General features: G+C 45.5%; 5 protein-coding genes and 1 long non-coding RNA gene across 10 annotated transcripts; 4 read left to right on the top strand and 2 right to left on the bottom strand.

The window, feature by feature from the left end:
* Positions 1–49,827: 49,827 nt before the first annotated feature.
* On the top strand, positions 49,828–52,358 carry LOC125946835 (uncharacterized). The gene has a single exon (XM_049670927.1). The coding sequence runs from the start codon at positions 49,863–49,865 to the stop codon at positions 52,341–52,343; it is 2,481 nt and encodes an 826-aa protein (XP_049526884.1). The 5' UTR covers positions 49,828–49,862; the 3' UTR covers positions 52,344–52,358.
* A 323-nt stretch (positions 52,359–52,681) lies between these two features.
* LOC125946862 (uncharacterized) lies at positions 52,682–55,078 on the top strand. Its single transcript, XR_007467934.1, has 3 exons — positions 52,682–52,941; positions 53,249–53,389; positions 54,779–55,078. It is a non-coding gene; the product is annotated as an uncharacterized LOC125946862 (long non-coding RNA).
* An 8,480-nt stretch (positions 55,079–63,558) lies between these two features.
* On the top strand, positions 63,559–94,278 carry LOC119432469 (uncharacterized). The gene is made up of 10 exons (XM_037699635.2): positions 63,559–63,775; positions 64,487–64,608; positions 66,238–66,363; positions 69,001–69,096; positions 71,144–71,225; positions 71,674–71,795; positions 73,071–73,180; positions 79,241–79,327; positions 88,488–88,669; positions 94,101–94,278. Exons 1-9 carry the CDS (start codon positions 63,745–63,747, stop codon positions 88,660–88,662), a joined length of 951 nt encoding a protein of 316 aa, XP_037555563.1. The 5' UTR covers positions 63,559–63,744; the 3' UTR covers positions 88,663–88,669; positions 94,101–94,278.
* Positions 94,279–105,713: 11,435 nt separating this feature from the next.
* LOC119432446 (NF-kappa-B inhibitor-interacting Ras-like protein 1) lies at positions 105,714–171,686 on the bottom strand. 4 transcript variants are annotated; one of them, XM_037699612.2, is made up of 9 exons: positions 171,476–171,686; positions 171,262–171,380; positions 171,062–171,181; positions 144,484–144,579; positions 139,603–139,650; positions 130,467–130,562; positions 130,301–130,394; positions 114,127–114,213; positions 105,714–105,964 (listed from the first exon to the last, which is right to left on the bottom strand). In XM_037699612.2, the coding sequence occupies exons 1-9, from the start codon at positions 171,567–171,569 to the stop codon at positions 105,900–105,902; spliced, it is 819 nt and encodes a 272-aa protein (XP_037555540.1). In that variant the 5' UTR covers positions 171,570–171,686; the 3' UTR covers positions 105,714–105,899. The 4 variants fall into 4 exon arrangements, with proteins under 4 accessions (XP_037555540.1, XP_037555546.1, XP_037555554.1 ...); XM_037699618.2 differs by lacking the exon at positions 139,603–139,650; XM_037699626.2 differs by lacking the exon at positions 171,262–171,380 and having other exon boundaries at positions 171,476–171,614.
* A 1,244-nt stretch (positions 171,687–172,930) lies between these two features.
* On the top strand, positions 172,931–232,199 carry LOC119432436 (alanine aminotransferase 2). 2 transcript variants are annotated; one of them, XM_049670939.1, is made up of 14 exons: positions 172,931–173,391; positions 174,146–174,235; positions 178,210–178,318; positions 178,662–178,792; positions 178,918–179,031; positions 180,054–180,183; positions 197,272–197,351; positions 197,431–197,564; positions 227,833–227,879; positions 228,061–228,122; positions 229,119–229,184; positions 229,259–229,414; positions 229,533–229,645; positions 229,757–232,199. In XM_049670939.1, the coding sequence occupies exons 1-14, from the start codon at positions 173,137–173,139 to the stop codon at positions 229,845–229,847; spliced, it is 1,578 nt and encodes a 525-aa protein (XP_049526896.1). In that variant the 5' UTR covers positions 172,931–173,136; the 3' UTR covers positions 229,848–232,199. The 2 variants fall into 2 exon arrangements, with proteins under 2 accessions (XP_049526896.1, XP_037555533.1); XM_037699605.2 differs by lacking the exon at positions 228,061–228,122 and having other exon boundaries at positions 172,932–173,391; positions 227,833–227,941.
* A 913-nt stretch (positions 232,200–233,112) lies between these two features.
* Positions 233,113–283,709, bottom strand: LOC119432426 (HEAT repeat-containing protein 3-like). Its single transcript, XM_037699596.2, has 15 exons — positions 283,458–283,709; positions 281,109–281,281; positions 275,928–276,012; positions 265,962–266,056; positions 265,777–265,886; positions 263,738–263,866; positions 262,963–263,105; positions 260,600–260,647; positions 260,433–260,529; positions 259,450–259,538; positions 259,230–259,375; positions 255,135–255,271; positions 245,512–245,762; positions 241,671–241,844; positions 233,113–233,369 (listed from the first exon to the last, which is right to left on the bottom strand). Exons 1-15 carry the CDS (start codon positions 283,593–283,595, stop codon positions 233,235–233,237), a joined length of 1,950 nt encoding a protein of 649 aa, XP_037555524.1. The 5' UTR covers positions 283,596–283,709; the 3' UTR covers positions 233,113–233,234.
* Between the last annotated feature and the right edge of the window lie 4,649 nt (positions 283,710–288,358).

Genomic DNA, 288,358 nt, shown 5'->3' with positions numbered 1-288,358 from the left:
GGCTTGAACGTTGCAACAGTCAGGGTCGTCCGCCTAGCTTCGGCCCTATATAGGGCAGCAAGCGTATCTCCACAAGACGCCATGGAAGACATTGTATGCCCAAATATACAACAAAACATCATCGTTGTGAGTACCCCTCACTCTTCAAATGCAGAACGGTACCGCCGACTCGTCAGCTTTGAGCTCGACGGGCACAAGTTGGAGATTCGGGCTTATGAGACTGCGCCCGACTATACAGTCAAGGGAGTCGTGCGAGGCATTCCCCTCGAAGAAGACGTCAAGGTCATTCACTTAAATATTGTCAACAAGAGAAACCCGGCCGCCTTAGCGGCCAAAAGACTCAGTAAGACCACTTCGGTCATTATCGCCTTCGCTGGTGATCGGGTCCCAACTTGGGTATACTACGGGGGTGCAATGCTCAGGTGCACCTTGTACAGAAAGCAGATTGACGTGTGCCACCAGTGCGGACGCGTTGGTCATCGCATGGACGTCTGCCCGAACCCCCAAGACCGTGTGTGTAGAGGATGCGGAGCCTCGAACCCAGACCCCAACCACAAATGCACGCCAAGGTGTCGCCTCTGCGGGGGAGCGCATCCCACAGCGGACAAGACCTGCATGGCTCGATTCAAGACCCCCTATCTCGTTAAGAAACGACGCGGGGACCGACAGAGGGCAGAAGCGGAGGCCGCCCTCGAGCTACAGCAGCAGAACTACGATGAACACTTCCCACCTGCTTCACGCTCCCGCTCTCGAGGACGGACGCGGTCTCGCTCGGCAGCGGGGACTCGATCTCGCCAGCAGAGCCGATCCCGGAGCCGGGCACGCAGCAGAACCCCCGGACAGAGCCGTGGTCGTTCAAGCTCGCGGCGTCCGAAGCAAGCCGGCCACCAGGACGTGGAGCTACCTGACAAGGTGAGCTGGGCAGATGCGGTTAAGGGCTCGCTGAGACGCGGGGCTCATGGAGCTACTGCCTCAGAGCCTAGCAATAAGAGGGGCCCTAGAGATGTGGCATTAGAAGCAGTACAGCGCGAAAACGCGCAGTTACGCACGGTCGTGCAACAGTTAACTCAAGAAATCCGCGAGATTAAACAGTCGATGGCGCAGCCATCTATAGCTAAAGCAACTTCAGTCCCCACTCCCGTCACAAACGGTAACGACAGTGCGGCGCCGCCCGCTAAGAAACGCGCTGCAGCCAGCTCTGAGTCTCAACAGCCCGACAAGCTCGAACCCACAGTAATTGATTGGCGCAAAGAACAAGAAGAAATGAGGAAGATGCTCGCTGAAATTAAAACCACGATCCGCAACATTGGCGTTGCGGTCAATAACCTCACTGCTCGCACAGACAGGGTTGAAACCCATATAGGCCTTCGCGAAAGCACGCCAATGCCCACCATGGGACCTACCGTCATTCACACTAGCCCTATCTCAGTTAATGCACACGTACAGCACCACGATGGCCATCCCAGCTAACGAGCTCGTGGTGTGGCAGTGGAACTGTCGGGGCTTCACGAAAAAACAACCACTGCTGCAACAATACGTCCGACACGCGCAACCCAAGCCCGACGTCATAATGATACAGGAAACAGTAGGCACCATACCAAAGCTTCCAGGTTACAATGTACACGCCTCGCCGATTCCCGTTGATCGAGGACTCGCAATTTTAATACGGAAAGGGATCGTAATACAAGAACACACCGTACGCGGTACACATGCGGAACACATGCTCGTAGAGCTCCTTCCTAATAGGACACGTAAACACAGTGTATTTCTCCTCAACGTATACAGTAATCCGGCTCACTCGCGGCGTCGTTTCCTCTCTCTGTTCCGGGGGGCGCTTGCCTTGGCGGGCGCACACCCGTTTCTGGTGGGGGGTGACTTTAACGCCCCGAACGAGGCCTGGGGATATGGCTACACTACAGCCAAAGGCCGACACCTGTGGCAGGACCTGCATGATGCAGAACTAACTCTTATTACCGATCCCACGGCGCCGACTCGCACGGGCACGTCAACGGCACGGGACACGACGCCGGACCTGACGGCGGTCCGAAACATGCTTCAAGCAACGTGGCGTAATACCTTTGAAAATCTCGGTAGTGACCACATGGTCATAGAAACACGGATTCCTCAGGCGGGTACACCCCCTCCCCCTAAGTTATTCAAATGGACGGACTGGGACAAGTTCCGAAAGCAGCGAGTCTAACAGAGAGGTGAGGAGACCATCGATAACATCGAGGCATGGATGGAGACACTCAATGACGACATGAACAGGGCGACACAGACGGTCACACCCGAAGTCCAGGTTGATAAAATCGACAGTCGACTAGCCCACCTCTGGGAATACGCAAGATGGAAGAAGCAACGGCACAACCGATAGCTTCGTAAGAAGATCGCACTGATCAATCGCCAGCTAGAAGAACATTGCCGCACCTTAAGCCGCCAGCAGTGGTACGACATCTGCAACGCAATCGACGGGCAGCTGCGCAATGGCAGCACGTGGCGTCTCCTGCGTCACCTGTTGGGGGAAACGCAGGGCAAGTCTGCTCAACGTGCCAACCTGCAGCGCCTTCTACACAAGGAACGGGCTACCACGAATGATCAACAGATCGTGACACGCCTGCTAGACAAGTACTTCCCTCAACGACCCGATGTCCAACACGAAGATTACACCGGCAAGCCAAACGCGACGCTCGATGAAGAATTTCACGAGTCAGAGATCCGCGCAGCTCTACACGACCTTAATGGCAAATCAGCACCTGGTCCTGACAAGGTTACAAACAAGACTCTACGAAACCTTGATGATGTCTCGATCACCGCTCTCACGACATACGTCAACAAATGCTGGCGAGTGGGTCGCATCCCAGATGCGTGGAAACGCTCTAAGGCAGTCCTGATACCGAAGCCAGGCAAGCCGTCCAGCCTGGATCACTTGCGGCCAATTTCCCTCACATCCTGCGTTGGCAAGGTTATGGAGCATGCGTTCCTCACCCGTATCAACCGCCACCTCGAGGACACTGGAGCCTACCCATCCACTATGGTGGGCTTCCGGTCACACCTCTCCACTCAAGACGTTATGCTCCAGCTCTGCCACCAGATCATCAACGACCCAACTAGCGGCACCCGCGCCATCCTTGGCCTCGATCTGGAAAAGGCATTCGACAATGTATCACATGCAGCAATCCTGAACCGAATTAACAAGCTCAACATCGGCGAGCGCAGCTATAACTACATCAGAGACTTCCTGTCGTGCCGCACAGTGACCCTCGCAGTCGACAGCATGACATCCCACGAACATGCACTAGGAAGCGCCGGCACTCCTCAAGGGTCGGTCATATCCCCGCTCCTTTTCAACCTCGTGATGCTGGGTCTCCCGGCCTGCCTCGACGAGATTGACGGCCTCCATCACTCCTTGTATGCAGACGACATCACCCTGTGGGTCGACAAGGGCAGTGACGGTCAGATAGAAGGGACCTTACAAGCAGCGGTCTCTGCAATAGAAACCTACCTCCAAGACACGGGTCTCCGACTATCTCCACTCAAATCGGAACTGCTCCGCCGTCCCAAGCCTACCGGCGAATCACGCCAATGTGAGGAAATACTCCTGTATACGCAAGACGGCTCCTGTATTCCCCGAGTCCCGAAGATACGCATCCTTGGCATGCATATAGCAGCCAACGGGTCAAACGCAGAAGCTATCCGCAAGATTGAAGGCAAGGTTACAGCGGCTACCCGCCTGATCAAACGCATTACAAACAAGCACACGGGCGTGAAGGAGGACAGCGTCATGCACCTCATACACTCCTTCGCAATCAGTCACTTTACTTATGTGGCTGCCTTCCACAACTGGAATGTCACCGAAAGGGAGAAACTGAACACCCTTATACGCAAGACTTACAAGATCGCCCTTGGCTTACCGGAGTCCACGAGCACTTCTCGTCTGCTACAGCTGGGGGTATACAACACGCTTGAGGAAATCGTGGATGCGCAAAGAGCCTCCCAACTCGAACGCATGTCCCTGACAGCCACGGGTCGGTACATCCTGCAGAAACTCGGCTTCAATTACCATGTCCAACACGGTCAGAAACAGGCCATTCCACCCGACATCAGCGACACGCTGATCGTCGCCCCTATCCCTCGAAACATGCACCCCGAACATAACGGGGGCCGACGCCAGGCCCGTGCCAAGGCACGGCTGGGCCCCTTTGGTGGGAAGACGACTACGCGCTTCGTAGACGTGGCAGAGTACACACAAGAACACCGGTTCACGGCGGTAGTCATAGACGTTAACTCCCGGCTTACTCACGCGTGTAGTGTCAGCACGGAATACCCAGATACAGCGGAAGAGGTTGCGATTGCGCTTGCGCTTACCGATCCCTTCTGCGAGGTAGTTCTTAGCGACTCACAATCCGCAGTTCGTAACTACGCGCGGGGGCGCATTGCCTCCGAAGCTCTTCAGATCCTAAGGAAAGCTGGTCGACAGCACTTCGATAGCACCGCGATCATGTGGTTCCCAGCGCACGTCGCCACCCCCACCGACGAGGGCCCCCCTAACTTGAATGAGGTGGCACACCACTCTGCGCGAGAACTGACTCGCCGCGCAGAGTCTGACTGAGACACCCTCTTCGAGTTCGGACCACCTGGTGCGAAACACGCGAGAACGCTTAGTAAGCTATAATGATATCACCAAGCACTACCAGTTAGGCAGGAGGATATTGCCCCCACCTCACCCCAAACTGAAACGTTGCCAGGCAGTCGTCTGGCGACAACTGCAGACACACACCTTCCCCAGTCCGGTGCGATTGCAGCACATTTTCCCCACGCAATACCCGAGTGCTATTTGCAAGTTATGTCAGGCAACTAGAGCGACACTCTCACACATGTTATGGGAGTGTCCTGTTATAGCAGCGAAAATGGCAGTAGCTCCGGAGGCTCTTGCGTCGAAGTGGGCCGCCGCTCTGCGCAACTCCAACCTCAAGACACAAGAGTGGGCAGTCCAGCGGGCCCGGGAGGCGGTGACGAGGCAAGGCCTCGAAGTCCCCTCATGGGAGACCTGAGCCCGTGTCACTAAACTTCGCCGGATTTGAATAAAGTTGTTTCCATCCATCCACGTGGCAGGCGAATGGCGGCCGGAAAAAAATTAAAGAACAAAAGAACAGCTAAAACAGGTTTCATGACGTCTCCTTGACGTGCGGGTCAGCTGTAAGGCGATTTCGCGCGCCGCAACCAATCAGCGCGCGGGAAGCGCCGGCGTGGCGACAGCGCGAAGGTGCAGCAAGATGCGCATTCGCGCCCTGATGTACAAGGAAAGGTGACACTTATGCCCGCAACGCGCGCTATTTTTTCCCAGATTTTGAAGCATGGTAAAATGTTTTATTTGGTATTTAGAAAGATAAACGTTCCATTCTAGCTTAACTTATGAAAACCAATCAGTAATTACACTGAATAAATGAGCAATTAACTAAGTGAATAATTGATATAGCTAATCAATAGCGCTATAGTCACTAGGTGGTAACTAGTTACTATAACATAGTGTGCTAAGTTCTCTCGGTTTTAGGCACCTGTAATGTCATCGATATCCAAAGAAATATCATAAAATGATTAATTCAACAATGAGGCCTGCTGGGAACTGGTATGATGAAGTCAATAGTGGTAATGAATCATTTATTTTACTGGTACAATGGTAGTGCGGCGAATACCTAAGACTGTCGCTACTTACTGTAAAGGGAGCGCCCCCCATAACATGTAAAGGGGAGCACCACCTAGCCTGCTTGATTTAATCAGGCATGCTGTACATGTTTTACAGCGACGCTGTACCCAGGTGGGCCCTCCGCAGGAACCAGTGCGCATGCGCGAAAAAGAAAAATCTAGTTGGAGAGGAGTTAGGAGCAAGGGAAGAGGGAATATCTAGGTCTTTCACCTCGGAGTAACGCTTGCTGGTGACGTACAGATCAGTCCACTGTTAAAGGGAACACCGGAGCGCGTGGCGTCTGCTCGGCGCCACGGCTGAAACGAGTGTCGCGAAGGCGCAGTGAGTCCTGTGGGCGGTGCTTTTTCGTCGTCTGCTACCGTCTACTTCCGCGCTTCGGATCGTCGCGAAGCAAGCAGCTCGCGTAATTCGTATTTAAAAGCAACCACTTTCCTTCCAGCGGGAAGGAAAGTGGCTGGATTGATTTATAATCACGTAAATGCCCTAAACGTCAGCAGCATTGACACTGCCGTCTTTTGTTCGCCTTCTCGTTTTATAAAGATTTGCCTGCTTCAAAATTTTTTACTGTGCTCGTCGATTCCAATGATTCAACGATAGCTCGAGTGATAGCTCTTTATAAAGTACAGTAGACTCCCTTAAGATGAACTTGAAGGAACCATGAAAATTTGTTTATCGTATCGGAAGTTCGTCTTAACAGAAGCGCACTCCAAAAAATAATTGGCAACAGGTGCATCCAAATATCTTACTTAAAAACGCTAAATGAAGTAGCGTAGTAAACGGGGAAAATGACATAAAGAGCATTTATTTAGCTGAAAACTCTTTTCATGTGATACTCTTGCTTGCTTTTATTCAGTCCGTGATGGATGTTTGTCGCTTCTGTGCAAATCGGCCAGCAGCCACAAACGACGTCATCGCACCTAATGACCTTATAAATCCTTCTGTGCTTTCGTGCTGCTGGAAAAGTTCACTGGGGAGTTCAAGCAGGCATCTGCCGCCTCACAGTTCATAGCGTGTAGGGGTCGTATGATGACGTGAGGTCACATTCTCCAGCTGAGAAACGGCACTGGCCAGGAGAGTTTCCCCGCTTTTTTCTTTTTACTTATTTTTTTGTTTTCTCCTCTTGTTTTCGCCTCTGTCCACCGACGATGTGCGCCGCAGGCCTCCAGTAGGCTAGCCTCCAAGATCGGTAGCGGTGGTGGTCACTCCGAATGTTCGTCTTAACCGAAGAGTACGTCTGAGGTGGTTCGTCTTAAGCGGACTTTTTTTTTTTTTTTGCATTGAGTCTATGGAAAATCAAACAAATGTTCCCATGTTGTTCCTGAGTCTTAGACCCCCGAACATGAACCAACTGGACTTAGATAAATTATCAGGCACAGCCGCCAAGCACATGGCTGTGTTGGGCAACGTCCTTTTCCTATAAGTTCGGAGAAACCGATACCTGGCTTCGCTACAGGTGTTGCACTGGCCGTATAAGAGGCGGGTTTATCGTGAGCAGAAACGGTGAATTTCGGTAAATAAGATAGACCACTGTCATGATCATCATCATCATCACCATCATCATCATCGACAGAACTTCACCCCCCTCAGAAAAAAACCTGGAGCCGCCCCTGCATCTACTATCGCGGCGCCGAGCACAGATGTTTCCTACACAGGAAGAAACATGAAGTTTGCGACGCCTGCGGACGACTCGGGCACAGGACCGACGTTTGCCCCGCGCCGGAGCACGAAATATGTAAAGGCTGTGGCACAAAAAACCCACAGGAAAATCATAAGTGCGACCCCAAATGCGCCATATGCGGGAATGATCACCCCATCGGTGACAACAAATACAGACAACTCTTCTGTAGCCCCTTCCTTCTTTTTTTTTTTTAAAAAAAAAGAGGGAATGCAAAAAGAAGAAAAGAGACCAACAACAGCGAGACGAACAAGATAACACCACTTCCCAGACGCGAGGTGGCACCACGCTCAAGAGGAACCGCTCCAGCTCCTTCCCACGACTACCATCCACTTACGCGAACACTGAAGTTGAAGGAGGAAACATCAGCCAAGGCACCCGAGGAGGAGAGGAGAGAACTCTCCCCCAGCAGCACCGCTCGAGATCGGCAACCAGACGACGGAGCCAGAGCAACCAGAGATCGCTATCCCGCTCGAACTCGAGGTCCAAGTCAAGATCGGAGTCCCGGGCCGGCCCGAGGAATCAGGGAGGAAGCCATCAAAACAAGGTGAGCTGGGCTAGCGCGGCCTCCCAAAAGGATGCTCGCTTATCAGAAACTAAGAAGACAGAAAAAAAAACAGGTAAGACACAAACAAAGCAGTCTGAACAGCAATCAGCACTTATTAGAATCAGGCAACCACTAGAAATGGTGATCGCAGAGAACAAGACACTGAAAGGAGAAATCGCGCAACTCAGGAAAGGCGCAGAATCCCGCCCCTCCCCCACCACCACCACCACCTAGTCAATTTGGGCAATGGACCCCGGAAAACAAAGAGGGTGAACGAATGGAAGCAACGGACGTGAAATCTCCCCCCCCCCCCCCCCCCCCCCCCCCCCCGTCTAAACGCAGAGCTAGGGAGGAGAGCTCAAGCGGGAAACAAGCGGGTAAGGGACGCTACATAGACGAGGAAACTCTCAAGCGGTCTACGCAGGTTTCAGCGCCGAGATAGAAAAAAAAAAAATCTCGAGGCTTTTAGCAGCAAGGCAGAAAGCATGATTCACACGCTAGTAGAGAGCATTGGCGCGGAAACAAAAGCGCTCACCGCTCGAGTAGCGGCTCTCGAGAAGGTGAGGTACACTGAACCTAGCAATGGAGGCGCAGTAGGACCGATCAAAACAGCTCAGCCATATACCAGAGGCCTACGTCAGCTGAAAACACTAGGACTCTGCCAGAATCCGTTGTCCAATGATCATGGCCCCGAAAGCAATAGCTAGTTACAAAATATGGCAATGGAACTGCAGAGGTTTCCCGCGTAAACGAGGAAACCTAGAACAGTACACAAACATCAAGCATCAAGCATCTCCGCCCGACGTCGTATGCCTACAAGAAGTAGGAAACTTAGCTAAATTAACGGGGTACAAACCCTATTACGACTTAGATGAAGCTTCCCTAGACACAGAAAGGAGAACGCCGGTGGTAGCGACGCTCGTCAGACGAAACATACCGGTCATCCGTCACGAGATCGAGACCGACGCAGCATCTGCAGACCACGTCCTCGTGTAAACCATCTCTAGCACAAAAAGAAGTCGAAGCAGTCTATTTATTTTCAACGTATACAGTACCCTCAGAAAGGATTACAGGTTTGCGAAACTCCTTCGAAAGACATTAGACATGGCCAAACGGAACATCGTAATCATCGTAGGCGACTTTAATGCTCACCACCTGGAGTGGCGATACGCAAAAGAGACAATCAAAGGGAGGAACCTCTGGCTGGATGCACAGCAGGAGCGCCTCACCCTGACCACGGATTCCGCCTCTCCCACTAGAAACGGAAACAGCGTTATCAAAGACACCACACCGTACCTGACGTTCACAAAAAACGAGAAGGCAAATGCCGAGTGGCTAAATCTCCAGGAAGACCTCGGGAGCGACCACTTCATACTTTCCACCGCTCTCGAGGCACGCGTTGCCAACCCTAAAGAAGGCAGTCAACTCAGAATAAGACTGGGACGATTTTTTTTTTAAAGTCAGAACAATCGAAAGAGAAACCAATGACGCGACTGATCCGCACGATGACATACACGCCATCGAGGCATGGGTTGGACAGTTGCAAAGGAGCGTTAAGCAAGCTACAAAGACAATACCCGAGGAAGCTGATCTCAAACAGGCCGACGCCAAGCTCCTCCACATGTGGGAGACCAAGCAATGGCTACAGAAACGGCTAAAGCAACATAATTAAATCGCAAACTACGTAGACGTCTCGCAGCTCTTATCCGGACATTGAGGCTTATGCCAACCACCTGATCTGCCAAAACTGGCACAGCACGTGCGACAGCATGGAGCTGCAAATAGGGTTGGCGAGAACATGACGCATCCTTTGATGCTTCATCGACCCGGGAAAGGGTAAGACGACGCAGATACATAACCTGCGCACTATGCTGCACAAATACGAGCGTTCGGATACAGACCTTCTCCAGGAGATCCGTAACAAGTATATGGGATCGAGCAACAAAGAAGACCTAAAAGCGTGCACGGGAGCTCCATGATGATGATGATGATGATGATGATGAAGATTTATTGGCATCCCCTTTGAAATGGGGCGGCGACAAATAGTCACCTAACCTGCTTGATTTAATCAGGTATACTATACATGTGCTTTATCTAGCATTTTTGTATACCTCTCATTATTCTTTTTCTTTTTCAAAAATTTACCTTGTACCGCTACCTATGATTTTAAGAGATAAGGTCGTATCCATCTTTTCCCTGCTTTTTTTTCACCAGTACTCGACTCGTCTCTTGCTTATCTCTACGGCTGATCTGTTGATGTTTCCTTCCACTTTAAACCCAAGCGCTTCTGGGAGTTGCACGTTGCCTACGGTTCTCGCTGGGTGGATCCCGTCGCATTCCATTAGGATGTGCTGAGTGGTCTCTGGATCTTTACTGCAGCATACACGTGCCTCATCTGGTTCCGAATATTTGTTCCGGTATGTTTTGGTCCTTAGGCAACCGGCTCGAGCCTCAAATAGCAAGGCACTGCCCTTTGTGTTATCGTACAGATTTTCCCTTCTAATTTCTTTCTTCTCATTCTTGTAAATCTCCATTATCCTTTTTGTTTCCATTCTTTGCATCCAATTCACTGTCTCTATTTCTTTCTGATGACTCCTGGTTGTCTACTTACAGTTTCGATTATCCTGTACTTGGTTGCCAACTTCCTTGACCTCTTCCTCCATTATGTGTCCACGCTTTTCATGTAGAGATACTTGTGCACTTTAGCCGCCCATTTATTTTCATTCATGTCACTGAGCCTTTCTTCATAACTAATTTTGCTCTGTGCTTCTCTGACTTCAAAAGAGGCCCAACCCATGTCACTCTGCACTGCCTCATTTGTGGTATTACCGTGGGCTCCCAAAGCCAACCGGTCTACTGATCTTTGGTTAACTTCCACACCCGACAAAATATCCGATTTTAAGCATAGAATGGCATTTGCGAATGTTAGCGCTGCACCATGACTCCTTTCCAGATTCCACGCACCACCTCATACTTATTGTGGCCCCACAGTGCTCTGTGTTTCATTATTGCTGCATTCCGCTTCCCCTTTATTTTCAGATTATCTTGGCGGTTGCTTGACTAATTCTTTCCTTCGTTTATTTGTACGCCGAGGTACTTATATTGCTTCACTATGGGTATTACTTGCTGTTGAATTGACCCCACGAAGTTACTCGTCTCTTCATTAAAGATCATAATTCCTGATTTCTCTGTGCTAAACTTAAGCCTAGATTTGTCGCTGCATTCCCACAGATATTCGCAAGTATCTGTAAATCTTTTTTATTGTCCACTAGTAGCACAGTGTCGTCTGCGTACATCAGTCCAGGGACATTCTGTTGCACCATTTGTCCATTACGCATGTAGGATAAATCAAAACCTAATTCGCTGTTTTCCAGTCGTCTTTCTATACCCTTAAAGTAAAGCGTGAACAACAATGGTGACAGAAAGCATCCTTGCTTCAATCCTTCGTGAATTCCCACCATTTCATTACCTTTTCGACCTTCCCATACCACTTGTACATGGTTGTCTCTATATATCTCCCTCAACAGCTCCACGAAAACGTCATCTATGCCTTCGTGCTGAAGAATATCCCATAACAATTCCCTGTCTACGTTGTCATAAGCTCCTTTAATATCTAGAAATACTATCGATAAAGGTCTTTTCTGAACTGCTGAAATCTCTATGCACTGAGTTAGTACAAACATATTATCCTCTAAGCGTCTGCCTGGCCTGAACCCATTCTGTAGTTCCCCCAATACATCGTTTTTCTCCACCCACTTCGACAGTTCCAATTTTATGGCTTGCATTGCCATTCTATATATCACCGACGTTACTGTAACTGGCCTGTACGAGCTCGTCTTATCCTTATCACCTTTGCCTTTGTAGATGAGATTCATCTTGCTTTCACGCCATCCAACGGGAATTTTCGTTGTTCTAATCACTTCCTCTATGGCATTAGTCAGCAGTGCCTTGCTTTTTGGACCGAGGTTTTTGATTAGCTGTATTAGGGATTTCATCGGGTCCTGCTGCCGTGTTGTTAGGGATATTTTCTGCTGCCTTTTTCCAATAAAAACTTTCTATGCTAAATTTTGATCTCTCAGGCCGTTGTGCTGTTGCTGGATCTGTTGTGTGAACTACGCTTTTTCTCGTGCCGAAGTTACCCCTAATAACGTCTGTGATGTACCGCAGCTCAACGTCTCCTTCGTAGATGTTACCGTTTTCATGCCTTAGAGCCATTTGCGAGTTTTTAGTTGGAGCTCCGAGTGCTTTTATATGGTTCTAGTATCTTTTGGGGCGCCTTTGTCTCCTTTGTGAATGTTATGCACCCAACGTTCACTTGCACATTTAATGTTCTCTTGCACGAGCTCACTCGCCACCCTTTTCTTTTCTCTGTAATTATTACATCTAAGGAGCACCTCTTCTTCTTGTAATCCCAACTTTTTGGCTTCTCGATGAGCCCCAGATGCTTCTTTACGCTCTTCTATAGCTTGTTTTATTTCCTTGTTCCACCACTTACGTGGTTTCCTCTTTCCAATCCAACAGTTGTTTTGCCGTGTCTGCCTTATTTCATGCCGCATAACGTCCACCAGTTCATTATATTCCCAGACTGCTCTAGGAAAAGTCTCAATTTTCTTCTCTATGTTGTTTGCGATCTCTATTATTTTCTCGTCATTCATTTTTAAAAACTCTGAGGCTATTGGTTCATGTTCTGCGTTGTTATCTCGCCCAAACTTTAATGCTAAACGTCTATGATCGCTTCCCAGGCTATTTTTCCATTTTCGTCTATTATCATTTGGTCTAGTTGTTAGTAGACCATTTCTGAGACTAAGGCGTAGTCGATACTTCACTGCCTGTTTCCGCATTGCCACGTTACCTGTCTGTGACACTTATTCTCCCTGTTAACTACTATAAGGTTCTGTTCATCACACAGATCCAGCACTAGAGAGCCGTTATAATCAGTATATCCGTCTAAATCGTCCATGTGTGCGTTCATATCTCCCACTAATATCACCTGGCCCGATTTACTGAACTCATTAATATCGCTTCTATTGCAATCAACCAATCCCTTATTTTTTTATCTGCTACCACTACCTGTCCATAGGTAAGCTACTCCCAGCCACGTCTTTTTACCTTGCCATGTGCCGCTAATCCACAAATGCTCTTTACATGTCTCGTTTACCCTTCGCCACTGCAGACGTCGCCTAATTAGTACGCCTACGCCTTTCCTTGACCCAGTCATTCTGTTGCATCCTTCCTATACAAAATTGTCAATAAAAGCCGGCTGCTCCAAATCTCGTAGATGCGTTTCGGTCAAGGCGTACACGCTAATCGCTTCATCATTCAGCTGCGTTTGAATTTCCAGCCATTTTTCCTGCTTGCAACCACCCTGCATGTTAATGTAGCAAATTTTACCTTTCTCTATTCTTATCCTTTCTGCGTCTTTTCCTGACTCCTGGTCGTCTAATTCTGCCCTTTACTGGTGTTCCGCTACGTTCAATACTTAATCCTGCTTCCTGATTGCCTGGGGCCCGCCTAAAAAAAGCTACAGCTCGCGCCGCGAATCGACGTCCGACCGGTGTTGCGACACTTTCACTAAAATCTATCCCGTCACGCACAAAAGCGCCTTCGCGGCCTGCTCGGTGCACTTCGCGGTTGATGTCAATGACCGTAAAATTCATTGCTTTAGCTAGAGTCCAAATTTCCCTGTTTACTGCAACAACTGCCCTTTCAATTTCATAACCCTGCCTTTCAACCTCTGGCACCGTGCACACCGCGATTTGTACATCCTTTGAAACATTCCGCAGGTCACTTTGGCGATTTGCTTTGTGATCCCTGCCCCTCGTCCCTGCAGTACGTCAATCACTCTGTCCATTATCACCACTAGTGTCTCTCCTCCATTGTGTCCCACATGCGTTCCTTGGCCTTCGCTATCACCTCTCTAATCGGCGTTCCCGGAAGCGCGCTAACCTGTACTCGTTCGCCTGCACCTGCCCTCTCTGTTATCGCCGGTTCTACTTTACGCATGTTGGAATCCCCAACAAGGACTACTCGGCGCTTTTCTTCCCCCTCGCCACCGAAAGCTGCCCCTGAGGTCACACTGCCCTCCCCTCCTTTCTTATCCTTGCCCTTGGATTTGTTTTCTCCCACGGCCGCTAAAGTCCCTATATAAGAAAAGTACCGCCATCCTTTGACAAATGCCGCTTCGCTCTCTCCTGTGTTATCCTGTATCTCCGATTGGACGATGATAGCGCGCGCTTTTCATTTCTTTATATTTTCTTTTTTTCCGCCTCAGAGCCATGTTGAAAGTCATCTGCGCAGCCGCAGTCGCCGGCGGCGGCGCGCGCCCGGCCTGAAAGCTTCAACGTGGACTTTCTAGGTGCGCCACCGTCGACTTGGCTTTCGCAAGCAAAAAGTAAAGAAAAAGCAAGCGCTTTAGGAGAGGAGGCCGCGGAGGAAAGAGTAGATGACGGTACTTTTCTTATATAGGGACTTTAACGGCCGCGTCAGTGGTATCCCCTTCGTGACCATCACTGACGTTTCCGCCACTGCTTCCCGGCGTGGCGTCTTCGGCTGCCTTACATTGGCCTGTACACGGTTGAGCCGCCCATCGCCGCAAGCCGCACCACCCTCGCGTGGTCCGCTTAAAATGGCTGCTCTGACGTCACGAGAGGTGGTCGTGAACTTTTTCCAGCATGCAGCATGTATGCGGCGACCGCACAAACATGGCGCTGGTTCGAAGCATCTGCATCGTCAATGCATCACCATCACTACTGCTGTGGTGCCATCTGCTAAATAGAAATCGAACCACTTTTGCTGCCTGTGTAGTCCTAGCAGTGTCAAAACAAACAGCTGATCTCAATAAGAACAACAAAAAATGCCTAATGCTTTGGCCTCAGAGTGAGATGAGACTAGGCAGTGATGAATTTTACCATTTATTTCTTGCTGTCAGGGCGTACAGCTAGTTAAAGTGCAAATTGGGATTGGATTGAAGTGGGTGGTCTGGGCTGCATGGGTGGTGCCATGTTGCTGCGTAATCACGGTTAGGGTGGCTACTAATGTTACCAGTGCTAACCGCCACAGTAATTCATAGTACAAGATGGGCATGCGAGAAGGGCCTAACATCTGTGACCCGCCGTGGTTGCTCAGTGGCTATGGTGTTGGGCTGCTGAGCACGAGGTCGCGGGATCGAATCCCGGCCACGGCGGCCGCATTTTGATGGGGGCGAAATGCGAAAACACCCGTGTACTTAGATTTAGGTGCACATTAAAGAACCCCAGGTGGTCCAAATTTCCGGAGTCCCCCACTACGGCGTGCCTCATAATCAGAACTGGTTTTGGCACGTAAAACCCCATAATCTCTCTCTCTAACATCTGTGAATCTTTTGTGAACGTCACCATGTAGCCTCGCCAAAGGACAACAGAAAGCTAGGCAACATGACAGACGTAAGGCGTGGAATTGACGAGGGAACAATATTTAGCTTCATGTACGTTCGCAACGATCCATCTCCTTACATTAATTATCTGCCATCATGTCAACAAACTCATTGAAGTTCGACTTGTCAATATAACATGTATGTATTATGCCATTGTCATGATCTAAATAAAAAATTGAAGAAAGGTGCATCAGGTGTTTTGCAAAAAAAAAAATAGAGTAGGAGGTGAACCCTGGTTCCTTATATGGGAGTCGGCAAGAGAGAAAGGTCCTTTGCGTTGCTGGTCGGGCAAAGAAAGAATGCCTCTGTACACGAAGAGCAGGTCACCTTCTTGTATTACAGATTATTTGCTTCTATTTCGGCTGCTACTATACTGTTTTAAAGAATTCTTGTGGTAGAATACTCCTTGGAAGACACTTTACAACTTTTATAGTATAACTAAAATTTTCCACAGGGCCCTGGCGAACGGTCCTCTTAAATTGCTGAGTGGCCCATCAAAGGGTTGTACAAATTAGATGAGTCGTTTCTACGTAAACCTCACATTGACAAGCTTTGCAAAAATCTCAGAAAGGCTTGTTATATTCTGCTCAAGTACCGAAATTGTTTTGATACAGAAACCCTTCGAGAAATTTATTTCAGCTTGTTCCATATAGCCATCTATGGGCACGGCGGACCAGGAACGGCCATGACACTGACAGGAGCCTTGGTCTTCATTGTGCAGGGCTTTCTTGGATTCGCCGTGGTATCAACTACTGTTCATGAACGTCTCGGCGAACATCGTTTCTGCGATGTACGCATATGCACACTCGGCGGTGATATGGTGCCTGCAATCTCGTCATCTCCAGACGCAACCCTGCTCCTAGCGACCCCTTTTGAACGCAGCGCTGTGACGTCATCGGTGATCATCCGTATAAAAGCGCCGCCGCAGGAATTTTCCTTCTGTGGGCATGGCGGACCAAGAACGGCCATGACACTGACAGGAGCCTTGTTCTTCATTGTGCAGGGCTTTCTTGGATTCGCCGTGGTATCAACTACTGTTCATGAACGTCTCGGCGAACATCGTTTCTGCGATGTACGCATATGCACACTCGGCGGTGATATGGTGCCTGCAATCTCGTCATCTCCAGACGCAACCCTGCTCCTAGCGACCCCTTTTGAGCGCAGCGCTGTGACGTCATCGGTGATCATCCGTATAAAAGCGCCACCGCAGGAATTTTCCTTCTGTGGGCACGGCGGACCAGGAACGGCCATGACACTGACAGGAGCCTTGTTCTTCATTGTGCAGGGCTTTCTTGGATTCGCCGTGGTATCAACTACTGTTCATGAACGTCTCGGCGAACATCGTTTCTGCGATGTACGCATATGCACACTCGGCGGTGATATGGTGCCTGCAATCTCGTCATCTCCAGACGCAACCCTGCTCCTAGCGACCCCTTTTGAGCGCAGCGCTGTGACGTCATCGGTGATCATCCGTATAAAAGCGCCGCCGCAGGAATTTTCCTTCTGTGGGCATGGCGGACCAGGAACGGCCATGACACTGACAGGAGCCTTGTTCTTCATTGTGCAGGGCTTTCTTGGATTCGCCGTGGTATCAACTACTGTTCATGAACGTCTCGGCGAACATCGTTTCTGCGATGTACGCATATGCACACTCGGCGGTGATATGGTGCCTGCAATCTCGTCATCTCCAGACGCAACCCTGCTCCTAGCGACCCCTTTTGAGCGCAGCGCTGTGACGTCATCGGTGATCATCCGTATAAAAGCGCCGCCGCAGGAATTTTCCTTCTGTGGGCATGGCGGACCAGGAACGGCCATGACACTGACAGGAGCCTTGTTCTTCATTGTGCAGGGCTTTCTTGGATTCGCCGTGGTATCAACTACTGTTCATGAACGTCTCGGCGAACATCGTTTCTGCGATGTACGCATATGCACACTCGGCGGTGATATGGTGCCTGCAATCTCGTCATCTCCAGACGCAACCCTGCTCCTAGCGACCCCTTTTGAGCGCAGCGCTGTGACGTCATCGGTGATCATCCGTATAAAAGCGCCGCTGCAGGAATTTTCCTTCTGTGGGCATGGCGGACCAGGAACGGCCATGACACTGACAGGAGCCTTGTTCTTCATTGTGCAGGGCTTTCTTGGATTCGCCGTGGTATCAACTACTGTTCATGAACGTCTCGGCGAACATCGTTTCTGCGATGTACGCATATGCACACTCGGCGGTGATATGGTGCCTGCAATCTCGTCATCTCCCGACGCAACCCTGCTCCTAGCGACCCCTTTTGAGCGCAGCGCTGTGACGTCATCGGTGATCATCCGTATAAAAGCGCCGCCGCAGGAATTTTCCTTCTGTGGGCATGGCGGACCAGGAACGGCCATGACACTGACAGGAGCCTTGTTCTTCATTGTGCAGGGCTTTCTTGGATTCGCCGTGGTATCAACTACTGTTCATGAACGTCTCGGCGAACATCGTTTCTGCGATGTACGCATATGCACACTCGGCGGTGATATGGTGCGTGCAATCTCGTCATCTCCAGACGCAACCCTGCTCCTAGCGACCCCTTTTGAGCGCAGCGCTGTGACGTCATCGGTGATCATCCGTATAAAAGCGCCGCCGCAGGAATTTTCCTTCTGTGGGCATGGCGGACCAGGAACGGCCATGACACTGACAGGAGCCTTGTTCTTCATTGTGCAGGGCTTTCTTGGATTCGCCGTGGTATCAACTACTGTTCATGAACGTCTCGGCGAACATCGTTTCTGCGATGTACGCATATGCACACTCGGCGGTGATATGGTGCCTGCAATCTCGTCATCTCCAGACGCAACCCTGCTCCTAGCGACCCCTTTTGAGCGCAGCGCTGTGACGTCATCGGTGATCATCCGTATAAAAGCGCCGCCGCAGGAATTTTCCTTCTGTGGGCATGGCGGACCAGGAACGGCCATGACACTGACAGGAGCCTTGTTCTTCATTGTGCAGGGCTTTCTTGGATTCGCCGTGGTATCAACTACTGTTCATGAACGTCTCGGCGAACATCGTTTCTGCGATGTACGCATATGCACACTCGGCGGTGATATGGTGCCTGCAATCTCGTCATCTCCAGACGCAACCCTGCTCCTAGCGACCCCTTTTGAGCGCAGCGCTGTGACGTCATCGGTGATCATCCGTATAAAAGCGCCGCCGCAGGAATTTTCCTTCTGTGGGCATGGCGGACCAGGAACGGCCATGACACTGACAGAAGCCTTGTTCTTCATTGTGCAGGGCTTTCTTGGATTCGCCGTGGTATCAACTACTGTTCATGAACGTCTCGGCGAACATCGTTTCTGCGATGTACACATATGCACACTCGGCGGTGATATGGTGCCTGCAATCTCGTCATCTCCAGACGCAACCCTGCTCCTAGCGACCCCTTTTGAGCGCAGCGCTGTGACGTCATCGGTGATCATCCGTATAAAAGCGCCGCCGCAGGAATTTTCCTTCTGTGGGCATGGCGGACCAGGAACGGCCATGACACTGGCAGGAGCCTTGTTCTTCATTGTGCAGGGCTTTCTTGGATTCGCCGTGGTATCAACTACTGTTCATGAACGTCTCGGCGAACATCGTTTCTGCGATGTACGCATATGCACACTCGGCGGTGATATGGGGCCGTATTCTGAAACGTTCGCCTAGGCGAAATTTCTTTTTTCGCTTTCAAGCGTGCGCTGATTGGCTGTTTTAGCAAAATTGGATGAGCTGATTGGGTGGTTGAGCCCGACGTCATTCAATTTTGCTCAACCAGCCAATCAGTGCGCACGCTTATTTCGCCTAGGCGAACGTTTCAGAATACAGCCCATGGTGCCTGCAATCTCGTCATCTCCAGACGCAACCCTGCTCCTAACGACCCCTTTTGAGCGCAGCGCTGTGACGTCATCGGTGATCATCCGTATAAAAGCGCCGCCGCAGGAATTTTCCTTCTGTGGGCATGGCGGACCAGGAACGGCCATGACACTGACAGGAGCCTTGTTCTTCATTGTGCAGGGCTTTCTTGGATTCGCCGTGGTATCAACTACTGTTCATGAACGTCTCGGCGAACATCGTTTCTGCGATGTACGCATATGCACACTCGGCGGTGATATGGTGCCTGCAATCTCGTCATCTCCAGACGCAACCCTGCTCCTAGCGACCCCTTTTGAGCGCAGCGCTGTGACGTCATCGGTGATCATCCGTATAAAAGCGCCGCCGCAGGAATTTTCCTTCTGTGGGCATGGCGGACCAGGAACGGCCATGACACTGACAGAAGCCTTGTTCTTCATTGTGCAGGGCTTTCTTGGATTCGCCGTGGTATCAACTACTGTTCATGAACGTCTCGGCGAACATCGTTTCTGCGATGTACACATATGCACACTCGGCGGTGATATGGTGCCTGCAATCTCGTCATCTCCAGACGCAACCCTGCTCCTAGCGACCCCTTTTGAGCGCAGCGCTGTGACGTCATCGGTGATCATCCGTATAAAAGCGCCGCCGCAGGAATTTTCCTTCTGTGGGCATGGCGGACCAGGAACGGCCATGACACTGGCAGGAGCCTTGTTCTTCATTGTGCAGGGCTTTCTTGGATTCGCCGTGGTATCAACTACTGTTCATGAACGTCTCGGCGAACATCGTTTCTGCGATGTACGCATATGCACACTCGGCGGTGATATGGGGCCGTATTCTGAAACGTTCGCCTAGGCGAAATTTCTTTTTTCGCTTTCAAGCGTGCGCTGATTGGCTGTTTTAGCAAATTGGATGAGCTGATTGGGTGGTTGAGCCCGACGTCATTCAATTTTGCTCAACCAGCCAATCAGTGCGCACGCTTATTTCGCCTAGGCGAACGTTTCAGAATACAGCCCATGGTGCCTGCAATCTCGTCATCTCCAGACGCAACCCTGCTCCTAACGACCCCTTTTGAGCGCAGCGCTGTGACGTCATCGGTGATCATCCGTATAAAAGCGCCGCCGCAGGAATTTTCCTTCTGTGGGCATGGCGGACCAGGAACGGCCATGACACTGACAGGAGCCTTGTTCTTCATTGTGCAGGGCTTTCTTGGATTCGCCGTGGTATCAACTACTGTTCATGAACGTCTCGGCGAACATCGTTTCTGCGATGTACGCATATGCACACTCGGCGGTGATATGGTGCCTGCAATCTCGTCATCTCCCGACGCAACCCTGCTCCTAGCGACCCCTTTTGAGCGCAGCGCTGTGACGTCATCGGTGATCATCCGTATAAAAGCGCCGCCGCAGGAATTTTCCTTCTGTGGGCATGGCGGACCAAGAACGGCCATGACACTGACAGGAGCCTTGTTCTTCATTGTGCAGGGCTTTCTTGGATTCGCCGTGGTATCAACTACTGTTCATGAACGTCTCGGCGAACATCGTTTCTGCGATGTACGCATATGCACACTCGGCGGTGATATGGTGCCTGCAATCTCGTCATCTCCAGACGCAACCCTGCTCCTAGCGACCCCTTTTGAGCGCAGCGCTGTGACGTCATCGGTGATCATCCGTATAAAAGCGCCGCCGCAGGAATTTTCCTTCTGTGGGCATGGCGGACCAGGAACGGCCATGACACTGACAGGAGCCTTGTTCTTCATTGTGCAGGGCTTTCTTGGATTCGCCGTGGTATCAACTACTGTTCATGAACGTCTCGGCGAACATCGTTTCTGCGATGTACGCATATGCACACTCGGCGGTGATATGGTGCCTGCAATCTCGTCATCTCCAGACGCAACCCTGCTCCTAGCGACCCCTTTTGAGCGCAGCGCTGTGACGTCATCGGTGATCATCCGTATAAAAGCGCCGCCGCAGGAATTTTCCTTCTGTGGGCATGGCGGACCAGGAACGGCCATGACACTGACAGGAGCCTTGTTCTTCATTGTGCAGGGCTTTCTTGGATTCGCCGTGGTATCAACTACTGTTCATGAACGTCTCGGCGAACATCGTTTCTGCGATGTACGCATATGCACACTCGGCGGTGATATGGTGCCTGCAATCTCGTCATCTCCAGACGCAACCCTGCTCCTAGCGACCCCTTTTGAGCGCAGCGCTGTGACGTCATCGGTGATCATCCGTATAAAAGCGCCGCTGCAGGAATTTTCCTTCTGTGGGCATGGCGGACCAGGAACGGCCATGACACTGACAGGAGCCTTGTTCTTCATTGTGCAGGGCTTTCTTGGATTCGCCGTGGTATCAACTACTGTTCATGAACGTCTCGGCGAACATCGTTTCTGCGATGTACGCATATGCACACTCGGCGGTGATATGGTGCCTGCAATCTCGTCATCTCCAGACGCAACCCTGCTCCTAGTGACCCCTTTTGAGCGCAGCGCTGTGACGTCATCGGTGATCATCCGTATAAAAGCGCCGCCGCAGGAATTTTCCTTCTGTGGGCATGGCGGACCAGGAACGGCCATGACACTGACAGGAGCCTTGTTCTTCATTGTGCAGGGCTTTCTTGGATTCGCCGTGGTATCAACTACTGTTCATGAACGTCTCGGCGAACATCGTTTCTGCGATGTACGCATATGCACACTCGGCGGTGATATGGTGCCTGCAATCTCGTCATCTCCCGACGCAACCCTGCTCCTAGCGACCCCTTTTGAGCGCAGCGCTGTGACGTCATCGGTGATCATCCGTATAAAAGCGCCGCCGCAGGAATTTTCCTTCTGTGGGCATGGCGGACCAGGAACGGCCATGACACTGACAGGAGCCTTGTTCTTCATTGTGCAGGGCTTTCTTGGATTCGCCGTGGTATCAACTACTGTTCATGAACGTCTCGGCGAACATCGTTTCTGCGATGTACGCATATGCACACTCGGCGGTGATATGGTGCGTGCAATCTCGTCATCTCCAGACGCAACCCTGCTCCTAGCGACCCCTTTTGAGCGCAGCGCTGTGACGTCATCGGTGATCATCCGTATAAAAGCGCCGCCGCAGGAATTTTCCTTCTGTGGGCATGGCGGACCAGGAACGGCCATGACACTGACAGGAGCCTTGTTCTTCATTGTGCAGGGCTTTCTTGGATTCGCCGTGGTATCAACTACTGTTCATGAACGTCTCGGCGAACATCGTTTCTGCGATGTACGCATATGCACACTCGGCGGTGATATGGTGCCTGCAATCTCGTCATCTCCAGACGCAACCCTGCTCCTAGCGACCCCTTTTGAGCGCAGCGCTGTGACGTCATCGGTGATCATCCGTATAAAAGCGCCGCCGCAGGAATTTTCCTTCTGTGGGCATGGCGGACCAGGAACGGCCATGACACTGACAGAAGCCTTGTTCTTCATTGTGCAGGGCTTTCTTGGATTCGCCGTGGTATCAACTACTGTTCATGAACGTCTCGGCGAACATCGTTTCTGCGATGTACACATATGCACACTCGGCGGTGATATGGTGCCTGCAATCTCGTCATCTCCAGACGCAACCCTGCTCCTAGCGACCCCTTTTGAGCGCAGCGCTGTGACGTCATCGGTGATCATCCGTATAAAAGCGCCGCCGCAGGAATTTTCCTTCTGTGGGCATGGCGGACCAGGAACGGCCATGACACTGGCAGGAGCCTTGTTCTTCATTGTGCAGGGCTTTCTTGGATTCGCCGTGGTATCAACTACTGTTCATGAACGTCTCGGCGAACATCGTTTCTGCGATGTACGCATATGCACACTCGGCGGTGATATGGGGCCGTATTCTGAAACGTTCGCCTAGGCGAAATTTCTTTTTTCGCTTTCAAGCGTGCGCTGATTGGCTGTTTTAGCAAAATTGGATGAGCTGATTGGGTGGTTGAGCCCGACGTCATTCAATTTTGCTCAACCAGCCAATCAGTGCGCACGCTTATTTCGCCTAGGCGAACGTTTCAGAATACGGCCCATGGTGCCTGCAATCTCGTCATCTCCAGACGCAACCCTGCTCCTAACGACCCCTTTTGAGCGCAGCGCTGTGACGTCATCGGTGATCATCCGTATAAAAGCGCCGCCGCAGGAATTTTCCTTCTGTGGGCATGGCGGACCAGGAACGGCCATGACACTGACAGGAGCCTTGTTCTTCATTGTGCAGGGCTTTCTTGGATTCGCCGTGGTATCAACTACTGTTCATGAACGTCTCGGCGAACATCGTTTCTGCGATGTACGCATATGCACACTCGGCGGTGATATGGTGCCTGCAATCTCGTCATCTCCAGACGCAACCCTGCTCCTAGTGACCCCTTTTGAGCGCAGCGCTGTGACGTCATCGGTGATCATCCGTATAAAAGCGCCGCCGCAGGAATTTTCCTTCTGTGGGCATGGCGGACCAGGAACGGCCATGACACTGACAGGAGCCTTGTTCTTCATTGTGCAGGGCTTTCTTGGATTCGCCGTGGTATCAACTACTGTTCATGAACGTCTCGGCGAACATCGTTTCTGCGATGTACGCATATACACACTCGGCGGTGATATGGTGCCTGCAATCTCGTCATCTCCAGACGCAACCCTGCTCCTAGCGACCCCTTTTGAGCGCAGCGCTGTGACGTCATCGGTGATCGCCCGTATAAAAGCGCCGCCGCAGGAATTTTCCTTCTGTGGGCACGGCGGACCAGGAACGGCCATGACACTGACAGGAGCCTTGTTCTTCATTGTGCAGGTTGGTTCCGATACAAGCTCCTTGCGTAGCGATTATCGTGGTGTTATGGTCTTGCCGTGCCCACGGCGATGCTTTGCTATGGCTTATGAGTGTCTCGTTGTGTGTAAATTGCTACTTTGCGGTGATGTTGAAGAAAATCCCGGCCCTACACAGACCGAGATGCTTAAGCAGTTATTAGAAGGGCAGACTACTCTTCGTAACGATATACAAGAACTGCAAACGCATTTCTTGAAAACTGAGAAGCTGGTTTTGGAACTTTACGGCGCGTTTAACAAAATGCAGACACAAATCACGAAAACAACAGATACCCCGGTAGCAAATACCGAGAGTTTACAGTCTATTGAGCGTTTGATCAGCTTCGAGGCTAAAAAGCTAACAGACCTTGAGGATCGAAGCCGACGATCTAATTTGATCATTCATGGGATACCTGAAATTCCAAATGAAACAAAAAATGCACTCAAAGATAAAGTTGTTAAGGATGTATTTAATGAAAAATTGAATGTACAGTGTGATTCTGTCGGTCGGATTCATAGATTGGGAAAACAAGGTGACAAGCGACCGGTAATTCTGTATCTTCAGAATTTTAATGAAAAGAAAGAAATGCTGCAAAATGCAAAAAAAAAGGAAAAAAAAACTGAAGGGAACTAGCATTTTCATCCAGAACGACTACTCGCAATCTACCTTAAAGAAGCGCAAGCTTCTGTGGGAAAGTGCAAGAAACGATAAACTTCAAGGAAAGAAGGTGTCACTTATACACGACAAGCTCAAAGTGGACAGACATGTTTTCTTTTGGGATGAATCGCAAAACAAACGGGTGCAGATTGCAGATAGTCGCCCTCGGCAAACGCAATCGTGAAACAATGAACCTTCAAGGAATAAGCAACTACGCTTAATAAATCTTAATGCTAGAAGTATTTTAAATAAAGTAGATTCCTTAGAAATACTGTTGCTTCAACGCGATCCTCACATTACTGTTATTACCGAAACATGGCTTCGCGAGGATATTAATGACCAAGACATATTTCCTCCCTCCTATAGTGTTTATCGCGTGGATAGGTCTTCTAGGGGAGGAGGTGTTGCAGTCCTAATTAAAAATTCGATAGAGGCTGTCATTCTGGAAATAATACCTACCTTGGAATGTTTATGCATTAAGGTATCGCTTTGGGGTTATACCCTCGTTATATTCGCAATGTACAGACCTCCTGACTCCCCTCCTGAATTTTTGCATGAATTACGGTCTTGTATGAATAAATATTTAAACAGTAAGATTATTCTTCTAGGCGATTTTAATTTGCCCGGTGTAGACTGGATACGTCTTCAGCCTGAGCCACATCACAGTCAGGATGTTAATGTACTCTTTGATATCATGCTAACACATGATCTCAGACAAGTTGTTCTTGAGCCGACACGTGTACAGGGTTCTTCATCTTCAGTATTGGACCTTGTTTTCTTAGCTAGGGAATTCGCTGAATTCACGGTGGTGATCGAGCAAGGGCTATCTGACCACTACCTTGTTTGTGTTTGTTTACAGCTTGTTACCTGTGCTAAAACTAAAAAAATCATCTGTCCGTTTTGTCAAAGATTATTCTCGCGCGAACGACGCATGCGTGATTGATTACTTGGAAAATTGTCTAACTGATTTTGACGAAAAAAATGTTAACTTACTTTGGACCCGCTTTAAGGACATGTGTCATTTTTGCCTTGATAAATTCATACCAAATAAGAAAAAACAAGTTCACAAGCAAACACCATGGATCAATCGCAACATCATTCATATGAAACGTAAAATTAAGAGATTAAAAAAAGCCCATGCGCAGCCAAACTTATTATCTGAAGTGCAAGACACGCTTGCACTTGCCGTGCGTAGCGCAAAGGATTATTATTTTAACTCATCTCTGCCTAATTTTATTACAAACGATCCAAGTAAATTTTGGAATTACATTGCCGAGAAGAAGAAACCAATATCCGAAATGACAATAAATGGACAGATGGTTACGGAGAATGTAGAACTTGCTCATCACTTTAATATGTTTTTCCACAGTGTCTTCTCGAATCCCAGTGATTCTTCACGTAACTGCCCAGTGTACCAACCGTTTGATGTGAATTTTATATCGTATGCTGGTGTACTCTCTATGGTGTTGAACCTAAAACCGAAATGTTCAAGTGGGCCTGACAATATCCCTAACTTGTTTCTCCGTAGATATGCTGTAACCTTATCAAAGTTTCTTGTTATAATATTCCATGCTTCATTATTGTCGTCCGAATTACCGAGTGATTGGAGAACAGCCCGAATAGCACCAATTTATAAAAAGGGAGACCGTCTACTTGTAGAAAATTACCGTCCTATTTCTTTAACGTCATCATGCTGCAAACTCATCGAACATATCATAGCAAAAAGCATAACCAAATATTTAGAAAAGCATTCAATTTTAACTAACTTTCAGCACGGGTTCAGAAGAGGGTATTCGACTGTCACACAGCTGATCACTGTAGTTCATTCCTTTGCATCAACCCTTGATAAAAACGGACAAATTGACATAATTTTCCTTGACTTCCGTAAGGCATTCGATACGGTCCCTCATGATAAATTAATTCTAAAACTTGAAAATGCAGGAATCCCTCAGATGTTTATCTCTTGGGTTTCTGTTTATTTGTCTAACCGGAAACAATTTGTTGAGATAAATGGCGAAAAATCGGGCTGCCTTCCGGTCACATCGGGTGTTCCACAGGGCAGTGTACTCGGTCCTCTTCTTTTTATTCTATATATTAATGATATTGTAAACACGGTTGAAGGTGGTGTACAAATTCGATTATTTGCCGATGATTGTGTGCTCTTTAAAGATATTGATTCTCTCCATGATCAAACTAGTTTATGTTGTAGTTTAAATAATATTCTTGCATGGTGCAGGTGCTGGGGAATGACACTAAACACAGATAAAAGCGTACTACTGCGAATGACACATAAGAAATCACCCTTGCTTTATACATATAAGTTAGGTCCATCACCTCTTCATGAAGTCACTAGCTATAAGTACCTAGGAGTGACCCTTAACAATACACTATCGTGGAATGATCACATAACTAACACTTGCGCTTCAGCCTTCCGAAAGCTATGCCTGTTGAGACACAAACTTAAGAAAGCCCCATCTAACGTTAAAATGCTATGCTACATCTCCCTAATTAGACCTAAGCTGGAATATGCTTGCATAGTTTGGGATCCGTACACAAAAACTAATATCAATAGTCTTGAAAGAATTCAGAGAAAAGCGGTCAGATTTATATTTAACAAGTTTTCCAGATGTGATTCCCCCACCGAACTTATGAAAATTAACAACATTGAACCACTCGAGCTTAGAAGAAAGAAACAGAGACTTGAATTCCTTAAACTACTTCACACCAACAATTTACCCCTTGACCAATCTGAACATTTATCGCAGTTAGCAACCAGAACTACACGCCACCGCAGACATGATGCATTAACCCCTTACTTTGCAAGAACAAACACATTTAAGTTTTCTTTTTTTCCTCGAACTGTAACCGAATGGAATTGTATAATTGAACCCACTTCCTAATCATGTAATTTTATGGTTCTGATTGTTTTGGCTATCTGATTTTCATTGTATGTACTATATGTCGCCCTCCCTGCATGGACCACGTGTCCGCAGTATTTAATGAATAAATAAATAAAAAAATCTGTGGTACTGTGTTAGATCTCAGGGCCATTCATACATTGAGCCAATTATAAAACTTCAAAAGAGGGCTGTCCGCTTTATGACTTCCTCACATTACAATGCTAACACAACACCACTCTTTCAACGCGTACACATTTTACCGTTTACTTCATTACTAAATTTTTAAACTCTTGCAATGGTTAATAATAGCATCGTTACTGACTGCCCACTCTCTGCTACCAACTTTACGGAATCACGACGCTGTATACGCAGTGCACTAAAACAAAATTTTCTGGTTCCAAAGGCCTGTAATTTGTGTGGTAAACGGAGAACTTGAAGTGTTGGAGTAGTCGAGAGGAACGTTCAGCCCACAGAAGTTAGAAATGCAGCTAATTTTCAGAGATAATTAAAACTGCATTTTCGTGATCTTCTTTCGCATGTTTAATAATACATTCACCGCTTCCTTTTTATTTTTTCTGGTGCATTTTCCTTTACTTGTAGATGTTCAATGATACCGTTTGCATTTCGAAGATTCTTTGTATTGTATTCTCTAATTCTTCTAATGTAAAGTGCATATTATTGCTGAGTTTAAGTACATGTGTCGGTGCTAAATTAATTGCTTTGCTTCCTCTACATAGTTTTCTTATGGATCGCAACTACCTCGAGCTAGGGATCCCATTGTATGTGTTCACATTATGTTTTACTCTGTACTGTACGCAAGAAATAAAGTTTAATTCAAGGAAACATTTTTCTCACAGGGCCCCCTGGCCTGGAGCTGCAGCCCCCTTAGCCCATAGGTTAATCTGTCCCCAGTAGTAACTAGTATCACAAATGCAAGTTATGGCTCGCCATCCCTTTTATCAGGTTAACATTGATTTGCACAGCAGAAATCCTAAAATTCATTGCATGCAGAAATCAGCCTTAGATCAAAGGACGCAAGTAACTTGTGCCCTCAGGAACCTAAACCTGGGTTGGGGTTTTCTGGAATGAAAGCAGTTTAGGTACCTTAGTCTGAAACTCTATTTTGCTTGACTGCAGCATTTATCATGGGCGCGAAGTGGGTGTTGTGACAGAAAGCCGGTGTGCACATACAAGAAAAAGTACTGCAATGCCGCTCAAAAGTTTTCTAGGTGTATTGTACAAAACCACAATTAATGTACAGGCATGACATGACAGTGGTCATAACTTAAAGCAACCGTTCATTACAGATGGGGTACACATGTATGGTCACATAAACATGATGGTGCAAGCTTGACATATAAATGATAGTCCCTTTTAAGATACAAGTGGCATGGTGACATACTGGGAGTCATTGCTTGTTATTTCTTTATTCCGAAAATTATCAGTTGTACAATACTTGTGCCCAGATACAATGACGTATCTCTGAATCACAGATGTCACATCCTATCTGCCCTGTGAAATACTTTGCCGCATGAAATGGAAATCTCATATACATAATCAGTTATGGATTTTGCATTAGTTTTACGCTGTTTCTTGCAGTCTTGTCTTTCATGAGTACTTGCATAATATGGAAAAGGGTACCTTGACATTCTAAATGTTATCAATATATGACCCCACAACTCTTATTTTTTCCTGATCAGAGGAGGCTCTCATGTCATTATATTAATTGAACTTCTTTAACAATGAATACGTGGCAGGTACTTGCATGTGAACAAGTGTATGTAGCCTCCCAAAGGCAAGCACGTTGACGAAAGTATCTTTCAGTCATATTGGCAACAAAACTTCGACATAATCATTTTTTCGCACGAAAGGTGACCACACATCTCTTGATCTAGCAGACTGATCTTTTATGCTACAAGTCTGTGCTGTTTTCCTTGCAACGAGCAGTTTTACATATGTCTACGACACGTAGGTCCTTCATCAGCTTTTCTTTTTTTTTTCTGCAACTTTTATGTTTTCTTGGGAACAATATATATTGCACGTTTTTGAAAGCTAGCCATTCAGCAGCCATTCTTTCTTGGAAAGATTCTTTGCAGCCAGGCTCTGAAGTTGTTGATAGACTATTTGTGTCGATTTTTTTTCACGTAACAATTAGTAGTCCTGCATTTAAAACTTATCCTTTGTCCACAATATTTAGGTCTCTTCTTGCACGAGTTAAGCTGTGGTACCTAATTTAATTATATGGAAATAAATATTGCTACTACAAGTACGTGTGCCGTCGTATGACTATTGAATATTTGATACATAATATTTTACTCAATTCGTATTTGAAAACATTTACATTCGCCCACCTTTACTCCTCGTACAATGCACAAAGAAGCACCCAAGCCATAGTGGTGCTTAATGAAGTCTCATTTTCGAGATACTATTTCCCAAAGTGTGGGACGAAATACATTGGCGTTCCAGTTACTTTCGTGCTTCAATGTATAAAACAGCCCATTTTGGTAAAAAAATAAGTGGAAGAACAATGCATTTTTACGCCGAGTTTGATGGCGCATATCTCCAAACTGGCGTCATTCTGGAAATTCGTCCTAAGTGGATACGCCTGACTAGCTCACCGGCTCCAATTCGTAAATTGAAATATGTGTCATAAAGTAACTAAGAAGTTCATTAGTCAATTTTTGTTAATTAGCTCAACCTGGGTTTCGACTTCTCGTGTTACTAATGTCCGCCTCATCGAATAACCCAGTTCAATGATAAGAATTATGCTACCTGCCATAGACGATTTCTAAAAAATCTCTAAAACTTAAAAATGAACACCCTGCATAACGCTGCGGCGCTTCAGCGTACGTGCTACGCTGTTGCTGCGACAAATCCCTAGTTCATTGCCTAAAAACGAGCGTGTTCACGTGCACGCGCGGTCTTGCAAGCTTTCGCTAGCACATCTACAAAAAAGGCGCCATCGCGCCGCACACAACCGAGTACATAGCGATGTATGTTGTTACAACATTATGCGGTAGCAATTAATAAAAAAAAGAAAACGAAAAAAAAAAGGCGCAGGTAAGATCACTGCACAGTGTTCGAAAGGTGGGTCACCGCGCCAACGCAACACATGATGTCGCAGAACAGAATGTGACAGTGCAAGAGTCACGTTTTCGCCGTGACACGGAAGCTTGAACCCACGTCGACAAAAATATGCCAGTGTCGTCTGCTGTTGACGATAGTTGCCGACTTGGAACATCTATGCCCGCCTCTCGGTTGCCAGCTCTCAACAGACGTCGCGTCCCCAAATCGGAGTGTGGATGCCGGTACATGCCAACCGCTCGAGCTAACTAATCAGAAAATTAACTAATAAGAAAACAAACGTAATAACAAAATCCTGGATAGGGCCAAACTTTTGCTGGTCGCCAGCACACAAACGCTGCGACCGCGCTGTTGCATGTTGCCAGTCGCTGGTTATCTGTTTTGCCAGCCAGAGGGCGCATGCGTACGGCACCGCTCGAGCGGTCCCAGCGTGAATCGAATTTTGTGCCCGGTTGCTCCAACCGCCCGCCGCCATTGAACCGCCCGCGTGCGGTGCGGCTTGCGGCGATGGGCGGCTCGAGCGTGTACAGGCCATTAGCTGCACTCGCATCGGAGCCAGCTTCGTTCGCGGTGCTCGCCTCGATGCGTTCACCATTGCTTTCCGGAATGGTGGCCCTCAGCTGAATTTATGCGTTAGATAGCTTTTCTTCTACCTCCTTCCTCGCTTCTGCTCGCTTTTAAGTTCCTTTTCTAGCTTTCCAACCCGCTTAGCTAGCTTATCCTTCTCCTGCTCTAGACGGTCTAGCCGCGACCCTAGCACACACATCCTACAGATAAAATCTGCACCGTTCGCTTCGCGTGCTGACTTAAACCGCGTTTCTTCCAACGCGTAAGAACGCTCGCACTCAGAACAACGCACGCGTGGGTTCCCCCTATAGTACCAACCATCATCTTGTACTAACAAGGCGTAGATGTGACAAAAAAAACCCAATTATTCGTTAACTACTTTTATCTAAGCGAAAAGACGAGGAAACTGAGAAGCATGAAAATAATTTATAAAGAATTGCTTGGCTAAGCTAACACTCCTAAAAAAACTAATAACGAAATATAAAATGAAAAAAACTTATCTCTTTGGCACGCTGCTCCTGCTGCGCTGAGACGGCACCTCAACTCGACACGTCCGCTCCCGTCGGCTTCACTCGTGAGAGTGAAGCCCCAAATGAGCTCCTTGACCGCCCCATCACGGTAGCTGAGGTGAAGGAGGCCCTATAGGCCCTTCGCATCACATCGGCTCCCGGCCCGGACGGCGTCACAAATAGGATCCTCCGTAACCTCGATTACCTTTATTTCGATCGAAGCCCTGACACGTTACATGAACGCATGCTGGGAAAAAGGCAGGATCCCGAAGCAGTGGAAAGCTGCTGAAATTGTCATGATCCCAAAGCCGGGAAAAAAATTACACATCGATCACCTTAGACACATTTCGCTCACTTCGTGCGGAGGGAAATTATTAGAGCACGACGTACTGAACCGACTTAGCAAATACATGGATGCCGCGGGCCTCTTTCCTCATTCCATATTTCTCGGATTCAGACCTAAGCTGTCCACCCAGGACGTAATCTTAATGATAAAGCACCAAATCATAGATGGCGAGGGATGCTCCCCACTCGACATCAGGGCGATACTGGGCCTAGACCTCACCAAAGCCTTTGACAATGTCAAACATTCGGCCATACTCGAAAAACTCGATGTAGGTGCAAGGGCCTACGACTATATTAAGGACTTCCTGTCGGACAGGACTGCAACGCTGACCATGGGGGGCCTTGAATAGGACACCCTGGAACTGGGAGGCAGAGGCACGCGCAAGGCTCGGTCCTCTCGCGTTTCCTTTTCAACGTGGCCATGACAGGTGTCCCGGAAATACTATAAACCATAGAGGGGCTCAGCCACAGCCTCTACGCGAACGATGTCACCCTTTGGGTAGCGAGAGGGAGCGATGGTCACGTACATGACACTCTGCAAAGAGTCATAAACAAAGTAGAGGCATACGTCGCGCCGCGAGGATTAAGCTGTTATCCGCAAGAATACGAGTTCTTGCTTTACCGCCCAACTTGCCGAGGACGCCGAGTCAACAAAGAGGCGCCCGACATCCATATTTACGCCGCCGAAATGCACCTTATTCCGACAGTCACTACCATTAATTAAAATCCTCAGCCTGCAGGTTCAGGCAAAGGGCCACAACATACAGACCATAAGGACGCTGGAAAAGAGCGTCGCTCAAACGTCCCGCCTCATCGCGTGGATCGCCAATCGGCACCAACCGGGGATGAAAGAAGGCGCACTCGTCAGACTCGTCCAGGCTTTCTTTTTAAGCCAAATAGTCTATGTCGCTCCTTTTTATCGCGATAGCAATTATATGGACACTTCAACCGGATTTCTGCCGTCGGCGTCGCCGTGAGGTTCCGTATAGATTCCAAGAGCGATAAAATCGTCGCCGCGCGCCGAAAGCGCGCGGGGGACGCGCGCTCTCACGGAGGGCGAACGCCCCCGCGCGCTATCACGGAGAGCGAACGCACGGCGGAAAGCAAACGCGACCGTCCCGCGAAAGGCCGTTGGGGTATGGGAGGGAGGGAGGCGGGGCGGCGTTGTGCTCCGGCGCCAAAGGCGTATCTTGCCACTCAATCTCCCACGCGAAAGCAAGAAACGGGAAGAGGGGGGAGGGGAGGGCAGCTTCTCCCTCTGCTAATAACTTCTTCTCTGCCCGGCGGTCGCCCGCACCGTCTCTTATCTCCACACGGCTCTCACCTTTGTATGCGCTGTGCATTCGCCGCTCAGTTTCCGTTGAAGCGATAGACCGCGCGAACTTGCGCTTGCTGCCAGCGTTTTGACAGTCGTTGGCTGCGGTCATTCAGTGTGATCTATTCATGTTTGCTTGTGCGCGCTGACACCACGATTGTTAATTCAGTTAGTAAGCCAATGTGTCCAAGTTTATGCAGCCGATAAAACTACTACCCCTACTCTGAATAGCTCTCTATTAATTTGCTATCGCAATCGATGCTTCACCTCTCGGGCGAAACTGCGACATTTTTTAGACTTCAAAATGGATGAGAAGAACAAAATCAACGCCCTCATCAGAAAAGCCTTCAAACAAGCAATGGGCATACCTGTCACGGCCTCCACTGACAGGTTCAATGCACTCGGTTTGCACAACACCCTTGAAGAGCTTTTCGAAGCTCAAAGGATCGCAAAGCTATATAGAGAGGCTCTCCGCAAGCCCCCAAAACCCCAGGCATCACATACGAATCCGATACCGGCACCAAGCTCGACGTCCCCCGCGAAGTAAGCGACAACATTCACACCTCTACCCTGCCAAGAAACATGCACCTAGTGCGTGACGTGAGACGCAGGCAGGCGAGCGCCAGGGCATTACATAAGCGTTTTGAAAAACATAGGACTTGGTGTACGTGGACAAACCGATTTTAACGGTTGCGACGCCATGACCGTAGCAGTAGTTGATCGCAAGGGCAATTCCATCGCCTCCGGCGCGGTTAGAACGACTGTACCGGAGGTAGGGGAGGAAGCGGCTATTGCCATGGTAATGACGACTTCTTCCAAATACAAAATCAGTCAGCGACTCCAAATCTGCTGTTTGAAATTTCACGAGGGGACGCATATCGCCCGAAGCACTACGAATTCTGTCGACCGGCTATAAAGACGAAAGAGTTAGGGATCGATGTACCGATTATATGGGCACCGGCTCACTCTGGCTTCGCTGGTAATGGCACGACGCGGTTCGAGGTTTTGCTCAATGGACAGGCGATGACGGCGACTCCGCCACCGAGCCGTCTATCTCGGGCGCGGGCCTGCTACGAAATTTCGTCGAGACGTGACAGGCTGCTCACCTACAGAGATATCAGTGAGCATTACAGGCTAGGTAGAACCAAGTACCCTCCAGCAGCTAAATCGCTTACAAAAGCCCCATAGCGTTATCGGACCCCGTTCGCATCGCATTTTTCTTTCTCCTCAGGACCTCAATAAAGTTCGTACTCACTCACTCGCATTTTTCTTCGTGAGTAGGCTTCATTGCAACACACAAATGCATTGCTGGAAAGACATTTTTACAAGTGCAATATAAGCTGTCATATCAAAATGTGCAGGCTCTAGGACCTTTTCTTATTATTTTATTAATTGTTTGCTGTTGCCCCGAGGCGCGCGCGTGTCCAAAATTGCGTGAGCGTTGCTTGAGCCGAGCCGAGCAGCGCACCATCAGAACTAGAGGACGCTTAAGCTTCGCCTTTAAGAGTGGAACGCGATAGCATTCAAAGATCCCTGGCTGCTTATCAGGCTTTTTTCTCGTATATTCAAATTGCAGTCCGACGCTGCGATTCCTGTCTGTAGGTTGTAGCTAATTCGTACTTAACGATTTTTCTGAGAGATCTTACTTTGAGAAATTCAATTTTTGTTCACCATCCCTTGCGCCACACGGAGGGCCTGTGTGGTCGGGGTGGTTCGGAATTAATTTCTCCGCCACGGATGCCCCGGACGCCGACGCCGGTTTGTCTGCGACATGGGTCCCTTAACGCTATCGCGTTAAAATGGCAAAGGGTGACCTGGCGACAACTTCAAAGCAGCACTTTTCCGAAGCCCGCCACCTATTGCCATTTTAACGTGACAGCGTTAAGGGCCCCATGTTGCAGAAAATCCGGCGTCGGTGTAATTCGTGGAAGAAATATTCATCCCGAGCCACCCCGACCACACAGGCACTCTGCCTGGCGCAAGGGGTTAGTGAACAAAAATTGAATTTCTCAAACTAAAGTTCGTCAGAAAAATCGTGAAGTACGACTTAACTACAACCTACAGACATGATAGTGTCGGATTGTAATTTGAATATACAAGAAAAAATCCTGATAAGCAGCCAGGGACCTTCGAATGCTATCGCGTTCCACTCTTAAACGCGAAACTTAAGCGTCCTCCAATTCTGATGGTGCACGGCTCAAGCAAGCAACGTTCACGCAACAATTTTTATATAAGACGGCTTATATTGCCCCTAGAAAGATGTCTTCCCAGCAATCCATTTGTGTTTAAACGTGAAGCCGACTTTAAGGGCTTGGTCTTTGAAAGCAAAGTGTAAGCTTGGTCTTTGAAAGCAGGCTTTGCCACGTTGTGTGTTGCAGTGAAGCCTACTCAAAGAAAAATGCGATGCGAACATCGACGACACCGAGGACACAGACGCTCTTTTTGCGGCCAGTTTCGGTTTCAAGGAGCCTGCCAAGGGGAACTAATTGTTCGCGTAGCTCCCACATGAACTCCGCTATTCAAAATTTGTTCGTTGAGATAGGTAGCTTCGAGGACGGGCCCCAAAGTACTCATTTACTGTAGCCACCTATTTTTGATAATTAGAAAGTTAATTAATGTAACTTCACTAATTACGCACGTAAGTCCGGAAATTGTTCCGTATCTAGAGGCCCTCAATCCGTACACCCGAATGCTAAACATAAAGTGACCATGATATATATTTTGTCTAATTTTAAAAATTTGGTGCAGATAAAAAAAAAACACCCTGTATGCAGAAAGACAACTCGGCTTTACTAGCAAAAAAAAAAAAAAAAAAAAACGATGGAGCAGTGGGAGACCGTGCTGCTCAGCTCTGACCCAGGCATCCAAACCTGGCTCGTCCAGAGGGCCGAGGACGCTGTCAGGACCCACGGACTCCTGCCGCCGCCTGAGAAGGAAGAAGGAGCGACTCTCCCTCGCCCTCCTTCTCCCTAACCCCATCCGGACACAAAAAAAAGTTTTATCTCTCTCTCTCTCTCTCTCTCTCTCTCTCTCTCTCTCTCTTATCTGGATACTTGCAACACGTCTTGGGTGTGTTATGCTTGTGTAAGGTTTATTGCCATCACGCCATTCACTTCAGAGTATTTTCTATTACTTCCATTTCGCACTTTCTTCCCGTTTTCATGTGTCTGCCACTTATCTCACTATCTTGCTGCAATAAATTCTTGTCTGCTATTTTCGTGTTCCTGGCTATCCAGCAAGCTGAACATGACACATTTCTTTATGATACTCGGCTTGGTGTGAATTCTTAGAAGTGCAATATCCCAAACGATAAAGTTCTACTTCCTCATTAAATGTTGACATGACCGTTGGGCTAAGTTGCAGCTTAAAACATAACGGATATGAATTTAAATAAAACTAACATAAAGTGAAACAACAGCTTTGTGCGTTCGTCGTCGTAACATAAACAGCAGCGCGAGCGACTGCGTGAAATCACTCGATGCATGCAACGTTACTGGTCACAAAAACGAAAAAAAAAGTTGCAGTGGCTTAGCTCGGCTATGCCAGGATATACGTAGCGTTAGCAAAGGTTCAGCTGATTATTCTTAGCTTATTCTTAAGATTATTCTTAAGATAAGATTATTCTTATGAGTCAAGCTTCTCCGTTCTTCTGCGCTGTTGAGCAGCATTTGCGCTCTCCTTCTCCATGGCTATACCACACTGGCAAACGCCAGTTAGAAGCGCAGCGGCTCCAGCGCAGTGTAAGACGGCGACTGCACAGTGCGTCTACCACGGCTACGACGTCACTCCTCTGGAATGCGCAGACCGGCGGCGGAGTGCGCGAGAGGTGCCGGCTCCGGTGGCTCCGGTGCGCAAGCCGTGTGACATCACTGATCCTTGCGCATGCGCAGCACGGCTCTTGATGTGCCGCGCGAAACGGGCTTGGCTAGGCCAGTGTAGCTAACGCTACAAAAAAGAAATAATGGCTTTTGAGATTCACCAGCGTACGGCGGCCATCTTGGATGCTGGTGCGTTTCGTCAATTCCGCTATGTGCGCTAAGAGCCAAAGTCGGCTACAGTTACTGTATATAGCTCCCGCAGGGAGCCACAGTTGGGCATAGATCCGCCATCTTGCAATCCAAATTTGTGCAGTGAAGCCACCTCTGTTCCCGCAGGGTCTGCGTTCAAGAGCGAACACGGAGCCGCACCTCAAAGAAACAGCGGTGACCAATGAGAGCGGCCGCTTCAGTGACGCGCGCGCGGGAAACTGGTTTATGCGTACCCGCCCGACCGCTTGATGCGTACTCGTATGTGGTGTCAGCCGGACCTTTCGTTTCGTACTATCTTCTGCTCACGTCAGCTCTGGCGCGCTCTTGTTTTGTTTGCTTTGTTTGGTCTCGTTGGCAGGTGCACTGCAACCTGTCCTACTGGTAACGCATGTAACAGGCACAGAACTGAACAGAAAGAACAGATTTGCACATATAAAATTATTAGTTGGGGTCCCTTATGCTACAACTAAGACGACTTAAAGGCGAAAGCCAAAGCACCGCTAACTAAATGGCACGACGAGCACTTTTTACGCTTTGTGAAGTTTCTTTTGAGATTTCCTTTATTTTCTTTATTCACGTTTTTTACACATTTTACATTTTGCAATGGCATTTCTGCAAGCCATCCTTATTTTATTAAACTCGCACAGTGAGTCAGCACTTCTTTTTTTTTTTTTTTTTGCTGAGCCATCGTCACTCTGAACCCATATTTTGAAGTCATTTTTGCAAGTCATCCTTTATTCACCAAACTCGTACCATGACTCAGCACTTTTCTTTTGCTGAGTCATCGCTCTAAAACCACAATTTAGACAATTTAGCAGGTCATCATGTTTTTTTGCAAGTCACCCTTCCTATGATTCACCAAACTCGAACCCTGACTCAGCACTTTTTTTTTGTTGAGTCACTCTCACTCCTCAAGTCACATACATTTTTTGCAAGTCACTCCCCCACACCATAACACCTTGATTCGCTCTTGAGTGCTGAGTCATGGTCATGCCTATTCTACCACCATCATTCAGTGTTCCCTTCACTTAGTACGCCCGTCCAAACGCATTTCAGTGGTTTTTGAGTGAATCTTTTTTCGCTGAGTCATTGTCATTTTTGCTGAGTCATGCTCATGATTGACTTCTACCATCATCCTTTAGTGTTTCCTTCACTTAGTATGTAGTACCCACGTCTGAACCCATTCCAGTGGTTTTTGAGTGTTAATCGTTTTTCGCTGAGTCATCGTCATTTTTGCTGAGTCATGCTCATTATTGCATTCTACTATCATTATCGTTACTATTGTCACGTAGTAGTGACGGTGAAGAAAACAATCGCAAAACTGTGAATGACGAAACGGACTTTATTGGGCGAACCTGTGCCCACAAAAGCAAGTGGCAGTCGAAGGTAAACGATAGCGGCGAACACAGTTGGCGATCGTCGAAAATCTGATCAGCGGCGAAAGGCGTCGACTTTTATACTAGAGTCATCGAAGGTTCCAGATTATTCCCTGGTGCCCGCATATCTTCCAGAAAGTTCTAGACCATTCGCGTCGGTCATACTATCAGATTACGTAAGCGTCGGTGACAACAGACAACGGATAGAAGCATCGATAACGTTCGAGAAACTTCGGAAACATGCAGGCGCGTCCTGTGCCTAGCGATAACGTTTAACATTTGTTAGTCGGTGAAAAGCGGTGACCGGTGAAAGATAAACATGTACACGTGTCACTATCGTTACTATACTTGCACCCATTACCATCAATAATTCTCGATTCGTTGCCAATTTAGGTGTGTTCAGACCAATTTTTCCGCTTTGTCATGCTCATTCACATAATTTAATGACTATCATGATCATTTATCGTTATTTATATTCCTTATGTAATTACCTATCGATTGATATACATATAATGTTAAGGGATTTGTAATCTTATTCATTAGAGAGTTTTAGAATTGGGGCCCCAGAGAAATAGCGTTGAAGCCACTGCGCAAGCGCGAGACGCAAACTGCGTTTGGGTTTTGCGTCGGGCACGCTATTCCACTGATTTAGCGGGAGCTCCAATAGCTGCCCCAAATGCCCCAAAAGCTTTGCGTAAACAAACAAGGCGGCGCCCATCGAAGCGACGGCTCGAACCGAGCACCAAACTGGGCTCGATTCATGGTAACGCGTGAAGTTCGTAAGCTAGAAGTGAGTGCGGTTATCGCCTTCTCTCAACTAACGTGTGCAATGAAGATTCGATTCATTAGAAGCCGCTGATTCTGAATTCGATTGTCGATTTCATGGCTCGTAGGCCTAACATGGATTAGCTTGGCTGGTGAACTAAGTAGGCAATAAAGCCTACTTCTAGCCACGACAGTCGCTTATCACCTGTAGTGAAGAAAGGCGCCTCATTCGGTCCTTGGGATTTCACGTATTGGACGTGTGGCTTGACACTGCCGATATCATGCAGGACGTACCACTTCGCCACCATATTCATAAATGCAATGGTGGCAGAACATCCTTGAAATTCCTCTGCATCTGAATTTCATTGAGTATTTTCTTGAAGGTACTTGAGCGTCCCAATCACAACTGGTGAGAAAACTTGCGTTGCGCTTCCCACTTTCATTTTCTCAAGATTGTTGGGCTCTACGTGAGTCGGCGTAAGAAATGTTACTGGCTTCACAAGTAGATGAGTTTGAATCTCCAGCAGTTTCTTGAGGCACGTATGTTCTTTATCAGGTGATTTGGATCAAATGACAGATACAGAGGAGCACCTTCTCGCAAATGGTGCGGTACTGCATGATCAAGTGTGCCATCTTCATTCAGGCGTTTGAAACGTGCAACGTTTGTCTGATGATTATCAGTTACAAGTCTCACAACATGATATCCCACACGTCCTCAACTACTTTCAGCACTTCCATTGTCACAGAGAACAGCTGGTCGCCTTTCAGACATCTCGTAAAAAAGTATCCTACGGGAATGATAAATGGTGTCGACAAGCCTCTTGTATATTACAAAACATAGTAAGTGGTTTGCGACTTGAGGCACCACTGTTGATTGCTCTCCTGCTCCAGGGACAACGAGACTGAAAAGCTTGTCGACCTGTCGATCGCATACAACCCTCTGCTGTATGGCCATCTCGTCAATGATGAGGGAGCAGAAAGCTTCTTGCTCTACGCTGAGTCCCTTAAATTTGATACACAGCCGCTCCTTTATTAACGAAGTGATGCCAATTTCACCAGTTGAATGGCCAACATATTTTTGCAGCGTTGAGCGGCAAGGAAGCTTAAAAAACACTGAACCTTGCACTCAGCCGCGCAACGCTTGAAACAGCGAAGCTGAGCCAGCTGAGCGATCGTAGCCCAGCATTTTCCGGAAGTGCGCGCGAACTTTTCATCTTATGACTCATGATGATGATAATTTCTTTTCACGCGTCTCGGATTTAGGGCCGTCACTGCGCGTTGGATAGCGCAGCTGTAACACCGACACCGCGTTCCAATGCCGACACCGCGTTCCAGGAGACCCCCTCTGTGAATGCGTCTCTCTCTCTCTCTCTCTCGCTCTCATAGCGCGCAAAACCTCTTCACCTCGCTGAGCACGAGGGTTTGATGTAATAGTTCAGCGGAAATCCGCTAGGTGGAGATAAGTAATTAAAGGGAAACTGAGACTTCCACCCAAATGTAGCAATTTGCTACAATGGAAACCCAACGGGGTTCCTCGAAAAAAAGCCTCGCAGTTGAAGAAAAATTCGTCCTGGTCCGGGACTCGAACTGGGTGGAAGTCTCAGTTTCCCTTTAATTATTTATCTCCACCTAGCGGATTTCCGCTGAACTATTACATCAAACACTTGCCTTTGCTTCGAGTTGTCGACAAATTCGACTTCGCCCTGCCATCTGCTAGCCGCCTGGTTATCTCAGATGGTAGAGCGGCTGCCCCGGAAAGGCGGTGGTCCCGGGTTCGAGTCCCGGACCAGGACGAATTTTTCTTCAACTGCGAGGCTTTCTTTCGAGGAACCCGGTTGGGTTTCCATTGTAGCAAATTGCTACATTTGGGTGGAAGTCTCAGTTTCCATTTAATTACTTATCTCCACCTAGCGGATTTCCGCTGAACTATTACATCAAACACTTGCCTTTGCTTCGAGTTGTCGACAAATTCGACTTCGCCCTGCCATCTGCTAGCCGCCTGGTTAGCTCAGATGGTAGAGCGGCTGCCCCGGAAAGGCGGTGGTCCCGGGTTCGAGTCCCGGACCAGGACGAATTTTTCTTCAACTGCGAGGCTTTCTTTCGAGGAACCCGGTTGGGTTTCCAGTGTAGCAAATTGCTACATTTGGGTGGAAGTCTCAGTTTCCCTTTAAGAACTCGAGGGTATACGAACGCGCCAGCTGTGGACGAAGACGATGACGCTCGAACGCAATCATATGGTACTCATAAATGCATGTTCTGCAAGCGTAACCTAGTGGTTACCGTTGGCGCCGCCATGCGCCGCTCGCGCGTACCTAGTTTCTAGGTACTTTCTTTCGCCGAGGGCCGAGGCGCTAAGCCACACGCTCCCTAGATTGTATGCGTTTGTCCCTAACGTTGGCCTCCGAGACTTGAGGTATGTTTACGCGACGCTGGCTTCCCGCCGCCGCCGTTGGAACGGAGAACACGCTGGGCTGGTGGTGACTAGGCACAACTGTGGCTGCTGTTAAGGGATCGATGGTATTCCTAAATAAACGCATCACTGTTTTGATGATCCAAATATAATCTCACTATCAGGGAGGGATCAGCCTACCTGACTGGAGAAGTATTTTTTTATTTGGGGTGGTGTGGAGCGCCGCGCAGCAACATCCCAACGACCGCCGCTTCGCGTCGGCGCTAGGCACCGCCGCTTCCGCCGCGGCACCGGGGCACAACCGACCGCGCCGCCAAACAGAGAGGAAAAAAACGAAATGGTGATACTAAGAAAGAAAATAAAGTTTCTTGCCAAGGCGGGATTCGAACCCGCATACTCCCGGCCATACAGCCACGCTCCCAGAGCATGCATTCATGCGAACCATATGGTTGCGTTCGAGCGTCTTCGTTTTCGTCGAAAAAAAAAAGAAAATGGTGATACGTCATCCAGCCTCTGCACGGATTTATTGTGATAACAGTCGCACCCAGGCACAGAGCGTGTTCCCAGTAGGGGCGTAAAACCAAATACCTAGACTGATCTAGGGAGCGTGTGGCTTAGCGCCTCGGCCCTCGGCGAAAAAAGTACCTAGAAATATGGTACGCGCGAGCGGCGCATGGCGGCGCCAGCGGTCAAGCACTGGGCTTGGGCGCAAATAGAAACCAGCGCTTCCCTCTATCTTATAGAAACACGCGGCCGGGAGTACGCGGGTTTGAATCCCGCTTCGGCGAGGAAGTTTGTTTTCCTTTATTTCTTCGTAGTTTCTTGATGCGAACCACAAATTACGGCTGGCTTAAACAGCTTCGCTGTTAAAATACTTCTGGCTTTTACATGCTCATATCCTTTTCTTGAGCATGCCTTCCAAATTACACACTCCATTAGAAGGCTTCTTCATGGAGAAACTGCGGACTTGGTTCCTAATGAAGTCGGCAGTCTTGTCGCCTTGTGCAGCACAATGGAGTACTTTCATAAAATAGGCATTGTCCTTGTTCTTTTCAAAAAATTGTGCGCGCTCCTCAGCTCCATCGACCTTCTCTTGAAGTGTCTCCAGTGCTCCTTTAAGACGCGCGACCTTCGCTTGAAGGCGGCGCGTTGTTTTCATATCTTCTGTCAGTTTTTCAAATTCTAGAGAAGTTTGCCATGATGCATCTGCAAATGACGTAATTTTACCACAGGTTTCAACCACTGCTTCGGTGTTATTAGGCATTATGGTTTCATTGCTGTCAGGCGGTGAGCCGTTTTGACTAACAGGCTCGTCATGTGAAGCAATGGTGCCCGCGCATTTTGCCCGTGACTGCGGATCATCATCTCTTCTTTCCAAGCGCCGCCGCTTCTTTCTTGGAGCTGGCGTGGTCCTCGTGCGCATGTAGCTGGGGTAACCGGTGAACAATTTCTTTCTCTATGGGGGAACACTGTCGGCACCGCAGTTGGCAAAGCACCCTCAAATTGGTGGTCGCCTTGTAGTCGCGATCTGTAAAATGCAGAGCACACACCAATGACCTGTCATTTGGCTGCCATATTTGTTTCTTTCCCACCAGGTCGCTCCCGGGAAATGTTTCGCAGCCATGCTGCCCTGCGTTCTGCGTCACTATGAAACTCGTGGTATTTGGGGTTCCTTCGAAGCATTAATCGTACCCAGTGGCACGCAACAGTTGCGCGGCATTGGGCCGCAAGCGTAAAGATGACGCAGGCGTAAAGTGTCTTGAGTGACACTCAACGATAACGATGCACGCGAATAATTAAAAAAAACACACAGCTGCCCGCACTTTTTAATGCTCGCTCCTTCCCGCCAGTGCCTCGCGCGGGCTCTCCCTGACAACTAGCGCCCTCCTCGCGAAACGCGGCGACAATTGTAAACTCCACTTCCATGCTCTCGCCCATTAAAGCGACGCGGCAGGCCGTACTAGAGCACTGCACGGGCTTACCCAAAAGCCCGGGCCCGGCCCGGCCCGTGGGCCTGGCCGGATAGAGCAGTTTTTTCTCGGGCTTGGGCCGGGATCGGGCACGGCGTGTGCTTTTTGACCCGGGCCCGGGCCGGGCTCGGGTTTTTTGACGCGGGCCCGGGCCGGGCTCGGGCTTTCTGGTGGTGTGCATGTAACGTGCACCGAGTTATTCTCGGGCGTCTCAACTCTGAAAAACATATATTTTTCGGTCTCGGGCCGGGTTCGGGCCGGTTTCGAGCCGGGCTCGGGCCGGGCTCGGGCCTAAGATAAAGGGGTGGCTGGCCGGGCCGGGCGGGTAACGTAGATTATTTCCGGGCCGGGCCCGGGTCTTGCCATAAAAGTTTTGATCGGGCTCGGGCGGGCAGCTCAACGTAAAAACGAGCCCGGGCCGGGCCCGGGCTGAAAAAATCTGCCCGTGCAGTGCTCTAGGCCGTACCTGTGCGTTTTCATCGAGCGGCCGTGCTTTGGACACTCCCCAGTATTTTTTAGGTCACTCTAGTACCGTGCAACGACCTACTCAAATACAGACCTGTTCAGCTGGCGGTAGCCGCCTGCGCCGGTTTTCGTTCCAGACTTCACCGCAAAGGGGGCGCTCGAGTTACCCCTCTCGACCATCGACGGGCGCATGGTTACAGCTAGGGTGTACTAGATTGTGGGAGTGGGTGCAACGAAGACTCGGCGCTGAGGCATTTTTTATTGAAAATCCAGGTGGCGCCACCGTCACTTTCTTCCGAATGAGCGGCCCCGTTCGCCGGCCGGACGCTTGTCGCGTCGGAGACCCTACCGCAGCTGCATGGAGCTTTGACAGGAGGATACTCGGTGGCGGTAACACTGAGATTATTCCCCACCAATCTATTGTAAATAAAATGGAAAAAGAGAGGCGGAAAGAATACAAACGACGCAACAACGACGGTGCGTCGAGCAGACGACAGCTACTCAGCCCGCTAGCTCGCCTCAGCCAATGAGCGCTACTGAAACAGTCGGAGCCAACGTTTATTGGCCGGAGATTCATAATAAGGCGACGGCAGCGCCGCCACATTTTCCGCGTTTTTTGCTTCACCCTCGGCGCTTGCTAAGGCGTCCACTGGACCCACTCCCCCATTCTACAGGTTTTCCCGCTCAATTTAATCCGAACGCCAGCTATTTTAATCCAAGCGCCAGTCAATTTAATCCACGCGCCACACATTTAATCTATGCGCCTACTAATTTAATCTATGCGCCTACTAATTTAATCTACGCGCCAAGTATTTTAATCCTCTCACCAGTGAATTTAATCCAAAGTGTAGGTCCGACGAAATGTTTTAATTTTGCGCAGACCACGGAGTAAGATAAGACAGAAGCGCCGACTCTGCTCGTCTGGAAGGGACACATTCTGAAACGCCGGCTCCTGCTTCACGGCGTGTTCGCCAGACGGCGCTACGAATGATGAAAAACTCTGCAGCGGAGAGGCGGGCTCAACAAACCGAAGGAGCAAAGGCGCGGGGACTCTCTCGCGGCACCTGCTTGACAGCTGCTCCGCGCACGCCCTGACGCCTGTATATAGCGCGCATAGCTCTTGCGGTTCACGGAGTGACGTTAGCAGGAGAAGCAAGTCATGTATCACTTTATTTTGTACAGGCCAAATGCAGAGCATTTGGCAGGTTGCCTACACGGAACTTTACAAGGCACAGGAACAGAAAATAAACAAAGACGGAAAGAAAAACTATAGCAAATGGTAAGGCGATATAATGGCAGTTCGGGTGGTCTCAAGCAATGACAGACGACAGCGAAAAGAAGCCTTTAATGCAAAGCTGACGTTTATCACTCTTTTTATCTGAGCACGCATCAAGTGCTAAGATGCTTCGCTTGCTTCTTTGTTTCTCGCGGTGCTTTTCGTGTCGCCCGGTTCTCTTGCGAGCAGAATCGCCACATTCTCACTAAACATAATAATTGGGAATTCCTGCCAGTGTTTCCTGCTTATTATTTCACAAGAGAAGCTCTGATTAGGTGTCTGCATAACTGGGGGAATCATCTCGAAGGCAAGGCTGAGAATTTACGGGGTAGCCAGCCGGTATTTACACTGGCTAACGTACTTGTCTTTCTTTCCCTTTCTCTCTCTCTCTACATTACGGCATGTCTCTGGACAAGGAAAGGCACCTGCACTGTGTGCAGTTGTACAGAAATTTAAATTGAGCTCCTCCCGTCCTTCCGCATTGGCGTCTTCTGGTTCCTCCTGGCATTCAGCATCATTGAGCTACGCCAGACTTCCCTAAACAAATTGAAGGAACTGCTCCGCTTCGAAGTCGAGGCACTTTCTTTAGATCTAGTAGGACATCGCCTTTGTCTTTGCTGAAGTAACTATCAAGAATAAGCTGCTTCTCGAAGTGTCGCGCACATATTTTGTCCATTGTTTTAAGCGCTCGCTTACTTTCAGGAATTTTTTGACGCCACTGGTGCAGTAGTTGAAGACCAGATGGCGAAGCGAAGAGCGAAAACTTCTCGCGTCCTTTGCCATAACCAGATTTACAGCCGGGAACAAAACACTGTCCTGTTGCTCAGTCTCTTCACGCACTATACCTTGTTCCGTCAGGCATGAATAAACATACTGCAGACATGGTAAACAAAGCGAGGAAGACGAAAATTTCGCACCTTCGCTTCCGCGCAGACGTAGAGGAGTGAAAAACAAGTCCTTCTGTTGTGTCTTTTTGTACAGCATCATTTATCGTCTGTTTCCTCTAAAGACATCTAAAAATGTTTCGTATGCGTGCATAAAAACGCTACCGCGTGTTTATTTGCGCTTTTATTATTTGTGCGCATATATTTTTTGTGTTTGATTGCTGTCAAATTCAGACGGCCGAGGGTCCACGTTTGTAGCAGACGACACGCTCTGCGGGTGCCGCGCTGCCCGTTCTGCGCCGCCGTCGCCGCGAGAGACACTAACCAGAAGTACGTACGACGACCAGTGACCTTTTTAAGGCCAACATTCTCCTGCGACGACGCCGGATGCTTCGCTAGGCCTACCGCGTCGCGCCGAAGAGTACGGAGCTCCGCGACGCAGCTGTGCGTTCTCCAGCTGCGCCGCGTCGTCGGCCGAGTCCGCACGCCGTAGTTCACCATGAAGGTCGCAGTAGAGGGCATCCCAATTTCTCGGGAGGAATTAGCAGCCAGTGATTGGTTGACTAAAGTTAACAAGCTACGGGTAGCGCGAACAACACCAGGGCAAGCCGTACCCGATTTACTCGGAGACAAAGCGGGACCGGATCAACCGCCCCAAAACAACAAAGGCCAGGCCTCGGGTGCACCTGCGAGGAAGAAGGCATCTGAACCAACGCCTCGGCAGCGAGGACGCTTACTAGCCAAGAAATCTGTAGCTTCGAACCAGCCTTGCTTACCCAGCAACGCCCTCAAGCTGATAGTGCGCCCAGGCAGCGGACTGCTACTCTCCAAGATCTCGACCTACCAACTACTGGAAGCGATCTGCATGGCTGCTCGCTTCACCAGGGACGCCGTGCGTCACCAAGACCTAATACAAGCTAACCTAATTCAGAACACCTTCGCGTACTGCACCCCAGGCGTCCAAAGAGCTGAACAGGTCCTACGACTCAAAGCGATCACCATCGACAACAAGGAGTATGAGGTCTCCGTCTACTGTGCTCCAGACGATAGCTCGGGCCGCGGTGTAATTCGCGGCGTCGATCTTCGACTGGACCGAGATGCAATTCAAGCAGAATTGCAAGATAACCGCAACCCAGCCATAGTGGACTTTCGGCGGCTCGGCAACACCACTGCAGTACTCATCCCGTTCGCTCAGCCCCAAGTGCCGACCTGGGCCTACTTTTGCAACAGTCGACACAGATGTAACTTATTCAAGAAAAAGTACGAAGTGTGTTATCACTGTGGCGAGCTCGGTCATCGAGCCGACGTCTGCGCTAGCCCAACGACCAAATGCAGAGGCTGCGGGCTATCAAATCCGCCAAACGACCACACGTGCAAACCAACCTGTCGCCTGTGTGGGGAGGAACATTTCACGGGCGATAGTCGCTTCAAGGAAATCTACAGGATCCCCTACACGGTCAAGCGCCGGCAGTGGGAGAATTACCGACAAGCCGAGGCGAACATACTCAAGGCCCAAGAGCCTGCAAAGCAGGTCACGCTTCAGCACACCAGCCTATGGGACCGCCATCGCTCCGGCAGCCGGCAGCGGCAGCCCCGGGACCGCTCGAGCTCCTTTCCATCGCTCGAGTCTACCATGCACTCACCGGGGATGGTCCCGGACTCCCTCCCGGAGCCGACACGGGCCACCTGCAGTCATCCAGCAGCCCCGAGCCTCTTCTCCTCCTCCGCGGCAGCCACCTGGGCCACCGCCATCTCCGCCCATCCAACAAGAACATTAACTACCGGTGAGTACGCATGAAGGGACTCCCAGTACTCCAGACACACACAAAGCGATTGTAGAACTGACAGCAGTCATCCAACAACTCATACTCCGAGTAGACGCTCTCGAAAAGCGAACCGCTTCACACACCCCGTCTCCGCCCGCTCCGCAGGTCCCACCTACGGCGGTACCTATGGAGATCACACCCTCCAGCAGAGCCACACACAAACGCAAAGCCCCGGCCGACAACGACCCCCCGGCGGAGGATTGGCAGGCACGTCTCGACAGACTCGAGCAAAAATACGAACTCAGTCAAACTCACATCAGAGCTCTAGAAGCACACATCGAACGGTCACTCCACACAATCGGCTCACAGATCGCCCAACAAATTGAGACCCTGAGTAAAACTATAGAAGCCCAGGGAAAACCCGTAGCGGTCGCTGAACTCGCGGATTCGGCGCCGCCACTCCCTCCAACCCCAGAACTTTCCCAGGTCAATCATGGCGGTCAGCTCGGGTAACACCACCGTCTGGCAGTGGAACTGTCGTGGGTTCGCACGTAAGCGTCCGGTCCTCCAACAGTTCCTCACCGCGAGTGATCGCCCCGAATTGATAGCCCTTCAAGAAGGTGGCAAAAACACGCAACTTGCCGGTTTCAGTACATACCTATCGGAATGAGTAAAGCCTCAAGGTAGCCACTCTCGTCAAACCTAATCTCACTGTCCTCCAACACAATTTGGATCCTACTTTTCCCGAACACGTATTCTTAGAAATATTACCTCGACCCTCGCGCAAACGTCGCACTAGTCTGTTCGTGCTAAATGTTTACAGCCCTCCCCGGGCCCATAAAGACGTTTTCGGGCCCCTTTTCCTCAAAGCCCAGCAGCTAGCGCAAGGGCGGCCTCTCCTCATCATCGGTGACTTCAACGCGCATCACCACGCTTGGGGCTACCACTACGACTCGGCCAAAGGCAGACGCCTCTGGAATGACTGGAATACGCACCAGCTCACCCTCATCACAGACGTCTCCTACCCCACTAGACTCGGTTCGGGCCTACACCGAGATACAACGCCGGATCTCGCCTTTACGAGCTCCGGAGTCAAAGCTACTTGGTGTCACACTCACGAAAATTTTGGAAGCGATCACTTCATGCTCGAGATCGTGATACAAGAGCCCACGAGGCAACGTATGCGGCCGACTCAGGTGATTGACTGGGACTCCTTTCGCACGCACAGGAAAGAGCAGGCCACACCTCCCGTCATTACCGACATCAAAGCATGGGCAGCTGAAATCGTCAAACAAGTGACTGACGCCACGCAAACCGTCGAGGTTGAGGACCCAGTCCTACACTGCGACCGTTACTACGCCCATCTCTGGGAGCGCAAGAAGTCGCTCGAAGCTCTTCTCGCCACTCGAAAATGGGACCGCGATATCCGCCATCGGCTGGCGCGCACCCACACGAACATTGAGAACTATGCAATAGAACTCACCCGCCAGAGCTGGCACAACATTTGTGACCAGATGAACAAGACTCTGAACGCTCGTAACACGTGGAACCTGCTCCGACATCTAATGGACCCGGCCGGAGGCGATCTCCGAGCACGCCAACAGCTTGAGCGAATCTTCCATCAGTATCCTGGGACACCAGATGAGCTCAAACAAGAGCTCATTAACACCTACATCCGCCCCGAACCGGCAACCACCCTTCCCCCCTATCAGGGCTCGGCCAACCCTGGCCTAGACGCCCCGATCTCTTTAGCGGAGGTCCGTGCAGAACTCAATCGCCTCAAGACCAATTCTGCGGCCGGCCCCGACCGCATTTCTAACACGATGCTTAGGAATCTAGATGACGCCTTTATTCACGCCCTCACCGACTACCTTCAAGAGTGTTGGGCGAGCGGTACCATCCCGCAGGAATGGAAGTGCGCCAAGCTAGTCTTCATCCCCAAGCCGGGAAAACCACCCACCTTGGCCAACCTCCGTCCCATCTCTATCACGTCCTGCGTTGGGAAGTTAATGGAGTACGTTATCCAGTCCAGACTTCTTCGCTACCTCGAAGACAACCACCTCCTACCAGACACGATGTTCGGTTTCCGTCCTCACTTAGCAGCCCCCGACATAATGCTTCTTCTCCATCACCAGGTAGTCATGCGTCGCACACTAGACACGAAAGTCATCGTCGGCCTCGATGTTGCCAAGGCCTTCGACAATATCCTCCATGAAGCGATTCTTCAACAACTCCAGACTCTCGGCGTCGGACATCGCACGTATGCATACGTCCGAGACTTTCTGACCGACCGCAAGATACAACTCAGCGTCGGCACGGGACATCCCTCCATCATCTCTCCTGGCAACCGCGGCACGCCGCAAGGCTCAGTGCTCTCGCTGCTGCTTTTCAACGTTGCACTGATAGGCCTGCCCAAGCTTCTGGCTGACATTCCCCACCTACACCACAGCGTTTATGCTGACGATCTTACTCTTTGGATCACACACGGCAGTGACGGCGAGATCGAAGAGACTCTCCAGACCGCCATCGATCGGGTCGGAGGCTATCTGGATACAGTTGGCCTCAGCTGCTCGGCGACTAAGTCAGAGTATATAATCATCCCGTCCCCAGGACGACACCCACCAAAAATACTTCCTGAGATCAATCTCCAGGTGCAAGGAAACCCCATCCCTCGTACAGATCACATCAGGATTCTGGGCCTACACCTACAGGCAAACGGCAGCAACAATATATCGCTCCAACGCATCGACCAGTCGGTGCTACAGATCGGACGTCTTCTCAAGCGAGTCTCCAACAAGCACCGAGGTATGCGAGAGTGCAACCTCCTGCGCCTCGTCCAAGCCTTCATCTGCTCCCGCATCACCTACTCCGCACCTTACTTACGTCTCATCCGCGCCGAAAGCGAACGGCTAGAGGCGTCACTTCGAAAAGCATACAAGACGGCCCTGGGTCTTCCCATGTCAACAGCTACTCACAAGCTTATGGCTCTCGGCATCTCCAACACCGTGAGCGAACTGATCGAAGCAACCCTCACCGCCCAATACGAGCGGTTGTCACTCACATACGCTGGCCGCGCGGTACTGCAGCAAGTTGGGATCTCACCAACGAGGGCGGCCCCCATTTATATTGACCTTACACCGGAATATCGTCAAAATCTCCGAATACCTCCCATTCCCAAACGGATGCACCCGGAACACCACGCCGAGAGACGGACCGATCGTGCACGACAGTTCGAGAAACGCTTCAGCGGACGTCCAGATGTCACGTATACGGACGCCTCTTACCCCCCCTTGAAACCAGCGATGGTGGCGGCAGCCCTCGCCCCGCACCGCAGCTGGTACACAGCCTGCAGCATTCGCAACGCAGAAACAGTCACCGCAGCAGAGGAGGTTGCCATTGCGCTTGCGCTAGCTGATCCTATTACCAAAGTCGTCATAAGTGATTCTCAACAGGCGATCCGCAACTACGATGCCGGCCGTATCTCTCGCCCGGCATCACACATTCTGCATTCTACTCCCCCCTTCTCCCCATCCCGCTTACTCCTGTGGGCTCCAGCCCATGAATCGCTCAGGGGAAACGTCCAGGTGCATACACTTGCTCGAGATCTTAGCTGCCGAGCCGAGTGTAGGATCCACCGCCCCGATTCCCCTGACACCACTATCTCGCACGATTCTCTACTCCCCACTTACACGGACATCCTCCAGTACACCCGTCTCGGGAGATGCATATATCCTCCCGCACACCGTGATCTAACAAGGCGCGAGGCCGTCCAATGGCGCAAACTACAAACAGGCAGCTTCCCACACCCCCTCTTATACAGTAAAATCTTTCCGCAACAAATAACGCCTCGGTGCAAACACTGCTCAGCTCCGGCCACTCTCATACACATGGCGTGGACTTGTACGCAATACAACACAGACAAAACAAACACCCCAGAGTCGTGGGAGTCCCTCCTGCGTAGCTCCGAGCCAGCAGACCAACGTCGGCTCATCCAGCGTGCGGTGGAGGCCGCGGAATCCCAAGGGATCCCCGCCGACCTCCTCTAAGCCAGCGCAACCGGTCCTTGGAATGGTCCCCTCTTTTTGGGCGAAATAAAGAATTCACCACCACCACCGTCGCCGCCGGTCTCCGCCACTCAGCGCATGCGCACATGGAAGCAAGCTGCACGGCCGTGCAAGCTGTTGAGTGTTTTCCACGCGCCTCGACAGAGGGCGCTACGCGATGTATAATCTGCGTTGCACGGTTTGTCCCGAGCGAATGCGTTGCGCGGCGGCGGAGTCGGCGCTCCTGTTTATCTTACTCCGTGGCGCAGACCAAACGTAACTGAAGTAGACTTCTTCATACGCTACGAAGCATACTTCAAAGCACATGAAAAAGAGTCACGTGACATAACGTAACTTTCTTGAGGCTCGCATGGATCATTCCCAACCATACTGACATGGATATCAAACGAACGGGAATTGAAGAAGCTATGCGATGGTGCACACATAACGAACGTCAAACCAGGTGGGAAAAAGGTGTCACGTGACCTCACGTATAATTCGCTTGTCCATGCGTGATTCCCAACCATATTGACATGGATATCAAACGAACGGGCTTCGAAAAAGCTCTGCGATGGTACACACGTAACGAACGTCAAACCAGGTGGAAAAATGGTTCACGTGACCTGACGTAACTTTATTCAGGCTCTCATGGGTCATCTCCAACCATACTGACATGGATATCAAACGAACGGACTTCGAAAAAGCTCTGCGATGGCACCAAGGAGGATTTAATTTTTTTAATCCTCCTTGGATGGTACGCGTCAAACCAGGTGGGGAAAATGTGTCACGTGGCCTCACGTAGAATTCCCTGGCCCATGCGTGATTGCCAACCATATTGACATGGATATCAAACGAACGGGCTTCGAAAAAGCTCCGCGATGGTACACACGACACGAACGTCAAACCAGGTGGGAAAAAGGTGTCACGTGACCTGACGTAACTTTATTCAGGCTCTCATGGGTCATCTCCAACCATACTGACATGGATATCAAACGAACGGGCTTCGAAAAAGCTCTGCGATGGTACACACGTAACGAACGTCAAACCAGGTTACAGTGCCTAGAATATACTTACTAGTGTGCCGACCGCGGGCTTTCCGGTGGCACGGAGAATGATGCCTTCCGCCAGCGCCCACCAGACGGCGATAGACGTAGCGACCGTGCTTATGCCGAGCGGCGTCTCTGGCCAACGTGCGCGTGTGCGAGAGACGCCGATGGGCTGTCCCAGCCCGTTTCATTCTTCGGAACGTTGGTTGATGTGCAAAGCGCAATCGAAAGAATATGATTTTGTTGCACTTACAAACGATCGTACGCACAGTTATCATTATAACGCTACACGATACCGGGTGTTTTTGCGAAAAATACTAATATATAAATACGTGGTTTCTGAAGAAGTTTAACTTTTTTCCACAGTAAACTGTTATATGCGAGACATGTCCACAAATGCTAAATTCACACAATTTGCACCTAATTACCATAAATTTCCTAATGATCTGTTTAATCACCTAAATGCACTTATTACGACTGACGGTAATTAAACAGGGCACATTTTCATGCGCGATACACCGTCGACTAATTTTAAACGAGCGCTCAATGTAGCAATTATTAAAGAGTTTCTCACAAGCGACAGCCGCCAGAGTTAGCCTTCGATCTGCCCTCTTATATTCTTCTCCCACTCGGCTAAACGATCTGGGTCAGCAGACGCGCTGAATAATGAGACTTGCTCGTTGTTTGAAGCGGTATCCAGTCGTACAATGTGGGACAAAACATGTGCTGACTTTACGCCTCGTTTTCTGCGATGACATCGCGGTTCCGTCCGTCAACAGATACAAGTGCGAACCACGCGCACAGAAAAGAAACCCAGCAGACATATGCGGAGGCACCACACGCTACTTGCTCGAAAGCAACAACGCGCCGCAACCGACTGCGCTTACGAACGCGCATCCAAAGTGCACCCGAAGCGCAAGCGACGCGTGATGCGCCGCTCGGTTAGCACGGTCCCAAACAGTGTCGCCGTCTGGTGGCCTCCGGCGGAACGCATCACCGGCGGTGATGCCTTCCGGTGATGCGGTGATGCTTCCGGTGGTGATGCCAGCGTCTCCCATTGGAAACACCCGGCGGTCGGCACGCTAGTAAGTATATTCTAGGCACTGTAACCAGGTGGGAAAAAGGTGTCACGTGACCTCACGTATAATTCGCTGGCCCACGCGTGATTCCCAACCATATTGACATGGATATCAAACGAACGGGCTTCGAAGAAGCTTTGCGATGGTACACACGTAACGAACGTCAAACCAGGTGGAAAAATGGTGTCACGTGACCTGACGTAACTTTATTCAGGCTCTCATGGGTCATCTCCAACCATACTGACATGGATATCAAACGAACGGGCTTCGAAGAAGCTTTGCGATGGTACACACGTAACGAACGTCAAACCAGGTGGAAAAATGGTGTCACGTGACCTGACGTAACTTTATTCAGGCTCTCATGGGTCATCTCCAACCATACTGACATGGATATCAAACGAACGGGAATTGAAGAAGCTATGCGATGGTACACACGTAACGAACGTCAAACCAGGCGGGAAAAGGGTGTCACGTGACCTCACGTATAATTCGCTGCTCCATGCGTGATTCCCAACCACATTGACATGGATATCAAACGAACGGGCTTCGAAGAAGCTTTGCGATGGTACACACGTAACGAACGTCAAACCAGTGTGAAAAGGGGATCATGTGACATCACCTAACTTTTGCCAGGCTCTCATGAGTCATTCCCAGCCATACTGACATGGATATCAAACGAACAGGCTTCGAGAAAGCTCTGCGTTTGTACCCACACAAAGCACGTCAGACCACGTATAAAGCAGTGTCACGCGACCTCAAAACTTTCAACAGCCATTGGGTGATTCACGAACATACTAATATGCATATAAACAAACGTACGGGAATCGAACAGCCACTGTTACTGTTGCCACGTAAAATGACGGAAACCGAGAAGAAAAGCGCGTGACGCGACTTAACGTAACTCGGCATCGAATGTGACTGACGGCTGAACCGATTGACATGGATATCACGCCAAAAAGAATTTACCTTGAGAGGAGGTGGTAGTCATAGAACTTAATCGGTAAAGCTTGGCATAGTTATATATATATATATTTTTTATTTCCTCGCCCACGCACAGGAAGACTGAAATATGTGCGAATTCTGGTTTCGTTAGTTCTTAACACATTAACGCTGCTATTCGAATTGTTGTAAAGTTCTCGTTACTCGGAATGCTGCTGCGCGTAATTAGTGCGCACTGACTGAACTGGAAAAGATGGTTTTATTATTTTTTTCAACAGCGAAGCTTTTTAAGCCAGCCGTAATTTGTCGTGCGTAGCCGTGGTAGCCATGTCGTGCGTAGCCGCGCCAGCTCCCTGCTTTACCGACCCCCGCCTCTCTTCTCTCTGCGGCGCGCTGAGCCAGGAGAAAAAAAGGCGAAAGCTTGCACTAGGCCGCGCAAAGCTCAAGACACAGCGAAGCTGGCCGATTGATATCGAACGGCTAGCCTCCAACGTGTTCGGCGGCTGCAAGCAGCAACGTTCGTGGCACTGTGCCAACCTTCGTTAGCCTGCGTGTGTTTGTGGCATGCCAGAAACGCTGTCGCTCGTAGGCGCCGACGCGTCCAGCGCTAGTCACGCCAAATGTCGCCAACGCGTTCGGCGTCGGCAAGCGACATCGTTCTTGGTACTGTACCAAACTTGGTTAGCCTGCCTGCATTTGTGGTATAGCAGGAGTGCTGTCTCTCGTAGGCGCCTACGCGTCCTGCGCTAGTCACGCGAAATGTCGCGAAAGGGAAGGTACCTCCGAAAATGATCGCTCGAGAATACCTTCCTGCAGGCGCAGTTAAGTTAAACCAAGTTAAGACCTAGCAGCACGCAAGTTCATACCTAGCAGTAGCAGCCAGTAAGCTTCGCTGTACCTAAGCTTTGCGCGACCGAGTGCAACTTGCCTGATCTTTTTTGTAGCCGAGTCAGGATCTTTCTGTTGCTCAGTACATGCTGCATAAAAGTGTTCGTCCTAGCATCAAAGAAGGCCCCGAATACACGCAAAAGTTCCGCGTGACTGGCCGCTCGAGGCACTTTGCGTTTATTCGCGAGATTCTTACACGCTCGGAAAAACATTTTTATGTAGCACGTATTGAGCAACAAAAAGCTGTATTTTCAGCTTTTCATGTTGCTCTACAATTTTCCCATTGAAACTTTTCAACTAATTTTGATGTTTGCCAAGTTGAATAATTAATACTAATTATGTAATTAGGCGGAATGCAAAATAATTTCAGTATCTCCAAGCGACGGCAAGCCAGATTACCTTGGTTCTCTTCAGATACGTGGCATTTGCATATTTTTAAATCTTGGGGCATGATAGTTCCGACACCCTGTATCGTATACTTCCTTTCCGGCAGAACGGACTCTACGGTGCTCAGCAACTTAAACGTCATAATCGCACCGCATGACGGTTGGCGCTTTTTGCATCATCAGTCAGCAATGTGTGATCACGGGGTATCAAATTCGTCACAAAGGCTCTGGCTATCATCGTTAACAACAATGTTTCAACTCGGTGGACCGAGGGCTCATAGATGGTGCAAAAATTGTTGGCAGCGATGCCCTCGGAGCGTTACCTTTCAATAGGCGAGCACTATACTTTCATCGTTACCTCTGCGTGCAAGGACACCTTTGCTTACCCGCCGGGGTAGCTCAGTCAGCTAAGGGGTTTCGGTGCTGAGCACGAGGGAGCGGGATCGAATCCTGGCCGCGGTGGCCGCATTTCGATGGAGGCGAATGCAAAAACGCCCGTGTGCTTGCGTTGTAGTGCACGTTAAAGAACCCCAGGTGGTCAAAATTAATCCGGAGCCCTCCACTACGGCGTGCCTCATAATCAGAACTGGTTTTGCACGTAAAATCGCAGAAAGGAAGAAGAAGACACCTTTGCTTGTGATTTTTGACCCGCCGCGGTGCACCCAATAAATATGGATTTGCGCTGCTGAGCTCGAAGTCGCGGGTTTGACCGCGCTCTCGGCGACCGCATTTCGAAGGGGCGAAATTTGACAACGCTCGTATACTTAGATTGAAGTCCACTGTGAAAAACGCCAGGTAGTCAAAATCATTTCATTATCGCCCACTACGGCATGTCTAATAACTATGTCATGGTGCTGCACGAAAAACCCCATATTTAACCGAAGTCTTTATTCTCTTTTAATCTGCCTGGAAGCCATGCGCCCAGTTAGCGCTTGCTCACTACTCTACTAATTCAGTTATACTGGGACGGCTGTAACTGAAATGAAACATATCAAAATGTATTGCTGTTTATTGTAAAAAGGGTTTAAAGAAATACGTTAATTGAATTACGGAAATTTGTTTATAACCAGAGCAGCACTCACTGAGGCAATCTTTCTCATCGATTAAAGATGGCCTTCACATGTCGCAGCAGTTCAGTGCGGCATTCAAAAAGGAAAAGGTGTGCTCGTCATATGAAGCACAGTCAGCACTTTGTACTCGCTGCATGGAGTGTACGGCTGCCTCGATAAGCATGGCCCGTCGGTGGTCTTTCTTTGTCATGCCCGGTGGAGTTGTGAGCAATTCTTGGTGGCGCTCGCTCAGGAAAGCTTTAACATGCCACTTGAACTTTGAAAACATCACTTCAATAGGATTGAAGAAGGGGCTGTAGGGTGGCAGATTCTTCATAGAGTGTGTCATGCTTGCGAGGGTGGCGTTTTCAGCGCGATGGTGGGCCAGTGCGTTGTCAAAAATGAATACGGCGTGGCTGGTGGGGTCATTTTGTTGAACTTGCTTCGAGGCTTCAGCAAGAAATTCATTGAATACTAGCCAATGAACTTTATCTACTGCCTTCCAGAGAATTAATCCATCTGCAGACATACACGCTATAATGTTTATGTTTGCACCCTTCGTGCTAGGCACCATTCGAACAGCTGGTGTTCCGCGCTTTGCCCTGGCGAAGCTTCTGGCACACCACATATTGAAATTTGTCTCATCGACATAAATTCGGGAGAGATTTGAAGTTTGATATTGGAGCCATTGCGCGTAGTCTCTGCGGTCACGCTTCACGTCGCTCCGGTTACGATCAGCTGGTCCGGGAGTGGCAAGCTTCAGGGTGTAGCCGTGACTATCGAGCAGTCGGTCAATAGTAGACGTGCTTACTTGAAGTCCTTGGTACATTTCAGATAGTGTTGTCCGTATTTGATTCAGCGTAAATGCTGGATTTTCATCCACTTTATCACAAACAGTGCTAGCGATGTCTTGCCCAAACCTTCTTGCAGATCCTCCGCGCTTTATTGTGTGATCCCTATCTGTAGCTGCAATGTAACGCACAGTTTTGATGCTAATCCCGAGGGTAGCTGCCAACTGCTTCAAATTTCCTCCCCTTCTAAAGGTGTCAACAATTCTCGCTCTCGTCTACTGTAGAGACTGACCTGTACTTCACTTTCTCTTCGCCTTGTTCTTTCCGGGGTCGGCCACGCCGTCGGGAGTTTGCCCCATCCATCGCTACAGAGCAGAGGTTCTGGACGTTGTTCATGAGCCGGGATTCACGGCAAGAGCATTGGCAGCACGTGCCGATGAAAAGCTACTGCAGCACATTGCTGAGAAACCGTCACTGGGGGCGAGAAGATTGTTTTCCATAAGCCGCAACGGCCGTCTGCTGACCCATGTTCATACAATAGTTTCCTAAACCTTCCGCGCTTGCACTAACTTTTTTCTCACTAAGAAATAATTAAAAAAAAAACATTTTTCACCGAACTTACTCGTCATTGAAAAAAAAAATTCAAGAGACATCGTGCGTACAGACGACAGTGAAAATGTGTGTATTCTGCTGCAGTGACTGTGGAACCAGTTTCTATCGTCTGCAACTAACTGACGTGTAAGCAGTCGTCTGCTTTCATCTCATTGAACTGCTTGCGGGTAACGTTCAGTTACAGAGTATATATACCGACATTTTGCTGTCGCCTGTACGCACGACCTTTCTTTCTTTTCTTTATTTTTTTTTTTACCATTAACTAAAAAATACTGCAAGAACATGGAACGAGTATATTGTCCATCCGTGGATTTGCGCTGTCAACTGAAATCCACGCTGCAGCCACCACCTTCCGCGCCCTTTCGCATTGGCCACATGGAAGTAGCTCAGCGAGGACACCAATACCATATGGCTGGCGTTAAAAATAAACTATTTTTGAATGCTAAACGCTAAAAAAGTGCCAGCTCACCTATATACGCTCACAATCCTCCGAGCAATGTGCGCAATTACCGCAGACAAAATGTTGACTGCTTGAACGTTGTTTCACATCCAGCTCGTTTCAGAACACTTTATTGCTGATGTATTTAGGAAAAATCAATGACGCTTTACACTTTTTAGGATCTTCCAACATTAAAAGGAATTATGTCATGTACAAGAATTTGAGGTACTGTTGTCTCTGCCATCTAGCGAACTTCAATACAATGCACCAACGTAAGAGTGATGTGAAGCGAAAAGAAATGGATGAATGAATAAATAAAAGTATTTGAAGGAAATGTTTTAGCATCGTTTTCTAATAACATACGTATTTACGCGATTGTAGCGTTTTAGCGGTCTTTTGGACAGCAATAAAACTGCTTAACTGCAGGAGGGTTCTTACGACATATTGCCGTAAGTACGCATTTTATAAGCCGTGAGTACCCTTTCGAAGTTACTAACTGGCACAGTCTTGAAGTACTATTAATTATAGCGTAAGTATTCTTTTGGCGAGTCACACGAAAAGTGTGACGTGGCTTAATTGTATCTCCAGGAAAATTCGTAATTAGCGAAGTTAAGACATCTAATCATTATAATAGCATAAATTTTGAACATTTGTTTCTTCATAACAGATAAGGAACAATTTGACCAAAAAGAATGGAAGAAAATAGGAAAATACGCAGAAAATGAAACTATCTTTTTCCAGTTCAGTCAGTGTGCAGCAATTACCCACAGTCAGCACAACATTCCGAGTAACGGGAACTTCACAGCACTTCGATAGCACAGTTAATGTGTGAATAGCATGCAACTATTGAAACCAGAATTCGCACGTCTTTCAGTCTCCCTGTGTGTGTGCGAATAAAAAAAAAAGATATGGTAAGGCTTACCGATTCAGTTCTATGCGCATCACCTCCTCTCAAGGTAAATTCCTGGCGCTGTGATATCCATATCAATCGGTTCAGCAGTCAGTCACGTTCGATGCAGAGTTACGTGAAGTCATGTGACGCACTTTTCCTCTTGGTTTCCGTCGTTTTACGTGGAAACAGTCACAGTGGCTGTTCGATTCCCGTTCGTTTAATATGCATTGTTAGTATGCTCGTGAATCACCAATGTCTGTTGAAAATTATGAGGTCACTTGACACTGCTTTATACGTGGTCTGACGTGCTTTTCGTGCGCACAAACGCAGAGCTTCATTGAAGCGCATTCATTTGATACCTATATCAGTATGGTTGGGAATGACCCATGAGAGCCTGGCGAAATTTACGTGATGTCACGTGACTCTTTTTCACGTTGTTTGAAGTATGCGACGTGCATGCCATCGCAGAGCTTTTTCGAAGACCGTTCGTTTGATATCCATGTCAATATGGTTGGGAATCACGCATGGGCTGGCGAAATATGCGTGAGGTCACGTGACACCTTATTCTCACCTGGTTTGACGTTCATTATGTGTGTACCATCGCATAGCTTATTCAATTCCCGTTCGTTTGATATCCATGTCAGTATGGTTGGGGATCGATGACCCATAAAAGCCTGAAGAATGTTACGTCAGGTTACGTGACACCAAAATTTTCCCACCTGGTTTGACGTTCGTTACGTGTGCACCATCGCATAGCTTCTTCAATTCCCGTTCGTTTGATATCCATGTCAATATGATTGGGAATCACGCATGGGCCAGCGAAAGATACGTGAAGTTACGTGACACCAAAATTTTTCCCACCTGGTTTGACGTTCGTTACGTGTGCACCATCGCATAGCTTCTTCAATTCCCGTTCGTTTGATATCCATGTCAATATGGTTGGGAATCACGCATGGACCAGCGAATTATACGTGAGGTCACGTGACACCATTTTCCCACCTGGTTTGACGTTCGTTATGTGTGTACCATCGCAAAGCTTCTTCGAAGCCCGTTCGTTTGATATCCATGTCAGTATGGTTGGGAATGACCCATGAGAGCCTCAAGAAAGTTACGTTATGTCACGCGACTCTTTTTCATGTGGTTTAAAGTATGCTTCGTAGCGTATGAAGAAGTCTACTTGAGTTACGTTTGGTCTGCGCAAAATTATAACATTTCGTCATTATTTTGAACTTCCTATAACGCCCCGCAAGTGGACCTAAACTTTGGATTAAATTCACTGGCGTGAGGATGAAAATACTTGGCGCGTAGATTAAATTAGTTGGCATTGGGGTTAAATGTATGGCGCGTGGATTAAATTGACTGGCGCTTGGATTAAAATAGCTGGCGTTCGGATTAAATCGAGCGGGAAAACCTGTAGTACACTCTAGTTACAGCACACGCGGGCGCGCTGTACAAGTGCTTCACTCGCGCAATGTGCTTTAATTTGGGCATATTTTGATTTATTGTAATGTTTGCGATAGTGAGAATGTTTATCTGCACTTAAGCCAACATTTCAAAGCGTTTATTTACAAAAGAAGCAATTGACTGCACTAAAGCTGGGGCACAATTTCGATTCTTCAGCAAATAACTACTGTTGCGCACGTTTGTTTCTCTCTCTCTCTCTCTCTCTCTCTCTCTTTTTTTTTTTTTTTTTGTTGTTGTTGTTGACCGTGCAAGTGAGAAATGGGCTTATTTGTCGTGCACGAGCTTAGCAACCTTATTATGCGCTCTTCAGTAGAGCCCTCCTGTGTAAATACTATTTCCAGCGGTCGCTTGGAGGGCAGTTGAAGAATGTTTTTGTTTTTTTCTTTCTTAATCCGGCAATAGCGCATAAGCTTTAGCATCTACCTAGCTCATGCACGTATACAGAGAACTCCTGTCTCGGGTACGGCAGCCCACCTTTCCATGCCATAATGATCCCCACAGTCGCAGATAAGATGGTAAATCATGGGACCTATATCTATATAGCTTTCCACACACCACTGAAATATCGCTATATCTTCGGCGGCTAAGAAAAAAAAAAAAGAAAAAAAAAACTAGAAACAGGAAAAAAAACTAGAAAGCTGGCGCTGAATGTTTTCATGTTGCTAGATTTGTTCGGGACCCTTTAACAAATATTTTGGGTCCCAGAGTGTGTCTAAGGTGCATTGTACTGTTCAAGAAAGTCTACTATCTGCAATAAAATGCCAAGGCCCAGTGTGCAAGTCTGGGCACCCTCAACTTCGCAATCTTCTAAACTCTCATTGAAGGTTAGTGATGCATCTGTTTGTACCAATTCATGACTTTTCGTTCTGTGACAGGCTTTGCGACGCGCGTAATGTATACGACCGAGGACCGTTTATTTACTGCATAAAATTCGACTGTATAACGTATGTGCTTGCACCTCGTTTCAGTTCCTTTTTGCTGATTACATGCGGCTCGCTTTTGGTACGGCACATATAGGGCTACAATGGATATTGAAAGCAGTACATCTTACCTTCAGTCTTTATGTCATATTCTGGCCTTTGTTGCAAAAATATTTCGTGCAACCCTTGCCTTGCATGCTCGCAATGCGATTTGATACCGGTGACGAAGGCATTCGGGAAATGCCACTAAGTGGCAATAAATGTACGGGCACATCTGTTTAATCATAGAACACCGAATATAACAATTTAGGGCATTTATCTGCATTTTCGACACGCCAAGTAACACTAGGGCAGCCTCACCTTTTCTACAAACTGCATGCCTTGGTCCATTTTTTAACCAAGGTGCGTAAAGCAGGAACTCAAAATGTAAGGCGTATGCCAGCTAGGCGTCTTACCTTGCCGTGATTTACACAAAGTCACGTAGCAGTGTGGCATTATTGTTGATTTTGTTTAATAAAAGTACTTTTGCTCATTTTCTTAGTCGTACAAAGTGCATACCCAAGCAAACATCGCGGCTTGGCGCGAGCAGACGACAGCAAAAGTGCAGCGCAGATGGGTAACTAGTAGCGACACAATGCTCGTAGTGGCAGAAATATAAAGTAGAAGAGGCGCGCTGGCGTTCTGCTCACTGGTCAGGTCAGTTTGTATGGGGGTGTTCCAGAACACCCATCCCATGGTACCACGCGTTTCATCGAGCGGCCGTGGTTGTTCTGTAGGTCGTGGCCGTGCAGCTGTTGCGGCCGCGGCGTTTAAAGTTTGAACTGGAACGCGCCTTCCGTGTAAACCATTTTAACACGTTTTGCCTTTGGTTTAACGAATACAGTAATACAGGCCTCCGCATGGATTTGTCTATGGAAGTTGCCATTAAGGGTAAGCTGTTAGCGGTGTCATCGAACACTTCGCATTTTTATCAACTACAAAAACGCTCTTACTCTGCTTTTTTTCTTTTTTTTTTCTTGTCTTTGTTCCCGTTCTTTTGTTATTTTATTTCTTTAGAGCACTGAATCGCGGTACTATGTTTATTTTGGTATGTTACTTTTTTTTAATTTCACATTTAGGATGTTTAACGGGCGGTACCAGCCTTGCCTGATTATGGGTTCCAGCTTCGGTGTCCCTGTTGCCCATTTGATGTCCTAGAGGCGCCGCCAAATTATGCCAAATAATAACACATTGTTTAATTGCACTTTGTACTTGCGCATATTCTCACTTCCCTCGAGGCGTGACCGAATCCAGCCAATGGAAACGAACTGCTGGAAAATTTTCTTTCGAGCGACTCTGCCGGTAGAATATCCACTGCGTTTTACTTATTCACACGTAAGAACGCGTAGTTTACGTTTTCAATCGTACACATAAAGCAGGAACTTGCCTTTTTTCACTGTGTATTGTGCTCTTGAACGTACTTGAAACGTAAGGGAAGATCGAAACTAAAGAAAAATGTATTCTGCAAACAAAAGCCTTGTGCCTCTAAGGTTGTACATGTACATCTACAAAAGAACTTGCTGCGAGGATTTTCAACATTCTTATTCTGTGTTTATACATTGTACTGACTATTTCCTCTGGTGATCTTGCCTTCTGTTGTAGCTGTCACGTACGGTTGGTCCCCTGAGGATTTCGACAATTCTGGTATTGAAACAGAGTTTGAGGACCTAAAGACGTCAGCACCTCACCTTCTCACATCCGACACTTACATGAAGTTGATGGAGGTATGTCGCTGTGTGGGCGGGCTGCTTAATCATCTTTATTCAGCTCACACATAAAACAAATATTTGTCATGTCACTTTGTGGCCTCAGATGCCTTTGAGCCATTAAATGTAATATAATCGATCAATTGAAGAGAAGAACAAAGGTAGGCGAAATGTGAGATTGTCTGGGCAATCTCACATGTGAACGATGTTCTGCGCACCATGCAGGTTCACAGCATGGTGCGCAGAACACATAACAAAGAGCACTCTTACTGCTGGGATGTAAAATTATATTACTTGTGATTTCATACTGTTTTCTTATTATTCATGTATTAAGCCAAGTAATACACCGAATTGTGTGCCAGGTGAGCGCACAGGCATCAGAAGTATTTAGCACAAGGTCGACAGCAGTTGCTTGCCTGTAATAGGGGGGGGGGGGCTGTATAGACAGTTGTCACTGCAGGGGCAGTTACCTCTGCCACTTTCCTATTACCCCACCTTCTATCATAAGAAGCCAACAAACCGTGACACCAAGGACAACATAGGGGAAATTACTTGTACTTATAATTGAATTAAAGAAATGATCAATTAATGAAAATGGATGAAAAAAAAAAAAAACTGCAAGGGTGGGGAATGAACCCACGTCTTCGCATTACGCATGCGATGCTCTCACCATTGAGCTACCGTGGCGCCGTTTTCCCATCCACTTTCTGGTGTATTTATGTTTTTCAACTAGAATTAACTCTGGGAGTGTTAGCCAGGCTAGCGCCACCGCTCACAAACCTAACGGCGAATGTGGAACATCCTTTCTGCCGCAGGCATCACGAGTACGTGATCTTTTTTCATGATCTATGTCACTCGTCCAGAGCAGTAAGGTTTACATTTTCTTTTTCTTTCTTTCTTTCTTTCTTTCTTTCTTTCTTTCTCTTTCTTTCTTTCTTTTTTTGACAGTGATGAAAAATAATTTGGATATTTTTGCATGTAATACCTCATTGTGTCTATTGTGTCACCCTGGTCAACCTGCTGCATGCACCAATTGAATTGGTAATGAAGCTGTGAACATGTAACACAAATCCTTCCAAGCTGACAACTGCTGCATAAAGTTAGCAGGCATATTATCTGCGGAATTTGCCCACTTGAGCAGCTTGGTTGGCTCCCCTCCCATATCAGACTGCAGTGTCAGCAGCAGCATTCTGTCTCTGCACGTGTGCCCCGCATCTCTTCTACAAGTGCATCAAACAGTTATCTGTACTTTGGAAGTACATATCATTGGAGCTGTAATTTTACTTATTATTTTTTCACATTGTTGATTGAAAAGGAGTAGCCATTAGCACTGTCAGGTAACTAGTTCCTTGTTGCAATTCAAAAGAAAAAAAATTATATACATAAAATATTAAGCAGGCCAAACATTGTTTTTTGAAAAAATTATTCTGCATTTTACGTGAAACGACTTTGCTGCCACAGAGCAATACAGCTTTCTCTTTGTGACATTTTATTTTAGAGGCAATCACTGAATGTGCCTGTACCAAATCAATTTTTGCCACTTTGTGTGTAACTCGGGTATGTGGCATGTTATATAGATCACAGAATCTTTCTACTTACGTTTGCAGAGTTTTAATTTTGTTACCTGTGTTATTTTGTGTTTTAAAGGCTGAAGTTATTGCCACGACTGCGAGAGAACGATGTGAGCAAGCTGCTCTATTGAAGGATGTGTGGAAGGATATCCGACATTCTTGCCACAGAAAAAATGATCCGCTACTACTGATTGACAAAAGTGTATGGAAATTAAACCATTTTCTTCTTAGCGCACATGGTAGTGCTACTTGCTTCTGCATAATGTAATGAGGGCCTGAGCTTGAAAGAGTGATTTAAATGTAATAGCACAAATTATTGAATCTAAGCCTATATTCACTATTGTTAAATATGTAGAGAAGCACATCACACTGATTGCTGCAATCTTGCTATAAAGCAATTTTGCCAGGACTCGGACAATGTGACAATGCTATTCCAATCCCATTACTTCTTGTGCTTCATCAGTGGGCCAAGTGCTGTTCCACCCATATTATCACTGGATCAGCTGTGTCTACAAATGAGTAGAATCAAGTCAAAGGAATCCTTGCATTATGCATATCCAGAGTAGATAAATTGTACGTACTGTGCATGTTGGAACACGTGCACAGTTTTTTGCAAAATACTTTGTATATTGTGAAAAAGTACTGCGGTATGTGGACAGAATCTGTAATATCTAGCCTAACTAACCACAAGGGCTGTAAAATATCAATAGGTAGGTGCTTTTCATTTGTAATGCTTGTTTAAACCTGTGGTAGTAAAAACTGTTAGAATAGTTACGTATGCATTGTGAAGTCTTGTGCATTACACAGTCTTACGGACATGCAGTGGTATTCAGCTTCCCTGGAATTCTTGTCTAATACCTCTGTCACACTAGACATTTTAATGTCATTCGAACTGAATGCCATTAGAATCGAATGACTTCCACAATCAAATGAGTTCGAAAAACTCATTCGGCTTTGCACTTGAAGCTAATGTGTCTACCCCAGAGACAAGGCAAAATATTACATTGAGCATTCGTAATTTTAGAAACGTTCATGTAAAAAAGTCATTCTTTTTTTTGGTGTGTTTTAAGGCATCTGTCATTTTAACGAGAGAAAAGCTGTACGGCAAGCTGTCAAAAAATGTTCTTACTCTCCACCTCAGTGGCGTCTGACCACCGTCTCTTTACTAGTCAGGCCATACTGTAAAAAAACGGCCACCTGTGTGCACGTACAAAGCAAGGTACACATCAACTAACCACTTCACCTGCTGCAACTGAGAGTCATCGTTCAGTGCTGCCATGTCAGTCATGTTGTCTGTGTTCAATTTATTGGTAAAGACTACAAAGCTGGCTAAGCCTTGCCTTGGTGTATTGTGGCTAGAAAGTCTCAAATAGTTTTATATGCGTGTTATTTCAGTGAAGGCGACGCCCAATATTTATTTTAAAATAAATAGATTGACTTTTCAGATACTCAGACATACCATGTTCTACTTTTGGCATTTTTTTAAAGGATTTTCATTGATATCGGGATCGAATGACATTAATTTTTCCTGTGTAGCACCACCACGGGTCGAATGGCATTTGTTGCACTGAATGTAATTCGAATCTAACAACATTAAAATGCCCAGTGTGACAGGGGTGTAAGTGCATTCCTTTTAAAGTTTGCACCGCATATGTTATTCAGTCACCTGACAATGAAGTTTTGTCTTAATGTCTGACCTGCTTTCCAAAATATAATGTTTTTTTGTCTAACTTAAGTGCCCCCTTAATATAAACACCGTTAGATCAAAGGGTTCACAAAGAAAAAATATTTATGCTGATGTTATATTTGTCTCAAATGTCTGACTCGCCAGAAATCAGACTTAGTTGTCACTTTCGTCATTTGGACTCTCCATAATTGGACGTTGCTGACTTGCTCAGACTTGCTAAAATCAGAGTTGGCAAGGCTCACTCGCGCTTACTCAGACTCGCAGAATTACAGGCACAGTCTTGTAATGGATTCACGGGCTCACTCATACTCATTTGACTCGGATCTGACGACTTGTAGCTTGTCTGGGCTCAGATTCACCGGTTCACGGTAAGGGTATTTGCTCAAATAAAAAATCAGATCTCTACATAATCGCATCATAAGTACTGTAAAAATCGTATAGTATTGTTTCAATAGTATTTTTAATTGGTGTGTTGAACAGTTTTTATGCACTGAAGTGCTTGCACAGCTTACTGTCTAAACTGGCACAAGTGTATTACTGTTTTATTCATGTCAGTCAGGTGTATAGTTCCAGTGGACACCACTGGTGACTATGTAGTCAGATTCACTTTGGATCATGTGGCCTCAGCCTTGCATGCAGACTCTTGGACTAAGAAAAATATTGGAATCATAAGTGGTCAAAAGTTGAATTCACTCAGACTCGCACCAGTTATGATTCACTGGGACTTGCTCCGATTCAAGCTCATGCCCACTTCAACTCATCTTGATTCACCTAGATTCAGATGCCACTCTATATATATAAACTCATTCGGGCTTACTCAGACTTGCAGGGCTCATTCAAGCTCAGACCCATGTCCGAGTGAGTCAATTCGAGGAAATTTTGGATGTGTGTATATATTACTCTGTGTTTTTTCAATAAAACTTTTGAGTGCCCATATTGTGCAGTCACAGCTTTGTCCTTGTCTAAAGTTGGAACTTGGCTTTACTGACCTCATTTAGTTATTATTTTAGGCAGTGGGCTCTTTTTTTGGCAAGAGAAGTATACCAAGAACATGATTCAACGCAGTTATTTCTTTTTGTTTGTCATTCTGATATATGCTAGCATGTTGCAAATGTATTAGTCATTGCTCACTGAAAGTGGTTTTCTTTATAGTATCATCAACAAGTTAAGAGGCTGCAGGCCTCAATTTTGCTTTCTCAAGATCCCGTGGGATGTATTTTGGGTACAGAAGATCCTGAACTAGAGCTGGCAAGTTGATTTTATTTATACTTTGCACTTTCGTGCCATTTTGGGTTGTCATTTTTGGGCCTTGTCGCATGCTGTGTAATATATGACACACCAAAGTTCTAACTTGAAAAAAGTGAAAGGAAAGAAAATGCTACAAATTTAGCCTTAATCTGGTCATATCTAGCAGTCCAGCAATATCTAGCATCATATCCATAGCAGCTGTAACTGGATAGAATTCTTTTTTTTTTTTTTTCTGAAATGTGTTTGTAGTAGCTAGGCATAGTGCATGCAAAAAGGTAATGTAAACTTCAATTTTAAAGTACTTACAGCTGAAAATATTCCCCCTAGTCTACTATCAGGGCATGCGGTTGCTCTTTATCAGTCTGTCGTAATATTTTGAATGCAGCAAACCTTTGACTATGCGAGACAAGCATTTATTTTTATCACATATGGTGCAGCATACACTTTTGGGTAACTTTTCTTTTTGGCATAGAAAACAAATCAGTTTTATTGGTACGAAACAAATTTGGTGGCACAGTATAATGTATTTACATGGTGTATCATCTTTAGAGGCATGCTTATATAAAAAAAATACGGGCACCAGCAGTTGTGATTGTAAAATAATGTGTGGAACCCACCACATTCTGATAGCAGCAACAGCAAACTGCCATTGAAAATTCTTTGTGCTTCAGCTCTTAAAGACTATACAAAGTAGGAAAGCCGCATAAAAGAAAATGTTTTGAGATCCAGCTCTGATATCGAAGCCATCATCCTGGCAATCAAGGCTGTCATCAAATTTCTTACAACTATGTGCTAGCTGCAGCTGTGCCAAATAAGTGCCTTTTAAAGCAAAGCTTTCTTTGCCTCTTCCCCCCTTTTTTTGGGTGCTGGCTGCTTGCATAATTGGCTGGTCCCGGGTATAGTGCAAACCAGTACTGGTTAAAGTGCAAAGCGAGGCGGCCTGGGGCGGCAGGTGAATTGCATAGACACAGATGTAAACTCCAACACAAGCACGCCTTTGTCATCATGCCGCCGTCATCATTCCTTGGTCATGATTTTGTCGCCTTCATTCCCATCATTTTCATTTCTTTGTTGTCATGCAATTGCCATCATTCCGTAGTCGTCACTGTATCGATGTCATTCCTTCATTGTCATTGTTCAGTCGTCAGTGCAGCATCGTTATGAAGTCATCCGTCCATTGTCGGCATGTTTTTGTCATTATGCTGTCTTCAATTCACTGTCATCATTCCATCGTCGTTTGGTCGCCATAATTTTATCGTCGTCATTCCTTCGTTGCCACGCTGTCGTCATCCTCTCGTCGTCATTTCAGTATCGTTAATCCATCGTCATCATTCCGTTGTCGCCATCCCTTCCTCATTATGCCATCATCATTTCGTCGTCATTGTTTAATTGTCATTATGCCTTGGTCATTATGCTGTCAACACTTGTGTCGTCGCCACTCCATTGTCATCATGCCTTTGTCACTGTGCTGTCGTCGTCACGCCATTGTAATTATGCCGTCATCATCTTGCAGTCGACATCATTCTGTGGTAGGCTATCAGTGTCGTCATCCCATTGTCATGCATGGCTTCTGCATATTGCAGTGCCGCAAGTTTAGACTGAGTGAGACATTTCTTGGTGAAAATAAGTCTGCGTTGGTCGTGTCCTTTGTACTTTGAAATGGTCGCTAAAAAAGAGCAGTGCTCCTCGCAAACATCAATGAAAACTTCGTCTAAACCTATTCCCACAGAGCATGGGATCTGCATATATCTTTTTTTACAGCAATGTTTCTATTTTTGCAACTGTTCTTATATATTTCACCGGTTTTCTATAACTAAATGTGTGTTTTTGTAGTCACTAAATGTAATCATGACTGCATGATTGATCATAAATGGTATGTGTTAATTTTGACTCGGTCAAAACTGTGCATATTGTTTTTTTTTTTTTTTGGAAAACTGAACTTTGTGTATTTTGTTCAAATTTTGTCACACGAAAATAATGATTCGTGCAGTACGGGGTGAAAAGACAAGTTGTGACTAAAGTAACTGATCTTACTTTTGTTCTTTAGCTTTTCATAGATGAATTACATCATGCAGTTTTAAGACATGTCCAGCACCGTGAAGCGAGGTTGTTACGATCCACAGATGACGGTGAGAACTTTTTCACAAATTGAGCTCTTGAAAAGAAAATTTGTGCCATCCACCTGAGAGTAGAAATAAGTTACAAAGAAATTCCATTGCAGGTTTCTTAGAAAAAAAAAACGAAAAAAAAAAAAAAACATTTGTAGGTTTATGCATGGACTACTGCAGTATGTCAACTTTCTGTATTGAAACTTCTGGTGAAGTTCCACGGAAACCTTCCTTGTTAAATCAAATATAGCTCAGTGTGATTTGATTTAATCATCTTGAGATGCTCACAAACTGCAAATTGTATTTGTTTATGTAGCATTGATAGCCTGGAGGTTTGTTTGTCATGGAATAATGTTAGAAAAAATAGTCAAGAATGCAGACATACATGTGATGAGTGAGGCAGTCAGGGTGTTAGAGGCTTACTTTATGACAACACATCACCACATCTTTTTTTTTTTTTTCTTTCAAGCCATGGAGGATGCAGGTTCGGAAAATGCAATCCAGTCTGTACGTGCAGATGTTGATGGCATAAAAATGTCAATTTTCAACCTGAGGCTTCAGCATGCAGAGTGCTTTCTCAAATTTGAGAAGGTTTGTGCCTAATATTATTATTTTTTTCTCTCATATTTAATGCTACAGACTCTGAAGTGTTGGTATAAACATTTCACCCAGTTTGTGACTGCTGTGGTAAAAATAACATGCACTATGCTGAAAATGTTTAGGTAATATTTGCAGTTTGCTTCCCTGTAGTATTTTAAGGTGGCCTGCCTACTTGTTTCTTTCATTGTTTTAATAGCATGCAAAATTTCACAATTGTATTTTGCTGCGGCCCTTGGTATTTATTTTGTTCCTAAATATTTTGTGCATCAAGTGTATTGGTAAACATTTTTCCAACTGTATTGGTTCACTGCTGCAAGAACAATAGCAGTGCACCCAAAAGTGCCTGCCTGAGCCCATTGCTGAATTTGTTACAAAACCTTCATCTTCACCAGCCCTTGTCCCTCTATAGTTGTGAAAGGTGCTGAGTAAAAAATCCAAATTAACGTACTTCATGCACATGTTCATAAATGTTATCACCTGCAGAATTGTTGAAAAAGAAAAAAGAAAAGGAATGTGTTCTGGGCAGATTTCAACAATTATGTGTTAAGATGGCAACGTCGGGCTGTTTGTATAGGAGCTGCACCTAATTTACTATAAGCAGGTGCATTGCCAATGCTGTAGAAAAATTGCTAAATGATCATTCTTTCTTCCCTATTAAGTGAAAATTTCCATCTGCAAAAACTAAATTCTTTGTTCAATGCATTTATAGTGTTCCTGATGTTTGGTTAGTTAACAGTGAACCTTCTTGGCTGTGCTTACAGCATGGCATCCAATAGGATTTATTACAAAACAGGGACATACAGGTGAAGACAGTGGATGTTTTGTGAAGCCATCAGAAGGCCCGTAATTGTATTTGTTCCTTTGCCATGTAAAATGGGAAAATTTACTTTTGGAGAAAATGTGCTTATGATGAAGCATGCAGACCTTGGGCCTATTAACAGGAACATGTGAGTGCATTATTATTAATCACCGAGAGGCTCTAATGCAGCTTTCTTGCCGCCTATTCAGTGGACCATTTGCCTCAGTATACTAGTTAGCGGCCCCGAAGGTAGGCATACAATGACTAATACTGCTTAAATCAATACACTGGTGCGTTGTTAATTGTTTGTGATGTGTACACTATAATTTTTCATGTCTTTCTTACAAAATAAATGCAGCACAACTAAATAAACTATTTTCAGTAGTGGCATCCTTCATGTATATTCACATGCAATGGGATTTGTACACCCCTGGTATCAATTTTACTTGCATAAGCTGTCCTTTCAGGTGTTCCAAGAATTCATTACAAGAAGTTTGTCATTGCCCGAGCTGAATGAAAAACAGCATTCACTTTTCTGCAAGTTACAGAAGACTATGAACATGCACAATGACATTATGTAAGTAATGTGAGGGAATATCATTTCAGCAGGCTAGTAAAGTTTCCTCTCTATGCATTAAATGGACCAAAAATGCCCAGGTATCCTTGAGCGTTAAATATCTTTCCCCACAGTTTATGACCTATCCTCGTCCAATTGTTGATACAATGTGGGAAATATTTTAACCCACTGTGGGGGGGGAATCTACTACACCAGATATAGTTATAGCATGCTTTTACTATAGGAGACTAGTTTGAGGCTCTTCTGGTCATACAAGGATAACTGATTTCTGTGGTCCCTCAAGTGTCTGCTGAATGTCTGCAAACGGTTGTCTATCAGAGTGCTTTGTTTTTGCTATTTCTAAGGCAAATAATGTAGCAGCTGTGTACCAGTGTGTTTTCTGCAGATATTCAGTGCACACAGTTGCATATGCATATGCCACATAAGCAATATTGTGTATCCACTGTGAAAGCACATTAGCGAAGGCATTCTGCAGCACAACAGCTTGTTGCAGGTTTGCCGTTTGTGGTAGCCACATTTCAGTGGAACTAAACCACAATGACACTTAAAGGGATACGGACACGAAATCTGAAAATTTTACCAAAATGCTGAAAATGAATCCTCAGTGCGTGATTACACCGAAAAGAAGTAGTCACTTAGCTCATTTTTGAGCCGATGGCTTTAATTTTGGCGATTTTGTGAGCGTGCGCCTTGCCGCCCGACCCGCAGGAGTTGAAAGTCGTGACGTCACGACACCCTCGTCGGATAGCTAGCCGGCTGGCCGCGGTCGTTTGAAGCGCGCCGATGCCGCCATCGCGAGCATGGATTCGAGTTCTGGTGCCTCTACCAGCGATGGGTACACTAAATATTACCGCTTATGGTTACGAACCTTCCGCGTCAAGCGACGAAGAAGAGCAGGCAGCCATGGAAGTGCCGGTCAGGTTTTCGCGAATCGTAGCGCGAAGATTTCGCTCTGCGCCAGTAACTTGTGCAAGAATTATTTCTCATTTCCTCTGTAAACTTGCTTTTTCAAGATCGCACGCATGCGAGGCAGCTGCAGGGTACTTCAGCACTGCATGGATGACTGAATAGTAGTTTATGCCGTCAGCGTGAGCAACTGCTGTGAGGTATCAGTACCTCCAAGACTCTCACGTCCACTTCGCCAGCCGACCGACAGATGGCAGCACCTGTCTGGCGTTCTGCCCAGTTTTTTCTGCTTTTAGCGAGAAGCAGAGCTGTGTGTGTGTGTGTCTGATCTCATGAGTCGCGCTTGCTAGCCTTGTATTGTTTTACTATGCTTTGCCAACATATTTAAAGACATTACTGCCTTCGTGCCCAGCCTCGCCTTCACACTGCTCAAGAAGGCTGCAAGTGAACAAAAACAGTACCAACATCTTTTCGCCTCCTCTTTTCCAACGTGCCGCTGATCATTTCTGCCTTGCGTTTTCGTGAGAAGACAGATGGCACAGCGTCAGGTTTTAAGCATTGCCTTTTGAGCGGCATGCCGAGGCTTTTCAGCACAGCCAGGCTGGTCACGTAATCTTCGTCGACGAAGTGGTCCGCGCAAATGAAGTCATTTTTTAGAGGTCTCTAGGCTGTGTGTGATGGCTGACAGGCAGGTATCCAAAGTTTACGCACCTTCTCGTCTCTGGGAAACGTGTGCGACAGCGTGTCACGACCGACAATGCTGTTATAACAGCAATGTCTGGGCATTTCCTTCCGCCACGACAAACGCATCAATACCGAGCGACGACCGTGGGAAGGCGCACATAAGACGCACCACCTGCATGGAGCGCCGATGGAGATAATGTTTCAGACGGATCACATGCGAAGATCGCTGAAAGGGGTTAAACAAACGCTGCAAGGGACCGACACCCCGAAAACACTGCGACGGCTGTGGCCGACCTCGGCCGCGCGCACGGGTGTTATGATGTCAAATTTCAGCTTCAGCCGGCGCCGCTTGGAGGCAAGGTGCAACAGAACATCGCAAAATGAAGATGCTTCTCGTTCTTTTTTTCAAAGCAGCTTGTTGTATTCGTCATTTTCAACTTTTGTTCCAACGCAAAAAAACACCCGCCAACTTTTGTGTCCCTATCCCTTTAAGTGCTGCAGTTTCGAGGCACCTTGAACAATCTCAACTAGTTGGATGGAGGCCTACACCTCAGTGTTCTTAAAGGGGGCCCCTCACCAGGTCTGGCTGTTTTGAGCTGATGAGCTCAGTGTATACAATGTGCGCTCACAATTGTGTCTGCCGAGTATTACAGCGCAGAAAGAGCTTAAATTTAAAACCAAACGCTGGTAGTCCTTCTCCTGGTGGGCACAGCGCTCCCAGCCGGAGAGTCGACGTCATTCGCACAACTGCGCCTATGTGCATGGCAGCTCCACTCAGTGACACGCGACTTCGAAAAGTATTTAAGGCAACATCAGTTATTTTTTTAATCTATTGCTTCAATAGACGAATTAGAGTTTAGAGAAATAATAAAACTTACAACCTGAATGTCTGCGTGTCTTTGTTTTACTTTGCACCGTAGCAAGTGAGATGTACTTCCATTTGGTCTGCTTGTTCCCATGTCGTGCAGTCACGTGCACAGAGAACGAAACTATGTAATTTTCTACCGTGCTCCAGTGCCGCGATCACGCTCTTTCATCCTGTCGCGTCTCCCTCAGTGCTTGTGATTGTGGCACTGACTTATATCGCTAATCAGGTGTTCTCATGCAGAGCACGCAAAATCGTCTGCTGCATGAAACGAGAGAAACGCAACAGTTCGTGCACTAGACCATCACAGGAAGTGTGCCACCCAGAAAAAAACGCGCGAGAGAGAGACGTTAAAAAAAAAAAAAGGCGGGGCTCATGATGTATTTGTCATGCGAAGGCTAGACGGGGCAAGTGAAGAGAGTGTCTATGTAGGCCATGACACTCACCTACTGAAATCATGGGTTCGCGGCTCTTCAAATATTTCTTTGTCGGCTATTGATGAACCAATTTGAAAAATTCTTGCAGTAGAACACTGTTTAGAGGACACCTAACAACTTCCAGCGTATAACCAAAATTTGCTATGTGGCCTGGTGAGGGGCCCTTTAATAGCCTTTGGTGTATGGGTGAAATTAGAAGTTAGTGAAACTGAGTGCCGGTTTTTAACCATATTGACATGTGACATACCGTATTTACTCTCATAATGAATGCACTTTTTTCCCCGAAAATATGCGCAAATTTGGTGGGTGCGTTCATTATGTGGAGTAAAATTTTGCGCAATCTTTTTTTCTGCGTCCACCTATAAAAAATTTGGAGGATGCTTCAGCTTCACCTTTACGAGCAGAACGCAATAGCGTTAACAGGCCCCGTTCGCATTGCATTTTTTTAATGAGTAGGCTTCACTGCAATACACAACATGGGAAAGCCAGCTTACAAAGACCAAGCTCACACCGATCCCCTTAAAGTTGGCTTCACTTTTTAACACAAATGCATTGCTGGGAAGACATTTTTCTAGGGGCAATATAGGCTATCTTATATAAAAATGTGAAGGCCCTAGGACCTTTTCTTATTATGAATTGTTTGCTGTTGCCTCGAGTGTCCAAAATTTAGAAAGGCTCGGTTTTCAACATTCCCCTCAATGTTGCCTAGAACCAAAGTGCAACGAAACACCATCAGAATTGGAGGACGCTTAAGCTTCGCCTTTAAGAGTGGAATGCGATAGCATTCAAAGATCCCTGGCTGCTTATCAGGCTTTTTTTCTCGTATATTCAAATTACAATCCGTTTTATCATGTCTGTAGGTTGTAGTTAAGTCGTACTTTACGATTTTTCTGACGAATTTTACTTTGAGGAATTCAATTTTCGTTCACTAAGCCCTTGCGCCAGGCGGAGGGCCTGTGTGGTCGGAGTGGTTTGGAATGAATTTCTGCCACGGACGCCAATGCTTACACCGACGCCTGGTTTTCTACGACACGGGGCCCTTAATGCTGTTGCTTAAATGTTTATGCATTTGCTATCGATTGTGATGGCAAATGCGTAGACAGCTCTATGAAGTAAAGATATTAGTTTTATCGGCCGTATAAATTTGTAAACATTTGCTTACTAACTAAATTAACAAGCATGGTGTCACGCGCTCACAGGCAAACATGAACACACCATACTCGATGACCGCGGCCACTCGCTGTCAAATCGCTGGCATTAGGAAGTGCAGTAGTAACAGCGAGCGAAGTGACCTTTGTGCTGTGTATCACTTGAACGCAGACTGAGCGGCGATAATGGAGCACGCACAAAGTTATAAGCCGCCGTCGCACCTAGACTCAGCCCCCGACACAGATTGCTTTCAAGATAGGGCATGTGCGGACGCGCAATGCGCAGTTGCTGCGCCGCCCCCCTCTCGCCAGCGCCATGCGCGCGACGGAATACGGCGAGTTTCCTCTCTGCTTTCCTTCCTTGAACGGGGGAGATCAAGCCGCGATCATCGGCGCCAATGGCAAAAGTGCCCCTGGAGTGTCCATACAATTGCTGTCGCAATTAAAGTAGGAGACACGGTACGATTCAGCGTCCGATATGGCGTCCAACACAATCATACCTGCCAGACGCCATATCGGACGCCGAATTGTATGGTGTCTCTCATACTTCACGGCAGCAAGTTCAGGGTGCGATCATTATGCGAAGAAAAGAAAAAACACGCTTCTTGTTTGGGAAAGTAGGGGTGCGTTGATTACGCAAGTGCATTCATTACGCGAGTGCGTCTATTATGCGAGTAAATATAGTAGATGAGGTTATACCAGCAGCAAAGTTGGGACTTCACTGTGTTTGGTGTTCAGCCTGTTGATTTTTGAGGGAGTGTTTTCTCTCTGCTCATAAATAGTTTCTTGTTCTCACAGAACTTAATTAAATTTCCAGCTGTGTTCTGATACTGAAATACTCCCTCTGGTCTTGCCACTTACCCTGTACTCATAAATACGCCTTCACTTGAAGAATTTTCTCGACTACATTAAGTGAAGGACACTGTCAAGACTGAAGTAGACACTGCACTTGAACAATATTCTCAGCCTGCCCACTCCAGTGCCATAATCTTTTCTTCGGAACCTCCATAGGACATTATTAGAATGCAGTAATCACTGCAGTCAGGGAGTAGTGCTGCCCTTCACTTGGTAGAGTAGTGGAGGAATTTCGATTCAATGTGTGTCTGTGTACGAGGTGGGCAAGGTGAGGGAGATGCTCTACGTTCTCAGAGAAGTAATCTAATCTGGGCTTATATTGTGTGGAATGTGAAGACTCAATGCGAGACAGGAGGAAGCTCAATGTGTACTAGCATTCAGCAACATGGTCAAGGTGTAGCCTAAATCTATGGCACTGGCCTAACTGGCATGCAGATCAATGTTTTGTGATACTATGTGATCACCACCACAGATTGTCATGTCATCATGACTACGTCAGGGTTGTGCGTAGCACATGTTTTGAACTGGTCACAAAATTAATTACTTAGTTATTTCTTACATGCTCAAAAATTTGAGGCTTCATACTGCAACTAGAGAGTCAACAGCAACATAATAAAGCAAAAAGAATGAGGCACAATAATTTTTTGTTAGTGCACCTCGAAAAGTACATTATACTAATCAGGATAGACTTAATGTTTTGATTTAGGGGCCAATTTTAAGTCTTAGATGCCACTGAAATCTAGATGAATGTACATCCTACAACAAAACCATTAAAGGTCAGCTATTAATTGCCAGCAATGGCTGGCTGGCCTTCTCCTTTTCATGAATAGAGTGTACAATATGGTGCACTTTTAAATGGAACCCCCAGCTTGTATTTCATTATTGAGTAAAGCTGAAATATGGTATGAAGGCCTGCAGGTTATATTTTTTTACATAGATGTCTGCCAATTATATGAGCCCCTTTGCTTACGATAAATTCAAAGAAATGTTATTGGTACTGGATTTATTGCCAATTTGGTGTTCCCTTTAAGAGTTGACTGTACTGTACATAGTTTTGAGAACATGACATTGTGGACTTAGTGGTCTGAAAATTATTCAAGAACAGTGCACATAGTACCCATGCATTTTATCTATTTGTGACAAAAATTTTCTATTCCATTTTTAGGGAGCTGCTTATAGTGGAACTGAATGACTTATATGGAGAAACGCATAAAACAGGCATAGGCATGAGGATGCTCCAGCCTCGGATACAGTGAGTGCCTTTGAAGATGTCTGTGGTGATAAACTTGTAGCAGTACTGCACAACATGTTGCAGGTTTGCTGTTTGTGGCAGCCACATTTCAGTGGGGCTAAACCACAATTACACATGAGTGCTAAGTTTTCAGGGCACCTTGAACAATCTCAAATAGTTTGATGGCTTGAAAGACGTACAACACCTTATTAAAGTTCCTACATGAAAGGGGTGGCATCCACTTGTGCAATGTTTGTACCATGCCTTGAAGGGCCCCTTAAGGGTGGATGCAGGGCTGAAAATAAACTTTTGAACCATTGCACGGATACTTATAAAAATCTATAAGTTTATGTATTTTCTTGTTTTAAGTATATATTGTGAATTGAATTATTTATCGAATAGAAAAGGTATGGCTGTCATACAGATCAATTAGGCATGTCACGTTAGGAAAACTATCATTTCATGAATAATGAAGACCCACTGATTACACTTCTGTAACAATGTCATCACTTTGAGCCTAAGTTCAATTTCTATCTTCCTCTATCTTCCTCATCTTCCGTCAGATATGAAGTAATGTTTTGTGTTAATAAATATTTTTAAATATATAAAGTACCTCATCTTGTTCCTGACAAAATTTGAGCTCAGAAAATACTTTGAAATCAGGTTTTGGCGAAGTAGTTTGGAAATGATAGTTTTCCTTAAGGTTTTGTTTAGCCAAAAAGTGCAAACTGAGAAAAATGAGCCCACAGATTTTATAACAAGCTATTTTATTATAACACCAAAAATATTTAATCAATGTGCACTGCTCCATAGATTGGACCCTCCTCTTCAATTCGAACCTGCTCTGCAGCAATTGCTTCAAGTCATCTTCACTTTTTTTTTTTTCAGCTTAGAGTAGTCCAGCGCCCTCGTCTGCGCTTGCAAACATGGGGGCCACAGTCAGAATTACGTCTAATTTTTAGTTTTTACTTTGCAGTTTGCTGTACTCTCGATGGAAGGTCTGCCATGATTAAAACGTGCAAAAATCAAAACCTTCTAACGCGGGTATTCATTCTTGTGTTCGCTATCTTGTGCACTCTGTGGCCGCACCATACGTGTCTGGCTTTTTTTGAGCTTGTGAGACATAGCGGACAAGCCTTTGTGTCGCATTCACCAAGCGTTATAGACACCTCATAGGTTGCAGTTGTCGGGATATAGGGGGAATGCCAACGGCTCTCTGCCTCGGCACACCGAGTTCCGCGGTTGGCGCATGCCTGCGCATCAACCGCGGTCCGGTACAAGCTCGAGAAAACAATAGAGGACAACCACGTGTACACTCGGAAAGCATTTATTACGACTGCAACTAACACTTCGAGCAGGCCAGCTAGCTATAGTTGGAGAATACGGGTGGCCGCGACGTTTGCCACGGCAAGAACGCGGTTGACTAACCACGTGCAGGAATACGGGAGCGGCGGCGGAGACTTCCGCTATCGCCGCTTGCTAGGGACCAAAGAGACACGGGCGATGTCAGCAGGATCTCACGTGACCCACCCGGTGGCGCTCATAGCGCTTGCGATCCCCGTGTGCTGCCCGTGGAAGGAAAGTTTCCCCTCTCCCTGGCGCGCATGCGCCTGACGCGACGTTCGCTGCACGTGCGGCGGTCATGGGACCCGAGGATTCCCACATCCCTCCACCCTTAAATGTTGCCCTACGGCGGAGAAATCGCTCGAACGACGGCATTGACAAAGTATCCAGGCAAATGCGATGGTAAACTCCGGCAGGAAATGGCAGAATCCTCGTTGATAGGCAGCACAGTCCTGTGTGGCGGCCGCCCAGATATGACAGCTGTCACAGTGGTTGACGATAACGGGGGCTGAAGATGGCTTGCCCTCAAGATGCGCGCCGCAATGTCCACCCGGGAACAGCGGGTCAGGACTTTCTCGAAGCAGCGCGCGCGCCGGCACGATGAACCTCGCACCGACGCATCCTCGTGGGAGTGTATGATGGTGGACCTTCTCATTGTGGCTGCCATGTGCTGCTGCATCGGACCGCGAACAGGGAGGCGCCTCCGCTGCAATTTGAGGCCGGGACAGCAGGCAGGGACGTGGATGATGGCAGCTATAGCAAGTCCAGGCGGCTTCACTCGTCCTGCAAAGTCGCTCAAATGCACTCCACAAACGCTTAGAATTAAGGCTGTAGAGGCCGCCGCAGCGTCGGCTGTCTGACACGATAGTGAACCACCCTGTCTACCGCATAGCTTTATGCAGCATTGAAAAAAACAAAACAATCCAGTTCATTTGAATGAAGTTATTCGCTTCGACCGAATTTTTCCGGTCTGATCCAGCGTGAAAGTGGGCGATGCTCATATGAACAAAGCGCTCTATGGTCCCCCGAGATTTCTGTTATTCCGCCCGCAAAATATTGAGTTCATCTGAACAAAATAAGCTTCTGTTTCGAACGAGGTTTCTCCGCTCGGGCAAGTATAGTAAAACTAGCGAATCCGTTTGCACCTGTTAAATGTCACGGCATGGTCGTCTTTGAACATGCGACCGGCAGCTCCGAAGCTCCGAATCGCGTCCATGACGGATACCAATGCCACAAAAGGCCCATAAAGGGTTCCATTGAGCCGCCGTGAGGAAATGCAGGCCTAGCTAAGTGGTCCCCACTGGCTGCTCAACCCGCAGCTTCCGAGCAGACTCCTGGGACTGCGCCCCGCTGACGTCCTAGCCAGCATTTCCGGCGCCCGGCTCCCAGAGGCAAAGATACAGAAAGGAGGCTATTTACATATGTACAGGGAAAATCGACCACCGTGTCGGCTGCTGCACTCACTCACTTCGGGCCTACTCTTAGAAAAAAACTCGCTGCAAATCTCAGCGTCTACACAAGTTCGGCGACAATGGCGCAGCGTTACTTCGCACTCAAGAAAGCACACGCCCAACCTAGCTAGCAATCACGCCTTTGGGTGAGGCCTAACGCTTGTCCGGACAAAGCCTTCAGGCTTCCTCGCATCCGAACTGATCGTCGTCCCGTTTTCCAAGAGCTTGCCCCACGTTGGGAACGCCAAATGTCAGGATATGGGGGGAATGCCAATGGCTCTCTGCCTCGGCACACCGAGTCCCGCGGTTGGCGCATGCCTGCGCATCAACCGCGGTCCGGTACAAGCTCGAGGAAACAATAGACGACAACCACGTGTACACTCGGAAAGCATTTATTACGACTGCAACCAACACTTCGAGCAGGCCAGCTAGCTATAGTTGACATCGCTGAGGGTTCCCTCGAAGAGAATAATACACTAGATAAAGAAGGGCTTCCGACTTACCAACTGGGGAATACGGGCGGCCGCGGCGTTTGCCGCGGCAAGAACGCGGTTGACTAACCACGTGCGGGAATACAGGAGCGGCGGCGGAGACTTCCGCTATCGCCGCTTGCTGGGGACCAAAGAGACACGGGCGATGTCATCGGGATCTCACGTGACCCGCCCGGTGGCGCTGATAGCACTTGCGATTCCCGTGCGCCACCCGCGGAAGGAAAGTTTCCCCTCTCCCAACTCTCCCTGGCGCGCATGCGCCTAACGCGACATTCGCTGCACGTGCGGCGGTCATGGGACCCGAGGATTCCCACACAGTGACACTAGCCCAAATTGTGAACACTGTCAGGTACCAGAAACGCTTGATCACATATTTTGCGTTTGTCCCACTTACATGCAAGAATGATAGAAACTTGTCTCTTCCAACGCAAACATAGATAAGAGGCCACTATCAGAGGAGCTTATTTTGGGTCCTTGGCCTAATGCAAACAGCGCAGCCTTGATTACAAACGCATGCCTTTAGAGATGCCACAACGTTGTGAACTTGTATTATACGCATCTCCTTCTCATATAATCATCATCATTCATCAGCCCTTCCCGTCCCTTTTCCACAGTATTGAGTAGCAGGCCAGACCAAGCTATAGCTCAGGTCGACCGCTGTGCCTTTCTGTAAATGAATTTTTTTCTCTCTCATTTTTGCGGCGGCGCCTTGAATACAGCAGTCATGGGCGCTCTCGATGGTGAGTGAGCGCCACCATCATGAAAAGAGTTCATTTTCTTCTTTTCTACGGTGCAGATTGCAACCAAAATTGCTGATGGGCTTCTTTATTTGTCTAGGAATCCCAAATACACAGAATTAGAAAATGCGTTTTCTGGCAAAAATTGCGATTTTAGCCACGCATCTCCCCTTAACCACCTCTCACACATTTGAAATAAATGCTTATCGTCTACAGGACGTAGTGACTATCATCTTTGGCAAATGCGGCTGTGCCATGGGGACACCACAAATTTAAAAAAAAACTTGTGTTCCTCTCCTGGCCTTTTCGGTGCCTGCTTCTCGCATTGTTATGTCAACAGGGTGGTGCTCCAGGTGGCGTCACCAGGGTAAACGCTGTCGATTGGTTGGCTGACGAGGGACAATAGCGCCAACATGACGAGAGCCGACTGTGTTCGAGAATGGAGGGCGCTCGCCCATTGTGCGCCACTGAACCTTTTGTGAAGCTTCCATTCAGTCGGCACCACGCGGAGGGCGATTAGGGGTGGGCAACGGAGGAGCCTTTGTTATGTTGTGTTGATGTGACCCGTAGGGTTCGCTGCACTGCATGGAGTTGGTGAGAGTTTTCGGCAAGGATGAGAGCGCCAGTGGGAAGGGTAGCAAAGACGAGCAAGAAACCGCGGTGGCCACATAGTCAATCATCAAATGCCTGTAACTTTGTTATTACTGCACCATATCAAAAATTATTTCAGCTATATGTTTATGGTAAACTAGAACACAGCTGCCACTATGTAACAAATTTTCGAGCTTAAGGTGATTTGGGGCCATTTGAGGCAACCCTGCTTGAAAAAAAAAAAAAAAAATACTGACGACTCCTGACATTATTGCACCCACATCACGAAATTTCACTAATCTTACTTGCTAGAAATTCGTTCATTCACTGTTCTATGGCAGCAATATTTGGGATGTTGATTTGTGTCAGTCACTGGATGTGAGTGAGTCAACTTTTGCTCTTGGGGCATGTAACAATATTTATTAAACTACAAGACTTATTTCATAACTTATGTTTACATGTACACATTTTCCATATAAAATGTTGTGTTGGCTTCGTGGTATAGTGACATTCATTCAGTGTGAATATATAAATAAATTACCAAGTGCGCGAGGTATTTGAGGACATATGACAACTTCAAGAATAGCAGCAATATTTCTGTCAAGAATTGAAATATTTGTTCTAGATTTTTTATGTTTCCTTTACCACTGTTTTCTAAAGCTGCTAATAAAACCATCTTCAGACTCAATTATTTACTTAATTCAACTTCGTAGCGGCTACGTGCTCAAATCTCATAGTATGTGTCAATTTTGGGCAATGCTTCCACAATAGCATTTAGTGAGGTTCTAATACAGTAGAACCTTGTTGATACGATCCTGTTACATACGATTTTCCCGTGCCGACTTTCGCGATCGAGAACACAAAAAAATGACCCAATAGAGTTACGCTTATTTTTTACCGGTTCATACGATCTGGGAAAACTATTTTTCGGCACCAACGTTCAGTACATGACGAAGCTGCGATCGTATATGTTTTCTGACCGCTTGATCCCATGTAAAAAAGAAAATGCACAAAGCGCACACGATTGAGAACAGTAGCCACCCGCCGCATCAGCTTCCCCGCAATACTTGCCCATCTGTCTCACTTTAGAATGCCAGCGCACACTGTTTCTTATTCCGGTACCAGCAAATCTCCCAGGTCGTCGCATGCCTCATTCACAGCTATCGCCACCTAACCTATTGCGATAAGCATCTCTACCTATCTGTTTTACAGTGTGTGAGACGTAGTGCATAGTGCTGTTGGTAGCGTACTACACGCTTTTAGTAGGCGATAATCCAAACGTGCCGCCGTTCCCTGCTACAGGCGGCGTGATGTGAGCGTCACGTTTCGCTTCGGTAGCATCCGGCGTCGCCCACCAGCTCGATTTCGTTTCGGTTTCCGTCGGACTAACTGAAGTAGAAACAAACAGACTGGTCCACACCTTTATAATTAGCAGGGTGACGTACCGCACTCCTGTACCAAGCACTAACAAACCAGGAGATGAAACAAGTTAATACAATCGTAAGGAAAGCTTTTAAGGCAGCGCTTGGCATCCCTGAAAGTGCTAATAACGAGAAAGTCGACAAACTAGGTCTCTACAACACTTTTGAGGAATACGCGAGCATGGTCCTTGTAGCTCAAAGAAAGTGGCTCAGCTCAACGAACCAGGGACGTGCAGTTCTAGAAAAGCTGGGTTTCACACCGCTACCACTATACTGCGACGAGGGTACAGTGCTACTGGACAGGGACACGAGATCTCACATCACAGTGGCACCGATACCAAAGAATATGCACCCAACATACCATGCCAGTAGAAGACAAGCACGAGCGGTAACCCTGCGGAATCGTGTTGGGAAAGGTTCGGCCGCGTACTACACAGATGCTAGCAGAGCCAGTAGAGAGACTCGCACACTAGTGGTTACCCAACAACAACCTATCATAATGGCCACAGTCGTAACTCGATCCACGTGCGCGGCTAAAGCGGCTGCAACAGATAGCCATGACCATTGCAGATGCGGAACACAGAAAAGAGTCGGCAGTCATACTGTCCCACTCGTAGATGGCATGTCGCCTGTTTCTGAATGGGACGGTACCCAAAATGGTACGTAAAATTCTGGGACAAACCTTGAAAGAACACCACGACATTATCTGGTGTCCAGCTCACGAGGGCATGGAGGGTAACGTTGCGGCAGACCGTATAGCTCGAGGATTCAACAACCGAGCTGCGGCTGGGCCGAGCGCGGAACTTCTTCCAAGCACTCTTGATATTCTTTTACAACATCGGGAGGAACGCCGAGTCTACGGTCATCCACACAAGGTCCTTAACAGACAGCAGAGTAGGGACTGGCGACGCATTCAAACAGCTTCCCCAACCTGCGTCACCTCAGTAAAATAAGCCCAACTAGATTTCTGGACATCTGTCCATGGTGTTCCAACAAACCCACACTACAACATACCACATGAGTGTGCCTGGAAAGGCCTTCACATATTACTAGCCCATACATAACATCACAACCACTCATATTAAATAGGCAGTGGGAGGCGTGGCTTGCGGACGAGGAAAAGGCGAGCCAAGTGGACTAAGCCCAACGAGCTGCTCGCGCCAGTGGAGCACTGGACTAAGGGCCCAACCACGCTCGCCTAATTTTTCCTTTTGAAATAAAGTTTCTTTCCTTCCTTCTTTCCCGTCGCCGGCTTTAAATACTGCTCAGTAGGAAAATAACAAAATGTACGTGCCTAGGGCCACCGATGCCCCACCAGCTCCACGCGCGTCAGCGCCTCGTGCACAATGATTCACATTACGTAGATGTCAACTACAGTTGAGTCTGTCCAATTTTTTAGTTACTTCAGATCGTACGTCCTTTCTCGCGTTTTTTTTTTTCCAATACGTATGAACGATTTTCTACTGTATTGTGTGACTGCTTGTTAGTCTCCCTCTTAGTGATGCTGGCCATACATATCAGCATAGCAGGTTGGGAACTGGGGATGCTACATTGAGGGTGGCATGGCTGCAGATGTTCATAGCCAGCCTCTCTTGGGTCGCGCAGGCCCTGTGGAAGAAAGCAAATCCATTATTTAGGAGGGGTGAGTAATGACATCGTGTGCAGAAAGCTTGGCTGTTGACTGCCACTTGAGGGTCCCAATTTGCCAATATGGCCTTTCAGTGTTTTCACTCATCATGACCTCCACCTTCTGGAGAAATTCAACTGCCTGAGTGGTGCCTGACCACTGGTAGCGCTTATTTCTCTGTCTCGGATGATAATTGGCCATAAACTGTTCTCACCCAAAAAAGAGGATTTGGCGACATTCAAGAAGGTGGTGATCTCCCAAGTTGCAACAATCTGAGCATAAGGCAACTAGGACAGCATTTGACTTGATCTGCATCAGACTAGAAGCTGATACTTTGGAGTGCCATATAGGTGGTAGATGGGTTGAAGACGAAGTTAAGCATATGATCTAGACAGAATGGAATGAGAATGTTGATGTCTGGCGATTCGAAGCCGTGTCCTCAAATACCTTGCATTTGTATACCTCTGCTGAAAACATTAATACAGGCTCATGAGGATTGTGGCTCTGCTTTATGGTATTACCATTAATACACATTCTATGTATAACTGTCATTTTTTTGTAATACAAACAAGACGGAGGTTCATAGGAAGATGGATGCCCGAGGCTGGAACCAGCATTTCAACAAGGGTTTTGTCAGGGCAGCAACTGGTTATCTTGGCAGCGCTTATACCATGTCTCCTAGCTAACATTAGCCAAGCTTGCTCAATGAAAATGAAGATTTAAAAACATGGTGCAGAATACAATTATAAGACCTATGGTGTTCAGAGGTCATAGGTCTGATGACTGAACACTATAGGTCCTAAAATCATATCTTGCACCATGCTTTTTTTTTTTCTTTTAATCTTTCTCTTCTTTTTTTTTCCTTTGAACAGCTTGGCTGACGTTAGCTGGGACGCCCTATATAGCTTAATTACTATTCCTTAAGAATAAGCAGCTGCGTAAAGTGAGAAAAGTCTGAATGCTTAAAAGCAAGGGGAGAGAGGGGTTGTGATGCAGGTTCTTCCAAGAAGTAGAGGTGACTTAAATAGAAAAGAACCTTTCACATGTAAGCAGGCATTGTCAATCCATAGTACGTATTTCAATTCATAATTGACAATGACTGCTTACACGTGAAGGTTCTTTTTTTTATTTGCCATCCTTACTACTTGGAAGAAAACCTGCAGCATAACTCCCCCTCACCTTTTTTTTTTTTGTACATTTTTACTTCCCTCACCTTACTCTGCACATCTGCTTATTCTCCTCCCCCATTGGGGGTGGGAGAGAGGTATAAAAATTCTGCCAAGAGTAGTTGCTCTGACAATGACAAGTCCCCTTGTCTAAATGTTGACTCCAGTCTGCAGCATCACTTTTTTCACCAGTCTGGATCATTGTTTTGGAATGAATGCTTAGACCTTATTTGAATGCCCTACATGTAAATGTGATTATCTGAAGCTTATTCAGCTGAGTACTGTACAAAACTGCACCCTGCCTTTTAGCATATTGTGATGTTGAATGCTAACATTGTTTCATTATTTTGCAGCAACGTGTTGTTACATAAATTTCTTGAGACCCAAAGAAAACTGGAGCAAAGGGAGGCATTGAGTGCCCAATTTGAGAGGATTTGGTCTCCAAAGGTGGAATCAATGATTAATCTGTACCGCTCGAAATGTCAGCAACTCAAAATGCTGGAGAGGGGATTGAAGTATTTGGAATAAAAAAAAGGTGAGTTTCTTATTGCAGAAAATGTTTTTGTTTTTTCGAATCTCTACATGAAAAATGTAGCACTTTTTTGTAGCTTTTCTAATAAATACCACTGGAATAACATACTGAATCAGTCATCGTTTGAGCAAAATAATGCATGTTATATAGATAGGATAAAACATTTTATTACTAAGTAGGTACCTTTTGTTTCTTTAAAGTGTCATCTTTGTGATCACTTGATGTGCTGCTACTACTTAGTGCCTTTTAAAATTCTATACTCTGATTCATTTTTAAGCAGGCCTGTCTATAACTAAACAAGATATTAAAATTTCTGTGTGGAATATTGTCATTAAAGGTGTCCTGAACCACCCCTTGCTATGCGTGGAGTTAACAAGTAGAATTTGAAGATAGCTCCCACTTATTTTCAGAGAGGGCTCCTCTTGGCCATTTTTAGAACTGCTGGCTGCCACTTGAAATCATGTAGCAGCCATTGGGCCAGGCGCGTAGCCAGGTGGGGGGCTGATGGGGCTTCAGTCCCCCCCCCCCGAAATTTTTTCGTGCTGTCATGCATCGCCGACCAAAACAACCACCGGCGCCGGAAATGATTGTGGATTTTGTCTACAATGTCTTTTTGACACTCGAAAAGACATTTCGGCGCAAAAATTGCGAACTCAGGCTGGATTTCGTGGAAACGCCCATGCACCTGGAGTCACATAACGTAAGGAGCCCCAGCCGAGCACAAAGTTTCAAGGGATTTTCGATAGCGAGCGGGCGCGTCGCGGCATCTCGCAGCGGCGCCGGAATCTACGGAGCGCATAGATTTTAATTCCGAAACTTGATGAGTATAAAGTTCTCATACACTTTTGACGCGAAAGCGCACTGACATTTCCAAAGGTGTGCTTCTGATTTTTAATTCTGGAACTTTCTGGGTTTAATGTTTTTATAAACTTGGGCCAACATGCATGCACTCGAACGCGCGTGTCTAAGCCGCTCCAGAAATGGAAGCACGCGCTCGCAATCTTGCACGCACAGGAAAATATTAAATATCACCGTGACTGTCAGCTGGCATCTGATAATTTTCTCCAAACATTTTCAGAAAGCGCGTCCAATGTGATCGATAAGCTGGACCAGGGCAGGCAAAGTAAAATAAGAGAAAACAGAAGAAACTCAACGGCCTATTTAATTTGAGACAGTTCTTTTTTGCGGGCGGCAAAGTCTTGCTCTCCGTGGCGATAGGGACACTGGTTCTATGGATTTAAGTAAAGCCCCCGCTGAAAATACTGGTATTTCCAGAACGCTTCTTCGCATGCGAGCTGATTGTGGAGATACACATCTGAAGAACCATTTGGAACGTTGCCCCAGTAATGCCTCGTATTTAAACCAGACGTACAAAACCAAATTATAGAAATGTGTGGTGAAATTATCAAAGAAAGCCTAGATGCAAAAGTGAACGCTGCAGGCTGCTTCTCCGTACTTGCTGACGAAACGACGGATATTGCTGGAATCGAACAGCTCACTGTTTGTGCAAGGTACGTAAACAAGGATGTCAACGATATCGAAGGAAGGAAGGAAGGAAAATAAGAGGTGAAAGGCAGAGAGGTTAATCAGGTTAAGTGTCCGATTGGCTACTCTGCACAGGGGGATGGGGTAAGGGCAGAAAATATTAGAAAACAAAAGAAGATTAAAAAGAAAACTAAAAGAAACGTATCAGTCCGCACATTCTATAGTTTTTCACTAAGTCCTGTTTCTTTTAAAAAGCGTAATAGCGCTTTTAAAGCAGTTCGTTCCGACGTCGGCTGGGACCAGGGACCGAGAATTGTGGCTTCCGTAAGAGGACGGCTGTCTACCTTGTCGAGCGTGGTGCTGAGGAAACGATATCGAAGTGTTTTTAGGTTTCAGCACAGGAATAGATGCCCTCTCTCATGGAGACTGCAGGTTATATGTACATGTGTACAAACTAGAGCACTGCACGGGCTCGGGCTTACCCGAAAGCCCGGGCCCGGCCCGTGGGCCGGGCCGGGCCGGGTAGAGCAGTTTTTTCACGGGCTCGGGCCGAGCTCGGGCACGGCGTGTGCTTTTTGACCCGGGCCCGGGCCGGGCTCGGGCTTTCTGGTGGTGTGCGTGTAACGTGCAGCGAGTTATTCTCGGGCGTCTCAACTCTGACAAACATGTATTTTTCGGTATCGGGCCGGCTTCGGGCCTGAGGTAAAGGGGTGGCGGGCCGGGCCGGGCGGGTAACGTACATTATTTCCGGGCCCGGGCCGGGCCCGGGTCTCGACATGAAAGTTTTGTTCGGGCTCGGGTGGGCAGCCACACGTAAAAACGGGCCCGGGCTGGGTCCGGGCTGAAAAAATCGGCCCGTGCAGTGCTCTACAAACTGCTGCATATTCTAGTCACCCTTCCAGTGCCACTGCCAGCGCAGAGAGATTTTCAAACATGAGATTACTAAAAAAAACACTTGCGCTTTACAATGAGGAACGCATGGTTATGCTGGCGGCCTGGCGCTTCTATACGCCGACAGAGACGTCGCCATCAACGTGTCCGAAGTTACTGAACGCTTCACTAAACCTCCCCGCCGAGTAAAGTTTATCATTTAGATAGCGAAGCAGCAAAAATCAATGCCTGTAAAAATATCTGTTCCTTCACGTTCCTATATAAGATCGTAATTATGAAAACGTATGACTGTTCATTACCTTTTAAAACCACAGAAATTTTCACCGTTTGTTGTAACAGTTAGCATGATAATCAAAATTATCCTGGGAATACAAAAATTACGCGGACATCAATAACCAATTTTAACAAACCTTGCTCTTTGAAAGCCCGGCACACGCGGCGTTTCCCAAAAACGCACTCGGATGTTGGGTAAATCAACTTGCCGCATCATCTGTGGCTTTCGGTTGTCCTTTTTATCCCTTTTAGCTACATGGATTTACTTCTTTTTTATTGCGATAGCAATTATATGGACACTCAAAAGCAGATTTCTGCCGTCGGCGTCGCCGTCGCCGTCGCCGTCGCCGTGAGGTTCCGTATGACGTCATTTGGAGATGAAATCGTCGCCGCGCGCCGAACGCTGTATGTGCGAGTGAAAGGGCGCGAGGGGCGCGTCTTTCACGGGGAGTGAACGCACGGCGGAGAACAAACGCGCGTTCTGCGCCGTGCTCGCTTAAGGGCTGCAGAAGTAGGCGTCTCTTTTCTCCTTTACAATCACCATATATGTAGAGCAAACGCGCCTTCTTCGGACGCGCGAGAGGCCGTGGGGGAGGGGGAGGGAAGGGAGGCGACGTTTAGCTGCGGCACCAAGTGCCTATTTATATCAGAGGCTCCAGCAACAGTCACCAACGCCGCACGCATTTTGAGCTAACGCGGGCAAAACGCCGATGGCGTCGACAACAGTTCTGCGTGTTGTTGCTACCAAAGCCGCTCACCTTACTTCGTATGACATTGCTGTGTTGCTATCGCATTCATTGCTTCGCCCTTAGGGCGAAACTGTGACATTTTTTTAAACGAAGCAATAGCCTTCTTTGACTTTGGGTGCAGAATAATTGTTGCCGCTGTGCAGGCAGTTAAAATACGTGTTTCGTATTGATTTCTGCATTCTTTTTCTCTTATTCTAGCCACATGGTGCTGTCGCGATCGCAGCATGGCCCAAATGCATATCACAATTTCTGAGATCATAGTTTTGTTCTTGTCTGGATCAGAATCAGAATCAGAATTTTATTATTAAAGGTTGGGATCGTCTGTCTTTATACTCGTATGCGTGAAGTCTACTATCTGTGACTGCGCAACATGTTTATTTGTTTTGTTTGACGCATTATATACAATGACGTTTCCTTAGATACGTAGATTTATTGCAGACTTATACGCATATTTAAATATCTTGTTGCGAGGTTTTGTGTGTACAAGCAGTGAACTTGGTTTCACGCGACACTTTCTTGCCGTTTATCTTGCCATTTGTATATTCCATTCTATCTTCGCATTTCTAATGTATATTTTGCGGAACTTCTGCTTTTTATATGTACTCATTGTTGCAACTATAATTTCGCTGCAATTACAATATACGAGCGGCAACATCTGCTGCTGCGCAATCCGTTGCAACGAAGGACAGCGTCATTGAGGTTTTTCCCTGACCGTTACATATGTACAAAAATGTAAACGAGGTTGTTAAATGACAAAGATTCATCAAAATATTTGTCAACTTGTTCATTTTATGGCCTTTACGTTTTTCATACCAGCTGCATGCACTGCTTTGCTGGTTTCGAACTGATATAGTTCTAAAGTTCACGCGATATTTTCTTTGCTTATTAGATAGACCAAAAAAAAAAAACGCGGAAGCATCAGCTATTGATATCAGCTATTACTGCCACAGTTTTTGGGACATATGAAGCTATTCTTTTATGAAACAAACACATAATTTACTTGTCTTGACTGTGCGTAGCGTTAAATAATTCGTTTTCAGCACCTAATATACAATGGCATTGGCAATGGCAATGCAGTTATTATTCATGTACTTGATGCCTCGACAACTTTTATAAGGAGGAGGCCGCGTTGCAACTTGAGCCCCCCCCCCCCGAAAAAAATTTCTGGCTACGCCACTGCATTGGGCAATCATTTTTGGTCATGAATTGTGTGTGCATGCACATCCTTCCACACGTTTAGCAATTACTAGGAAACACTGTCCACTTTTTTGTCACTTTTGGGCACCTTGGTTAGAGGCCCATCTCAAAAGGTCACCATAAGCGCACCATGGAAAGACAGGAAACAAAGGTGTGAGAGCAAGGGAATTGATCTTTCCACCACCCCAACCGAGGGGATTGGGTGAGTTGAGGGGGAATTAAAGAAGCAAACTTTGAACTCCTAATGACTCCATTCATATTAGGTTCTTCAAAATTATTCTGGGAATATGTTTCTTTAACGGTGCCACTCTCATTCCATGAGTTCCTCAGCTCTTAGGGAAAGGTGTTTTAGGGCCCTTTTAGATAATCGATTTGCTTGATTTTTTACACATGATTGGTTAAAGACTAGTATCCTTAATGTGCATCCGTATCTAAGTTTTCATGAAATGAAATGTAATGGAATTATTAAAGAATTATTTGAGAGCAAAGCTGTTGGCATTCATTCAGTACACTGGCTACTGAAATAAGGCATTTTATTTTTGCTGAATTGTACAAGTGTGTTGGGACAAACTAAGAACATTATTTTTTTTATTTGTTATAAAAAATGCAGCAGTTATTGCATGCCACTTCACATGTTTTTGATTCCTTGCTGACTTTCATAGACATTGTTGAATGACACTGTATTATTGGCACTAAGCTACCACTGCTGTAGTGGTGGCAGTGGTGGTGTTTTAAGGACTGTCTAGCTGTATTTGCAATGTTGTTGTATGTTTTTGCTTCAGGCTGTTGTCATATCTGTGGTTGTAGTGGCTCCTTGGTAATGGCCATTATTTCTTCAGGTCACCAAGAACACACCTCTGTTGGTATTGCACCTGTGAGCTCCCCTTTTGAAGAGCGAAACTCAAGCCGCCTGTGCCACCTCAACGTTTTTTTTTTTCTTTTTTTTTTTTTCAGGAATCCAAAGCTCTTACTTTTGACAAAATAAAGATGTTAAAATGGAGCATTAAAAGCATCTATGACTTTCGAGGCAGCTGTTGCAATGCATGGGCTGCCAAGAACACTAAGAAGTTAAGCAAAGCTGGCGGCGAGAAATGGTACATAGGATGGGAGGAAGCGAAAACTACCGAGGCTCTCCAAAGGAGCAGAAAACAAATCGGTTGACTGAATTTCTCACTGTGCAGAGCACTATCACTTATATTGCATAATACTGCGCGAGCTATCACTGTCATTGCTTTGCGTGTTTGATGTTGCTGCTGCCGACATTTCATCTATTATAGCTTCATTTTCTGAAATGCATAGGGATCATCAGCTTTGTCTTTAGATCAACATTTTCCACTTTGCAATTCTGAGCTCCTTTTGCTCCTGCTAGAAGTACTGTTGCAAGTGGACTTTCAGCACTGTGAAGCAAGAGTCATTAAAAGCTCACTACAGTTGTAGCTGTACAACATTAACACTTCTTTCAAGGTTATCATATTTCTCAAAGTTGCAACTTACGGTTTGAGTTGGTTGTGCATTGTAGTTAGTAACTATGATGTGCATCAGTAGAGGCAGAGTTTGTATGCGCTCATAGGCATAAGAATAATGAAAAACATCTTAGTGAATGATAAGTTGTCTTTATTGTAAACTAAATTAATAAGAAAAAAAATGTTTTTAAAAATTCAGAAACTAGATTTACACATGGCCTCGGGGCCTAGGCATTAAATGAATTCATTAAGCCTCAAGTAAGCCCCTCACAAAGCCAAGGCTCAAATAGACAAGCTTGCTGTTCGATGTGTGCCTGCGCCATTATTTGTAGGCCTTGTCATCTGCACTATGGGGAAAGAGTCCCTAGAGGGCCACCTGCCTCTGGAAGGCCAATGCTTGGCATTTTCTCAAAATGTTCAGCAAATGTTTGGTTTGAAGGCCACATATGAAGAACTTCGACCATTCTGGACATTGATATAAAGAAATGAGTGCTGACTACGTTACAGGGCCAGAAATACTGGTGCAAAAAATTTGTGCTTGCTATCTTACAGGCAAAATTATAAAAGCCATACTTTTTCCAGGAAGTGAGTCCTAAAATGGCCCTGCTACTGCGCATGCACATTAAAAGCCACTGCAGCTAGATTAACTCCAGTAAAGTGCTTGTTTCCATGGTAGAATTAATCGGAGGAGGAGGAGGAGGAACAAACTTTTATTTAAACCAGCAGTTTAGCTGGCTGGGCCTAGGCCTCCCACGTGGGGACATCGAGGTCTTGCCTCTTCGCCGCCTCGCAGGCTTGCTGGGTAGCCCAGAGTTGGTCGTCGAGTTGGGAGCTGCGCAGGGCGGCGTGCCATCTCGACGAGAGGGTCACGGTATTATTTGTCGGATATTGGTTTTTAATTAATCGGACAACAATTTTTTTTTTTCAAAAAGGTACTATATTATTGCACATTGAGAAGTAGCTTAAGGCATCTTGAAGCCCCTAGCTCAAGGCTAAGATAAGTTGATTTATAGTGTTTGACATTCCAAAGCTAGGCTATAAGGGTTGCCAAAGTGGTAGATTGTGGATTGGCAAACAAGGAACAACTGTATATGATAGTGGGATGTTTACCTGGCTGTTTTCCAAGCCTATATATTCAAGCAATAGGCTCAACTTTCACCCCAAACTTGTCTTTAAAAATGTCCCTGACATTATCTTCTTTCAAATTTGTTTATGTTTAGTTCGAACACTCAAACATTCTGTGAATAATTAGGTTTGATTGCTGGCTTCGGTCCTCAAGGTCTATTAGTTTTTTAGCTTAACAATACACTAAGTTTCCTATAAATTGCAATGCGGAGTGCATTTGTTTGGCATGCCCTGGAATTGCTGAAGATTCGGCAAATTTTCTTTCTAATTGATGAACAGCTTGATGTATGTTGTGAACGCTCTTGCTGTCTTAACTCAGTTGTTAAGTCAAGCATTTTGCTCTTTTAGAGCAAAATGCTTGACTTAACAACTGAGTGAGAGGCGTGACATTCAAGCAGTTCGAATTTTTTGTGGCAAGGAAGCCGTTTGAGAACAAAAAAGCAGTCATCCCATATCAAAGCATTGCCATAGGACGAGTTGCAAAACAAATGTGTCAAACAAGCACGCTGCTACATGCAGTGGGTACAGACATGCCCACTCACTTTTCAGAAATAAAAACCAAGACTAACATTAACCCTTTGAGACGCCGTTTGCCATTTTCGACCAAAAGAATTTTTTTTTTTTCGCTCTAAGCTTCCTCTATGTGACCAGATATGAGCAAATGACTAAGTTGTTGAGAAAAAACAAACATGGCTTATTTTTACGAGAGTGTACACAATTGTGTACAAGGCATCTCAGTGGTCATGTAACTGGCAGAGGGATTTTAGTTGTGAAATGTTTGAAGAATCGACTCCACTTCTTGCTAAGGCACACTGACACCTGACACTTTAGCAAAACATTCTCGACTCATCCTTGCATCCTTCGGAATTCCCAACTGGACCAATCTACTTTTTCCCCGAGATTCAGGACATTGCTCAATGGCATCATACTGGGCATCTGTGTTGAGCCACTGAATGCCTTTATTCCAGGAAAAGTTGAGGCGGCAAGTCTTGAATTTCATGTGATAGTTTTCAATGCTTCCTTGCGCTTGGCACAGATGTAATTAGTGCCTCTGCAAGCTATAGTTACACGTACATCAATTCTAGATGTTTTATTCTCCGTCCTCCTGGATAATCCTTGATGTACAATAAAGAGCTGTCCTATTTCTTCAGATATGCTTACGTTCAGGATGTCTGGGTGCTGTATAGGTGTGCTCTGTGACCTAATCAAAAAGAGATTTGGGCATATATATTTCAAAGCAGTTGTATGGAGTACACGATTCACCTTGTTGGCAGTGAAGGCCGCAGGACCCCGTTTTAGGCGGAGGAAAATGTAGTTTCCTTCTCTATTAGAAGTTCCTCTGATTATTTGCCGATGAAGGTATTTCTTGCAGTAATACATCAGGCAGCTTGTTTTCATCTTTGCAGTCAGAACGCTGGGAATAAGTCTTTCCTAGTCAACGTCATCTTCGTCACTTACATCAAAATATAATACGTTACCAGAAGCAATGTCCTCAGCAATGTCTTTTCTACTTGAATGTGTCGTCACATTGTCAGATGTTTTCCTTGAGAATGTTGCGCAGGGTACACACAAGATATTTGAAGGAAAAAGGAGGAGAAGAAGCAACGCACGCGGTCTGGCATTTCATGAGGACTGGCGGCGGTCACTTCACATGCTTTTCCATGCTTTGTACACATTTGTGACCATGCACTATTTCCACTGCTGCCAAATTACTCTTAGGAGCAAAGCTATGTACATTGTTTTATGTGCAGTCTGAAGAATTTCAGACATTTGACAAATTTATAAACATCGCAGTGCATTCGAGAAATGCAGGAAAAAAATGTTATTTGCACTTGCCGACTGTCGCTGCCACAGGCGCGACTTGGATATTTGTATTGGTATATAATTAATGCTTTATTAATCAGATGGCACTGCAAATAGGCAGATTGCCACAACAGAAGCACAACATACGGGTAAATTAAACAAACATGCCTAGTTTTGAAAGAATACGCTGCAGTGAATGCATTTGTATAATGTACACAATTGTGTACATAGAGTTGCAAAAGGTTAATGCACATAGCATTTGCAATAAAAAAAAAATGCTGGAAATGTTGAAACATGACCCTCATATCATAGTTATTAGACACATGGTTGCGCAGCTGATGTGGCTGAGAAAGTATATTTTGTCCATCATACGCTCTATCTAGAAAGGACAGGCCTTGCAGGGAAGATGGTGTAACAGTGCTTATTAAAGCTGAACTGAGGCGGTTTTGCTAGAGAAAGTACAGAAACGAAACTCCCTTAAACAAAAATGCAGGATAAATGGGACAACATTATCTACTTTGGTTGGCCACCCATACAGGCAATGTTAACAAACTTCGGTTAAACAGAATCCATCTTTTAGTGAACCCCGGTTAAACGAAACTTTAACTGAAACTATTGTCGTGATATGTCGTGGTTTGCCACCACGACATTGGTGTATGCAACAGAAAAAGTCTGACAAGTATGTCAAATGGTGATTCCATAAATAGGGAAGAAAATCCAATTCATCAGGCAGTTACAAGAATGTTAATACAAAATTAAAATATTTCAACCTATATATAGGTTAAAATATTTCAACATATATTTCAACCTTTTTTTGGTCGGTGTCTCGATCCTTTCCTTTTAAGTATGTATCACCCCGCGCAGATGAGTTTCCGTCGTACTCTCGACTTCATCAAAATTAAAATGCCGAAGTTACAACATTGTTTTCATCGAGAGGACTTCGCTAGGCAAGTAATGATCCCTGAGAGATCATTACACCGGACATGTTGAACTCCCTATGGTGATAGTAATCCTCCAGTGTGAAGTGACAGCCGCAAATGCTTAGATCCTGGTGCCAACTGAATACCAACAGCCCGATGCGCTGCAGCCACTCCGCTCACCTGTTACCTTGCAGAGGGACACTGTCGCAGCTTGACATGTAGCCAATCGCTACGTTTGCAGCCCACCATGCAACAAGTGTGATTCATGGTCCTCACGAAAAGAAACCGTGAGACCAACACTAACTGCGCAGCTTGCGCCAACACGGAGCACGTTGTAACACAAGCAGACGACACTTGCTGTGTGCCGGAAGTGCTTGAGTGTAGTGATAAATTGTCGTTGTGTATTCTCTTTCTGTTACTTTTATTGTATAGAAACAAATTGACCTACATTTCAACTATTACGATTAACATTTGTTCACCATAAAGTTGGAAAAATTATTGATGATGCTACCTGGGTAGCCAATCAGATAGCTCGGCCAACTGACATCAATTGCGCTAACTACATAAATTGTAACGGGGAGGCTGAAAACTCAGGGAAGTGGCGCTGCTGCGATTGGTAGCAATGCACACTTTTAAAACCATATAGTAAATTCCACAATTTACACGGAGTGCTTAAATCCGTCACCTAATGATCAGAAGGACCTACCTTAACGGCTCATTACGTTTGTACAAAATTATTAAAATCGCTTCAGGGTCCCTTTAATGAAACTTCGAATAAACGAAACACAAACTTCTGTTCCTTTGAGTTCTGTTTAAACAGAGTCTACTGTAGTTGAACAAGAATGCGTGTGTGTAACAGTCTGTTGTTGGAGCTGTAGTTTTATACTATACACGCAATGTACAGGTTTCCAAGTGCTACAGCACATTACTTCCCTAGACTACAAGCCCACATGGCCAAATACAAGGGTGGCAGGACCCTCTCAAGTATAGTGAACTAGATTTCTAGTTCCTATACCTGTATTAGTTAAACAAGGCCTATCACAATCTACTGAGTTTCTCATTACCACTTGTTTTTCATCGTAAAAATAAATTTTCTTTGCGCTGTTAAATAAACTTTCTCACTTGCCAATGACGTAGGCGTAATACACCATTTGGAAACGTGTCTTGCTGATTTCACTGGTGTTGATGTTGGCATGCTTTCAAACTGTTATAAAAATATAAAAACATTCGTATCTTCTGCTTAGATGACTCTGCCAAACAAGTGACAAAAAGAAATTCTGCAAACAAACGCCTTGAGTGCCAGAGGATAATATCCACTAGAAATGCAAAATAAAAAATTGAAAAAGAAGTGTGCCTTTTGTGGCCTAGTAGGGGAAATGCAAGGTAAGCTGGCACATATGTAGTACACCAGGCAAAAGGTTACTATTTTAATACGTCCCTATCAAACTTCATTAAAATAGACCCACATAAACTGCGGAGCTACATCAGTGAGACAAAGAAGCCAGTTTCCCAAATATCAGCCAATAGCACTTTAGTTTGTGATCAGAGGGGTATTGCTTAACTTTGCGATTTTCACAATGCGTCTTACTCCATTAATGCTTGTACAAGTAATTATCCGGTTTCTTGTTCATATGATGCCAGTTTTATTGCTTATCCCGATATATATTTTTGAAAACAAGAACTTCATTTGGTCCTGACAGTATTTCCATATTGAACTTTATATTTTAGTTTTACTCTACGAGTTCAGGTGCCATTTATACCCTGCAGCTAACATAGCGTCATTTCATAGCAGGACACTAGGTTGAAGTTTCTTTTTATTATATTTCATGTTTGTTTATAGTCAGGATAATTGCCAAGTGACTGTAAGACAGTCCGAGTGGTGCCTATATTTAAAAAAGGGAGATTGGTTGTAAAACGAAAGTTATTGTCCAATCTCGCTAACCTCATGTTTAAAACTAATACATAGAACACACTGTTGCATAAAGCATATGTGAATTTGTAGAAGAGCACTCTATGTTGACTAACTTCCAACACAGGTTTTGAAAAGGGCGCTCGACCATTATGCAACTAATAACTACAATTCACTCTTTTGCATTAGTTGGATCCTTAGAATTCTGCAAAGTATTTGATACAGTGCCTAATCTAAACTAAACTATTCCTAAAGCTTAGATCAGTAGGTGTTCCAGAAATCTTCGTGCACTAAAGTGCACCTCATTTGTACAATTATGCACAGTTTGTAGTTGTGGACAGGCATTACTCAGAATCCTTTCAGTCACATATGGAGTGCCTCAAGAAGGTGCATTAAGACCTTTATTTCCTGCTATATACTACTGTAGGTATGCATCACATAATTCACTGTAAAATTAAGTGCATATACATCTATGTCACAAAATATGACCTATTTATTACATGGAAGGTGTCGTGGATGCGAACCTATTTACCACCAAATGAACGGAGTGACACATTTATGCAGCCACAGCGCAGCACTTGATCGCGCGACCAAAACGGAGTACATCGCATAATGGAAGCACAAAGGTGAACAAATAATAGATGATTTGATGCATCCACAAGTTGTAAGTATAATATATAAAGTAGTTATTCCATAGAAATCGTCACAGGTTAAGAACTACTGCACTGCAATACATGTCGAGTGATACTTCCATGATCGCACTATTGCATAGCTTCCATAACATTGCCAGTTATGTAAGAAATGGAGTATACGTATTTGTCATGATGGTGTCCTGTACAATGATCACTTAGAAATTTCTGAGGCAGCCAGCATTACCTTTTTTTGATAAGCAGCTTTTTGATAAGCAGATAAGTGAGCACGTCACCTGGCCGCCTGTTGCAGCCATGACCAACCCGTTTCTTTACTTCATGCAGCTGCTCCTGATACGTGCTATAGACGGACAACGCATCCCACAAGACAATGGATTTCGACAACATTGCACCCTTCTATCTTGGCAACTGCGCAGAAGAGCCTTCACTGAGTCTGAAGTTTTGGACGCCACCGCGATCATCGACTGCCACCTATATAAGCAACTCGACATCTCGGCTTGCTTCTGGTGGGCACGTCGGCTGGCTGCCTGTTGCAGCCATGACCAACCCGTTTCTTTACTTCATGCAGCTGCTCCTGCTACGTGCGACATGAACGGCCAACGCATCCCACAAGACAATGGATTTCAACAACATTGCACCCTTCTATCTCGGCGACTGCGCAGAAAAGCCTTCACTGAGTCTGAAGTTTTGGACGCCACCGCGATCATCGACTGCCACCTATATAAGCAACTCGACATCTCGGCTTGCTTCTGGTGGGCACGTCGGCTGGCTGCCTGTTGCAGCCATGACCAACCCGTTTCTTTACTTCATGCAGCTACTCCTGCTACGTGCGACATGGACGGCCAACGCATCCCACAAGACAATGGATTTCGACAACATTGCACCCTTCTATCTCGGCGACTGCGCAGAAAAGCCTTCACCGAGTCTGAAGTTTTGGACGCCACCGCGATCATCGACTGCCACCTATATAAGCAACTCGACATCTCGGCTTGCTTCTGGTGGGCACGTCGGCTGGCTGCCTGTTGCAGCCATGACCAACCCGTTTCTTTACTTCATGCAGCTACTCCTGCTACGTGCGACATGGACGGCCAATGCATCCCACAAGACAATGGATTTCGACAACATTGCACCCTTCTATCTCGGCGACTGCGCAGAAAAGCCTTCACTGAGTCTGAAGTTTTGGACGCCACCGCGATCATCGACTGCCACCTATATAAGCAACTCGACATCTCGGCTTGCTTCTGGTGGGCACGTCGGCTGGCTGCCTGTTGCAGCCATGACCAACCCGTTTCTTTACTTCATGCAGCTGCTCCTGCTACGTGCGACATGGACGGCCAACGCATCCCACAAGACAATGGATTTTGACAACATTGCACCTTTCTATCTTGGCGACTGCGCAGAAAAGCCTTCACTGAGTCTGAAGTTTTGGATGCCACCACGATCATCGACTGCCACCTATATAAGCAACTCGACATCTCGGCTTGCTTCTGGTGGGCACGTCGGCTGGCCGCCTGTTGCAGCCATGACCAACCCGTTTCTTTACTTCATGCAGCTGCTCCTGCTACGTGCGACATGGACGGCCAACGCATCCCACAAGACAATCGATTTTGACAACATTGCACCTTTCTATCTTGGCGACTGCGCAGAAAAGCCTTCACTGAGTCTGAAGTTTTGGACGCCACCGCGATCATCGACTGCCCCCTATATAAGCAACTCGACATCTCGACTTGCTTCTAGTGGGCACGTCGGCTGGCCGCCTATTGCCTATGCAGCTATTGCAGCATAAAGGAGAAAGAAGGGTTCACTGCCATTTTCTACGCATGGCTACAGTAGCGTGGATGTGACGTCGCGCGTACACGCATGTTCCGGCGCAATGCAGAATTGGCGACTTTGCCATTTGAGAGAGGGTGGAACACGGTGTAAGAAGATAGGTGTTCCGACGGCGCGCCCGCGCTGGGGCGAGAGAGCGGCCACTTCGTGTGACCGGAAGTGAGCGCCGCCGCTAGGGACAGCACGTGTTCAGGAGGCCTTGGAGAAGTGGCACAACAGTGGATAATTTACGACCTCCGTCAGCATTTAAACACCCATACCCAAAAATATGCAATTTTTCGTTATTTAGACGCCAAATCCTGAGCAGGTAGAAGGTTTCATGCCACTTACAGTCAAAATACCGTCATTTCGAACACGAGAGAGACGCGTCGTCTGCTTGAGCAGACGGCGCGCTGCGCTTACCGCTGCTCGCCGCGCCGGAGTCAATCGGAATGTCGGCAGAAATATAAAGGGACGTTCCTCCAACCAAGTAGAGTCGTTTTCAGCAGGCGAACGACATATATTCATCGAAATAAAGCACTTCTGCTGCGCGTGCCCATAAAAGTGCCAGCAAAGCGAGCGAAAAAGTGGCCCCCAGAACAGGTGCTGCCCCTTGCGGCAGCGGCGTGCGTAGAGTCATACTAAGTGGCCGCGCCTCGCGCCGCCGTCGGATCACCTTCCTTTTTTACACAGTGGGGTGGAATTTCCGCCGCATTTTTTTTTCTTTTTCTTTTTGTTTTGTTCGCGCGCGACATTGAGGGGTCTCTCCTAAGCTTTTACTGTATGGCAGTGCCGGAGCAATGCCGGTCGAAGGAGCTGCCGCGTGATTTAGTTCGAATTAACGAGATTCGACTGTCAATTGAATGCAAACGTTCTAGCCGCATTCCTCGACTGTCGCATACGCGTGGCGGCTCGGTGCACATGTTTTGCATATGTGCGGGCCTTGAAAGTTGTTGCTTTGGTTATAGTGCGGTACCGCTTATAGTGCAGATATTCGCGACTCCGGCGACTTACGTTATAAGCGGTCTACACTGTATTTGTTTCCGCTGATTGCAAGGTGCGTGTTCTGCGTGACGATCGCAGTGTACGCAATGACCAGGTGGTTGCCAAGTCAAGCAATGAGTGGAGGTATTTCCTTTAAATCACCCTTGGGACTGCTGGTGTAGTGGTGTCCGAGTGCATAATCATGTGACACTTTTCATATTTTACGCGCTAGGAGTAAAGCATAAAAAAAATAAGTATGCAGAAACTATCAATGATGATTGTTAATTTCATGGCACTTCAAATCCACAAGTGGCATGATGTAGTGCTGACCTAAGCTGCTTATCGAACAAAAAGAAGCGCCTTTATCGCCTAGCGAAGTTTTCAGATTCAATTGCACGCTGGGAAGCCTACAAATCTGCATGCAACACATATATATCGATACTAAAAATTGCGAAAGATAGATTTCTGTAATCTACACTACCGGATATACTATACACTAACATCAAGAAATTCTGGCAAATAATCAATCTGACACCCGATTACTTAATAACCTTAGAAAATTCATACCACGAAAACGGCTGAAAGAGCCAAAGAAAGCTATTCGCTTTAAAATCATTACATAGGACACAGCATGTTCAAAACAACTGAATTAAAAGCTTTTATAATTAAATGATGCTGGTGACGCAAGAGTACTGATGATCGAACACCGGAGGTCTCGTAATCAGCACTGTTCTCTACGAAAAGGAGTTATTGCAGGTGTGCCATAGTGGTTTGCCCCACAACCCTCACAACATTTCTTTGCTTTCTGGAACAGCGACACTCACTCATGGCAGTATTACAAGAATTATGATGCACTGTTCTGGTTGGGTTGCCGCGTTCCCTCCACGAGTGCATCTTTCCTCTGCTTCGCACATCTCCTCATGGGTGTACTTGAGCCCTCGCTTGTTACCGCAGTTTCTTTTTCATTTACGGTTGCTGTTTAGGTTCCCCAGATTAGTGACTGAATAATACAGTTACAAGAATTAGCGATTCCTTGATTCCCTTGAAAAGAGTATCTGCTGCACAACCAAGCAGGCATAATAGGCTATGGAAGTGCAAGTATTTTGACCTACATGCCCATAGTTTTTGGCAGATAGTACATAGCTTCTCTGACAACTCGCACATAAAAACTGCCCTGTTAGTTGAACAGACTGCTAGTTGGGTGTGTAGACTAAAGAAGGAAAGCTGCTTTGTTTTGCCTTATACATTTCTTGACTCGAGTGTTTGGTCCCAAACCGGTAACCATTATTCTTTCTTGTTTCCCAGTAGGTACCTTCATAGAATATCAGTTGAAATTTCAGTATGGGTGCAGTTTTAAGTTCATGTTCAATTTGACATCTGGCATTCAAGACAGAAACTGAGACTCTATTATAACAGTATACGATTTTTACAATGTGTCATAGAGTGTGCAGATCCCCCCCCACTTTCACCACCTCCACATTCACATGAATCGTGTAGCTGCAGCGGGGCCCAACACTAGACAATTGTGATGCTAATACACAGATTTTTATTACACATAGAACCTTAACTGAACAAATACCCTAACTGTGAGCTGGTGATTCCAAGTTGTGGTGAGTTGTGGGCCTGCAAATTTGAGTGTTCTGTTTACTTTGCCAATCTATGACAAAAATTTTAAAGAAAAAAAAAGAAAAAAAAAAAAAGAAGCTGGAATGAATGACTGCAAATTCCTTCTTTTAATACAAAAAACATTGACTGCAATGCAAAAAGCCACAGAAATATTTGTCTAAAATAAAATAAGTTAGCCTCTTTATTTTCGACCAGCAACTTGCTTACAAACTCAGAACACATTCAGCTGCAGTTTCCAGGACTTTGGATGTGAATCATGGACGGCTTGTTAAGCCGAGATCTTTCTTAGGCAGTCCAAATGGAATGGCCGAGTCCTTGCTCAATGTTGTGGGTTGTGCTGCATGCTTACTCAAAGTTCCATGGTGATGCTGCCTGCTTTGCCTTTGCGGCCCAACTGAGGAAATGTAGACTTGCCTGCAAAAAAAAAAAAAAAAAAAGGTTTTCCTTTTTTTTTCAAGTTGGACCGATATCAAGGTAAACCACGTAAGGCCTTGTAGAGAGCGTGTAGCTTTTTGAAGATAGTCGCGTGCAGTGATGGGAATGCCCAAAAGGGTTTGTAGCAGGTTTTGCAGCAGGAAAAATGACGATTTGTAGTAGCTGCCCTCAGTTTTGTAGCAGGTTGCAAAAAAGAAGAAATACAGGACAAAAGCAGTATATATTGCTTCTATCACACGGTTGCCTAATAAATGCATCATACATGCCCTTTAAGAAATGACTAGTCTTATTATTGCCAAAATGAAGTGCTAAATATACAGTGCGAGCATGAGTTCACACACAGCATAATTAGTGCAAGCTTTTATCAAAGGAGGGAGCACCAAAGTATGAAACATGATGGGAACAAGAACACAAAACATGAATGTTAGTTGCATGAAACATCACAACGCTTTTTTCCTCTTATCTGCGGCATCCAAGTGAGAAATAATTTCACTAATTTTTTGTCTTGCTTGAGCAAGTATTGCCTGGCCACTCAATGTCTGATAAGTTCTAAACTTCATGCCCCACTAAATCAACAATTCTGCATTTTTGAACATTCGTTTTGCCTCAGCCACTTCCTTCTTGACTTCCTTCTGACTCACATTCGCATTGTTTAAGTTTTGCTCTGCATCTGCACAAAGGCACTTTGATGCTCTCTGTTCAACTGCAAGGGGCTCCACATATCATTTTGATGTTCCCTTGACAGCCCTGATGACATCTGCATTAACTGAAAACAGGCACGGATTGCTGTCAAAGCTTTTTGCATACGACATGATGTAGCGTATGCCATTTATGCTCGACAGAGAAAGGTTTGACCTGTCATGCAAGACTCTTGCATTTTCAAGAAACCCACACTCGCCATCACCGTTACCATGTGGAAGTGACAGAAATGCCTTAACTAGCTTTGACAGAAGTGGATATTTTGGCCCACGTTCAGCATCCTTGATTATGAAAACTTGACGCCAGTATCTGTCAAGTGGCATATCAGAACCCACAGTTAACTGGTTCAAGCAGAGCACTGTTACTTCCTCAAGAGATGAAATTATCCGTCCCTGACAGTTCTGGACTGCCCAAGGCGGTGATTTCAGCCAATGCGCGTTGGAAATGAAGCACTTCGGGCAGTCCTGGACAGACCAGGACGACAAGTCGAAGAGGCCCACTGGCCATATGATGGCTATGATATGTTTCATCTTCTGGATTTGCTTCCGGCACTAGCAAAACACGAAATCATGGACTTCGAGATGTGGCAATTCGGGCTGTTGCGTCGATGGAGCCGTTGGGGTGAATGGGATTTGGACCCTACCTATATGAATTACCACCACCAAAAGTAGCCAGAAAGTAGCCAAGCCGCCAACCTCTAAAAGGTTGCTAAGAGCCTCTAACAGCCAATTTGGCGAGAAGTCACCAAACCTAGCAACCCTGCCTGGCACAACCAGTGCACTGGATTGTACTGGATTAGCTCGGTTTTTTAATGGTAGGAAATGCGAAGGCACTCTGTGCATAGGGGTGGAGGTAATTGCCGCCCGACGTTGGCGACAAGTCCACTCGGTTGTGGCCTCCGACATTATGCGGCACGGGGCCAGGTAATATCGGAGGCTACACCTTGGCGCAGCTTTGGAGCAGTTTCGCTCATTTGTAGAATGGATGTAGCAGCTTTAACGAAATGTAGCACCTTGGAGCAATTGTAGCAGCTTTCCCATCACTGCGTGTGGCTAACAATCCTGTTGCAAAAGTACAGCCCTTTTTTCTCCTTCTGTCATCACATTGACCACTTCCCCCACAGGAAGTGTGTGCATGTGTCCGTATGTGCGTGTGTAGAGTATGATGGTGCTTTCTGTTATCTCCAGTTACCCATCTTGCATCAGCTGCTTCTGGTCTATGTCTGCAAATCCCTTGGCATTCAATCTGTTACTCTAAAAAACACTACTTGTCTGCTCTACGCATTACATGACCAGCCCAATTTCAATCTCAACTAGAATATCTCTACTCGCATTTGCTACCTAATCCATACTGCTATTAACACTGTGTCTATAATTTTCTGTTCTATCGCTTGTTGCACTGCCCTTTGCTGCTTCTCTCCTTAGCTTCTTATCACCCAAGTGGTTTAGATGGGTATTTGAACCAAGGACTTTCGAGTACACGAGCCTAATACTCTGCCAGTCCCTAGATATATCTGTTTCTAAAATTTCAATTTGTCCTGAAGTACACTGGTATTTCATGTAGCTTTGTCCTGCAGTATGTAATGAAATCTTGGGAAAATAATGCGTCAAACATGGTATTTTTTCAAGAACGGCCACACAATGCAACAAAGAAATCCATACATAATGACTGTTGGGACGCTTGAATCTCACGCGTCCCCTGATGCTGTTTTCCCCACATGGCTCTCACATCTCCTGTAATCCGGCTTTGCCGCATAGCCAAGCAAAGCCTGCGGTCGGTGTAGTTGCAGAACAGTACGAGAGATGGTGCAAGTATTGTGCTGCTAACGTCACCTAATGGCGGGGTTACTCGGGCACAAGAGCTCCCTCTTGTCCCTCTTGCTCCCTCTTGTGCTTCCTTTTTATTTTTAGACTGGGGTCGGCGGAGGGCGAAGACTTGTTGCATGCCTGTCAGCACTCTCTGCGGGACTTTTTCGCGAGAGGCTTCAGAGCGGGGCACTGGGATGGACGAACACAATTGTTCGAACGTGCCACTGTTTGTGACTGAGTGCACATGCGAATCAATAAGCGTTGGTGTCCAGCATGGGGGCGAACATATTTTCTCGATATGCTGTCGGGATGAGTCGGACTTCCTGGATTCGTCAGCGCCCATCGACATGTTCTATTGGTAGTGATTCGGCTGCTTACATTGGTGTATAAAGGTGCAATAAATGCCGTTCTGATTGTTCCCACTACAGTGTCCTTGTTCCTTTGTCCCAAGAGCACAATGGAGACCTCGCAGGGCACAGCAACAACACACAAACAAAACGCATAACAAGCATATTTCTAACTCACATTTCCCAGCAGTCCCTTTTATGTGGCAATGTTTCAAAAGATTGGAAAGTAGGCACGGTCATTCCAATCCGAAGAAGGCCTCAGGTAACACTTATCTCCCCATTTCCGTCCCATGAGTATGTTCGAAGAACACGTCATCTAGTCCAACGTAAACCTTATAATGTCCGATTTAAAAAAATTTCAAATCAGTCCTGCAGAAGCCCGTAAGGTGGAGGAAAGTTCATGAAAGAGAAAAAAATTGTCATCCACCTGACATGAAGCCACAAAGGAAACCCTATATGGGTTTCTGCATGAAGCTACAAACGAAACCCTATATGGGTTTCCCAGAAAGAAACCTCTTGCTCTAGCACTTGCTCCTCCTTTGTAGCTTCGTGCTATAGTCAGGTGGATGATAATTTTTCCCATTTTATGATTTCTTTTTTTTGTAAGCAGCACTGATTCTAAAAAGGTATTTTCTGCGACATTCAACTCACACTGTATTTTAAAGGAATTAGCTCTAATCTTAACCTTAACATTACAATGAACACCGTTTTCTTGGATATTGAAAAAGCCTTTCATTAGTTCCACATTGGAGAGATTGTGTTTCCTTGCCTGACCCCTTTCTTGATAGGCAACTTTCTAGTTTTCTAGTGGAGCACCAATGTAGCTGCGAAATCTTTGTAGATATTTCTCAAGATATTCATGTATGCCTCCTGTACTCCTTGATTACGCAATGCATCTATGACTGCTGGTATCTCTACTGAATCAAATGCCTTTTCATAATCTATGAAAGCCATATAGAGAGGTTTATTGTACTCCGCAGATTTCTCGATTGCCTGATTGATGACATGGATATGATCCATTGTAGAATTTTCCTTCCTGAAGCCAGCCTGTTCTCTTGGTTGGCTGAAGTCAAGTGTTGCCCTGATTATATTGGAAATTACCTTGCTGAATATTTTATACAATACTGAAAGCAAGCTAATGGGTCTATAATTCTTCAATTCTTTAACATCTCCCTTCTTATGGATGAGTATAATGTTGGCGTTCTTCCAGCTTTCTGGTACACTTGAAGTCATGAGGCATTGCGTACAAAGGGCTGCAAGCTTTTCAAGCATGATATCTCCTCCATCTTTGATTAAATCGACTGTTATTGCATCTTCTCCGGTAGCTTTCCCCCTGGTCATGTCTTTCAAGGCCCTTCTAACTTCATCGCTAGTTATAGAAGGAGCCTCTGTATCCTGTTCATCACTACTTCGAATGAAAGTAGCTTGGCTGCTCTGGGAACTGTACAGGTCAGTATAGAATTCTTCCGCTGCTTTTACTATGTCATCGAAATTGCTGATGATATTACCCTGCTTACCTTTCAGTGCAAACATTTTGCCTTGTCCTATGCCAAGTTTTCTTCTCACTGATTTCATGCTGCGTCCATATTTTACTGCTTCCTCAGTCTTTTCCACGTTTTAATTTCAGATAGGTATCCCTTACTTTCTTCTTGTTGATCAGTTTCGACAGTTCAGTGAATTCTATCGGATCTCTCGAGTTTCACACTTTCATGTTTTGCCGTTTCTTTATTAGGTCTTTTGTTACTTGGGAGAGCTTACCTACTGGTTGCCTTGGTGCCTTACCTCCCACTTCAATTGCTGCTTCTGAGATCAGCCTAGTTACGGTTTCATTCATTACCTCTATGTTGTCTTCATCTTCCTGTTCTAAAGCTGCATATTTGTTTGCGAGCACCAGCCTGAATTGGTCTGCTTTTAGCCTTGCCGCGTCTAGGTTGGCCTGTTTCTTCTTGACTAATTTTATTCTTTCTCTCTTCAAATTGAGAGAAATCCTTGACGTCACTAACCTATGGTCACTGCACTTTACCTTACCCAACACTTCTACATCCTATACTATGCTGGGATCAGCCGAGAGTATGAAATCTATTTCATTCCTTGTTTCTCCATTAGGGCTTTTACAGGTCCACTTCCTGTTGTTGCGCTTCCTGAAGAAGGCATTCATTATTCGGAGCCTATTCCTTTCCGCAAATTCTACCAACATCTCTCCTCTAGTGTTCCTAGAATCGATGCTGTAGTTGCCAATTGCTTGCTCACCAGCCTGCTTTTTTTCCCACTTTTACATTGAAGTCGCCCATGACTACAGTAAACTGAGTTTGCACCTTTCTCATCGCTAATTCAACATCTGCATAAAGCTGTTCAATTTCTTCATCATCGTGAATGGAGGTGGGGGCGTAGGCTTGTACTACTTTCATTCTATACCTCCTATTCAGCTTTATTACAACAACTGCTACCAATCTCATTAATACTGTAGAATTCATCAATGTTGTCCGCTATGTCCTTATGGACTAGAAATCCTGCTCCGTATTCTCTCTTATCTGGAAGACCTCTGTAGCAGAGGACGTGGCCGTTGGTCAGCACTGTATAAGCCTCACCAGTTCTTCCAACCCCTCACTAAGGCCAATAATATCCCGGGCAATGTCTGATAATTCCTCAAATAGCCCTGCTCAGCTAGCCTCACTCGAGAGTGTGCGCGTGTTGGATGTTGCCAGGTTCAGTTTCCAGTGGTAGCCTGTCTGGACCCAGAGATTCTTAGCACCCTTTGCTGCGTCGCAGGTCTGACCGCCGCCTTGGTCAGGGTCTCCGAAGCTGCTGGGGACTGAGGGCCAAGGGTTAATTGCAGGAGTCATGAGGGAGGTAGTGGCCGAATACTGCACCAGGGAGGCCAATTCCTGTTTTGGTGAGGGAGAGACTTAGTTGAAGCTTAGTGGGCCTTCCGAATTTGGTTGCACCTGGACTAGAATAGCCCCACTAGCTCTCAGCAATATTTTTCTTTTTGCTGGTGTCAGGTGCCACTCCACGCCTGAAAATGGAGTGGATTGGAGGAGGATTAGAACTTACGACCTTCAGATTAGAGGCCCGGTGTTCTACCTCTGCTCCACACCACCACTTATATAATATATGCTTTACTAATGCTTGGAAACGATAAAACGGATGAAGCTGCCCAAAATAAACTTCAATACAAAAACTATATATATATATATATATATATATATATATATATATATAAATTACAATAGCCAACGCTTCGAACATAGCGAAAGAAATAAACCTATGAAGAAAGAGATGGCCTCTACATTCGGTTGAAAATTCCATGACACGACACAGTATCCTCTTGGGATACGAAACCGAAACTGGGTGTAGAAAAGCTATTATATGAAATTACTTACGGCAGTCTGGGGCTTGTCACTATTTTTTTAAGGTTTAGAGGTCTAGGGCATTCATATAACTAAAAAAAAATGAATACTTGAAAATGTCATAGCAGTACTCCTTCAAGAGGCTAAGAAAGGCTGCCTTATGCCTAACATTTCTCGCTCGATGGCTCTTTGTGCGGTCCTTAACTTGTTCTCGTGCTTCTTTGTTAACCTCCAAGTTTATGCCCCATATGTTAGCACTGGTAGAATGCAATGATTGCACACTTTTCTTTTTCACGACAGTGGTAAGCTCCCAGTCAGTATTTGGCAATGCCTGCTATATGCACTCCAACCCAATTTTATTCTTCTGTAAATTTCCTTCTCATAATCAGGGTCCCCTGTGATTAAGTGACCTAGATAAACATACTCCTTTACAGACTCTAGAGGCTGACTGGCGATCCTGAATTCTTGTTCCCTTGCCAGGTTATTGAACATTATCTTTGTCTTCTGCTTATTAATCTTCAACCCCACTCTTACACTTTCTGGTTTAAGGTCCTCAATCATTTGTTGTAATTCGTCCCCATTGTTGCTGAATAGGACAATGTCATCTGCAAACTGAAGGTTGCTGAGATATTCGCCGTTGGGCCTCACTCCTAAGCCTTCCTAGTCTAAGAGCTTGAATACTTCTAAGCAGTGTGGATCAGAGAGCAAATGGGGATAGCCAAAATTCTAATTGACAATAAGAGCAAAAAATGGAGCTGGGCAGGCCATGTAAGGCGTAGAATGAATAACCGGTGGACCATTAAAGTCACAGAATGGGTACCAAGACAAGGGAAATGCAGTCGAGGATGGCAGAAAACTAGGTGGGGTGATGAAATTAGGAAATTTGCAGGCGCAAGTTGGAATCAGCTAGCGCAAGACAGGGGTAATTGGAGATTACAGGGAGAGGCCTTCGTCTTGCAGTGGACATAAATATAGACTGATGATGATGAAGGTTCCACATAAATGACTCCTACTTAAGTTTCTTCATTTGGTGCTACAGTGGATTAAAGACTTCCTAATCACCAGCAGTGTGTGTTTGCTAACAATGACTCCTCTGCATTATCTGAGGCCACGTGAATATTTGCCACAACATGAATGTCCAAGTTTTCCAAAAGTTGGGTTAAAAACCATTTTTTTTTCACAGAACCAAAACCAAAACTGATTTTAAAAGCCCTTTTACTGGGCTACCTACTGTACAGTGAGTGTTCTGTATCTGAGAAACGGTCTCAATGTGCTGAAATCTGCAATTGAAAAGAGTAATCACCGGTGATTGACTTGAATAGGTGTGGTAACGAAAGAGTTAACTAGTTGCTTCCATTACTAGCAAAGCTAATAATGATCTAGGTTTTCTCAAATTGAATTTAGCTCTTGCTCTTCCTCAGGTAAAACTATTTGCCTATATAACTTTCATTAGGCCAATATTAGAATATGCTAGTGCTGTATGAGACCCTCATCAAATAAGTTATGAAATGCTTGGATACGTATCAAACTATTATCAAACCAGCACACCAGACCACTAGCCATATCAGCCCCCAGAGGCCGGTGTACCCACAACATGCTTGAACAACTGCTCACCTAAATTCTCTCTTTTTTTTTTCTGCACAGCCATGGAATGGAACGATTTTCCTGTGGACATCATTGTTCATACTAAGTACATGCACTTGTCTTAACACCTTTGTTATATCCACCCCTCAAGTAGAACCCCCATCTTGCGGGGCCTTTGAGGTATCATAAATCAAAACAGAAAATAACATGCTACAATTTGTAGACAACAAGTCTCCACTTCATGATTCTTCCTCCCCCCACTTGTAGATTTTTACAGAACTTTGGTTAGCGTTAAGGCTTATAAAAAAAACAACAATAAAATCAATAAAATAATAATAATCATTTTTACTTACTTGGAGGTGGGTTGACCTTGGAGACCAGGTATATAAATGGCTCAATAAGAGATTTTCTATCAAATGCTGACACTTCAGCAAAACGTACTGAAAAAAAAAACAGAATACTGATGAATACTGATGGTGAGGCAAATGCATTTAAAGCAAGTCAAGTTTTCTTATGTTATTCTTATCATCATCATAATTAATTTTACGATATGTTAGAGACACATAAGAACATACCAAGCAGAAGTATTTCTCAGCAGTGCTTCTCCAGCAAAAAAAAAAAAAAAAAAAGATTTCTGCACAAAATAAAAATGCTCAGTGCGAAATCATGGTATTAGAGAAAGACTTTATAGAATGACTTCCACGGCCTGTGTATAGAAACAATAAACTTTGGCCAGCAGAACAAATTATATGCTCAGTGATACCAGCATAACAAAAAAAAAAAAAAAAAAAAAAAAAACTTCACTCATCACGGTGCTATTAAGTGTGAGAAATGTTGTGAACACTTGTGGTGTTATCCCTGGGTGATTCCATGTAAGATCGAACAAAGGATGGCCGGTCGACCTTTTAAATTTAGTTCAAAATTTTATATATTGTTGCCTGATGAGTGGAAAGAAGAGATCCGCAATTGGTTTTGCTGCCAAAAATTTTTTCGCAGCACCGCGAATCAATAATGACGAAGAGGTGGAGTGCCGTGCTCACCTGCTCTGCTGTTTTGGCCAACTTTGGTTATCAATTACACAAAATGTATTTAAGTTAGGTAGCTGAAATTTCTCTAAATAAATATATGCATGTTTTTGCTTGTGTTAAGTTATTTTTGGGTTTTGTGGGTAGCGTAGATGTTTTTATAAAAAACCTCAAAATCGGCCCAGGAAACGTTTGTTTGTCTACTTTGCAGGTCTTTATCTCCAAAAAGGCTTGTGGTAGAGCGGCAACAATTCCGCATTACGTTCTAAGCATACTTATTTACCAAACTGCTAAAGCTTATATTTCTACAACTTTTCAATAAAGAGATGCTATCAGGCTAACTTCAAGAAAACACCGAACAATGGAAATTTCTGATGACAATTAAAAAAAAAAACACCATTTTTGATATTTCTTAAACTTTGCCCACTTATTCTCCTCCAAATCAGCTTTCAGAATCATTAAAAACATATTGCATAATTTTGTTCCATTCGTAGTTACAGCCTGTCGAATGAGACCCTTACGCAAGGATAGGCAATTGTTGTAGATCCGACTTCTTGCCCACTAAGTGTATAGAATGCAGGCAAGATTGGATTCCTGTTTCTTGAAAGGCCAGTAGTACCGAAAAAGGTGGAAAGTATGAACGTGGCCCTCCAGTGGCAAAGCAAGATGTAGAATGCCAAGGGAAACAAAAGCAAAACTATCGGTAACCGAATGCGCGCGCATATCTCAGATGAAGGCAGCAGACTGCCTGAACAGCAGACGGCCTGAACAGCAGATGGCCTGAACAGCAGACGGCCTGACAGGAGATAGCCTGAATCGATCCGCTGTTCACACTTCATTCGACACCAATAGTGCTTGCGCTTTGCTCTTACTCTACTGTTCCTGTGCGTCTCAAGGCGGCAAAGTATAGCTCTGAGTGAGTGTATTGTGCAGACTACCTTTCTAAGCACAAGAAGCTCATTTCAAGGAAGCGAAATTTTCGCAGAGTTACCGACATAGACGTTAATGCTTTGGAGCAGCTTTTAACATCCGAAACATCAGTAACTGTCAAAGAGAAGGACTACTTGTGCTACCCGTGCTTTCGCTACTTCTGCAATGAAATATCCTCACGGAACACACAGTTGAGCGATGACATTTTTATGCCCCCTGAAGCAGAAATCAACGTCGTCAACCAGATCATCGCGACAACCTGCATGTCCCCTTTGAAACGTCCATGTGCAGTGAGAAGTCGGGACAGGCCTACTTATATCAAAAGAAAACAAAGTGAGGTGTAGAAGGCGGAAGCGGAAAATGTTCGCAACAAGATACGTCGGGCGTACAACCAATGTGATGCATCGGGAAATTCAGCCGAAGGAAAGTGCTCCTTCTGCGAGCACTGGACCGAAAGCTTTCGGCAAGCCTATGCAGCATCGACGACACCCCAGGAACGTTATCAACTTCTCACTCTCCTGCCATTAACACTAGCTAAACATGAGATTGAGAAGCTTATTCCTGAAGCAACGATGTATCAAATCAACAAGTCCAGGAAATTGAAGAAAATCACGGTGTGTGGTACCGACCGGATCCTTTCACCAGGCACAAGGTGAGCCCTGAGTGCGTATCTGCGGCACGTGAGCACTACACGAAGGACGAGTTGGAATGCTCGAGACAAAGCCCTAACAGAAAGGATGGCTTGTCGGTTACGATGGATGGAGAAAAAGTATTAGTAACAAAGCGTTTCATGACCAGATCTATTAGAGAGGCATTCCGCACATACAAAGACGACCATCCTGATTCTGGCATTGGCCTATCAAAATTCTACACCTTGTGACCGCGCTGGGTAAAATGTTATCCCCAGCATGATGTGTGCGTTTGTGTCATTTGCGCCAACTATAAACTTTGCCTTGCCGCTCTTGAGAACATTACTGGCCACAGAATCAATTCTGATGACCTTCACTCAGCATTCATTTGCATTACATCTTCAGCACAGTGCCTTTTAGGCGAATGCAATCAGTGTCTGAAAGGCGGGTCCCTGACAGTGGAGGAACTTAATATCGCAGAAGAAGAAATACTGCTAGCGAAGTGGGAGGCAGGCGACTTTGTGAAAAAGGGTTTGGATGCTGATACTTTTTTTAATCATCTTCGGGCGTTAGTGGCAAAGTGGATCGTGCACAACCACATCAGGAAGACACAAGGCAAAGCTATCTACGAGGAAAAGCAATGTAAACAGCGTGGGAGCATTGTATTCCTCTTTGATTTTGCCGAAAACTGGACTGTCGTGCTTCCTGACGATGTTCAGCCATACCACTGGCAAAAGCAGCAAGTATCCGTGTTTACATGCGTGGTAACAACGAAAAAATGTACGGAGAGTCTCGCTATTGTTAGTGACGACTTGAGCCACGACTCCGATCACGCCTGCTTGGCTCTAAAGAAAGTGAAAGAATGGGTGGACGATAACCTGCCGGTGTACTCCAAGGTGACATATGTGAGTGATGGAGCCGCCAGTCATTTCAAAAATACATACCGGCTTTTCGAGTTCGGAAAGAGCGATTGTCCCAATACCCAATGGATATCCTCAGCAACTGGACACGGGAAAAACGCGTGCGACGGAGTTGGAGGACTCGTCAAGCATCAAGCAATCAATGCTCAACAACTTGAGAACAAGCCCTGAAAGTGCAATTCGGGCAGCCAGAGACTTTGTAACAATTTTAACAGAAAAATTGAAAGGTGTGCATCTAATACCTCTTCAAGAAAAAGAAGTTGTTGCCTTCCGCGACTTAAAAAAGGATGAGTGGATGAAAGTGCCCGCCTTCCATGGCATTCAGTTTTGGCATGCCTGGCAGCTATCCAGGTCAACGGAAGCATCTCCTGAATTGCACATGGCACGCATAGCCGGGTCTGCATGGAAGAAACTATGTGTACAGGAATGAAGGCAATCAGCGTTCTCGAATCATTCGAATAAACGATTACAGCCCATAAACAAATTCTGTTTTAATGAAGCGGTTCTCCATTACCTTCACAATTTTTCCATTACGCTAAAGATTATTTGGAATACTGTTGCTTGCTTATTGAATTTTATCCTACTTTTGGGTTATCAAAGCCGGATATCGAATTCTGACTGCGTTTTCGTGGAGGTTAATTGCGCGAAACGTCTGTGTGCTCTCCGATGATGCAGCCCATCCAGGAAACCCACGCGTACAAAACTGATTCTGAATCATTCACTACGGTTTGTCCCACAGCAAATTTGCAGCTTTGAGGGATAAATGACTGGATACAATACCATGCCAAAATTCGAGAGTCGTACGCGATCACAAATGTCAGAATCTTCAGACCTGCATGGTGCGCTGAGCCTTGCGTAAGGGTCTCATTCGATAGGCTGTAACTACGAATGGAACAAAATTATGCAATATGTCTTTAATGATTCTGAAAGCTGATGTGGAGGAGAATAAGTGGGCAAAGTTTAAGAAATATCAAAAATGGTGTTTTTTTTTAATTGTCATCAGAAATTTCCATTGTTCGGTGTTTTCTTGAAGTTAGCCTGATAGTATCTCTTTATTGAAAAGTTGTATAAATATAAGCTTTAGCAGTTTGGTAAATAAGTATGCTTAGAACGTAATGCGGAATTGTTGCCGCTCTACCACAAGCCTTTTTTGAGATATAGACCTGCAAAGTAGACAAACAAACGTTTCCTGGGCCGATTTTGAGGTTTTTTATAAAAACATCTACGCTACCCACAAAACCCATAATAATTTATCACAAGCAAAAACATGCATATATTTATTTAGAGAAATTTCAGCTACCTAACTTAAATATATTTTGTGTAATTCATAACCAAACTTGGCCAAAACAGCAGAGCAGGTGAGCACGGCACTCCACCTCTTCGTCATTATTGATTCGCGGTGCTGCGAAAAAAATTTTTGGCAGCAAAACCAATTGCGGATCTCTTCTTTCCACTCATCAGGCAACAATATATAAAATTTCGAACTAAATTTAAAAGGTCAACCGGCCATCCTTTGTTCGATCTTGCATGGAATCACCCCCCTATGTTTGCTGCTCCCCACGACAGTTACTCTGGGTGCTGCTGACTCCTTGCGCAAGACACTCCACAATGCGCACGTAAGCGAAACCACTAGGTCGCCTCACGAGCAGCACGAAAACCATAACGGCTTCGGTGAAGTCGGTGCCTGTGTATTTCTCCCTGGAACCGCTCTTCCTCTACTGCGTGTCTGACGCCCTGTGTATGTTAGGGCTGAATAAACAGTTTCATACTAGAACCCGACTCGAGTACACCTCTAGTAAGTATTCCAATAATTCCTTTTGCCAGGAACAAAACTGCAACGCGTACAAACATGCATACGTATAAATTTGCTCTTCAGAACCATCTCTTCATTTTCTTTTTGTTTCTATCAATTCGTCATTTCCTGACCACAATGAAACATATTTACAACCTAAAAATAATGAACCTGACAACTATAGCTACATGCTCGCTCATTTTCAGGGTTAGGGCGTTAATGTCAATTTGGCCACATTTCTCGCTTTATAACTCCGACCTTACAAAAATAATGCAACATGTTTTTACAGATTGAGTTAGGTCACATGCTTGGCTTTAATTCTGGAGAGCTTTTAAAAAATCAAAGATGGCCTTTTTTTTATTTGGTTTTCAAGTTATTGCATTTTTAGTCATGCCCACACTTAGGCATTTTTGGTGACCGTTTGACGTCACTCTCGACAATTGTATTTAGCACACTTGTTAACCTGATATGTGGCAACCCTCTGGGAAAATTTGAAAATTCTGACTGCTATACTGCTATACACGCGGAGCAAAAAAATCTAAACTTTGAGCATTATTTAAAGTGCCGTATTTGCGATTTTTTCATTAAAAAAAAATTACAGCACCAACACTGTAAGCTAACAACATTCTATCAGTGCACACTGTTCATTATGCCAGGAAAATTTTCAGACCCACAACTACAATAGTTTTTTTTCTGGGATCACATCAAAATTCTATTTTTGTGCAATTCACAAAAAGTGGTCCCGGCTCAATGGAATCTTCTGAAATTTTTTTTTCGCTACATTAACAATGGTTTTGTGGTCCTGGGGACTCAGCCAGCAAAATACATTTCGGCAAAATTAAAAGGGGTCGGCGGACAAGCACAGACGTTCTTAACTGAACACAGCCAGTTACTCTTTGTATAAACAATGTTTCTTAAAATGTGTCACAGAGAAGTATATTTGTACACAGCTAAGGTGTCACTCTGCATATAAAAAAAATGATAAGAAAGTACAGGTTCAGCTTCTTAGGTGGTACATAATGACGATGGGGCACAAGCAAATCAATAAGATTTTCAGCATCTCCTTTTTGATTGATTGTTATACCATTAACCCTTTCAGGCGCCGAATAATTCTGTCCAGTGAAAATTTAGTTTCACGACACTTTTCGTATCTTCAGTTTCATGAAAAACGAATTGCTGCAGAACTGATTAAGAATTTTAAATTTTTCATTCAATTTTGTCAAGTGTACAGAATATGGACTCCATGCAAGAATTCTCTATAGGAATGTAATATATATGAACATGAATTATTTTATGTCTAGAATATTTGGAAAGTACCCGTCCAGCCAGTTGAAATACATGTTGGATGTAAAAAATTGTGAAAAGCAGTAAAAGAAAAAAACATGCTGCATTTGACGACAGACTGACACCGAGCGCCAAACAGTCAGCCCTTTACCTTCCAACTCATTTTACTATTACACTGCACACATATTAAATTTTGCAGCGCTTGTTCAATCAGAAGTGTTTGAAGATGTTTGCAACACATTTAAAAAACAATTATCTTTCTCAGTGCTTTTGCTTTTGATCACGGTGTAAGAATAATAAAGAGAGGTGCTGACACTCTCCCCCTAACGCGCACGAAAGTGCGGAACGCTCGCGTCCAGATTATGTTCGGCTTGGTTAGAGCTCTGTCGGTGCCGTCGTAGAGGGCGCTGCGGAATGCGGTCCCAGTCCCTGCGGCAAGGCGCGTACTGCCGCTGCTGCGTCTACCTGTTTGCATGCGCGGCCGCGCTGTTTTGAAGGCCTGCTTTTTGTTCACATGCGTTTGATGAGCTTGTGCTTTGGTATTGTCGACACGAGCCGATGAACAAAGGTGGCAGCGGCCTTCTGAGGGGCGTTTTAAATGGGTAGAAAGTCTTTCGTTCTGAACTGCAATTCTCGAAGGATACCAGACTTGTGCGGAGCGTGTGCCTCTGTTCAAAGTGCCGTCCGACATCGGTTGTCAAGAGCAGTGGTGTCGTGCAAATCTGAGGGCAGACCGAAGTCTAACGCCTACCGACCATGTCTGCACCAAGCATTTTTCAGAAGATATGATATCGACGGCATATAACGCAGAACTCGATGAAAGGGTTCTACTTGACGGGCCAAAGAGCCCTGTTCTGTCGGCAAGTGCAAGTTACTTCACACAGTCAAATAAACCTCGAAAGCAGCTGCGGAAGAGTGTGCCACAGTAGTTTGTGCAAATTTGCTGCATGTAACTATCATGTCCCAAGATTTAAATATATTCAAATGTCACGTAGCTGGACAGAACCAAGTTAATATTGTTTGCCGTCGGTTGGAGATACTAAGAATATTTTCGCACTCCGCCTAATTACAAAATTATTTTCATAATTGATTGATCAACTTTTCAAATACTATAAGAAAAAAAAGTGAACGAGAATATTGCAGAGCAACATGGAAAACTCCCGATACAGCTTACTGTTGCTCAATACGTGATACATAAGTGTTTTCCGAGCGCGAAAGAAACCCACGAATACACGCAAAATTGCCACGCGACTGGCCGCCCGAGGCACTTTGCATATATGTATTCGTCGGCTTCTTTCACGCTCGGAAAAACACTTCTATGCAAGAGAAAGCTGTATCGGGAGTTTTTCATGTTGCTCTACAATTTCCTCATTGACACTTTTCCTCTAATTATAATATTTGACAAGTTGATTAATTAATTAAGACTAATTATGTAATGAGGCGGAATGAAAAATAGTATCTCCAAGGGACGGCAAACAACATTACCTTGGTTCTGTCGAGCTATGTGACATTTCCATATTTTTAAATCTTGGTGCACCCGGTGTAATACTGCTGCTTTCTGTGCAGATGTGCACCTGATTTTCAAATTTGTTCCATCCTGGCTACTGAATTCCATTACAATTCATGTGTGGTGTATATTACACGCTTGCATGTTTTTATTCAACATTTTTACATTATGGGAATGTATGAGAGAGTAAGCTTCTGGGATGGTTATCTCCTATTAAAATTATCGAGCTGCTTCATGCACAATTTTTTCTTATTGTGTCCTTGCAAAAAAAAAAAAAAAAGTCTATGAGATAATTGTGTGGTGCGTGTAAGTGTATTTGTGGACACGCTGAGCATGCATTGTCAAATACGCTTACAGTGGCACATTCTCATATGCAATTTAAGAAAAAATAAAGTCACGTCTTTTTTTAGATCCTGCAAGTCATTCAGTCCTCAATGGACGAAAGCCAAATGAATAATATACACGGTCTATCTTAAGTGGTATAGTAATAAATAAGTAATTTGCTCAGGTTTTCACCAGTAAACTGTATTAGTGATGCTGTAATCCAAGATAAGACGCCTGCCTTCGTCCCGCCTAATAATTTTCCATTTGAAAGAGTTTTTACATAGCTATGTGCATTCTGATAAGTTCTAGCCATGAACAGTCACTTTTCTCTAGTGCGTTGCATATCGCAAGCTTGTGCCATTTCATTTCTTAATTTATATCGCTGGGCACAATGCTTGAACGGTTTTCTGGGTGTGAATGGAAGCAGCGATAAGCATTAAATACAACATTTTCCGGTGCATTCACTATTTTCTTCTGATCGAGGGGTAGCACGCGGGCTAACAGCTTTTTTTCTATGCTTGAATGAATGACTAGATCGGACGAAACAAATTGTGCGCGCGAGCGGCACTTAAGTGGGCTTTGACTGCTGTCCGATCGCTCCGCGTTCACGTCTTTCACGACCTGCACAAGATACTTTCATGTTAGTGAAGCATTAAGCCTGGTACAGTTATCACTTTAATCTGAAATAACGAATGTCCTTCGCGCTTTGAGTTTTACTGGCTGCACTATGAATGAAAATTCAGGGGAGGCAGAGCAATGCCAAGCCGCCGGCGCCGCTAAGCTGGGACCGCTGACCGCGGCACCATCTATCTGCTCGCAGCAGAGCTACTCAGTGCGCCCGCGCGCTGCCGAACACATTCTGGACGCTCGCGTGCGCGCAGTGTCAACACCTAAATGTTCTTACACCGTGCTTTTGATGCACTATTTCGGCATACACAATTGTGTACATAGTGCCTCAAGGGGTCAATGACAATGTAAATAACAAATTAGTTATGTTTTCAGTGATACTTAGGCTGCTGTAACTGAACAATAAAAGGCAAGAAAGAAAAGATAGTTGAAGATTTCAGTAGGGGTGACAGTACAAAAACTAGAACTAAACTTAATAATGTGTAACTCAGAAAACAAGCTAACAATACTACATACTGCTTTCAGAGCCATAAAAAGAAATTAATGTCTATATTCAAGTTGGTACACAGGTTACTTCCAAGATCCCAGGTTACTTCCAGTACCAATCACAATGCATGGTCAAGCCGTCACCAGGTGAGTGTGTGCCAGACAGAGTACCGATGCCTAAGCAGGGAGTATTTATATCTGAAAGAAAACTATATGTTTTATACTGACTGCGTAGGCCAAGCATATACCCCCCCCCCTCTCCCTTCCCAATACAGCATTATTTTTAGGCTCTAGTTTCACAGTCCGAAAGACAGCTGCATCCTCATCACAAAAATAACACACAAATATGAGAATAATGGCTTGAAATCAAATGCCTATTAGAAACAATGTTGCTTTAAAGACACCCATTATAAAAAAACAATTATTGAATCAGAAAATGTTTTTTCATTTCGTTTTTGCAGGCAGGCTGGGATGCAGGCTATTTACTTCCAATGCAGATAGTTTTTCCAGGTACTGAACATCTAAATAAGGATAGAAATGACCCATGAACGTGAAATCAAAGCAACCAAGAAGTATCCTACTTCCCACTGATGGCATAACTCAATGCACCAAGCTGCAGCTTGCACTACGCAGCAATCTTCATCACTTGCCACTACACTGCACCACAGTGTGTTCAAAACATCAGGACAACAGGCCTATGGCAGCTGTACCAAAAACTCTTTTACAGTCTTCTGCTCAATGTTGTTTCTTCTGTGAAATACCAAGTAGACATTTTGTGGTAGTGAATATTAAAAAAAAAATTATGGGGTTTTATGTGCCAAAACCACGATCTGATTATGAGGCACGCCGTAGTGGGGTACTCCGGAAATTTGGACCACCTGGGGTTCTTTAACGTGCACCTAAATCTAAGTACACGGGTGTTTTCGCATTTCGCCCCCATCGAAATGCGGCCGCCGTGGCCGGGATTCGATCCCGAGACCTTGTGCTCAGCAGCCCAACACCATAGCCACTGAGCAACCACGGCGGGTAGTAGTGAATATCATGAAAGTGTTTTGTGTTTGCTTGTTGTGCAGCCCAATGCATGATGTGCTGACACTGCACGTGGCCTATATATATTTAGTTTTTGTTTGGTGTTTTACCCCTCCAAATTACTTTGCAGGCAATCAGGGTGGTCGTCCGCAAACTCGAATAACGCTTGTATGGCCACTAATATAGCACTTATATATAGTCTCAGGCGTGCTCTTAGATTTAATCCTAACCAGCGCCGCTTGTATGGCCACTAATATAGCACTTATATATAGTCTCAGGCGTGCTCTTAGATTTAATCCTAACCAGCGCCATTTCAATGGGAGTCAGTGAAAGCCAGTTATGGTTTGGTTCTGTCATTCAACATCGTTTAGCAACGACTGCAGAACACATCAAAAGTAGACAACTCCACTTTTGGTCATTGTTATGACTGTCATTATGGATGTAGTGATGGCGAACCACAACTGCTTATACTAGCAGTTGTTTCAAATGGTTGAAGCAAAATAAAGGAACTATTGAATTCATAATGGTTCAGAGAAAAGCAAAGAAATCAACCCAAACCTGCTCAGCAGGTGGCTAGGAACAGCCACCATGGGCCATAGTGCTACTCTATCAGCTATTCTGATAACTTTAACAGGGGTTCTATTAAAACAGTGCTTCTGCAGAAGAAATGTTTTGACAGGCATGTTCTACAAACTTATTCAGCAAGCATTCTCCTCCGTGTCAAAGATTTTCAAGAATCTTGCTTTGAAAGAAATAACCCAAAGAGCCAGTGCACATAGTTCCAAGTCCTATGTAGTCTACCTTGTCAGGGTCAAAACTACATGCAGGAAATTTTACACAGTGAGTACATAAGTGAAAATTATGAATATAATTCCAGGAATAGCATCTTGGAAGAGACAATAAGAAGATAATGTTCATGTACCTAGCAGTTGCTCACACTCTTACCTTCAAGAATCCAAAGGAGCTGTTGCTGCACCTCATCTCTTAAATTAAATGCAATAAACCTCATTCATGAACTGAGGCGCACTACACATACATTCCAACTTGTGGTGCATAATGCAGTGAAGGCCACAGCAATCAGCAAGATTATGAAGAAAGACTGAATTATTGTAAGGAAAGTCGGGGTGAAAAACCATGCATTTAACTTTAGCAGAAAGACAGATTATTGACTGTGCAATGTGGTGATGTCCAATAGGGTGCCTATGTAACAACTGCTAAACCTAAAGATGTTGATTCACTTGGTTTAAGGGGCCCCTCACTAGGCCCCATTCCAAATTTTAGTTATACACTGCAAGTTTTAAAAAAACCGTCTAGACTCTAGGGATTGCCTTACTGAAATAATTTATTAAATTGGTTAATTATTGGATGAGATGGAAGAAGTTGAATGCCCTGTTACCATACCGCCGGGAGGCGAGCGCAGCTGTCAAAAGAGACACCCTCTCCCTCTGCCTTGAGTATCGTCCGCAAGCAACGTTCCTTTCCCCGCCTTCTCCCATACCAGAGCCGAGGGACTGTGTAAGGTTCACGTGACAAGCACCGCTTTTTTTTTTTCTCTTCCTTCTTAGCTGACAGGCACATTTCTGGTGGCGGTGTTGCGCACTGGACGCCTTACTGAATAACATGTCATGGTGAGTGACATTGCTAGGACTGTGTTTGACATCATGGTATTTCTGCATGTTACCTCCACTCTCTGGCTGGCAGAGGCGCTTCCTAGAGAGGAAGGAAGCGCAGTGTTTGGTTTGAAATTTCAGCTGTTCTTGCAGCGCGCAGCTCTGCAATACTTTGCAGACACAATGGTCAGCGTGTGAAGTATGCGCTATGGTTGTCTGTTTAAAATGGCCAAGCCTGGTGAGGGTCCCTTTAACGTCCCAAAGCAACACTGGGGCTACAGGAGGCACCATAGTGGGAGACTAAATTAATTTTGACTACCTGGGGTTCTCTAATTAACATGCACCTAAATCTAAGTACACAAGCACTTTTGTCTTTTGCCCCCTCATAAAAACTACCGCAGCTGGGAATTTAGCCCGCAACCTGTATCTCTACAGCAGGACATCATAGCCACTGCAGTGGCATGGTGGCTGGTAAGCTTAAAGGAGTTCTATGATGATTTCTTGAGTGCCAATGACAATTTTCATTGAATTGAACTTGAGTGGCAGTAAATAAACAATATAGCCGTCGACCTACAGCCAGCCAAAGGGGCAACAGTTTAGGTTCAAAAAGAGCAACTCACTCTGGGAGACTTTCATCAGCACCGAATGAACTGTCGAATCTACATGCCAAAGATTGACTACCCTCACAAGCCAGGTGGCTGCTATCATGAAAAGAAGGAAGAATCTGTTGCTTGGAAGTGATGTGTCTTGCACAGCTGTATTAAGGGCCCTTAAACAACCTCTATAACATTTTTCTACACATTTCAAACAAATGTGCGCATCGCGCAGAGAATGCCGTGACCCTCATTTCTGGTGAATGCAGCAGCAGTCCGTGCGGCGGGAACACCACAAATTATAGAAGCAATCCCATGCTTCTCTCCTTGCCTTTACGGTGCCTCCTCCACGCGTCGTGATGTCAATAGGGTGCTCTAGGTGATGTCACCAGGGGTAAAAGCTGTCAATTATTTAGACATTGAGGAACGACAGTGCCAACATGACAAAAGTTGACCGTGTGTTCCGAGAACGCAGAGAGGCTGACCCATTGTGCGCCACTGAACCTTTTATAAAGCTTCCATTCAGTCAGCTTCATACATGTTAGGGGCGGACAATGACCTTTCTACTGGCATGCGGATGCGACCTGTAGCTTTCGCTGCACTGCGCATATTTAGTGAGTGTATGTGGCAAGAGGGCGAAATCCAGAGTGAGGAGGGTAGCAAAGGAGAGCTAGAAAAAAAAACAGAGGCCGCGTTTTTGTTCACCAAACGCCTGTAACTTTGCTATAACTGCACCATTTTAAAATATTCTTGCGGCTACAAGTACAGTGGTTTAGTGGCCTTTTAAGGGAGTAAGTTAGACAGAAGCACCGACTGAACTACAGTGTAGACCGCTTATAACGTAAGTCGTCGAAATCGTGAATATCCGCACTATAAGCGGTACTGCACTATAACCAAAACAACTATATTATTGCGATAATGGACACTCCAGGCGCATTTCGGCCGTCGCTGTCACCGTGCGCTAGGTTCCGTATTCGCTTACTAAATAAATTAATAAGCACGATGTCACGCACGCACAAGCAAACATGGACACATCTCGCTCGTTGACCGCAGAAACGAACTGTCAAAACGCTCGAGTGACGAAGCGCAGTGAGCGAATTGACCTTCGTGCTATCATGCCTCTCGCTTCAACGCGACCTATAACACGGCGCGCGGCGGACTTTCCCCGTCGCAGATTGCTTTCAAGATAGGGCCAAGGCGATCGTATCGCTGTAGTGGATCGTCGCAGATTACGTCCTGCTTCGATCCACTGAAACCGTTCCGCATTGCTTGGCTGGCGAAAATCCTCTCCTTCTGTTTGCGCCAGTCCCGAAGGCAAGTTTCGGATTCTCCGAATGCCAGTGATGCGGCCCGATTTCCGTCCGTCTCCGCACACGTGATCACTTTCCTTTTAAATGCGGCACCATGATGAACTCGGCACTTCGTGCCGATAGAGCACATACAGAGAACTTGAAGACAGACGGTAGACTATTGCCTAAGCACATGTACTGGAGCACATGGAGGAAGCTACGATAGCTAGGCTCGATGCGCGTGCGAGGCGGCCATTTTGAAATGCTGACGGCTGTATGGTGACGCAGATTTAGGGTCGTACTCGATTCTAACACGCACGCAATTTTTGGACCTGTTTTATTGGGAAAAAAGTGCGCGTTAGATTCGAGTAAATACTGTATTTGTGGCTTGAGGGGAGCGTTTGCCGTCTAGGTTGACTGCCGAACTTCCAGACAGCTGCACGGTGACCGGTATTTCGTGTCCCCCAACTGCACTGTAAGCGATACGCGTATACATAGAGTGCTATGGGAAAATTAACGGGAGTCTGAAAAGACCGTATTATATCCGGTCCTGCACTACAAGCGGTTACGTTATAAGTGGTCTATACTGTATCTTAAAATGAATCTGGCGCGGCCAACTAATGTCTAAAAGATAAAAGACATCCAGTATTCCATCGTGCGTTCTTTCTCCACTTATGTCCTTTCTTCATCATAGCTTTCTAAGGAGTTCTACTACCCTTCTTCCTTCTCTAGCTGTTGGCGCCAAATGTGCGCCAATCAAGTTGAGAAATGAGCACGTCGAGAACTCTTTCCACTATTAATATATCAAGTGGCCAGGGTGGTGTGCTTTTTCCCATGTCACCACTTGAAACAAAATATAATTGCAGCATGTTATTTGATTGCGACTTTAACTGGTAAAGATACGATTAGCCTATTTTTAAGAGTGAAGAAATCATGTGGCGCCAGAGTTACCTATTGCAGTTCTACATGTGGAGATAAAGGCTATAAATGTGTGCTATCTGAACGGAGCAGCAGTGGCATATTGAATTGTGATGGTGCTTGTGGGCAGTAAGCTGGTATTAAGTAGGAAGCAAAATGAAATGCTGTATGCATGGATGCCAGTCTGGCTAATACATGCATGACCATCACTTGAATAAAATTGCAGTTCTTTTAACTAGACTTCCAGCATGAAACAAGTGTATTGATGTTTCCGAGGGCCTACAGTGTGCCCCTACTAATTATACGGCACTGCTGCTACTAGTTGCTGAAGAAAGCACTGTAGCGAATTGGCCAACAAACAGAAAGTCCACTTTGCCTCGCTCTACACCTTACTGTGCATGGGCTGCTGCAGGCAACGTCGCTCTGGCTGCTAGTAACAAGTTTCTGCACCATCTATGATTTGCACTACAAAGCACCTGGCTCGCTGAGACACAAGGAAGAAGCCTATGCATTCGTTTGCTGAAAAGATATGCAATATCCATTTTGTGCAATTAAGCTGACAGAATTCAATATCTGGTGACACATACCTCAATGCATACTTGTATTGGAAAGTTTTACAAAAATCATGTCTGATCTCGAAAATTGGTAATCTCATATATTACCATTCTTTTAAATAGTGAATTGGTCATACGGACTTGTCATGAAAGTTATGTCCACCATTTCATTCAACCAAAGTGAAAAGAGAACCCAGCCACCAGCGATACTTTAGAAATCAATTTGAAGAATGAAACATAGCAGACTGTATACACAGAAAGAAAAAATCCACAGACATTTTTTACAAATAAATGCTATCATTCCACATACAGAAATTTTATCTCCCCCAACACACCTTTTATCCTTAACATGCTTTAAACCCACTGCGGTTGTCCTAGTGCTGTGCGGCTGAGTTTGAGCTTGGGGGTTTGATCCTGACCACAGGGGCCGCATACCAATGGGGGTGAAGTGCAAAAATGCCTGTGTACCCAGCATTGGGTGCAAATTAAAGAACTCCAGGTGAATAAAATTAATCCTGAGCACCCCCACTACGCGTGCCTCATAATTAGATCATCACTTAACACCCAGGAATTTTTAGCAAGCTTTAAAAAAGAAGTTGTCAGAACACTGAACCATTATAAACCAACTTAAACAAGTTTAAACTTTTTTTCTATTTTGTTTCAGAGCTGAACATGAATCAGACTGAAATTGAACCAACTGTAACCTGAGCTGAACTGGAGAGTTTGGGTTATGTTGACACACTGCTTTTTACCTACCAGCTAAGCAAGTTATTTTCATTGGAAACAACAGACTGCCTCATACAATTTGAGTTCACATAAAGGAAGGGTTTTGTAACATTCAATTATGAATGTTACGTAGCTAGAAGCGCCCATAAAGAAAGACATTACAAAAATACAAAAATAAATGCATGAACGACAAGAATAAATATCCACATATGGGGGCCAAAAAAAAAAAAAAGAATGCCTATTTCCCAAAACAATAAAATAAAAGCTTTCCATGAAAAGCTCACCTCTTTCCTTGGTGGCCCAGTTGATGGCTGACTGTGTCTCAACCTGCCTTTCTGCACTCAGATCTGCTTTGTTTCCAAGCACTAAGAAAGATAGCTGCAATAATAAAGCTTTAGAGACTGAACGAGCTACCACATGATTCCCTAAATAAAAAAACAAGAAAGTTACCTCTTTCTTGTCTTTGTGCTTGTCAATGTCCTTCTTCAGCTGTTCCAACAGCAAGAAGGACTCCCTGCTATTGATTGCATAAATTAAGACAACCCCCTGAAAAGAAGCAAAGTGCCAAACATCCTTAACAATACTGGTGCCTAAAAGAATGAAGAAAGAAAACTGACTAGTAGTACTCATTGTTTATGAATTTCATTCCATTCCAGAACACAGACCTTTGCTACTGTAATGTGTTATGTACGACACTTTGTTAAGTGAATAGCTGTTCAAGTTTGACATTTATCTACTAGAGTAGTACACTTCCATAAATCAATGATGGTGATGATAGGACAAAGGCAGTGTAATGGCAGCTTGACACGGCTTGGCTTTCTGTGAAGAAGGAAGCAACATGGCAATATAAAGTAGAACCTCGTTCATCCGTCTCGCAAAAAAATGCAAGAAAAAAATGTACTAACCGGGAAAACATACGATCCGAAGTCACTAAAAATTTTGGCAGACTCAACTGTCGCTGTCAACTACGCAATGTGAAGCGTTACGCGAATCATTGCAGTATGAGACACGGGAGCTGAGCAACCTGAGACACGTGCTGTCGTGTTTGCAGCTTCAGCAAGCTCCTCGCAACTCTGCAGCACTACAAGAACTGAGCAAAGCATGGAAAGGCTCCAGTGCCATTTGAACAGACACTATACCATCTTGCTTGCAAAGAAAAGCTGATCAAACACAAGAGTCAAATATGAGGAGTCTTCTGCATGCTCCCTGACCTAACAAGTTGACAACCATTGCTTTGTGAGCCTAAAGAACGCAGTAAAAACAAACCAGGTGCCGGCTGCAATGTGTGAAAACAAGTGCTCCCTGTAGAATAGGAACTTACCTGTTTTCCCATTTGCGAAGCTACTGCTTTGTCGCATAGCATGAGTTTTGACGGCAACAAATCTTCATAATAATTACTTTGCGGGATCTGACTTACAAAAGTTGGGAACTAGGAACCAGGTGCAAATTTTTTGTATATTTCAGATTTTTTTTACTCTCATTACTTATACTAAATATAGCAAATCATTACATTCATTCGTGTTCCTTGAAATGCTTCTCTGAAGTTTCACATAAAAATTTAAAAAATTGGCTGATCGATTATTACTGCTACACATCCATTTAAAACTCCAGCGATCATGCTATAAATATGTCTCGCAGTATACATTGCGACACTACATCTTGAGAGAAAATGTGACAACATAAAGGCCCCGAAAATATGAAAATATGCACATTTCTAGCGGTAACAAAAGAGTTAAAACACTACTCAGTAGGAAAACGACAATGTGCTCTTGGGTCGCTCAGGCACCACCAGCTCGACACGCTCGTGCCGCAACGATATGTGCAGAGTGGGCATATCAAAACGTCCCACCGAAATGCCCCACTCAAAGAAGCTGCTAACCCAGGCCGAATTCGAGAAGCTCGCAACGGGATCGTAACAACAAGCTTTTACTGTATATGTTTCAGCTCTCTTAACGCAACAGAGGCACTGCACTGGTGACTAGTGGCTGGCTTTTATATTTAAGATGACTCATGTTCCTCTTTACTACTTCAATGAGAAAAAGACTGTATTGAAAAACTGAACAGTTAGCCTATAATAACAAGTAAAAATGAAGGAGCTAGAACACTGACCAAAAAAGATTTAAAAGCGTTTTAATGTTTCGGCTTGTTCACAATGAGTGAAAACCGGCACAGTGTGCAGTTTTTATGTATGGCACAAGACATGATTAAGGCATCTGGCATACACAGGTGGAAGAGTGCTGTAGTTGCAATTAAGGGTGCGCAGTGTGGTTTGGATGAATGATGACTCCAGACAAAGACATGAAGATAGATTCTTCCTCTTGGCAATCACACGTGCCTCTCCACAGTTGATAGCGTGTGACGTAGTTGTACAGTGCTCGGCCAGAGTATTCGATACAACATGTTTATTGAAATTGTTCCTGGGCTGTTGAAGTTGTGTCCTAAGTTCTCGTGAATGACGATGGGCCTTGCTTGTCGTTCAGTGTGTTTTGGAAGCACACTTACACCGGACGCTACCTTCACTACAATATGGGGCACCAGGTTTTGGGGAAATAGTTTCTCTGTCGGCTCCCTTCTTCGTCAGGCAGAAAAAAACATGCACAAGAAGACTGTGTGGCAGACAATGTACTCATACGGCATCAACTAGCGGCCTGTGGATACTTTATTGACTCTGTTTGATGCCAACTGGCTCGCAAAGCACCTGCTCAGTCTGGACCCAGCAGAAAATGAGCCACAATCCCGTACGTCTCTAGCGTGAGACCCTGGCAAGTGTTCTGCGATCTTGTCACTTGCAGGCAAGGCATGTTACATCCCGAAAGCTCAGACACACGCTTATCAACATGGACTAATCGGAAAAGGACAAGTTCCCAGCTGTTGTAAACATCATACCTTGTGCGGATTGCCCGTACATCTACATAGGCAAGACCGGCAACTTCAGGACACGACTTAACAGCAAAGGAACGACATCAATAAGCAACACTTTGTGTCAAATGCCAAATGCTGTGTCAAATGGGGAAAAGCATGCATGGTTGCCAAGGAGAAGAATCTATCTTCACCCCTTTATCTAGAGTCATTGTTTATCCAAACCACGCCACACACACGTAATCGCAATGACGGCAATCTTCCGCCTGTGTATGCCATGTGCCCTAATCATATCATGCGCCATACATACAAACCGCGCACTGTGCTGGTTTTCACTCATTGTGAACAAGGCTATGTGGGCCAACAGAAATGTTAAAATGCTTCCAAATCTTTTTTGGTTGGTGTCCTGGCCCCTTCCTTTTTACTAGGTATCATCCTGACCAGACAGGCTTCTGTCATACACTGAACTTCATTTTCTATAATAAAAACTAAAATTTGAGACACTGCACAATTCAATAGCCATTGGCAGCTGGCTGTGGGCACATTAATTCTTTATTATTTTTATTACTTATTAAATATTATTAGTTTTTTTTTTACAGGTAGCTAACTTTTTTGGATTGATGGGGTTTAGCATCCAAGAGCAACACAGTTACGCTGTCATGGTGTGGCTTGCAGCCAGTGAATCTATGTGTTTGTCATAACATGGCCACGGTTTTGTAGCAATGGCTTGTGCTCGATTCTACGCCCCTCTTATCGTCCACCGTTCACGATGGACTGATCTCATTGATAACAAGGGTGGAGCGTCGTGCTCTGCCCACTGATGAAGCATAAAGTGCAAGAAGGAATAGCATTGGAAAAGGCACCGCTACAAATCGTGGCCCATGTGACCACCATCTCCAGTGTTTGTGATGCAATCCTATGCCATGAAGATGTGCTCCACTAGGCACATATTTTGAACTGGTTGCATTAAAAGATTATATAAGTTTATGATACGTTATGTGTTTGAGGAAATGAGATTAGTACCAAGATTATAGAGCAAGAAGCTATTTAATAAAGAAAAAACAAATGTTTTTGCAACAGTTATTTCTTTAAATAGATGAGCAATTCAGGTAAATAATATTGCTTTCAGTCTCATTTTCCTGCTTTTTTTTCGAATATTACTTTTCCTTATTAGCTTTCAACAGCCTGCAATATAATGAAATTGACATGGTCACCGTGTCAAGTGCAGTGGGTCACATTAGCCATCCCTGCTGTGTGCATAATCATATGAACAGTGTGAAATAAGCAAGAGTTATAGGAAAAGACAACACAGACTTTTAATTGTTTCGCAGAACCTACTATACATTATGTGAAAAACTAATATGGTTGCTCAATTCTTGTTCTAGTACATGGTTTGCAATGGGAATAAAGAACTACTGGCAGCACAAAAATGCCATGATCTGCAACGGGCCATTCACAAACCTGGCACACGTGGCATGAAGCCCATGTGCCATGATGTGGGTCATGATGTGCACAGGAATTTAGACTTCATGAAAGTCCGAATCATCATCAGTGGACATGTTAAATGCCAATTTTTTTTTTATATTTCAGAAGGTAGAGACAATATTCTTATAAATTTTTTACAAAAAACAAACAGGTAATAAAAAATTGCAAAATGTCAACAAGTGAATACAAAAATCATGAAAATGTAAATAACATATTTACATTAATTTAAACAACTGTCCCCCTCCCACCTCACCCCAAACTAGTTGAGTAAAAATTAAATGGTGGGGCTTCAAATGCCTAAACTATGATATCATTAAGAGGCACACTATAGTGGGGGACTTCTGATTAATACTGACCACCTTCAAGGTGCACCCAATGCACGATACACTGGTGTTTTTGCATTTCACCCTAACCGAAATACGGCTGCCGCGGCTGGGATTTGATTCCGTGCCCTAGGGCTTAGCAACACAATGCCAAAGCCACTACACCACCACTGAGAGCAAGTTTAAATGATCTAGAGCTTTTTATCCCCAGACACATAATTGTCAAATAAATGTGAGCAAATTTCTGTTAAATATAGTAGAGTTAACAATGTTAGCTAGCCACTGCTATATCTGGTGCACGGCAAGAGACTGTCCAATGTCCTTTATTTTGTTTACATATTACTGACTTGCCTAACTGTGCATCATCTCTGATTCACATACTTGCTGGTGACTACATTCTTTATTGTGAAACAGCTACTAACAAGAAAATATACTTGCTATTCAGTCAGATACTAAAGGGGCATGAAAGAGCAACACAGTTGAGAGTCATTTCGAAACCTTATTTGTATTTCTTTCGCAGAAAAAGCTAAATAAATGAAGAAAAAATAGAGCGCAATTTCTCTCCGAATTTCACGTAATAGCTATAGTACTTACAATGTCAGAATGATGTCACATATTCTGTAATATTTCTGCAGATTTGGGACATTTTTCCATAGAAATAGTTGCAAAATATTGCCAGGTTGAATTTTTGGCTACGATTGATTGCAATGTAGTCTTCATTACTGACAAACAATCAACTGTCTTGGAGCAGACACACTGAAAATCCATGACACATAGCAGGCATGTGCAAAAATTCGAAGGTGACGTCGGCACTTCTCTTTCATTTTTTGCATCCTTTCACACTTTACAAGCTTCTGTTTTGATTAACACTGACCTATCTAGTATTCCAGAGTGTAAGCTACCATATTTACTCGCATAATGTTCGCACCCCCCTCCCCTGCCCCATTGGCCATCAGAAATGCAATTTTTTTACTAGAGTATTCTTCACACCCTATAAATTGCTGCAGCGAAAGTCATCTACTTGTCTGACACCAGTGTTGACACCAACTCTGAATAGGACTGGCCAAAGTCACTTCATTTAAAGTCAAGTTATACAGAGTCAATGTCTAAAATTTCGGACGCAAGAACCCTTCGCCGTCCAATTTTCCAGACTTTTTGCTGTGACCGCAGGTTCGAAACGGCATTAACCAAAGCCACCACCACTGCCACTTTGATTATCTCGCTGCCTCGAACCGGCGCTCTTGCACGCAGATCCGCTGGCAGTCGTAGCCACCACCGTGGCAACGCTAGGCTTAGTTGTTTCGACGTTTGCTATCAAGCTTCTTGCCTTTCGACCCCATGTTTTTCATTGAAAGAATTCGCCACTGTCAGTAATGGCACCAACTCTGCCTCTGTAATCCTTGCGATCGGCTTCGATGCTCGGAAAGCACGGCGCGTTGCATTATGTTGGTTCCTAAAAGTCAGCTTCGCCTCAATACAGCCGTGTTACGCGGTGAAGCATACACGAAGTATTGCAGTGAAGCATAACAAGAGTGGGAAGGGGGAATTTTCACTGGACACAGTATGCATTCTTTAATTATAAACACATGCACTCGCCGTCTCCTGTCACAGTACGAGCACCGATATGCCTAATAAGTGTACTGGCAGGCTTTCAGAGCTTTTTTGGACGTGCCTGTGGCGATTTGAGCCCTTAGGGGCAGTAAAAGGCACACATTAATTTTTTCTCGGACGTTTTTGCGGCTCCTAGGGAGTCTGAAAAATCGAACGTTGACTGTATTCATTTAGTGACTCTAGGTTCAGCTAGTGTCTGCAAATTAATGCCTTTGCCGTTCCTGCTTGTGTAGAACCTATGATCTTATCACATAGGTAAACACTGTTTGGAAGTATTATTTTCTTTGACCTTACACTGGCTGGCATAAAAGCCCGATTTACCATAATTTTATTTGGCACCTAAAACGTTCCACCAAAAAAATTTCCCCACGTAATTATTGTACCCCCAACTATGCATCAATTTTCTGCGAAAAAAAGTTCAAGCATTATGCAGAATACTTTATTGACCCTTCTATGTCATCTCTAACTGGTACCAAAGTGGCAGATGACATTCAACATGAACAAGTGCAAATTCATGCAGGTAAGCTGATATCCCTGCACTGTGGCAACTTACATAACTTTGAAAGCACCATTCTTGCAAATACTATCCTGATATTCACAACACCTGTAATGTCAGCTGGAAGATGTGAGTAGGCTTCCTCATAAACAAGGTTGATTGCATGCTAGACTACCTAATTCACAATTTATCTTCTACCCTGTCTCATTCAAACTTACAAGAGAGCAAAAACGTATCCTCCCTCCAATTCTCTAAAAAACTTTACTTGACACGCTGCTGCATTAGCACTTTCCATAAAAGGTCGCTGTGTCTTCAGTCGCTGCTGTGCCAGTTTGTATGTGCTACACTGGTAGTTTTAACAGCGGTGTGAAAAACGACTGGGTGCCCCACTTATTGTCTATACCAAAGAGCAGCATGAAGTCATTTATTTTTTGTAGTCTGAAGGCAAACTTGGAGTCAGGAAAGTGTTCTATTGCAAAGAACTGTTGTGGGCTGCGCTGCACCAATAAAAATTATGTAGTGACCATGAAGGAAGCCCTCGTGACAAAGGATTTAGTGAACACAAGTTTGTTCAGTCTTTTCTCGTTCTCTCCCTGACTGATTTGATGCTAGGGGTGTGCAAATAGTAATATTTAAAACCGAATCTAATACAAATCAAACACTTTTTGAATAAGACAAGCTCTTTCAGTACAATGCTCAAGTTCTAAAAAATTTTACTTTATATAGTTCATAAACTTACGCCAACAACAAAAGAAGACTGGAACACTATGCACTGAAATGAGCTCCTATACAGCTGTGACTGACTATTCAAGATGCTATAAAAGGTAGCCACTTAAAATTAAACAAAATGTTTAACAAAATGACAGCTTCACAAGCAAAGCAAGAGTATCAGAATACCGCTGAAAGCATGACCAACAAAAAGCTCCATAAAAGAATGTAAAAGATAAACCAAGCCCCTAATCATACGATAATATGAGTAGGGTTCAGCGTTTTCAGATTTCAATTTCAGAAAATTTGACATACTTTTTTCACCTTTTATTTGTTACATGAAAATCCTTTTTGTTTTTTAGTCAATATATTTTTCTATATGAGCTTCAATCAGCTATTTTCTATAGATAATTTTTCATGACAAGCTTACCGGTTTTTCTTCCCGGTGACTCTCGTTCACTAATTTTGTTGATGGTGATATGTGCTGTATGACTGCACATCCTGCTCTTCAACGCTGTAGTTGCGTCCTATATACAGAATAACAGTTTTGAGAAGCAGTCTATAGCAAGGGAAAAACGCCATATGGCAATGTGACTATGCAGGAACTGAGAGATTGCATTGGATATTCGAGCCAGAAATAGAACAAGGAACATAACGTTATGCAGCTACAAAGCTCCAATGAATAATAATAATTTAAAAAATGACAAACTGCAACTGCTTGTTACCATCAGTTAACTTGTCCAGTTAATCTACAGCAGTGGTCTCAGCATGATGAAGACTGCAAGGCCTCGGGCCAGGACTCCCCGGCCCCTCTTTATACTCCCCCTCCCAGCTTCTCATTTTCCTCGCATCAAAGTGCAAAACAACCATAAATAAAGAGCAAAGATTGCTTGAGCGGCCAGTGATATTGACCTTGTCAGGCTTTTTGTTGGGAGCACGTATAGCCTTGCAGGTGCAAGCCTATCTCTATCATAGCTCTCGGGTAAATTTGCTTTCACTGAACAAGTTTTGGTTTGAAGTCCTAAAAACAATTGGACATACTTTTTTTTAGAGGGTGGGGGGTTTAGACTGAAAACGCTGAACCCTAAATGTGATGAGACTGATGGCACATGAGCATCGGTATTGCATGAGTATTAAGCAGGAATATTTCCCAGAGATAAATACTGTAGCGACAGTGGTATAAAAGTTTGGGCTATGCACCAGGCCCTCATTTGGGTAGTCTAAAGATGAAAATGAGAAAAATGAACCCCTCACTGTTTTAGTTTTTCCTTTTTTGAGTGCTTGCATGTCAGCACTGATTATTTTAAACTATGTGATAAATATTCAGTGTTTTGAATATTTACTATTTTATTCAAGCACCAAATTGAATGAAATGTGTTCAGTTTGTTCTTTTAAATTTTTGAGTATTTTCATACCTCTATTTGATACCACTGTCTCTGCATTTATATCAGGCCAGAGCCCAAAGATGATGAAAAAGTGCATCAGCAATGTGTGATAGATTAGATAAGCCCTTCTTTGTCAACAATTTGCCCACCGCTGTGTACAGTGCCAGGCTTGCCTTCAGGCCACATCTATTTCTGCTGCTTACTGCATTCACCATTTCGATGCTTAAATGCATGGTTTATTTGCTACCATCTACCCTTCAAAATACTGTGCTTTGAGGAAATGTAAAATAAATAAATAAATAAATAAATAAATAAATAAATAAATAAATAAATAAATAAATAAATAAATGGCTTATAATTGGACTATGCTTAATGCTAACAGTGATTGTTTATGCCAACATGCCTAAAAAATGAAATGTCAATCTGAGCTCTAATTCACATGGCACAGTAGACACACACCTAGTTCGCCAAAAAAGCAGCCAAATTTGAACACACAAGAGCCATGCATCCAAATTTTTCCATATTTACATACAATAATGCTTGCTGCTCTTGAAATGACACATTTGCCCCATTAGGAACTTTATTTTTCAGGCTACCAAATCCTGTGCACGCAGTGTTTCAGTAAGTGGGCATGCAACTATAATAAAGTGTTCGTGTAGGAAAGTGTTATGGTAGAAGGTTCTTTACATAAAATTAGGGAACATGATGTGAATACTTGCATCTGCATGTGCCAGGTGGGACTTTGAAACCTCTGCGTCGGAACTATCCTGGGGAAAAAAAAAAAAAAAACAGGGTAACACTGTTTTCTGCAGCAGCTTTCTTTTGAGCATAAACACACAAAATTTCAATGCAGCAATACCACAGCTACATCACCAAACCTAAAATATTTCGTGGCATAGCCAGTGTAACATTTGCAGTTTGGCTTTTCATTATCAGCCTATTTTATGTCCAGTGCAGAACAACAAAGTACATTTCCCAGGGTTCTCCAACTACCCCTGACTGCCTTCTTTACAAATGACTGCAAATTTTGTAATCTCATTACACCACCTAATCCTCTACCGTACTCCACTGCAGTTTTCTTCCCTTAGAACCCATTCTGTTACTCTAAAAGACCGGTTATCTTAGCTTCTTAAAAGAAGCTAAGGACTTCTCCTAAGAAGAATTTGTAGGTCCTTCTAAGTTAAGAATGATCTTTAGCTTTTTTTAAGATTATTTGTTATTTTTTCAAAGTTTCGACCCCATGGTTCACAGAATCCATATTGGTAGAAGATGCTGACTGTATACACTCTTTTATGAAGGTGTCAGTAAGCAGCCACTCATGACTTGGGAGTGTTGCCAATTGCTCTCCAACCCATCTTAGTGATTTCCATGTTATGACCAAAGTCCCCTGTGACTGCTAGGCTTGAATAAATTTAGTCTTGCACAGGTTCAAGAGGCTCACTACCAATACAGAACTCTTACCATCCCAGGCTATTGCACACTATCTTAGTTGCACACTAATGTCACATCACATACTAACACACACATTAATCCTCACATTTACCCTTAGCCTTAAAGGTTTCTCAATCATTTACTGCAAATTATCTCCAGCATTACTGAACAGGTCAATGCTGACATGTTCTCCATTAATTTTCACACCTAACCTCTTCAAATCCAGCCTTATAAATACTTCTTCCTAGCATGCAGCGAGTAGCATTAGAAATATTCTATCTTCTTGCCTTGCCCTTACCTTTTGGAAAAATCACCATTTAGTGATTTAGACTCTAGACTGCGGACTCTGGACTGCTTAACACCAGAAAGCCCGAACACCACTTCACATTAAAAAAAATTACAATAACTTAATCCATTTCTTGCCTTGCAGAGTACATTTGCAGGGGAAAAAAATGAAGGGTTATTTTAGTTATAAGTATATAACTTAACTAACTAGTAATTGATTTGCAGAGGTATTCACCAACTGAAACTTTGCTCCAGCTTGTCAAAAACGCTACTATGTCTCTTGTGTTGTTTCCTGCACTTAATCAGCATTTTGAGGTGTCAAACTCAGCGTATCAAATATATGTTGGGCTATGTGGGGTCCTGTTTCGTCTGCTAGTTTGATGATAGTTTGGTAGGAAACCTGTGCATTGCTACACCATCGCAATGCTTCTTTGGGCACAAGTCCACTACGCAGTATGATCCCGACATTAGAGAGATTTAGCCACATTTTAGTGTGTCCACAAACGATAAAAAAGTTTGCAGTTTGCTGGGTAGCCAAAGAGGTGTATGGCAAGAAAAACGCTGGTAGCGACATCTGGTGACGCAGTATCTTAGCACAGAGCACACGGTACTAATACTGTAACTTACATATTCTACCTAAGTGCTGGTGTAAAGCATTGGCAGCAACTTAATTGTTAACATATTGTACTTTTATAATTCCCTTCGATATTAACACTGACACGAAACAAACAAGATTTGAATACATTGTAGTTAGACAAATCGTCACAAGATGTCACCACTAGCTTTGGGACTGCTGGCCATGGCTTCGATAACCTGGCTTTCCGTAAATGGTAAGAAGTTTAAGCATGTGCCTCATGTGCGCACATACGTACGCTTCGTGTGGTGTACAAGATACCCAAAGCAAACAGTGCTGAAATGTCTTCCGAACGATGAGACAAGCCAGTGATGTTGCACATCACCGAAATGAATTACCGGAATTTGTGACACCACATTTTGTACAAATAGGACATATGCTGATGACTACATGCTGCACTTTCCAATTCATTGCTCGCATGAACTTCAAAATTAAAATACGTTCTAAGCTGCTTTTGCAATTGATACTTTACAGATGGTTACTATGATCTCGCAGCAATGTAATCGACCAGTTATTTCGAGTTAGAATTGCTTTGTGTTATTGACAGTTGCTACTATTAAAACAATTGTTTTATACCTTCCAGGTATACTGCTGGTAAATCTGGAATATCTTGCGAACAAGAGTTGGGCAGAGGAGAGCATGCATCAATGAAGAATGTAATGTTCCAATAAATATAGAATAAGGAGCCACTCTGCATGGATGACATCTATGTTCTGTTAGGAGAAAACCTGCCCCTGTCATCGCTGCTGCTCCTGTCAGTGAAGGCGATTCCCATGGTTAAAAAAAAATTAAATTATGGGGTTTTAAGTGCCAAAACCACGAACTGATTATGAGGCACGCCGTAGTGGGGGACTCCAAAAAATTTGGACCCCTTGGGGTTCTTTAACGTGCACCTAAATCTAAGTACACGGGTGTTTTCGCATTTCACCCCCATCGAAATGCGGCCGCCGTGGATTAATTGTTAACATATTGTACTTTCATAATTCCCTTCGATAGTAACACTGACACAAACAAACAAGATTCCCATGGTTTTTCAAAACAGTATGAAGAACAAGATTGTTCTACCCACCGTATGGGACATTTACAGCAACAAGCACTACAGAACATAGGGCCCTTGCCTTTCTTCAATTGCATGATATATATACTGTATGAAGATTCTGCTGTGTGCTGCTTTAAAAACACTTGCACAGCATGTGTGATGAGAGACTCCGTGGCATGCGCGATGAGATACTCCGTACTCCAGCTCTTGGCAGTTAGCTATCACTGATGACAAAAAAGGCTAATGTGGCAGAGAAACAATACAGAAGCTGAAATGCAATTGCAAAGAAACATAGCTTGCTGTAATGCAATCATCGAGATGTTTCTCGATGATACCACAGGGGAAAATGAGTCATATACAGCACCCCACTTGCTGAGGGCCAGTTACTTTATGATGCAGTAATTGTCAGCAGAGTTCCACGGAATACCAGAATTACAGCAGTCATGCAACAAAAATGGCAGCGCACTGTGTAGTGCTACTACAATCGCACATTGATAGCAATGGCAATAAGGCTTGAGCAAGCCACCAGGGTTTTTACTTCTGGAGTCACCAACAGGTTTCTAGAATTTATAGAAGCTTTTTATGTCAGCCATGTGACCATGAATGAGAAGAAAGGGAACCGAGGGGCCCGATTTTTATTAATCATATCATAAGAAGCCAACAAACAATGACAATGACACCAAGGACAACATAGGGGAAATTACTTGTGCTTACTAATTGAATTAAAGAAATGATAAATCAATGGAAATGAAAACGGATGAAAAAACAACTGTCCGCAGGTGGGGAACGAACCCACGTCTTCGCATTACGCGTGCGATGCTCTCATCATTGAGCTACCACGGAGCCGTTTTTCCATCGACTTTCTGGGGTATTTATGTGTTACAACTAGAAATAACCATGGGAGTGTTAGCCAGCGCCACCACTCACAAACCTAGAGGCGGATGTGGAACATCCTTTCTGCCACAGGCGTCACGAGCACGTGATCTTTTTGGGTGATGGCAACTGGTCAATAAACCCGCGTAATGCGCAATAAGCACGCGTAATGCGAAGACGTGGGTTCGTTCCCCACCTGCGGACAGTTGTTTTTTCATCCATTTTCATTTCCATTAATTTATCATTTCTTTAATTCAATTAGTAAGTACAAGTAATTTCCCCTATGTTGTCCTTGGTGTCATTGTTTGTTGGCTTCTTATGATATGTGACCACATGAAATGTTGAAAATCCATACACTGAACAAGTAAACTGGGAGATTAGCAGGTATGTTAGTTTCAAGACAGGGAAAGATGCGTCGAAAGTAGGGGTATGCGAATATTCGAAATTTCGAATGAAATAGTCCTTCTTATTCGATTCGTATTCAATTGGAGAATGCACAATTAAAAGTCATGGGATATTCGTTTCTGTCAAAATACATGAGATATACAACACATATAAGTGTCTACAGGGAGAAATGCAGATGCAAATGACTACTTGAAATAGCTCTGCTGCAAAAGAGCCACAGTTGCTGCGCAGAGGCACCAGTTGCTGAGCCAACACATGGAGTACTTCAGCTCAATAATTTCCAGTGAAATAATATGAATGCATTGCCTTTAGGCAGCTTACGATTTCTCCAGTTAGATAAAGCAGTTTATTATTTGGATGATCCTACCATGTTCGCATCCCTTTAAAATGATGTGCAGTGCTGTGGCATTACACTTTGCTCATTCAAGAACACAGCACATTACATGCATCTGGTGACATGCTGTTCGTGTGTTTCTTTATGGTCATTGTGATGGCGCACCAGATATGAAGAGCTCAGTTATTTTTCATTTATGAGCTGCTCAGTTGACCAAATATCTGAATATGCATTATATCTAACTGTTTAAAAATGAGAAAATACTCAATATTTGAATGCGAAACCAAAGATAATTTTTCTTGAATATTCATATTAGGAATTAGAAAGTGCCTCTATTTGAACACCAGGGCTGGTATAACATAGAACTATTCCAACTGTTTTTATTTCAAATCCGCCATTAGCCCTCTGTGATAAGTCAGAATGGTTAGGGTCCAGCCCATATGCGCGGGCGCCACGCCCATATAGGCAGAGCCCGGTCCATCTTGACTTATCGGGGAGGGCTAATGACCGATTTGGTATTAAAACAGATTGGAATAGTTTTATGTTATACCAGCCCAGTAGTTTAAAGTCAAATCACATAGTGTAAAAAAGCTGCTTACCACACCACGGGAGTCGAAAAACTGCACCTTCTCCTTCCCTCCTCGGTCATTGTCAACTAAAGCACAGTAGATGTCTTCAATTGTTGGTTGAATGTCCTGTGAATATAATGATGAAGAGTAGTATGATCCATTGTATAACTGAAAACAGCTGACCCTGAAAGGTGGCCATTTATGGTAAAATGTGACTGACTTTGCCACTTATGTAGACTCATCCCAGCCCCTCTAACACCCCAACACTAGCTGCACAGCTGCAATGTAATCATATATGGCTATATTGTGGTTGTACTCGTTTAACAAATTTTCAAGCAGAGACAAAAGAAAAGCTGTATACAAGGTTAGCAATGGAAAAGACAATGTATGAGCACATCAACAGAGAAAAGCTTTAGTTCTTGAAACAGCTGTAAATTGTCTTTTAATGTTCCCATCTCTTAGCTAGTGTTGACAAAAATGAATTCCAGGTTGTCTAGTATGACAAGTATGGGGCAGAAAAATACTACAAAAAGAGCGCCACATGACGGCAAACAGCTGTGTTTTACCAATTTTTTAAAATCCTTGGCTCAAGTTATGTGAAACAACCGGCATATCATGCTTAAGTGGTATAACTCGCTGGCATTTGCCATTAAAAATAAGGGCTCATAAATATGAAAAATAGAACAAGGAAATGTTGCACACATGTGCCAAGGTTTTGCCGCAAGTAGTCTCTATCTATCTTTAGAGTCAGTTTATGCCAGGAGATTATGTTAAAATTATTTTTTTTTTTACACCCCAGGCAGCTTCCCTAATACACAAGTTGCAAATCTTTTTAATCACCCCTCATATATGCCAAACAGCGCACATTCCCCACCCCTTACAATATCCACTTCTAATACCCTCCCCCTCCAAGAAGAACTGAAAACGAAAACCAAGGAGAGCTGAAAAACCAGACATGTTCTAGGAAAGTAAGACCCATATTTGAGGACAATGGTACAAGCTGCTATGATGACTATGGCTCATACTTGGGAGTTAACAGTGTTGCATGAGTCACTTTATGTGCAGTACCTCCAGTCTAAAATGGACAAGACAGGCACTGCCCATTTCTTGTCCACTCCTCATTTCTTCTGCCTCAGTCTTTCCGTGCTTCCGAGTGCTTAGATCTTCATGGACGTAGTCTGGAGCCCCCACAAGGGTGTGTCCCTCACAGCTAACTGTGGCTTTCAGATGTGAAACAGCATCAATTATCTTTACTTTTGTTTTCTTTTTCAAAAATTCAGCACCTCTGAATAAAAAAAAATTTTTTTTTCACTCCCTCTTTTTTGCTTGTGTATATATATTCATACAAAACCTCATCAATGACTATTTTGTTCATATAATAACTCATCAGTTTCTTTTCAGTATCTATGTTCTTGTTCAGTCAGCAGCCAATGCAGTGGGGAATCACTATATACTAGTAAACGGTGTAGACAGACTCTGACAGAGTTGTACTGAGGAGATTCCATCATAAGGTACACGAAACTGTTACACATACTGGCCATGCCACTACAAGAACATGCCTAAACACGTGTTGACAGGAATTGCCAAGCAGTAATGTGTGAAATACTGCAGCAGCACACAATTATTATACAACATGTTCTTTTTAATTCAAACAGGTTTAAAGAATTAATCAGTGACAGCACTGTTCCACCTTTTCAAGTGAATTTCTGGAAGAGGGGAAAATTACATTCATGAGAAATCACAATGTCCAGTTAGCTAATTAATTATGTTTTTAGTTATTCATGCAAAGGCCCATGCATAAAATTGTGAAACTGAAGCCAAGCAGTAGTGAAGTCATGTCTGCTCGCACCACTTTCAAGATATTTTTAAGCTGTAAACAAAGCTTTACAAAATAATGCAGCAATATGAATTTTAGAAAACTTGGCGTTTCCAGACACACCATTTACAAAGAAATCTTTAAAATATTAAACAAAATATTGAAAAGCCGACATTTTGCATCCACTTGAAAAAAAAGAAGTAGCTATACCAAAATTTATACACGTTAAAAAAAAAAAAGAAATTGGAGCCGATTAGCGGTAAGTGCAAGAAAACGGGTTAACATTACGTCGCATTTCTTTGAGATCCTGCATCCACGATTTAAACTGCATTCTCCACATCGCAAAGTTTTGTTCAGGAGCTTACTTGACACATAACCAGCCTCTTCAAGGAGCGAAGTGCAACTGATGGTGGTCCGGCGCAGACCACCGTCAGTTGTACTGTATATATATATATATATAGAGAGAGAGATGAGAGGCACAACCTCGCGGTTATCTTTGAATTACTTACCCAACAGTTTTGGTCTGTGAACCAACCTCTTTCAAGGGATACAGAAAATTCTCACAACAGTCACAATCAGTTCTTAGTACTCCTCGGAACTGACTCTGCCCCCTGCCTCTCTTTTTTTTTACAAGTTCAACTCAAAATGGTTTGCGTGTTCATCAATGATGTAAAAGCACGCATAACAGGGACCGTGTCTGCCAATGTTGACAGGAATGCGCTGTAAGGTAAACTGCTCAAAATGCTGGTGCTGCGTTATGCTAGATAGACTGCTATCCTAGGGCAACAGTGTCTTAAACACGCACTGCCATCATACTTTATTCATCCCGCATAGCCCACCTACCGCGTAAATAATTTTCATATTCCAAAAATGTTTCACAAGAAAAACGTAATATCAGCCAGCAGTGAAAATATATGTGCTCTGGTGATAAATTTTAATCATAGGTGGGGTGGTTAGCCGAACAAAAGGTTTGGCGTGCTACTACAGATTTATTATGTAACAAGAGATGAAAGAACGAGAGAACAAAAAACGCATATGCATTCATTTGCACAAAAACTCTGAAAGGTACAGCAATAAGCACTGTGAAATGAAGAAGATGGAAAGTGGAGTTTTATGGCGCCGTCAATATGCAGTTCGGCAGCAGTGCATCTTGAGCACACCACTAATGGTTATCTGCTTTTGCAGCTGATCGTTTTCATCGCTGGATTTGCCACGCACGTGGAAGAAAGTGGTGCGACGCCTACAAGATTGCGGAGCAACATTGCTCCGTCCTTGCAATGCACTTCTCGGACACTTATGTGGTTTCCTTGGCGCCTTCTTACCACAAGAGGGCAGCAGGACAGCACGGCTGGCTTAGAAAAAGCGGCGGATCGACGACCAGGCTTGCAGTTCGGAAGCAGTGCATCTTGAGCAAACAACTAATGGTTATCTGCTTTTGCAGGTAAGCGCTGTACTTTATATTTCCTCCCATTCAAATTTATGCACTGCTGCCGAACTGCACCAAACCACATCTGAAACTTATCTGTTCTTTACTCGCGTGTAATAGTGTTATAGCCCAGAAACCCCATGTCAAAAAAGGCTGTGGACGATTTGCACGCTGAATTAATTAATGAACTGAGAGAGATAAGAGACAGTCTAGAAGAACAAAAAGAACTGAAACAGGAAATTAAGGATCTGGGAGCCTTGGAAGAAGTAATCCAGGCTGTTGTAACAGAAAACAAGGAACTTAAAGTGGAAAATGCTAAGCTGACGCGAAAACTAGAGGAGCTTGAAACGTACCAGCGTTCCAACAACTTAGAAATCAAGGGTGTTCCTGTTGATGGTGAGACAATAACTATTATTAAGAAGATTGGCGAGCTTGTTGCAGAGGAAGTGCAAGATTCTGATATTGATGCATGCCATAAAGTACCCACAGCAAAACATAACGAACAAACATAATTGTTCATTTTGTGTGCCGCATCAAGAGGAACGCTCTCCTTGCTAAATCATGGAAGACAAAAATTAATACCAGAATGCTTGGCTTTGATGAAACTTGTCCGGTTGTTGTTAATGAGCACCTGACAAGACTAGGTAAGCAGTTACTAAGTGCTGCGAAACAAAAGAAGAATCAGGTTGGTTGGAAATATGTGTGGACCACAGGAGGGAAAGTAATGGCCAGGCGAAATGAAACGTCTCCAATTCTGCATATTTTCACCTTTAATGACATCCGCAGAATGATAACCTAATATCTTTCTTTTCCTTTTCTCGCGAGAATAATTTTTTATGGGTTTGAGTCCAGTTATGGCTTCATTCGGTAAATGTCTATATCATGATTACGTCTCATTTGGAAATATATCTGCCGGTTCACAAAAACATATTTTAATCTGTCATTTAAACATCCAGAGTATAAAAAATAAGCAAGATAAAATTGAAGAGTTGCTCCAACAGTCCAAAACCTTTTACGTGTTTCTTTTTTCTGAGACATGGTTATCTGATAAGGACTACCCCATACGGCTCGAGAACTACGCGCATCACGGACTAAAATTAATACCAGAATGCTTGGCTTTGATGAAACTTGTCTGGTTGTTGTTAATGAGCACCTGACAAGACTAGGTAAGCAGTTACTAAGTGCTGCGAAACAAAAGAATCAGGTTGGTTGGAAATATGTGTGGACCTATGCAAGAGGTGGTGGTCTAGCAGCTTATATACGAACTGATATAAAATCGGGAAAAATTGCAGATTTCTCGCTAATTAATCATAACGTCGAATGCCTCGCTATTCGTCTTAAAGCAGGAACAGTTGCTGTAGTCTACAGGCCACCCTGTGGCAACAAAAAGGAATTCTTTTCCTTTATGGATAAGCTGCTATTTTATCTCAGCGAGACAGGCAAAATGTTCGCCATACTAGGTGATACGGACATGGATATGATGGCTGAAAATACAATAACAAGAGAATATAACCAGTTGCTGTACTCTTACGCATGCTCGAATATTATCACCCTGCCAACACGAGTAACAGCACATAGTGCCACCTTGTTAGACGTCTGTATCACTAATGTGCATCTTCATCCCGTGACTGCCGGTGTCATGTCCTCAGACATAAGCGATCATCTTCCAATCTTTTCTTCATAGGTCGGCAGTGTGGGAGAACACTCACTCACACTCACTCACCATAATTTTTTCCAGGCCCCACACTCACTCGCGTTCACACTCACCTCCACTCACACTCACTGGCGCTCACTCGCACTCGCGCTCACCTCCACTCACACTCACAGACACTCACTCGCACTCACCTGCACTCACACTCACTGGTACTCACTCGCACTCACCTGCACTCACACTCACTGGCACTCACTCGCACTCGCACTCACCTGCACTCACACTCACCTGCACTCACAATCACTGGCACTCACTCGTACTCACCTGCACTCACACTCACTGGTACTCGCTCACACTCGCATTCACTTACACTCACATTCACTGGCACTCACCTGCACTCACACTCACTGGCACTCACTCGCACTCACCTGCACTCACCCTCACTGGCACTCACACTCACTGGCACTCGCTCGCACTCGCCCTCACTTACACTCACATTCACTGGCACTCACCTCCACTCACACTCTCACTCACTGGCACTCACTCGCACTCACCCCTTTGAAATGAGTGCGAGTGTGAGTGAGTGCACTCATGAGTCACTGTGCTGATCTATACCGCTCACAATTCGTGTATATTCATAACAAAGGTTCCAATTTAGCTCCTGTTGCATCGGGAGTGCGCCAAGGCAGCGTTTTGGACCCAGGTTTATTTTTAATATACATAAAAGATTTGCCTTTCCGATTACATGGTAACATCCGTCTATTCGCTGACTATTGTATTTCGTACCGCGAAATTATACACAGTGATAATCACCATATATAAAATTCTGCCTTTTCTTGGTGTCAGGAGTGGCAGATGACTCTAAATGCCGAAAAATCTGTAACGCTAACAGTAAGAAAGAAACGAATATCTGAGTTTACTTACATTATTAATGGCACACCTCTCACTTGTGCATTTCAACGTAAATATTTAGGTGTCACTTTAACATACGGTCTCCGATGGGAAAGCCATGTTAACAAAATAACCTCAAGTGGAAATCAATGTACATGCTGAGCACTACACCGACTCTTCTTTCTGAGAAGACATCTTCATCTTGCGCCCCCAGATAAAATTTGCTGGCCTACAAAATGCTTGTTCGAACAGTGCTGGAGCATGCGAATGTTGTTTGGTTTCCGTAGACAAAATAACTCATTGCAAGAATGGAAGGGGTGCAGAGGAAGGCAATAAGGTTATGTTTTATTAAATACAAATTAACGGATTGATTGACTAAATTATTAAAGAGAGCTGGTTTATTAACACTGCAAAGTAGAGCAAAACTAGCACGACTAAAGTTTTCGTTTCAATTTATTCATGGTGACATAAACATTGATGTCACCCCGAAACTCTCTCTGTCCATCTCTCTGTCATTGACTTAAAACGTGTGCATGCTTGCCGCCCATGCTCGCTAAGCTCTCCTTCGGTCGGATTGAGCCAAGCGAGCGGGAAATAGAGGGAGCGATTGACTGTCCGTATACTTAGTCAACCACTTAACGCCGAAACAAACACAAAAGGGAGAACAAAGTGGTCTCCTATCATTGCATCTTAGCTTTTTCTCCATGTATGCGAGCGTGCGTGTCTGTTACTCTGTGCTAACTTGGCTAGTCCCTCTTCCGCTCTGCCTGTTTATTTAAGGAGCCTGTACGTGTACGTTTAAGAGGGAAGCAGGAAGAAAATGAGCCATTCCACCCACTGAAGGCGGATGACCAGCGAAGCTGTAGCAAATCACACGGTATTAAACGTCTTCACTCAGTGGAAGTCATGGCAAAATTTGCCGGTCATGATTTGGATATGTCTGCCATCAGCGCTCCAGCCCATACATATTCCCTGGTGTATTAAAGAAAATGTCGCAGTTTCGCCCGTAAGGCGAAGCTTCGATTGCGATAGCAAATTAGTAGAGAGGTATACGAAGCAAGGATAGTAGTTTAATGGGCCGTATAAACTTGTAAACATTCGCCTTTTAACTAAATAGACAAGCACGGTGTCACGCGCGAATAGGTAAACATGAATGCATCTCGCTCGATGACCGCGGAAACTCGCTGTCAGATCCTTGAAAAAAACTGGGAATCCGAGCTAACCGAAAGTGACCCAAATAAGGCATACAATTCATTTTTCGATAAACTAATCGCATGCTACGATATAGCCTTCCCACAACATAGTGCTATAAGACGACCCTAAAAAAATTTGAATGCCGTGGATAGATGGTGTGCTTTTGAGAAAAATTAAAAATAGAAATAAAATGTACCATACATTTCTTAAAACGCGAGACATAAATCAATTAGCCAAATTCAAGGAGTACCGAAACCAAGTAAATTCAGAATTAGAAAAGGCAAAAGAAAAATATTATGAGAAGGTATTCTTGCGCATCTATACGAATCCAAGAAAAGTTTGTCCGGAAATTAAGAAGCTATCTGGAGGAAAGGCTAGCCCTCAAGGCCTACAAATACCTTCTGTAAACGGTACTCTTGCAGATGACGAAGCAGTCACAGCCCTAAATACTCACTTTGTTCAATGCTGTACCAATATTTCTGCAGAAGATCCAGAAGAGATGGGACATACGGTTACGAAACAGACCGAACCAAACTCGTTAACGTTATTTCTGGTAACACCAGGCGAAGTTGAAAGCATGATCACTAACTTTAAATGCAACACTGCTGCAGGTGTCGACGGTATCATGGCATCCCCTATAAAATATGTGTCTGACATCATCTCTAATGTCTTAGCTCACATTATCAATAAAATGTTTGAATCTGGAATTTTCTCTAGCAAACTTAAAATAGCCAGAGTTTTCCCGATTCATAAAGGTGGCGCTGACCATAACATAAACAATTTCCGACCTATATCGATACTACCTCTCCTGCCGAAACTTTTTGAAACTGTTCTAAATTCACGACTGGAGGATTTCTTAAGGAAATATGGTATTATCAGTACGGCCCAATATAGATTTCAAAAAAATAAATCATGTGAGGATGCGCTTTTAAACATAAAAAATCAAGTACTGCAAGATATTGAAAAACGTTTATACACGGTAGGTTTATTTCTGGACCTGCGTAAGGCGCTTGCAAGTGTAAATGATGTTATGCTTCTGTCCAAACTTTATGATTATGGTATACGTGGTACAGCATTAGATCTGATGAGGAGTTACTTAACAGATTGTTATCAGTGTGTTTCATTCAATCAGGCGACTTCCTCACTTCTCAAAATACAGACTGGCGTACCACAGGGATCCATACTTGGTCCTGTATTATTTAACCTTTATATTAGTGACCTTCCATGCATTTCTTCCTCACCTAATATCATAATGTACGCAGATGATACTAATCTTTTCGTTGCAAATTCTTCCCTGCAATGCATAGAAAAAGAAATGAATGATTACTTGAATTTATTATCTAAATGGCTGTACATAAACAAACTTCAATTGAATGTCAACAAAACTAAATATATCATATTTAAACCAATAAATAAACCATTACCTGTTAAATGTTACGAGACTGCGTGCAATGGGACAAAGATGACGTTGATCATTTGGGTGAAGAAGACGATGACTGAAGAGATGGTCTTTTCCGCCATCTTGGCAGTGCTACAGCTCGCTGTATATATTTTGTAAATATGTTTTCAGTTATACCGTTTCCCGTGACATTTTGGTGGAAGTGCTCGGGTACTACTCAAAACGGAACTCCGCAGCGGACGTGTCCTCGCAAGTTCCACCATGTCAACAGGCGGGGATATTGCGTCAACCGCAACACCGGCACCCCAGCCAGTGATCTTGATCCAACCCGCGACCCAAGATCCTTTTTCGGCACTGACATCGTCGACGTTGATGACTGGATTAGGAATTACGAGCACGTCGCAACCAACAATCGGTGGGACCCGACAGTGACACTCGCGAATATCGGTTTCTACCTCAGTGGGACAGCGCGCGTCTGGTTTGACACTCACGAAACGGATCTGACCAGCTGGGATCTATGTAAGCAGAAGCTCCGTGACCTATTTGGCAAACCAATTGGCCGCCAGAGCGCCGCTTCGAAAGATCTCTCCTGTCGCGCCCAATCTCCCACGGAGTCGTACGTGTCGTACATCCTTGACGTTATCGCCCTTTGCCGCCGAGTTGATGCCACCATGACCGAGGCGGACAAAGTAAGTCACGTCCTGAAAGGCATTGCTGATGATGCTTTCAACTTGCTGGTCTTTAAGGACTGCTTGACCGTTGAAGACATTATCAAGGAATGCCGGCGTTTTGAAGCACTGAAGAGTCACCGCATCGCCCAACAATTCATGCGTCTTCCAAACACGGCCACTACATCGTCCTGCACGGACTTTCAGCCGACCAATCAGCAATCGACCACCGATAGCCTTGTCCGCATCGTGAAATTGAGGCGGCGTCGCCACCTTCCTATTTCGCACGCCCTTCCGACGATCCCCGACCGACAGTCTCTTTAATACAAGCTGTCGTGAGGGAAGAGCTGGCTAACGCAGGACTCCAGCCTGTTGCATCCCTGCCTCACCCTCGGGTCAGTTCTGTTCTTCCGCCTTACAGAAATACATCAACGTCATCTTTGTCCCATTGCACGCAGTCTCGTAACAATATTAATGTTCTATTTCAAGCAAAGAGGATTCAACAAGTAACAAAGCAAAAGTTTTTGGGGGTATGGTTTCAGGAGAACCTCGCCTGGGACAATCATATCAACAAGCTGAGCAATGACCTTAGTAAAGTAGTAGGCTGTATGTATAAAATTGGTGATATAATACCATTATGGCTAAAGAAAGCAATGTATTATGCCCTTTTTAACTCGAAGCTAACTTATTGTGCCTTGATATGGGGAACAACGACAGCAAAAAACTATGAGAAGTTAATAAACTTGCAAAAACGAGTAGCCCGAATTTTTGAAAACTACCATGGCAGGCTGCGAGACTTACCCACACACAATCTTTTTAACAAACATTCATTGATCCGAGCAAATCACGTTTTCTACTATAGATTACTCTTACATATAGAAAAACACTGACTACATGTTGTCAGCCCACGCAGAAGCTCGATACCCATTCGATACCTCATCGATACCCATCACGCAATCAAATCAGAACAACACCATTCACGCGTACTAACTATGGACGGCAGGATGTAAACTATCAAATACCTAATCTACTAAACATCGTTGAAAAAAAAATTGATTTTTATGCACCCCATTTTAAAGAATGTATAAAAACCTTTCTCTCACATTCTCAAATTCATTATAAATAAAATGCTATTGCACTAACATTTTCTTATGCTCTGTATATGTATGTTTCTATCTGCACTATAATATGAAAGTATATACCAATAATTTTTTTTCAAGCATAGAATGTATATTCATGTAATAATTGTATAAATCTATCTTGTTTATTTGTATTTCCTACATTGTACTCACTCGTTTTTTGTGTTGTATTTGCTTTGAATATGTTTGCCGAATGCGCTTAGGAGCAAGAGCCTCTGTCAAGCCACATGGCCTTTAGCTCTTGTTCCTCTTTCTGTACCAAAGAAAGAAATAAACTTCAACAAATCGTTATCCATCCTCTGTCCTTTTGGCTGCACCACATAAATGAATAACATTGTGGTTAATGACGGTGCCATAAAGCTCCCCTTTCAACTTTGTTCATTTCGTGGTGCTCAGTGCTGCCCCTTTCTAAATTTTTGTGCAAGTGAATGCGTATGCGTTTTTTTTTTCTCGTCTTTTGATCTCTTGTTATATATTCAACCTATACCAGCATGCCAAACCTTTTGTTTGGCTCATCTCCCCATCTACCATTAAAATTTATCTCACCAGCGTGCACGTATTTACACTGCTTGTTATTATTATTGGAATGCGCAAATTATGTACACAATGGGTGGACTATGTGGGGTGAATAAAGTACGATGGCAGCGCGTGCTCAAGATCCTATTGCCATAGGCTAGCAGTCTGGCATAATGCAGCACCAATATTCTGAACAGATTACCTCCCACAACCCAAATGCAAAATATATCTTTTTGTTCACTACTTTATATTTCACAAATAAATGGATCAAGAACATTTTTCAGAGAAAGGTTTTAAACACACAACTGTTATTCTGTTATTTCGGTACAAAAAATTCCGCCTCCATTGTCAAAGTGGATGTACAGCAAAGCCGTTGCTGTCGTTACACAAGCACTACCACCACAAGGCGTCGCACAGTCAAGATCTATGTAGCGTCCATGACCTCGTTTGTGCCCTTTCCGTTGGTGCTTTGACGCCGCGGTACACGTTCGCAGCGTCGATACGCTTGCACGTAACCCGCGTTCCCGAAGTGAACGTCACTGTAATTTTTTAACAGTCTTGCCTTGATGTCGATTACGGTCGCAGTACACTCTGTGCGATCAATGCAACGGACAAAGCACCCACTCATCAAGGACTGATACATTTTGTGCACACGTCTGTCACGCGCGCACGCAGGTGTGCCGGAGTGCAGCATATATCATCATTCTAGTAGACACTCCACCTGGTGCAAGTGCGTTATTGAACAAATTCAGTTTCTCAACGTGTGTCACAAAATTTGTAAAGTACGACTTACACACAACCTGCAGACATAATAGCATCGGATTGTAATTTGAACATACGAGAAAACATAATTCTGTTACACGGAAACTCAAAATTACACTAGCTCTGGAGATTAAAATTGTTCTTTATCGATGCGACGGTGTACATGCACGGTGTTTGGTTTGGCGTCGACTGACAGTTCCATTTCACTGCAGTCAACCACCAGTTGTTGCGACTCGTGTGCGAGCGGGTCATTATGAGTTTATGCAGCTGGTGATGTACCATGGTGCCGGGTGATCAAAAGGTCCGAGTGACGTCCAAGAGATGCGACAAAGGGTTTATTTACAGGGAGTGACGTTCTTCTTCGGCTGCCCCATCTTCGCGGCGATGTGCTCGGTGCGGAGACGACGGGGCTTTTGTGTCGGCGCAGCTGGGACGCGGAGCTATATAGGCACCGGGCGCGGGATGAATTTGGACTGGTGGCGCCTTCATGCGGCGGCGCCGCGACTGTAATGGCATGTGGCGGCCGGCCCGCGCGCAGCAGGCGCTGCCGTGAAACCAAGTCTGATCAAACATGTTGCGTTTTGGGTGCACCAACAGTTACTGAAACCTGACTGAAGCTGGTTAGGACATTCAATTCAATCGTTGTTCATCGCGGCATGGCGTTTTTCAGGCGGAAAGTCTGTATATGTGCGGTCTGTAGGCAACAGCGCGTACAGTGCTCAGCAATTGAAACGCGATACTCGAATCGTATGGTCGCCAGCGCTTTTTGCACTGACTGTAAGCGCTGGGGACACCAAACTGATGCATTGTGGTGTAGAGTGAAAGCGAGAACCTTCGTAAGGCATTATGACTGCATTTGGTCCCACAGCGCTCACCTGTGGCGCAAAAAAAAAAAAAAAAAACGGTGGCAGCAGCGCGCTGCCAGTGCTTCAATTGCTGGGCACTGTACATTTCCGACGCTGATTTTCTATGGTCTAGTTGTTCTAACGTTAATAAAAAAGCCGTTCATACTCAAGAACTTCGTGTCCCACTTGCCTGTCTTCGCCTCCGCAGTGTAACGGCTCCGGAGCTTGGGCACCGAAGGCGAACACTCAGATTTGTAGTCATTTTGCCGTCTTATCAGTGTATCAGTCTTCCTTTTAATGTACCATTTTCCTTCCTAGCAATTTCCAACTCTGGTTGCGTCCGGCACATGACTGTGCTGTGCATCGACGGCGAACGCCAATGCAGTGGCGTGTTCACACTCGCCGCCACCGACGGCTCCCGTCACGCTAAGCTATATAAAATGAGCCGTGACTGAAGATCTGGCTAGTTTATAAGCAATTAAGAGTGGGGAAGCATTGCAAAGATAAAAGAACTGCAACGGACAGAGAACCGGAACTTACTAACACATGTGTGATCAGCGAAGCTGCTCAAGAAGCAGAATAAGGAAGATGTATGTCTCCTTTTCTTTCTCTCCATAATTTTTGTGTTCTTCGCGTATTTACATGATTAAATACGCGAGAATGTTAACGCGCACAACAAAATAACATCTGGAATATAACTGCTGGAGTTCCACGTCGTAGCTTGCCGCGGTGAGCTCCGTTCGCGTGGTGCATTTGCATCGCAATTTGCGCTCGTTTTCTGCTTTATATACTACCTGATGCCACGAATGTGATCTGCCTCGTACAAGTGACGACCTTTCTGAAAAGCATACACACGAAAATGGGTTATCCGGTGTGTCAGCCCTTAAAACCCGCAGCGCCAAATCACTGGAAGCACCGAGCGCCTTCGTCCCGTCGTCTGCTTCACATGCCAGTGCTGTGACAGCTGCCGTTTGCGGCGCTGTTCGCCAGCATATCGCCGGCGCGCCGGTGGCGCCTTACGACGGCCGCCCGGTGCCTATATCCCGTGAGTCGGCGTAGTGACGTCACGGCTTAGCTCCGCCTCTGCGCAGCCGCGGCAACCACTCCACACGGCGCGGTGACGTCACAGCTCACGCAGCTGTGGCGAGGCTCGGCGCCGCTGGGGCGAATCGTTGCTAGGTAACGCATAGTGACATCATCGCCAGGCGGTGGTTTTGCGGTGTACACTCGACGGACCATCCTCGAGCTTAAACAGCTTCGCTAGTTCACAGGGTATGTACCATTGCGCTTGGACCCTTTCTGCACTACCTCCAGGATCGGCCCACATTTCGGGCGTACACCACTTGACTACCTCCAGCTTAAACAGCTTCGGTGTTAAAAAATGCACCATAGTCACGTGGCTGGTAAGCGGTAGTTCCCTGCGCCTCGCGCGGTCACCTATCCATCCTCCATGATGCACTGCGTACGTGCGTGCGTCTGTTCAGTGCCGTGGAACGTTCACAAAAGGAACGCCATTCCCTCTGCCGTTCCTTCGTAAACCTAACGAGTTACCATTACTGAACCACTACTGTTCCACCGACCCTTAACGGAACGGTGGCGTTCCTCCGTTCCTCCCAAAAGGAACTAGTTCCTTTTGTAGGCCGTGCTACATGTGTAGCACGGCGTACAAAAGCACATGTGTAGCACGGCGTGTAGCATGACGAGTAGGCCGTGCTACACGTCATCTGGATAGATAACACGGAAATCATGTATATCCTTTAAAAACGCAGAAGTGATTGGTACTTAAAAAGAGGTTCATTGCCCAAAAACATACACGGATGCAATGGAATATTCTGCCGTAATGGAAAATGTCTTTTCCTCTGAGGCTCCAGTTCATGGCATTGCAGGAGGACATGAAGTACATTGAGTGGCTCACCACAGTCATCACAGACAGGCAGATCACCACCGGACAATAAGTATGCGTGTGTACTGTACGTGTGTCCTATCCTGAGTCTGCAAAGTGTAACCTGTGTGCTGCGTGTCTACGGTTCTGGTGGCCAATGAGCGAGATGAGGCTTGACAGTGTGTAATTTGTTGCTCGTTTCTCTGTCCCACAGACGTTGCCAGTAGGCCCTGACCTTTTTCTTGATAAAGGGCTTTAGGTCCATTACAGGGACGGCTATGGGCGAAGTGGCAGCGTCTGTATGAACGGATGTGGCTAGCTTGTCGGCCAACTCATTCCCTTCGATCTCGCGGTGCCCTGGCACCCAGCAGAGCACAATTTGCTGCTTGGATACATATGCGGTGAAAATGGTGGAATAAGGAGGTATAATTACGAGGTTTCTGTGCCTACTTAGAGTTTTTAAACATTTCAACATGCTCAAAGAGTCAGTATAGATGACTGCCTTGGTATGTCTAACTGTTTTATGTGTTTAACCGCCGCAGGATGGCGTAGACCTCCGCTGTAAAGATGGCGTTTGGGTGTAGAACTCCAGCAGCCGAAAAGGATGGACCGACTGCCACGTAAGACACGCCAGCGTGTGACTTTGAAGCGTCAGTAAAATATTCCGGGTAAGAGAATTTGTGCTGCAATTCGAGGAAGTGCATACGGATATGTACGACCGGCACATGCTTTGTAACATCAATGAAGGACAGAATACAGTCAATCAGCTGCCACTGCCATGGCGGCAGCTGTACAGGAGGGGGCATGACATCATGCTCGTGGAGCGACACATCCATTTCTTCGGCAAGACTTCTTACTCGTAGTGCGTAGGGCTTTCTCACGGAAGGGCGGTTCTGAAAGGTTCGGGCACTGGACAGATCATTTATAGTTGTGTAGGTAGGGTGCATATTGCTTGAGTTCACTTTTAGGAAATACACAAAGGATGGAGTGACCATTTATTTGATTCAGCGTAGACGCTTTCTACGGGGCTTGTTCTGAACGCACCCATAGAAAGGCGGATACCGAGATGGTGGACAGGGTCCAACATCTTCAAGGTGCTCGACGTCGCAGAGTGATATATAATGGAACCGTAGTCTATACGTGATCGGATGAGGCTCTTATAGAGATTCAATACACATCTTGTGTCACTACCCCACGTAGTGCGAGACAACACTTTCAAGATGTTCATTGTGTTCATGCACTTGTTTATTAGATACTTTAGATGTGGGATAAATGTTAGCTTCGCGTCTAGAATTACGCCCAAGAATTTGTGTTCCGTTTTTACAGGTAGACCCTCACCCTACATCTCGATGTTGGGATCAGGGTGCAGACCTCTCTTTTTGGAGAAGAGGATGATTGTGGACTTTTGTGGGTTAAGCCTAAACCCATTCTCGCCTGCCCACTTGAGACAGCTTGTTCAGGCTAAGCTGAACCTGCCGCTCACAGATTGCAAGGTTACATGAGGTGAACCCTATCAGTACATCGTCGACATATACTGAATAAAATATGTTGCGTGGGATGTACAGATGCAGAGAGTTCATTTTTATGATAAAGAGAGTGCAACTGAGCACACCACCCTGTGGTACTCCTGTTTCCTGCACATATGATACTGATAGGGCATTACCCACACGAACACGGAATCTGCGGTTGGACAGGTAACTTTCAATGATATTCAGCATATTTCCACGTATTCCAAAGTGTGCGAGGTCTCTCAGTATTCCGAACCGCCATGTGGTGTCGTATGCTTTTTCCATATTGAGGAAAACAGACAGGAAGAATTGCTTGTGGACAAAAGCCTCACGAATCTGAGCCTCTATGCGTATCAGATGGTCAGTGGTGGATCGGCAATCGCGAAACCCACATTGGTATGGTCAAGCAGCTTGCTTGATTCTAGGAAATGTATTAGATGGCGGTTTATCATTTTCTCGAAAACTTTGCAGAGGCAGCTTGTTAGAGCTATGGGCCGATAACTCGACACGGACGATGGATCCTTGCCCTGCTTCAGGATAGGGATCACTATGGCCTCTTTCCAGGCAGAGGGGATCTCGCTGGAGGTCCATAAAGAGTTATACAGACAGAGAAGGGTTTTCTTCGTTTCAGAGGGCAGGTTCTTCAACATTTCATATAGTATGCGGTCAGAGCCTGGGGCAGATTGGTTGCAACAGGTGAGTGATGCATGCAGCTCTGCTAGAGAGAAAGGTAAGTTATATGGCTCGTTCCCGGTGCTCTTTCGGTCTAGTTTTTGTTTTTCTATTGCTGCTTTGTATTTTGTAAATACTGGAGAAAAGTGCGATGAACTGGACACACATTCAAAATGTGCACCCAGGTGGTTCGCCTGGTCCTCCAGGCTGTCTCCCTGCATGTGTACCAGAGGAGGTGGATGTGTTTGTCGTCCTCTTACTCTATTGACCCTGTTCCAAACCTTAGCCTCATCCATGTACAAGTTGATACTTGATAAAAATGTTTGCCAGCTGTGTCTCCTGGCTTGTCTGCGTGTTCTCCTACCTTGGGACTTGATTTTCTTGAAATTGACAAGGTTTTCAGCAGTAGGATAATCGCGAAGCTGCCTCCACGCTTTGTTCTGCTGCCTACTGCTCTCAGCAGTATTGGGAAATGGTTGCTCCCATAGAAGTTTTTTATAACTCCTCATTCAAGTTCAGGTAATAAGGATGGAGAAGCTATGCTGAGATCTATTGAGGAAAAAGTTTTGTTTGCAAGACAATAATATGTAGGTTCTTTTTTGTTTAGCAGACACGCACCGGAAGAGATAAGAAAGCCTTCAATTAGACGGCCTCGCGTATCGATGCAAGAGTCGCCCCACAGACCCGCTGTGTGCATTGAGATCCCCAAGAACAAGATAAGGTTCTGGCAATTCGTCTATAAAGGACTGAAATTCATGTTTATGTAAGTGGTAATGCGGGGGTATGTAAAGCGAGAAAATGGTGATGAGTTTGTTTAGAAGAACAAGTCGAACTGCCACTGCTTCAAGGGGCGTTTGTAGCTGCAAACGTTGACATGCTACGCTTTTGTGGATTACAATGGCAACACCGTCTGACGATGCGAGAGCATCATCGCGATCTTTACGAAATGGAACATACTGTCGGAGAAAGTTTGTATGTTTCGATTTTAAGTGTGTTTCCTGTACACACAGCACTTTTGGATTGTGTTGGTAAAGAAGTTCTCGGACATCGTCGAGGTTCCTAAGAAGGCCTCTGACGTTCCATTGTAGGATTTGTGTATCCATAATGAAAGTAAATTGGTGCTGCGTGTACTAAAAAAGGAAGCATTGCTTTAGATTACAGAGCCCCCCGTAACTCAGGATTTGTCCTTTCTGAAGCGGTCGAGGGAGCCTCGCCGCTCCTTAGGCGCTTGGTGCGCCGTCGAGATGGGTGTAGTGTCCATTGCCTCTTGTGAGGCGCTGGACACGCACCTCACAAGAGAAGTTTCACGAGAAAGTCTCACCGCGAAGGACGAGACATTTGCGCCCACCAGCCCAGAGGTCGATGAGGCTGCCTTTGGGCCTGAGCTGCGCCGGCTGTTGCCAGCGCCAGCAAGGGCCAGTGAGTTTGAGGCAGCCTTGACTGCACCCACCGTGGGAGCTGCTGGCGGGCCTGCGGGTTCGCTACGCGTAGCGCAGGCTGCCACCGAGGACTGCTGTGGTGCCGGCAACCCTAGGGTAACCGGGCCTGTTTGCTGGTTGTATGGAGTAGACTTAGCTCCTTCCACCCTGGGGGCAGGAGCCACAACCGACAGCTCGCTGCGCGTGGGCTGGGCAGGTGGCAGTAGCCGCTGCGACGCTGCCCCTTGACGCGCCGCATCAGCGTAAGTGGTCGTGTAGAATGGTGAGCACCTTTTGCATGCTTCCCGGAACGATATGTTTTCACGGACTTTCAGTGTTATAATTTCTTTTTTCCAGCTTGGACAAGACCGGGAGTACGCTGAATGGTCACCATCGCAATTAATGCAGTGAGGTGTGGCCTCGCAATTGTCTGAGGCATGACCTTGTAATCCACACTTAGCACAGGTGAGTCGACCACGGCAGCTCTGCGAGCCATGGCCAAATCTTTGGCATTGGCAGCATCGCCTAGGATTAGGGATGTATGGTCTTATGGCTATCTTTGTGTAGCCTGTTTCAATGCTTTGTGGCAAAACACTCAATTCAAAGGTAAGTATCAGGTGTTTCGTGGGAATTTCTTTGTTGTCCCGTCTCATAACAATGCGCTGTACATTCGTGACGTTTTGCTCCTTCCATCCTTCCAACAGTTCGGTTTCAGATAGGTCTATGAGGTCTGCTTCAGATACTACCCCCCGTACTGTGTTCATGGACCGATGCGGTGAAAACGGTAACTGGGAAATCACCAAAAGTAACAAGCTTGCTGAGTCTATTGTATTGCTCTTTATCACGTAGCTCAAGAAAAAGGTCCCCGCTTGGCATTTTGGTGACCTTGTAGCCAGGGCCTAGCGTGTTGGTCAAGCTTCTTGCAACAACAAATGGGGATATGGTTCTTGCTAGTTTTTTGGTTCTTTCACTGTGGACTACTTGAAATCGTGGGAAAATGTCTTTAGGTCGGGGGAACACGTTTATAATCTCATAGGTGCGTCCCCTCTTCTGAGGGAGACGATCAAGAAGCCGAGGAAAAGCGGGTGTTCCCATAGCATTTTGGTGTACTTCGGCAGCAATGGCAGCCACCCACCACAGAGTCCAACAAGGGGACGCTGCAGCACTTAACGTGTAAGGCTGCAGGCGCCAGCCGTACATTGCCGCTATAACCTTATATATAAACCCAAGAGAGGGCACCTACACAAGGTTAACCCAAGCCACCTATGAAGAGTGACGAAGTAACAGAAGAGAAGAGGTGACAGGACAGTGAGGATAGAAAAATAGAGAAGAAAAAGATCGGAGAGGGGGGCAGGAAAAGGCGACCGCCGATTTCCCTCGGGTGGGTCAGTCCCGGGGTGCCGTCTATGTGAAGCTGAGGCCAAAGAGGTGTGTTGCCTCTGCCGGGGGGCCTTAAAGGTCCAAACACCTGGCATTAGCTCAACCTCCAGGATCCCCGTTTCCCCAGACACGGCTAAGCCATGCATGGCTATGCGTGGGAGGGTCCAACCCCCGTGTGCTCGGGTACGTGGTGGAGCAACTCACCAAACGCCTGCTTGCGCAGACGCCCCTGCGGGGTCAGGCCACATCATCTCCTCTCATCACTTAAGATGACGTCCGAGATGTTTCTCAATGCATTTTCTCTAGGAGCTTGGCCGCACGTTGCTCTTTCGTACCGTTGAGTTTCTTCTCCCAAAACGAGGCAGTAGTCAGTGCAACAAACTCTGCAGCGATATACGAGCAGTTCACTAGCTAGCCAAACCAAACACTGTTCCATGCTGTGCACCACTTTGCTTCTTAGAGCTTTCCAAACACATCTACCATAACGTTTTGTAGACGCTTGTGACCATACACAAATTCCGGCACCAAGACAACACTCACTGCATGCAGGTGTTGTAATTTGATCTTGAGACACTCATGATCACTGTATCAGCTGTTAATTTTTTAAAAGCCGTGGAGACAATGCCAGAAATGCAGAAAAAGTTACGAAAGATAGCTTATCTGGCGACGCCAAACCATGTGTTGCTATGCGGAATACTTTGCACATTAGTTTTATCTGCATCCGATATATAACACAGTTATATTGACACCACCCACCACAGTATATTGACAAGTTGAGATTTTTCATGGCTGTGTTTACTCGCAAATTTCGCTCCTTGTCTGCTATTTTACTATTGCTTTCGGGTGACATTGAATCTAATCCTGGCCCCATGACAAAAGCTGAGGCAGATTCACTTGCCCAGGCTCTAGATGCCATTCGCAAGCTTGAGGAGGGTCAAGCTTCCCTGATAGCTGATTTGAAGTCTGCCAGGCAGAAACAAGCGGAATCTGACAATAAAATTAAGCTTTTAAGTGACAAGATTGTTTCTTTGGAAGAAGCAATGGCGTTAAATCGCCAGTCTAAAGCTGGAGCAGATTCCAACGCTGTACGTGTTGTGCCTGAACAGGTGGCGATTATTAAGGCACGCTGTAACGATTCCGAGAACAGGCTGCGGCGGTCGAATCTGCTTTTTTTCGGTTTGGACGACGACGCTAGAGAGGACTGGGCAAAGTCGGAGCAGAAAATAATCGAATTCTGTGCAGATAAGCTTGGTATTCAAATAAATGGCCAACAATTTGAGCGGGTGCATTGGTTGGGAAAATATAGTGAAGATAAACGCAGACCCATAATAGCCAAGCTGACCCTCTTTAAAGACAAAGATCGCATTCTGTCTTCCGCGTACAAACTTAAGGGAACGTCATTTTGCATTCGCGAAGATTTTTCACTGGAAACTCGACGCGCTAGACAAAAGCTAATTGAATTCGCGAAATCCCAGAACAAACCTTTTAAGCTCTCAGTGGACAAGCTGCGTATCGATTCAAGAATCTATATGTACGATGGTTCTGCAAGCGCAGTTGTCCCACTGAATAGATACAGTAAAAGCTCGATGATACGATCACGGCTAATACGAATTTCCGGATGATACGAATTTTTCTGTGGTCCCGGCCGAGCCCCATTACTTTGCAACGTGCTAGAGAACGGTTGTTACGAATCGATTTTCAGCCTGCGTCGGTTGATACGAATAAACGCCGCCCCACCGACGGCCGCGAAAGAGAACAGCGCGCAGTCACGCGCTTTCTCTCCTTCACTTTTGGTGCGGAGGCGCGGCGCCGGGCAGCGCGGACTCCGCGACTGGGCGCGAAGAGCTTGAAGCGGTGGCGCTTCAAGAAATAAATGCTTTTTACGTACATGTGCCTGAGTGAGTTCACCTCTGACTCTTTAATGTAGCTACAGTCGAATCTCGTTAATTCGAACACGCTTATTTCGAACATACCGCGCACCGACAAGGCTCTTAGCAGCGCGCCAAATAACGCGGTGGCGCCTCCGACCGGCATTGCTCCGACACCGCCATAGAGCAAAAGCTCAGGAGAGACCCCTCAATGCCGCACGCGAAGGAACAGGAAAAAAAAGAACCCGCAGCAGAAATTTCCCCCTCTCTCAAATTGCAAGGTTGCCGTTTCTGCATCGCGCCGGAACAAGCGTGTTCGTGCCGACTAGAGTGTTCTAGACAACCGTATTCTAGCACACACTAGTGCCGACGTTCAGCCACGCGGATAAAATGGCAGTGAACCCTTCTCCTCTATTTTCTAGTCACATGTTGACCTTGCACGCTGCGGCAGCAGCGCATAGGGAAGCAGCGGCGGACGCACATTCGGGCCAACGAAACTCCCACGCCCGCAAACGCTCGCTTCCCGATAACTGCAGAAAACGAAACTTCAGGGGGCGGCTAAAATAAGCTGGCGCCAGCACGGCGGCGGGCGCGCACGGAGATGTGCGCACGGAGTCGAAGGTGAGAGAGCTACGAGGGAGTTGAGAGGGAGGGCGAGGGGAGCCACCAAAGCGGCGGAGTTGACGCGGCCAAATCCGCTTCTCTGCCGCCCCCCTCCCTCACCTTCGACGGTCTCCACGCGTACCCGTGTGCTGGCGCCGCCCGCTCGCTCCCTGAAGCTTCGTTTTCTGTCCTTATCGGGAAGCGACCGTTAGCCGCCGGCATGGGCAGTTTCGTGGCCCGCGCTTGCTATGCACTTGCGCGCCGCGATATTTCACGACTCGCACCGTTCGTGCATCGTGCTATGGTGCACGAATACTTCAAAAATACGTCCTTTTAGTTCGAACAAATTTTCGGGCCCCTTCGAGTTCGAATTATCGAGATTCGACAGTAGTTTTAATTGTGTTTCGATGATACGAATTTCGGCTAATACGAATATTTTTCGTGACCCCGTGAGATTCGTATCATCGAGTTTTTACTGTAGCTACAGTTGAGAGCATGCGCACAGAGTCACCATACACCAAAGCTATCCCCGATTTTACCCTCAGCTATCACTATCGTACGCTAACATACGAAGCATATTATCGAAGCGCGAGCTTATCTCTTCTTTTTTGGAAGATAGTAAATCCGACGTTATCGCTTTCACGGAAACCTGGCTGCACTCTGCAATAAAGAATGATGAAATCTTTTCATTTTCAAACATGTATGACATATATAGGTGTGACCGCTCTCTTAAAAGAGGGGGCGGTGTCTTGATTGGTGTAAAGAAAGCCATCACGTCATTTTTGGTCAACACTAATTCTGATCTCGAGATTATTTGGGTGGCCTGCACGATCTTTTCTTCTAGGATACTAATCAGTAATTGCTACCGTGCACCGGATTGTAACAGTTCTTTCATCAATTCTCTGCGTGACACAATCAACAAAGCCATTGAACTCTTCCCGGCTGACTCAGTCTATCTTCGTGGGGATTTCAATTATCCGCCAATTGATTGGGCGAAATTATCATCTCCTTGTCACACATCGTCTGAATTCATCAACTTGTCTTTAGATTTCAATCTCTTTCAAGCTGTTACAAAACCTACACGTGGTTCCAATGTTCTCGACCTTCTTCTTAGTACTGCACCTGAAACTATAGGTCACATAGAATACTTGGACGACTTCAGTGATCACCATTTACTCCAAATAACAATAAACATAACGCCACAGGATACCGGTGTAACCAAGAAGCAAATTCATGATTACAACAAAGGTAATTATAGCACAATAATCTCGAAACTTGAAACTTTTTTCGTAAACACGATGTGGCCATCCTTTTACAGTAGATCCGTTGAGGAAAACTGGATACTGTTTAAAAATACACTGTGCGCGTTAGTAGACAAGTGTGTTCCACTCGTAAATATAACGAATGATAAGTTAAACCCTTGGTTTACTACAAAGCTTCAGCGCATGAGGAATAAGAAACAACGCTTGTATAGTATTGCTAAGAGAGCTCGCACATCAGCTGCGTGGCAGAATTACAAAGTTCATCTGAAATCGTACTGCTTAGCTTTAGGTGAAGCTAAGAAGAAATATTTTTCGAATGATCTTCCAGAGCTACCCAAAAACAATCCAGCTAAGTTTTGGAAAATAATAAAGCGGAACAACGAATCCGATCAGGTGTCCTTAAAAAACAGCAGCAATATGCCTGTTCCAGAGAGCGAATGTTCATCCGCCTTCAATTCATTTTTCAGCTCGGTGTTTACACAGGAGGACAGTGCAGACATACCATGTGTTTCAGAGTTCAGCTACCAATACATAGGACCTATTGAAGTCACTTTGGATGGCCTTTCTTCTCTCATAAATAACCTTAATATGTCTTCTTCATGCGGCGTAGATGGTATAAACTCAAAGATTTTAAAGAATACCGTATCAGTATCAAGCAAAATTCTCCTTCACATATTCAGACAGTCACTTGCGACTGGTCACCTTCCCACAGATTGGAAGATGGCAAAAGTTATACCTGTATTCAAAAATGGCAACAGAAACTCCTGTGAAAATTATCGTCCCATCTCTCCTTGACATGCATTTCCTGCAAATTGCTCGAACATATTATCACTTCACAGATTTACAGACACCTTGAGACTAACAAATTCTTTTTTCATAATCAGCATGGTTTTAGGAAGGGCCTCTCATGCCGAGTCACAATTACTTGAATTTACAACAGATCTACACACTAACTTGAATTATAACTTACAAATTGATTGCTTTTTTCTTGATTTTTCGAAGGCTTTTGACCGTGTCGCACACTGTCGCCTAATATCAAAACTCTCCGCACTCAGATTGGACTGTCTTACCTTGTCATGGCTCCGTAACTTTCTGTCAAATCGTCAGCAGTTTACTATTGCAAATAACTACTCTTCCTCCATAACAGACGCTACCTCTGGTGTTCCACAGGGTAGCGTCCTCGGTCCCTTGCTTTTCCTCATCTTTATTAATGACCTACCACACAATGTGTTGTCCACTATAAGAATATTCGCCGACGACTGCATAATTTATCGCCCAAATAAAAGTTCAGACGATCATCTCATTCTTCAGCAGGACCTTGAACAAATTATTAGCTGGTGCAACAAATGGATAATGACTTTAAATACTTCAAAGTGCAAAGTGATGTCGTTTACCCGGAAGCCGACAACTTCATCGTATCCATACCATATTAATAATTACCCTGTTGCAACGGCTAATCAATATAAAAATCTAGGAGTGCTATTCACATTGAATCTCTCTTGGTCAGAACACATCACGTCCATTTCAGCTAACGCCTCCCGATCGTTGGGATACCTACGACGCAACTTAAGAAATGTCCCTTCAAATGTTCGCAAGCTAGCTTATGTGACTCTCGTTCGGTCCCAGCTGGAGTACGCGTCTCCCATTTGGTCCCCTCACCAAAAATACTTAATTGAACTGCTAGAATGGATTCAAAATAGGGCAAGCCACTTCATCTTAAATGATTACAGCTACCAGTTTAGTGTAACTCAAATAAAACTTAAACTTTCATTACAATCCCTGAGCACTCGCTGAGACATTGCCCTGTTAACACTGTTTCACAAATTCATTCATTCCACTCAAGCATCGGCATGCTTGAAACAACCGTACTCCACGTCACACAGGCTTCATAATCATTTCAGCTATGCCCGCATTTACGGTTCTACTCAAGCATTCCAATACTCTGCCCTTCCTCGTGCCGTCAGGTTCTGGAATTCTCTCCCGGATACCATCGCATGCCTGTCCAACCATGATTCATTCCGTGACGCCTTGACAGATTATATGTCTAATAAAATGTGAAATTTTATGATTGTCGCACCACACATTCTTGTATTTACACTACGTTCATACACCTTATTGTAGCGATGGCGCCGTTATGTCGCTGTGTTTACTGCTATATCACTATATCACTATGCCGCGTTGTACTCCGGTTGAGGGTCCGGTTGTGTTATGTCAATTGCTACTGTTTTATTTATGTCAAATATTCTATGTATTTCTGTGTGTTTTCTGTGTACTGCCCCCCTTACTCAAAGCCTCAATTGAGGCCTGTAAGGTATTTTTAAATAAATAAATAAATAAATAAAAGCTCCGCAGTTTCAAAACCAAGAGTGGAGAATTTGGCTGGAACCGTGAAATTGGCAGCATCTGTAAAATGCTTGGAGAAAAACGTGTGTTTACAATATACACAATTGTGTACATAGTGTCTGAAAGAGTTAATTTGTTAAGAAGACACCCCCAGATGATGAATCTGTTAACAATAACAAACAATAGCCATTTCCAAATGCTATGACTAAACAAAATTTTATTGTGATTAATTGTAGTTTTGCCAGAAAGTCTGGCTCCATGAGCGACAAAGTGTGCTGTAGTAGTCATGTCCACTGTGAATGGGGTGAAAGTTATCACATTCTTGCTTCAATTTCATATTTTACTTTGTACAGTCACTGACGTAGCGCATCTGCCAACTATTAGAAAAATAGTCAGATATTGAAATAGTCATTATTAAATTCAAGGACTGAATTGAATACAACAATATTCCATTCATTATTCGAAAGTTTTGAATATTTGACTATTTGCACACCTCTACTTTCTGAGAATCATGTTATTTGGTTAGATTCAGATGGATCAAGTAAGCAAAGTGTGGCCGCCCAAAATTTTGTATCCACACGTTTGTGGGTAGCTTCTGTTTTCAAGTAATATGCTATAGAGTTGTCCTCAATGCTCTTTTCATGTATATCAGTACAAGTAATCGATCATTTAATTAAAGAGTAATCTTTTAATCACTGTTAAACCCTATAAAGTGCAGTTTTTGTTGTTGTTAAAAAACAAACTTCGGAATACTAATTCCGCACATTCATGCGCATTCCTACAAATTTTGAACTGGAAATGTTGAATTATAAGAAGGCTGTTTGGATAAACATTGCCAGGTCCAACTGCACTATTAATTTTACTACACAAATCAGGCAATGATAACATTCGGCCTGCGACACAAATGAAGCTGATGTTTTAGGAGTGGTCTGCCATTTAGAAATGGGCTTCCCCAAACGTGTAACAGTGAGAAATTAAACTGAGCTCATGAAGAGGTGAGAAAGCATTGTGCTTCAGTACAAAGCTCAGTCACTGCTATATTTTCCTCTTGGTCATTTAGACGTGAGAGGACAATACCTTATTTAAATACGTAGATCAAGCCATTACACACACCGCACGCAACGACTTGTACACACAAATTCCCTTTTCTCCGCAAGCGCAAAAATTACCGTGTAGAATTTAACTTTCTTTCGCAACTAAATGGCAATCGATGAGGAAGACCTACATGCGGAAAACTGACACAGGTTCGTGGCAGTTCACTATATTCGTGGCGCTTAACGTTCAAAAAGTGACGACAGACAGCGCTCGCATGCACTAAAACGCCATTTACTATTCTGCACGAATAGACGGCAAAGTTGGGCTTACGGCTTTTAGGGGATGGTGGTTATATATCAGCTGCTCCAGCACCGACGTCTTGCCGCTGCCTTTGTGTCCGCAAACCATGATCTTGCTCGTCTTTCCCGATGACACTGACGACTTGAGCATCTGCACGTCGCAGTTTGATAATCAGTTCAATTCACAAGCTTACACCTGCTAGAAGCAAAATACTACGCAAGCATAATTACAGTTGTTTGTTCCTGCCCATGCCCGTGTCGCTTTTTACTAGCAGAGAGCATCACTAGGACAGCACTGTATCGAGAAAGAACAAAGGACGGTGACTTGCGCGTATTCGGTTTAGTATTCCCTGGAAGGAAAACGAAGACACGCCGCAGTATGTTACGGATGCCAAACTGGCAAGCTACTTTGACACGATCAGACAGCATCCTAGGTGACGCTTACCTTTACAGCACAGATCCCACTCGGGACTTCTTGAAAAGGCAATCTTCCGATGAGATTTTACTGAGACTCTTCTTCTTTGACAGACATATTTCATCGACTAATCACTGCTTTATTTATGTAAAATAACCTCAACTTCCTCAATACCATCGCAACAGCAACAAACAGAAATCCCGAAACCAGACACAACACAAAATGATACCGATACCGATGGTTTCATGTTAGCATCTTTAAATGGACTACAGAAGTCTAAGGTTTGACGCATAAAGGTTTGACAGTCTCTTATTTTTGGTAAATAAGTTTACAAAATTATGCTAACATTTTTTTATTATTACTGTGCGGAGCCTCATAGCATTTTACACAAAGATGAATATTGCTCATGAGTGAATCTACATAATGTAACGCACTGTATCAAACATAACACCTATTGTTATACCTTAGCACCGGAATGCTACTCTTAAATCAACCCCCCCCCCACCCCCCCCGCCTCATCAAAGGTGTTATTGTGTACCTAAATACCTTGCGAAACCGAAACTGGAAAACAATAAGAGGAATGTAGCAGACGACACAGTTGCTATCACTATTACGGTCGTTTTTAAGTTGCAGTGTCACGATGAGTGAGCCAATGTGGCGTAAATTGTTGCATAACACATATAAAACATTGACTTAAAACGTAAGATTGACAATTATATGCTATCCTTATGACTGTCAAGAACCTCCTTTTATCACTTAACGTTCATCCTTACCTTATATTCAGAAATGCACTCCACTTCCCCGACTCTATCTATGGCACGGTGAAAGAAACTTCACACAGGTTAAAACCAACCGAACATTCCGAGGCCAATGATGAGCCCATTTGACACCGTTTAAATTTTATTACTCCTGTGGAACCACCGAAAAGCTTTGATTCGGATTCCTGCTGCAAATGGGGAAGGGTACTGTCTGTTTTCCAGCTCGTCCTTTTGTCTCCGATGCATCGCGCTGCCCCCATTTGAAACATATTTGCACCAACTTTTCGATCGCATAGTTTTGTCTGGTTTTGTTTCGAATAAAGGGGGGGGGGGGGGGGGGGGGGGGTGCAGCGTCAGCGCAAAGGCGTCTTGGGAAAAAAAAAAAAAAAAAAAAAAAAAAAAACCACGCATAGCAACCAGCCTACTTGCCCGGTATCACAACCTCTTGTGCTGAAGGTGATGTTTCTGTGAGTGATACTGGTGATACTGTTGCTGTCGAAATATTGGCATATTGGCGGCAAATTTAACTAGCTCGCTGCAGCCATACGCATGTCACGTTGCAAAACACGTCTGAATGTTTCACAAGGTATTAGAAGTGTTAAGCAAATTTTTAAGCCCAAAACTTTTTTCAACAATAAAAACATATAACAATCATGTGATCGATAGATACAACCATGGATACAACGTTTAAATATATTTCTGCTAAGATCACGTGCTTACATTTACTGCGGAACTGGTTTGACCTGCGGGTGTTTATTTGTGCGACGACGCGTTTATGAGATTGAATAACCGTGAACGTGAACTTTAATCTCTTTGTCACTCAAATTCTGCACGTTCATTTAAAGGAAGCTGTCAGCAATACATTGCAGACTGCAAAGCTTGCTAGGAAAGCACCTTTTATTCTGGACAGGGCCTGCATAGTGTACTACAGGCATGCATAAGCGCGCAGTCCTTCGGCAAGTTCGCCTCCTATCGGAGGCTCGGTTGTCACGTGACTCCAGGCTGCAGGCAGCGTCGCTGAAAGTTCACAACTTCTGTATCGAAGCAGCTGTTGGTCGTGCCGCATCAACGATGGCTGAAAGAACGGTAACGCTTGACAATATGAACCCTCACCTCATAACCATGGAGTATGCCGTTCGCGGTCCCATCGTTATACGGGCAGGAGAAATCGAAAAGGAGCTCCAAGCAGTGAGTACGATGCATTTCTGTTCAGCATGCTTCGCGTATACGTGCTACTGCGGCTACCAGGGTCTGTGTTGGAAGCTACTACACACGCTTGCAGGTGGCTTACGCGGTTGCTAATACTTCCATGCCCGCGAAATTCCAAGCATCGATTGCTTGAAAAGTGGCGTAGTAAAGGAATTCAGTGGTTGAACGTAATCGCACGTACGGGTATACGGAATGTGTTCGATCTCCGGTTACCGTAATCTAGTAATGGTGTCTCCGGCTGTATCGTTTCAGTTTCCGTGCGTGGCTGCGCGTAACCACTTTTCTTTTCTCTTTCTTCTATAAATGTACATCTTCGTGTAGCAGTAGTCCGTGAGCAGCGGAACGCATGTGCACTAATTTGGAAAGGTAGTTTCCGTTCAACAATACTTCCGCGCTCGCTTCAACGGCCGTGGCGAGGCGATCTTCCGCGAAGTACGAATTGCCGAGCAAATAAAGATAAGTAATTGACGGCATTACGCGGTTGTGATAGCGCGGGCACGTCCATTCGTCTACCATCTGTGAACTTTGTGCTTGGCGTAACCACGGTTAAAAGCGACACGAAAGATTTGTCAATGTTTTATAAAGTTCCCCGTGGCTAAATGACACTGGTTAATTGAGCGCCGCAGGATATGGCATATTGAAAAATGACCGTGTGAGCCAGGGGATTAGCACCATAAGCATGTTTAAGTATTTCTGTGTCTACTGCATGTCTTTTTTTTTTTTTTTTTTTTAGGGCAAGAAGTTCAATTTCACTGAAGTGATACGAGCCAACATAGGTGATTGCCATGCAATGGGTCAAGTGCCATTGACCTTCTTTCGCCAGGTACATATCTTTTAACTTTCTTTTTTTTTTTTTTTAATCTCTACTTGAGCAAGTATCTAGCTTGGTTCACAGCTTTCTCATACACTCAGATGTAAGGCCTCCGATTTCCCCCTTATTAGTTCTTGCTGCATGAAGAGTTTGGAGACCACAGTATGAGGGAAAATTTTTAATTTCTTTGGTGCGGACATGGCGGTCTGGAATTGGCACTGCACATTGCTTTGGTCGGACACGCGCATTGTGCAACTTTATTTCGTGCTGCACACATCACCGTACTTTTCCTCGTGATTGTAGGTTCACACATGCGCATGCTCGCAATGCCGCTAGCATTGGCCGTTCCGAATGACTTCACACCAGATGACTATGGGGATCTTAATTTAAATGAAGCCCACTGCTTATAGTGGAAATATTGGCAATATTTAGTGTTGCAAACACAAAACACTGCCGTAAACTGCATGCAGTGAAGATGTCAGTAGCCTTACATACTTGACAAGTTATTGCTACTGCAACTCTGATATTGATCAGATTATTGGCAATAAAAGCCATGCACATTGTTTTTAAGGCTCATGCACTGATCCAGCGCCGTACTAACTTCATTATATGCTTTATATGGAAACCTCCACTGTAATGGCATTTCTCCTAAAGCATAAATTGCATTAACAATTTTCAAAGTAATGGAAAAGACTTCATGTGTAACATGTGGCATGCAACAAACATTACTGGCGCTTATTGCACACATACGTGTCACAAGCAGTGCAGCCAATTGCATGCTTTTTGGGTAGTGCCAAAGCATTGGTCAGTCACACGCATATGTGTGTGATGTGACGAGCCATGTGGATGTACTATCACCTTTTAAGTGTCCTAGGTAGTAAGTGTTGTGAAATGAGATTACATTCTATAAATAAAAAAAATATATATATTAATTTTACGTTCAGCTAATTTAATGTAATGGAAAAACATGGCTTTATAATTGAATAGAAATTTTGTTATCTGATTTTTATGCTTGCATTGTGTAGAATTAATTGGCTTTACTGAGGAAGTCCATTTACTGAGGAATCCATTAAAGGCCAACTGCAACAAAATTTTGGACCACATAAAAGTGTAGTTTAAGATAGTGGACATATAGTGGAGCGAGCCGCTGGGCAAAATTAAACATTTGAAATACGAGTAGAAGCGTCGCGAAAAGCTAATAAAAATAGCTGTTTTTGAGGCCGACACTGAAAAACGCCACGATGATCACTTGCTGGAAATGACGCATGACCTAACACGTCACTTTGGCAGGAACTCAGAGATAAGCCCAGACCACACATATGCTTGCCATTGATAGCACTTCAACATGTGCAATCTAGATTTGGCTACTATCCGTCGGTCAAGCTCGTGTAGGACAAAGCCGGTTTGCGCCGCGTAGCATGACCAGACGAGCGTGAGCGTGTACACCAGCAGTTGCGCGTAGCTGCGTCTGCTGCGTAGTGTAGATACTGTAGCCGTTGCGGCGTACTGTAACAAGCCCGCTCACTGTTGAAACACTCGTACAACTGCGGGCTCCAATTGGTCTCTGTGGGTGACGTAGCTACTGGCGTTTGGCAACGCGAGCCAGTCCGAGAGCTCGCAGTGCACTGAATAGTCTTAGAGCTGGCGAGTTGAGATGTACGTCGTGACGACAAACACCTGGGCCGGTATAACGTAAGACTATTTCAATCCGGTTTTTATTCCAAATCTGCCATAACCCCTCCATGATAATTCAAAATGGCTCCGGCCCAGCCTACACGGGCGGGGGCCCCCCGCGCCCACATAGCCGTTTTGACCTATCACAGAGTACTAATGGCGGATTTGGAACAAAAGCAGATTGCAATAGTTTTACGTTATACCAGCCCAGATGCACGCATCAGCTGCTTAGGGGCTGTTTAAAGGCTGCTAACAAGAAAAAGTATACAATTCCAGCCCTGTGGCTTTTCCAAGATTTGTTCAGTAGTATATATACTACTCATTCATAACTAATTTAGCCGAAGTGAAATTTTGTTGCAGTTGGGCCTTTGAGGGCCATACTTAAGTTGCTCAGGTAAGCCCTATGATTTGTAAACAAATGTTAGATTTTACATCACTGTTGATCAGTGACATCTCTATAAGAATTTTCAGCCACCTCTGCCCATTATACACTTGTAGGTAATTTCATTCAAGAAAGGATCTCATTTCCTTTCCGCATGATGCCATCAGCAACACTTTCTGTATAAAAATGCATATTTAAATATTTAGCTGTTTGTTTCACAGTGTAAAGAACAAACACACAAAGGCAGTAAACAATCCTTCAAAGTAATGACACACACAGATGGAGGACCACCTGCTGCTGAATTTCTATGCTTTCACATGTACATGTGAAGAAAGGGAACTTAATGAGCACCAGGGAGCTAATGAAGGGAGGGAAACAGCAAGCCAAATAAGGCATTGCCTATAGCAGTAACTACGTTAGAGGACTGCAGTTCGATAAAAGTAGTGTACCAGTGTTGTGTGATTTTTTTTTTTTTTTTTGCTTTTGAAAGTTTCTCTAATATAAAATTAAACTAGGAGCTCTAAGAAAAATGTCAAATGAAAATTTTCTGTAAAGTTGAAGTAATAAGTTCCTGGCATTTGAAGCTGTTATAAGCTTCTTTTAGTGGTTACCATTAACTTGCATTTACAGCCAGTCATGGGCTATCAATGGTATACAGGCTTATTTCACAGCCATGCATCACAGCAGGTTATGTGGTTTTTATGAGCATAGTCACTATAATTGTGCAATGCAATTAGAATTTTTGAGTACAGTAACATACCTTAATCATGACAGTTACTTCTATATCATATCCAACAAACTGGACACTTGCGCATCAGCTGTGCATTTAACCTTTTAGCGCCAGGTTTAGAAGTTTCTTTTACTTTTTTTTTTTTTTTCACACTTTTTCTTGCTCCATTTTTGTAACAGCAGAGGGGGGAAAGGTAACATTCCAGTAGCACATGCACAGTTCTCTATATAATCACTGTAGCTTCTTGCTTGTTTCGTATTCTCGGCCGAGTTGTTTGTTCCACATGTTTTTCCCGAGGGAATCGGTACCTCTACCTTGTTGTGACAGCCCTTTATGTGCCTCCAGTGAAGCAGAAACGTTAACACGTTCAAGACCACTCTGAGCTGAAAACATTAAGTGCTGGATGTTTTAAAACTTTTAAGATGCTAAGGAGCAATTTCTCAACAAGAATTCCTGTTGAAATTAAAATGGTGGAATTGCAAGGCATTTGAAGAAAATTCAAATCAGCACTCCCTCCTCTTTTCTTTAACTGTCATCTGGCTGCAGTATGCAGCAACGGGTCCCCGGAGAAATGGTCCTATGTTTAGAACTTTACATCAAGATTGTGCTTTGTCTTTTCTTCTTTTATTGAGCATGGCCAGTTTCCTATCCCTAGGGCTGAAAACAAAAACGAAGGTACACATTACGTGAACATTAGGAGAACAAAATTAATCTGGGATCCTCTGCTGCATGACCGTTGCGTAGCCCAGTGTACAACCTGGGATGCAAAGCCCCATCAATCAATCGGTTTTCCCTCCTAGCTGCAACAGTTGGACATGTTGTCAGCTGGCATTGTCAGCTCCAGTAGTGTATAGCCATGAATGCAGCAGAGCCCTGCTGCTGATGGCAAGGCACTGCCATAACAAAGCATGCAGCCAAACCTTTCAGCTCCCACAATACCTTTTGGCTCCCACAATAATCTGCTGAAGTGATCATTGCTACATGCTTTACTCATATTCATTCTGAATGTTCAAAATAGAGCTCTTTAAAAGGGAATTTGGCTTAAAACTTAAGGTCAGCAAGGTACCAATCTGAAATTTCTCATTGTGCAAAGTTGCTAGACTTGCTTTTTCTAACTCGAAAATTGTGTATTCCTTGTGTCTGCTGCTTTAATAAACATGGTCTTGAAATCTTGCCCCTTCCCTGCTCCCTGATTCTTAGGTCATAGCAGCGTGTGCAAAACCTGATTTGATGAACGGGGACTTGTTTCCAGCTGATGTAAAGTCAAGAGCTCAACATATTCTGGAGGGTTGTGGAGGAAAAAGCGTAGGTAAGCACTAGGCACTTGGAGCATGCTCTGAGGTTTGACCATGAGTTGAAAACTTTGCATTATGCACAGCAAAAAAAAAAAAAAAAATCAACATGACAGCTGCAAAATACAGACAAAACAAAAGTGCTTCGTGCTTCATCATGTGAGTGATAATGCTAAACCACAAGTGTTTGTTTTTATGAAGCTGCTATACATTTGTGCTGGTGCATTTTAATGTACCATACGGTTTAGATGCAATAAATGTTTTATAGTTCTGTACTGTTGTGTTCGTGTTCCTTGTCACGAGAGCACTTCAGAATTTTTATTTCATTGTTCACCTACTTATGTTATTTTTATTGCCCAGGTGCCTACAGTGATAGTGCAGGTGTCGAAATCATTCGGAAACATGTTGCCGAGTACATAAGTGAGCGTGATGGCGTGAATGCAAAATATGAAGATGTGCTTCTGTCAACTGGTGCCAGCGAGTCTGTTCGGGTTTGTAGATCTCATTATTTTGTTGCTATTTCTGTTTAAACTGATATTTTAGTTGTTAACGAGCCTGCATTGAGTTACTGCTTTCATGGAGCAAGCCTTTGTGACTGGGAATTTTGTCTTTCCAGTCTGTGCTGAACTTGCTTAATGTGCATAAGGATGGAAAACCGTCTGGAGTCATGATTCCAATCCCCCAGTATCCCCTCTACTCTGCAACCCTTGCAGAGTATGGTATACATCAGGTATGGTATCCTTGTTTTCTTTGTTCATGCAGCAAAAAATGAAATGCAGTATTGCTAGTACAAGGTGCATAGTACATCATGCACCTTGAAGATTTCTAAATACAAACTTTAAAAACATTTTTGCTTATTACTTGCCATTCAAATACACACACAGAGAAAGGCCCTGTAAGGAATTCACACTTTAACTCAATTGACCGTCTTACAATTGTTGGGCATCTTGTAAAATTTTGCATTCATGGACTGTTCCACAATTTAAGCTTGAAATAGAATTGTGAAAAAAAAATGGCAGGTAGATGAGCACCTTTGCCCTCACCGTGACAAATTGCGGAGTGAAAAGTTTCTTCGTTCATTATCATGGTATACTAAATGTGTCTGAGACTGTGTGCTTGCATTATTTAATTTTGTTCATTGATCACTGGAGCCCTTAGTTTTGAGCGTTGCGCTGAAGGCCTCAGAACGCTGGCATGATGAGCGTGGTGTTGCAGGCATCGCACCTTGACAGTGCACTAAGTGTGACCGAAGGTAAACTGTTGGCGTTTGTCAGCGTCCAAAGAAAGGATTACATAAATTTAGATTGGCGATTAGTGTCCATTCCGCTCGGACCAGTGTATAATCATGGCATGGTATGCACGTAGCTTTTAAGTATCGCTCATGTCTGCAGTGGAAGCCAGATTGCTGCCCTGGCTTCGGCGGAGCCGATTGAGCCAAGCGTGACCGTGCATCCACTTGGCTTCCTCGTTTTTTTGCAGCCAAGCACACTGTGCATCTCTGGAGGCCTTCTAAATATCAACGCATGGTTCATGCATGCACCGTCGATGCCAGGACAGCATGACAGCGCGATCATGCCTCTAGTGTCCATACAATCCCAATGAAAACTAGGCAACACCTTGTTTAGCTTGGTTGAACAGTATTTTAGGAACAACCTGTAAAACAATTTTATGTTTATTAATTTTACCAGGCAATGGCTCTGTGACAGATTGCACTTCTACAGTTTGAATTGCACATTCTTTTGCTGTCTGCAGATAAACTATTACTTGGATGAAGAGAATGACTGGGCATTGAGCATCCGAGAACTTGAAAGATCTCTCAGTGAAGCGAAAAAAGTTTGCAATCCCCGTGGCCTGGTTGTAATCAATCCTGGAAACCCTACGGGTGAGTTGCAGCAAAGCTGAGCACTGGGTCCAATGCAGACAGCAGTCTTGTTGCTGGCCTAGTTGGTTTATTTGTTATAGTTTTTCCGGTCCAGGTCGTTACGTCATAGCATTTGTCATCTTGTTACACCATAACATGTTATGTCCCAATTACACTATAAATTTACCTGAAGGTTTATGGATGGTTGGCCATCAGACTGGCATGCATGATTCTTGTGTTGTAACTTTAGAGAGAAACCCGCAAGGGAGAACCAATATGCTTCTGTTGGGTTGTGCTGTTTCCGATTGCTCGATAATTTGGAAAATTTTGCGGCCCCTTTTATGTGAGAAATATCCATCGGTGACTGTGCTTATTTGCATAACACTTTGAATTTCAATGTAACAAAATTTCAATATAACGAAGGAAATTGCTTTTTTTAACGACTTCGCTATATCGAGGTTTAACAGTAGTTTATCAATTTTGTGAGAACCCGGGCCTGCAAGTCAAGACTGTCTTGCTCTAGTGTACTGTACCTTTAGGTTAACAAAATCATTCTCATTGACCTCAGTTTCAGAAACCTTATTTTAACTATGGTAATGAGTCGGTGATCAAACAAAGAATAATTGTTCATTTACTATTATTAATTGCCCCTTTCACTCCTTGCAGCTTTGTGGAAAAGATTGCTTGGATTGTAGTGCTCCTCTAGTGATGCTGTGCAAAGTACTGCCTATTACCAGTGGCATGTTAACTTTCAGAACACTGTACTCTGAAGTGCACTTTCTCATACTAGCTATACCAGATCCTGGTTTTCTTGCAAAGGTTTTACGTGCTGCTGTCTTATTTCAAGCAGCAGATGGCACAACAGCATGTACGTGTTGGGATCACTAGCAACCATGTATACTCCATTTTATACATAGCAGGCAATGCTACGACCAAAAAATATTGCGCTACAATGAAAGATAGTTGTACGTGCCATGTCATTCGATGTGAAATTGCTGTATTTTTTCATGTATAACCCGCACCCCCAATTCCAACACCCTGAAAAAAATTTTTTTTGAAAAAATGCCCGTATAACTTACGAAAATAACTTCATACAACAAGCCTCATATCTTTGTAAAAGCAGCCTCCATTCGCGGCTGCACAAATTGCCGACATCGTATTTATGGCCAGCGGTTCTGTTGCCAACCTCTTTAGGGGTGCTGATAATCCTCGGCTTCTGCTGCACTGTGAAGGTGCCACGGCCAGTCTGCTTACAGCCGAAATGCAAAATGGCAACCCGAAAAGAGCAAATTGGTGACCAAGAAACAGGGAAGAAGGGAACTTCAACATGCGGGGCAAGTGTGGGTTCCCTGGGAGATATCAAAACTTTGCCTTTTGGGCATTGCAGCATGCGCATTCCTTTCCCTTTCAGTGCAGACATCCAGTAGCCAGGTTTCATTATAACCATAGCGTGGCATGGGAACATTAGAGTAAAGGTGTTATTTTACCAGGTTTATTTTACCAGGTTTTACGAGGTTTCATTAGAGAGTTTTAGATTAGGGGGACGCAAGCGTAGGGGCCCGCTAGCGCTTGGGGCCGCGCTACTGCGCACGCGCAGACCGGTCTGCGCGTGCGCAGTACCACGGCCCCAAGCGCTAGGGGGCCCCTACGCTTGCGTCCCCCTAATCTAAAACTCTCTATTATAACCAATAGCGTGGCATGGGATCATTAGAGTAAAGCTGTTTATTTTACCATGGAACACACGAAAGAGTTCAGGGTGGTGCGGCTGCTCATTGTTACATCTGAATATTGTTAAAACTGGTAATGTTATCAGCAAATTCAACTGTACTTATTTCCATCTATCGTATTTTCCGGTGTATAAGTCGTACCCCCCCTCAAAATGGCAGTTTGTGCAAAAAAAAAAAGTCAATAAGTCACACTAGTGTATAAGACGCACCTGTTAATTCGGTAAGTGATGTACAAAAATTAGTGACGTTTCACTTCGTGAGCCTGGGTCACGCACAAGCGTATGGGTGCCATTTCTATATAATTGCGATAGCCATGATATGGACATTCCAGGTGCATTTCTGCCGTCGTGGTCACCGCAATGTTCGTATGAAGTCCAAGGGCAATAACATCGTCCCCACGCACCGTATGCTATATGTGCGAGTGAAAGCATGCGGCGGTGAGCCGAATTGCGCATAAGGGAGGAAAGCGCGAAGGCAGCGTGGGAGGGAGGTGGGGTGGCTCGTACTCTGGTAGCAATTGCGTAGTTTGCGCAGCGGCGCGCATCGTATCTTGGAAGGCGATCTGCAGATGCGACGACTTCGGGGTCGGTCGACTCGCGGTCGGCCTGCTGTCGCTTGCATTGCTGCTCCATCCTTCTCGCACGACGCTCAGCAACTGGATCACAAGAACCCAGTGAGGTCATAGTGCGTACACAACTTGTAGCAACTGCCAGAGGAGGTCAACCTAGCACGCTTTGCGTGGCCATAGCATCCAGTACGATTTTGACGTCAGTTTTTCCGAGGGGGGGAGGCATATATGACGCACCGACAAAATTCATTAAAAAATGCGACTTATAAATGGAAAATACGGTAATTTAAATTTTTATGTTGGTCCACTTTTTTTTTCTCATCAAGGTTAAAAGGATTATCAGTTATAACAATAGAATTTTTTCGACACTTGAATATTGTTATAAGTTTGTTTGATTGTATGTTGTCCTAGACGGGGGGGGGGGTGTTTATTAAAAAAATGTGTTAAAAAATATGTGTACACAGAAATTTTTTCACAAAACAGAAAAGTTGCATGAAAGTGTCAACAGTGTTGCCATTTTAGCGATTTTGTCGCTAGATTTAGTAACTTCCGGTCTTTTTAACGACACATATAAAATTTTTTTGAAATTTAGCAACCAGCAACTTTTTTGGTAACATGACAGAACAATTGGTAAAATTTTCGCGACTTCGAAATTAGAAAAGTTGCTTCAAAAATAGCCTTCCAGAACACACTGGATTATTAAAAACCTATATGTAAGCAGATGAAATTGGTTGTTTGTCATAAACAATGTTCGTCATGGGGTTGGTGTTTGTCATGAAACAATGGTTGCCTTGGCATGGTTCACAGTGGCCTTAAAAGTGCATTTTTAAAATTTTATGTTTATAGAACCGATTTAAATGGGTAGTAACGCTGAGGGTACCGAACGTTCACGCAACCTGTTTGATTGGTAGACATTTACAAATTTTACTGAGATCTAGAATGCAGTTGGTGAATAATAACATATATAATCTGTACAAAGGCGTGTGTATACATAGGAGCGGCTGAGCTCATTCATGCAAGCCTGAACACACTGCTTCCTTATGGCATGGGTTTTGGACAGATAAGCACTGCGAAGAGCCTTCAGGTAAACCAAGGGGCAGTTCATTGACCTTCATAAAAGTAAGAATGCACGGCCTGTGCGTGGCTAGGCCGTGCATTCGCTTATCCCTGCAGTGCGCTGCGTGGTGTAGGAGCTGGGAGTCGTGGTCTCGGAGTCTGGTGTCAAACTGAGGGCCGTTCTCTAGCCTATGCCGCTGGTGCGTCTCGTAACGTGTAGCTGGCCTATGCTTCCGGGGCGTCACACGGAGGCTAAGCGGGCCCACGCCGTTATCCGTGCTGGCTTGATGAGGGTTGCTTCTTTCGTGATGAGGACAAGAGGTAGGGTAAACGAAACAGGGGGTTTATGTACATGGAAGAGGCAAACTTATTTACAGAACAAGGGAATCGTCATCATACTGGCCGGAGTACGGAGCGCAGTACATCGTAGCATGTCAGTGCTACTGAATCTCAACAGACTACATTGTTCTGGGCAAGCACTATCTACGTGACAGAGCAGATGGGGAGAGCACTAGCTACATCTCGGAGAGCACTTGGGAGAGCACTGGCTACATCTTTCTTGGGGAGCACTCCAGATGAGCCGCAAACGTCCACTTAAATTCCCTCCATCCTCCCTAGATCTCTAGGCCAGGGAAACCTTCCTCCAACCGGAGGGCGAGGGTAACATAGTCACTCCGGCACCTTTGTTCCCCGAACACACCTGGAAAGGTAACCTCGGGCGCACACGGCTCACTGTCACAGAGAACGGAGGGGACACTCGTAGACGGGAGGTGTCGCGCTTGACCCAATCTGGCACATCTTGGTTCCTGGGATAGCCCAGCCCTTAGCGGGTTCGTCTGTCGAACGGTCTTAGTGGCTAGCTGCGGCCGTGGGGAAGCATCGCACGCACTTTCCCAGGCATTCCTTGGTCCCAGCGTCGTGGTCGGCGGCGGGGTGACATCCATCAGCCCCGTAGCCGTCAAACGTGTCTCGCCTTGGTGTTGCCGCTGGTCTGTCTGATGCGATGTACTGTGAGCCTCACCATGCTGATTTGTCTCGGGAAATCGGAAGTGGTTCAATAGGTCGCTTCCCCCGCTGGCCGATCGTAACAGTAGGCTGGCAGCTGGGCGTGGCCTTCGAGGTCGCCTTGGCATCGGGGTGATCTCGGAGGGCACGGCGAAGTTCGCTTGCCTCCTCGGTTCGCACAGTGGAGTGCTGTGTTGTATGCCACGTGTTGCTCAACCATGACGAGCCAAGTGGAAAGCGGACGTGGAAGACCATCACAATGAAACAAAAGGCAACGGTGCTAAGTTGCGTGTTGCACACGCCGAACATTCTTTTGTTGTTTTATTCAAATTTCATCGCATGCATGGCAGTGTAGCTGTTCCCCGAGCCACAAAGCCGTCTTCTTATTTCCATGTTTACAATTGTGCACCCCATTGGCCATATGCAGTAGAACCCCGCTGATACGTTTTTCACGGGACCGTAAAAAAAAACAAAAAATGTAAGAGCCGGGAAACAGGAAAAATTGAGAAATGGGGAGTAGTCTTGAACTGCACACAATATTATTTTAATTCTTACTTGTGAAAAAAAAAAGTCGTAGTTTCGCCCGACAGCTGAAGTATCGATTGCGATAACAAATTAGTAGACAGCTATACAAAGTAAGAATAGTAGTTTTATTGTCTGTATAAACTTGTAAACATTCGCTTATTAACTACAGTAGAACCTCGTTCATACGTTTTTAAAAAATACGCGAGAAATAAACGTACGATCCGAATCCAGTAAAAATTGAAGCTGACAAGCCCATATTGAGGTGCAAGGGCAGAAAACCTTTATTTCTTGCAAAACATAATTACAGTTGAATCTCGTTAATTCGAACTCACGCTGTGGTCCCGTCAAAGTTATGTGTATTCCAATGGGTGAGAACGCTCGGTAATTCGAACGCGAAAGCATTTGCGATGGTTAATTCGAACATAACCGCGCACCGACAATGCTCTCAGCAGCACGCCAAATCACGCGGCGGCGCCTCCGACTAATGCTCCCACACTGCCATAAAGCAAAAGCTTCGGAGAGACCCCTCAACGCTGCGTGGAGAAATAAAAACGAAAGGAAAAATACCGCGGCGAAAATTTCCTCTCTCAAATGGTAAGGTCGCCATTCCAGTGTCACGCCGGAACACGCGTGTGCGTGCCGACGTCTCAGCCAACGCAGCGGCTGCGGCGTCGAGGGAAGCAACGCGGAGTCCGGCCAACGAAACTGCCCACGTCGGCCAACGCTCCGGCCTACGCCGGCCAACGCTCGCTTCAAGGGCAGAAAACGAAACTTAGGGGAGCGGGCTAAGCTGGCGCCGAGCCGGCGGGCGCACGGAGATAGTCGAAGGTGAGGGAGTTGAGAGGGAGGGCGAGGGGAGCCACCGAAGCAACGGGGTTGCCGAGGCCAAATGCGCCTCCCTGCTGCCCTCCTCCCTCACCTTCGATGGTCTCCGTGCGCGCGCATCGCCATGCCGGCGCAGCCCGCTCCCTGAAGTTTCGTTCGCTGCCGTTATCGTGATGCGAGAGAGAGAGAGCGATTGTGGTTGTAAAGAGGAAGAGGCGCTATCAGGATGCGAGCGTTGGCCGGCGCGGGCAGTTTCGCGGCCCTCGCTCGCTATGTGCTTGTGCGCCGCGATATTTCACGACTCAAGCCGTTCGTACGTAGCGCTATGGTGCACAAATACGTCAAACATAAGTCCTTTTAATTCGAACAAATTTTCGGGCCCCTTCGAGTTCGAATTATCGAGATTCGACTATTTTCTGCTGGTGTGTCACACCCTTGGACAGGAACAACTCCTTTTGCACACATTGCAGACCCTTGTCCGCATTTTCGTTGTCTTTCGTGCGAAAGAAGCTTTGTAAGGCTTCCAGGCCAGCAAGGGCTTTGGCGAAGGTAGCCGGTGGGCACAAGCCTTCGTTCTCGCCGCTGTTATCAGGTGCCTCGTCCGCCACCACCTCCACTACGATCTCGGCGAGTCGTAGTGCCGCGCAGTGTCCGCCTGTTTTCGCCGCTTAGTAGTTCATGTTGAAGCGAGGGGCATGGTATCGCAAAGGTCAATTCGCTCGCCGCTGCTGCCGCGCTTCGTCACTTCAGGCGAACGAGCAATGCAGAGAAGTCGCGCGGCCGCTGTCTGCCGCTTAGCGCTTCACAAGCACATGAGAGTGGTCTTTTTGCACACCTGAATGATAATTTTTCGCTGCAGAACGTATCATACGACTGCAGTTTTCCGCAATGCTGAACGTTGCTGCCGAATAATCATATTTTCTGGGAACGTATTAACCGGAACGTATTAACACGTTCCTCTATGGTGTTATGCTTATTTTTCGCGATTGCGAACGTAGCAGCCGGGAAATCGTATTAAGCGGGAATGTATCAGCGAGGTTCTACTGTATATTAACAAGCATGATGTCAGCGCCCACAGGCAAACATGAACACATCACACTCAACGAGCGCAGACAGGCGCTGTCAAACACTGGTGTGAGGAATTTAAGCGCTGCTGCAGAAGCGAGCGAAGTGACCTTCGTGCTGTTGTCTATCGCTTCAACTCAAACTGAGCGCCGAGAACACACAGCACGCACAAAGCTTCGAGCCATCGATGTACCTACACTGCGTAGACTCAGCCCCCAACGTAGATCGCTTAGGTACGGCCCGCGCGCCACCGTGCAGTACGCAGTTGGTGCCAGAGGAACAACGCTGCACGCTATCCCTCCCCCCTCAACGGATGAAGGCGCGCTTTCTCCCTGCTTTTTTCTTTCGCACGCGAGATTTAGACGCGGTCGTCGGCTCCTCTCGCACGCTTTCACTCGCACATACAGCATACGGCGCGCGGTGACGTCGTTATCGCCCTTGGACTTTATACGGAACATCTATGAGCCAAAACCAATTTTAGGGCCGCAACCCGTCATAGACACCATCTTTAGATAGCAAATACGGATCTCAAGGGCCATACTTGGCGGAAACCGAAAATACGTCATAAGTGTTGCCCCCGGCACTTTGGTCGGCCAATGCCATCATCAAGCAACCAAGCCAAGCGACATGAAAAGTCAAAGTGGCCGCTCGGGCCGGCACGGGGTGGCAGTTGGCAACGTATGATGCAGGAACGGTCCCACAGTTGCGACGTAGCAGCGGTGTTACCAATCCATTGGGTGCTATGGGAGCTGTGCCGGGACTGCCCGAAAACGACGTAACAGCCGGGAAAACGCAACACCCGGGAATGGCAAAAAAGGATATAATCCATACTGGCAAAAATGGATATAACGAAGTAATTTTGGCTCCCCTTCAACTTCATTATACAGTGGAACCTCGATGATACGATCACGACTAATACGAATTTCCGGATGATACGAGTTTTTCTGCGGTCCCGGCCGAGCCCCATTACTTTGCAACGTGCTAGAAAACGGTTGTTACGAATTGGTTTTCTACCTGCGTCGGTTGATACGAATAAATGCGGCCCCACCGACGGTCGCGAAAGAGAACAGCGCGCAGTCACGCGCTTTCTCTTTTGGTGCGGAGGCGCGGACGCGACGCCGGACAGCGCGGAGGCCGCGAATGGGCGCGAAGAGTTCGAAGCGGTGGCGCTTTTGTTGCTTTTGTGCTTTTCCTCCTTTTCCGCGTGCCATCGGGCGGAGTGACTGCCGTGCTTCTGGCCGCGTTTTTTTTTTTTTTTTGCGCCATTTTGCTTAGTCGCAGCGAGCTATGTCTGCCGAGATACGATCTCAGCTGATTCGCGCGGCCGTACGCCGAGGCGCGGGAGCCTCCGTTTGCGCATCTTGCGTTGGCTGCGTTATCGGTGCCGATGGCACAGGGCAATTGTGGGTTTCGCTGCTGGAGTCACACGGTGCAAGATAGCGCGGCACGTAATCCACGGTGCAAGGTTGCGCTGGTTCACTCGGGTGCTCCTCTGCTTCTCCCGCTAATCGCCATATTTTTCTTGCTGTAGGAGCGCTTCCATATTCCGAAGGCGTGCTTCGTCCAAAGTTTATTCGCCAACGAGCGACGATCCATCACTAACCTGGGAGTTCTCAGTAATCCGAATTCTGTGTGTCAAGTGAAGACATCGGCGTGGTTTACGAAGCAGACAACTGCGGTTGCCATCTTGCCCCTGCTACAGCAGCAACCAATGGAGAGACGCCTTTCATCACGGCAGCCAATCGGAGGCCCGCTTTTATCAGAGGGCCCGTGTGACTACCTATCGCAAACCCGCGCGTCTTTGGTGTTTGTGCGTTTGTTACAAGTTGGCGACGACGGACGAATTGAGAAGCGGAATGGCGAAACTTTGAGCTTTCGAACGATACCAAGATGGCGGCACTCGGTGGCGGGAAATACGAGATATGGCTCCATGAACTGCAGTGATTTTGCGCAATTTAAAGATGTTTTCTCGCCCTGCGCACTGACGAATTAAGCTTTTTCGGGCACTTTCAGTGCGTTTTCAGCCAAACCATTTTGATGCAGAGTAGATTAGGCGTTGCAGATACCCAAACGCGTGGTTTCCAAAAATCGATTTTTCTTGCGATTTTCGCGATCTGATCCCCGCGTCCCCCCTTAATAGCTAGTTTTAATTGTGTTTCGATGATACGAATTTCGGCTAATACGAATATTTTACGTGACCCCGTGAGATTCGTATCATTGAGATTCCACTGTAATAAGGTTCGAGTGTACATTTTATTTATTTACTCTCATACCCACAGCGCCTTTATTTAGGCATTACAGTGGGGGGGTTACATACAACAATGTAAACAGTTTATGGCATACAACAAACAGCACTATACTATACAATACAAAAAAGGCAAGAAAGGGCATCATACAGCTAAATAATAAAGCACTATGTAATGATAGCAAACTATACATTAACTATATACTGTAAAATAATGAACAAAATTTCAAAGAGCATTTGCAAAAAGTTCATTATTAAGTATACCAACCACGGCAGCAGGCAGTCGATTCCATTCTAAAATGGTTTTGGGGAAAAAAGTGCTCTTGAAAAGCTTAGTTCTACAACTGTATTCCCTAACCTTGAGCTCGTGATCTGTTCGTCTGGATATATAATGTGGCGGTAGAATATATTTATTGCGGTCTATTCCGATTTGGCCATAAAATATATTGTGAAAAAGTTTCAAGCGTAATGTCTGCCTTCTTTTTCTAAAGTGTCCCATTTTAATGTTTGTTTTGCAGTAGTAACGCTAAAGTTTCTCTCATAGTTGCCCATTACATACCGTGCTGCTATATTCTGAACTCTCTCAAGTTTATCTCGGTCGGTACGCGTAGGAGGGTCCCATACGGTGCATCCATACTCTAAAATTGGTCTAATATAGCTTTTGTACAGAAGATCACGAGCCTGCTGGGGAAAGAGTTTCGTATTACGCCGTAGAAATCCTAACACTTTGCATGCCTTTGCTGTAATGAAATCAACGTGCCTGTGCCAACATATGGACGGTGTGAGAAATACACCCAAGTACTTGTACTCGGAAACAGTCTGCAATGGGTAACCGGATAGATAATATACTGCTTCTGGCATACACTTTTTAGTAAAGCGCATGTGGACAGTTTTCTGTGTGTTTATTTGCATGTGTGACTCTCTGCACCAGTTTTGTATTTTAACTAAATCATTTTGCAAAATAACAGTATCGGCAATGCTTGTAATTTCTCTATATATTATCAGATCATCAGCAAACAATCTTACCGAAGAAACAATAGTGTTGGGAAGATCATTTATAAATATTAAGAAAAGTAATGGGCCCAATACCGAGCCCTGGGGGACGCCAGACGTTACGCGGGCCGCACTAGATTTCGCGCCATTTACCAATACATGCTGAAACCGCAAAGAAAGGTATTCCTGAATCCATGCAATTACTTGTTCATTGATATTAAACCAACGTAGTTTACATACAAGTAATGTGTGATCCACCAGGTCGAAAGCTTTTCTAAAATCTACAAACACCGAATCAACACAAGAACGAGCATCCAGTGCACCACAAACTTCATGAACGAATTCTGTTAATTGAGTTGTACAGGAAAGCCCTTGCCTGAAACCATGCTGTTTTGGATTTAGGAGGTTATGATTGGTAATGTGTGCCATTATGTGACTGCACAAGACGTGCTCTAATACCTTGCAGACAATACTTGTTAGAGATATCGGTCTGTAATTGTTGACTAGCTCGCGAGGCCCCGATTTATACACTGGCACAACGCACGCCATCTTCCATTCGTGTGGTAGGACCCCGGTGCTCAATGACTTCGAGTACAGTACCTTTAGAAAGGGTGGGATGAACGACGCACACAATTTGAGAAAAGCGCCCGTCAATCCATCCGGCCCCCCGGCTTTGCTGGAATCTAAACGTTCAAGAAGAGACCGTATTCCACCTTCATCAATAACTATATCATCCATGTTTTCAATAACCTCATTTGCAGACGGATGCGGAATTGCGCTCGAGGCACTGTGCACGAAAATGGAAGCGAAAAACTTATTGAAGCAGTTGGCTTTTTCTAAGCTATTTTCTATTTCCACTCCGTCATGCTGAAGTGATGGAATACATACTTTGTCTTTTCTATTACATTTAACAAGGTTCCAGAACAGCTTTTTCGTTGTTTGAAGCCGAGAAGGCAAAGCATCAAAGAATTCTTTTTTTGCCTGGCGGATTTTTGTTTGCATGATTTTGGTTATAGTCGCAAGTTGATCGCAAGTTCTGGAAATGGAGTTTCTTTTATATTTCCTGTATATCCTATTCCTTTTACTAGTAAGGCGTCGTAGCTCACCATTAAACCATGGCTTAGATTTAGTACGCTGTTTCGTCTGCACCCACGACGGCACATATTTTTCTTGTATCTCAAGCATTCTTGTTTTAAAAAGGACCCATAACTCATGAACGCCGATTGTTTCAGAAAGTATTTCGAATTCCGGAAGGAATTCCTGTAATGCAAGTCCTATTTCATTCACGTTGGCTTGGCTGTAATTATACATCCTTCTGGCTGTCGAGCTTTGCGTCTTTTCATACGTCAGATTCATTTCACAAACCACAGCTTTATGGTCGCTAATACCTGGCACCACCAAAACTGTCCTAACACAATTTGGCTGATTAGTTAAAATTAGGTCTAAGACGTTATTTTGTCTCGTACCTTCTGTTACAACCTGGGTTAAGGAAAAACTGCTTAGTATCGTCAACAATTCCTTTGCCACTGTAGACGTAGCCCTAATATTTGAAGTTTGCTTATTCCAAGAAAGCTCTGGAATGTTAAAGTCCCCGCCAATGACAAGGTAATCTGTATTGACCGTTTCTATTGTCTTTGAAAAATCAGACAAGACAGTAAGAGAACTTGAAGGAGCCCTATAAAATGAACATACTGATAATGTTTTCCCGTTTGGTAATCGAATTTTACACCATATATCCTCGCAATTTCCGCTGCCGATATCGAGGGCGGAACAAGATAGCAAAGTGTCAACAAGTATAAAGACTCCACCGCCATGACGGTTTCTATCGTTCCTAAAGCATGTGTAGCCGTTTGGAAAGACTTCATTGCTTGTTATTTCATCATCTAGCCATGACTCCGTTCCAAGCACTACACTTGGTTTGGTCATGCGTAGTAGGTTGTCGAAATCATCTACTTTGTTCTTGATACTACGGCAGTTGACAACCAGCAAAGTTACATCTGCTACAGAGCTGCGCATGCGTCATGTCGTTTGCACAACCTGGCCACTACCTTCGTCATATACATATGCTTGCCCGTTTAAAAACAGCTTATCATATTTTAGGTTCACGCGAGCACCATCAAGAGCATTCCTTTTGCCGAATTCCCAAAGAAACTTTCTTTTTCTGCGCACTGCCTCTGAAAAATCTTCTGATATACTAATATTGGATCCTTTTAGTTTCCTTGCGTTGGCTAGAATTGCCTGTTTATCTTTAAACATCGAAAACATTGCAATGAGCGGCCGAGGTTTATTGGCCTGGGACCGGCCAAGTCTGTGTGCCCTTTCAATCTGCACTGGCGTTAGTCCTAAACGTGACACAATTTCTTGTACTTTTTTCTCGGAGACAGCGGGCAGTTCACGACTTTCACTGTCAGGGACACCATAAAATATCAGGTTACATCGCCTGCTGCGGTTTACCAAGTCGTCTATTTTACGGGATAAGTCCTTCACCGTGCTGTGAGTATCTTCAGTTTTCTTCCTACATTCAGTAACGGCTCCTCTTAGGTTTGCGAGCTGTGTTATTGCACTTTCCACAGAATCTATTCGCGACTTCAGCTCTTCTATAGCTATTTGACCTTGGTTCTGCGATGTTTCGATAGCCTGTAATTTGGCCTTTATTTCTTTTTGGCCATCCAAAATTAGATTCAGTGTTTCAGCAGTAGTTGGGCCAGGATTTAGCTCTACGTCACCGCACAGGAATAAAAGCAAAAAATAGAATGCATATCTTCGCAGTAAAAAGAAACGACGTTTGGCATGACAACGCACAGCACGGTACTCTGAATGCAAACTTGAACTACGGGGCGTAACCGGCACCATGAATACGTGAAAGGTGAAAGTCTCATTCGAATGATCACCAACCTGCGTTAGCAGAAGAAAATGCGTGAGTGGCACAATCATGCTGGTGCCGGCCTCACGCCCCGTTGATGCACTGATCCAGTCCGCCTTTTGTACATCGTAGACACGGCCTTCATCCACCCAAGGTTCGTTGACCAATAGTTGGCTCTGTCCAAACATGTTAGCCGGGCACACATCGAAGTCGCTGCCACCGTAGCTTGCGTGCTCTACCCTGGATGCCGTAGCCATTGATGTGCGACACTCTGCGTCTGCGCTGCCATTGCGATGAGGAGGCTGTGCGTCGGTGCAGTAGATAACCTGCGTTAGCAGAAGAAAATGCGTGAGTGGCACAATCATGCTGGTGCCGGCCTCACGCCCCGTTGATGCACTGATCCAGTCCGCCTTTTGTACATCGTAGACACGGCCTTCATCCACCCAAGGTTCGTTGACCAATAGTTGGCTCTGTCCAAACATGTTAGCCGGGCACACATCGAAGTCGCTGCCACCGTAGCTTGCGTGCTCTACCCTGGATGCCGTAGCCATTGATGTGCGACACTCTGCGTCTGCGCTGCCATTGCGATGAGGAGGCTGTGCGTCGGTGCAGTAGATAACCTGCGTTAGCAGAAGAAAATGCGTGAGTGGCACAATCATGCTGGTGCCGGCCTCACGCCCCGTTGATGCACTGATCCAGTCCGCCTTTTGTACATCGTAGACACGGCCTTCATCCACCCAAGGTTCGTTGACCAATAGTTGGCTCTGTCCAAACATGTTAGCCGGGCACACATCGAAGTCGCTGCCACCGTAGCTTGCGTGCTCTACCCTGGATGCCGTAGCCATTGATGTGCGACACTCTGCGTCTGCGCTGCCATTGCGATGAGGAGGCTGTGCGTCGGTGCAGTAGATAACCTGCGTTAGCAGAAGAAAATGCGTGAGTGGCACAATCATGCTGGTGCCGGCCTCACGCCCCGTTGATGCACTGATCCAGTCCGCCTTTTGTACATCGTAGACACGGCCTTCATCCACCCAAGGTTCGTTGACCAATAGTTGGCTCTGTCCAAACATGTTAGCCGGGCACACATCGAAGTCGCTGCCACCGTAGCTTGCGTGCTCTACCCTGGATGCCGTAGCCATTGATGTGCGACACTCTGCGTCTGCGCTGCCATTGCGATGAGGAGGCTGTGCGTCGGTGCAGTAGATAACCTGCGTTAGCAGAAGAAAATGCGTGAGTGGCACAATCATGCTGGTGCCGGCCTCACGCCCCGTGAGGCCGGCACCAGCAAAAACATGTGAGGCCGTGCCGGCCTCACATGTTTTTAATACAAGAGTATATACAGCCAGCATTTTTCCGGGGGTGCCAGGAGTAATATAAGTGCCTGCCGGCATATAAATGCCCACTGGGTTTCCAGCAGTGGGTGCTGCCTTTTACAGTGCCTGGTGACAAACTGAAAAGGAAGGAAATGACAATGGGCTAATCATAAAGTCTCTCAGTAAACATAAATAGTGAACACTTCGTATTTACGGCAGAAATAGCGCATCGACGCTGCACTGGCGCGTTGCTGCGACCGGCGCTACAAACATTGGTTATGCTTCTATTCCAGGCAAAATGACGTCTGTTAGAGTAAAGTGACACGTACAGTTCATTTTATTAAAAAACGTGTCCACGGTCAAATGTTAAGCACCAACCAACGGTGCACAATGAACCGGCTCGGCCATGCTCGCAACGCAGCTAGCGGCGCCACAAATATGACTATTTTTTCTTCCTTTGTGTGAAATTATTGCGAGGAGAGGGTAAAGCGGCAACAATGGTAACAAAACATTGGTGCTTGGGAGCGTTCTGAAGCGCCGCCAGCTACACAGATTCGAAGTGAATCTCAAAAGGCCTGGCGACAGTATCTGTGGCGAGCAAACAGCGGCAGTGAGGCTGCCGGCAACGCCAGAGCGTAGCCACGACCACTCCTCTGTCGCTGAATGGCCATGTCGCTGTGCCGCAGGAAGATCTCGCAGGGAAATCTTTGTGTGATAGGCAGCTCTCACCATTTGCCAGCAAGACCGCCGTCGGCCAGCAGTCCGCGAACTGTAAACGGCGTGTGGTGAGTTGCGGTGTTGCTAACAGGGATGCGCCTTCAATTTCAGCACTGTAGACACTATGTGGCTCCAACAAAATCGTCACTCTGCTTTCGAAGCAGTTGTCATTATTTGCGTCTGGAATATGCAGAAATGGAACAAGTGATCTCTTACTTGAATCCGACGGCGTTTATAGCTTCTTTTCACTCGTAAATTGTATTTCGCTGAAACCCTGAACTGCCGTTGTCAGATAACGTTTTCTCAACCTAGAAAATCCTCGCCATTTTCGAGTTGTTTTGCATCAAGGAACTCTTACAGTGAGTCGATTCTTTTGAAACCGTACCGCAACATGATCGGCAGTATACGCTTGCAGCTGCTGGTGCATGGCTCTCATGCAGTTTTCTGCGCAAGACACTTTAGGGCGTTCTTCACTAGTAAATTTGTCCTCAATCACCGTAGCCTCTTCACTGTTTTCAATATTCACACTGAGAGAAACGAACAAGAAAAACAGGCCAACCTCGCAGAGGTTGCAGTTTCGTAACGTAAAAGCAACATGCTCCTTGCGGCCCCATGTTCGTTTGGGAGACTAAATGTGGCGGCTGTTTTTCACGTGCGCTCCCTAGGCAGTGCTGGTTTCCCATATACATAATAGCCTTTAAAGGTATTTTGTCTCAATGCTTTAGGCTTTGCCTCTTGTTTTTGGCGTTTCGAGAAAAAAAATTACGAACAAGTATCACTTGTACAAATAGGAAAAGGATTCAACACCTGCAATATTATTTCTGGTGTTATTGTCTGGGCAGTCATAAGCAGTACCGTACAGTATGCTTGCAGATATCCTATGACAGCTTATCCACATGTCATGTCCTAGCGTTCTGGAGAGTTGCATGCATTGCAAGATGATCAAGCGAAGTCTTAAGTCTCGACATTGGCCACCATCCTGTTTGCGATTGTTGCTAAGTTGTTCAATAAATGTGGAATATCAAAGGCACAATACACAGCATGGGGGGCAAGTTGTCCGTAGACAGCGATAAAGTGTCAGAGAGTGATGATGATGGCAGTTGTGGGGATGCGCGACTCTCACGCGTCCCCTGATGTTGTTTTCGCCGTGTAGCTTTACGGCGGCGGAGTTACGGCGCATTGCGAGAGATGGCGCGAGTGTCGCGATGCTAACGCCACCGAACGGCGGGGTGATTTGGGAGAAAAAGGTCGAAGGCGCTCTCTCTTGGGCTTGGGATCGGCGCGCCAACACGCACGAACGCGTCGCGCGTGCGCTGGCCCGCTTCGCGCGACCGTCGCGCGAGGCTAAGAGCGGGACACCTTTATGGACGAACACGGATCGTTCGAGCACGCCACCGTTCGCGTGACTGTACACGTGAACGACTAGGCGATGGTGTCATTGCATGGGGCGAACGTATTCGCTCGCTATCGGGTCGCGGTGAGCCGGACTTACTTGATTTGTCGCGCGCCCATATGAATGTTCTATTGGTTGTAATTTGGCTAGTGTGCATTAGTGTATGAAAGGTGCAATAAATGCCCTTGTGATTGTTTGCACTACTGTGTTGTCGCTCCTTTGTCCCAAGAGCACATGTGAGACCCCACACAGTTAAGTGTAAATAAATTCTCATTCTGTGAAGGTCTGGTCTGTTCTTTTTCGGATTGTAAAAGTCAGTCATGCTACATTGTTCTTATTAAAAAGTTGGTTGCACTTTAGATCTTGTTGAGAAATGGATTCTACTTTGAACTTGTAAAAACTGGGTCCACATTAGATTTGGGGGCATCATAGAATATGGTAAAAACTTGCGAATGAAGCAGTGGTGTGTTTAGGTGTTTTTTTTTTATCCCTCCTCGCTGGATAAACTGGTCAATTTTCTTGGTGGCGTAAGGGTCAAAGTAATGTAAGGTGACCATATAGAAAAACTACTATTTGTTGTCTTTTTTTTTTTGTCCACAACTGAAGCACATGTAACTTATTACCATCTGAAGTCTTCAGACTTGACGGCTGCAAATGCTTATTGGTTCATTTAACTAGCTTCGCCTGTGAAAAAATGTTTCATTTTTCTCTTGCTGATTTCTTCGATTTCTAAATATATAGTTTCTGAATGTGCTAAATATCAGTTAGAAAATAAAAACAGTACATTGATTCTCTGCAATTTGTTCTCTTCCAGGGTCAGTCTTGACAGAGCAGAATATCAAACAAGTTGTTGAGTTCGCTTATAAGCACAAGCTTTTCCTTATGGCTGATGAGGTAATAAGTTTTACTTAATTTGTATTTGTTATTGTTGTTATATGTTGCAACTCCTCTTGCATTCTGTTGATACTTTCAGGTGTATCAGCACAACATATATGCTGAAGGGGCTGCATTCCACAGTTTTCGCAAGATAATGCACAACATGGGTCCCCCTTACTCTGACATGGAACTTGCTTCATTTATGTCTGCTTCAAAAGGCTACATGGGAGAGTGAGTTACACTTGAAAGCATTGAAGTAGAGCACAGCAACTTTTGATGGTGTGGGGGCCGTAGTGGTACAGTTGTTGCAATGCTTACTTCCTAGAGATGCACTTTTCCTAGTGAACCAGTGAAATTGACTTTCGGTATTTGTACACAAGATGGTAAATTCCTCGCTGGCGTAACCTATTTCTCCTCGCCCGTAATCCTCCTTACTTTTCCTGTACCCTCCACCGCCGAGGCGCGGGGTATCTGAGGCCGACGTCGAGGCGCGGCGTAGGCGGGGACACGCGCAGCTCTCATTGGCGTCCCAAAACCACGGTGGTGGAATAGGAGAGGTGGCCAAACGGCACTGCTCCGCCAATGGGCCGCGAATGACGCGACGGCACTCCAGTTGCCGCCGCTTTGCGTAAGGTGGCAGCAGGGGTAGCCTGGGCTCATTTCACTGCTCCGCCGTACTTGAAAGTATGTATAGCCGGCGGGCGTCGCAAGCATTCAAGCTGGATTTTTACGTCTCTGACTTTTGAGAAAGAGTTTGGCGTCATAGTGCCATACACCAGAGAGGTTTTCAATAACACTCGATAGTTACTGTCGCTTAAAACGGACTCTTCGCACGGATTTACGCCTGCAGCGTAACTTCAGACGCGTCGTTTAATCCTTGTTTATTTGATTGTTTTATTTTTTTATTTCACTGGATACAGATTGGTTCTGAGAACTATACGGTGACTAACGCGTCATTGCCAAAGCTGCTATTCTGGACATTCCGCCCTTTTCCTTGAGGCGTGACGTAGATGCGACGCTTAAAAAATGCCGCTGATGGCCCCGATTTGCTTTCGTAACGTGACGCAAATTTGTCGTTTCGCCTAAAAAACTGTAATGTAGGCATTGAACTTACCTATTGAGCCCGACTCGTTTGGCTGAGAAGCGGCCGGATATCAATAGCGTTGCGTGCGCCACAGGTATCCGCTTGCGCGACGCAAGCGCCGGCACTGCCATCTCTTGTTCACTTCGCTGCTTACTCGCACCGCGAGAGGAAACTTCGAGGCGCTGCCTTGCATACATTTCTTTTTATAAATTAAAAAGTTGCTGTTGTCATAACCTTTGATGACGCGAAAAGTCATTAATATTGATTACGATACAAACGCAGTAGTGAAAAGTGCAAAAAATTGCAGAAAGTTTGTTACTTTTAACCAATATTATTTCAAATAAACGTGTTTTTAATAAAATGTCGCAGTTGGCGAAGCATCAATTGTGATAGCAAATTAGTAGAGAGCTATTCGCAGTAGGGATAGTAGTTTTATCGGCTGCATAAACTTGGACACATTCGCTTACTAACTGAATTAACAAGCGTGGTGTCAGCGCGCACAAGCAAACATGAATAGATCACACTGAAGGACCACAGACGGCTGTCAAAACGCTGGCAGCAAGCGCAGCGGGCGAAGGTTCGTGTGGTCTATCGCTTCAACGGAAACTGAGTGGCGAATGCACAGCGCATACAAAGGCCAGAGCCATGTGGAGATAAGAGACGGTGCGGGCGATCGCCACAGTCGGGCAAAGTACAAGCGCGGTTGTTGGCAAAGTGGAAGCTGCGCCCCCCCCCCCCCCCCCCCCTGCCTCGCGCGCTGCCTTCCCGCTTTCTTGCTTTCGCATGGGAGATTGAGTGGCCAGTTCCTCTCCGTGATAGCGCGTGTCCCCCCCGCGCTTTCGCTCGTGCATACGGCGCGTGGCGATGATTTTATTGCCCTTGGACTTATACGGAACCTCACGGCGACGGCGACGGCAGAAATCCGGTTGAAGTGTCCATATAATTGCCATCGCAATAAAAATGATGGTTCAAAACACAAACGCCAACACCACCCAAGAGCGATGCAAATGCTACGAGCACGCGTTGTGAGCAAAATATTTCCATGGCCCCAAATGACAGGGAAAATGTAGCAATACGCATGCCTCTCAACTGCTATTGCATATGGCCGCTCATTACCATAATTCGCGCGGCTCGTCGCACCACAAATTATGGCGGAAAATCTCTGCAATGGCGGCCCAGCGCAACGTCATGCAACGTCAAATTGACGTTTACGAAAGGGCCCTTCCTGTGACTCTCTTCATGGGATATTCCTTCAGCCAATCAACAAGCTCACATGCCGGCTATCTCGGAACGCCACCACATATTCGCGAAATTGCAGATGCATTGCACGGGTTTCTGCACGCTACCGTCCACTTTCTTTTTAAATCGCTAAAGTCGCAATATAGGTGCCAAGGACCACAAAAAAGTATTAGCCGTTAAAATTTGCAGCTCCACGTCACATTTCGTCATTCTGATGGAAACGCAAAATTGCATTTTGCAAAGCTTTCGTTTCCCGGCACAAATTTCAAAACACATGACCTTTCGACAGCCAATGAGTCAACATGGCTGATAATGGCGGCTGTGCAGCTGCCATGCGTGTCGAGAATAGAGGGCCTCAAATGAACCATGTTTGAAATGAATATCTTTTGGATATGTTCATGATCAAGTACATCTGTTTCTTCTTCCTCTTTACAATAATAATCCTTTATTAGAATGTACGACTATGCGGAAACAGTATTTACTGTTTTCCCAAAACAATATATATATATATATATATATATATATATTGTGAGACAAGGTTTAGGCAGTCAGACTCTCATTTATTCTTTCCGAGCGAGAGCCCCACCACCAGGCCCCAAAACGGTGATGAGAATGTACAGATGAGAATATGAAGCGTATGAATAATGCTCACACTAATTTCCCCGCGCGCGCAAGTGGCCAGCCAGGCCGCGACTTAGCCAGGAGGGAGGCGCCGAACGAATCGTTTGAGACATGGAAATGTGAACGATTTTCGAACCACGATAACGATGGCCGGAAGAAACCTTGACGTGAGTAACGCGATAGTTCATGGGGATGTTTGTTCGTTAATAGTGTAGGGGCCAAGAAAGTGCGATTCAAACTTCTCACACAAACCGGGTGTACGAATGGGCGTCCAAAGGAGCACTTCATCTACAGGACGAAAGGAGACATCTCGACGAGAGGTGTCATAACGTTGCTTGCGGTCTAGTTGACTGATTTCTGTGTTGAAGCGAGCACGGTCATGACATTCGTCAAGTCGCGAGACAAACTGTTCTGGTATACTGGCTGAGGTGTTAGTTGGGGCAGTTAAGAAAGCGGCGTTGATGGTGAATGTCAGTGAATGGCCGTAAACAAGGTAGAAAGGTGAGAACCCTGTAGTTCGTTGGATAGCAGTGTTGTGAGCAAACGTCACAAACGGTAAAAGTTTGTCCTAGTTGTCGTGGCTTGGCCCGATATACAGTATAGACCACTTATAGCGTAACCGCTTATAGTGCAGGACCGGATATAGTGCAGTCTTTTCAGACTCTCGTTAATTTTCCCATAGCACTCCATGTATACACGTATCGCTTATAGTGCAGTTGCGTGAAACGAAATACTGGTTACAGTGCGGCTGCCTGGGAGTACGGAAGTCAGCGGAGACGGCGAACGCTCCCCTCAAACGGGCGCCCCAACGAGTGCTCAAGAAAAGTTTGACGAAGTGGAGGAGAAGGGCAGGTTGTGCGAACGAACAGCCAGTGAGGCTGAAACCAGAATCTTGAGTGTGAGTCGTGAAATATCACGGCGCGCATAGCAAGCGAGCGCCATGAAACTGCCAATGCCGGCCAACGCTCGCTTCACGATAATGGCAGTAAACGAAACTTCAGGGAGCGGGCGGCGCCGGGACTTCACGGCGAAGGGACACGCGGAGACCGTGGAATGTGAGGGAGGAGGGCGGCAGGGAAGCGGATTTTGCCTCGGCAACTCTCGGCTCCAGCCGGCCCGGCACCAGCTCCCCGAAGTTTCGTTTTCAGCCGTTATCGGGAAGCGGGCGTTTGCCGGCATGGGCAGTTTCGTTGGCCGGCCTGGGACAGCACCGCTGCTTCCCTCTGCGCCGTAGCCGCAGCGTGCAAGGTCAACACGTGACTAGAAAGTAGAGGAAGCATAAAGGAGAAAGAAGGGTTCACTGCCATTTTCTACATGTGGCTACGGTAGCGTGGCTGAGACGTCGGCACGTACACGCATATTCCGGCGCAACGCAGAATCGGCGACCTAGCCTTTTGAGAGAGGGTGAAATTTCCACCGCGTTTTTTTTTTCCCTTTTTTTTTTTGTTTCGTACGTGCGCGTCACTGAGGGGTCTCTCCTAAGCTTTTACTCTATGGCGGTGCCGGAGGAATGCCGGTTGGAGGCGCCGCCGCATGATTTGGTTCGAATTAACGGGATTCAAATTAACGGGATTCGACTGTTAATTGAATGCAAACGTTGTAGCAGCATTCCTTGACTGTCGCATACGCGTGGCGGCTCGGTCCACATGTTTTGCATATGTGCGGGCCTTGAAAATCGTTGCTTTGGTCATAGTGTAGTACCGCTTATAGTGTGGATATTCGTTCTGCAGGGGCGTCTGCGTAAGCAGGCGTTTGGTGTGTTGCAACATCACGGACCCGAGCACACGGGGGTTGGACTCTCCCACGCGTAGCTGTGCATGGCTTAGCCATGTCTGGGGAAAGGGGGATCCTGGAGGCTCAGCTAATGCTGGGTGTTTGGACCTTTAAGGCCCCCCGGCGGAGGCAACACACTTCTTCAGCCTCTGCTTCACATAGACGGCACCTCCAGACTGACCCACCTGGAGCCTTTTCCTGTCCCCCTCTTCAATCTTTCTCTCTCACTTTTCCATCTTTCCTGTCTTCTAATCACTTCTTCTCACTTCCAAATTTCTGGGCGGCAAGTGTTAACCTGGTGTACTTATCCAACCTTGGGTTTTTATATTAGGTTATAGTGGCTATGCATGGCTGGCGTCTGCAAGTATTCCATCATTGTAGCGTCCCCTTGTTGGGCTCGGTGGTGGGTGGCTACCACCGCCGTCGAATTCACCATTTTTTATATGGCAAATGCTTTTCCCCCGTTACCTGATCGCTCCCTGAAGAGGCACCCATGAAAGTTTCAACTTTTTTATGAAACCGAAAGAAATCTCTCCCTTGTACGTGATACATAGTCAACATGAAACTAAGAAAGTCCGTACGATATCACTATTTGTTGTTGCAAAAAGTCTTACAGAGGCAATCGGGACTGGTTACAAAGTGACTAAAATGGGAAGCGGCGACCTTCTTCTGGAAGTACGTGACAAGCTTCAATACAACAAACTGTCAAAACTTGTTGCGTTTGGTGACATCCCTGTCTCTGTGGGCCCCCACAGATCAATGAGCACTGTCCGCGGTGTCATTTCTGATGACGACCTCCTTGAATTCAGTGAAAGCGAGCTATTGGATGGATGACAAGACCAGAATGTGGTAAAAGTGCAACGAATTAAGTTAAGGCGCGATGACAAGGAAATTCCAACCAAGCATGTAATAATTACCTTTGGAACAAGTGACCTCCCTGATTCAATAGAGACTGGATATTGTAAACTACGCGTACGACCATACATTCATAATCCGCGTCGTTGCTTCAAGTGTCAGCATTTTGGGCATGGGTCTCAAAGCTGCCGAGGGCGCACTACTCGTGCAAAATGTGCATCTAAAGAACATGCCTCAGACATCTGTACCTCCACAACCCATTGTGCCAACTGTGATGGAGACCACCCCTCCTATTCGCGATCGTGCCCGTCATGGAAGAAAGAAAAACAAATAGAACCCTCAAACAAATAGAACAAGTCAAACTAAACATTTCCTTTCCAGAGGCACGCTAGCATTTTTCTGTCCACAATCAGTCTAGTCCTTCCTACACTGATGTGGCGCGCCGGGGGGCAGCGTCACATCCTGCGGCGGCCGCCCGAGTCACACAGAGTGTGTGAGTTCTTGGTGCGCCAGTGTGGGTTCTTGGTGTCTCACAGGAGACCAACCACCGCGGGTTCGAGCTTAGCGAGCCACAGGGCCGCGTCAGCCGTCGCCTCCAGCACCGCTCGCGCGCGAGCTCAGAGGCCACGGGCTACCGAGCGACGCACGCAAAAACACAGTAAAGCCCTGAGTTGACGGAAACCGTTTACTGAAACCGTCGGCACCAGCACTGCACAAACGCCGGCACGGAGGGGAGCCAAAGGGGTCCCGCACCAGGGCGAAAATACAATAACAGGCGCCTATAGCACGTCGCGGCGAGAGCACAGGCTCAAGCTGGGACGCGCCGCTAGGAAAAGTCCCGGCGGCTAGGCTACTTGCTCTGGCGATAACCAATGGGTCAACTCGCGAGAGCACGGGCAATATCCTTCGGCTTAGGCTTTCGGCAAGTGCGGCTCGGCGAGGTACGACCTCGCGCGAGCACTAATGGCACCGCTCGTCGGCTTAGCGTCGGGAAAGGATCAGCACAAAGTACGCGCTCCCCGCACGGGCAAAGGCACCGTGCGCGAGCTCCAGTCCTAGTCACAAAGGTGTCGGCGGACGAGAGGAAAGCATGACGTACCGTGCGCTGGTCCCGGAGAGAAGTCCACGCTTCGCCGCTAGCGACCGACAACCGGCCGCGTCGTGACGTCAGCGCTCCGCCCTCACCGCCAACCGCCGCGTGCGCAGCGCCACCGCGGGAACCGGTTAGGCGGCGCGGGCCGGAGAAGGAGGCCAGCGGGGAACGATGGCGAGGGATGGCAGAGCAGGCGAAGCGCGCGCAATCATGCCGGCGCAACCCTCAATCCCCACAAGTGTGACGGCGGTTACGTCATCAGCCCCCCTGGCAGGAGCAGCCAGTGCTGTTCCACCACCTACCACGTAGGGCCAGCAGACCTCAAGGCCTGCTGGTGCCAGGGCCACTGCTCGTGCAGACCGGCCCCAAAAACCCCGAGTATGCCCGCTCCACGGGCGTCATGCAGCACCTCTGACGAGGCGATGGATGCAAGCAGCTCTACTCCGGCGTCCCAGGCGCCGAAGGAACGGCGTAGCTCCATGGAGCACGCCGGGAGAAAAGTCCCGTATCACGGGGCCTGAAAAGGTCTCGGGAGATAATTTATCTCCCTTGACACACAGCACAAAACACTTCGAATATGGCTACGCAGATAATACATTGGAATGTGAGAGGTTTATTACACAATCTTGATGACATTAAGGAACTCTTACATAAGCTAAATCCAAAGGTGTTGTATGTTCAGGAGACGCACCTCAATCCTTCACACACTAACCTTCTCCGACAATATGCCATTTACCGCAGAGACCGCAACAATGCCCTCGCCTCATCTGGTGGTGTGGCTATAATAGTAGATAAGGGTGTCGCCTGCCAGCATTTACAACTGCAAACGCCCCTTGAGGCAGTTGCAATCAGAGCCGTGCTGTTTAATAAGTTAGTCACAATTAGTTCTCTATATATCCCTCCCAGCTATCAACTTTCCAAAACAGAATTCCAAAGCTTTATCACAGAACTACCCGAACCTTACATCATAGTAGGCGATTTAAATGCACATAACACCCTCTGGGGAGATTCTCGTGATGCAAGAGGGCGCCTCATTGAAAATTTTATTTTCTCTACAGATGCGTGCTTGTTAAATAAAAAAGAGCCAACATTCTACAGTGTGGCACACAAAACATACTCATCTATAGATTTAAGTATTGCATCAAGTACACTTGTGCCATACCTAGAATGGAACGTCATCAAAAATTCATACGGGAGTGACCATTTCCCAGTCATCCTAAAATTAAAACGCGATGAGTGTGCTCCACATCCGCCCCGTTGGAAAGTCGACGGTGATGACTGGAAACGGTACAGAGAGCTGACATATATGACCTGGGATGACATCTGTACGTTTCCTATCAATGATGCAGTGTCATATTTGGCGGCATCTATAACTGATGCTGCGTCACTCTGTATCCCTCAAACTAACGGATCGCCTTCTAAACGACGTATTCCCTGGTGGAATGAGAAGTGTAAGGAAGCTCGCAAAAATCAAAATAAGGCTTGGAGTCACCTTCGCAACTCTCCAACTGCCGAGAACCTAATCAGCTTCAAGAAAGTAAAATCGGAAGGTAGAAGAATGCGCCGCCATGCTAAAAGAGAAAGCTGGCAGAAATACATCTCTAGCATTAATTCATATACAGATGAAAGAAAAGCCTGGAACAGGGTAATAAAATAAAAGGCCACGAAACTCATCCTCTACCATTAGTAAATACACAAGGAGACACACTTATTGACCAAGCTGATTCTCTAGGGGCACCTTTTTGAAAAGATTTCTAGTCCATCCCACTATTCCGATACATTTCTGAGATACCGGAAACAAGCGGAGCAACTGCCTCTGGATCGTAAAGGAAATAGAAATGAACCCTACAACCGTCCATTTAATATGGTGGAATTTCAGGCTGCGCTAAATGGTTGCAACAAGTCCGCTCCAGGAAGTGACAGACTCCTGTACGAGATGATCAAACACCTAAACCACGAAACCCACAATACACTACTATCACTCTTTAATTCTGCGTTCTCTGCCGGCTACATTCCATCCGCCTGGAAAGAAGCAATCGTCATTCCTATTCTCAAAGAAGGCAAGGACCCTTCCCTTCCTCGGCCAGTAGCTATAGGCCTATAGCTCTGACAAGTTGTATATGTAAACTCTTCGAGAAAATGATTAACTGGCGCCTCATCCATTTTCTTGAAAGCAACAAAATACTTGATCCCCTACAGTGCGGTTTCAGGGAAGGTAGATCCACAACAAATCACCTTGTCCGCTTCGAGACCAGTATCCGTGATGCCTTTGTACACAAACAGTTTTTCTTATCAGTATTTTTAGACTTGGAGAAGGCATACGACACAACTTGGCGTTTTGGAATTCTCCATGACCTGGCTGGAATGGGAGTCCGAGGCAACTTATTAAATGTGATTCGGAGCTACCTCTCCGATCGCACGTTCCGAATGTGATCGCAACTCCGAATGTGATTCGGAGTTGGTAACGTCCTGTCTCGACAATTCACGCAGGAAGCTTGTGTACCACAAGGTGGTGTGCTGAGCTGTACATTATTTGTTGTCAAAATGAACTCGCTCCAAACTGTCATACCACGCACAATGTTTTATTCTGGATGACGTACAAATAGGTTTTAAATCACGTAGTATTTCTATCTGCGAGCGACATGTACAGCTTGGGCTAAACAAATTATCTAAATGGGCTGACGAGAATGGATTTAAACTAAACCCACTAAAAAGCACGTGTGTTCTCTTCTCGAACAAGCGAGGTGTATTACCTGACCCCACTATTTATCTTAAGGTGGTGGTCCCACTCCGGCGGCACGAGCCCCCCGTTTTCAGTACTTTTGGACTAACCGTGGCGGCTCTTCTACTTAGGATATAAAGTTGTGGTATGTACCATAAAAAGCTTAATTCTTGAAGATTACAACTATATATAATATAAGGAAATTGATTAATGTGATTTAGAAATAAATGTTCAAGAACAAGTATGAGATACATGGTTTTTGCGAACTGTGTCTCAGTTGTGACCATATTTAGGACAAACTACCGCACTTACTGCATTGCGGCTTGCCTGTAGCTTTAGGACATATTTATCTAGTTCCTAGACGTAGCAAAATAATTTAGAATTTTTGCTTTTTGGATAATTTGCTTTTGAAAATTGCCAAATATCGCAATCTTCTGTTGTAAACAGCCCAACAACTACATGCTCAAGGAAGCTAAATTTTGGATAAAGTAGAGTTAAGGAATTTCCATTTAGGACGCAAAATATCATTCATGTACCTTTATTAGTTTTAAACCGCAGCTTCGTAGCTTTAGTACCTTCCCGCAAAAATAAAACCAGAATTCCAAATATTGCTTAATTTCGGCCGCATTATTAGGAAAACTAATAAAGTTACATGAATGAAATTTTGCGTCCTAAATGTAAATTCCTTGAACTCTACTTTATCCAAAATTTTGCTTCCTTGAGCATGTACAGTAAAAGCTCGATGATACGAATCTCACGGGGTCACGAAAAATATTCCTATTAGCCGAAATTCGTATCATCGAAACACAATTAAAACTACTGTCGAATCTCGATAATTCCAACTCGAAGGGGCCCGAAAATTTGTTCGAATTAAAAGGACGTATTTTTGAAGTATTCGTGCACCATAGCACGATGCACGAACGGTGCGAGTCGTGAAATATTGCGGCGCGCAAGCGCATAGCAAGCGCGGGCCACGAAACTGCCCACTCCGGCTAACGGTCGCTTCCCGATAACGACAGAAAACGAAGCTTCAGGGAGTGAGCGGGCGGCGCCGGCACACGGGTGCGCGCGGAGACCGTCGAAGGTGAGGGAGGAGGGCGGCAGGGAAGCGGATTTGGCCGCGTCAACTCCGCCGCTTCGATGGCTCCCCTCGCCCTCCCTCTCAACTCCCTCGTAGCTCTCTCACCTTCGACTCCGTGCGCACATCTCCGTGCACACCCGCCGCCGTGCTGGCGCTAGCTTATTTTAGCCACCCCTGAAGTTTCGTTTTCTGCCGTCATCGGGAAGCGAGCGTTTGCGGGCGTGGCAGTTTCGTTGGCCCGACTGTGCCTCCGCCGCTGCTTTCCTCTGCGCTGCTGCCGCAGCATGCAAGGTCAACATGTGACTAGAAAATAGAGGAGAAGGGTTCACTGCCATTTTATCCGCGTGGCTGATACGTCGGCACTAGTGTGTGCTAGAATACGGTTGTATAGAACACTCTAGTCGGCACGTACACGCTTGTTCCGGCGCGATGCAGAAACGGCGACCTTGCAATTTGAGAGAGGGGGAAATTTCCGCCGCGGGTTCTTTTTTTTTTTCCCGTTCCTTCGCGCGCGGCATTGAGGGGTCTCTCCTGAGCTTTTGCTCTATGGCGGTGTCGGAGCAATGCCGGTCGGAGGCGCCGCCGCGTTATTTGGCGCGCTGCTAAGAGCATTGTCGGTGCGCGGTATGTTCGAAATAAGCGTGTTCGAATTAACGAGATTCTACTGTAGCTAAATTAAAGAGTCAGAGGTGAACTCACTCAGGCACGTGTACGTAAAAAGTATTTATTTCTTGAAGCGCCACCGCTTCAAACTCTTAGCGCCCAGTCGCGGAGTCCGCGCTGTTCGGCGCCGCGCCTCCGCACCAAAAGAGGAGAGAAAGCGCGTGACTGCGCGCTGTTCTCTTTCGCGGCCGTCGGTGGGGCGGCGTTTATTCATATCAACCGACGCATGCTGAAAATCGATTCGTAACAACCGTTCTCTAGCAAGTTGCAAAGTAATGGGGCTCGGCCGGGACCACAGAAAAATTCGTATCATCCGGAAATTCGTATTAGCCGTGATCGTATCATCGAGCTTTTACTGTAGTTGTCGGGCTGTTTACAACAGAAGATTGCGATATTTGGCAATTTTCAAAAGCAAATTAACCAAAAAGTAAAAATTCAAAATTATTTTGCTACGTCTAGGAACTAGATAAATATGTCCTAAAGCTACAGAGCAAGCCGCAATGCAGTAAGTGCGGTAGTTTCTTCTAAATATGGTCACAACTAAGACACAGTTCGCAAAAACCATGTATCTCATGCTTGTTCTTGAACATTTATTTCTAAATCAAATCAATCAATTTCTTTACATTATATATAGTTGGAATCTACAAGAATTAAGCTTTTTATGGTTTACACGACAACTTCATATCCTAAGTAGAAGAGCCACCACGGTTGCTCCAAAAGTACTGAAAACGGGGGGCTCGTGCCGCCGTAGTGGGACCGCCACCTTAATCGACAACAGCTACCTGTGACCCATGAACATACATTTTTGGGCCTCATTTTAGACTCTAGATTAACATTTAACCCCCACCTGAAATATCTGAAAGCGAAGTGCCTGAAGACAATGAATCTACTGAAGATCTTGTCCCGGACATCTTGGGGAAGTGACAGGAGGTGCCTCTTAAGCTTGTACAAAAGTCTCATACGGTCGCGCCTTGACTACGCAGCCATAGTCTATAACTCTGCTACGCCTAGTGCTTTGAAGATGCTAGATTCTGTTCACCACTTGGGTATTCGTCTTGCTACAGGTGCCTTCAGGACTAGTCCTGTTGAAAGCCTGTACGTTGAGTCCAACGAGTGGTCTCTAGATCTCCAAAGGACATATTTGAGTCTCTCCTACACCCTGAAAGTAGACATCCAGCATCCATGTCATTCTACCATTCATGACATGTCCACTGTCAGGCTGTTCCGTAACCGCCCAGCCAACCGGCCCCCTCTCTCTCCGGTTGGAAGCTCTGTCAGAAAAAACAGAGGTCCCTCCTCTAGAGAATATACTAATGGCCCCTACTTTGCTTCCACCGCCTTGGGAATGGCAGACTATTCAATGTGACATGTCTTTCATAGAAATATCCAAACAAGCACAGGAGGCACATATACATTCCCATTTTCTTGAACTCCAGGAGAAGTACTCCTGCGCAGAATACTATGCAGATGCTTCGAAATCCTCTGCTGGCATTTCTTACGCAGCTCTCGGAGACTCATTTTCTACATCTGGGGCACTAAATGCGCACACATCTATGTTTACAGCGGAAGCATACGCTATACTCTTAGCTATTCAAGACATAAGGCTCACCAATGTAGCTAGGGCTATTGTCTTCACAGACTCACTAAGTGTAGTCAGAGCCCTAAGTAGTTTACGGAAGCACAAGAACTCCGTTTTTAATGAACTGTACAGCTTGTTGTGCTCCGCATATATGTGCAACCAACGGATTGTCGTATGCTGGGTACCTGGCCACAAAGGTATAAAAGGCAATAAAGCTGCTGACGAAAATGCTACGTCCGTAACCTTTATTTAGCGATACAGACGCAAATATCCCCATCCCTGTCACAGAACTGAAGTCTTTTCAATGCCGTAAGCTGAAGAAGCATTGGCAAGGAGAGTGGCATACACAGGTACTAAATAAACTACACATGATAAAACCAAATCTAGGGAACTGGGAAAACGACACGATATAAGGAAGTGCTTGTTTGTCGATTAAGAATAGGACACACTTACAGTACTCACTCTTACCTCTTGACTGGGAGTGATCCTCCGACTTGTAGTAGGAACTGGAAAAAGGACACGATATAAGGAAGTACTTGTTTGTCGATTAAGAATAGGACACAGTTACAGTACTCACTCTTACCTCTTGACTGGGAGTGATCCTCCGACTTGTAGTAAGTGCGGCAATATTCTCACTGTTGTCCATGTTCTTATTCAGTGCCCTGCAGTAGAAGCAGAGAGGAAAAGGTATTTCCCTTCTGCATATCGCGAAAACATACCTCTTCACCCATCATATTTTCTTAGCTATGAACCACTTTTTAACCTGAAAACAGTTTTAGAATTCTTAAATGAAGTAAACACCCTGAAAATCATTTGGCCAGGTAAATTTTAGCATGTAATGAACAGCCCTTGTATTCAAGGGCTCTTTTCATGCCCTAGTATCACTTTTATATGTCTTACATCATACGTTTTTAACGAAACCCATTTGCCATAGCCCACATCACTAACTAGTTTGTGTCATTATTTTACCACCTACATGTTTTACGCCATATAGAGCGACATTTTTTTAGGCCCTTCTACAGCCATGTCACATCTACCATGAGGCATTTATTGTCCACGCTATCCACAATTCGATAGCATTACCATTTGTCATGGCGCTCTTTGGCCATACCTGGCCCTTGCGCCATAAAACACCACACATCATCATCAGTGCAGATATTCGCGACTCCGGCGACTTATGTTATAAGCGGTCTACACTGTACATTGATATCATATCTGTTAGCGTGCGATGAAATCGCTCTGTTAAGCCATTTGTTTGAGGGTGGTATGCGGATGTTGTCTTGTGAACTGTGACACGAAAGTCTTGCCGTGATCACTCAACAGTACACGAGGTACATCATGACGCAGCACAATGGCATCTAGAAAGAAGTCTGCAACGTTTGAGGCCGAACTAGGGCGTAGAGGTGCGGTCTCTGTGTACCGTGTGGGGTGGTCGACAGCTGTCGCGATCCATCGATGACCTGTTGGCGTTATGGGCAGAGGTCCAACCAGGTCGATTCCAACGATGGCAAAAGGTGTCTTGGGACATGGGATGGGCTGTAAAAGGCCAGCAGGAGGCGAAGTCGGTCATTTCCACCGTTGACACTGGACGCAAGAAGCGACATACTTGGCCACAAAGGTAGACATGCCCGGCCAAAAGAAATGGCTCTTAACGCGGTGGTATGTTTTGTGGTGGTATGTTTTGTGGTATGTTTTGTGGAAAGTGGCCAGCAAAGAGGTCGTCGTGAAAGGCTTCAACGATTTGTGTGCGCATCGAACGTGGAAGGACAGGTATCCAGTGGTGGCCGTCGGTGTTGTAAATGTAGCGGTGCAGCACATCGTTGTCGAGCTTAAATAGTCGCAGTTGTTGACGTAATCGGGCATTCGGTGCAGAAATAGTACCGCACAGGCGTTGGATGATGCTGCTGCAGTAGGGATCAGAACGTTGTTGGAGGCGAACTGAGTTCTGCGATTAGAACATGACGAATCATTTCCCCGTCTCCACAATTGGCACAATCTGCACTCGTTGGCCATCCCTATGCGGAACGCGTAGGCATTGGTGAACGCGACGCCCAACCATAGCCTACACAGAAGGGTCGCATCTCTTCGGGGAAGTCTTGTTGGAAGTCGAAGGCTTAAGGTTGGATTCAAGGTGTATAATCGGGCGTGCATAAAATGTGGTTTATTCCAGTCTGATGAAGTGCAAGTAGGGTCATGTTCTTTGTCAGTGCCCACAATATAGTGTGCAGAGACAATCGCTTTCCGTCGTGCTGAACCAGTTGGACGACCAGCCTTTATCGGAACAAAGAATTCTGCAACATCGACGCGACTCAACATTGCATCAGAAGGCCGTGCTAGCACTCCTGTGGTTCCTGAAGTCCACTGGCCTGTGTGAACGTCTGTGATTGGAACGCCTCTTTTGTTACCTATGCCTGTGTCTTTTTTTTTTGTGTTTTTTTTTCCGCTCTCCCTCTGTCCCTTTACACTCTCTCCAACCCCTTTATCCCCCACCCCAGTGTAGGGTAGCAAACCGGAAACTGACTTCTGGTTAACCTCCCTGCCTTTCCTCTCTCGCTTGCTCTCTCTCCGCGATTAGAAGATGGCGTGTCAGTAACCACTAGAGGTAACAACGTAAGTGGAGACTTATACCCGTGCCATACGGGCAAAGTAAAGTGTACTTTGAGCAAGTGCACTTCAGCGCGTTGAGTGTCACTTTGGCAGTGCGCTGCTACACGAGAAAGAAAAGTGTTCTTTCAAATTGATGGCCTTGGCAACTGGGAGTCAGACGGGAAAGCACATATTTATTAATATAAAAATGTGTGCACGAAAACAGTTTATTATTCTTAGAAACAACATTTACAATCCACCTTTATAAGCGCCGGCAATGACGGCAACTTGACCAGTAACAGTCAAAATGACTCGATCCGCCAAACACAACTGCGCAGTCATTACTCGGCGTGGTCGTGAACAGCCCGAGAGTGAGAGTAGTTTTTTTGCTGTTCTTGCTGTTTTTTTTTGTTTTTTTTTTTTTGCGGTGTGGCACATTTTATTATCTTGTAACGTTAGCATTTAAAACATTGTTATTAAAAATTACTCCTGACTCTTCTTTCAATATCACTTTATGTATCTTCTAAGCATTGCTGATGAGGCTACACACTTCGCCGCCGCGAAGTGAGTTCGCCGAACACACTCGCCAGCGAGTGCGCTCTGCAGTGAGTGTCACTAAGCGTTCTCGTGTGGCAGCCTGCGAATGACACTAGCCGCGAAGTGCACTCGCTCAAAGTGCACTTTACTTTGCCCGTGTGGCACGGGTATTAGTCTCATTATCAAGTGGCGAGCAATGGAGAGACGTGCTCGAAGATAATAGTGGCAAGGGGCAGCGAGACAGAACGTCGGCATCTTGATGCTTTTTCCCAGACTTGTAGACAACGTCAAAATCGTACTCTTGTAATTGGACCACCCAGCGACCAAGGCCTCCAGACAAATTCATTGACGACAACCAGCATAAGGCATGGTGGTCGGTTATGACTGTGAAGTGGCGTCCATAAAGATATGGTCAAAACTTTTGTATGGTCCAAACTACTGCGAGGCATTCCTGCTCTGTTATTGAGTAGTTCTTTTCGGCAGCCATTAATGCACGACTGGCATAAGCAGCAACTCCCTCTCATGTAGTGGTATCACGCTGTAGAAGGACAGCACCGATCCCATGGCCACTAGCATCGGTGTGCGAACAAGTTGGTGCGCTCTTATCGAAGTGACAGAGGACAAGGTTGGTTGTGAAGGCTTGCTTGAGGGCTTGGAAAGAAAGTTCGTAGTTGTCTGTCCAAGTAAGAGCAGTGCCCGACGTCAGCAACTTGTGCAGCTTCAGGAGGGAAAGCTGCATCCAGTGGACAACGTGAAACTCCTCCGGCGTGCCCGTCAAATGTACTTTTGGTGTTTGTTGAAGTATACGCACAGAAGCCTTGGTTGACACTGGTCTTGGGGACAGGTCGCGGCAGCTATCTCTTCCCGCACGATATGGCGGAGGCCGCCACCAGGAGCGGTAGACGATGCGTGGGCGTGCAGTTCCTCACGGATGATGGAGCGAATCGGGGCACGGGTAGCTCGCTGTCGTTGGGCGCCTTGAAATCAGGTGTGTCAGGGTGCAAGCGAAGCATATTAAGCTCATCGAGGCGCTGACACGTACTGATAATGTCTGCCACGGTAGTGGGGTTCAACACTACAAGAGCATTGAATGCCAGAGTCCCAATACCCTTGAGCAGGTGGCATACACGGTCACTCTCTGGCATCGAGGTGTTCACTCGGCGGCAGAGGGCGAGGACACGTCCTCTATGTACGAAGTGTACGACTCGCCCGAATGCTGAACACGCTCAGCAAGCTTTTTCTTGGCGATATCTAAACGGACAGAAGAGTTCGCAAAAATCTGGCGTAGGTGGTGTTTAAACGTGCTCCAGTTCATGAAATCGAGCTCATGGTTATAAAACCAAGTTCTTGCGATGCCGGTTAGGTAGAAGGCGACATGCCCAGTTTTGCAGATTCGTTCCAGTGGTTAAAGTCACTCACGCTCGTATAGCTCCAACTAGTCTTCAACGCCTTCACTGGGAAGTGCAGCAAACACCGGTGGTTACATCTGAGGGGTGGTGACCGTCCAAGCAGGGGTTTCCGCCGGAGCAGGCAAGATGGATGTCGCGGTAGTGGCCTGCTGGTCTTGAGACATGGTCGCGTGCAGATGGTAGAGCGCGATCCGTCTGCAGTGTGCATCATCCAAAGTGAAGTCCACTGCACCGCAGCTTCACTTACTGCATGTTTCACACCGTTTCTGTTCGTTGTTGCTCAGTTCAGTTCAGTTCAGTTTATTTCCTTAAAGACCCCTTTGCTAGGGGTATTACATAAGGGGTGGGTACAGTTGATGCAACAGAAACACAGGTATTCAGAAAACTACAAAAAAGCTACATTTTGCAAGTGCATAAAAACAGAAAGAAGGGGGGAAAATGACGCGGTGAAAAAAACTGATTATTCAGCCAACAAAGACACATTTTCGAGGAACGATGTCGGGCAAGTGATTTCAGCGACTTGGGGGGGGAAGGGCGTTCCAGTCTGATGCTGTACAGGAAAAAAAAGACGAAGAAAAGGTAGTTGTATGGGAGCGTGGCCGTAAGACTTGTAATGGGTGCCCAGTTCGTAGCGATATGCGTGCGGGTGGTGTGATATATGGCTCGTGAATTAGGGAACTGTAAAAAAACTTATAAAAGAGGCAAAGGCTGGCTGTAGCGCGACGACGTGCAAGGGGCTGGAGATCAGATTTTGCTCTTAAGGATGATACGCTTACGTCATATGAGTATGATGAATGGATGTATCTGACGACGCGGTTTTGAAAGGACTCGAGCGTGTTAACAAGATAGACTTGATATGGATTCCAGATGGGTGATGCGTATTCAACTTTCGGTCTGATAAGGGATTTGAAAGCTAGGAGTTTTACGTTCTGCGGGGCGTCACGCAAGTGTCGTCTCATGAAGCCAAAAGTTCTGTTAGCTGATGAAAGTATGTTGGAAATATGCGTACCCCAACTGAGATCATGAGAAAGTGTTACGCCCAAGTACTTAAATGATTCTACTGATTCTATGGGAACGTTTACTATTGTATAAGAGGACAGGAAAGGGTTTCGGCGACGGGTAAAGTGGTTGGCTTCGAGCACGAAGGCGCGACGGCGCCACTGTGTCTACACAGCACAGTGTCTACTCCTGTCGTTTGCAGTCTCCAACATTTCGTAGACGCGTGCATGTTTGCACTTGCCATCTGATGCTACTAGCGCAGGCGCCTGAAGGGAGCTGAACAATAATTAAACAGTTGGTGACCGTGCAACAGCGAAATTTCGTTACAGCCAGGCGATCATAAATCAACTACGTCCATAAGTTCAAAGCAACCCACAATGACGTGAAAACCAAGTATTTTTTTACGCTGTACACTCGCCGGTAAGAATTTTCACGCTTCCAGAAAAATACACGCACATCCCTTGCGATCGGCGCTCTATGTCAGTCTTGTCGAGATTATCCGCGCCGATTAGAAATTTTTAAGCTCCATAGAGCCCTCCTGTTTTTGAGGGCAAGGCCTGAAGACAGCCTCTACAAGCTATTAAAAACATAAACAATGTTTTAAAGCCACAAAATTTGCGATAATAACAGACCTTTTACAGCACAGCGAAAGCTTGCGATGCACGTCTTTGAGCCCATAAAACCCCTGCTGCCCCCTTGCGACCACTGTAGAAACTCGAAAAGTGCCATGACACGCTTGTGGCACAAAGTGGCCTTAGATACCCCGGGCCTCGGCGGTGGAGCGTAGAGGAGAAGGAAAAGGGAGTAGAAGTGCGGGCGTTGAGGTACGGGCGAGGAGAAATAGGTTATGCCAGCGAGGAATTTATCCACAAGATGATGTCCTTATTTAGCTGTTAAGGGCGCAGGATATGCAAAAGAATATGTACAATCTCTAAAGGTACCTCTTTACATCTGCATTGTTTAATAACTACTAAACATTTTGTAAATTTTTCTTTGCAAGTTCAAAATTGTGTTTGTATCATAAGCAATGTGTGTTCAGTTACTTTTCATATTTGAGGTCTTGTTTCACAAGTACAGTAGAACTTCATTGATATGTTCGTGTTTATTACGTCTTCTGGGCTCTTGCGCTTTGAAACACTGGTCCTGATTAGTTGCAATAGGGTCCCATTTGTTATGCCCAAAAAACTGCAGTGGCACACACTTAAAACGTGGAGTCGTCTATCGGTAGCATGGATGTTGACTGCTGCATGGCGGCACTGAAAATGGGCCAAAGCTGTGCAAGACATCAACAATGCCAACAAGTCGGCTGAAGAGGTGCAGGAGCTTGAGGATGCTATGGTACAAAGAGAAGCCGATATCACCCACGCGAATATGTGTCCTGTAATGATGGTGTTGGAACATCAGAGTCACTGATCTTGTCAGACATGTCATTAATCCCAGCACAGCTCACGATGCTGATTACGAAGAGGAGCTGAGTGAAGGCATGAGCGGTTGCGCCACACCCCTGCTTGCAGATGCTGTCAAAGCCTTTGCTACCTTGCGCATTTACATTGATATTATACGCAGCTACAGGGAAACTGAAAAGGGCTGTGAGTTGGCGAAAAAAGGCTGGTACTATTATCAACTGTTCTACCCAAAGACCTAGTAGAAATCAGTAGTTTCGTTTAGTCTGAGTCATGGCTACAGCTGCTACAAAAAATTAATTTATGTTCCATCTAACTGCCAGGCAGCAATAGTGAGCCTTATTTCCTTGGTTTTTTCAATAGTTAGTTCGCTTTCTTTTCAACTTTAATATAGTTTTGTGTGAGATTAGCATTTTGCCTCATCTGTAGAGCTGCCGCAGTTGTTGATAGATACTCATTTTCCTGTATAATACATTATTAAGGCGAAAGCCTTGTATATGGCTCATCTTTGAGTCGACCTTCAAAATCCTTGAGCAAAAACGTGTCGATGACACGAAAGGTACAAAAACTATCATCAATGGCTCATACCCCTGTATGTCTTGCCTATATGCAAACGCTCACACAATTTTTATGGTGTGTGGGTCAGTCTTTAATGCATCAGTACTTGGGCTTTCAAGAACTTCAAGTTGTCCTAGGGATAACATAAGAGACCCTCTGAATTTTTTTCTGTCATTCCTTAATAATAGGGTTTTACTGTACAATATTTTTCTAACAAAATGCTACCTGATGAGTGTCCTTACATAGGTTGGATCTATTTATTTATGGATTATGTAGTAGTAAGTGTTTATATATATAAATGGAAAATAGAAGGTAGGCAATTCCTGCTGGCTGCTTTGTAACTGTTCAGCATTTCAGGTGACACTTGAGGGGCAGCTAGCAGGGAGATAGGGGATGGGAGACAAAGGATAGGAAGAGAGAAAGTTATCGTATACACTTGTGTATACCCCCAACTTGGCAGCCCAAAATTTGGAGGAAAAAGATTTCCAACAAAGAAGCTATCGCGTTCAGTGCCGGCGAATTTTCGCGCGTTGCATACTTCCACGTGCTGCTGCTAGATGGCGAGAGCTGCGTCTTGACCTCTGTTGCAATGGTACATCTGAGGATTCAGGGTGTGCGCAAGTTGATTTTGACCAAAAGGTTCGGTTCCGTGTAAGGGCCGTCGTCAAAATTGTGAAAAGCGGTGAGGCCCTTACGCGAGTCTGTATGCTAAGCATATTTTGTCAATAACCTGGTTCATTCCCCCCAAAAAATGTTTTGTGTTTCGAACTGCATTGCCAACATCAGGACATCTGGTGGGTTTATGCACAAAGTGGCCATGGCTGTGCATAGCTGTCAGCGCGGCTGAGCGCGCGCCCCGTTTCAGAGCTAATCTGCCACATGTGCAGAGTGGGCGTGCCCAGATGGTGTACCATTATGTGTGTGGTCTTAACGTGCATTTAGTACTGAAGGTTACTTAATCTCTAGTTTTGGAGACTCGTTGAAGCGAGAGGCAGATGAAGCATTCACTCCTTGCTGCCAGCGCTTTTCATGATAGTGTCGTCACACTGTGCGTGGTGCTATCAGCTGTGAAGGCAGAGTGGTCGTGAAAGCGTGGCTAGCTTCACGTAGTTCGTACCGCCGATGTGAAGATATCTTGTCTGTATTTGAAGTTCATGCTAGTGGAGTGGACTGTTTGTTTTTTTCAAGTCGGGGATCTGCATTGACCACACGTACGCTTGCTGCCGCATGCAAGCTTGTGTCTACACGTCTTGCACCTGCAGCATCTTGAGAGGAATGGCGGTTTGCGTCTACAAGAGATGCGCAACAGTGCGCTCTCACTGGGCTCACTCATAGACTTCTTACTTTGTTATTGACAGCGCTTAAAAACACTTCAGTATTTATAAACGTAATTGTTTATTTTTTTAGCTGTTAGATCAGCGTAGAAAGGAAAGCAAAAGCACTTTCTTCCATGACAGAACTCTGCCTCTCTGAGACTTGATTGTACCACACTCGAACTACCTAACACACCTTGCTGCATAGCCAGGTGTGTCGATGAGAGGCAGTCCGAGTGCGAGATATCGGAGAAGAGCTGAGCATGCTGCGCTTTGACACTACGAGCTATGCTGCACCATCTGCACATGCGTGGACGCAAGCTTGCGCATGTCGGCAAGCGTACATGTGGTCTGGCCTTAAGGTTGCTCCTCTCCTCAGTATAATTTTTATTGAAGTAAGGTTGATCATGAGGTTGGCTGCACTTGTGGTGACCATGTCCCCAAGATCTCTCACTACTCAGACGAATGTGTGGTTTTATTTTCTAATAATGAATTTGAGAAGGCCAACACACATGTGACTGAAAAATTTAGTGAGAAAGGTGGAGGGGGTGTGTGCAATTCCCTTAGAAATTGCCAATACAAAAGAGTACCCATGTTCTAGATATTATTTTGATATTTGTAGCTGATCATGTGTGCTGACAATACTGTTGGAAGTATGGAGTGAGCTGCGGTACACACGAAATTGCTTATTCAGCATTAAGACTGCTTTGTTCTTGAGTTACGCAAAAATGTCACCATAATGCACCAGGCCACAATGTTCAAGAACTGTAGACAAGTATGGAAGGAACTCTGTTCGACTGCGAGCTCATGTATAGCCTTTCCTGAAACACACTGCTTCCTTGATTGGAATCTCCACCTCTCTCAACAGATGGCGCCATGGATCACAGGGCGTCAGTTTCCAGCGCGAAAGCATGGAACTCTGGTGCAATCTCCGCGAGCATGAGCATGATTGAAAAATAAGGAAACATGCCTATAAAATGTAAATATTGTGTTCAAACAGTCAAGGTAATAAGTACCTTTCTTTTTGGGCATCAGTATCCTATATATTAATTTAAATTATTGTTGAGAAGCCACAGTTCAGCAAATAACTCCCGACGGTTTAATTTAGTTAGTGACATAAATCTGCTGCTCAAGCTATGTGTGCACTTGCCCTAGTAGCCACAAAAATCGTAGTAGCTTTCCAACCAAGAGAAAAGTTCACAGCTAGATGGAGGCTTGAGGTCATTAAATGTGGTCAAAGAATGAGCCAAGGTGTCAACAGGGGGACTTGCCTTCATCAGAGCCCTGTCTAAGACGAGTCCCCTTGCCAAAACATTGGCTGCAGCAACATTCCTTGTTCGAACACAATCGGATAGCAGAAAAATGCTTCATGAAAACTACGCTGGTTGCTGCTATTTATAGGGTGGTGTTAATTGTATTGCAGTGTACAAAGGTTGAGATCTACTTAACACAAGTTATTGTAAAAAGTAAATGTAAGAAGAACCTGCTTTTATGCAGTGCTAAGCCAGTGATATTGCTGAATTCTGTGAGACATATGCAGTGGTGGGAATGCTGCTGCAATTGCTTCAATCTGCTACATTCCATTAAAGCTGCTACATCCATACTACAAATGAGAGAAACTGCTCCAAAGCTGCTCCAGGACGAGCCGCGCAATCTTGTGGACCATGGCGAAGAGGAGCTGTGGTTAACGCCAGGCGGTGGTCACTACCACCACTGAAGAATGCCGTCACATCTCCTGCCATCCATAAAAATAAATGAGCTAAGGGGTCACTGATCTAATCTAATCCAGTGCACACTTGTGCATGTTTGTGGTCTACCATTAGGAAACTATGTGTCATATTTGCAGGTTGTGCTTAGTTTAGGATGAAGTTATGTTGGGCCTAGTAGTGCGCACTTGACCATTGTTTGGGTATCCCGGATTCGCACTTTGTAGCAGCAATGTGTGTCTTGGTGGGAGAGGTGTTCCTCAACCAACATGCTTTTCGGGCGTTCGGCACGGTGGCTGTGTAATGGCGCTCGGCAAACAGCAAACTATCCCCTTGCATGTTGTTAGCTGCTTTGCTGTGTCGCATTTATGTGTGTATGCTCATAGCGCAGTGGTTTTCTAGCTCAGCTTTTGTACTAGCCAGACGACTTTACTCTTTCGGGACCACGGAAAAAACAGGCAATTCTGAAGGGTGTCAGCAATGTTTTTTTATTAAAAGTAGTCATTGTGCTATATTGCTGTTGTGCTATATGCAGCTAATTAGATGGTCTTTCATGCAGAAAGAAATATTAGACTTAAAAGTTATATAGAAGATTAAGAAAAAGTATCTAATTGAAAATTTGCTGAGAGAACAACACGAAAAAGTTGAAAAAGGCATGGATATATAAGTAAAAAACAAACAAAAATACGAGATATATAAAGTGTGCTACACTGCCTCCTTTCTTGTGAAAATTTGGCACACCTATCCACAATTGTCTTGTTTTGGTGCACTCTGGCATCAGTGGTCCACACTCGATTCCCACGGTTCTTATGCCACTCGAGGAAACAGTTCCGGGCAGTGGCAAAACACAAATGAACTTTGCACGTGCTGCAAAAGACATTGGTTTTGAGCTCAATTTTTTTCTGTTCATAGCACAGCTTGCTGTTTCTGCGTTTTTCCACTTTTTCCGGCTTGTGGAGCACGTGTTTTGCAGAGGGCGGTGGAGGAGTGTGAGCTTGCTTGGCACCATCAAGATTCAGAAGCTGCGGAACGAGTTCTTCTCTAAAAGCTAGGTGGTCAAACCCAGGCAATGCGAGCTAGCCTGAGCTAGCTCGGGAATCTCTGGGTGCAATGTGCGGTGAGCTTGGAATAGTATAAAACTATTCATACAGGCAATATCGATGCAATGGAAGAAGAGGGTCTTCCAGCACTGCACGCTCCTCATCAGAACATTATAGCACAGTCCCTTAATAGCTTTTTTTGGTCACGAAACTCCAGCCTCAGTTTGATATAAAGCCAGTACCCGCCGCTAGGGGCGCCATAGTAAAAGAAAGGCCACCTGGCCAAGCAGCCGCCGTAGGCGGCGGTGGCATTTTTTCTGCTCTCGTTGCGTTGCGGCCGAAAGCCTGGCTTCCTTTCGATTTTATTTACATTCTTTTTGTCGTAGCAGTTAAGGTACCCAAACTTGAACATCCGAGTGTGTTTTCTAACCGAAATCAAGGCGCGTACAAAAAGTAAACAATCTCAAAAGTCAGCTGGCGGCTCCGTGTCTCAGCAGACGACGCGCATAGAATTCTTGCTGAGAAATCTGACCTTAGTTGGCCCAACCAGCTTCGATTAAAAACGTTTAAGTGACTTTTATGCGCTGTACAAAGAATAAGACATTAGTGGCGTGGCGTTGCCAGTAAACGACAACATGAGCTCAAGGTCGTCTGCTGTTACTGAATTCCGATCGCACTCGAGCCGTTCAGGCAATGGTGAAAAATTCTAATCGCACGTAACATAAAATGTTCATGACGTCAGAATTAGTTTGGAACGGGTACATCGGCAGATCGTAGCCGTGAATGAAATGCTTGCTTGAAGGAAAGTATTGTCATTTTCATGTATCGCAAGCTTTGCTAGTTTTCGTGCGTATTATTCCAAATGTGCGACAAAGTTTTCAAACGTGATTTTCATTGTCAGTATACTCTATGAAAACCCAAACGGATTATTATGCTCGACTGACTGAGCACTGCGCTTATAAATCTCTAACTTGCACAAGCAGAGTGACGAGGATTGCCGGTCTGTTGCACTCAGTACCATACCTCCTTGGCGAACTGCGACGCATAATAGTATTTGAATCGTGAGCTTTGTTTGAAGCAAATGTAGCCGTTCTAACTCGCGAAAGTTCTTATGAGAAATAACATTTAATTTTCGCTTTCACTTAGCACTGCTGTATATAGTGTAGAGCTCAAAAACGATCTGAAAGTTGTATTGACACAGAAAACTGACATCTTTTTTTTTTTTTTTTTTCCTGTTGCACTAAATTTCTAATGTCCCATTTATCACGGCTGGAAGCCTACTTTGCTTCAGGAAACAAAATTACTTCTGTGGCATGGCCCTTCTGTAAGCCGTGTAGCGTTGAGGTAGCAACCTTAAGCAAATGGTTAGAATTGTCAATAGCTTTTGCAATCAGCATGCGAAATCCATAGGCAAGAACTCAAACTAAGTTGTTATGCGAATAACTTGCCGTCTATAAATATCAACACACAGTGCAATCATGGTTACAGGTCATAAATATTTTATTGTTCATACCAGAACAAAGTTTTTATATGTACTTATGTTCTCATGTAGGTACTAATAGGCACCGATTTTATTTGCAATATATAAATGAAGCAAATCTTTTAAATAGAACAGGCTACTGAGAATCACACACGCACACCCGCACACAAGCCGTCGAAAACATGAATGGCAGTAGGCCTGAGGCGCGGCTTGTCCCTCGGCAACGGTACGGCGTCACTGTTTATCGTGAAATCGTCCGTACGGAGATGGATGATGGATTAAAGTGCTTCGCGCACACACGCATATGCTTGGACTCGAAGCTGAAATCGTCCGTTACTTGCCGTGGTATGGCTCACTTCCAATTCTCGAAGTGCTCACGAACACTTGGCATGCAAAATATTGATACCTTTTCAGTAGTGCCTTTGTAGCCGGAACGGCCCTCCGGCACACAACACCTGAACGACATCGTCAGGCGAACGTGCCACTTCAATTGTAGAATATGCCAGAATTCGGATCTTGCCTAAAAATCAATCACAAATATAAAGTACGCGTCCAAACTTTCAGCCCACACCGGCCGCATCTGCAGTCTCTCCGGGTTTAACACGGAGAAAGGTGGCCTCTCAGCTGCGGTGGCGCCGCAGCGCGGCGGCTTCATGCGACATATCAAGCTCTCCCATAGAGTGACGGCGGAGTTTCGTGACCAGAAAAGTATTGAGGGACCATGATCATAGTAACCAATCATTTGATCCTACTTATCAACTCCTAACATGCCAGCATTATAATCATTGATGAGCTAAGACTTTGTGTTTCCCCCTTTTTCCCTCCTTTTTGCAGTGACCTTGTCGTTTGTTGTATGAACTGTACTCATCATGTTCACGACACGATGGTCTTTCCATTGAAGGTACAGGATGTTATGATCGCGCAACCATTGTATGTTGCTGCGTCTAGCTTTCTTTTCCCACCGTGCATCCTTCAGTTCGGCAGGAATTCCTCGGGGATCCTTGCGTGTGGTTCTGCAAGCCATTGTCTTTCGGTCGAGGAGATGACGAAACAGGCACGTAGAGGTATAAAAATTATCCGTAAAGATCCTGTACCCATGATCAAAATAATTACTGGCTGCTCACGCTTGCCGGTATATACGCTGAACTGTACAGTATATCCGGTGCCAGGGTCAGCTAGGACCCACAGCTTATAGCGCCATTTTGTGACTTTATCTTTGATATGTTGTCGGATGCCAGACCGCCCTTTCGATTTGACCATACGCTCATCCGCAGAAAGATCACGATGTGGCTGGAAGAGCGTTGCTGACACTTGGTTGATGTGCTGCATAAGCCACCATATGTAGCGGAGCTTTCCTCTTGCCAGCTGACTGACATCGTCCAAGTCTACTACTTCCAGCATTGCCAGCAGAGCTATAAACTGACGTCGCGGCATGATCCGTTGTAGGAACAGACCACTGTACAGATTTCCCACATTCCAATACAGTTTCAGCCGCGGAACCTTCACGATGGCCATGTAAATCACGAGTCCGATGAACTTCAGCATCTCACTTGGGGTCACTTCTTCCCACGATCCGTCCGTAAGAGCATGCGTGGGTTTCTCGAAAATGTGGGTCCAAGCATATTTGTTAGTGTTCTCAGAAATAGTTTCAATCACTTGAGTCAAGAAAAAAAAGAAAAAACAAAAGTCCAGGGCAGTTAAAAATTGTTTGATCCACTTCTGAGGGCCATGCCCACATCATTGTCCAAGTACACGCCGGGTTCCCGTCGCGGCGAAAACTCCATCCGCTTCTGCGCCGGCGGCAGGAGATAGCTACCGTAGCTTGTTGAGACCCTACCAAATAGAGATAAAACAATGAGAACATATAGCGAGCCCGTTTACCTACTCAAGAGAGAATTGAATCTGTAACTACGCTCACCTTCGACTACTAGATGAAGTCCCAGGTTGGTCATCGCCCAAATCACTGTCCGAAATGAAATCAGAGCTGCCAAAGACGTCTTTGGACTCTTCGCTGCTACTTTCACCCAAAAAATCCGTTGCCGAAGAAGCGGAATCACGCGATTGATGTCAGTCTTTTTGAGCGACCTGACGCAAGCACGACACTATTTTTTCTCAGCGTCCACGACCTCCGCCCTACAAAATTCTTGCTCGCGTATCACCGCCTGCTAAAAAAAGAAAAAAAAACAACTATGCCGAAACCTAAAGTCTAGTTACAAAACTACCTCATAGATGGAGCTACCTGTCCCAGCGCGTGGAAATTTGAGCTTAGCAGCACATTCAAAACTGTCGTTCACATAGGATCGATGGCCTATGGGCGCGGTCCTGAAAGAGTTAAGAGCTAAAATAATTTTGCTCCATTGGGCTGTGCTGCATACCCCGTGACTTCATTGCTGCGATTTTCTTGTGCCTTTTGTGGCTTGCTTTACTGCTGGGGACTTGTGGTGGTATTTTTTTCTTTTTTTTCAAGCATGCAGGTTAACTGGCCGTGTAGTAGTTGTAATTTGTTTGTTAGTGGTCGTGCATGTGGATTATCTTCCTATAGAATATTCGCAATGACGTACACCAGTACTCTGGAACCATTTATGACATGCAGGAATAGTCTGTCCCACAACTGTTCAGAATCATTATTGTTGACTGCTACAAAATTGGCTCCAAAATGCTCTTGGCCATTCCTACCACTGCATATATAACACTCACTGCAACCGGGCTTGAAAAATACTTGTGTACTCGTGCAGCCAAACAGTAGTTCTCGTGAATTTCTATTAACAAAGTGCCGCATTGAACAAGCTTCCCGCATGCATGTTGCACAAAAACACTTTTCATTTCGCAGATCTTGCATAAATAATACCCTGCCAAATGGATATTAGAAATCATTGTATTAGGTCAGTGCACAAGTTCACAACTGACATGGAGACTTTTGCCCCCTGTTGCGTCCCGAATTGGCCGGGCGTTTTCTTTGATTGTTTCCCATCGAGGCAGGCCCTTTCTTCAGCGTCGCCCAGACGGCGACAGTGCCGGATACCGACGTTGACGGGCAAACAAGCGCCCCGAATTGGCAGTGCGCATTGTTTGTGTGTTTCCCCCGATGCCACCCCCTTCATCAGCGGCTGCCTACCCGGTGACGTGGCACGACACCATCTGGGACGCAATGACAAAGAAGCTCACCAAGCGACCACAACCGCCACCTTTCGTGGAAGCGGGGACCAGCGCGAAGGTCCCCACTTCCACGATGCTCTTGTCGTGGGACAGATACCAGAATACAATCCTTGTTTGAAGATCAGGTTCAAAATGCCACAAACATGATTCGTTTCTCGAACTAGATGTTACAACTGCAGTCCACCTTTGACTGAACCATGCCTCTCCCGACCCTGGCAAGATGAACGTCACTGAGAGATAGAAACCAAGGAGACGACTTTCGTGGAAGGAGTGTGAATTCCCCGTTTCCAGATTGCCTCGTCCTTGCTTCGAAGGTTCAACATTAGAGGCGGAGTTCTGTAATCAATACGACCCCTCTGATTGGCTGCACCAAGGTCATCAGATTCCCTAGTCACCCGGGTCAACTAGGGAAGACCAATGTTTTATACGGAGACGCCTTGAGTGCAGTGGGGGGTCCTGACATGTTCTGATATGTGCTCAGACATGTGGTGAGCGGAGACTTTCAAAGTGCTCTCCCATGGAGTTGGCTTCCATATTTGGAGCCACTGTAATTATGTAGAATAAACCCTTTTTTTCTATCACTCTTACTCCCGGACGTACTCATCCCTTTGGCTGAAAGAGCACTGGCCTAAACGCTACCCGAGTCCCAACACCCCTAGCGACTCTGAAGCATACACTGCAGCTTCTTCAGACACTTCATAGCTGGCCTGCATTAATAAATCTGAGGGAAACATATATCTTCAGAAGGCACAATGGTTGTCAATCATCTGAGGGCTCGTGACTTTTGAAAATTTCGTGCGACATTTTAATTTTTAAATCGACAGAGCATCCTTCGACAACGATGCTCTTGTCGTGGGACAGATACCAGAATACAATCCTTGTTTGAAAATCAGGTTCAAAATGCCACAAACATGATTCGTTTCTCGAACTAGATGTTACCATTGCAGTCCACCTTTGACTGAACCATGCCTCATTTTTCAGGCCATTAACTTGACTAGATTTTCACAAGACATCCAGCCAGTGTTGCAAGGGGCGTAAGACAGAACACCAAAAGTTTGCTGCCAAATAGAAGAGGACAATGCATCGGGGCACTAGCAGACAATACAAAATGACAATTGCAACACCCTGTGGCCATCTGGCGGCATACAAAGAAAATGCAGCCATGTTTTTGCTGTGCCTGCTGCATAGCCAGACAGTGCCTTTGTAATACACTGGGCCCTTGTAGCTTTGTAGCAGTGAAAGCTCCACAGGAGCCTTGCTATGCAGTTGTGCAATATATGCACAGCCATGCATAAAGAGGTCAGATAAGTAAAGGCAAGCATGACTGCATTAATGAGACATTGCATCTTTGTGTTGTATAAAACACATATTTGAAATTTGCGTTGTATTTTTTTGCCTGCTTTCCTTTATTAATTGTTAATTTCTGGTTGCTTTTTCATACAGGTTTCATACAGTTTAGTGGTTTGCATTGGTAATGTCCGGTGCACGCTGCGCTTCCCCTCCTTCATGCAGTTATTCCTCTCCTTCACCACAAATGTAGCAATGCCATATTTAGATAGAAGTTTTTGACCCTCAAGTAAATATGTGTTCTAATGCCTGCAGGTGTGGATTACGTGGTGGCTACGTAGAGCTGATCAATCTTGATCCAGGTGTGAAGCGTGTTCTGTTGAAGTCGGTTTCTGCCAAATTGTGTTCCTCCGTTTTGGGCCAAGTAAGTAGAGGAGGCCTTTCAGTTGTGATTCAAACAAGTAGCTTAATTTCTTGCTATGATTAAAGAGTGACTGCTAAACCTACGTGGTGGCTACGTAGAGCTGATCAATCTTGATCCAGCTGTGAAGCGTGTTCTGTTGAAGTCGGTTTCTGCCAAATTGTGTTCCTTCGTTTTGGGCCAAGTAAGTAGAGGAGGCCTTTGAGTTGTGATTCAAACAAGTAGCTTAATTTCTTGCTATGATTAAAGAGTGACTGCTAAACCTAACTACTGTATGTTGTAATTGATTGCTCAACATATTATAGGCAGGATATACAGGGTCTTCAAAGATAAACTAACAGTAATTTTAATAAAAACTCTATGCTAGCTATACAAAATCTGCTTGCAAAGGTAGTTTTAAGTGCTTTGGCGTACACTATTATCATGACAAATTAATCGCCAAACGTATTATGTATTATAAGTTTCTTAATTTTTAACTTTTTTTTGCGATCACAATTATGGTATATTTTTATATTTGAAATGTTACTGCTACTGACTGTTGGCCTTATGTCTTCCTTCACTGTTGAGCAGCATTTACTGATTATGCAGTAATAAGCTGCACCAAATAATTACATATTAGTGCTATACTACTCAAAGTTTTCAAAACGGGCTAACTTTTCTGCTTGAAAACTGCTCCAAAAGGCCGGTATGACTGCTGCTAAAGTTACTCCAAAGCCTAAATTGCCTAGACTACCACTGCTATTAGTGATGCATTTACTAAAATATGATGCAATGCTTATATCATATTTTTCCTAAGCTATTGGAAACTTTGTAGCGCCACAGGATCATGAAAATGCCACATTTTTCTGCCACATTCAAAGTAGGAGTACTTCGTTTGCATGCAGGGATTGTTCAGATATGTATGAAAAAATTAAATCTGAATATGGCATTTATAAGAATAGCAGTTAGAGTAGTCATGCTGAATCAAAACTTGTTATCTTAATGACTATTCTAATTGGGATCGCTGGTCCTTGAAAGGGTCGAGGCTGAAAAATGCGAATAAGCGAAGGTGTGGCTTATGTGGAAACATGTGAATTTGTTTCATCTCATTAGTATTGTGGTACAACTGTTCCGTGGCTGTTTTTGTTATAGTGCATATAAACATGTGCTTGTTCATTCACAACATGATTTGCACTTGCAGTCTGCCATAGACTGTGTTGTCAACCCTCCAAAACCAGGTGAACCATCGTATGACCTGTTCATAAAGGTGACTACTTTGTTTTCATGGCTAGCTTTTGCATTGACACTTTGTTGGAATAAACTCACTTCATCTCATTTTAGGAGAAAACAGCAGTCCTGGATTCTTTGAAGAAGAGGGCACAACTTGTTGCTGACACATTCAACTCATTTGAGGGGTTTCGCTGCAACAAAGTAGCTGGGGCCATGTATGCATTCCCAAAGTTCACGCTACCCCAAAAAGCCATTGAGGAGGCAAAGGTGCTTATTCTTATCTGTCATCTCGGAGGCCAAAGGAGGGGGGGTAACAGTTGTGGCTTGAAGTAGCTCGACCAGTGCATGATGTTAATATGGTTCCTGTGCTTTGCTCTGTTGGCAGGCTGCTGGCCAAGCACCAGACTTCTTTTATGTACTGCAGCTACTTGAGAACACTGGTGTGTGTGTTGTTCCTGGAAGCGGCTTTGGGCAGATACCAGGCACTTATCATTTTAGGTTTGTACAACCCAGATAATCTTGCCTGTTAATTGCTGTGCTGATCAACTGCAAGTTGCCACAGCACATTGAACTGGCAGCAGTTACTATGCAAGACTTCTTTTCTTTCAGGACCACTATTTTGCCCCCCTTGGAGAAGCTCCAGGTGATGCTTACATATTTCAAGGACTTCCACCAGAAGTTCATGAACAAGTACAAATGAGTGCTGCATTCACAAGCGATGCGTTTCCAGAGTTCTTGCGCCCTATTCATTGGGGCTGCCAAAAATTACCTATACCACGTGCTTTCGCTCGAACTGTGAGACTGGCTATAATTGTGTGTTTCATTTTCAATGTTTAGGATGTCTGGTCGTCAAAAGACAATAATATGTGTAAGTGTTCTGCACATAGGTGCAACTGATTTTTGTTCTACTTTTGTCATAAGCTTTGAAGTGCCATTATAGTAGGTATAAGTTGCTGAAAATTGTTTTTCTTTTTACTGCTCTTAAGATGTCCCTTTCGCATTATTCTGCTAATATTAAGCCATAATAAGTGATAGTCATACATTGTCGACATAAGATATCATTGCTGTCTGTTTTATGCATATACTGTAGCAAGTTCTGGAACTTAATTTTAACTTTACAGCTACAAACATTGTGGAAGAGTGCAGCAATACACTGTGATGTTTCCTGTTGGGAATTAGTGTATAGCGCTGTACAAAGATGTTTCCCTTAAAGGGCAGCGTGTAAACTGGTCTAGTATTGAACCTTTTAACATGGTTCTGAAAGCATTCATTTTTTACTTTTTGTAAAATGTGGGTGTAAATTAGCACTTCAGTGCTGAGTTTAAGTGGCAATAAACATGGAACTCCTAGATTATGCATATTTTCCCTGCAAAAGCCTTTTTTGTTTTAAATACCTTACAATGATTATTTCATACTGGTTTAGACTGTTTGCGTTGTTTAGCCCTGCTCCTTCAAAAAATGGGAATTGTGACTATGATAGTAGAACTCCTCTACTGAAACCCCTGCAACATGACATTTTCATGCTGTGAATTTGCCGTTGTTGGATTATTATATGTACTCCCTGTGTCATCCACTGGCTCAAGCTGAGATAGATTAAATTTGCTAAGTTTATATGTAGCAGAAGTATCTTCTTGCAACCATATGTTTTGTTCAAGCATTGTACAAATTATATTATGTTAAAGTTCTTTAGCTGCACCTGTTTCATATATTGAACACACTGCATGTCATCCCTGTAAGATGTTTTTCCTGAGCACACTTCCATTGATGAAGCTGTGATTGCTACTCATGCACAGATTGGTCATGTGACTTCAGACAAGCACCATTAGCCACATGTAACAGTAACGTAACTAATTGGGCTAGTTGATGTTGAAGCATCTTGCGTGAAAGCGCGAAGCAATTTAGAATTGCTTCGCGAGACAAGAACATGTATTTGTGTACGTGTCTCGTTCTAAATTGCTTTGTGCTCACACAAGATCCTTAGCCACATGCAGGCCAAGAGATCATAGAAAACCTTGAAGGATGAAACAAATCTGCATATGGCACTTTCAAGCAATTTGCGCATTAGGAAGTTGTACATTGTGGGGTGCAATTCCAAGTGCCTGCACAAGCTAATGTGTAAAAACCATATCACCCACTGCTGGGCAAGCCAGCCAATTGGTCTGGTCCTGCCATGGTCACAAGACATGGTCAGACATATTAAAGTTTGTTGCCATGAAATGGTATGATGAATGAACGCTAATGAACTATCTTTTCGGGTCTCCTTTGGCTGGCATCATACTGAGTTTAGGAGATGCATGCTTGCTTGTATGCATAGTGGAAGCCTACCTTATTTTATTTTGTGCATTCGTTTGCAATAACGGTTCAAAAATCACACAAATTGCATAGTGTTGCTCTTGCCATGCCTTTTAAAATGCTGGCTTGATTGTTGAATGGTGCACAGAAATTTAGTGTTGCATATATACTCTCAATCTTAGGAGTGGTGAGTACTGCTGCTCAGCAATGTTGGCTGTTGTAGAATAGCAGCCCAGGGTGTTCCCTAATGTAGCATACTGCTGCATTTTAAAGAGCAGCAGCTGTACCTGACTGGCCAAGACTTATCTGCCTCATTCAGATGCATAATAATTTCATGTTTCCGTTAGCATATGCAGTGTGGTTATTAAATGATGTGAGGGTTTGTGTAAACAAGGCAAATTATCTGTGTATAGATGTGCAAGTGCATCAGTGAACACTTGTTCAGTTGTCTTTTTTATGCATGAGGAGCACCTACCTCGTTGGTGTTGACAGCAGGCTATTCATTTGTTTTTCTTTTCTGTGTAGCTTCAACAGCATGTTCAGTTTGGTGACCTGAATAGTTTTTTTTTTTTTTTTTCTACCGTTATGTGTCTTTTATCGTATGTGGGCAGCTTATCTTGGCTGTTGTAGCATTGCATGCTGTAACCTCCGGTTAATAGTTCCAAGCAATATTGGTATTCGTGTATAAATTGCATGTTTAGGTAGATGGACTGGGTTGTTGGGTTTACTTCATGTACAATAAAAAGAATGTGAATGTCTGTTTTTGTGAGTGGGATCAGTCTTCTAAAGAACGCAGGTCTCATCGGTAACACAGATATACAGGAAATTAAAGAAAAATAACATTGAACAAATTTGCCCATTGATCTCAGAGACACTGCAGTAAAATACAACCAAATTCAGTGTCAAGCTGTTATTGCATAACTGCAGAGAAAAAATGTGAAATCAAGACTGAATTGGTTTGCAAGCAGCTGCACACATGAAGTGGCTTCTCACCTGGTCTTCATTACTATCCTGTCACTATGATGGTTGTAGAACTTGCTCCTTATAGCATGCCTTCTATAAAAGACGGCTTTTTCTTTGGATGGTAATTTTTTGAAATACATTTTCAAGTGAAAGTTGGCCTTGCACCATGAGATGTCTTCTACAAGCATGATTGCTTTCTCCAGTTCAAGTGCTTCACAATGGCAGACAAGACAATGTTTTACTCTTGCATGCATCTCCAATGTGCCAGAAACGGGACATGTAGCAGCCCACCACATGGCCACAGAGAATGTGGCCTGGCTTCATTACTTCATTAGCCACATATTTTATACAGTTATGACATTGCCTTGGAGCACCCTTCACACCTTAAAGCATGGAAACATGCGAAGGCTAATTGCAGCAAATCAAGAGCAGACAAGTGGACACCAGACCTAATTCTATTCAAAAGACCAGACTAATGGGCTAGTTGGGATTGCATTGCGAGGTGTAGTGCAAACAGGGCACAGAAGATGGGCACTGTGCTTCTGTATGCTCTTCCATATTTCGTGCCCCGTTTGCACTACCCCTCCCATAATGATTCTGTTGGCAGGTTCACCTGGAAGATGTTGAATAGTATGAACCTTGCATATTGAACAAGGCTTTCATCACAGTAACAGCCAGAATGTGCATTACAGCAACCAGTTGAGTTAAAATTGTGCAATAAATGTTTATTCTTCATGCAGCATGTGCCTGCATCCAGGAAAGATTTATGCACACATACAGGCTTTCAAATCAAGTTTTCTCTTGCATCCTTATATTATTCATGGAGGAATGCTTAGCCAATATCACCTCCACTTCCATTCTGCATTCCTTTCCTTTGTGTCTTGTACTTGATAAATCGTATCAAATTTGTTCTGGCTGTCACAATCACGGGGTAGTGACTTGCCAACGTCGTTTTTGCTTGCTTTACCTGAAACGTAAAGACAATGCATTGTTACTGCCATTCATAATTGGGTAGCTTTGTGCAGCATGCAAGATGCCTTGCCAGTAAACTGACAAACAGCTACACACAAACGAGTTGCACATCCAAGTAATTACATAGGATAAATGCAGCAAGACCGCTCACTTCTGCTAAGGCCTGTTCTATAATGTTCAAATTCCTGGAAGCTGCATAGTTCAAGCAAGTGCAGCAACATTTTGCAACAAGTAACTACCACTGTGCACTTCAACAGAACTGTAAGCTGGCCAGGATGGCAGATTAATTACTAATAAAAATTTTAAAAAAGCAGCTGTTTCTACTAACTTCATTTGTTTACATCAGCAGCACTTGTCAATTGGGTTTAGTAGTGGCCCAAAGGCGACTAAGGCTTGCTGCACCAAACACAAGGTGTTATAAAATCAAACTTAAAAACTGCAAAAGCTCTGCTGCTTTATAGCTAGCGTAGCCAGGTAAGAAATAGAGGGGGGGGGGGGGGGTGTCCACAGAGACTTCCCCATGATAATCCTAAAATCAAAGGCCTATATAGTGTATACTATGTAGTGCATCAAGCCATTCTTGATGCTTTGACTGATGTGGGAAGATGGTCTGTCTTCCAAAGGAGGGCATTTTACCATTCGATGCTTGTGATGCAGTATGGAGAGTCAAGCCCCATGTTTTCAACCTAGCACTTGTAGGCCATGGGTCGTTGCCATGGCGCGTTTTTTTAAATCCTCGAATCTAAGCCGACCCTAGAGTTTCGTATGTGATTATTTGAAAAAAGCTATCGGCCTAGATTCGAATAAATACGGTACGTTGGGGCAGAGTCTAGGCAGTGTAGGTGCGTCGGCGGCTCGTAGCTTTGTGCGTGCTGTGTGTTCTCGGCGCTCAGTTTGCGTTGAAGCGATAGACAACAGCACGAAGGTCATTTCGCTCGCTTCTGCAGCGGCGCTTCCACACGCCGCCAGCTTTTGACAGCGCGTGTCCACGCTCATTGAGTGTGATGTGTCACAGCGTCTGCCAGCGCATCGGCAACATCAACTGGAAAAGGAGAGTGCTGGCTTGGTGGGCTAGGCCAGCTGCAGCAAGCGGAAGGATCAGGTTTGAATGAAGGGAGGGGGATAGGGCCCACGACGGCAAGATCGCAGGGTCGAGGGATGCAGGCCCGCCTTGCAAACGTGCGTTCGCTTCGCATTCTGTCGCGGCGGAGAAGGTGCTTCGGGTTGCTGCTCGTGCAAAAATGACAAAATTTGGGGTGAAATCTCTAGGTTGTCGGCGGGGAAAATTCATTATTTTGAGGGGGTCTCCCGCTGCCACTTCGTTACGTAGAGGTCTCTAAATCCATGTGCTTCTATGGAGTAACGGCGGGGAATAGAAAAACTTCGTTATATATCCAGGAATTTGTTATATGGAGGTTTGTTATAAGCAGGTTTAACTGTATCTCAATTTCATTGCATATTTATGACAACGTCGGCAAGCGAAGTTTTATTTCCAGAACTCGGTCGACGGTCAGCCTGGACTTCTTACGCTTTACGGCAAGCAAAGGCGTTACGTGAGTCCCACAGTCCGTTAAAAGAGCCATCGCAATGTCATTGTAACCGAGAAATTTCGCAGCTGGTCAGGCATTTTGGCGCAGCGTGGCGCAATTTCGACATACATCACGGTTTTGGCGCAGCTCAGCGCAAAAATATGAAATTGTATCAAAATGGCGCAATTGGCGCAGCTGTTGCACCCCTGCTTATTGCTTGGCAGCAAGTGCGATGAGTGGCGACTGGTACATAGTCAAATGCCTCCCGAGTTTTACGGGCATTTGATGCGGTATAATAAAACGAGCAAGGCAGAGGCATAGCTATTCTGATTGGAAAGAAGATCCTGTACATTCGACATGAAATCCGCAACACAGCCTGCTATCTAGAACACCTCACGATCGAGATCATACCAAACGACCACGTAGGGAACAAGCAAAGCATTTTTCTCACTAATCTGTACAGCAGCCCTAAGGACACGAGGCAAGGGTTCAGAGATCGCGCGCATCGCCAAAGATAGTCCGCTGATTGTAGGTGGAGATTTTAACGCCCCACACCAGGCATGGGGCTACGCTTATCCCTCTAGCAAGGGAGATCGTCTTCACACGGCAGCCTCCGATCTTCACACGGCAGCCTCAGACCCAGAAACCCCAACTAGATGTGGCACTTCCACATGTCGAGACACCACACCGGACCTCACTTTCGTCCGGGGCGTAGAGAAATGTGCCTGGCACAACTCGGGCATAGACCTTGGCAGTGACCACTATATTCTCCGAATTGATGCAGAGCTCCAGGGAAAGAAGCAAAGGGAATACAAACTAATCGATTGGGACAAATTTCGTGCAATACGGACGCAGCCATCCAACTCAACAGGAGCAAACACGAAGCACACGATAACTAGTTGGACCGAACAGCTCACAGCAGATATCGTAGCCTCGGAACGAACGATTACGACGGACGTTAAGGGGGGACGTGGCTTTGAAAATCAACTTCCTTATTTCTTCATGGATTTTGATGAAAATTGGCACAAATGTTTAGAATGTCTCCCTGATACTTCCATAAAAGTTTCAGAGTGATACCTTGAGAACATTTTATTGAGCAGAATTTTTCTCTCTTGAACTTTCTGGAGGGCCTGGGGAGCTTAAAAAACATGATGGAAGGCTTGTTGAGTATTGACTGCATAGCTCAATGCGTGCTGGAGGTCGTGACAGTCTTACTTTTTTTTTTTTTTTCGCAACACAAATTTTTTAGATAGTCATTTTTCAAGTTACCTTCGTACCAAGCACACTTTCGGGGTGAACAAATAGCCACACCATAAATTTATAAAAAGTCAAGATAAAAATGCGAGACTGTCTCGACCTGCACTGTAGTCCAAGGAACGTGACAAAAAAAACAGTATCAAATAGGCTAAACGGTAACGAAGAAATCAGCTCCAGAAACTGAGCAGAAAGGCGAAAAAACAGTTTCGAGAAACGGCTCTCAAAGTTTCACCTTCTCTTCAGTTCTCGAAAACGCACCAAATTTGTAATCTTTGATGTGTTTTGTGATGTGGGGCTTCTTGGACATGTGGCCTCTGATCTCATGCGCATTCATTCTGGCTTTTTCATGTTTGTATGGCATTCTTTACTGCTGCTCTACAAAGAGCATGGTGCCTGGGTTTCAAACCAAGTGAGGTGCAGAACTATGTGGGCGTAAATATACAGTAGTTCTAGCGTTGTACCTGCAGACTGCCTCATTGATAGCAGTCTCTAGTACAGTCAGTGAGGCATTGTTTTCTTTTGGTAGAATCGACGATGTTACTGAATCAGTAGCGCACCCAGGATTTCTGCCAGGGGGGGGTTGACAGTTTGCCAATACCATCTAAACAGTACTAATTTCGATTTCTTCACGGAAAATTGTCAAAAAATGCGCTTTTTGCAAATGTGTAGGCGATTGCGCGTCTTGCATCTTATTACAGTACTCAAATGCGTAAGGAAAGAAAAGGGGTTAAACAAAAGGGGGGTTTAAGTCGGCCTCAGGGGGGGGTTACAACCCCCGAATCCCCCCCCGTCGGTGCGCCACTGTACTGAATGCCTGAATCTCAGCAGCGTTTTGGATCATCTTCCATTGACAATGGCTATGGATGTAAGGAGAGCCACTGATAGATAGGCAGCAATGCAGCTGCTAGATGCTTTCCAGCCTGTGCTTTTGTATCATGCCTCACTTCTGCAGCCAGGTGTTTGTGCCAGCCCAAGTGGCCTAGTGAACAGAGCTCATGCTGAGGTTCTCTTTATGAAGGGGTGGTATGATAGGTATTGGTACGAGATATCGTGGCAATACGATAATAGAGTCGGCGCGCGATGTGCTAAGTCGCGGGTCTGAGGTGCCGATGTGCGAAATGCCTGGTCGCGGGTCCAAAGAATAGACGCTCGGTGAGCTCAATCGCGCAGTCCGAGGTGCCGACGCGCGAAATGCCTAGTCGCGGGCTCGAGGAGTCGACGCTCGAGGTGCCGATGCGCGAAGTGCCTAGCCGCGAGTCCGAGGAGTCGACACTCGATGAGCGATGTGCCGAAGCGCGAAATGCGTAGCCGCGGGCTCTAGGAGTCGACGCTCGATTAGCTTAGCCGCGCAGTCCGAGGTGCCGACGCGCGAAATGCCTAGCCGCGGGCTCGGGGAGTCGACGCTCGCGATGCCGACGCGCGAAGTGCCTAGCCGCGGGTCCGAGGAGTCGACACTCGATGAGCGATGTGCCGAAGCGCGAAATGCGTAGCCGCGGGCTCGAGGAGTCGAAGCTCGATTAGCTTAGCCGCGCAGTCCGAGGTGCCGACGCGCGATGTGCTTGATCGCCGAGTCGGAGGCGCCTACGCGCGAAAGGCTTAGCCTCGTGTCCGAGGATTCCGTGCCCGAAGCTTGGTCGCGAAGTACGCGTCGCCAATGCTCGGAATGCCTAGCCGCGGGTCTGAGACGTCCACAAAAAGCGGGATCGGCCACGCTACTGCGACGTCCGCGTAGCGCCCGTTTTAACACTCGTCGAGATTACGGCGAGATTTACGGAACGCGAGGAGACCGCAACAAGCGAAGCAGACGACGCCATCACGGAGCGAGCACCGGACCAATGGCGAACCGCGCTGGAGTCACGTGGCGGGCGCGGCCAATCGGTGGCTCCGGCACGACCTTCAATCATTTGCTTTTTGTGTGCTCGTTTCTGTATGGAGGAGATAGCTGAAGCGGCAAAATTGAAGACGGAGAAATGCGCTTTCCAACGAGACCAAGATGGCGGCGCTCGGCTGCGCCGTTCCGGAGATATCGTGACTTGAAAAACGCCGTTCTTTCGCGATTTCCGCGAAATTTTTCGGCACCTTGGCTGATACAACAATTTTTTTTAGAGCACTTCTACTTGGTTTTCAGTGATGATATCTCGGAATCAGATATAAGAGTTATAGAAACTGAAAATTTGATTTTCAAAAAATTGATTTTTTAGCCATTTTTCGCGATGCGAAAGCCGCGTCCCCCCTTAAGGTAGAGAGAATGGACAGTCGGCTAGCGAATCTACTCGAAGCCAAACAATCCATACTAGCCAGGTGGAAGGGTCAACGTTTCAACAGAAGACTACGGAGGAAACTCGCCGAACTCAACAAGACCATTGAAGAATACTGCGTGGTTCTCTCCCGACAACAATGGGACGAAGTCTGTAACTCCCTCAACGGGCAAATATGCAATGGGAGTGGGTGGAGGCTCATAAAACACCTCCTCGACGAAAACGGAACAAAGTCCAAAACTATGCAATGGATCAGGCTAAGCAAATTAGTAAGCAAGCAAACCAAATTAGTAGGCTAAGCAAACCACGCGAAGCAAAGCAGTACTGCCGAAGCACTTATAGAAGACCTTGCCAAACGGTACTTACCGCTTAAATCGGGGCAATCTCATAGCTTACAAAGGAAGAACTACGACGGTGTCCCAAACTCGGAGCTAGATGCGGACTTCACAGAAAGCGAAGTACGCTTCGCAATTCACAACCTCAACAGTAACTCTGCAGCAGGCCCCGATGGTATCACAAATCGAACTCTCCGAAATTTAGACGACACATCGGTCACGTTTTTAATGCAACAAATCAACGAAGCCTGGAGAACCGGCCATCTACCTGCAGAGTGGAAGCATGCCAACACGGTCCTCATCCCAAAACCGGGCAAGCCGCTGGGGCTACCAAACCTGAGGCCGATCTCACTAACGTCCTGCCTTGGAAAACTAGCCGAACACGTCATCCTGAACCGACTATCGGAATACGTAGAGGAAAAGGAGTACTTCCCCTACAATATGATCGGCTATAGGCCGGGTCTCTCAACGCAAGACGCTATGCTAAGAATCAAGAAAAGTCTGCTGGATCGCCCCACACGAGACACCAAGGCGCTACTAGGACTTGACGTGGAGCAAGCTTTTGACAACATCCAACATCAAGCCATTCTCAAAGCCATATCTGAACACAATCTCGGAACACATTTCTACCGCTACGTCAAGGCGTTTCTGGAGGATCGAACGACCACTCTTCGGATAGGCGAGCACGTCTCGGACATCTTTGAACTGGGTGATAAGGGAACACCGCAAGGCTCGGTAGTTTCGCCATTCTTATTTAACTTGGCGATGACAAAGCTCTCTCGCGCACTGGGTGAAATTGCCGATGTGGAGCACACCATATACGCAGACGATGTCACCATCTGGAGCACTGGTGGCAGTGATGTGGAATTAAAATCTCGCATGCAAGAAGCCATCTCGGTTACCGAAGCCCATCTCACCCCAATGGGACTTCGCTGCTCTTACAAAAAATCCGAGCTACTCATCTACCATCCCCCAAGACCAGGGCGCCCGTCCCAACGACTGGCGCAGACACCACACTCCATGCATTGAGTTACACGACAGGGACGGAAATCGCATACATACGGTTGACAAAATACGAATCCTAGGACTAATCATCCAAAGTAACGGCTCCAACTGGGTGATGCTGGAAAGCATCAAAATCAAGATTGCGAACGCGATCCGAATGTTTCGGCTAATCATGAATAGGCACAGGGGACTGAGCGAGGACAACGCCATTAGAATGGTCCACGCTTTTGTACTCTGTCACATCACATACGTGGCTGCGATGCTCAACTGGAAAAAAGAACACCGGAAAAGGCTCGAAGTACACATACGACGAGCTTTCAAGACAGCGTTGGGGCTCCCCGATAATGCCTCCACTGATCTACTCTTACAGCTAGGAGTGCACAATACCCTTGCCGAAATCGAGGCTCGGCACACGGCACAGATCGCACGCCTATCAAGCACCAAAGCGGGCAGAGAGATTCTCGTCAAGCTCAGCCTGAACACCATAGCGGAAAGGGACAACGTCTTGCAGTTACCTAAAGTCATGCGAGAAGCAATTAAAGTGCTCCCCTTCCCAAGAAACGTACACCCGATCCACAATCAAGGAAGAAGACTCGCCCGCGCCAGAGCCCTCGCGGCAGACGCGACAAGGTTTCCCGACCACAGCTTTCGTGGTTGCTGCGCACATACCGGGAAAGCACGCCTACTCGGTAGCAGTAATCGACGGACACGGGCGAACGCGCAACTCACTCATGCTTTACACTAAGAAGCCAGATGTAGCTGAACAAGCAGCGATAGCACTAGCTCTCAAAGACTCGAGCTTTCGCCAAGGGCGGGATAGACAAGACGACGCTAATAATCTTAGGCGGAAGTAACATCACCGATCACTCCATCGTATAGTTCCCGGCACACATGGGCAGCTTAGGAGGCGGCCTGCGGAACCTCAATGAGATCGCACACGAGGCGGCGCGAGGACTTGTCGACCGCGTCCCTCCGGTTTTCCCCGCTACCCCACATATCGAGTACAGGGATCCATTATTCACTTACAATGAGCTCACTAAGCACTTTTATCTAAGCAGACGAGAGTTCCCCCTCCCGGATAAGAAATTAACGCGCAGCCAATCAGTCACGCTACGCTTGCTCCAAACGAACTCATACCCCAACCCCTGGCGCATGAAGCACATCGACCCAGACTACGACGGACAACATGAGTGTGAACATTGCAGTGATCGCGTTGACTTGAACCATATGCTGTGTGGTTGTGCATCGAGTGACGATTACGCCAAGAACAAGGAACATTGGGACATAGTGCTAAAAAGTGCTTCACTACACGACCAACTTCGGGCTGTCCAGAAGGCCCGCGAGGCGGCGGAGAGCTTCGGGCTCTCTGTGCCGACGTGGGAGGTGCCCTCTACACCTGGCGCCTAGCCGAGTGTCCTTCAGGACCCCTTCTTGGGGAAATAAGTTTTACCACCACCACCATGCGGTATAATAAGGCACAGGCTGGCGAGAAGAGCTAGTGGGAATTACTCAATTTGCTAAGTTAACATGAGACAAATACACAACGTTTTGGTATAACGGCTGACTAGTTTAGTTTTTAACATTGACAATTTAATTGCAATGTCCAAGATAACAAATTAACCCAACTTGCTAATAAATGCATGTGTATATCATTATTCAATATTCGAAGCTAAGTATTTGATTCGTATTAGAAAATTTTGATATCTGCACACCTCTAACTTTAATTAAAGACATTGTGCTCGCTCCAGTATGCTCTCAGTTTTTAAGAAAAGGTGTAGCAGGGCCCTTTTAACTTGACAACCTCAACACATGCTCTGCAAGCTGCTTTTGTTTTACCTTACCACGGCATCATAAATCACAATTTACAGCTGCTTTGTGAACAGTCTTCATGCGGTGACCCAGTGCCACTAACCTTGCTTTTAAAGGCAGGCAGCACTTGCCGTAACTTTGCCACCAATTCAATTTCTGCAGCAACTGCATCAGTTGTGTCTTCTCCAAAGACGTCGAAAATGGCATCCAGTGCTTCTGTTACCACCACGGTGTCGGAGTCCTTCAGGGAAACTTCCAAAAGGTAGTGGCCTACTTTCTGCATATACACACATCAAACACATACACAGCATGTAGATATTTAAACTCCAAAAAAATGCAGAAACAGATTTGCATGTGAGCAGTTCTTCAATCACCATAAGATGGTTCAAGCCACAACTAAAGTAGTGTAAAAACTGCACAAGCTTCAGTTGAGTAGCAGTGCAGTGAAATTCAACCTGCAAGCCAAAGTCCTAGAGAATGCAATTAAACTTTTTAAATATGTCAATTAGTCAAGAGAATAGAAGTAAATAAAAACAGTAACCTTCTGGGATGAAATCTGGTTTAACTTCAATCGAGAATCTTACTGAGATGAAAATATGACAAAATTAGGTTATGCCCAAAAAGCAACTTCAGCTGGAGAGGATCCTGTAAGAATCCACACAGTGGACTACAACAGAATACCGTTCCAGCTGCAGTTTCTTTTTGGACTGTCCGTATCGGCCACAGCTGATTAGCTGGAGCTGTACCAGCAAAAAGGAGACAGGCACCCCCAGCAAGTCTTCTCTTCGCTGGTACAGCTGCAGCTAATCAACAGTCGTCGAAATGGACAGTCGACTAGGTGGTCTCTTAGACTGATTACACTGAACGATTGATTACACTGAACTTAAGAGGGAGGTTTTTTGCTTGTACACCAAAGCAAGCAAAAAATAATTGCCTTTGATGTCCCTCAGACTTGTGTGCACAACTAGACTTATGTGCACAACTAGTGCGAGCAAGTTACCGGGTGCTTGTTGCAATAGAGGGCACTGTACTTTTTTAACTATGAAAATGGGTGCATGCTACAGTGGGAGGTATGTTAATGCTATTGGGCAGATATGGTATGGTTTAATCTTACAGTAGTTACAGTCTTTTAACGCGATAGTGTTAAGGGCCCCGTGTTGCAGAAAATCCGGTGTCGGCGGCGGCAGCGTTTTCAGTTACCAAAAAACCATCCCAAGCCACCCAGGCCCTCTGCTTGGCAGGTGTTTACTGAACTAATGAATTTCTCAAATAAAAGGTGTCAGAAAATTCGTAAAGTATGACTTACACACAACCTACAGACATGATAGTGTTGGATTGTAATTTGAATATACGAGAAAACGTAATTACATTATGCAGAATCGCAAACACAAACCCCTCTTGCTGCTATTTGAGGTCTATATTAGTGGGCAGCGTTTCTGCCAATCACAGAGCGGCATGCGCCCCGTGCTTTCTGCCAATCATAGTGTGGCACCACGGCAACGGCCACACGTGAAAAAAAAAAAAAAGTTCCAGAACGCTCGCCTTCGTGCAGTGTTCACCGCCAGTGTTACCCGGTAAACATTATGGCTACATAAGCTGCAATTGCCGGGAAGTGTGAGAAGCAGTCAGCGATCCTTTAATGCTATCGCGTTCTACTCTTAAAGACAAAGCTTAAGAACCTCCCAATTTTTTTTTTTTCCCCGACAGAAAATGCTCTATTTGTTACAATAGTTCGATGTGGGAAACCAAAAGTTCAAACAAACAAAATGGTTTAGTTGAATTACCAAAATGCACTGAAAATATGGCAAGCTATCTGAAATCTTGGTATGTTTGAATAATCCAAGTTCAATTTTCACAAGTGAAGTGTATTGGGTGCATGGGGTATTTGAGCACACAACTGTGAATCGCCATAGACATTAACATTCTGTCTAAGTGCTTAAACCCTCTGTCACATATCTAGAACATTTATTCCAAGATATCTGCTTCCAGTCTGACACAGGAGATGATACCAAACGCTGTCCTAGTAGCCTTATATGCCAACCACAGCAACTTGACATAGCCACCTTGTTAAGTGTTGCCAAATCCTTTCTTTTTGGGTGAGAACAGTTTATAGCCAATTATCATCTGGGATAAAGAGAAATAAGTGCGGCTACTGGTCAAACAAGAGTCAGGCGATTTGAATGTTTCCAGCAGGTGGAGGCCATGACAAGTGAGAACCCTGAAAAGCCAATTAATTGCCACTGCACAGCAGCTTCAAGTGGCAGAGTCAACAGCTATGCTTTCTGTACACAAGTCATTAGGTGTTACTCCTAGGTAATGGATTTGCTTGCTCCTACAGGGCCTGTGTGACCCAAGGGTGTCTAGCTGTGAACATGTGCGACCAAGTCACCTTCAATCTGGAGTCCTAGTTGCCAATATCAACCTGCTGTGTATGCTGTGTATGTATGGGGGGGAGACTAGCAAACAGACACACAATGCTAAAAACTCGTTAAAGGCTACTACAGTAGAACCCCGCTGATAAGTTTTTCACGGGACCGTAAAAAAAACGTAAGAGCCGGAAAACGCGAGAGTCGGGGAACAGGAAAAATTGAGAAATGGGAGTAGTGGTGAACTGCACACATTATTATTTTAATTCTTACGTGTGAAAAATAGTTGTACTAGTTTCGCCCAACAGCCGAAGTATCGATTGCGATAGCAAATTAGTAGACAGCTATACAAAGTAAGAATAGTAGTTCTATCGTCCATATAAATTTATAAACATTCACTTATTAAAAATATTAACTAGCTAGCACGGTATCAGCACCCACAGGCAAACACGAACACATCACACTCGATGAGCGCGGACACGCGCTGTCAAACGCTGGCATGAGGAATTTAAGCGCCGCTGCAGTGACCTTCGTGCTGTTGTCTATCGCTTCAACGCAAACTAAGCGCAGAGAACACACAGCACGCACAAAGCTACGAGCCGCCAACGCATCTACACTGCGTAGACTCTGCCCCCAACGCAGATCGCTTTCAAGATACGGCCCGCACGACCGTGCGCCGCCGCGCAGTTGATGCCAGAGCACAACACTGCCCGCTATCCCTCCCCCCTCGCTACCTCGCCGGTGCCTCGAGCGCAACGGAAGAAAGCGCGCTTCCTCCCTGCTTTTCTTTCTTTCGCGCGCGAGATTTAGACGCGGTCGTCGGCTCCTCTCACACGCTTTCACTCGCACATACAGCATACGGCACGCGGCGATGGCGTTATCGCCCTTGGACTTTATACGGAACATCGATGAGCCAAATCAATTTTAGGGCTGCAAAGCGTCATAGACACCATCTTTAGATAGTAAATACGGATCTCAAGGGCCATACTTTTGCTGGCGCAAACCGAAAATACGTCATAAATGTCGCCCCTTGCACTTGGGCGGCCAATGCCATGGTCAAGCAACCAAGCCAAGCAACATAAAAAGTCAAAATGACCGCTCGGGCCGGCGCGGGGTGGCAGTTCGCAACGTATGATGCGGGAACGGTCCCACAGATGCGACGTAACAGCGGGGTTACCTATGCATTGGGTTCTATGGGAGCTGTGCCGGGAGCACCCGAAAACGACATAATAGCCGGGAAAACGCAGCACCCGGGAACATAACAGCGGGGTTCTACTGTACCTAGTACTATTGGGGAAGCACTGCTCAACATCAACATGCACTATCTAATCCGTTAACATAGCCATTATCAAAGCTTAATTCAGTCAATAATCTAGGCTAGACATACTGGAGTAAAGGAAAAAAATGAAAAGTATGCAACGAATATATATTGACACTGCCTGAAATATTGTTGCTATTTGTGAAGTCGTCATTATGTCTGCAAATACCTCGTGCACCTGTATATGACTGCATTACCAAGATTCTTCAGAGAAATGCACCACAAGGCACAATGGTAAAGTAGTTGTAAAAGCAACAAACCTTGAGGACATTAGTCTCATGTGCACCCAACAGGCAACCCAAGGTGGCCATGATGCGGGTCACGTTAGTCCTTACAGATGGCTCAGAACACTGCAGGCCCACTTGAGTGAGGACTTTAAGCTCTTCATCAGAGACACTAGGCAGAAGTGGTGTGCCACCATTTCCACTGCTGACGACAGATGAGGCTAGAGTCTGCAACACTGACCTGCAGGCACTGGTGCTTGCCTCCAAGAGCTCAAGATCTTTGGAATCTACAACAAAACCATTTTAAACACATTCATAAAAATCTAAATGTTTATAATGTGGTGATAATTAACTGCCATGCAAAATGAATAGGTTAAAGAAAAAAAGTTAAGGTTACTATTTGGTTTCTGAACCAAACTAGTTAACTGTAGAAGCTGAGGCTTACGAGTGCAACAGTAACTACGAAAAAAATGTTACGACTAGTGTTGCCATGGCATTCCTTGCTTGTTTCGAAGGCCTTTCACCTGATATGTCCTCTAACGGTGCTAAATATGCAAGTCTGAGTATTGAAAGGAGAGCCTTTGTATAGAAAACATTCAAACAAGCTTCTAATGACAGTATTACAGATGCTGATAGCAAGGGTGTGCATTTTCTGTTTCTTCTTCTGTTGTCAAGAGTGTAGAGATGTGCACTTTGTGCCAATACGAAAGGGGACACTTAATGTGTTCAAACAGATTCATGCTAACGTGCAAGCTAGAAGCTCACTCCCTGCTATTTGCCAAAATATTTCTCGTACTAAAGATCCTGCTCATGGCATCATCTTTTACTTTAGTGCAGAAGGAAGGAAAATTAGTGAAATGCAAGTCTGGTGTGCCCTTTCATATTTGTGCATATTTGTCTCCTCAGAGCAGAAGGAAATGCCAGATTTGCGAAGCAAAAGCAGCTTTTTATTCATGGAGGTTTGCCTCCTGCAATGTATTTAAAGCTTTTTAGAGAAGTGAGACCTTGGGGACCATGCCCTGGGCCTTTGATTGGTTCATCTGTTGAAACAAGGTATAAAAACAGGCTAGTTGGTAATTCATAATCAAAGTGACTACAGTGCAGAAACAGACAAGCAGATGAATAACAGGGTCAGACACAAAATGTATCTGTTGCTATTATTCATCCACTTGTCTGTTTCTGCACTGTACAGTGGAATCTCGATGATACGATCATGGCTAATACGAATTTCCGGATGATACGAATTTTTCTGAGGTCCCGGTCGAGCCCCATTATTTTGCAACGTGCTAGAGAACGGTTGTTACGAATAGATTTTCGACCCGCGTCGGCTGATACGAATAAACGCCACCCCACCGACGGCCGCGAAAGAGAACAGCGCGCAGTCACGCGAGTTTTCCCTTTCTCTTTTGGTGCGGAGGCGCGGACGCGACGCCGGACAGCGTGGAAGCCGCGACTGGGCGCGAAGAGTTTGAAGCGGGGGCGCTTTTGTTGCTTTTGTGCTTTTCTTTTTGCCTCTTCACTCGCTGCGGCGGCCGTGCTTCCCCACGCGCGGCCGCCGCAGCAAGCGAAGGTTCGTGCGGTCTATCGCTTCAACGGCAACTGAGCGGCGTAAGCACACCACATACAAAGGTCAGACCCGTGTGGAGATCGCTTTCAAGATACTATGCGCGACAACACCGACAGCCGGCACAGGCGCAAAGTACAAAAACGCATTTGTTGGAAGAGTAGGAGCCCCCCCCCCCCCCCACTCCCTCCCTCCCGCGCTACCTTCCTGCTTTGCTCCTTTCGCGTGAGGAAATTTCGTCGCCAGTTACCCTTGTGTGTGGTTGCAAGATACGCATTTGGCGCCGCAGCACAGCGTCGCCCCCCCTCCCTCCCATACCCCCACGGCCTTTCACGCAACGTAAGTCGCGTTTGCTCTCCGCTGTGCGTTCGCTGCCCGTGAAGGTGCGCGTCCTTTCACTCGCACATACGGCGCACGGTGACGACTTTATTGCCCTTGGACTCGTGCTCCACGTCTCATGCTCCTCCTCCGCATAGCATTCGTTGATCTCCTCTCCCATCGGTGGGCGCACCTCGTGCTCGCTACCGCCCTTGTTGGCGAGATTTTCCCGCGGAAGCCGCAATTTCGTCTCACACGGCTGCACTGCACTGTAAGCGGTATGCGTATACATGGAGTTCTATGGGAGGGTAAACGGGAGTTGGAAAAGGCTGCGTTGCAGCCAGTTCTGCACTATAAACGGTTACGTTATAAGTGGTCTATACTGTAAATGCTTTTTACGTACGTGTGCCTGAGTGAGTTCACCTCTCGACTCTTTAATTTAGCTAGTTTTAATTGTGTTTCGATGATACGAATTTCGGCTAATACGATTTTTTTTCGTGACCCCGTGAAATTCGTATCATCGAGATTCCACTGTATTTGCATTCATTATCTGTTGAGTCAAATAGTGCCAGTAATGAACCTTTAAGTTCCTTATGACAAGCATATATCAAGTGGCTAGAGTTTAGCCACCGCATTTGATAGCAGAAACATCAGTGTAATGTTTTACCACTGCAAATTGACATGACTCGCTGATTAGTTAGCCGGAACCCGAGTTTGAAACGTCAAAAAAAAAAAAAAAATATCGCTCCACGGTGTTCAGAAGCATCGAGAGGCATCAAGCAATAAAAAAGAAGAGAATACAACAGCGTTTCACACAGTCTTAATTGCTTGTGTGATGCCACTACTGCACAAGTGCATCTGCAAACCAAAAAGAAAATAAAAAGATGAAAAATTTAAATTAGGTGTGGTGCTGCATTGTGTGGCATGAGCAGAAGCACCCCTCACCCGGCTTGTTGAGACGTTGCCGAGCTACGGTTCATTCCATTCGCATTCTAAACAGAATGAGCCGGACAGCAGGTCGTTATAAGTGGACAGCTCTCTCATAGACTCTTTGCGAAACATTTTGGTTGTTGTTAAACTGTTTGTAGGGGCCACAAGTTCGCTTTGAAATAGATTGCGATATGTGGACTCAACTGTACTCTGTATACTCTTAGCATTTTTTTTAAAGCATTATAGCGCTTCTTCCCATACACTTTACTGAACCTGACTGTTGCCTCGAAGCTGTAGCACTAAAATGGCACTAATGCAAGAAGCAGCCATCGTACCTCATGCGCCTTGGTATAGATCGATAACACATCAAATGTGTTCAGACTGGCATGAGACGAGCACATTGCGACGGAGTGCTCACTGTATGCCATTACAAGAACATATGGACCGTAGCATCGCAAACCACCTCAGTAGTTCTAATGGCTCTAAAGAGGAAGTACACCCACAGCAGCTGAGATCGCAGAGCAATGTCACTATACTACCCAAATAGCTGAAGAATGGGATCACAGATAGCAGCAGAAGCAACACCTTGAACACTATGCTTTCATATTACGACAACACAAGATGAGTCCACGCCCACAATAGTGACTGGGGTATTTTCACATATCTAACTCCAAAAACAAATAGTTTCCAGGTTTTGTGAAGAATTCCTTGGAACTGGATCTGGTCAACACAGACCTAATACCCACCATAAGAACTAGAGGTATAACTGATCACATATTGCAAGAGGTACCGCAAAAACTTGCATACAAATAATAGTACAAGGCTTTTTTTTCCAAATTTTACATGCATAGTATTTTCCTTCTCATATTATATTTGTGTCCCAAAACTTTCCACATTATTCTACGCACAGGGTCTTGATAATGAAATGTGGCAAGCAGCGTGCATCAATCATCAATTTTTGTCAAGCACTGTGATGGATGGAAGTAGAAAACCGAAAACGTGGACACCCATTTCTGCATGCACGCTGGCCATCATCCCTTTTCTCTGTTGTCAAGGTGCACGATGGCAGCACCACCATGATTGTGGCTGCCGAAACTACAAGTAACAAAGCCACGCCGTGGTGACAGTTCAGAGTGATTGAAGCGTGCTGCCGGGGCTGGCGAGGACGAAAAACACTTCTTGTGTGCATTTGCGAGGTCCCAAGGAAGGTGGCTTTCCTGAAATTGAGGAGGCCTCAGCAGCCTAAGCCTACATTAAGCTGGCACTGCTCTCTGCATCTTGCAGCGAATGTCAAGCTATCGCACCACACTTCACACAACGTTGTGCATGCTACATGCTATACGCACGATCACACAATGTCGCACAATGACTGCATCGATCACCGCTGGCAGCCACTCGGCCCCTGAACAAGCTACCTTTCGTTCACCGCAAGTGAGCACACTTTTCCAGTACTTTGGTCATGGAACACATGCATTAGCCTCATGTCTTTTAACTCATTCATGTTGTGCTTGTTCAATTAGAGCATCACAGCATTGCAATGCGTGCCTCAGGCTAGTAGGCACTGGATGAGCCTTTTTATGAGCACCGCTGACTTCTCATTACATAGGCGCACTTGTCTGCACGCGTTTAAGAAGTGTAGAATATCGAACGCTCTGGGCGGCACCTCTCCGTGGAACCACGGTGCATTATTTAGAAAAGCAAGGGTCAATAAGCAGGCAGCATGGCTTTATTAAACAAATATTATAAAAGTCCGGTAAGTGTTCATGACATGTCGGAAAAATCTCTTTCCTTCTTGCGGACCTAAATTTACCCCTCACATTACATCCGGATTCTATTATATTGTCACCTGTAGTAGTGGGAATAGGGCAAGCGCAGAGGAGCAAGAAGAACGAAGTGCGCGTGCTAACCGCCCCGCTCGATGGTTAGCTCTCGCCGCCATTTTCTCCAGAGCCCAGCTGCTCATAAATAAACGTCGTTAGCCCCCTTTGAAGGCGCGTGGCAAAGTGGTGGAGGTGCTGGGTACTTCTCACTCATGCCGCAGACTCCTCCTGGGAGCGGAAGCACCAGCCCTGTGTTAGTCGATACTCCCGTCCATCGGACCAGCCGCAGGATCCGGGGACTGCCTCCTGAAGATACTGAAGACCCCACAGTGCTTCAGACTACCCCAACCGGTATGGAACGTTCAGTGACGAATCGGTATACGCTTCAAAATCCACTGGTGCCGAAGTCGTTCCATGGCGACGTCTTCGAAGACGTCGAAGACTGGATGGCCGACTTCGAGCGCGTGGCCGAATGCAACGAATGGGATGACGCGACTAAACGTAGGAATGTCTACTTTTGCCTGGAGGACGGCGCGCGTACATGGTTTCAAAACCGTGAGGAGCAACTGACGTCGTGGCGCGACTTCCGTCGTCAGCTACTAGACACTACGCCAGTCCCGATCGCCGCGAACGAGCCGAACGAGCAATCCAGGCCCGAGTCCAGCTTCCCAACGAAAGCGTTACTGCGTTCGTCGAAGATATGACGCGCCTCTTCAGACGAGCAGACCCTGGAATGACCGAGGACAAGAAGCTGCGTCACCTGATGCGAGGGGTGAAGGAGCAACTCTTCGCTGGTCTGGTGCGCAATCCTCCCAAGACTGTCGCCGAATTTTTAGCCGAGGCTGTAAGTATGGAAAAGATGCTTCAGCATCGCTCGAACTTTTATGATCGGCAAGTGAACGCGAGTACTGACATTTTGACGGCCATTGGAAACAATAATGACAACCTTCGCGAACTCATCCGCACCGTTGTGCGCGAAGAACTAATGAAGGTTTATGGCACGCCACAAGCCACGGTGAGCTCCATTGCGAGTGTTGTAAAAGATGAAGTGAACCAAGCGCTCCGGTCCAACTTTCCTTTTGCTAACACCGCGCCTGTACCTTCTGTACACCACCGTGCGACCTACGCAGAAGTGTTGAGACAGCCTGCTTCGTCCCCGCCGCTGTTTGTCCAGGCCGCTCATCCGGTTGCACTTCCACCAGCCTCACCGGTGCCGTACATCGAGGAACGACGCACGCCTCCACCGTTTCACCATGCCGCTCCTCCGATTGTGCTTCCGCAGGAGCAACCAGTACATTACGCCGACGATCGACGCATGTCCCCTCGGAAGTCAGATGTTTGGCGCACTCCAGATCGCCGTCCTCTGTGCTTCCACTGTGGTGAGGCAGATCATTTGTACCGCCAGTGCCCATACCGACGCCTTGGGTTGCGGGGCTTTTCCGCCTACTCGCCACCACCCGACTGGGCCAACGACCTCGGGACATTGAAGATTATCTCGCTCAGCAACACATGCCACCGCCTACCGGGCGGCAGTCGCGCTCGCCGTCGCCAAGGCGATTTCACCATCGCCTCAGCGGTATTCGAGCAGACGGTCGCCAAGTCCCCGCCGGGAAAACTAACTCCAGCGACCTTTGGGGGCGAGGCCGCTGGCAGTCGACGCGCTGAAGACCTCCGATCGACGCGAGTAACGAAGGGTACCGGACCGACATCAACTGCAGCTGAACGGAATGACCGGCTTTCGCTCGACATACCTGTGGTGATTGACGGTTATGCGGTTAGCGCTTTAGTGGATACCGGAGCGGGACTATTCTATATTAAGCGGGAAGATGGCGACGTTTCTGAGGAAAGTAATTACACCTTGGCATGGTTCGCAGATTCGTACGGCTGGTGGTCACGTCGTTACTCCACTGGGAACCTGCACGACAAGAGTTCGGATTCGAGGATCGACATTCGTGGCGAGTTGCCTTGTCTTACGAGAATGCTCCCGCGACGTCATTCTCGGAGTTGACTTCCTGCAGGAATACGGCGCTGTTATTGACTTACGGGGAGGTGTAGTCACGTTCTCAGCCGACCAAGCAATCGACACAAACGCCGACAAACGACGTGACGACGCGCTACGTGTTTCCGCCGAAAGTGTTACGCTTCCTCCACGAGCCAGTGTTCTAGTCGAAGTGATGTGCGGTGGATTGCGCGAAGGTGGAGTGGTCGCAGAAAGTAACTTAGCGTATCTACTGACGCAAGGTGTTTGTGCGGCCAGAAGTGTGCTACAGCTTCGTGATGGCCGATCTAAGTTGCTAGTCACCAACTTTAGTAACGAGCATCGACACCTTTTCCGCGGTACTTCCATAGCGTTTGCCGAAGAAATAGAACACGTTGCTGAATGTTTTGCCCCTGAACCAGTGAGGATGGCTGACAAGGCACTGGGCAACGTCGACATTAATTCAGAGTTGTCTCAAGACAAACAGGCAGCATTGCACGCGCTCTTGCTTGAATTCAGGGCATGCTTCGCAAGCTCGTCTAAGGTGCGCCAGACTTCAGTTACAAGGCACAGGATCATCACATGCGACGACGCACGCCCGATACGCCAGCAGCCCTACCGCGTGTCGGCAAAGGAACGCGAAGCGATTCGTACGCAAGTACAAGAGATGCTTGAAGACGGCGTGATCGAACCTTCCAACAGCTCATGGTCGTCTCCGGTCGTTCTTGTCAAAAAGAAAGACGGAACGCTACGCTTTTGCGTCGACTACCGGAAGCTCAACAACATAACTAAAAAGGACGTGTACCCACTGCCACGTATCGACGACTCGTTAGATCGACTGCGGCGTGCCCAGTACTTTTCGTCACTCGACTTGAAAAGTGGATACTGGCAGATCGAGGTAGACGAACGAGACCGCGAGAAAACTGCCTTTGTGACTCCCGACGGCCTTTACGAATTTCGAGTGCTCCCTTTCGGTTTGTGTTCAGCCCCAGCTACTTTCCAGCGAATGATGGATACTGTCCTCGCTGGATTGAAGTGGCAGACTTGCCTTGTGTATCTTGACGACGTAGTTGTCTTTTCTGAAACATTTGAGCAACATCTTCATCGCCTGCGGCATGTGCTAGAAGCGCTCCGATCGGCTGATCTCACGCTTAAACCAGAAAAGTGCCACTTCGGTTATGAAGAGCTCAAGTTTCTTGGACACGTCGTCAGCGCCAAAGGAGTTCGACCCGATCCCGAAAAACTTGCCGCTGTAGCAGCTTTTCCTCCTCCTGCCGACAAGAAGGCCGTCCGACGCTTCCTGGCTTGTGTGCGTATTATCGCCGCTTCATTGACAACTTCTCGAAGATTGCGGAACCCCTGACTCGCCTTACCAGGGATGACACGCCATTTACCTGGACGCATGAGCAACAGACGGCCTTCGCTGACCTACGACAACGCATGCAGTCAGCACCCGTCCTGGCACATTTCGACGAAGAGGCTGACACCGAGGTGCATACTGACGCCAGTAACATCGGCCTTGGCGCAGTACTCGTCCAACGTCAAGACGGCACTGAAAGAGTAATTGCTTATGCTAGCCGCTCGCTGTCCCGTGCCGAGGCGAACTACTCTACTACAGAAAAAGAGTGTCTCGCGGTCGTCTGGGCGATCACGAAGTTTCGCCCTTATCTCTACGGCCGCCCCTTCAAAGTGGTGACAGACCACCATGCTCTATGTTGGTTGGCGAACATACGCGATCCTTCAGGACGACTGGCACGGTGGAGCTTGCGGCTACAAGAATTTGACGTCACTATAGTTTATAAGTCTGGCCGCAAGCACGAAGACGCCGACACGTTGTCGCGTGCTCCCGCCGAATCTGTCAGTCGACAGTCAGAGGACGACGACGGCTTCCTGGGCGCCCTCACTACGTCGGACTTGGTCAGATGGCAGCGTGACGACGCTGAAATTCGACCTCTAATCGACCACTTAGAGGGCCGTCAAACAACGCGCTTCACACCCTTTCGCCTCGTCTACGGCCGCGAAGTACAGACGATGCTGGACGCTATGCTTCCGTGCCACGACTCCGAGCACCTAACTACTGACGCCGAAGAGTTTGCTCAGCGCGCTGAGGAGGCTCGCCAGCTCGCGCGGCTGCACATCGGTGAGCAGCAAGTCTCAGATGCACGGCGCTATAACATCCGTCACCGGCAAGTGCGCTACAGTCCCGGAGACCAAGTGTTGGTGTGGACCCCTGTTCGCCGCCGTGGCCTTTGTGAAAAGTTGCTCAGCCGGTATTTTGGCCCATACAAAGTGCTGCGCCGCATTAGTGACGTGAACTATGAAGTCGTTCCAGACAGTGCGGCGCAAACACGGCGTAGACAACCACCTAGCCCTGACGTCGTTCACGTCGTACGCATGAAGCCCTACGTTGCGCGCTCGTGATTTTTACGCTCCCATTTGCACCTCATGCGCTTACCTCTCTAGAGACGTAGAGCACTGTTTCTAGCTACGCTGCTGTAGCTATCACTGTGTTCTGTGCTCGAGCATTTTCATTGAGCGTGTTTTGTTTTTTGTTTTTTTGTTGTTGTTTTTTTTTCCTTTCCCACACCACTTCTTGAGCATCGAGGCGATGCTCTTTCCGAGGAAGGGGGGAAATGTCACCTGTAGTAGTGGGAATAGGGCAAGCGCAGAGGAGCAAGAAGAACGAAGTGCGCGTGCTAACCGCCCCGCTCGATGGTTAGCTCTCGCCGCCATTTTCTCCAGAGCCCAGCTGCTCATAAATAAACGTCGTTAGCCCCCTTTGAAGGCGCGTGGCAATATTCAGATTTTACGGGTATAAAAAAATAGAAGATATGTATCATACTTTAACATACACTGTACCTTGTCCACGGGCAGGGAATCATCTATGGAGCACCAGAATCATCCCAGTGTCACACCCAGAGCCACAATAAGCATATATGAGCTTAAGAATTCTGTATATTGCACAGTAACACTGAAATGCTATTACACTCATGTATAGACATCAGAGAGGAACTCTACATTTGCATATATACCATATGTTTGTGCTTACCCATTTGCACAAATGCCAGTTGTGCCAAACATGTCCACATGCTAACCAAACCAGAAATTCCACCAAGATCATCCGGAGCCAATGCCTGAACCATATTGCCAATGCAAAGCAGGGCGCGGCACCGAACTGCATGAACCCTGAAAAATGGCATATTATACATATTGTAAAAGCTAGAAACATCTCCCAAAAACGTTGTCCGATTTAATGGTGTAATCCATCACTTAGAGCACATTAGTGAATATTCTATAGCAAACACACTAGTCTTCAAACTCGCAGCAATTAACAGAATCTCCATGATACGTCTGTAAACATACAATCATTTCTAGAGTAGTTATCTACTGCACAAAGCAATCACACGCAAAAAGCACGCTGCTTATATCTGTGGGCATAAACTGTTTTGTTACAATATCAATTTACAGTGAAATCTCGATACGATCTTCACGGGAACCGGAAAATAAAGCGTATCATCCGAAAATCATATTAACAACTAAGTTGTATTATCGGGAAAAGGGAAAAAAAAAAGAGTACCATCCCAAAAAACATATTACACAGAATCGCATCAACGAGCTTCCACTGTGTATTCTCCATGACCTCTAATAAATGCAGATTAGGCAGTCTAGATCTTTCAGCCAGTCTAGACCTTTCAGTGTAAACACATGCATGCAAACACACATAATTACTTCTAAATAGATTTATTGCATGTTCTGGCTTTTAAAAACTGACAGCACACAGCTGCTTAAGGCCTAATTTAAAGCCAGCTCACAGCTAACTATGTTTTTTTGTGAAGTTTCTTCACAACACTTTTTCACTGAGGAGTAAACAACAAATGTATCAATGGCATAGGTTAAGGTTATTACCTATACCTGAAAAACTGCTACCTGTAGCCACAAACTAGATAGGTTAGTGACTATGGGCACACTTATCCAAGAGAATGTCACAATGATTACAACATACTAAGCATACTGACAACATACTATTGTTTCTGTATTGTATATGTAGGCATGGGCACTCTAGAAGCAGGAAAACATATATTATTCTTTTTTTTAGATGTGGAACAGACTACAGTATAGTATGATCACTTGCCCTAGGAAAAAGTATCATTCATCTCACCGAGTCCTAAATCAGGAATTCAGATAGACTTATCTAATACCCCAGTCACACGTGGTACTATCATCGCGATGAACTCTGATTCGAACGCATTTCTGAATTTCGATCGAAAGTGCCCCATGCAACACTGGTATGATTAAAAGTATGATCACTGGCAGAGCTTGTGAAGTTTATGTAATACGAATGATGTGAAAAATCAAAGCTTCTTCACATATAATGCACACATTTTCGAGCTGAAAGAGCATTTTTGTACTTTTTGCACGACTATTGCACTACACCTCTGAAACTGACTATGCAGCCAGCTTGCAGGGAGATAACTGTTTCACAGCTTCGGTGCTCAGAAAACTTTAGCATTAAAGTGTGCACATTTAGAAATCATAGACAATTACATGAAAATGCAAGAGTCACACACATGCTTCTTGTTCTGTTCTCTTCATTTAACCGTGTTAGCAGCAAAGTGGTGGTTGGTTATTTGGTGGAAGTTAGCCCGATGAGGTCCATTGGCCTGCATCGAAATTGGTTGCAAGCTTGTTGCAATTTAAATGAAAAATTTGACACGTAACCAGTTTGAAATTGGCATATTATGCAAACAAACCGAGAGAAGCTCTCAGCTGCAATGTGATTTTATGGGTCGTCCTATCAGCATATAAACAATACTTTTTCTCCAGATATATGGCTGTTACCTATTTTGTACATGAAACTGTTCTCCCTCTCTCAAAATGTGTCAAACATGAAGTCCATTTCAACACCCTGTTTCTTTACAGTGAAGCTGCATAAAAATGTTAGAATCAATTTGCATTCAAATAAAACATGCACATGGGAAATTGAAGGCACCTCAGTAATTTATAGGAGTCAAGAAATTATCCAAGCCTCATGCATTGCAGATAACAACACTCACTGGGTCATTTGAAACAAATGCTGTAAGAGAACTAGAAGTTGGACTGAAAACTGTTTTGCAGAAATAAAGTGGGTACGTTGCGCAACATACTGGGAAATTTAAAATACAGTTAAACCAGGATATAAGGAAATTGACAAATTCCCGAAAAACTTTGTTATAAAGAGGATTTCGTTATATGCAGGTTCGGCACGAAAATTCGAAAAAGAAACGCTTACCGTATTACTCGATTCTAACGGGCCCTCGATCGTAACGCGCACCCGTTTTCCGTTTTCGTCGAAGCACTCATCCTTGGAATGTCACACCAGGTACTGGATGCGTGGACGCGTGTCCTTTCGCACAAGCGTGAGGCATCGGAAACGAAGAGTGAGCGTCATGATGGCGTCGTATAGTGTTACAGTAGAACCCCGCTGCTACAATTGCGGGTGCTGCGTTTTCCCGGCTGTTATGTCGTTTTCGGCCGCTCCCGGCACAGCTCTCATAGAACCCAATGCATTGGTAACCCCGCTGTTACGTCGCATCTGTGGGACCGTTCCAGCATCATACGTTGCGAACTGCCACCCCGCGCCGGCCCGAGCGGCCATTTTGACTTTTCAAGTCGCTTGGCTTGGTGGCTTCACGATGGCATTGGCCGCCCAAAGTGCCGGGGGCGACAACTATGACGTATTTTCGGTTTCCGCCAGCAAAAGTATGGCCCTTGAGATCCGTATTTGCTATCTAAAGATGGTGTCTATGACGCGTTGTGGCCCTAAAATTGGTTTTGGCTCGTAGATGTTCCGTATAAAGTCCAAGGGCGATAACGCAGTCCCCGCGCGCCGTATACTGTACGTGCGAGTAAAAACGTACGAGGGGAGCCGACGACCGCGTCTAAATATCGCGCAAGCAGCAGGGGTTTGAATGAAGGGAGGGGTAAGGTGATGCCCGCGGCGGCAAGTTCGCCAGGTCAAGGGATGCAGGCCCTCCTCGCACACGCTTGCACGCACGCACGCACACGTGCGCTCGCTTCGCATTCCGTCGCGGTGGAAAAGGTGCTTCCGGCTGCTGCTCGCGCAAAAATGACAAAATTTGGGGCGAAATCTCTAGTTGTCGGCAGGGAAAATTCGTTATTTCGAGGGGGTCTCCCGCTGCCACTTCGTTACGTGGAGGTCTCAAATACATGTGCTTCTATGGAGCAACGGCGGGGAATAGAAAAACGTTGTTATATCCAGGAATTCGTTATATGGAGGTTCGTTATAAGCAGGTTTAACTGTATCTTGGTTACTTTGGAAGGTCAGAGAAATTTTTGAAGTCATGCTAACTGAAGGACACAGCAGAGATCAAAATGATAGCCATATGAAAACATGAATTAAACAGCAGTAATACAGGGGACACCACAGAGCAACTATAGGGGATGTGTGGGTCAATTAGACAAGGCAGAATAAATTATTAATTTCATGCTTACACCTTATTACAAGTACAGCTGATCTGGGCAATGAAGATTGCTTTATGGAATTGTAAATGTCTACGCGTGTTAGAGTGGGGTGCATTCAGCAGCGAGCAACATACTACAAGAACAGAATACATTATCATTTTCGCATTGAGAACAAAATACCATAACTGATATTGATGTCCAGAAGATTTCAAGTGCCACGGTGGCATTATCCTCTTTGATGAGAAAGTGTTTTGGTCAATGATCTGCTAAGTCCCACAATTCTAAGTTTTCTTAACCAGAAAGCTTTGCAGATTCGGAGCAGCTGAAAACTCTCCAATAGCTTTCCAAGAGCTGCACCAACACACAATAGCAAATGCATCTACATTTATATGCATATGTAAATAAATTGCAATGAAAGGTTCACCTTTCACAGTTTTACAGTGTTTATGACTTCATGAGCAAAGTCATTTAATAAAGCACGTGCTATCAAAACGTGCTTGTTTATGGGAGCCCCTTCAAACACTAAATTTGAAATAGTAGCTTCTATTGTGGCAGCAGTAATTGCTTTTTCTTCCTTTTTGTAACACCCAAGCTTTTAAGAACAACAAGGTGGAGTTAAGGGATGCCCTGAAATAGACAAAAACAAGCAACTGTGTTCATTTTGTCAAATGAAAAGCAGTACCTTTTTGGCACTGCGGCTGAAAGCTTGTGTTCGCCAAGACAACTGCCAAATGCATCATCCATTTGGCTTACATGGTCCAGGACTTTGTAGACAATGTTCTGTGCCATCAGAGCCTCATGAAATTCAGAAGATATATTCAGAGGGAACTGAAATAAAGATAAAAGTATTTTAGTCCATTGTCATGGTGCTGTCACTAAAGGACGATCATGTGGGTTCTTACAATGGCAGAAGTTTCCTCAGTCTCCATGTCACCATCAAAGGTATCTGAGCTATCGTCAGAAACGTCAACATCTTCAGACTCGTCATCACCTGTGCCACCATATGAACACAAATTATATCAATGTTGCATAAATTGTGTCACAAAAACAAGAAACTTCGAAACAGCCCAAGAAAAAAAAAAAAAATTATATACAGGGTGTTTCAGCGAACACTTTCAAAAATTCTTAAAGGTTGCCTGTGGCAGATAGCACAATTCTAGTTCATGAGCTGGTCTACTCGAAGAGGCGGACATTACTTGCACAAGAACTTGAAATGCATAATCGAATAATTAACAGAAATTCACTAATTAAGTTTTTAACTAATTACTTGATGGCCCATATTGCAATTTACAAATTGTAGCCGTGGAGTTCGCAAGGCTAAAGCTCCCTCTAAAGCCACTGGCTGTTTTCTGACCTGCACCCTTGGTCAAGAGCAGGCCTTATGAAAGCCAGTTATGTGAATTTGGTTCCCAGTTGCAGCAGCTGGATGTAAATATTTATATGTACAAGCAAATGAAAGGGATACCACTGCTCACATTATGGTGCACACTGCAAACGGTGCTAACACATGGCCCAGCTGCGTCAATGTAACACACCTCATAACCTGTAATCTAAGATTGCAAATATAATAATACACTACTTGCCTTCCTAGTGCAAACATACACTATCACCATGTGGGACAAACTGCAAGCAGTTTTCATTATTAAAGGAGCCCTGAAACACTTTTTGAACATACTAGTAAAAGAACGGTGCCGATCTGTCGTAGACGCTGCTGTGAACATGTGAACTAACTATTACTGCACTGCATGCAGCAAGGAATTTACAATTTTGTGTCAAACACCATGAAAAATCGCTTGCCCTCGCTTCTGCAATGCTTAGTTAGAAAAGTGTTTCAGGGCCCCTTTAATACACACCTTTGGTTTTATGAAGTTTTTTGTGCAAGTACCTTCTCCACAGCAGAGGTTGGAAAGAATTTCCAGGGCAGTTTGCTTGGCCATCAAGGCATCCAAAACTAATGCAACGATCCGATCAATGGTCTTCTCCTGTTCAAAGTACAATTTATAAGAATGAGTTGTCACAACACGCGGTCAGAGTGGCTAAAAAGCTACTTACTTCCTCTTCTGCTTCTTCTGTGTCCACATTTCTCCGTTTTGTGGCTGCCTATACATAGCATGCCAGAAAGTATACACAAGTATTCTTCAATCAGTCAAGCTAACTCATAATGATTTACTCTTAAAAAATCATTTATTCGGGCATTTTATGGCTACAAACTGCACTGCATAACTAATTTGTACAGTGCCATTGTGCCATTTCCATTTTCAGACAATGGAAAGAGTAGCAACCAGAGAGAGTTGAAATGCCCTCAAATAATAGAATCTTGTCAGTATGAATGTATAAATAAAAATTGTGCAAGAAATTTGAATATTTTCGCAATTGCTGCCATATTTTGTATGTTATGAGGCTGGAGAAAGCAAAGCTGCTGCACAAGCCAAACCTAGCGCACAAACCCACTGTCGGATAGCACCACAAACATTACTAGCGGCCAAGGCCAGACTTGCATTGTTTGCTGGTTTAGGGTACTGTAGCAACACCTAGTTTTCTAGCACACTCTACTAGCAACACATGAAGCTGCAATGTGTGCCACAGTAACTACTGGCAGCAGCACGACAATACAAAAACAATAACAAGACAGACAAGATGAACACTGACCGATTCCAGCAAAGGTAGTAGAGAAAGTAAACGCATTATGTGCTGCCTGCGGAAAAAAAATATTTAAAAATGTAGAAATAAAACTTGTTTCATCACACAGTGCATGGCAGAAATGTCAAACCATTGGCTCCTTCTCATTTTCGATTCCTGTGCTTCAACGCTGCGACATAATGCTTCTTGAACTCCCTCCTAGTTCATCCCATTCTCCATGCTGCTGACATGGGTTACATGAAAGCAGCACCTCACACAAGTTTTATACCGAGAGCACAGCTGGCACAGTGGTGCAATTTACTCCACTTGCCTGCGATTGCCAAAAATGTCTGCATACAGAAAGACATATGCCAATGCTGCTTAAGTCTGCCTGCCCTTCTTTGTGCATGTGATGTGTCAGAATTTCATTAAATTCAAACTGCAATACATAACTACAAAAGTAGGGACAGCTGGACGATTTGATGTAGTAAAATGATGAAGCAGCACTACAAAGACAAAAAGGAGAAATGACTAGATGGTGAGCTGTCTTGTTGCAATCTTAAAAAAAAAAAAAAAAAATTAATTCTGAGCTTTGCTGTACAAAAACCACGATCAGACTATGAGGCACGCCATAATGGGGGGGGGGGGGGGGCTACGGATTAATTCTGACCACTTGGGGTTCTTTAAGGTGAACCCAATGCACGGTACACGAGCGTTTTTGCATTATGCCTCCATTAGAATCTGGCCCCCATGGCAGAGATGACATGTGCAACCTCCAGCTCAGCAGCACATGCCATAGCCACTGGGCTTACATGGTGGGTGTGTAGCAGTCTTGTTTCTTTTTTGTGTTTGTCTTCAGCGCTGTTTCATTGCAATACAGAAGTACTTCACTAAGTCGTCATAAAAAGTACATGATCTTCATCGAAACTAAAATTTTGAAATAGAAATACGAGTACTAAAACAGAAATTTCAGCTTTTTAAATTAAGGACTGTTAAAGTGAGGTGCAACCACGGCTGGACTCGACTCCGCCCTCCGCGCTCCCTTACGGCCTTTGCAATGATGGATGCTGCTACCTGCCGCCGCAACTCTGTACTTCACTTTACATATAGTAAAGCTTCAAAGTTACTTATTTGTGTGACAAAATTCAAAGCTTCAGTTATCATTTTGTTTAGACCACTTTACCTTCTAATTCAACAGCAGAGAAAGCGAAAATCACTCCGCATAAAATACACAAGACAGACTCTGTTAGGCCAAGTTCCCTGGCATGCCGAGCAACTTGGAGAACTCGGTTCAGTTTGTGATATGCCCTGTGTGCCACCTGTAGCTCCTGTAGGTGCTACTGTATGCTGCCTCGCGGCCAATTTCAAAGCACACTTGGGAACACCGGTGTGGCTTCCCATCTCTTGCTGCAGACACGAGTGCCTTTTGCAAGAACAGGCACGTACACAATTCTTAAGATGCTTAATATTGAATGCACAAATCGCCAAAACAACAGCAATAGATTTCTTTCCCGTCACTTATGATTCGTGCTTCACAGCACGAATAAAAAAATTGCCAAGCTTCATGAGACAGTCGTCCTATAAATGCTTACAGTGGCTTAATGGTGAAAGTTAATGAGGACATCATTGATCACCTATTTTATAAGCCTTCTAGAAATATTTCAGGCCAAATGGGGATCTTTAAAAAGCACCAAAGCTTCTGTAATAGGTGTTTGTGCACACCATATTTACTGGAAAGAGTTCAAAGCTTTCACTACTCCTTTTGCGACTAAACAATAGACATACAAAAATCTTACTTGATGCTGAGCCACCTTCTCTGACAACTTCTTTATTTGATCGAGTACTGGCAGAGACAGTGCCTTAGCCAAAACAGGAATGAGTGGCAACACAGCAGGCACCAAGGGAACTTCCTGAACTTCTCTGATATTTATCAGGATCCCTGCAGTGGACAAAGTCAAGTGAGGGAAAGCTCAGGGTTAGACTGGCCTAATTGAAATGTATCACAGCACAAAATGCAATGCATGCAGCTTAATCGAGATATCTAACATGCCTGTCTTCACAGAGTACAAAGGGTGGACTCGAATGCCAAATCTTATTAAAAGTGCAAGTAGTGTTTGACTATCTGGATTTCTTTACTATGCACCCAATGCTCGATACACAATAATTTCTTGCATTCCACCCCCATTGGAATGCAGCTGGTGCAGCCAAAAATCGCACCTGCCACTTCATGCTCAAAAGCAGAGTTCCATGGCCACCAAGAATCCATTAACTGTGTTCAACCGTTAAAAAAGGTGCCTAGGCTTTTGTATAAGAATTTTCAATTTGAAATTCTAATAATTTGCATCATGCGTGAATTACCTGCTAAAGCTGAGTTAATGAAAGTCAACTGTGCTCTCCAAGCATGTCTATCCAGTACAATGTTCGCCTTTATTTCTATCCCTACTCCGATTGTTTCCATACTATTTAATATGCTGTCACAGTAATCCTTCATAAATTTATTTCAAGACTTTGCTAGTTAAGGAAGGTGCGAGGTATTTAGCAGCTCAGTGAAGAATGTACTGCGTGTGTTACCTGCTGAGAGAACCTGAAGTAGTATTACACCGGGATCTTCTGATGAAATTTTGAAAATGCTCGCTTCAAAGTCATTCAGACATTCAGCCAGCTCTGCATTGTCCTCAGAAACAGCATGCAAGCAGTGCCCTGCAAAAGAGACCACAGAAATTGATGTTTGCAATTTTAAAATGTTGGCAAAGAATGGGGGAGGGGAGGGGGGGGGGGATTGAAGGACACATACACTTTAATTCCATTAGTTTGATGCTGGTTAATTAAATCTGCCTGAAGGGTCTGCCAATGGTAATGCAATGTATGGGCCAAGCCTTTCATTTTTCAATCCCAATGTACACACTTCCTGTGTGTAACAGCAAGAAAAATGGGGCAAGTTCCAATTAGTAACAAAACCTGACTTACCGCTTAATTCTACTGGGAAAAATGTGAATGGGGAGAAGCCTTACCTTCTAAATGTGCGAACAGCGCATGTATTTCATCCTAGTAGCTCTCTTTCTTTGTTTTTAAATTCCAGTGGAGGCAGGGACAGCACAGGTGTTGTGAACAAAAGGAGAAAAAGGTGCGGTGGAGGGAGGGACCAATGAAAAGGGAGCAGAATAGGCGAGGAACAGAAGGAACGTTTGAAGAAATGTTATCTTCTACCAAAGATCAATTCCATGAGATCCCGTGATTACCAAAGACCCAAGTAGTTGAGTTATTGGCAACGTTGCTAGCAAGAGACACAATGTGGCTGTGTGAGCATTGATGACGCAGGACTTGACACCACAGAGACGATAGTGTCACACAAAGTCAATACCAAAAAGGTGCTCAAACTAATCAAAGTGTTCCATGCCATGCTCTCACAAGGAATTTTTTTTTTACAACTGGCTTGACAGCAGATGACCGCCGGTTATGTTATTGCGATAGCAATTATAGGAGGACTCCAGGCGGATTTCCGCTGTCCCTATGGTGTTCCGTATAAAGTCCAAGTGCGAAAAGATCCTAACGCGCCCCGCAGCATTGTATGCTGTAGGTTTGAGGGAAAGCGTTAGAGGGTGAGCTGAGAAGTATGGTGCCTTGATGTGCACCATCTTCCCATTAGCCCAATTTCGGGCGTGAAAAAGCACAGAGGGGAGGGGGGGGGGACGCAGGCACGCAAGCAAGCACGTCTTTTCAATTCTTTTTTATAATTCTATTCCAGCCGTTGGCATGCATGGTGCAGCTGAGCACGGCTGCGCGCGCTTTATCTTGGAGACTATCTTCGACGGGTACAAAGGCTCCGTGAGCCGAGATGATTGGTGGCTTCGTCTGCGCTGTATTCTCATGCACCTAGTGTTGGAGGTTGCATAATCTCAAGTTTTGGAGATGCACTGAAACTAGTGGCAGCACGAAGCGTTCGCTCGCCGCTGCTGCCGCTCTTCATCACGCCAGCGTTCTGGTAGTGAGTGTCCGCAGTCATCAAGTAAGATCTGTTCATGTTTGCCTGTGCACACGACACCATTATTGTTCACTTGGAGAGTAAGCAAATGTTTAATGCAATTTACACGGCCATACTTACCTTACTGCATATAGCTGTCTAATAATTTGCTACCGCAAACGATGCTTCGCCTTTCGGGCGTAACTGACATTTTTTGTGTAAATGAAATAGCCAAAAATTCCAACATTTTTGCCCTTTCCTTTAATAAGACTTATTGAGGGTGACCTGCTTTCATCAGGATCAAATTAACCAAAGTGAACAGAATAGTTCACCCATATAGATATTGAGCTTTTCTAGCGTTCCAACCTGTGTCACTACTGCCCTCAATGTATGAGCATTGCATCAGAATAAAATTACCAAAAGTGCACATTTCACCTGCTACACTCTTGTCATAGCAAGAATGCACCGTTCACATGGAGCAAACAAGTGGCAAATGTTGCTTTGTTTCTACAGTTATGGATGCTGAAAATAATTTTTTTTCTATGTTTTTATAGCATTGGAGCTTTAAGCCGACCATGCCTGCAGCATGTCGAAAAAGTCTTTCTAATCTCTGACAGAAGCAGCATGGGGTAACATAAATGGCACTTACCTACAGCTGTTGCTATCTTTGTGCCATATATGCCCACATCCATACAGGGAAGCAGCACTGTCCATAACCTTTCTCGGTTGAATACAGACACCGAGGTTTCACTGCTCTCACTGCAAGTGAAGACATGATAAGAAAATAGTTTAATAATTAACCTGTGAAAAGGTGCATAGATATGGTGCACTCACCACAAATTCCACAATAAATGTACACCTTCATAAAAAACTTCAGTCTTTGAATCTATTTTCTCTTGTGACTCAGCAGGCTTCCAAGGAGAATTGTACTGCAATAAAGTGGAAAATAAATCTCAGTGCCATAAGAATACTTTCTAATATCACAAGCGATGTTCCGAGGTACCCAAATGTCACTAGGAAAACCCCGGCATTCAAAACATAGCAAAGAATGAAGCAAGGTTCCAAGGGACTGTCTTGACATGTTTTTATAATAATATTTATTTCCCACCAGAACAGAAGAGGTGAGACTAAAGAGGAAGAAATGCTTGACATGAGTCGTGCCCTTTTTAAAGCAGGCAACAGCAAGGAGCATCCTACAAATCATGTTCACAAGCTTTATAAGTCTAAAATTGCTGTTAGCCTTTCATACAATAAAATATACACCGGTAAAGTTGTTTATGTTAGTATGATTTTGACACGATGTGTGTGTGTTGCAACATAGGTGCAATAAGCAAAGTTTCTTTAACGGTGCTAAGCTAAACAGTATGCATTTACACACGTGCACACACACACACACACACACACACACACACACACACACACACACACACACACACACACACACACACACACACGCACGCACACATTGTTTTATATATAGTATTGCCTGTGCCAGACATCAATATTTCCCTATCTGAGGTGAATTTCAGTAATAGGTGGACATTATTTACACAACAAATCACAATGTACAAGTTGTTAATGTCTAAAATTCACTAATCAACCTTTTAATTGTTTGCTTAAGGACAAATGATGAAACTGCAAAATTGAAGTCAAGCAGTAGTGAAACCCTGTCTGCTTAACAGAAATATTAAGACTAGCACTACTTTCAAGATACCCATCCCTAAAATCTGCTAATGAATGCATAGGCATTCCGGTTAAGATAGTCCTTAACTGCTAGAGGCAGGTTTTGCAAAACTTGCCAAGAATACCAAAGGCATTTCATAGTATGTTTGACAGATGGAGATCTCGAAAGTGGTGCTAACCTTAGAATTTCTGCTAAGCAGACGTGACTTTTTTTCCCCCGAATGCCAATTTTGCTATAATATCAACATAACCTGCTATGACAAATACATTACCTCCACTGAGACAGCAAACCATAGTGGGACATACTCCACAAAACCACTATAATGCCTGCCAATACAGTGGTATGTATAATAAACATTTGTGTCACAATGATGACCCAGCCATAGTGCAACAACAGATTCCTTCCCTTTCAAATACATTGCATGTATGTCAATGGCCGTTCATGGGAAGTACTGTTGTCAGTACCTCCCTCTTTAACAATAACAGTGCCTTTGTACTGTTATCAGGGGCACACTACATTATTTCCCAGGCTTAGAAACTTTTGTGAAGACTGCACTCCTACATGAAGGGAAGTGCTTGTCTTTGCACTATTCTTAAGCTCATTCATTATTCCTCTGAGGTGCCGTATAGCGGTTATGAAAATTAAGAACTTTACAAATAGACCATATTTTTTACATGAAATCAAACCCAGCAACGCAAAAAAAAAGAAAAAAAAAAATACTCGATAAGCGGTGTGGTATGAAATGCTGCCGAAACCTGGAATTGCACACACCACCGCCAGAGCTCTGCCGTGGCCCAGACCGGGGGCCGAGCAAGAATGCACGTCGCTCGCCGCGTGCCCTTGGGACCACCGGTACACCGTGCACGGCATGCAAATCTTTCATGGAACTCTCTAGAAGGCCCTTTTCATTTGCAGCGCCGCGCGGCCACAGGCGCTGGCTCCGGGCACGACTGCACTCTTTTTCATTTTGTTTATTTCCCCACTAGGGCAGGTAAAGGAAGGCGCGCTCCCGCGGCGTTTCCCTAATCCAGCAGAGAGGCAATCCTCAGGTGAACGTGCTCTGGACTGGCCTCGGGTACGCAAAGCGCGCCGCCTGTTCGCCATCAGTCGCAAAGCGCACTAATTTATGCAAACTCATGCCTTGTGCGGTTTGCCTGAACGAACACGCGGACGCCGGCGGCTGCCACCCGCCACATCGAACAGTCCCAACGTAGGCAGGCATGGGCCAAGGTGCAAGAATTGGTTCGATGCAGCCCGAACGGTGAAAGGCATGTACTGACGGAAAAAGCCGCACCGATGAGCTCCTCAAAGTGAGTTCGGTACCACGCTCGTCGCCACATGTGCATGACGTGAAGCGTTGTCTTAACCATTTTGGCCTGTACACACCATGTCGATCGGGCAAGCAGCTGTGGTCAACTAGCACGTGTTGCAACGATTCATTTAAACTGTTAGCTACTCCGAAGCTTAGTGGAAGCCTGAGCCATTACCGACTCGTGTCGTTGGACAGCAGGCTCAGGGGTTGTGCCAATGGTTCAGAATTCAAAGCGGCCAAGACGAAATAGCATTCACTTTTCGTATTCCCCTTTGCCCGAAACAAGCTGGAGCGTGTTTCCGACGATTTGCGTTCTCGATGTGAGTGAAAAGGAGCACACAAGGGCAGCCGTCTCTTTCCCTTGATGTGATACGCCAGCATTTACATGCACAACGCGAAACGACTTGCCCCGCCTCGAAAATCCTCTCCTGACGCATCACTACTGCGAATCGCCTTCCTAGCGGATTACGGTTGTTTACATGAATGCGACGCGCCACTTCTCATTCATGTAAACGCCGCTTTTAAGTGCACAAATTTGACATGTGGGCGAGAATTTCCGCTGAGCTTTGCACGGCAACCGACTTACAGGATGCACAAAATTTCCGTACTTTTATTTTTACGTGAGAGCTGTTTGGCAAGGCAGCAGCAGCCATGGTCAGCAAAGTTCGGGAGGGTCTGCTTAGAAAGCTTCAGTTTGACGGAACACTCGGAGCACTTCAACCGAGACACACATATGACTTATGCTTCCGAGAATGGACCTTTACCACTCCTGTGTAAGTTGGCTACCCTGCAAAGCTCCACCGACCCCAAAAAATCTCGCACGCAGACGGTCCTACGAGAAACACTGGGTTCTCACGTTAAAAACCAGCTTCGGCTGTTATGCTGCCTGAGGTCATCATTTTTTTCCGCGTACTATATTCACAAAAATTTAGTGCTGTTGCGCCTTTGCCCCGTTTGTGGTAAGGATTTGCAGATGCACACAGAGTTATCTCCTGTCAAGAAGAAAACTTCATTCATTGTCCTTGGTGGTGAATTGATGAGACAAGGCTATTTATTCCTCCTCTATGCTATCCTAGTTTTCACATTTTACCAGTGGCCTCATTTAATTTCTTTCAAGTTGGTGCTGCTTTATGGGCGAAAGTTAACGGTGTAACCGCTCAGTCCAGGCAGAGTATTTTTTCCTTCTGTAACATCGGCTGAGTACCTTTGACTGTTTGCTGGTACCGAGGTTCCAATCCACCTAGGGCCGGTATTTTGTAGCGATGCCTTTCCGATGCTAATGCCTTTTCGCGCTTGGTCAGTGGTCAGAGCGGCGGTCCGCTCACGTTATCAACGATATCAACCGGCCGTAAGCGGTGGATGATAAGACTAGTATAGAATAAAGCATAACACATCGCTACAAAATACCGGCCTAGGGGCACAGCTCTCTCTCTCTCTCTGCTCCCCCCTCTTCTTGATGGACCCGTAAAGCGCTTTCGGTTTCCTGTGACGAACGCCGGTGGATATTGAAATGAGTAGGGGAGTGAGCTCAGAACAACTATGGCTGTAGCACGTACGCTTGTGTGCGGAAATTGTGCCGAAACCATCAACGATAATTGTCAATGCAAGCTAATAGCTCAAACAAGCGTTTTCCTTGCCGAATCCGACTATCATCCAACCACGAAAACGGCCGAAAGAGCCAAAGAAAGCCATTCGCTTTAGTAAACATCCCGAGGTGCCCAAAATAAATTGTGTCCCCCATTACGGCGTGCCTCATCACCAGAATACTGTTTTGGCTTGTAAAACAACAAAATTAAGTTTAGTTCATAATTTAATGTAATTTAATTTGAGGGCCATATCCAAGGAACCTGGTTATATACGGGTGAAACGTGAAAATAAAGGTGTTAGCGTACATGCGTGATCTAAAAAACTTTACCTATATGTATAGAGGGAGAGAGGGGGTAAGTCTACCAAGCCCTTGCCCCCGCCGGAAAAATGAAAATGAAGACTAGGGCAAGGCACACACTTTGCTGGTGAAACTGCTCATTATTATGTATCAATGCACTGCTGGAGGGTATTACCTTATGAAGTGGCCCTGGACATAATTTTCACAATGACAGACATTGCACTTTTCAATTAATATGGGCCATTCGGCACATATAGGTGTCGCCAAACGAGGCAGAGCGCCGCAGAGGGCAACAGCAATGGAAATTGTCACTCGAACACCTGAGCTTTCAAGGTAACAATCGCAGGCTGAAGAAGAAACACTGAATTATAACTATTTTCTTTAAGTGAAGGCCAATGCGAAAAGCTTTGAGGATAACACGGAAGACAGACATTGAAATGGCAGGCCACGAGACGACACTAATCCCATGCAACGAACGGCAGCGTCAGGCCCGCGGGGACGACTAGCCCGTCAACCGGCCGGACGTCCTCACGACATGCAGCGCGCGCCGCCAGGCCCCCAGAGACCACCGCGCGCCTTTCCGAAAGCGCTTCATATTTCACGCCATTCCGGCGCGCGGGCCGCGTAGCGGCCCCATTCATTCTTAACGAGTCCCCCGCGATAGTCAACATGCCCTTTGTACCTGCACCAGAAGGGCATTTAAAAACGGCAAGCAGCGCGTGCCATAGGCGTGCTGTTGCATATTTCAGGCTACCGCCTCAGGTCAATGATGGACGGCGATGTGGCACGTAGGCCCGCGTGCGTACGGCGAACCCTTACACTCACGCTGGAGGCCGTTGGCCTCCTCTATGCCATGGCGCTCTGCGTGGCCACGACTAATCGGACGCACCGGGCACCACCAACCTTGACAGTGGCACAAAATCATCCCATTGTCTGTTTTGAAACTCAACTGAATATGAAACAAGGGGCAGAAAGACTGCTAGAGCAGTAGCATCAGAATTAGTCTGTCAGAAACTTCATTTTATGCTGGCCATTCTGCACTAAAGCTATATTCCCTTCAGTCATTAATTTTGAAGGACTGCTGATAAACGTGTCAAAGTTATAAAATTTTTTTCCAAGGCACTACACTCCAGAGAAAGAAAGTCAAGGTCGTAAGGTGATGCTTTGTGTATTTTCTAGCGAGTCCTCATGCTTACAGAAAAATTAAATTTCAATTTAGTGTGCAGTCATTCATGTCAGGTTTTTTCATGAAAACTCACAGCATGTGAACAAAATTTAGTGTGCAGTCATTCATGTCAGGTTTTTTCATGCAAACTCACAGCATGTGAACAAGTTAGATATTGGCTGCAAGCATTACAAGAGAGGAAAAACGGTTACTTCGCCATTGCTAAAATAACGCACCATGCCGAACATCCCGTCAAACATGGTAGTGCCTTCATCAAAGTGGTCCCGTTGCAGCTGTGCTCAGTGCACTAACGCCAAGTAGAGCCACAGTGAGTACTATACAAGAGGTTCTATTTATCAGCAGCTCAATGTCCAGTTTCTTTCCTTACCACCGCTGGACAGAACAGGCAAAGATAGGTTGCATACACAAATGTGTACATTACGACTGAAGAGAATATTTAAAGTGAAAAATTAAAGAGAGAAAAAAAAGAGAAAAGAATTATTATTTCTTCCTCTCTTCTTTAAACACTAAAAACAGCCAAATTCCTACTAAGGTGCTTTCCTTGCAGTCATGAATTTTCTTCTGAATCAAACACACACACAACACCTGTCAACAAGGAAATTTGTGTTATTGGTAAGAAGTGTGTGTTGCACCACAATGTGCCAGATAATGCTTACCAAAAGCTGAGATAATCCATCTGAAACAAATGCACCTGTTAACACCAACATCCACATAGAGGGGAAAAAAAATAAAGCAAAAGTGTATTGTGAAAAGTGGCTAACAATAGAGCTGCTGCAACCTGCCATCAAGGAAGCCACATCTGGCCAGTCACAAAACATGACTATCACTACATTGTGAAACAACCTCATTATGAAAGCATCAGGCTGGCACCAAAAGAAAAATCTTTCAGCGATTTCCAAAGCATGCAAAACTGCAGCTAATGATTAAAAAAATGGAAGGCTATATTTTAGTATTTATTTACTAGAAATACTTTAAAAGCATGAAGGCATTACCGAAAGGAGTTGTTAGATACATGACTGACAAAAGAAGCATGCCTTATGGTAGTTTTGAAGCTGCCGGGGTCAGTAATAACAGTGATAGAAATGAGGAGCTCTTTTTATTCACTGCTGATTTTTGGAATGAAAGAGCAATTGAATAGATTAGTTAGACAAGATGGGACACCAAATTTGAATATGAAATCTATACACCAAGAAATGTACATAGGTCAAGAAAGGAGGTCACTTCCTAACAACTGATTAAGTTTCTGAAAGAGGCAGAGGCGAGAATATTTATGGTCTGAAGAAAGACTGGCTCGGGTAAGTGTTTTTCGTGGATGAAACATTGCCATGATAGGAATAATTCAATAGTATGAACCATGCAGAGCAATTCTCGACAGATTCAAGGGCTGTGATGAGTTTGATTGACTCTTTGACCAAGATGGTAGATGCATATTACAGTTTATGGCGAATTAAAGTTTTGTACAGGGTTAATTTTTAAAGATGAAGGTGCTCCGGAGAGGTTACAGAGAATGTAGGCAAGCGTTCGGTTAGCATTGCGAGTTATGCAGGCAACATGCATGCACAAAGACAAGTTTTTAGAAATATTAATGCCGAGCTATCAGTAAGACTTAGCAAGAGTCCAGGGAAGTCCCACTAAGTGTATACATGTGGTTGTCAGCGTTAAGGTGGTGGTGTGCTAAGTAAACACTAGCAATGCCTAAATTATGCTGCTACCAGCAGGTGATGCATGTGGCAACACAACAAATATTGTTTTTCTTGCCATAAATCCAGAAAAAATATTAAAGGGACACTAAAGGTAAATATTATGTCGAGCTAAAGTAATACATTATTGATAGAAAACATCTAAGGGGTCAATATTACCGAGAAGAGAGCCTTAGAAAGTGACAAAATGAGCCACCTTCTCTAAGATGGTGGCTCCACGCGCTCGCTTCACTTCTTCCTTTTTGAAATCTTCCCTTTTGTATCTTTGATCATATTATCACTTTCTCTTCTTCTTTTGTTGTCACTCCTGACAGCAGTTTAAAAATCACCGCCTCATGGGAAAAAAGCTAACTGCTTAGAAAACTAAAATATTGTTCTCCTCCTTCCCGTCCGATAGCGCAGTATGTCCGTGAGAGGCATGGAAGGTCTCGAAAGCGGCGTTTCAAACCATCGATAGAGCGCTAACGATGCTCAATGGGTGCGGTACGGAAAGAGTTAATGAGTTGCAGATAGGCATTGCGAAAGAAACAGTCTATATGAAGCTCGACATTTCTTGTACTCCACAGGACATTTTCATTGAGCTGTGTCAATATGACAAAGGACACCAGAGAATCGAACTCTTCCTTGCAATTGACAGTACTAAGTTGAAGTGCCGAACTTGGCTCACTGGAGGTTCTAATTGTTTGCTTGCGGTGAAGAAACATCCAAGAACACGATGATTCTGGTATTCAAAAAGGTGGCTGTCATTACTGCAGCTGCCTAATGCCACACCACCATTTTTAAAACACAGGGAAGCCAGACTCATCGCACCCACAAAAAAAAAAAAAAACGATTTTCCAAGAAGCTGGCCCCATCTAGTAGCGCAGCAATCACAACAAAATCTTAAACCACTGCCACTTGTCTGTGGCACTCAGCAGACAAAAGGACATCACTGGACCGGCGAGACTTGCCCTTGTATGGAAATTGGTAAGAAAACTCAATACAAATATGCATTGATTTTCGCTGCTATTCAACACAGCCATTGCTCAAGAGCGGCGTGCCTCTGAACAGATCTTCCAAGTTGGAGAGCTCAACACAACCAAGCAGAACTTGTCATATGCGCAATATAAACTGCTGGGGAAATTAAGTTTGAACTATTGGTAGCCGTTTTCTTCAACCCAAGTACTACTGCCATTACCAGTATGTGTAAGCGCTAAATGATAAAAACCGTGAAGACAGAAACAGGGACACCTACGGTATAGAATGTGTAGTATGCTTACAACTATGGTACTCATTACCAATTCACTCAGAAATGTGTGCTTTAATGCCAGCAGCAGCAGACAGTGAGTGCAAAATGTAAAATGAACACATGCTGCTGCTGTTGCATGAGGTGTGCATTGTGCCTTTCGCCAAAGTATACTCAGGAATGGCACTCAATGGTCTAAGCTTGGCTGTCTGGTACTTTTTGAACTTGCACTCATACAAAGCAACTTTCTCAGTTCACCTCCATCGAGGAACAGTGAAACAATTAATTATTATGCTTGCTTTTTTTAATGCCTGGTATAAAGGTAAAAATTATAAATTCAGTGAAAAATATTTGTACCAGACAATATGACCAAATTCAAGCGCAGTCAAGAAGTAAGATATCGGAATCATTAAGCCCAAACTGCATGAGAGCGATTTTGTGCGCGACGGCGATGAGCGACGGCTTCGAGCGACGAAATGGGCAGTCACGCGAACCGATCGCTCGATCGCTCCGGTTCTGAAAATCTAGAATTCGCCGCTCTTTGCCCGGAAGTGCTATGAGCGACTAGCCAATAGCGCGATGCCAGAACAGAATGTACATCAGTCAAATACTACCGATTGTCGCACGGAACAAGCAAACGACTAAATTTTAATACGGGCAAGGATAAGAACGTAGTTCAGGGCCTTTAGAAATATTTATGCTGCTCTTTAGAGTAAAACGCATCAACTTAAATTAATAAAGCACGCGTCACGCCATTTTCGGCGCGTATTTGCTGCCTTCATACCAGCAACACCGGGGAGAAGTCGCTCAAAGTCGTTGCTCGCGTGCTGTACAACTTCAAGGCGACGAGCAAACGCGACAGCCATCTCCATCGCGTCGCTTGTCGCTGTCGCGCACAAGATCGCTTGCATGCAGTTTATACTTTATTAATGTTAGTCAAAAGCTTTCAACGTGAGGGCATTTGATGTCGAAATAAATTTGACACCACTCTGATAGGCTAGTTATATAATTGCACTGTTTGAAGCCAATGATGGACATTGAAAGAAACTTTAATTAACGGTCCTTCAGAACAGTTTCAGACTGTCAAATATATCGTACTTTTGGTAACAGCGCAAAAGCAACACAGACAAAAGGAAGAAAAACATGACAACACGGCATGGCATTGGTGTGTTTGTCTTCTTTTTGTCCATGTTGATATTGCACGTTTACTACGATGAATCTTAACCAACTCGCCCACCTTGCTAGCTTGCTCCAGCATGTTTCACACATAAGCCCACACAGAAAAAAAGAAAAAAAAAAAAAGCACACGTGCTAAATAAAAATTCAGACAATAACACCATAAATTTGCATAAAAACCAGTCACTGCAATTCTGCACACTCTGCCTGACAGAAAATCTGCATGTTAATTTACAGATCACACAAAATTGCCCATTTCAGTCACACAGGCTTTCGCAAAAGTCGTAGTCACTCAAATACACACACAAAAGAAATATATACAGCTGCCTAGAATCTCAATTTTGCAAGTTTCTGACGCTCAAAAACATGCAGCTTGTAACTCTCCCTGTAAATTAAAAGAAAAAGGAATTAAAGAAGGGAAAAAAGTTTCGATTTTAGAATTTGTCAACTTTTACAAAATATTTAATAGCTTGAATCGAAATTTTGCTCCCATCAGCCACAAGAACTTCACATTTTAAATGCAACAAGTTTGGTCTATTTCCATCTATTTTGGGAACAGAAACATTCTGAAATTAAATGAATGTATCCAGAAGTGAGACAATGCCTACACAAGGAAGTGAACACAAACTTACCTGCTTTAGAAGGCCTACTAATGGTGTCATGACATCAAAATCAATGAGTGCATGACATGCTTCATGGCTAATGGCACTTATGTTCCTATTAAGAAAAAGACATAACAAAATGTAAAGCAGTCTGAACAGAGATGCCTCATCATTGTTAGAACCAATTGCACTCCAACCTTAAATACATGAGAGGTGCTGCACAGCTGAAACGAAATCGAAATTCCATAGCATCTGGCTTTGCTGCACTGCTTAGAGGTGATGTCAATAAGCTAAGAACATAAAGTGCATAAATGCACATTCAAAATTAAACAATTGTAGCACAACAGCTTCACGTTTGTCACACTTCACTGACCACACAGCAGGCAAGTCACTAAACAAATTATTCAGATGAAGTAGCCATGTAACTGCAAACCCTTGCTGTACAAGTTATCACATAGATCAGCAAACAGACATTTGAAAAAATCACAGGATGACTTCAGTGCCCTTATCAATTGGACATACAGTAATTTGGTGCAAATCATATAAATATGAAAGTCTTAAAGCCAAAGATGGCAATGGGTCCCTGAATTATTATATGTAGAAGAGCACATACATAGCATCGAAAATGGTCAGTACAAGTGAAAATTAAATATGCACAGTGTTACCAACAAAATTACAAGTGTCAAAACACAATGCCGTACTACATACACCAAATATATTGGAATGTAACAAGCAGAACATTTAGGAATGTATAAAATAAATCATACGGAGGGAAAAAAAGCTTTATTTCATGTTTAAAGGTCCGCAAGGATCATGACTTAGGCAATTATGAAAGACAATTCAATAACTTGATTACAGCAAATGAAATGTCATTATTCATAGACATCTTCATTTGACATATTCATACATATTCAGACATATTCATAGTTTGTTTGTTGGCTTCTTATGATATGATCAATAAAAATCGGGCCCCTCGGTTCCCTTTCTTCTCGTTCATTACATAATGAGGGCTCGAATCCGGCAACACTGATGCCTTCAGGTAGCATATGTGGGTTTATTGGCCAGTTGCCATCATCCAAAAAGATCACGTGCTCGTGACGCCTGCGGCAGAAAGGATGTTCCACATCCGCCCCTAGGTTTGCGAGTGGTGGCGCTGGCTAACACTCCCAGAGTTAGTTCTAGTTGTAAAAAACATAAATACCCCAGAAAGTGGATGGGAAAAGGGCTCCGCGGTAGCTCAATGGTGAGAGCATCGCACGCGTAATGCGAAGACGTGGGTTCGTTCACCACCTGCGGACAGCTGTTTTTTCATCCATTTTCAGTTTCATTAATTTATCATTTCTTTATTTCAATTAGTAAGTAGAAGTAATTTCCCCTATGTCGTCCTTGGTGTCATTGTTTGTTGGCTTCTTATGATATGATCGATAAAAATCGGGCCCCTCGGTTCCGTTTCTTCTCGTTCATTATTCATAGAGACATTTAAGCAGAACACAAACTACTAATCATAAACATGGCGCAACTGGGATAGGCAACTTGTAATCTACTGAATAAGAACGTTGAACAACTTTAACAAGCAACAGAACAGCAAGATTAAAGCTGAACAAGCTCTTACAAACCTAGTGATTTGCTTTAACCATATATTGCATAAATGTTTAGTTTCTTGTGAGAAAATTAGACAAGCTTTTGTTCAGGCTAGATATGCCCAAAGAAACCTTGATTTCATAAAGAAATGCATGATTGTGATTTTATTAGCAAAAGTTATCGAGTATCACACGTGGTACACCATGAAGTTAAGGGTACAGTTTGTGACCAAAACAGAAGGGCATTCGAAATGCACAAAGCCAGCAAAAAATATCTGAGCCATTGAAAAAACTTGAAACTTTGCGGTAAGAAGCTGCATTTAGTTCAAATTTATTTTAATTTTGACGATGTTATCCTTGATTGACAATAGTGAGGCTGGAACCTTTCCAGCACTTCCCTTTGTGCATTTTTTTTTTCATAATCTTTTAGAGACTGATGTAAGCCAGAAAAATGCCTTCTTGCTCTTGTACCGTGAATTCTTTGTTGCGGCTGTTGTCAATAGCTCTTGGAACACGGTAGGCCCCACTCTAAGTGTATTGTAAACTTTGCTAGCATTTTTCATTTTTCACATACTCATGACAATAATGATGCTAAGAAATTGTTTAACTTATAAAAACATATTCTGCCACAAAATTTGTCTTCCTGCGAAGAAACAAATTTGGCTCTCTACCACAAAAAAAAACCCATACCGTATTTACTCGAATCTAACGCGCAATTTTTTTTCCGATAAAACGGGCCCAAAAATTCGTGCACGTTACAATAGAGTATGACCCTAAATCTCCATTGCCATATCGCCATCAGCATTTCAATATGACCACCTCGTACGCGCTTCGAGCCTAGCTATTCTAGCCACCACAGCCTAGCTGCCCTAGCTTCCTTTTCCTCCATGTGCTGTAATACATGTGCTTAGGCATTTAGACTACCATCTGTCTTCCCGTTTTCCTGCGCTTGCTCTATCAGCATGAAGTGCCGATTTCATCACGATACTGCATTAAAAAGGAAAGTGATCATGTGTGCGGATGGAAATCGGGCTGTATCACGGGCATTCGAAGTACCCGAAAGTTGTGTGCGGTACTGGCGCAAACAGAAGGAGAGCATTTTCGCCAGCAAAGCAACACGGAAGGGTTTCAGTGGACTGAAGCAGGACGTATTATACGACGATCGACTTCGGTGATACGATCACCTTGGCCCTATCTTGAAAGCGATCTGCAATGGGGACAGAGTCCGCCACACGCTGTGTTTTCACCGCTTACAGTTCACACTGAAATGAGAGGCAGCACGAAGGTCAATTCGCTGGCTGCTGCTGCTGCACTTCCTCACTACAGTGTGTTAACAGTGAGTTTCCGCAGTCATCGAGTGAGTGGCGACTGAGCTCTGCAGCCCAGCAAGGCAGATTCTTCGCAGTGATGACAGGCCAGGACATGTCCATAGCAAGTGGTGGGCTGTGGCTGGCGCACCCGTGGTGCAAGTTCCGCAGGTGGGGTCAAGCGACTTGTCGATGTATTGGGCTTTGAACGCAGGCGTGACTGCCGTGCCGGTGCGTAGACGGCGGAGTGCCACGCGTTCCCGGCGTGGAAGCCCAGGAGGGAGGGGGTCATGGCCTTCGGGCAGAAGCGCTTGTAGAGCAAGCTTTCTATGCTGTCGGAGCTGCAGGTGAGCATCGACAGCGTCGACATCTTCTGCCGATCGAGCTGTGACGGAAACGGGGCAAGGAGAATAGGGGGTGGGTAAATATGCTCCCCGCGCGAGCGCGTCCGCTCGCTCATTCCCTCCTGCGCCCATATGACTCGGTGTCCAATAAATGTGCAGCTCAGTTCCCTTGTGCCGCAGAAGTGTTGCTTCTTCGTGGATGGCGGTTGCCAGTGGGTGTGCGTCAATCTTGTTAAGTTCACGAATGGCGTCTTGCGAATCCGTGTAAATGTGTAGAGGGCGGTGATGCTTGAGGCGGCCATATCTGGCTGCCTGAGCAACCTCTAGAATCGCTTGTAGTTCTGCACCGGTCGTACTTAATTGTGTGCTATGAGTAGTTGTTGCTGTGTTGCTGCCGTCGCTGTTCGTCCAGGCAGTACTGACGTGATTATGTGAAACAGCAGCATCTGTGTAAATGCATGGAGCTGTACTATCGTTGAGGATGGCTCTGCGGTGATGGTAACGCCTCCGACTTATTTCATTTACTCCCACGTTGCTTGGAAGGGGGTGAACAATGGCGGACATCACGGGCAGCCACGGCGCCGAAGGTGTCGGGAGAAGAGGAGCTTGTGGCTTCCGACCGACCTGGGCGAGTATTCTTCGGCCTGAAGACGTAGCGGCTAGCCTCAGCACCTGGGCACATCTTGCGTCCTCCCTTAGTTCTTCAAGTGTGTTAATTTGTGAATGTGTTCATGTTCGCTAGTGCGCGCGTGATGTCACGCTTGTTAATTTAGTTGGTAAGCAAATGTTTACAAGTTTATACGGCCTGATAAAACTACTATCCTTACTTCGTATAGCTGTCTACTAATTCGCTATCGCAATCGATGCTTCGCCTTTCGGGTGAAACTGCGACTTTCTTTATTCATCGCAACTTTAGTGCATTTGGAGTAAATCTTTGCTTTTCCAAATGAGAGAAAGTTGTATATGTGTCTGAAAGCATGAGGTGCGCGGTACCGCAAAGGGCTTTTTTTTTTTGGTCACGGGAAATGGGTGCATGTTACAATCGAGGGTGCATTAGAATCAAGTAAACAAGGTAACTGCATGCTGCATCGTATATAACACAGCAATTAATATTTGCCTTGCAGAACCACCTGAATGCCTATCTCTTTCAACACATTACAGTATGGTAATAAATAGCAAACAAACATGGTATTTTTTGCGTACTGATTTCAGTTGCAAAAATTATCAAAATAAGCCCTTTATTTACAAACATTTTGGATGTTATGTAAATTGGTGCTCCCATACATTTTTCAAGAAGAAAATAACTCGGAAATTGTTTGCAGAGTTGCGGTCTCTGTGTATTTCATTGCTAGACATGATAAAGATGCTGGCTAAATATGTAAGATTTTCTTTCTTTGACTTTAATAAGTTTCAAGTTTTATCTGTATCATATATGATTCACGACATGGTAAGGGGTTAACATTCCAATGTAACACTTGGGCTATTGAGGACACTGTCCAAACTAATCATGGCCATCCATGGCTGGCAATTTACTACCCTACCCCCATCTGCCCACTGCTGTCCGCTGCTCAGGTGTCAGCAGACTGCGCTGGACAGTTACAGTGCGGTCAGCAGTCATTTCCTTCCCTTCCATAATTTTATTTACCATAATAAACAATCAATTACTATGGCTGGCAATGCGGCCAATACTGCTGCAAAATGCAGCTGCCACAGCTGGGAAACAAGGCCATCACCTGACATGGAACAAGCACTATGATAATGTCAAACACTAATTTATCTCTGTATGTGATATATATATATATAAAGAATCTGCAGTAACAAATCTGCCCAATAAATGTTTACATGGCATGCACTAGCATACACGTCGTGTTGGCTGATTGCATTGGCTAATTGAAATGTCCATACACTTAGCACATGTCATGGCAAAAGTGTATAGAAATGCAATGCCCCATGTACATAGCAAAATTATAGGTCACTTACCGAAGCGCTCCAGCAATGCAGTGTCGCACAGCAGTGTTCTTGTCAAGCAGGAGTGGCGCTGCTGTTCGTATAACTGATGCTTTCAGAAGTGATTCGCAGGAGGCTGGGTCTCTTGCAATACTGGCCATAACATTTGCTGCGCATTCTCGTTCCTCCAATTTACTTCCTTGGAGCTACAATAAAAGAATGCACACATGAATGACAGGAGATGATGCAAGGCCTCTACAATATGTTGCACATAAGTGCAACAGAAAACTGGTTTGATGCAGTTTTTGTTGATGATCACATATATGTAGAAATGAGGAATTTTATTTCATTACTTAGCACTGAAAAAATACTTTTTCAAAAAACTAAATGCATTTCAGAACATACAAATATGTTGCCAGAGTGAGCTCGATTCCAACTATTGGCTTTATTCTTTAACTCAGCATGTATGGAATCCTAGGTATTTTTAATAAAATCCCCCTAGATATTTTTCGTTAAATTTTTAGGTATTTTGACATGTTTAGTTATTGAACATAAATAACAAGGAAGCCTGGGAAGATTATTTACTAACAGGATAGGAAGCTTTCGAAGTAGCGTCCCCAAGTGGCTTTTTTTCACCCAAAACCCCAATTTCCTCTTGCATTTTTTGTACACTCAGCTGATAGTGTACGCCAACTTTGGGTCCCCAATTTATAAAGCTCCCCAATGTTTCCTAACATCAGGCTTCCCTCCATATATGCTGAACATGCATGTGACATCATAACTCCCAAGAATGGCTGTACAGAGGTCAAGACACTTCTCTAGAACATGCGCCTGACGGCAAGCAGCTGTCAAAGCATTAGGCAACCAGCAGGATGAGAGGAAACAAGGCATCTCGTAAATGTAATGGCCACATCCACCTGGTTTCATACCACGTGTTATCGCTAATGTTGTCAGCACAGTCCAGAGCATGTGATCTGTGTATTTTAGACAAGTGTCTTGACCTCCGTACAATATAGTCATGCAAAATGCACAGCAAGCAAGCACGTACACATCATGATCAGAAGTGTGCATTAACTGAGCATGCATCAACTAAATACGAATAACAACAAAGTAATAAAAGAGCACAGGGCAATATGCCGCAAGATGTCTATTAAACACTGAATTGACAGAATGGTAGCTTGCTGGGCTAGTCGGATTCATTGCAACTTGTGTAACAGTGCGAAAAATAACAAGGAAGGGACGACGATAGAGACAGAGTGAAAAGAGCGCTGACTTCCAATTGTTTATTCTACTGACGATGCTAGGCATATGTACACATATGAAGCGTCAGCAAGAAAGGAAAATCAAGGGGATAAGGAAAGAACATCAGTCAGCATGAATGGCACAAGGTGATATCAACATGGACCCAATCGCCAACCATCTAAAAACCGTAGTTCTTCCTTAGTCAGTGTTAGTGATGTGCTCACACACATTTCTCCCGCATGAGCAATCTTAACCGCCTCAATTATTTCTCTGACGCACTAATCTTTGTGTCGAGATACAATCCCACTTTTCTTGAACTTAGGCTTTCATGGCTTGGTACGACAATGCGTAGTCTTATCACCACATTTACGGCAGTGTAACCCAAGATGGCCCTGACTACCGTCACTTACATTCTTGCTGTGCTCTCTTAGTCTGGTGTTTATGCATCTGCTAGTCTGTCCAATGTATTCGCGTCCGCGGGCCAACGGCACCCGATATACGACACCCACTGAATTCTATTCATTAGTATGATTAGCTCGGCGTGCCCATTCAACTTTCTGTACATGACGCTCATATGGAGTTAGTTACTTCATGAACAAGCCTCTCCGATGCAGCCGCTGTGATATAACCAGTCATACCTGGCTCCTGGAGCGAGTGCACCACAAATACACACTTACCTGTCGCGCCCAGCGTAATTATACTGCACGCGAAACTTGCAAGCTTCCGCTTCACTAGTGTCAAGCCAGTGAAGCTTAAGCACGCAAACGACATAAGCGCGCGAAGGCTAATCGCCACATTTGTCACAGGAAACGGACAATGCTCTGTGCCACGTGCGAGCACCCAGCACACGGTAAACACACGTGAACTCTAACTAATGAGCGCTTGTGGGGCTTGAGCGCAAAAGCAACAGCCGTCACTTGCCGTACACTTGTCTTCCTTCTCTCTCTAGAACTTGGCGATCAACAAATCACCAGGTGTAAAAGTATTTCGACACTACTGCTCTCTGTTTAGAGTGCAGGCTGCCAGTCACACAACTAAAATTTCACCAGATACAAACAGTGAAAACTGAACCAAAACCAGCAATTGTCTGACACCAATGTGTTTTTAGATACCACGTGCAAAATGTAACTCGACTCTTACCATGTCGCACAGTTCCTCGACAGAGCTGTTGACATCCGTGTCCTCAAGTATTACCTCCTCTTCCATGTCACGAGCCGATGGCATTCCAGTAGGGTTGTTACGTCGGGACGTATGTTTTTTAGGTTTTGCCTTGCCCATTTGGATCGGCGAATTTTAAATCAGCGAACTTAACAATTGTGCAGGTTTAGTCACGTCGGCTCACATGAGTGCTGGCCGCGGCCATGATTAACGGAAAAAAAAAAAAAAAAAAGATAAAGACTATAACACATACGTTGCCAACATACAACTCACCTATGCCAAATGTGTCCACATCGTACGCCCCAGACCTAACGACAACTCCCACAGAGTAATAAAACAATCTCAAAGGCCATGCTTTTCGCTGTATAATGCAGGCGCCAAAAGTGACAAGTGGCGCCATGGTCGCCATTTATTTTACCATAATTACAATCATAGTTTTAATTAATTTATAAATAAAATATTTGTGATTAAACTTTCTTAATAACAAATGATGTTCAAACAGTACCTGGTTCAAAACATGGCGGCCACATAATTTATAGCACTGCAGTACGAAAAAAGCATGGCCTTCGAGAACTACGTTTCTTAAGCTGTTGCTGTGGGATGCGGACACCGATGTTCTTAGACGTTGGCGGACACAGCGAAATAGTTTCAAGTATTTTAATAATTGTACCGTCCTCGGTAAACTCGTCTTGGAGTTTCTCACTATAATGTAATATAGTGAGAAACTCTATGAACAAGACCCTCTGAGCTCGTAAGCCATGGTGGAGCCGCAAACGGAAACAAATCCGAGAACAAAAATTCACCGACGATTACGATACTCCCTAATGCGAAGTTTGAGCGCAGCTATATGCGTGTTTTAATTTCGCGATATACTGAGGCAAAAAATTTGTGAGAGACATGTAGCAGAGTCGGCAATCGTCGAAAATCTCATCTGCGGGTTAAGCGCATCGGCTTTTATACATGACTCGTAGAAGGCTCCACTGTAATCGCTGGGGCTGCTTGGCTTCCAGAAAGTACTACACAATTCACGTCGCGCATACAATCAAATTACAAAACAATCGCAAACCATTACAATCGAAACAAGCGCGAACGAGACCAAACCAAGCAAACCAACGCGACGATCGAGTGCTCGGGCGAGTCCGCTTGATACCAATGATACTGAACGGGCCGCTCTTACTTATATCAACAACTCGAAGCAAAGGCAAGTGTTTTAACATAATAGTTCAGCGGAAACCTGCTAGGTGGAGAGAGGTAATTAAATGGAAAATGAGACATCCACCCAAACGTAGCAATTGCTACAAAGGAAACCCCATACGGGTTCCTCAAAAGAAAAGCCTCGCAGTTGAAGAAAAATTCGTCCTGGTCCGGGACTGACTGATAAATTCGACTTCGCCTTGCCATCTGATAGCCGCCTGGTTAGCTCAGATGGTAGAGCGGCTGTCCCGGAAAGGCGGTGGTCCTGGGTTCGGGTCCCGGACCAGGACAAATTTTTCTTCAACTCTGAGGCTTTTCTTTCGAGGGACCCGTATGGGGTTTCCTTTGTAGCAATTGTTACGATTGAATGGATGTCTCGTTCTCCATTTAATTACCTCTCTCCACCTAGTGGGTTTCCGCTGAACTATTATGCCAATTCTGATGGTGCGCGGGTCAAGCAAGAAACGCAAGCAAGAAGTTTTTTAGGATCCAGAAGTTTAAAAACGCCGCCGTCCCGACGTTTTCATACGACGCCAGAACGTGGCTCGACGCGTCTGAAATTGTTGATCTACTTCGGGTTGTTGCCGGACGCGATCTCCTGGAACCTATACTATAACAGTTTCGCTGCAAAAAATACGTGGGGCCGCAACATTCATACGGGGACGGATTACCAGCGAAGCTGTTTAGGCAGTATAGATGGGCTGCATACATTATGAAATCATACTTTTTTTTTTCATATGGCACCACACTACGCCGACACAAGCGCCGCCGCGGTCACCGCTCCTCCCGTGCATCTGCCGCAACTGCTGCTGCAGCCGCGCCGGCACCTCCGACGCGCGTGATGTTATAACCACAGAAGCGCAGGCCACGTCTTCTTCTTCTTTCTGGGGTATTAGGTGCCAAAACCAGTTCTGATTATGAGGCACGCCGTAGTGGAGGGCTTCGGATTAATTTTGTCCACCTGGGTTTTTTTTAACGTGCACTACAACGCAAGCACCCGGGCGTTTTTGCATTTCGCCTCCATCGACATGCGGCCGCCGCGGCCAGGATTCGATCCCGCGACCTCGTGCTTAGCAGCGAAACGCCTTAGCTGACTGAGCGACCCCGGCGGGTAGCGCAGGCCATGTACAGGCGCCGTCGTCACGCTCTTTCCCCCTCTCATTATTCGTCAAACAGGATTTTAAACAATTAAAGCTGGTAACTTCGCTCTCGGTCGTGCAAAGCTTAGGCACAGCGAGAGTGTCAATCCTCAAGTCTTACTCGCTGCTACTGCTAGGTCTTAACTTGGTTTAACTTCACTACGCATGTAGGGAAGGTATTCTCGAGTGACTATTTTCGGAGGTACCTTTCCTTTCGCGACATTTAGCGTGACTAGCGCTGGACGGGTCGGCGCCTACGAGCGACAGCGTTCCTGGCATGCCAGCGCGCACCTGCACCGGTGGTTACTAGGCAACGCGAGGTGACGTCATCACTACTGCTTCGGCGCATGTGCGGCTAGGCAACGCGGGCGGCGTCGGCAGCAGCTCTGCGCGTTGCCTCGGTGGTGCTGCTACAGTTTGTTTCTCTATCTCGCTCTCTTTTCTCTTTCCTTCTACTTCTTCCGAGCATGTGCACGGCACGGAGAGGAGGCGAGGCACACGCCGCTCCGCGACGTGGTTGCTAGGCAACGCAGTGACGACATAGCTCGGCGAGGTTTTGCGACAGCAGGCGCCACTTTCTACGGTTAGCTAGCTAGAACAGCTTCGCTGTTAAAAAGCGCATGAAGGCCAACTTGCTACACTAAGTGCACTTTCTTATATGTATATCTTCACTACATGGCCTTCACTACAATATATATATATATATATATATATATATATATATTGTAGTGAAGACGAATACCCGGCGCTGCAGCTACGTCGCCAGTCATCCGCGAAGCGCGAGCTCGAGATTGCCTGAGCTGCTCTGGTTGAGACACGCTGCGAACGCTGCCCGCTGCTCTCTTGTCCTGTGTTCGCGTTAGATTCTGGTGGAGGTGTTGCGGTTTCCCCCAACTTGGAATTAAGCGCGAGACACACGGTACGATTTTGCGTGCGATCCGTCGTGCGACGCGTCGGAGTCCGACTTGCCGCATACGACGATTCGGGACACATGGTACGAACGACGTGCGATGCGCAGCTCCGCCCACAACCGGCGGCCCTGCATGGACGCTCGGAATACTGCGGAACTTCGCAAAGTGAAAACAAACGTATTTGCACAGTTCTCTAGTTTCGCACAAACGATCACAATAAAAACGAGTCTGTGCGAGTAGCGAAGACGTGTTTCCGCAAGGCCGCGTCCTCAGTGTGGGCTCCGTCGACAGCCGCCGATGGCTAGGAGCTGCCAGGCCCAGCTCGCTGGGCCGTCGAATCCGAGACCGGTGTCGCTGGCGACACGACCCCTTGTAGCTCGTAATAAACCTCCTACGTTGGTCAGCACAACGTATACACAGTTATGTCGCGCTTAAACTGCGATACATTTGATTTTATTAGCGCGGACGGAAGCGAACGATCAAGCCAGGCGAGCTTGCGATCGCTGGGAGACGGTACATAGGCCTAGCTCGCTGGCCGTCGGATCCGGGGTCGACAGCCCTTGCGATCCGTCCGCAGCTCGTTATAAAGCGCCCATATTCGTCAACACAATCAACGTCTGAACATTTATGTAGCTCATAAATGGCAATACAATTAGTTTTCCCGACGCCGTTGGTAGCGATGAGAAAACACGTCAGTCAGGCGAGCCGCTTCGCATGGACGACTGCTGCGGCGTCTGCGCTGACCGCTTCCGAATCGATACCACGTCAAAGATTTACTACTTCGCGCAACGTTTTATAACATGCACAACTTTGAGTTCACTTCATTCTATAGGTTATTTCGTGTCAGAAACAAAGTGCACCCGATTTTTGTGACGCCGTCAGCGGCAAAGAGGCCAGCGCCTCGACCAGGAAAAAAAAAATGTCACAGTTTCGCCCTAAGGGCGAAGCAATGAATGCGATAGCAACACAGCAATGTGACACGAAGTAAGGTGAGCGGCTTTGGTAGCAATATGAATTGTAGTAAACATGAGCTGATTAAGTAAGCAGGTGTGCTGCGGCGTAAGTAGACCGACATGAAGAGAGACTCGATGACCACGAGAAGGCGCGTGTGAAACGGTGGTGTTGATGAGAAGCGCTTCCCGTGGGCAGCGCGTGCGAAGGGACACACCTGTAGCGCTGCACTGCCGATCCGGGCAGCATTGCATGTGTAGCGTGCGTTGGAAAATGTCACAGTTTCGCCCTAAGGGCGAAGCAATGAATGCGATAGCAACACAGCAATGTCATACGAAGTAAGGTGAGCGGCCTTGGTAGCAATATGAATTGTAGTAAACATGAGCTGATTAAGTAAGCAGGTGTGCTGCGGCGTAAGTAGACCGACATGAAGAGAGACTCGATGACCACGAGAAGGCGCGTGTGAAACGGTGGTGTTGATGAGAAGCGCTTACCGTGGGCAGCGCGTGCGAAGGGACACACCTGTAGTGCTGCACTGTCGATCTGGGCAGCATTGCATGTGTAGCGTACGTTGGAAAATGTGGCCCGACTATTACTAGCTGAATGAACAAGCGTGGTGTGAGCGCGCACAAACAAACATGAATAGATCACACTGAATGACTGCAGCCAACGACTGTCAAAACGCTGG

Source organism: Dermacentor silvarum, chromosome 1 (assembly GCF_013339745.2).
Source record: "Dermacentor silvarum isolate Dsil-2018 chromosome 1, BIME_Dsil_1.4, whole genome shotgun sequence".
In the NCBI taxonomy this organism is placed as follows: domain Eukaryota; kingdom Metazoa; phylum Arthropoda; class Arachnida; order Ixodida; family Ixodidae; genus Dermacentor; species Dermacentor silvarum.
Note: the sequence above shows the minus strand (reverse complement) of the source record. Positions and strands in the feature narration are given on the sequence as shown.

Excerpts from the sequence above, each read along its gene's own strand:
- LOC119432446 (XM_037699612.2), bottom strand. The coding sequence starts at position 171,569 with ATGAAATATGTCTGTCAAAGAAGAAGAGTCTCAGTAAAATCTCATCGG. Across the intron at positions 144,580-171,061 it reads ACCACCATCCCCTAAAAGCC|GACATTCAACCAACAATTGA; the intron begins GTAAGCCCAACT and ends TTATATTCACAG. Across the intron at positions 130,563-139,602 it reads CCCACCTGGCACATGCAGAT|GGGGTTGTCTTAATTTATGC; the intron begins GCAAGTATTCAC and ends GCTTCTTTTCAG.
- LOC119432436 (XM_049670939.1), top strand. The coding sequence starts at position 173,137 with ATGCATAAGCGCGCAGTCCTTCGGCAAGTTCGCCTCCTATCGGAGGCT. Across the intron at positions 197,565-227,832 it reads TCAAAAGGCTACATGGGAGA|GTGTGGATTACGTGGTGGCT; the intron begins GTGAGTTACACT and ends TAATGCCTGCAG. Across the intron at positions 229,185-229,258 it reads CGTATGACCTGTTCATAAAG|GAGAAAACAGCAGTCCTGGA; the intron begins GTGACTACTTTG and ends ATCTCATTTTAG.
- LOC119432426 (XM_037699596.2), bottom strand. The coding sequence starts at position 283,595 with ATGGGCAAGGCAAAACCTAAAAAACATACGTCCCGACGTAACAACCCT. Across the intron at positions 266,057-275,927 it reads TAGTAGGCCTTCTAAAGCAG|TACAATTCTCCTTGGAAGCC; the intron begins GTAAGTTTGTGT and ends ACTTTATTGCAG. Across the intron at positions 263,106-263,737 it reads ACTTCAGGTTCTCTCAGCAG|GGATCCTGATAAATATCAGA; the intron begins GTAACACACGCA and ends TGTCCACTGCAG.
- LOC119432469 (XM_037699635.2), top strand. The coding sequence starts at position 63,745 with ATGGATTTGTCTATGGAAGTTGCCATTAAGG. Across the intron at positions 63,776-64,486 it reads TATGGAAGTTGCCATTAAGG|CTGTCACGTACGGTTGGTCC; the intron begins GTAAGCTGTTAG and ends CTTCTGTTGTAG. Across the intron at positions 71,796-73,070 it reads GCTTTCTCAAATTTGAGAAG|GTGTTCCAAGAATTCATTAC; the intron begins GTTTGTGCCTAA and ends CTGTCCTTTCAG.
- LOC125946835 (XM_049670927.1), top strand. The coding sequence starts at position 49,863 with ATGGACCCGGCCGGAGGCGATCTCCGAGCACGCCAACAGCTTGAGCGA.